The following is a 285,768-nucleotide window of genomic DNA, read 5'->3' on the forward strand; positions in this document are numbered from 1 at the left end:
GCACAGCGCCAGCTGCGGCTGCCGTCAGCACTGCCCGCCTTCCTCCAGCTGCCCGCCTGGCAGGGGTGGCCGGGGCAGTTGTCCCTGATGTGTGTGGCCGGGAACGGTGGCCTGGGCATTAGCTCAGGCTCATGTATGCACACAGCACGCGCAGCACGGAAGCTGAGTGGCAGGCGGTACGCCGGGCAGAGAGGCTGGGGAGCACCAGCTGTTCTCTCCCTGGTGCCTGTGCCCTAACTCCTTGCCTCCTTGTCTGTCAGCTCTGCGGGAACCGAGGTCCCGCCCCCTGTGGCTGCCCTGCCCTCTCCATCTGCCTGTCGCCAGGGCAGCTCCAGGGGCTCCAAAACCTCCCAGGGACCCTCCCCCCTGGCCCGGGCCCTGGGTGAGCTTCCTCAGAAGGGACCCTGTGGAGCAGAGGTGGGAGGGAAGTGAACTGTCCTCAAAGCCGTCCTCACCACCAGGAAAGACACTTCTCTGCAGGGGCTTCCCTTCGGGGCCGCAGCCTCGGGGCACCTTCCGGGGGAGCAGGGCTGGGCACGGCCGTGACCTGCACGTGCACGCTCTGGCCCCAGGGAGCCTGGGAATGGCAGAGGGCACCTCCTTCCGGCTGTGCTCCCCAACTCTGCAGTGTGCTCTATGAGGGCCAGGGGAGCGCCTGTCCCCCTGTGCTGGGAGTCATGGGCCAGCAGGGGGTGGGCACCGCTGCTGGGCCCCTCCCAAGGTTGGGGCGGCCCATCCTGGCACAGTTGAAGAAGGGGGGGTAGGCCTGAGAGTGGACAGACCGGCCGGGTCTTTTCTCTGCCTCCTTCCCTCCCCACTCACACAAGTTTACATACAGATTCATCATGGAAACTGCCCAGCGGCTCAGTGAGCTGGTGCTCTCGCTCTGCGGCCTGTGGGTGAGGTGGCCCAGTGCTAGGAGGATGCCCGACGCGGGGCTAGGACAGGCAGGCTGTGGGGTGGGGCCAGGGGCACTGTGTCCCAGCCTGAGCCTGTGTTCTAACAGCAGGTGACGTGCCATGCTGGGCCAGCAGGCAAACAGAACTCGTTAATTGAACCAGGAGCTGCTCAGGGTGGGGGGTGGGTGAGAGTGGGTAGCCTTGGCCCAGGGACAGCTTGTCCCAGTTCCTGCAGGTGTGGCCGCCTTGCCGCCGCTGCCTTAAAGTGCCGCTGAGCGCTGTGGGCCGTGCTGCGTGGCCGCCGGGCCCGGGCAGCAGCGAGAGCCTGACGCTCTCCAGGCTGGGGACACGGCAGCCGGTGTGGCCATGGCTGGCCGCTTCTGGTGCTGCCCCACGTGTCTGGCATCCAGCCCGCCCCCCTCCGCCGCCCAGCCAGGAGGCCGGGAGCCCTCGCTGTGTCCGGGGCGGCACCAGCCCCTCCCAGCAGGTCGCTCACAGGCCCGGGTTCCGTCACATCTCACTTTGATTTCAAAACAGGTCGTAACTCACGTGCCTTCCCCCTCAGGACCCGCTCTGGGCGAGTCTGGCCAAGGCCCTGGGCCCCTTTGTTGTTTTTTAAGCTCCTGACCGGAGCGCCGGACATGCGTGTCAGCGGGAGCCGGGGCCGGCCTCAGGCCGCCTGTGGGGTGGCCCTGGGTTTACAGTGAAGAAGCTGAGGCACGGCGAGGTGTGGGAGCTGCAGGTGTGAGGGGTGGGCGGGGCTCCCCCCTCCCCCCCGCTGCCCTGACCTCGCTCGCAGCCCAGCCGTCCCAGTTCCAGGCGGGGAAGGCCGGCAGGTGCGCACAGGGTGGCTGCGGTCTCAGCCAGACAGCAGGGCCACCAAGGTCTGGGGGGCACCTTGCTCCCGTGCCTTCTCCCCCTTCACCGCCAGCCAGGGCCCTGCCCTGTCCCTTCCTCCACCTGAGGGAAGGGCCATCTGAGGCCTGGCCATGCCTTCACCGCAGAGTGGCTGCAAGGGGCTCACCTGGAAGAGGCGGTGATGTCACAGGGCCTCATATCAGCTGCTGCTCTTAGACGTGTCTCTCTCCCCCAACAAAGCCTTCTGTTGGGGCTTCTAGTCAGGGGAGCGAGATGGGGTGCCCATGCCGGCCTGTGGGGGCAACGTCACAAATGGCCTCAAAACAGGATCGAGGGGGCCCTGGCCGGTGTGGCTTAGTTGAGCACCGTCCCATGCACTACAAGGTCACCAGTTCAGTTCCCCGTCAGGGCACGTACCCGTTGCAGGTGGATCCCCAGTCGGGGTGTGCAGGGAGGGGGGACTCCTTTCTGAGTGGGATGTTTTCCTCCTGGTTCCCAGCCTGGGGGTCACCGTGCTGCCCCCAACACAGGAGGAAGAAGAGGGCAGTGCAGTGGCCAGGCCATCAGGCCTGTCGGATAGGTGAGGGGGCAGGCCCTGTAGCCGCAGGAGGCTGGGGGGCAGGGGCAGGCCCTGTGCCCATTTCCCTCCCCATGACACAATGTGCCCTCTGTCCGCTCGCGAGGACGGCCTGGGAGGGCCGTGCCCTGTCCCTGCGCCTCCCCTGGTCCCTGGGAAGGGCTCTGTCTGGAGCCGCAAGGTCCGTGGCTGACAGGGATGCCCGGCGGATGCTGAGAAGGTGGATGCGTGCCAGGCCCCTGTGATGGGGAGCTTGACGGAGCGTCCACCCATCCCCTCGCTTGGTCCTCAGCGCAGAAGCTTCTGATTGGCTGATGTCTACCCAGATGTCCCCTCTGCTGTTCTCAGGGCCCCACTTCCTCCAGATCAGCACCCTAAGTTTTCTATGAGGGCACGGGACTGTAGCCCGCAGGCCCAGTACTGGGTGGCTTTCAGTGGTGGCGTTCTCATGGCTGCAGGATATTAAACAGATGCGTTCTGGCGCTCAGAGACGCTCTCTGGTTCTGTCCTTCCGCCGGGAGCTGAGTCTAGTTTTCCCCGCCGACTCCAGGGTGGTCCCAGAAGGCCCCCCCCCCTCCCCCCGGGCTTTGTGGCGTTATTGTCCCCACCACAGTGACGAGGGGCAGCCAGGCAGCCTCCCAGCTCCACCTTCGAGAAGCGCCTCGCTCAGGCTCATCAAATAGGTGAGAGGCTAACGTGTCGCCACCGGCTCCGGCCTTCCAGAGCCCCATCTCCCCGGCAGGCGAGGTGTTACGGCCCAGTCGGGCTGGGTCGCTGACCGCAGGTTTCCGCGCGTAAGATCGTGTCTCAGGCCATTCTTGCTCGAAGGGCAGCCTTCACGGAGTCGGGAAGGAAACTGCTGCAGGTGCTTCGGACGGGCCCGGTGTGGGGACTGGCGGTGGAAACCGCTGGGAGGATGGGAAGAGCACAAGTAAGAAGGCGAGGTGACCCCAATACTAGCAAATGCACGCAGCTGTGGTGGCACAGAGCCGGAGGAACAGAAGTGTTACCCAAAGCCGTGTCCCGGGGCTGCTGCTGGGCCCTTGCCCGGAGCGGTGGGCGGGCCAGAGGGTGGAAAGCCTGGTGGTGAGAGAGGCCGCTCCGCTCGTCCGTTCCCACTGTGGACACAGTGCGCCCACCAGCCTCTCGTAGCAGGTGAGTCCGAGTGCGTCCCAGCCGGTGGCACGTGCGTGGGAGTGAGGCGGCACTGCCACGGCTCCGTCCGTCTCCCTCCGTGCTGAGCCGTGATGACCAGGCTTCAGGGACCGGAAACTCACCGGCTGCACAGAACGGGGGTCCCTGCGTCGCTACGTGGAGAAAACCAACTGTCAGCTAACTCTCCTTTTGGCTTGTCATTGAGCAAGAACTGCATGTCTGCCGTGTTTTCAGCATTCTGCATGTTGGGGTCTGTCATACCAGGCAGTGGACTAATACCTTGAAGTACGGTGCTTCTGTAATTTAAAACCTGGAGTACATAGGATTGGCCTAGTGATTAGGCCACAGGGAGCATGAACATAGATATTGCAGAGTGGAAAGTAGGAGGCTCATGTTATGCAGAGGCAAAATGTTTGTAAAAATCAAAACTTGCAATAACTCGAAGGACAGACCAGGGACATAGAGGCTGTGACTGCAGGGGAAAGAGGTGGGAATGAGCCAGACATCCATCTGTGTGTGTTGGTTGTTCCTTCATTTGTAGTGAGGCGTAAGGAAGAGATACATGCAAGCAAGACACTGTTTGCCAACAGAGAAGGGGGAATGAACGTGTTTGAGGCCGTGTCGTGTTGGAAAAGGTAACAGCTACAGGACCCCAAATAACAGGAAATAAAACTGAAAAAGGCCCATTAGAACATTCTCAGCTTTACAGCCCACAGCAAAGGTCCGAAGGAGTCTGTTGACTTGGTCCATTAGCTAATCGAGACACTCTGGAGGCATCAGTGAATTAGACACACCTGGCTGAGAAGATAAGGAAACAAAGACATAGAGCCCCTGGAAGCCACGTTAGAAAGAACCGTGGGTGCAGATTAAACAGCTACAGTAGGGCCTTGACTTACGAGTTTAATTTGTTCCGTGATGGAGCTCGTAACTCAAATTACTCGTATGTCAAATCAAAAAGTGAACAAGTGAGACACGTGATGCTGGGCTGATGTTGTGGCGTTCACTGTGACTGACGTTCGCTGCGCCAATTAGCAGTGGGGTATCAGAAGCTGGCTCGTAACCCGAATTTTAGCTCGCAACTCAAAGCAAAACATCGGCTGAGAGACGGCTTGTATCTTGAAAAACTCGTTAGTCAGGACACTCATAAGTCAAGGCCCCACTGTACTAGAGCAGCAAAGGCAAGAAGGGAGAAAGCCAAGGGGATTGATTTATCTCACCCACTGAACAAAGTTGCCAACAAGAGGACCAGATGTGTGTGCAGACATTCTGAGATCAGCCGCAGCAATGCAGAAGGGGGCCTGGACACCTAGTCTGCTGCCCAGGGTACCTGCAGGGAGCTCTGAGCCCTCGGGGAGGGTGCAAAGCCCCCTGGACCACCACTGGGCGGGGTGCTCACACCAGCTGAGCTGCCTGCCTGCTGGTGCTTCACACCAAGTGCATTCTTGATGAAGTCTCGCCTTGCTTCCACACTGCTCCCTGTCACCCATCTGAGTCCTTCTCAGAAGACGAACAAGCCTTGAGGAGAGGAGAGCCGCCTCCCCCCACCTCTGACTTGGTGGCTCTCTGGTAACATCTTTTCTGGGGCCATGACTCAGATTAGCACTGGGACGGGGCTCTGATCACTGCCCAGTCATCTCTGATCCCTGATAACGGGTTGCATTGGTTCAGTTCCTCTGGGGGTTTCTTTTGCAGCATCACACAGATTAGCAAGACAGACCGGGCCTCTGCCCAGGGGCGCAGAATTGACAGTAAAGCCAGACGAGCGCCCAGGCTCGCCAGGACTCCAACTAAAGGCAGTGCCTCCCGCCAGTTCAAGTCTTGTGTGTTCTTACGTGAATAGGGTCCTTGTGGAGATGTTTGGGGTTTGACCCTAAATTGCACAAGGGCCTCAGGGACTTGCATTTCACTTGTAATGAACTGACCGGCTCATCCAAGGGTGTGCACATGCGCGCTGGCACTCGGCTCCCCAAGCCCTTCCCATTGCCTGAGACGGCAGGAGAGGAACCGAGACACGTGTGAGGGAGCGGGATGGCCGGGAGCCCTTCCCGCCGGCTGCACGTTGGGACGCGCCACATAAAACCCTATCTGGAGCACGGCCCAGAGAGAACCACGTTTGCTCATCAGTCTGCTGCCTTTCTCTGCCTCTGCCTGCAGGGCATATAGGAGAGGAACTTACTGTATGTGCAAGCCAAACAGTACAGATCGAATTACAGATATTTCCCCTAGGTCTGGGAGGAAGGCCCTTCCCTTGAGGGTTTATATGAACATTGTAAGGAACGACACTGGCCAGAAGCTGTTAATCAGCAATGATTATCGTGTGAGCAGAGCTTCAGGCAGGACACCCTGGTTGAACAAATGGAAGCTAAGATCTTACGGTTATTAGCCAGGCTGGGTCAGGGTCCTTTACTCCACCCCATTAATTCAGGTAATGGTTCTGCGCCAATTCTGGAATGAATGGGATAAAGGGACCTTCTTCATGTACATACTCCAAGCTCTAATACCTAACATTGAGACACAAAGATGATATCTTCAGAAGGGTGACAGGCACAGCAGGGAATGTTGGCTTTGTCCTACTGAACCTTACAAAAATTCACAGGCTAACAATAAATAACCTGCTTGGAATATACCTTCGTCTCAAGGGCACATGGAACATTCACACAGAGAGACCACATGTTAGGACACAAAACAAGTCTCTACAAGTTCAAGAAAATTGAAATCATATCAAGCATCTTCTCAAATCACAGTGGAATGAAATTAGAAATCAACTACAGTAAAAACACCCCAAAACATTGAAACACATGGAGGCAAAATAGCAAGTTATTAAGCAAAGAATGGGTTAAAAATGAGATCAAGAAAGAAATAAAAAAACTTCCCGGAAACAAATGAAAATGAACACAAAACACCCCAAAATCTCTGGGACACAGCAAAAGCAGTCCTGTGAGGGAAATTCATAGCACCACCTCAAAAAACAAACAAAAAAAGAAAAATCAACAATAAACTATTTAACCCTACAATTAAAATAACTAGAAAGAGAACAACAAGAAAATCCTACAGTAAGTAGAAGGAAGGAAATAATAAAGATTAGAGCAGAAATAAATGACCTAGAGACTAAAAAAAAAATACAAAAGGTCAATGAAATAAGAGCTGGTTCTGTGAAAGTATAAACAAAATTGATCCATTAGCAAGACTTATCAAGAAACAGAGGACCCAAAAAATAATATCAGAAATGAAAGCAGAAAAGTAACCCCTGACACCACAGAAATAAAAAGGACTGTAAGGAAACACTATGAACATCTATAGGCCAACAAGATGAACAGTGTGGATGAAATGGACAAGTTCCTAGAGAAAAAAAAATCTTCCAATACTGAAACAGGAAGAATCAGAAAACCTGAATAGGCCAATAACAACCAATGAAATAGAGGCTGTAATAAAAAAAAAACTCCCAGCAAACAAAAGCCCAGGACTGGAGGGCTTCACAGGGGAGTTTTACCAAAGATTAATACTCCTCAAACTATTCCAAAAACTCCAAGAGGAAAGAATATTTCCAAGCTCTTTTTATGAGGCCAGCATTATCCTAATTCAAAAACCAGATGAAGACACTACAAAGAAAAAAAATTATAGGCCAATATCCCTGATGAACATAGAAGCTAAAATCCTCAAAAAAAATATTAGCAAATTGAATTAAGCAATATATTTTAAAAAATCATACACCATGACCAAGTGGGAGTTATTCCAGGGATGCAAGGCTGGTACAATATTCGCAAATCAATAAACATGATACATCACATAAACAAATTGAAAGACAAATATCACGTGATCATATCAATAGACGCAGCAAAAGCATTTGACAAAATCCAACACCCATTTCTGATAAAAACTCTCAGCAAAGTGGGAATAGAGGGAGCATTTCTCAACATGATAAAGACCATATATGACAGACCTATAGCCAATATCATACTCAATGGGCAAAAACTAAAACCATTTCCCCTAAGAACAGGAACAAGACAGGGATGTCCACTTTCACCACTCTTATTCAACATAGTACTGGAAATCCCAGCCACACCGATCGGACAAGAAGAAGGAATAAAAGGCATCCAAATTGGAAAGGAGGAAATAAAACTCTCATTATTCTCAGATGATGTGATATTGTACATAGAAACTCCTAAAGACTCCACCAAAAACTACTAGATTTAATAAATGAATTTGACAATGTAGCAGGATACAAAATCAACACCCTAAAATCAATGGCTCTTTTATACACCAATAATGAACTCTCCGAAAGAAAAACTAAACAAATAATCCCATTTACCATAGCAACAAAAAAAATAAGATACATAGGAATGAACTAAACCAGTGGTTCCCAAACTTATTTGGCCTACCGCCCCCTTTCCAGAAAAAATATTACTCAGCGCCCCCTGGAAATTAATTTTTTTAAAATTTTAATAGCAATTAAAGATATATGAATTAATGTTTCTACCTTTTTCGTAAAATATAGTAAAGAAAGGTGTAAATTAGAAACATTGAAGTTTGAAATTATGAAACTATTTATTGAACTCAGAATAGAAAGGTAATACAAAAAAAGTTAAAACAAATGTACCTGTGGCCATCAGCCCCTGGATCGCTGCAGTGCCCACCAGGGGGCCGTAGCGCCCACTTTGGGAATCACTGAACTAAACCAAGGAGGTAAAAGATTTGTACTCGGAAAACTACAGGATGTTGAAAAAAGAGATAGAAGAAGATATAAACAAGTGGAAGAATATACCGTGTTCATGGATTCGTAGAATCAACATCATTAAAATGTCCATACTACCCAAGGCAACCTACAGATTCAATGCAATCCCTATTAAAATACCAAACGCATACTTCACAGAGCTAGAACAAATACTCCAAAAACCTATATGGAACCAAAAAAAGAAACTGAAAAGCTGCAGCAATTTTGAGGAAGAAAAACAAAGTTGGAGGAATCACAATACCAGATATCAAGGAATCTGGTACAAGAACAGGCATATAGATCAATGGAACAGAACAGAGACCCCTGAAATTAACTCAAGCCATTATGCACAATTAGTATTTGACACAGGAGTCAAGAGCATACAGTGGACTCAAGACAGTCTTTTCAATAAATGGTGTTGAGAAAATTGGACAGATACATGCCAAAAAAATGAGACCAACTGACACCAGACACAAGAATAAACTCAAAAAGGATGAAAGACTTAATTTTAAGTCGGGAAACCATAAAAATCCTAGAAGAAACCATAGGCAGCACAATCTCAGACATCTCTCATAGCAATATGTTTGCAGATATAATCTCCTAGCAAAGGAAACGAAGGAGAAAATAAACAAATGGGACTACATCAAAATAAAAATCTGTACAGAAAAAGAAACCATCAACAAAACAAAAAGGGAGCCCACTGTATGGGAGAATATATTTGGCAATGATACATCTAATAAAGGCTTAATATCTAAAATATATAAGGAACTCATGCAACTTAACAAAAAGAAGACAAACAATCCAATTAAAAACTGGGCAAAGGATCTAAGCTAGTGGTTCTCAACCTTCTGGCCCTTTAAATACAGTTCCTCATGTTGTGACCAAACCATAAAATTATTTTCGTTGCTACTTCATAACTGTAATGTTGCTACTGTTATGAATCATAATGTAAATATCTGATATTCAGGATGGTCTTAGGCGACCCCTGTGAAAGGGTCATTCAACCACCAAAGGGGTTGCGACCCACAGGTTGAGAACTGCTGATCTAAGCAAAAACTTCTGCAAAGTGGGCATACAGATAGATGGCCAAGAGACATATGAAAACATGCTCAAAGTCACTGATCATCAGAAAGATGCAAATTAAAACAACAATGAGGTATCACCTCACACCTGTCAGAATTGCTACCACCAACAAATCCACAAATGACAAGTGCTGGTGAGGATGTGGAGAAAAGGGAACCCTAGTGCACTGCTGGTGGGAATGCAGACTGGTGCAGCCATTATGGGAAACAGTATGGAGCGTCCTCAAAAATTAAATATGGAACTGCCATTTGACCCAGTGATCCCACTTCTAGAAACATATCCTGAGAAATCCGAAATACCAATCAGAAAGAATGTACACCCCCCCCCCCCATGTTCATAGCAGCACAATTTACAGTAGCTAAGACCTGGAAACAGCCCAAGTGCCCATCAGTAGATGAGTGGAATAAAAGGCTGTGGTACATTTATACCATGGTATACTATGCAGCAGTAAAAAAGAAGGATCTCGGATCCAAGATGGTTGTAATCTGGATGGTCCCACTCTGACCACTGGGTACACGGGCTCTTGGATCTCTAAGGAGGTGCTAATTTAGCCTCTGCCTGAGGCTACCCAGCAGGAGCTATGGAGAGATCTGCAGATTCCTCTTCTTTGTTTGGGGTTTTCAGGTGCCCAGATGAGGCCCAGCTGTGAAGGACTGCAAGCTGCTGTGGGGCCTTGGGCCTTCTTTTGGAAGTTCTGGGTCTCTCTGACCCAGCTGCAGTTTGTTAGGTAATTTTAGATCTCAAAGGGCTAGCCCATTCATATGCAAAAGCCTCTGCACCCAGCTTGGGTGGGGCGGGGTCTCTGGGGATCAACAGGGCAGAGCAAGCAGCTATGGCTGATCCTCAGTTGACCCCCTAGACCAGTGGTTCTCAACCTTCCTAATGCCGCACCCTTTAATACAGTTCCTCATGTTGTGGTGACCCCCAATTTCATTGTTACAAATTGAACATAACTAAAACATAGTGATTAATCACAAAACTATATGTAATTATATATGTGTTTTCCGATGGTCTTAGGCGACCCCTGTGAAAGGGTCGTTCGACCCCCAAAGGAGTCGCGACCCACAGGTTGAGAACCGCTGCCCTGGTGGGACAGGCGGGCGAGCACTTGGCCTCTCCATGGTCCGGGTCCCTTCCCTTTGCAAGATCTCCGGGAGATCAGAGGGACCTGGGAAATTTCAGAGAGTCCCTTTAAATACACAGAAGTCTTCCAGAGTCTTGGCAAATGTTCGAATTGCCTTACGGGGATCTCATGGGACTCTTGGGACAGACTGTCCCCATCTGAAAAGCAAAATGGATTGCAGAAAGCCAGGGAGCTGAGATCAGGCCTACCTTACCGTGGCCCACGGGTACCCTGACCCAGAGGAGCGAAGAAAACATTGTTTAACGGGAGAAGGGGCAGTTCCCCAAGGGATCCCAACTGGGGTGCTGACCGAGAGACGTGGAAAATAAGACATTGCCAGGTTTGCGTAAGCGAGGGCCTGGGCGCAGTACAACCAAACCCGTCAATCACCCCGAGTGGCCGGGTCCACAGGGCAGACGAGCACCCTCAGCCTCTCTGGAGAGACTCGGTTGAGCACACGAACAGGGATGTCAGAGGGACACTGATTTTGAGGATAAATTTATTGCTCAGTCGGCCCCAGACAGCAGGAGGAACCTCCGTATTCTATGACCGGGACCAGGAAGAAGCAGGGAGCAAAAACAACCGAGACCAGGCCAAAGCCACTGACATGGAAAAGGTGACAGTGGCTGCTCTCCAGGAGGCCAGCAAGGGTCTGTGCTCAGGACCCGGAGGGGCGCGGTCAGTCCCGGTCACTTGTTACAACTGTGGCCAAACTGGACATCTGCACCGGAGTTGCCCCCCGGGCGAGGGAAACGGCCCCTGAGCCCTGTCCTGTCTGTGAGGGAGACCACTGGAGGTCGGACTGCCCCCAGGGACGAAGGTCCCCAGGGGCAGGGCTGATGAACCAGATGGTCCAACAAGATTGACGGCCCCGGGGCCTTCCTACCCAGCTCCCAGTAGGACTGTCATCTCCCCCCAGCGTAAGAAAGGTAACTTCCTCCTGATACCTGAGCCACTTCTCAGTCCTCTCCAATGCTGGTGAACTGTCAGCGGGCACCACAGCCATTATAGGAGTGTTGTGTGTACCCTGAGCACGTGCTGTGCCTCCCACTGATTGAGACTGAAGTGAACTCCGAGGTCTGGGCCATTCAGGGCAAAACTGGGCAAGCTCTAACCTCTCCCCTGGCCCCGTACGCCTTAAAGATTCTGCACCTTTCCTCATGAGACAGTATCCCCTTAGACCTGAAGCCTAAGGGCTACTTAACCCTGCAACAGCCCTTGCAGTACACCTATCCTAGGGGTCCAGGCACCTAATGGGGACTGGCGGTTAGTACAGGATCTGAGGCTAGTGAATGAGGCTGTCATCCTTTGCACCCAGTGGTTCCAATCCCTCATACTCCGTTCGCCCAGATCCCCGAGGGCACTAAATGGCTGACAGGACTGGATCGCAAAGATGCCTTTGTCCCCCACACCAGCCTCTCAATTTCTGTTTGCCTTTGAAGGCCCTGGAGACCAGGCTTCCCAATTGGCATGGACAGTCTCTCCCCACGGCTTCTGGGACAGCCCTCATTTGTCGGGCAGGCTTTGTCCCTGGACCTCAGCCCATTTGAACATCCCCAGGTCAACATCATCCCATATGTGGACAACACCCTGTTATGGGCCCCTTCGGAGGACACAGCACAGGAGGGGACGGGGGCCTTCTTGACCTTCCTGGCAGGAAGAGAGTACAACGCCTCAAAGGCTAAGACACGGCTGTGTCACAAGGAAGGTCGGTACCTGGGTCTGAATTTGTCCAAGGGCAAGAGAGCTCTGGGAGAGGGAAGGGGAACGCCTATCCTTGTTTCCCTCTCCCCGAACCCTGATACATAGGGGTCTCCTGGGCATCACTGGGTCTGCAGGCTGTAGGTCCTGGATGAAGAAATAGCTCATCAGTCCCCTGTACCATGGGTTCAAGAGCCCAGAGGGACAGTCCTCCGCCCTCCTCTGGAACCTGAGGCCAAACGAGCCTTCAAACAACCAAAGGAAGCTCCCTGAAGGCCCTGCATGCAGTTTCCACAGGACAGGCACTGACGCTGTGTGTGTGGAGAGCGGAGGATGGCACAGGGAGCGCTGGCCCAACCAAAGGGACCCTCCCAACAGCCAGCGGACACCTAAGTGGGGAGACTGATGTCGTGGCCAAGGGCTGCCCTCCTGCCTGAGGGGTTGGCTGCCATTGCCCTTTGATACCTGCAGCCGCCAACTAGTACTAGGCCAAGATCTAACCCTGTGGAGCCACACGATGCAGCCTCCCTTCTACACACCAAAGGTGGCCATGGCTCCCAGACAGCCGCCTCCTCAGGTATCAGCCGCCTGCTGGAGGCCCGCTGTGCAGATAAGGGCCTGTCCTGCTCTGAACCCACCCCGTTCCTTCCAGAAGGAGAAGGAGACACTCCAGGATGGTGAGCGAGTCATCCTATGAGTGATGCTGCCAGAGGGGACTGGAAAGGGCAACCCCTAGACAACCCCACAAGGTCCTCTTTCCAGACAGCAGCTCCTCTGTCCAATGTGGGTCAGAAAGGGGGGATGTGCAGCAGTTTCTTTAGCTGACATGGTTGAAAGCCAGCCCCTCCCCCGGATACAGTGCACAGCTAGCAGAGCGAGTTGCTCTCACAGAGCCTTAGGAGTGAGGCAGGGGAAGCGAGTAAATGTCTGCACTGATTCCAAATGTGCCCTCCTGGCTTCCCCTGCCCCTGCGGCCATTTGGATAGAAGCAACACCTTACTGTGAACGGGCCTTTCTTTGGCCGTCTTCCAGCCCACTGACATGGCAGGCACACACTGCAAAAGCCATCAGGCGGGGACAGAAGGAATCACAGAGGGAAACTATCGAGCAGATTTGGAGACCAAGGCCACTGCTCGAGACCCGCTGTGGGCAGTGGAAGCCGCCCTGGTTCGGGAAGACTCCCTACAGGACATTGAGCCCTACTATTCCAGGGGAGAGAGAGACTGGGACTCTGGGACCACAATGGCAGGGTCCCTCCCCTATGATCGTGTCCACTCCCACGGCAGTCAAGTCAGCAGCACCGACTCCTGGATCCACCAGTCCTGAGTGAAGCCCTGGACACCTGCCTCGAAAGAAAACAAAACTGTATTTTATTTGAAATATCTCTTTAAAAAGGTGGAATTCTAACTAATTGGAAAGAAACCTCCTGATAGGTTTTGTTTCTTCTCGAGGCCATAAAGCTCTAGATGTTCCTACAAATGGCACCACAAATGTAAGCAACCTTCTTCTGTGGATCCCTAGATCGCCCACCTCCGGCGGAACCCCAGCAGCTGCTTCCATTCGACACTCCCACTCAGCAGGAAGCAGCTCGAGCGGTAGTCACCCCTGTCCCCAGCAGCACCTGGGGTTTCCTAATCAGAAGAGGGAATGAGAGGAGTTAGAAGCAGGATTAGGCAGACAGGGTAAGGGCTAGAAGAAGGAGGAAGCATGGAGCTAGCTGAAACCACAAAATGTTTGGCAGGAAAATCAGGATAGCAGAAAAATAGGATGTTTTGAGGCAAGGATGTTTTTCTTCCAAGTGCAAAATAAAATGTTGCAAAAAGGCCAGGAACCAATCAGAGTGGCGCAGATAGACAAAGAGCAGGCCTTCAGCAAATACAAGGGGGAAGAGCAGAAAGCTTTAATGGCTGCCCATGTGGGCCCCCTCCCTGAGCAGGGAGTCTGTTCACCTACAGTAACTCCTGCTTTGCTCGAACTCCTCTGGCTCGCGGTTTCATGCTTCAATTTCATGAGACACAACCAGGAAGAACGCCTGCTCCCTGGTCCCTGTGTCGCCGCCGTTTGGTTGCCAGAGCAAAGACTGTTGCAGAGACTCAGCAATTCACCAGAAATCATTCCCTGGCCTCCTGGACAAACTGTACTTTCTAGCTTCTGTAGTAGTTCATTGTCACAGCAGTGGACTGAGGCTTTCAAAAGGCGTTGCCTCCCCGCCTTTCTCCTTCTCCTTCTGCTGGCTGGACACAAATGGGGACCGATGGAGGCATGAGACAGCCTCCCGGGTTCCTGAATCCACTGGCGAGAGGGTTCCTGACGACGGTGAAGGAAGCCCCGACTGGGATTGTGTATGATCTCTGAAGTATTGTTCAGTCTGTTTATTAGACTACAGTCCCTTGACTAATACAAAGACCGTGGCCAGGCAGTCAGACTTGTTGCTGGGGGTTATGGAACCACTGAAGTGTCATGATCATATTTGCTTTAAAGGAGTTATTATGTCTGGGGTGTGGAGAAAGGACCGACGTGGGCTGAAGGCCATGGCAGATCCTAGGTGAGGGGGAAGGGTGTCCTGGGCTCCCGCAGGGGGTGCGATGGGGAGGAACGGGGTGGGCTGAGGTTTTATAGTAACACGTCCCCGCGTCCCACGACGGACAGGCGGTAGTCTGTCCGGGGGAAGAGGCCCCATGTGTGGAGGTGTGTGTACTCAGGGGGCTCCTGGAGGCCACCCACGAGGCCAGCCAGGCTGGGCCACTGCCCCTTTGCCTCCTGTGGATGGCTCTCCACACAGGAGCCAGAAAGATCTTCCTAAAACCTCAAATTGTCTTTCTCTCCTGCTCCAAACTCCCCACTGCCCGTCGCCCTGAGGGACACCGAGGAGCTGGACGCAGCCCCTGCCCACTGTCCCTCCAGCTCCTCACACCTGAGCTGCACTGACTCTCTGTCCACCAGAGGCATCAGCTTGTTCTTGCCTCAGGCCCTTTCCACGTGCTGCTCCTTCTACCTGAAGTGTCATTCCTCAGGGTGTTACGTGTGACCCCCCATCTTACTCTGGCATTTCATGTGCATCCTTGTGTGGTAACCATCGCCTGCCCCTGCTATGTATGCCGGACTAGGGCAGGGCCTCACCTGTGTTCATTGCCAAAACCCCAGCCCTGGCACGGCACCTGGCACATAGGACTTGCTCAGCAACTATTTGTTGAATGAATGAATAGTCCCCTAGATGGCTTAGTGCCAGAGTCAGGACTCACACCCAGACCTTTGCCTTCATGGCCTGGACATACCCCAATGTATCCCCCACCCTCCTCAGGTCCTTTCTGTGAGGGATCCAGGCAGCCACGAGCAGTGGCCAAATCCACCTGTGAAGTGCAGGCATGGGAACAAAGAGCCCAGGTGTTGACCCCACACTGGGATCTGTGGGACGCTCCCTGCTCAGAGTGTGAGGCAACATCTCCCCAAAGGTGGGCTGGCTGGCAAAACGATCCCGGGGTGCCAGCCCAGAGTTCAATGGCAGTTCCAAGCCTTGTAAGCAAGGGAAGTGTAGGGGAGTGACAATGTCTAACTAGAATTTAATGACCTTTTTTTTACTGTATTTATTTTTGCAGCTATCTGCCCATGATACAGATGCTGCATTTATATAGGCAGGTAGAGTTTCCCTTTTAGATATGCATACTTCAGTGTTCAAAGAATCAACAGGGATCTGGCCCAAAGAGCAGATTCAGGCCCCTGTTCACTTCTGAACTGTCCCAGGGCCCTTTCATCTCCTGATGTCACTGGGGCCAGAGCCCAGGTCACTTCTTCCCCATCCCATGCTTCTGGCTTCTGCACCCAGATCTGCCGAGCCTGGGCCAGAGGACCCGTGCCCCTAGACAATGTTCTGAGACAAGGATGTTGGCTAGCGCTTCCCATGATGACATGCTTCATGTGAACAGAAATGGCCCTGTGGGCAGATGTCCTGCTGAGGTCATGGCCATGGCCACAGGCTGGAGGGTGGGTGGGGTGGGGGTGCTACCACAGGCTCCCCAGTCTGCCCCTGCCGGTGCCCTCAAGGCACCAAGTGACAAGTGGCAGACGAATTGCGGGGGCCTGGCAGACAGGATGCTCCATGCTTCCTGGGAGCAGGAGGCCCACACACTCACAGGGCACCGTTCCTTCTGAACCACTTATCGTTCTACACAAGCTTGACCCATAGGATGTATCTCACAGACAAGACCAGCATAAAGCAGGCACTCAAGTAGCAGATGAAAGACTATTGAATGAATGAATAATGAAGAAAAGACACTTTTTCTCAATCTTCCTCAAACAGGTTAAGTGGGCCAGATCAGACCCCTCCTAAACTTTCGATCACTGCAACCTGAGTGTGGGAGAGAAGCCTGGTTCTAGGTTCCCAAACAGGGACTCCCCGCCCTCACGCACACCTCAGCAGGGGGAGAGGTGCACCCTCAGAACCCTCCAGGCAGTCACCGGGAGGGGAACACAGCGCATAGAAAGGTACACAGGTGTGGGCGAGAGTGGGCTGCGGACATCCTCCTGTCCTCCGGGGGCTCTGGCCTGAGGCCCGGCAGCATTCACACCCCGTGCAGACCCGTGTCCAGCTGCCCAGGCTGGGCGATGGGCGCCGTGCTGGCCACCTAGACAGGCAGGAAGCCCCATGGCTTTGGGGCAGCTCCGATTGCTATGGGGTCACCCAGCTAAAGACCTACCCGTCACTTTGGATCGGGTTGAATATGTCCACGTCCGAGTCCCCAAAGCCCAGGCCTGTCACCTCATTGGGAAACCGGTTTTGCAGATGCAATTAAGTGCAGGGCCTTGAGCGGAGGAAATCCCCGATTACCCAGGGGACTCTGAACCCAACAGGTGTCCTTTAGATACGAGAGAGGCCTAGAGCATCCACGTGGAAGTGGAGGCTGCGTGGCCAGAGGCGGACATGGAGCGCTGCGGCCACGAGCCAGGACAGCTCCGCCACGAGCGCTAGGGCGGCTGGGAACCTTTCCCCTGCAAGCGTGTCCGCGGCTTTCAGCCACACCGCATGGCGCCCGTGACCGCGGCCATGGGACCTGAGGACCAGCCCATGAAGCCCCACGAAATGAACCGTAATCCTAAAACCAGATCAGATGAGACGCAGGCGCAAGCGCCGCTCCTGCCCGGTTCAGCTGCGCTCCACGTGCCCAGCGCGACCGCGTGGGCGTGGCAGGGGCTGGCTCTGAGAACTGGCTTCCTGCTGCCAAGCCTCAGGGCTTTGGGGGGCCCCTCAGGGTGCACCCGGGGGGGGGGGGCTCAGCGGGTACCCAGCACATGCTGACCCTGGAAGGCATGATCCTGCTTCTCCTTCCAGCTCCTTTCCTTTCCCAGGGGCTGGGGGCTGTGAGGAGCGAGTGAGAGCGGGGCTCGCGGGCTCCCAGATCTCGGCCCCAAGCCTTTCCTCTCTGCGTCCATCCGTCCCTGCCCTGCGGGTGTTTGTCCTACCGTCCGCACCCAGATACTGACTTCCCCGCCTGTTGTCAAACAGGCGCCCCGGCTTTCCTGCTCCTTCACCAAGCGCTGCCTCAGCCGTAGAGTCAGACACCGTGACCAGGCGGCTGAATTCTCCATTTTAATCCACTTATTTCAATGCAAACGTCAAAACCAATATACAACTAACTTGTTGGGAACCTCGTGAGTATGTTTGAAACAACTTGCGTGTGGACCCTACTTTTCAACCCTAACTTTACCCCACAGCTCAGGTTCCTGCTGAAGATGGGCTAGTGTGAAAGTACACGCTCATGGGAGACTTAGATGAAAAAGGAGCATGTGAGGTATCTTATTCACAGACTCTAAATGGATTACATATTGACATGTTGGATTTTGGGGATATTTAGGGACTTAGGGGGTATTTTGGGATATTTTTTAATGTATTGGGTTAAATAAACTATATTATTAAAATTAATTTCACCTTTTTTTCTATTTTCCATTATTTTTTTATTTTTAAAAATATTGTTGAAAGTATTAGATATGCCCCCTTTTTTCCCTCAGTGACTCTCTCCAGCCCACACCCTCCCTCACCCCAGGCCATCACCACCCCAATGTCTGAGTCCATGGGTTATGCATATATACACACAAGGTCTTTGTTTGATTACCCCCCCACCCTCACCCCACCTACTCACCCTCCCCTGCCTTCCCTCTGAGATTTGCACTCTGTTCCATGCTTCCATGGCTCCCGATCCACTCTGTTCATCAGTTTATTTTGTTACTTAGATTCCACATATGAATGAGATTGTGTGATACTTGTCTTTCCCTGACTGACTTATTTCACTTAGCATGATACTCTCTAGGTCCCTCCATGCTGTCTCAAAGGGTAAGAGATTCTTCTTTTTTACCACTGCATAGTATCCCATGGTGTAAATGTACCACAGCTTTTTATCCACCCACCTACTGATGGGCACTTGGGCTATTTCCAGACCTTAGCTATTGTAAATTGTGCTGCTATGAACATAGGGGTGCATACATTCTTTCTGATTGATCTTTTGGGTTTCTTAGGATATATTCCTAGAAGTGGGATCACGGGGTCAAATGGGAGTTCCATTTTTAATTTTTTGAGGGAACTCCGTACTGTTCTCCACAGTGGCTGCACCAGTCTGCATTCCCACCAGCAGTGCACCAGGGTTCCCTTTTCTCCACATCCTCGCCAGCACTTGTCATTTGTTGATTTGTTGATAGCAGCCATTCTGACAGGTGTGAGGTGATACCTCAGTGTCGTTTTAATTTGCATACCTCAGATGATCAGTGACTTTGAGCATTTTTTTGTCTCTTGGCCATCTGTATGACCACTTTGGCGAAGTGTCTATTTATGTCCTTTGCCCATATTTTAATTGGATTGTTTGTCTTCCTTCTATCAAGTTGTATAAGTTCCTTATATATTTTGGATATTAACTCTTTATCAGATGTATCATTGACAAATATGTTCTCCCATATGGTGGGCTCCCTTTCATTTTATTGATGGTTTCTTTTGCTGTGCAGATTTTTATTTTGATGTAGTCCCATGTATTTATTTTCTCTTAGTTTCCCTTGCCCTAGGAGAAGTATCCATAAACATATTGCTATGAGATATAGCTGAGATTTTGCTGCTTATGGAATCTTCTAGGCTTTTTATGGTTTACCGACTTACATTTAAGTCTTTTATCCATTATGAGTTTATTCTTGTGTATGGTTGCCGGGAGCTGGTCCATGCTTGCTGTTTCAAGGGACCTGGCATATATGGCATACTGTTCTTAATATGTTTGCTCACCTTCTTGGCACTGTGTGTTTTAACCAAGGTCTCTGAGAAAGGTTGTTTCCCCAGGTAGGGATTTTCCCCTGAAGTTAGGGAGGGAATAAAACCTCTTAACTAAGTGCCAGGTGGGTAATTAATCACTTTAACTACGAACAATCATGCTTATGCTACATAATCTTTACTCCCTGGAATGGAGATAAGAAACGCCCTAACCTTTGAAATAGAGATTGATAGGATTGGAATCAACTGGTATAAATACAGATGTAAGAAGACAGAACGAAGAGAGACAGAAATTGGCACAGAACCTACACAGAACGTTCTCTAGAGACAGAACTTCGCTGGAGAGAACATGGCAAAAGATCCTGGACAGAAACTGGCCTCAGAACCTAGAGACAGAACCTAGCAAGAGAACATAGCAAAAGATCCTGGACTGAACCTGACTACAGAAATTGGCAAGAGAACCTGACTAGAACCTGGTGACTGAACCTGGCTGGAGAACCTGGACAGAACCTGGCTGGAGAACCTAGCGAGGGAACATGGCTACAGAACCTGGCTGGAGAACTTGGAGAACCTAGCAAGAGAACATGGACACAGAACCTGGCTGGAGATCCTAAGCAGAACCTCTCTGGAGATCCAGACCAGAACTTGGCTGGAGATCCTGGCTAGAGATCCTGGCTAGGCTGCTGATCAACTGAACGCTATCTCCGTGTCATTCCTTCTTCACCGACTCCGTCTACACCTTTGGGGACCCCTGGACCTGCTGGGGCAGGACCCCGGAATATGGTGTAAGTTGGTGATCTAGTTTCATTTTTTTTTGCATGTATCTGTCCAATTTCCCCTACACCATTTATTGAAGAAACTGTCTTGCGTCCACTGTATGCTCTTGCCTCCTTTGTCAAATATTAATTGAGTGTAATGGTTTGGGTCAATTTCTGGGGTCTCTGTGCCGTAGACCAATTCCAGCATGTCATAATTTTAAGAGTTTCATCAAAAGGTTGATGAAACTTGGAGACTCAACAGGGTTGAGTCACACATGTAGTCACCTGTTGGGAATGGCTAAAGGCATTTCCCCAAACCTGAATAGGAAACTGATTGTGGCTGCCAGACAGTTAAAGGGTATCTTAATCTACATGTTATTGCCTCCTGTTGGCCAAACACCTGAACAGCCGTAGGCTATCCCCCAAACTGACAGTGCTTCTGTACCCTTTGAAACCTTACCCTTTGAAGTGTATTATCTCCACCTTGCCTTAGGACAAATTGTGTTAATAAAAGCAAGGGTCCTGTTGGAGGAGAAAATGGCGGAGGTATAAACGGACATGTCTTGTGCCCTGTCCTGGAGCAGATAAGGGTGAGCGGCTGAAACAGGTAACATACAGCCCGAATAGGCAGAGGATTTTCAGCTGAGAGACTGTCTGAAGCTGGGAAAGACCGAGAACCCCCAGAAAAAAAAGGACGGTTGGAGACTGCGGCTGAAACCTCTCTCGGTGCGCCAGCTCAGAAGCGGAGACTGCGCCATCTTGGGTAGCTGTTGCCAGCGTCCAGAGATCAGCTTCTAACCTGGAAACGGGGGATCTCAAGCAGCATGACTGCATGAACTCAGACGAGCACTGCTTCTTCTCACAGAAAGCAGCAGAGAGAGAACTACATAACCAAACACCTGGAGAAGAGAGATCATGGTGAAACAAAGAACCAACCCACATATGAAAGAAAAACAGGCATCATCAGAAAAGGAAGTAAACAAAATGGAGGCAATGGAGGCAAGCAACCGTCAGAGAAAGAATTCATAGAAATGGCCATAAGGTGGATGAAAAAAATGGAAGACAAATTCAACAATATATGTAGGAACCAAGAGGAAAAGAAGAAGAACCAAGAGGAAATGAAGAGAAACCAAGAAGAAATGAAAAATGACATCACTGCTATAAAGAACTCAATAGAAAGCATCAATAGTAGACTAGAAGAAGCATAGGACTGCATCAGTGAGCTAGAAGACAAGGTAGGAAAAAATACCCAAACAGAACAGCTTCTAGAAAAAAAAATTAAAAAGCAGGAGGAGAGCCTAGGAGAACTCTGGGACAATGCTAAACGAAACAACATCCGAATAATAGGGGTGCCAGAAGGAGAGGAAACTGAGCAAGGAATAGAAAACCTGTTTGAAAAAATAGTAACAGAAAATTTCCCTGATATAGGGAAGAAAAAACTCACACAAATCCAAGAAGGTCACAGAGTCCCAAACAAAATGAACCCGAAAAGACCGATGCCAAGGCACATAATAATTGAATTGGCAAACACCAACAACAAAGCAAGAATCTTAAAAGCAACCAGAGAGAGACAGAAAGTTACCTACAAAGGATCCCCCATCAGACTAGCGACCGATTTCTCAACAGAAACACATCAGGCAAGAAGGGAATGGAATGAAATATACAAAGTCATGCAAAGGAAGGGTCTGAATCCAAGTATACTGTACCCAGCGAGGCAATCAATCAAAATTGAGAGTCAAATCAGGAGCTTCACAGACAATAATGGTCTACGGGATTTTATTACAACCAAGCCAGCAATGCAAGAAATGCTAAAGGGTCTGCTGTAAATAGAAAAAAATAGGAAACAAAGAAGGAACGCAGCACTAAAGAACAAAAATGGCGACTAACAAGTTTCTATCAATAATAACTTTAAATGTAAATGGATTAAATTCCCCAGTCAAAAGGCATAGGGTAAATGAGTGGATAAGAAAACATGACCCATATATCTGCTGTCTTCAGGAAACCCACCTCAGAAAAAGAGACGCACCCAGACTGATGGTGAAGGGATGGAAAAAGGTTTTCAGGCCAATGGAAGTGAAAAAAAAAGCCGGGGTAGCAATACTTATATCTGACAAATTAGATCTCAAAGTGAAGGACATAAAAAGAGATAAAGAAGGCCACTTCATAATACTAAAGGGAGCAGTCCAACAAGAAGAAATAACTCTGGTAAATATATATGCACCCAATATAGGAGCACCCAAATCGGTAAGAAATCTTCTGGAGAAGATCAAGGGAGAGATTGACAGCAATACAATCATAGTAGGGGAACTTAACATCCCATTATCACCATTGGACAAATCCTCTAAACAGAAACTCAGCAAAGAAACATCAATCCTAAATGACTCACTAGATCAGATGGAATTAATTGACATCTTCAGAACATTTCACCCAAAAGCCACAGAATATACATTCTCCTCAAGTGCACATTTGTCATCTTCAAAGATAGACCATATATTGGGTCACAGAAAAAGTCTCTTTAAATTCAAGAAAATTGAAATCATATCAAGCATCTTCTCAGACCACAAAGGCATAAAACTGGAAATCAACTACAACAAAAACAATCCAGAAAAATCGAACACATGGAGACTAAATAGCATGCTATTAAACAACGACTGGGTTACCAGTGAGATCAAAGAAGAAATAAAAAACATCATGGCAACAAATGACAATGAAAACACAACAATCCAAAACCTATGGGACACAGCAAAAGCAGTCTTGAGAGGGAAGTTCATAGCTCTACAAGCCTACTGCAAGAAACAAGAAACAATGAGAATAAATGACCTAACTCTACAACTCGAAGAGTTAGAAAGAGAGCAACAAAAAAAGCCCACTGTAAGCAGAAGGAAGGAAATAACAAAGATCAGAGCGGAGATAAATGACATAGAGACCAAAAAAAAAAACAATACAAAAGATCAACAAAACCAAGAGCTGGTTCTTTGAAAGGATAAACAAGATTGATACACCTCTAGCCAGGCTCACCAAGAAACAAAGAGAGAGGACCCAAATAAATAAAATCAGAAATGAAAGAAGAGAAATAACAACAGACCCCATAGAAATACAAAGGATTGTTAGAAAATACTATGAACAACTCTACTCCAACACACTAGACAACCTGGAGGAAATGGACATATTCCTAGAAAAATACAACCTTCCAAAACTTAACCAGGAAGAATCTAAAAATCTCAATAGGCCAATAACTATGGAGGAAATTGAAGCAGTAATCAAAAAGCGTCCAGCAAACAAAAGCCCAGGGCCAGATGGCTTCACAGGGGAGTTTTACCAAACATTCAAGGAAGACCTAAAACCTATCCTCCTCAGACTATGTCAAAAGATCCAAGAGGAAGGAACACTTCCCAGCTCATTCTATGAAGCCAACATCACCCTAATCCCAAAACCAGATAAAGACAATACAATGAAAGAGAATTATAGGCCAATATCCCTCATGAACATAGATGCCAAAATCCTCAACAAAATCCTAGCAAATCGGATCCAGCAGTACATCAAAAAGATCATACACCATGACCAAGTAGGATTTATCCCAGGGATGCAAGGATGGTACAATATCCGCAAATCAATAAATGTGATACATCACATAAACAAATTGAGAGAAAAAAACCACATAGCCATATCAATTGATGCGGAGAAAGCATTTGACAAAATCCAACACCCTTTCTTGATAAAAACTCTCAGCAAGATAGGAATTGAGGCATCATACCTCAACATAATAAAAGCCATATATGACAAACCCACAGTCAACATCATACTCAATGGGCAAAAACTAAAACCATTCCCCCTAAAAACAGGAACAAGACAGGGATGCCCTCTCTCACCACTCCTGTTCAACATAGTACTGGAAGTACTAGCCATTGCGATCAGACAAGAAGAAGAAATAAAAGGCATCCAGATTGGAAAAGAAGAAGTAAAACTGTCCCTATTTGCAGATGACATGATACTGTACATACAGAACCCTAAAGACTCCATCAAAAAATGATTAGACTTAATAAATGAATTCGGCAATGTAGCAGGATACAAAATTAATGCTAAGAAATCCATGGCATTTCTTTACACCAATAGTGAACTTACAGAAAGTGAAACTACAGAAGCAATCCCATTTACCATTGCACCAAAAAAATTAAAATACCTAGGAATAAACTTAACTAAGGAGGTAAAAGACTTATATGCCAAAAACTACAGGACACTGAAAAAAGAGATAGAGGAAGACATAAACAGATGGAAGAATATACCGTGTTCATGGATTGGTAGAATCAACATCATCAAAATGTCCATACTACCCAAAGCAATCTATAGATTCAATGCAATCCCCATTAAATTACCAACGGCATATTTCACAAATCTAGAACGAACGTTCCAAAAATTCATCTGGAATAAAAAAAGACCCCGAATAGCTGCAGCAATTCTGAGAAAGAATAAAGTGGGATCTCAATACCAGATATCAAACTTTATTACAAAGCCACTGTTCTTAAAACAGCTTGGTACTGGCACAAGAACAGACATATAGATCAATGGAATAGAAGAGAGACCCCAGAAATCGACCCAAACCACTATGCCCAATTAATATTCGACAAAGGAGGCAAGAGCATACAATGGAGTCAAGACAGTCTCTTCAATAAATGGTGCTGGGAAAATTGGACCGATACATGCAAAAAGATGAAACTAGGCCACCAACTTACACCATACACAAAAATAAACTCAAAATGGATAAAAGACTTAAACGTAAGATGGGAAACCATAAAAATACTAGAGGAATCCACAGGCAGCGAAATCGCAAACATGCCGAAGGAATTTCTTCTCTGATAATGCTCCTAGGGCAATGGAAACTAAAGAGAAAATAAACAAATGGGACTACATCAAAATAAAAAGCTTTTGCACAGCAAAGGAAACCATCAACAAAACAACAAGAAGACCCACTACATGGGAGAACATATTTGCCAATGATACCACCGATAAGGGTTTAATTTCCAACATTTACAGGGATCTCATGAAACTTAACAAAAGGAAGATAAACAATCCAATAAAAAAATGGGCAACAAACCTAGATAGACACTTTTCAAAAGAGGACATACAGAAGGCCGAAAGACATATGAAAACATGCTCAAAGTCACTAATTATATGAGAGATGCAAATCAAAACGACAATGCGTTATCATCTCACACCTGTCAGAATGGCTATCATCAACAAATCAACAAACAACAAGTGTTGGAGAGGATGTGGAGAAAAAGGAACTCTTCTGCACTGCTGGTGGGAATGCAGACTGGTGCAGCCACTGTGGAGAACAGTATGGAGCTACCTCAAAAAACTAAAAATGGAACTCCCATTTGACCCAGTGATCCCACTACTAGGAATATATCCCAAGAAACCAGAAACACCAATCAGAAAGGATATATGCACCCCTATGTTCATAGCAGCACAATTCACCATAGCTAAGATCTGGAAACAGCCTAAGTGCCCATCAGCAGATGAATGGATTAGAAAACTGTGGTACACATACACAATGGAATACTATGCTGAGGTAAAAAAAAAAAAAAAAAAAAAAAGGAACTCTTGCCTTTTGCAACAGCATGGATGGAACTGGAGAGCATTATGCTAAGTGAAATAAGCCAGTCAGAGAAAGATAAATACCACATGATCTCACTCATTTGTGGATTATAGAGAACAACATAGACTGATGAAAAGGGACAGACCCAAAGACTGAGAAACAGCGATCAGGCTATCAATCCCCAGAGGGAAAGTAGGGGAGGGCAGGGGTAAGGGGAAGAGATCAACCGAAGGACTTGTATACATGTATATAAGCCAAACCAATGGACATGGACAACAGGGGGATGGGAGCATGAGTTGCGGGGCGGGGGGCGGGGGGGGGGAGGTTGGGGGTTATTGGGGGAGATGAGAACACATTTGTAATACCTTAACTAATAGTAATAATAATTTAAAAAAAGCAAGGGTCCTAGACAAGGAGGGGTCTTCAGTTCCTTTAGCTGAAGGTCCTCTGACCCCCAATGCCTTTCAAAATTATATCTCGTCTCCGGACTCTTTATTAGTCTCTGGATTTCTATGTCATCTGTTCACAGCCTTTTTCAGAGTCTTGATGTTGGGACATGAACCTCGGCACTCTGTTCTGTTCCATTGATCTGTTCTTGTGCCAGTACCAGGCTGTTTTGATTTTGGTGGCTTTGTAGTATAACTTGAAATCTGGTATTGTGATTCCTCTAACTTTGTTCTTTTTTCTCAAGATTGCTGTGGCTATTTGGGGCCTTTTTTGGTTCCATATAAATTTTTGGAGTATTTGTTCTAGATCTGTGAAATATGATGTTGGTATTTTAATAGGGATTGCATTGAATCTGTAGATTGCCTTGGGTAGTATGGACATTTTAATAATGTTGATTCTACCAATCCATGAACATGGTATATCCTTCCACTTGTTTATATCTTCTTCTATCTCTTTTTTCAACGTCCTGTAGTTTTCTGAGTACAGGTCTTTTACCTTCTTAGTTAAGTTTATTCCTAAGTAGCTTAATTTTGTTTTTGCAATGGTAAATGGGATTATTTGTTTAGTTTTTCTTTCTGAGAGTTCATTATTGTTATATATCGAAAAAGCCATTGATTTTAGAGTGTTGATTTTGTATCCTGTTACATTGCCAAATTCATTTATTAAATCTAGTAGTTTTTTGGTTGAGTCTTTAGGGGTTTCAATGTACAATATTATGTCACCTGTGAATAATGAGAGTTTTATTTCCTCCTTTCCAATTTGGATGCCTTTTATTTCTTCTTCTTGTCTGATTGCTGTGGCAAGGAATCCCAGTACTATATGTTGAATAAGAGTGTTAAAAGTAGACATCCCTGTCTTGTTCCTGTTCTTAGGGGAAATGGTTTTAGTTTTTGCCCATTGAGTATGATGTTGGCTGTAGGTTTGCCATATAAGGCCTTTATCATGTTGAGAAATGCTCCCTCTATTCCCACTTCCCTGTGAGTCTTTATCAAAAATAGGTATTGGAATTTGTCGAATGCTTTTTCTGTGTCTACTGATATGCTCATGTGGTATTTGTCTTTCAATTTGTTTATGTGATGTATCACATTTATTGATTTGCGAATATTGTACCAGCCTTGCATCCCTGGAATAAATCCACTTGGTCATGATATATGATCTTTTTAATATATTGCTGGATCTGCTTTGCAAATAATTGGTTGAGGATTTTAGCACCTATGTTCATCAGGGAGATTGGCCTGTAATTCTCTTTCTTTGTAGTGTCTTCATCTGGTTTTGGAATTAGGATAATGCCAGCCTCAAAAAAAGACTCTGACCCCTGGCTGGTTTGGCTCAGTGAATAGAGTGTTAGCTTGCAGATTGAAGGGTCCCAGCTTCCATTCTAGTCGAGGGCACATGCCCAAGTTGCAGGCTCAATCCCCAGTAGGGGGCAAGCAGGAGGCAGCCGATCTATGATTCTCTCTTATCATTGGTGTTTCTATCTCTCTCTCCCTTCCTCTCTAAAAGAGAGTGTTTCTTCCTCTTGGAGTTTTTTGGAATAGTTTGAGGAGTATAGGTGTTAGTTCTTCTTTGAATGGTTGGTAAAACTTCCCTGTGAAGCCATCTGGACCTGGGCTTTTATTTGCTGGGAGTTTTTTTTTTTTAATTACTGCTTCTATTTCATTAGTTGTTATTGACCTATTCAGGTTTTCTGATTCTTTCTGGTTCAGTTTTGGGAGATTGTTTTTTTCCAGGAATTTGTCCATTTCATCTACATTGTCCAGCTTGTTGGCCTATAGTTCTTCATAGTATTTCCTTACAATCCTTTGTATTTCTGTGGTGTCAATGATTACTTCTCTGCTTTTGTTTCTGATTTTATTCATTTGGGTCCTCTCTCTTTTTTTCTTGATGAGTCTGGCTAATGGTGTATCAATATTGTTTATCCTTTCAAAGAATCAGCTCTTGGTTTCATTGCTTTTTTTGTATTGTTTTTTTTTAGTCTCTATGTCATTTATTTCTGCTCTAATCTTTATTATTTCCTTCCTTCTACTTACTGTGGGCTTGTCTTGTTGTTCTCTTCCTAGTTCTTTAAGTTGTACAGTTAAATAGATTATTATTCATTTTTCTGCTGTGTGTGTGTGTGTGTGTGTGTTTGAGGTAGGTGGGTAGTGCTATGATCTTCCCTCCCAGGACTGCTTTTGCTGTGTCCTAGAAACTTTGGATTGTTGTGTGCTCATTTTCATTTGTTTCCAGAAGTTTTTTATTTCTTTCTTGATTTCATTGGTAACTCATTCATTGTTTAATAACATGCTATTTAGTTTTCAGGTGTTTGAATGTTTTGGGGTGTTTTTACTTTAGTTGATTTCTAATTTGATTTCACTGTGATCTGAGAAGATGCTTGATACGAGTTCAATCTCTTGAACTTGTAGAGACTTGTTTTGTGTCATAATATGTAGTCTATCTGTGTGAATGATCCAGGTGCACTTGAAAAGAATGTAGCTTTGGGGTGAAACATTCTATAAATGTCAATTAAATCCATCTGATCCATTGTGTTCTTTAGAGTCACTGTTTCCTTGTTAATTTTTAGTCTGGAAGTTCTATACAGTGAAGTTAGTGGGGTGTTAAAGTCCCCTACTATGACTGTATTGTTGTCTATCTCTCCCTTAAACTCCTCTAGAAATATTTTTGTATATTTAGATGATCCTATATTGGGTGCATATATGTTTACCAGGGTTATATGCTCGTGTTGGATCAATCTCTTTAGTATTATGTAGTGACCTTTGTTGTTTCATGTGATTGAGAAAGCTAACCCCTATTTTTGTAAAACTACTGTTTGGAACTCTCTGCTATTTTTTAGACGGTCTCTTATTATTAAAAAAAATAATAACTTTTCTTTCTAGCCTGCTTTAGCCTGCTTGAATAATGAGGAAGATAAACGTAGCTGTCTGACCTTGTAGGCCAGAGACTAGATACGCCCATACTCTCAATGCCATGCTGGTACATTTTTTAATTGGGTAGAACTGTGTTGTTTTCAAGGCCCCCAGCGAGATAACCACTAAGCACACATAGGGCCGGCTCTTTAATAAAAAGGGAAGTTCTGCTAGTAGCTCTGCTAGGGTTTGAATTCATTTTCTCTGAGCCCACCGCGGTGGATAAAGTGTGACTCCAAACTCTGAGCATTGCTTGATTTATTCCAGTTCTCTGTAACATTATGGCCTGCATTTTGAAGTCTATTTTGTCAGATATGAGTATTGCTACACCAGCTTTTTTTTCTTTTCTATTTGCATGGAAATTTTTTCCCCATCCCTTCACTCTCATTCTGTGTGAGTCTTTTGTTCTGAGGTAGGTCTCTTGTAGACAGCATACAGTTGGGTCATGTTTTTGTATCCATTCAGCTTCCTTATGTCTTTTGATTGGAGCATTTAATCCATTTATATTTAATGTTATTATTGAAAGGTACTTACTTATTGCTATTTTAATTCTGTATGCCTAGGTTTCTCTCTCTCGTCCTTCTTCCCATTATAGCATTTCTTGTAATGCTGGCTTGGTGGTGATAAACTCCTTTAACCTTTTTTTTTTTTGGAAGCTACCCATTGTCTTCACTATCAGAAAAGTGTAAACAAGAAACAAAGAAGGCTGGTGGATCTTGAGCTCTGGCAAGTGCCGAAGCTATGCACCGATTGTTTAGTTGAGACAATGGTGGCTCAAGCAATTTCCTGAACAAATAGTCTCGAAGTAAATCTTTACTAATATTTACTGACCTTTAAGATAGTCTGTCTGCTACCAGAATTGCCTGCCTGACTAAGGGCAATATGTGTATCTAAAATTGAATAAAAGGTTGGCAGGGCCTGGGCACCAGCAAAGCCTTTCCTCTTGAGAAAGACTCTCCACCTGGCCTCCTGTTTCCAAATTCATATTTCTTGTCTAGTCTTATCATTTGCACATGGCTTTTAACAGGAAGCTCTTTATTTGACTATTTTGAATGATAGCCTTGCTGGATATAGTAATCTTGGTCTCAGATCCTTGCTTTCCATTACCTTGAATACTTCATGTCATTCCCTTCTGGCCTGTAGAGTTTCTATGAGAAACAGGTGTCAGCCTTATGGGAGCTCCTTTGTAGGTAACATTTTGCTTTTTTACTTGCTGCCTTTAAGATTCTCTCTCTGGAAGAACATACCATGTTCATGGATTGGTAGAATCAACATCATTAAAATGTCCATACTACCCAAAGCAATCTATAAATTCAATGCACTCCCCATTAAAATACCAACGGCATATTTCACAGACCTAGAACAAACTCTCCAAAAATTCATCTTGAATAAAAAAAGACCCCAAATATCTACAGTGATCCTGAGAAAGAAGAACAAAGTAGGTGGGATCTCAATGTCAGATATCAAGCTGTATTACAAAGCCACTGTTCTCAAAACTGCCTGGTACTGGCACAAGAACAGACATATAGATCAATGGAATAGAATAGAGAGCCCAGAAATCGACCCGAACCAATATGCTCAATTAATATTTGACAAAGGAGGCAAGAACATACGATGGAGTCAAAACAGTCTCTTCAATAAATGGTGTTGGGAAAATTGGACAGATACATGCAAAAAAATGAAACTAGACCACCAACTTACACCATACACAAAAATAAACTCAAAATGGATAAAGGACTTAAATGTAAGAAGGGAAACCATAAAAATACTAGAGGAATCCAAAGGCAACAAAATCTCAGACATAGGCCGAAGCAATTTCTTCACCGATACAGCACCTAGGGCATTGGAAACTAAAGCAAAAATAAACAAATGGGACTACATCAAAATGAAAAGCTTCTGCACAGCAAAAGAAACCATCAACAAAACAACAAGAAAGTCCACTGCATGGGAGAATATATTTGCCAATGTTATCACTGATAAGGATTAAATCTCCAACATTTATAGGGAACTCATACAAATTAACAAAAGGAAGATAAACAATCCAATCAAAAAATGGGCAAAGGACCTAAATAGACACCTTTCAAAAGAGGACATTCAGAAAGCCAAGAGACATATGAAAACATGCTCAAAGTCACTAATCATCCGAGAGATGCAAATCAAAACAACAATGAGGTACCATCTCACACCTGTCAGACTGGCTATCATCAACAAATCAACAAACAACAAGTGCTGGAGAGGATGTGGAGAAAAAGGAACACTCGTGCACTGCTGGTGGGAATGTAGACTGGTGCAGCCACTATGGAAGACAGTATGGAGTTTCCTCAAAAAGTTAAAAGTGGAACTCCCATTTGACTCAGTGATCCCACTTCTAGGAGTATATCCCAAGAAACCAGAAACACCAGTCAGAAAGGATATATGCATCCCTATGTTCATAGCAGCACAATTCACCATAGCTAAGATTTGGAAACAGCCTAAGTGCCCATCAGCAGATGAATGGATTAGAAAACTGTGGTACATCTACACAATGGAATACTATGCTGCTGTAAAAAAGAAGGAATTCTTACCATTTGCAACAGCATGGATGGAACTGGAGAGCATTATGCTAAGTGAAATAAGCCAGTCAATGAAAGAAAAATACCACATGATCTCACTCATTTATGGATAATAAAGACCATTATAAACTGATGAACAAAAATAGTTACAGAGGCAGAGCAGCATTGAACAGACTGTCAAACTACAGCGGGAAGGCCAGGGAGGGTTGGGGGGGTGGTAAGAGATCAACCGAAGGACTTGTATGCATGCATATAAGCATAACCAATGGACACAAGACACTGGTAGGTAGGGGAGGCCGGGAGAAGGTCAAGGGGGGGGAAAAGGAGACATATGTAATACTCTTTGTAATACTTTAAGCAATAAAACAAAATTAAAAAATAAAAAAGTAATGAAAACTATTCAACCATTTTTCTCAATATTATTAATATGCAAAATAAAATGTTATTTAAAATAAAATCAAATAAAGATTCTCTCTCTGTCTTTAATTTTTGGCATTTTAATTATAATATGTCTATGTGTGGGCCTGCTTGGTTTCTTCTTGCTTGGAACTGTCTGTGTTGTAATGTATCCCATGAACCACACAAGGACGCCTCAAGAAGTCGAATTAAGGAGTCACATTTATTGCAAATCCGGGTCTATGAGGGGGCATTTTGCTCTCTCAAATCTTGTAGTAATTACCTAGCCCCAACACCAGATTTATATAGGCAAAAATCACAAAGGCATTGATTACATCTCAGGGTTTGGTGTGCTAGGGTGAGGGACTGAGGCATGGCAGGGTTACGGAATGTGCTAGCGGAAGGACTAAGGCATGGAAAGGTTACCGATTGTGTTAGGGTCAGGGACCGTGGCAGAGAAAAATTACTAATTGTCTTAAGAAACAAAGTGTTATGATATGCTCCAGCCAGGTGTGACTCCGTTTACCTCCCCATTCATACTTGTAAACTTTATGTGAACCCTGCCAGTGCCAGGAAATGCTTTGTAGTGTTGCAAATAAAAGGCCTTGCGGGACCCTCGGTCAGCACTACAAGCTGCGAGGCTCCCAGAGTGGGGAGGGACGCGCTGTAGTCAGCTGGCCAGCTTAAGTAAGGCTCCTAAATTTAAATTCTGAGTCAGTGGTCTATCTTGCTGATTGAACCCATAACACTTGGAGCCTGCAGCGAGAAACCTGGCAGGGGTGAGAGGGACCCCTTATTTAGGTCAGGAGGCTCTCCTCCATTTATCGCTGGGCACACAGCAAGACACCCCACACCTGTGGGGAACGACTACCAAGGAGGCCTCCAGTCTCCGTCCCGGGTCCCAGGGAGGCGGAGGAGACTCCACCCAAACCTTTCAATTCAGAAACCGAGCCACCTGGACTCTCGAGAGAGGTAAGGAAGACCGGTCGTTAAACTGGAATTGGGACGTCCCACGGAAGGACCTATATGGAGGGCTGGACGCAGCGGTACTCCTGGTCCTGACCCGCAGCTACGACAGTGGCCGGGGTCCCTGGTTCATGCGGCTGTAGGCTGCACCAGGTTTGTCTGTCTGGTGTTTGTTGTCTTGGTGTTTGTTATCAAAATGTCATCGGCTTCTGTGTGCACCCCACTGCAATGTTTTTTGAAAAATTTTCAGGACTTCAAGGAGCGAGCTGCAGGTTCCGGGCAACCTTACGTTGCATTTGTCTGGGTTGTTTTGTCTTTGTTCTTTGTTGTCTTTGTCTTTGTCAAAATGGGATAGTTTCAGTCATCTTCGTCGACCCCCTATCAGTCAGGCCCACTCTGAGTGAGTGGAAGGGGAGCTTGATCACCTCCTGGGAAGCTTCCTCAGGAATTGGAAAATTGTTAGGAATTGGGTGGGTTGTTTAAACTCTGAGTGAATGTCTGGTGAAAGTGTGTGAGTGTGGAGGGAGGGGGCCTGCCCTCTCCTCTCCTTTGTGTGGCTCCACGACTTTGGTTACGGAGTCCGAGTGGGCCCCAACCTGCGGTTCCGCAATTTGTCATATGGCATAACGGTAACTCACCCACACGTGGAGGTGACCAGGCCCAGGGTTTATATGGGTGCACCTTAGCTAAGACTAATCTAAGCTCCCAAGGGACATGGCCAGGCAGGCATCTGACTGAGGATCTGTGAAAACAGGTCACCCCCTCCCTTCTCTGTCTCTCGCCACCGATCATCATGGGGTCGGGACAAAGTAAACCCACTGTTCTCAATTGCATGTTGGAAACAGCTGTTTGTTTGTGTGGGACTAGCCAATTTACTACAGAGAAGGGGGACTGGATACAGCTCCAGCCTGGGCTAGTCTACTAAGAAAGTGTAAATATGGATGTTTTGTCTACCTTATCTGCTCATTAACTGGTCTGTGTGAAGTGAAAGCTACTTTGATTTATTATGCTTTTCTGTTGATACGCTTGGCTGAACATTTGGGCTGGACCCATAATGGTCTGCAAAAGCCTCTCGGAAGCTGCGAGAATTATTTTTCTCAGAGTCTTTTGCTCACTATTAAAGGGGAATCAGCTCACTTAGTTAATAAAGATTTCTGTCTAGCCAAAACCGGTTTGGCTCAGTGGATAGAGCGTCGGCCTGCGGACTGAAGAGTCCCAGGTTCGATTCCGGTCAAGGGCATGTACCTGGGTTGCAGCTGATCGGTGTTTCTCTCTCATCGATGTTTCTAACTCTCTCTCTCCCTTCCTCTCTGTAAAAAATCAATAAAATATATTTAAAAAAAAAAAAGATTTCTGTCTATCAGTTGCTCTTACCTAGGTTGTAAATTTACTGTATTAAACGGAAGTTCTGGGGTAGATTTAAAGGTTATAATGTTAATGCTTTTGATTTACAGCGATTCTGTGAACGGGAGTAGCCCACTTTCCAGGAGGGGTGGCCGGATGCAGGGTCTTTTGATCTGACCACTGCCTACCGGGTCCATTATGTCATATACGGCCACCCAGGGCATCCTGATCAAATTCCTTATATTCAGGTTTGGGTTGACATATTGTCCAAGAAACCCCGGTGGATGAGGGCATGCCTCCCGAGGGGAAAATCAGGACAGAGACAGACAGTTCTTTTAGCCAGGCCCCAGAAGGGAAAGGCTCCCCTGGTCCTTCAGGGAGAGCAGGAAGAACCGATTAGCCGGCCGCCTCCTATGGTCCCCCGGCGCCGGATCCAGGTGAGCCCTGGCCTCAGGCCCAGGCTACGCCACCAGCTCTTGACCCGGAGCCCTGCCTCCCCTGATGCCAATTGTCTTCCCTCCGGACCCACTGATGGGAGGGGCTTTGTCGTCCTTCAACCCCTTCAGTCCATCCTATACTAGACAGGGACAGCGTATAGAGACTGAGAGAGAGGGGGAGAACCTGCAGGACCCTGTGACATCTGCCAGTCCTGCAGTTCCTATGTTGCCACTACGGCAGGCAGACCCTCTAGATCTGGGGCCAGATGGGCAGCCCTCTGGGGATGCAAGGCAGATTGAGGCGCTATTCCCCAGCTCCAGACCAGATTGGGGAGTGAATGATCAAAGAAGGGGGGCTGGATGCCTGAGCTGCCTGCAGTGGCCCTGAAAAAAGAAGCAGCAGCAGCAGCGAGAAAGTGGAGAACAGCAGAAATTTACCTGACACTAGAGCTGCCCCGCTGCTGCCCAGTGAGAAATGAGTGTTTTACAACAAGCAATACAAGACTTGGGCCTTTGGCTTGCAGGCTACAGCAGTTAAGCCAGAAGCCAGTGACTGGTACTAGCCTTCATACAGCCCCAGGAATAGAGCAGCGAGCCTAGGATCTATGAAAGCTACAGATAGAGCTAGTAAAAAGTCCCTGTTTGCAAATGTGCTGAAAGGGTTTAGTACCTGCTGCTGCTGATACAGGAGGGGCTGATATCCCCTTCCAGTGCACTCCCTTGCAAGAGGCCTGGTCGCTGCTCTGCCATAAAGGGGACTGGTGGGAAGACAAGGAAAGCAGGGCCCTGTAACTAATAAACAGGGTTAACAAAAGGGCAAAGAAAAGGGCACTCTCCCTGGACCTGGGAGCCATCAGGGCTTTGAAATTCTCCAAGAGAGGAGGAGTCTGACTCAGAGACTGGCCAGAACCTCGTTGGGTTAGGAGGACCAGAGGCTGCATATTGAACTTATAGACTGCAGTTTGCTAGGCAGAGGTCCAAGCCCAGTTATATAGGGGTTAAGCTACCTGTGTATAGCAAAACAACTTTATCCTGTGCCAGAATACATTTTAAGGAAATTGGGCAGACTGTGTTTGTGGCTAGAAAGAAAAACTGGCCGCAATACACAGCCCTGACAGTGGCCTGCAGAAAACTGTATAACAGACTCAGATGATGCCTGCATCTTCATGGCATAGCTCCAGAGAGACAAGGGCAATTTTGCCTTATATAGGAAGGTCAAGAATAGACTTTAGTCACCTCCCTAAAATATATAGCCCTACCATATGTCATGTTTAGTAGCAGAAGATTTAGCTGCCTGAAGCGGCCATAGTGCCAATATTATATTTCACTGTATTAATATGTTGTATTAACCTTTGATTCTCTTACAGGTTTGAATGTAGCTATAGCTGCCAGCAGTTGCTGTAGACTGGTAATGGTCTACAGTCCTTAATAGTCTTTGGGAGTAACTGGCAAGTGTCCAGTCTCCCACACTGAGGGTCATTGTTATGGCTATGTGTTAGCTGTCCTAGAAGGGGGCTATGTGGGGTGAACCCCTAAAGTAGAGGGTGCCTAGCTGCTGAGAGGACAGGTGTCCAACTGCACAAAGAAGAATATCCATTAGTTTTTGGTCTCTATTAAGAGCCAGTTGACAGTTAGCAACCTGTATACTGTCTTGCAGGCCTGTGTGACCATGCCCATGTCAGGGGTAGCACAAAACCTCAAATGTAGAAAACTGGGGAAGGCCTGTCTAGAACAGAGGGGGTTAGTAAAGTGGTGAATACTAGCCCTCTGTTACAGGAATTACAGACCCTGTGAGGTCCTGTGACATGTAAGATCCTGTAAGGAAATAAAGCTCCTTTAGTCCGTTCTGAGAGAACAAGTCAAGTAAGGGGAGCCCTACTACAGGGACAGCTGTAACTATCTATTTAAATATAGACACATTGTAAATTTCTTCTTACCATTTAAAGACAGATTAAAGGCTGTGTTTCCCTCCAGGCAACCCAACTGGAACCCCAATAGTGAGAGAGGAAAGGAGGCTCTCGATCGGTATTGCCAGGCTCTATTAGGGGGCATCTGAACTGCTGCTCAGAGACCCACAAACCTCTCTAAGGTGACAGAGACAGTCCAGGGGCCTAACCCAAATGCCCCGGAAAATCGGAGGGCTGTCAATGTTGCATTTGTTTCCCAGTCGGCCCCAAATATTAGAAAAAAATTGCAGAAGTTAGAGGGCTTTGAGAAGAAATCAATCTCCGAGTTGGTTGAGGTAGCCCAGAAGGTTTTTAAAATCGGGAGGACCCGACGGCAGGTTTAAACACCTGGATGGCGAAGGTCCTCCTGGCCATAAGCGAGGAAAAAGGCCCAAGAGGCCAGAGAAACAACAAGGGCCAAGAAAAGCCTTGTGGGAGAAAAGGAGTCCGACCCGGCTTGGGAAAAATCAGTGTGCATTTTGCATAAAGGACGGACATTGGAAAAGGGAGTGCCCTGAACGTGCGGGGGAACCGACTCCCGCGTTAGTGGAGGAGGTGGATTAGGGTTGTCAGGGCTCAGCTGGCCCCCCTCTCCCCCCCGCCCCAGAGTCCAGGATAACCCTGACAGTGGGGGGCCAAAAGGTGGACTTCCTTGTGGAACTCAGCACTCACTCAGGCCCTCTGGTGGGAAAGGAAAAAAAGAGCAAACATTTCAGCTTCCTGAAAACAGCTGCCTTGAACCCGGCCACACTCCGCCCTGACGAGGAGGCAGAGGCCCCTCTGCATGACTTCGAGGAGACACTGACTGCCCTCACTTCCCTCCGCGAGGACCTTGTGGACCAGCCCCTGCAGAATCCGGATGAGACCCTCTACACGGACGGACAGGAGCAGCTTCGTAGAGGAAGGTACCCGGTATGCGGGGGCGGCAGCAGTGACATGAGGAGGAGCCAGGGGAGATCCACAATCTGCCAGGATTAGAAAGAAGACCTGGTGAGCACCCCAGCACTCACCCTGCCAGACCCACCCAGGGACTGCAGGGATGTATCTCCTCACACTGCCCTTACAGGAGGACACGGGGGCCACCTTAAAGAGGTCTCCTGACCTCAGGAGGAAAGGACATTAAAAATGTTCCTGAGATACTCAACCTCCTGGCAGCCACATAGGGGCCAAGGACATGGCTAAAAGACCAGTAGGACCCCTAGAAGTTCTCGTAGCCCTGCCAGCACGAAGGCTCCCAGAGAAGCCTACTCATCTGCCAGAGGAGCAGAGGCTAGCGGAGAAACTAAGGGCCCGGGAAGGAGAGGCTGGATGGCTAATTCTGCCGGACGGGAGGCCTATAGTGCCAGAAGTCCTGGGGCGAACCATCGCTTCCCAGACCCACCAGAGCACCCACCTGGGGGGAACGAAGCTATCAGAACTACTGGGAAGAGAATTTTACATCCCAAGGCTCCAGAAAATATCCCAAGACTTGGCTAGAAGGTGCCAAGTGTGTGCCTGAGTGAACCAAGGGCCCCCTGTTGTGGCCGCGCCGGGACAGCGATTCCGAGGTCAGAACCCCGGAGAACACTGGGAAGTGGACTTCACCGAGCTACCAGGAGGACAAGGAGGGTATAAATACTTGCTGGTTTTCATTGATACCTTCTCTGGCTGGCCTGAGGCACACCCAACCAAGGCAGAGACAGCACAGGCAGTAGTTAGGAAACTCCTCACTGAAATCGTCCCCCGGTCTGGCCTGCCACTATACATGGGGTCCGACGATGGCCAGCGTTCATCGCCAAAGTTACACAATCCATAGTTAAGGCCCTAAGGGTTACCTGGAAATTGCATTGTGTTTATAGGCTACAGAGTTCTGGACAGGTAGAGAGGATGAATCGGACCTTAAAGGAAACATTAACTAAGTTAAAATTAGAGACTGGCGAAAACTGGGTAAGTCTCCTTCCTTTTGCTCTCCTCGGAGCTAGGTGCATCCCGTATGTTTGGCAGGCTGCCACCTCTCCTTCCCCACCTAAGGGAGGAAGATCTTGCCTGGCTATCTACCCGAAATTTGCTTAAGTCCTTACAGGCTTTGCAGAGCAGCGCCACGTCAGCACAGCGGGTAGTGAGAGCCATACGGGAGGAGGACGTGCTGAGATCCAGTCCAACAGCCTGCCTTCTCTCTGGGTGATCTCGTCTGGGTGAAGCGCCACAACCCTAGCAGACTGGAACTTAGATGGGATGGACCCTATCAGATGGTGCTGAGCACTCCAACCGCCATCAAAGTCACAGGAAAGAGGCACTGGGAATTGTAACCTCGTCCTCCTCATGCCTCTCGCCTGGTGGACTGACCAATGGGAAGGAGAAAGACGTGGGGACTGAGACTCTATGTCAGCGGCCGAGACCCTGGCCAATTCTTCACCATCCAACGCCGGACTCTTCCCCGGCGCTCGACCCGTACATTGCCAAATGCCTCCTCAATTTCACATCGTAGAGGAGGACGCTGAATCAAAGATTTGATTCTGGCATAAGACCAGTAGGGAATGTGCTAGGGGGAGGGACTGAGGCATGGAAAGGTTACCAATTGTGTTAGGGTCAGGGACCGTGGCAGAGAAAAATTACTAATTGTCTTAAGAAACAAAGTGTTATGATATGCTCCAGCCAGGTGTGACCCTGTTTTCCTACTGAACTTTTAACCCTGCCAGTTAATGCTTTGTAGTTCTCGCAAATAAAAGGCCTTGTGGGACCCTCGGTCGGCACTACAAGCTGTGAGGCTCTTATGGGAGGGACACGCTGTAGTCAGCTGGCCAGCTTAATAAAGGCTCCTAAATTTAAATTCTGAGTCGGTGGTCGATCTCGCTGATTAAACCCATAACATTTGGAATGAGGAACCTGGTTTGCACAAAGCAGTTACAGAAGCAGAATTGAGCATGTTAGTTAAATTATAGTTTTGGGTCTCCAGATCACTGAGTCAATGGAAACACATTGCCTGGAGCCATGGGTCTTGGGACCACTGAGTTGACAGGAACACATTATCTGGAGCCACTGAGGCCATTTAGGGTAATTGTGCTGTCCTGGTTCCCAGGTACAGAAGAATGTGCTTCGATAACCAGTAAGATCACAATCAATGGGATATTCACACCACCAACAGCGGAGTATTCATCGATTGGGATAGCATACATAAGTTCTGAAAATCAAAGTAACTTTTCTGTTGTTTTAGCAAGCAAATATGTAGGGTTAAAATTAAACTACAGTTTCTACTTAAGATGATTGCTACCATACTTCATGTGTACCCTGAACTTGTGTGACTTCTTCCTTCACCAGGTTAGAGAAGTTTTCTGCTATTATTTCTTCAAACATATTCTCTATCCCTTTCTCCCTTTCTGCCTCTTCTGGCACACCTATTAGAATATTGTTATGTTTCATGTTGTCCCACAGCTCCCTTAAGTTGTCCTCCTGTTTTTTAATTGTCTTTTCTTTTTGGATCTCTGATTGAGTGATTTCTTTCTACCTTGTCTTCTAAATCACTGATTCAATCCTCAGCTTCCCCTGCTATGTATTCTTTCCAATGTATTCTTTGTGTCATGTCATTCTTTATTTCTGTTTTCATTGTTACTATATCATTTCTCAAGCTGTTGAGCATCTTTACCGTGATTATTCTGAACTCTATATCAGTAACTATTTCAGAGGACTTTACTAGAATCTAATTGTTTATAAAAATATTTGCTTCTCATACAACTGAAATTATATGAGGCCTTGATTATATTTTAAAAGCTAGTTTATTAAGTAATTAAAGTAGGCATCTTTATTGAAAAAACAAAGCAAGCAAAATTATATGCCTGACCTGTGAAGTGCAGATGCCGCCCCATCCCCCAGCTTATTAAAGAGCAGGCTGCCAGGGCTTTTGTTTTTTAAATTCTGTTGTTGAGTAATCTGGCTCTATTTAAGTGCCCATCAGTAGATGAATGGATTAGAAAACTGTGGTACATCTACACGATGGAATACTATGCTGCTCTAAAAAGGAAGGAACTCTTACCATTTGCAACGGCATGGGTGGAACTGGAGAGCATTATGCTAAGTGAAATAAGCCAGTCAATGAAGGAAAAATACCACATGATCTCACTCATTCATGGATAATAGAGACTATTATAAACTTTTGAACAATAATAGATACAGAGGCAGAGCTGCCTCAAACAGATTGTCAAACTGCAGCGGGAAGGCCGGGGAGGGTTGGGGGGCAGGAGGTAGGGGGGTAAGAGATCAACTAAAGGACTTGTATGCATGCATATAAGCATAACCAATGGACATAAGACACTGGGGGTTAGGGGAGGCTAGGGGACTGTCTAGGGCGGGGGGGAAAAATGGACACATATGTAATACCCTTTGTAATACTTTAAGCAACAAAAAAAAAAAAAGGAAAGAAATATTCTGCAATTTTGCCTTACCCTCCCTTAGAGGTTAAAATCTTTATAATATTTAAAATATATGTGTAGAAATAAAATATATTTATTAATTTTTATTTGATAAAGTTTTCCATGTGATTTCAAGTATATTAAATCAGCCTAATTAAAAAATATTTCTTTTAGGAAGAGAGAGTAAATGTTTGAATCACTCCAGGGCCCTTGGAATGCTTCAAAAGCCATCTCACAGTTAAAGTCTTGAAATTTAATTTGGAAAGACTATCAAATATATATACATATAATTCAAACGTTACATCATATACTTTTTGTAATTATTCTAAAAGACATCATTTAAATTTAAACTGGTTTTTATATTAAAAATTTGGTTCAGACCATAGAATTAATTCTCTTTTATTAATTAGACCTAGGTTGAAATTTTACTATATATAAAGACTATAATATATTTTAAAATACTAATTTCTCTAGAGAAAATACAAGAATTATTTTCTCAAAAATAAATTTCTACACTTTATGCATTTTGTTATCACAACTATGTGACTTTTACCAGCTTAATTTGAACTTTAAACTCTTAGAAGCCTTAAATTTTAGGTGGCAAGTCAAATAGTTAGGCATTTCTCAGATTAGTAATAACTTTACATTTTTTAAAAATACAAAAACAAAAAACAAGACATATTTAATTAATAGATTCATTTCTATCCTCTAGATTTTTCATATGAGGCAAACTCAGATTAAAAACATTTCAGTATTTTGTTATCCTAAAATACCTAGACATTCAATAAATTTTTATCATTTAATTTGGCAAACTCCAAAGCTCCAAGTTGGCAAAGGCTCTGGAAAACCACGTTTCTGGCTTGTTGTTAAACTCCCACATTTTTTTCTGCTGGGGGAAGGGCGACCAGCCCCCTCCTTCAGCAAAGAGCGAAGCCAGTTTCCCCTAGGTGACTGGACCTTCATTATTAATGCATTATTACTGAAAAGCTTTACTACAAATCCTCCATTTTAGTTACATCCATGTTTCAACAATTTTGAGATTTTTAAAGCCAATTATTATTATCGAAGGCATTTACTTTGGCAAATTCTGTAACAGAGAAAACTTACTGACTTTCAATGGCCTTAAGGTTAACTTTGGAATGTGGCCCATTATTATTTAAAAACTACCCTTTATTGCCAAAACCGGTTTGGCTCAGTGGATAGAGCGTCGGCCTGCGGACTGAAGGGTCCCGGGTTCGATTCCGGTCAAGGGCATGTACCTGGGTTGCGGGCACATCCCCAGTGGGGGATGTGCAGGAGGCGGCTGGTCGATGTTTCTCTCTCATCGATGTTTCTAACTCTCTATCCCTCTACCTTCCTCTCTGTAAAAAATCAATAAAAAATATTTTTAAAAAAACTAAAAAAAAAACTACCCTTTATTATGGAAATACCAATCTTATTGCCCAAACTCAGCCTGTATTTTTTCTTTTGGATCATTTTCACCATCTTCTTTTGAGAAAAAGAACAGTTTTGGGGTTTATTCTATAGCATCCATAAAGAGATTAAACTTAGTCTAAGAGGCCATCCAAGATCGGACAGGGTGCGCCATTTTTCTTAAGCCAGTCTTTTTCTCTTTACAAGTACAGAAATCCCAGATGCATCCCTTCAATTCTGCAAAATTTTACCGGGAAATAAAAAACATGGCAGAAATGAGACTTTTCTAATAGTACTCTAGGGAGTGGGCATCCATTTTACAGGATTACCACGTGTCTCCCCACCCCCACATCCTGTTTCCTCTGGGGAAATTCAGTAAATGGTCTGGCCACGTTTCTTTTCCTAATTAAACTAAAGGCATGCTTAATAAACTAACAATAAACACATTAAACTAAATAAAAATGACAGATAAAAACTACAATAAAAAAAATATATAAGACGCAACAAATCACAGCTCTTTTCCTGAATCTTTTCCTACTCTGCTCTCCATGGCATAGACTGGCCTTTAAAGTTATTTTAGCTAAAAATCTGCCTGTCCCAAGGCGTCCTATGGTAATTTTTAAACAAAGTATCAGAGAGCTCTCTGGTGAGAGGACTAACAGCTCCACCCTCTCTAGCTGCCGAGTCTTTCCACACTAGAAGCAAAGGATCCTGGGCCTTTATAATTTTTACAGACTTTTGATCCCTGAAAGGGCGAGGGCTATGCCCTCCATCTTGCCCCGTACCCTCCATGTTGGGGCAGCCACCATGTGCTCAGGAGAGTACCTTCTTCCCGGAAGCCCAGGCCCCTGCTGGCCACGCCTGGGATTTCTTTAAACTAACCAATGACAATCAAGGGACGCGCGCCATAGAGATGACCACATCCTGTGTAAGAAGACCCGACTGGTGCCTGGCCAATCGGCAGGGCCCACAGTCAGCTCCCCTCCCCTCACTCCACCCCCTATTAAAACCCTGTTTTTCCCACGGTGGGGTCACTCTGCTTCCGGTAGCTGTGCCGGCCAGGAGGCGGAGCCGAGCTAGCTCAATAAAGGACCCTCTGCTTTTGCATCGGACTGGCCGGCTCCCTGGTGTGGTTTTCTTGGGGATCTTGAAATCTGGGCACAACAATCCCCAATACAAATTAGGCATTTTGCAATTTGAACAAGAACCCACATAGTAAACTATGACAATGGCAGTCTTTTTCCTTGAGTCTGATTTAAGAAAGTACCTTTTGGTATTTTAATTTCTTTATCTTTGAGCATGGAAGCTAAAAATTTACAATAATATTTTTGTCTTTTGGTAGAATCTTTCCCCATTATGGCTTGGCTTGAAACAAAAAACATTCCTAGCCCTGACCAGTTTGGCTCAGTGGCTAGAGCGTCCACCTGTGGACTGAAGAGTCCCAGGTTCGATTCTGGTCAAGGGCATGTACCTTGGTTGCGGACACATCCCCAGTGGGGTGTGCGCAGGAGGCAGCTGATTGATGTTTCTCTCATGGATGTTTCTAGCTCTCTGTCCCTCTCCCTTGCTCTCTATAAAAAATCAATAAAATATATTTAAAAAACAAGACAAACAACAAACAACAACAACAAAAAAACGTTCCGGCCCACTCTGGATCTCAAATTCCAAAGCTTGGTACAGGCTTTACGTGCAGTGAATCTCCCCACTGAATTTTCGGTGACCCCACCTCTACTGGTGATCCATGCCCATTTTACAGGTGATTAACTTCTTTTCTTCGCTCCGGCGAATCTTCTCCTCCAGATGTCACTTGTTGAGGAGCCATAAATGCTAGGGTCTTTTTTTGCTGCAAGGGTTCAGGGATCTGGAGAAGGGGCTGCGACATAAATGGAAAAACTAGACATGGGATATAAATTTGGGAGTCATGGGGAGCCAGGGGAGGCTTCACTTTCTAGTGAAGTGGGCTCTCGAATGGGGACCCAGGGCTTTTTATTCACACATTTTGCAGTCTAACAAAGCAGATATACATATCAAAGGTAAGGTCCGGTAAACAATAAAGGACCATCAGGTTGGGGGACTGCCTTTGGCTGTTCCAGCAGCAGGTAATAACAGGCAGATTTTCAGCCCTGCTGAGAGAGTCCATTCAACCTTTTGAGGACTTCTCGCCTTTATTATGACCCGCTGGACTTAGCCTCCAGCAGTGAGTGAGCGAGTGAGTGAGTGAGTGAGGTGTGCCACCCCATAGAACTCCACAGCCAGGCATTTTGGTGGACAGGGTGGGAGGGAGATGAGTGAGGGGCCCAGAACTCCCCCTGAGCCCTTGGTGGTCTCCTTGGCAAAGCAGATGTTTAAAGCTGAATTTCACTCCCATGGTAACTTTTTAAAAAAATTGAGGTGAAATTCACATAACAAAATTAACCATTTCAAGACTGCTGTACAGTGGCTTATCGTGCATACATATTGTTGTGCAACCACCCCTTCTCTCTAGTTTCGAACATTTTCTTCATTCCCACAGAAACCTGGTTCCCATCAGCAGCCCCTCCGCATGCCCCTCCCAGCCCCAGCCCCACTAACCTCCTTTCTGTTTCTACGGATCTGCCTATTGTGGGCATGTCCCGTGTGTAACATCTCACACTATTTTCTATTGTGACTGGCTTCTTTCACTCAGCAAAATATTCTTCAGGTTTATTCACGCAGCAACATGTGTCGGTACTTCATTCCTTTTTATTCCATTTTGTTGGCTCAGCACCCACGGATGGACATTTGGGTTGTCCCACCTTTCGGCGATCGCACAGTGCTGCTGAGGGCAGAGTGGACAGGCATCGCTGTGAGCACGGCTCTGAATGGTCACCGCCCTGCCTTCGCAGAGGTCCCCCCCAAGGCTCTTCCTGCCGCTTCCTGTGATGGCCAGCCTTTCGGTTCTTCTTTCCAGCCTCGGAACCTGGGCCGTCCTCCCAGCGGGGGCCCTTATGCCTCAGGTGCCCCCCATGGCAGGACAGAGTTTGAAACAGAGTCTCACGCCCATCTCCCTCTGCCCAGCTGGGGGATGGAATGGGCCCATCTCCCTCTGCCCAGCTGGGGGATGGAATGGGCCCATCTCCCTCTGCCCAGCTGGGGGATGGAATGGGCCCATCTCCCTCTGCCCAGCTGGGGGATGGAATGGGCCCATCTCCCTCTGCCCAGCTCGGGGAAGGAATGGGCCCATCTCCCTCTGCCCAGCTGGGGGATGGAATGGGCCCATCTCCCTCTGCCCAGCTGGGGGATGGAATCCGCTCCAGCACAGACCCCTCCCTGTGTCCAGCTCCGCAGGCACTAGGGCAGCGTCTCCCCTTTAGGTGCCTCTGCATGTGGCCGCCCACCACTCACTGCGCCCCAATCTGGGAAACCCAGAACAGTGTCCTGGCCCATGTGTCCTTGTCCCAAATCAATCTTCCTTTTGACCTTAAACATCTTCTGGTCCGGACACGGGTGAGGAAGGGCCTCGCTTCAGTCTGTGGCCTCAGTCCAACCTGGGAAAGAGTGTATTCTGGGCTGAATTGTGTTCCCCCAGAATCCATATGTTGAAGTCCTAACCCCCAGTACCTCTCAGTGTGACTATATTTGGAGATAGTATCTTTAAAGAGGTATTTAAGGTGAAATGAGGTCACATTGGTGGACCCAATCCAATCTGACTGGTGTCCTCATAAGAAGAGTAAATTTGGACACACAAGGAGACACCCCGGGTGCACACACACAGAGGAGTGGCCATGTGAGGACACAGCAGGAAGGCAGTGGTCTGCAAGCCAAGGAGAGGTGCCCTGCCAGCATCTTGATCTTGAACTTCCGGCCTCTAGCATCCTAAGACAATAAATTTCTGTTGTTTAGTTGGGTAGTTATGAAAGCCCTAGCATAGGAATACGAATATGTTTCAATGCCCTGAGAATATCTTAAATTTCTCTACTTCCCTGGCCATCCCACAGACCCAGTCTGTTTGTGAAATCAAAATATTAATATTAATAAATGTCTCACCTACCTCCATGGCTTGTTGAGAGGGTGCCAGGAGTTAGAAAGTGGGATATGCAAAGGCACTGTTATTATCAGCCCACCTCGCCTTGCTCATGCCACTCGTGTAAGCATGGCCCAGGTGCCCAGGACCTTCCCCGTATCAAACCTGATTTTCCCATGTCACCCTCTGTATCTATGTTCTGTGCTTGCCCACAGCCCTGAACTAGGGGTCACCACGTGGGATGGTGGAAGGCGGGGGGCTTGTCCATTTATTCCTCTGCCACGAGGGCAGGTGCTCACGAAGGTTTGCTGATGTGCAAATGAGTAGCACCTCCCCCAAAGACCCCCACGCCTGCTGAGTGGGTCATTACTCCTGCCGCTGCCGCTGAGCAGCACACGGGCTAAGTCAGGAGCAATCTATGTGTTTCGCAGGCTCATGCTGCAAAACTGTGGCCACTGTTTTATCCTGTGGATGAGAGGCGTACCTGAAAGCCTCCCAGGAGTACTGTCTGCAGGAACACTGTGTCTTACCAGCTGAGGGGCTCTGTGCCTGAGGACCGACCGGTGTGCGCTCAGCAAGTATTTGCTCGAAGAATGAACGAGTGAAAAGGGTAGAGAGAGAAGTGACAGGTGGTTTCTGAGGACCCGGCAGGGCCGCCTTCCCACGGCTGCCTCTCTGCCAGGTCAGGGGTCTCGCCAGGAGTTTCCACTGCACAGGAGCCCATGGGAGCCCAGTGCCCATGGTTCAGGTCGTGCCCTCGTGGGTGCTGTTACTACATGCTGAGTGAACCTGCTGTAAACCTTCCAGAAGGTGAGTCCTAACAGTGATCCAGAGGCAACATTCTGGGGGTTCTCAGCTCAAGTCAGGAGACGGGAAGCAGATGGCATGTTAGCGGTTAAGTGCAGGAGCACAGGCGATGGGAAATCATCCTGCACCCACCGCTGTTTGAGCGCTTTCATGTCCTCAGTGTGCCAGACATTGGCCTGGACCGTCCTCTCAACAAGAACAGCGGCACTTCCCGGCTCTTCCTGAGCGGCACCGTAGCCTATTGGAACCTCTAGAACCAGACGGCTCGAGTTCAAATCCTGGTGCTGTTCCTGACGGGCATCCGACCTTGGCCAGGCACTCAGGCCCCCGGGAACTTGGTTACCTTCTTTGCAAAATGAGACCGTTGGTAATAACAGTATCACCGCCACAGTGTTGTTGTGAAGATCCAGTTAAATAACTTAAACTATTTAGAACAAGATTTGACATTGACCAGTTCTCATTGTTGCCTTGTGTGCTGCTCTGAGTCCCAGACGTGTATCACCATCCAGGTTACACTCAGAGCAGTCCCTGAGGAGAGGTACTGACACCAGCCTCCTGCTACCAACAAGGAAGCTGGGCAACGGAGCTTGTGTGCAAGCAGCCCCAGATCAGAGTGTGGAGTGAGGCTTCCCACCCAGCTGCTCTCCAGTCCCTAGGAACCCTCTTCATCAGCACCCGGGTCCAGCAAAAGCCAGACCTACCTGCAGGGAGTGACATGCAGCATGGCAATTGTCCAGAGCCCTCTAGCGCACCCTGCAGGAAAACAGGTGTGTTCTCTGAGACAGGCCCGAGATCTAGAAACAGCAATAGTCCATCTTCTTCATCTCATGGCACATAATCACTAAAATTCTGCTGCACATCAAAAAAAAAAATTTTTTTTTGGCCAATCTGACCAAAAAAAAGGTGTACTTTTTTTTTTAAAGGTGTACTTTTGATTTACAAAATAATAATAGTAATTACCTATCCTTTTTGCTCCAAACTAATTTTTTAAAAAAACTCAGGTGTCTAATCTTGTATATAAGGATTTCAGTACCAAAAATTAACTAATTAGATGCAACCTTATTATGCGATGTGATCAATAAGGTGCAATCCTATTATATGAGATACTAGAGGCCCGGTGCATGAAAATTCATGCACTGGAGGGGGATCCTTCAGCCTGGCCTGCCCCCTCTCACAGTCCGGGAGCCCTCAGGGGCAGGAGGCGACCCGGCGATCAGGGGAAGGCGACGCCCCATCACACCTCTGCAGCTACCACTGCTGGCAGCACAAACCTCAGTGGGCCCTGGTTACCTGAGCCTTGGGTAGCCCTGGGCGGCTGGGGGGCTGAGGGGACTGGGGGACTCCGGAGGCAGGCGCGCCATCTTGTGGCTATGGGTGCTGCCATCTTTGAGGGCTGGGCAGCAATTAGCATATCCCTCTTTATTAGATAGGATATTTAGACAAGGCATTCATTCACACAGAGGGCTATTGTTGTGTTGGATGTTGACACTTTTTTTTTGTTTGTTATTTGACAATCTCAGGGTCCGTGTCCTTGACTCAACTGTCAGGTATTGGTTTGACTCAGCCCATAGAGCAGCCGTGGGCAAACTACGGCCTGCGGGCCGGATCCGGCCCGTTTGAAATGAATAAAACTAAAAAAAAAAGACCGTACCCTTTTATGTAATGATGTTTACTTTGAATTTATATTAGTTCACACAAACACTCCATCCATGCTTTTGTTCCGGCCCTCCGGTCCAGTTTAAGAACCCATTGTGTTGCCGAAACCGGTTTGGCTCAGTGGATAGAGCGTCGGCCTGCGGACTGAAAGGTCCCGGGTTCGATTCCGGTCAAGGGCATGTACCTGGGTTGCGGGCACATCCCCAGTGGGAGATGTGCAGGAGGCAGCTGATCGATGTTTCTCTCTCATCGATGTTTGTAACTCTCTATCTCTCTCCCTTACTCTCTGTAAAAAATCAATAAAATATATTAAAAAAAAAAAAAAGAACCCATTGTGGCCCTCGAGTCAAAAAGTTTGCCCACCCCTGCAGAGCGTCAGCCTGCAGACTGAAGGGTCTTGGGTTCGACTGCAGTCAAGGGCACATACTTCGGTTGCAGGCTCCTCCCCAGCCCCGGCCCTGGTTAGGGCGCATACAGAAGACAACCTATCCATATGTTTCTCTCACATTGATATTTCTGTCTTTTCCTCTCTCTAAATATCAATGGAAAAATATCCCCAGGTGAGGATTAAAAAGAAAATGCTGCAACACACAGGCTGAAAATGGCTGGTCAAGAAGCATAGTTGACTGAGAGAGGCATTCAGGCAAAGCACCGACCGCCCGCCCTGCAAGCCCTCCGCATTGGCCCGTCTGGCAGGTTTCGGGCAGGTAAGAGATGCTGGAGAGGTAAGCAGCCTCCCAACCGCGGAGGAGTTCCTGGATTGTGCTGAGCGTGACTTTCACTGTGTAGGTGATGAGGGACCGAGAGGCCGGCACACACGTGTAGAACATGAACGGGAAGGAAACGCAGGAGCCCTCATGGCCGCTGCTTCTACACCGCTGGCCCTCCCTCCCGCCGGCTGAGCCCTCCCGCCCTCCCGCCCGCCGGCTGGGCCCTCCCTCCCCTCCCTCCCGCCCGCCGGCTGGGCCCTCCCGCCCCAACCCTCCCTCCCCTCCCTCCCGCCCGCCGGCTGAGCCCTCCCTCCCTCCCTCCCGCCCGCTGAGCCTCCCTCCCGCTGGCTGGGCCTCCCTCCCGCTGGCTGGGCCTCCCGCCCGTGGGCCTCCCGCCCGTGGGCCTGAGAGCAGGCGCTGCGCTTCTTCCCGTCTCCGAATCCGGAGGTCTAGGCATGCGCTGCTCAAACACTTATGAAGCCAATGAATGTCTAGCAATGCTGCCCAGGGAAAGCAGGGGAGGGACTAGAGTTCAGAACCTGCAAAGGATTCCCCCCCGAATTAGCCAGCCGCCTCTAGGAATCGCTGCTTCGTTTGGTGGGAAAGGCCGGGCTCTGCACAGGCCCCTCATTCCCGTAGGAGGGGCTTGTCTCCCGGTGCTGTTGGAAGTGGGGGCCTTAGGGCCCCACCGGAGAGGCATTCCCAGGGCCCCCCACGGAGGGTGTGATGTGGAGAAGCTTCATTTCTGTGGAATCACACCCTGGGCTCCCCTCCGTCCAGTCATCCAAGTGCCGCGGGGCGTCAGTGGAGCTGAGTCAGAGCCAGGGTCCAGTTTCCGGCCCATATTCACAAAGCCCAGTTCAGCACCAGGCCGGGCAGTCCTTCAGGCCATGTGCGCGGGGTCCGAATGCAAGAGGACACGCCTGGAGCAGCAAGAGCCGAGAGCCACGGGAAGAGCAGAGAGGGCCGCTTCTGTGCAGGCCGCTGAGCTCGCAGTGGCCACGCCCATTTGGGCCAACCGTGCCCAGGCCCCGGCTTAATGGACGGACAAGTCCCCTCTCGACGCCCCACCTTGACTGGCACGCGCCCCTCTTCCCTGGCTGGGGCGTGAGGTGGCGGCTTCCCGGGGAAGCTGCCCAAACGCCTCCTGCAATGCCGGCCTCCCTGCTCCTTCCGTGACCCATCACAACATGCCATCAGGGGGGTGACCCGCTCAGCACCGACCCGACCCTCACAGGCACCAGAGGAGGAGATGACGCCCCGGTGAGAGGCGGGCCGGCGCCCGAGGCCCCGAGTGGGCTTCTCCCTCGCGCCTGGACCACAGGCGCGCTCCTCCTGTGCTGTCAGCCCCCCACCCCTGCGAGCAGGACCTCCGTGCAGCGGGGCCCCCGCCTGTCTGGTCTCCAAAGGATTCCCCGAACCCAGGTAATTTGGGGGATGAAGCAGGAGGAGCAGCGCCTGCCGCCCGGTGACCTTAACGGTCAGGCGGCCGGGAAGGGCAGGAGGGCCGCTCGCGGAGGGAGCGAGACGCCGGGCCCGCCAGGAAGCGACGGGCAGGGAAGCCGGGCGCCCCCTTTCCGCCTTTCCGCCCTCCCGCAGCTCCCGCTGCCGCAACCCCGGGACGTCCGAGCGGGTAGGGCCTGACTCCCAGGCCAGGAACTAGAAGAACTTCGATCTCCAAGGAGGCGGCCGAACCGCACTCTACCGAGGCCACCGCCTCACCAGCCCGCACCAAGGACCACCTTTCCCAAGCGACGCGGGTTGGGGGCTGCCGGCCCGGTGCATTGTGGGCATTGTAGTCCTGGGTGGATCGGCCCCGCCTCCCGCGCCGTCCCAGGCAGCGATCTGGACTACATCTCCCGTCGGCCCGCGCGCCGCCCAGGCCGCCGCGCGAGGCGTCCGCGAGCCGAGAGTCTGCAAGATGGCCGCGTGGGGACGGAGGCGCCTGGGCCCGGGCAGCGGAGGCGCCCGAGAGAGGTGAGCCCGGCGCTGGCGGCCGCCCCGGCGTGAGGCGCAGCGCGCGTGGCCAGCGAGGCCGCCTGTGGCTGCGGCGCCGTCCCTGCCCTCGTCCCCGGGCGCCCCCTTCGCTCCCACCTCCCTCCTCCCTCCCGTTCCTCCGCCGGGCACGCGGGGCTCCGGTGCAGGCCGACCCGCAGCCGCGTGGGAGCCGTGCCGAAGCGGCCTCCGCGGGGCTCGGGATCTGGAGCGAGGCCGGACCGGGCCGCGCAGGCCCACGGGGCCCGCCTGCCGCCCGCGGGCCGAGCAGCGTCCGGCTCCCGTCGCGCCGGCCACGCTGGCCTCCCGGCTGCGGCCCTGACGTGGCGCGGACGGACTCCGAGGGAGGGCGCCGCGGGGGACGCGGTCCGCTCTGGCCGGCGGCCTCCGCCCTCCCCCGAGGCCGCGGGAGGGGACTCGGCCTCCTTTCGGGCGGCTCCGCGCGCGCCGGCGGGGAAGTCCTGAGTGACCTTTCCAATGAATGGCGCGGGCGGGAGCGGCGCGTCCCTGCCTCCGCGGACTCCGGGGAGGACTGGCTTCGGGGCGCGGCTGGCGCGGCTGCGCGGACGCGCGGGTTCTGCTCCGGGAGGGTGTGCCCGGCCTCGGCGGGGCGCGGGGAGGCCCGCGCTGGTCAGGGAGGAGCCGTGCTGTGGCTGCTTGAGGGTGAAGATTGTCGGGAGGCGCCCCCCCCCCCCGCCGCCCTCTCCCGCTCCGTCCTGTGCGTCCTGCCGTCCTGCCCTCCGGGCGGCTCGTCCATCGTCTCCGGCGGCCCTGGGAGCGGTCCCGGCCGCCTCGATCCCCGGGCTCTGCCTTCCGCTTCTTGGAGAAGCAGTGAATGGCGAGCAGATGTGTTTTTGTTCTTCCCCAACTCCGACCGTGCGTTTCTTAGATCAGACGTGGACAGACGTGGCCTCGAGGGTCTCCCCAGCGGTCCCCAAAGCGAGGGAGCGTGTCAAGGCCTTTCATGCGAAGGTCAGCCCTTCAGTCGGAGGAAATAGCCTGTCGGAACCCGGGGGGGAGCGCGGAAAGGGCGTGTGGGGACGCCCGGCGGGGCCTCCGCTTCGCCGACCTGAGGAGTAGATGCGGGCCCGCCGCTTGCGGCCGAGCGGGACCCGGGGGCCGAGCGGGACGCGGGGCTTGGGGCTCGGCCCCCATGGGAGGCTCGCAGGAGGCGGCCGAACAGTGATTCTCTCCTCTTGGATGTTTCTAACTCTCCCTCTCCCTGAAACCAATGAAAAAATAACGTTAAAAGAAAATAAATGAGATATTGGGGATTTTTTCTCCTTGGTTTGAGACAGTCATTAATCCATTCCTTGATTATAGGGCCTCCGTTTTTAAGAGAATTTAATTGGTTGCCAGCACTTTCAAATTGAGGGAGTTCTCACACCCCCCCTCCCCTCGAAAAGCTGCGTGGTGGCGGCTCTTGGTCAGGCCAGTGCTTTCTGGTTCGCCCCTCGCCGACGCTTTGGCCGGGGCTGCTACCTGCCTGGTCTCCTCGGGGTCAGGTTGCAGCCTTTGGCCGACGGGGGCCCTGCCCGCACCTGCAGATGTGGTCGCCGCAGTGGCATCTGGCGTGGGGCTGGGCGGCGCCAGCTCTCCTTCCTCGGGACGCACCGTTGAAGGGCCCTCTGTTTGCCGGCGGCCTTCCAGGTGCCGGGGGTGGGAGGACACGGGGACTTCATTTGCCCTGGCTGGGAGGCCCTCGCTGGGGACCTGGTTTCCCTTCGTGTCCCATGTGAGCGAGGAATGGAAACATAATCTTCCCACACGCTGGCGCCCCTGCCAGCTAGCTGACTCCTGGGCATCCCTCCATTCCTGCGCTGTGGGTGGGCAGACTGGGTGGGGCAGGCCGGATTAATGGATTGGCAGGCACCATAGATTATGAGGCCCACGTGTATTATTGGCTCTTAACACTGAAATGTGGCTGTTTACTGCTCCCTGAAATGACGCTGCTCCGTGTCACATCTGTGCTGACCCGAATCTCAGCGCCACGTTGTAAGACCACTTCCCTGAGTTGCTGCACAAACCTGGCTGGCAGCTGCTTTATGCTGAAGCTGGAGGAAACGGTCTTGCCTGGTGCACGGGCTGAGCAGAGCCATACGTTGGGAGACTTTCCAGAATCGCCAGTGGCTGCGGACTCCACAGCAGGCCTTGCACCTAAAGGCTCCAGTGCCAGGCTGTCCGTGAGCATTTCTGTTATCAGCTGTGTGTTATGATGGTCGAGTTTAGAATACACAGTATATGGATTCTTGCTTCACCTGGTTCTGGAGTCTAGAACTGTTACTTCAGTAGCCACTAGTCACATGTGATAGTTACATTTAAATTAATTAAAATTAAGTAAAATGAAAAATTCAGCTCCTCAGTCACACTAGTCACATGTCAGGTGCTGGCAGCCCCCGGTGGCTGTGACTGTCGTGGGTAGAGATACAGACCATGGGCTTCAGTGCAGGAAGTCCTAGCGACAGGACCCCGCTGGTCTAGACTGAACTAGGAGAGGGTGGAAACAGCAAAATGAAAGCTGCTTGCATGTTGATTTTTCTCTCCACTCCATTAAATCTAGGAAATCAACAATGTTTGTAATGAAGAACACCAGACTCTGAGCTGTAACCTGAATTCTTGTCCAAAATTCAGCACACTGGCAGCGAGCACACGACACAGACTGCCCCTTGGCCTGTCGACGTCTTTGAGACACTTGCTCACCTAGGAAGGCCCAGTGCAGGGACCTGTGTGTTCTGCCACTTGGGTGCCGGCCCGGATCAGCTCACAGACGGCCCCGCCGGTCCCCTTGGGCTCCTTGTCTTCATTCTCTCGGGGCCCTGCGCACCCTGAGTTCTCCGTGCTTGCTGGAATGTGAGTACAGCCACATGCTCTCAGTTCCTGCGTTTATCTGGTTCCGGTCATGATTTGAGGCAGCAGCACTGTGCAGGCCTGGGGTGTTCCGAGGCCAGGCCCGCTGGACTAACTGCTCGGCTTTTAGGGTGAATCCCTCTGTCCTGGCCCTGCCCTGGTTGTGCAGCGTTTTTAGGCAGCCCGTGCGGGGATTCCTTGCATGTCTTTCACGCTCTGTTCCTTGGTACTGGATCTTCGGACAGCTCTGCTTTAACCTGTGACTCAGACGACGTGGCTCTGGAGGGCTGTGGAGGGTCCGGTTCCCAGTCCAGCTGCACGGAAGGCCCAGGTGCCCGGGGCAGGTGGCGCACTCCCCTCATTCTGACCTGATCCTTTCCTTTTAGCGCTGAAGAGCCTTAGGGGTTTGTGTTTTATTTCTCCTGAGAGACTCCCATATGGCTCTGCTGTGTGGTTGAAATGTTTGTTTCCTCCTGGTCCAGATGAGCCGTGCTCACAGCCTCTGCGCCCAGGTCTGTACATGCGCAACCAGGAGGGTGGTGGGTCCGTTCCAGCTGGCCACACATTCTGATCCCAGAAGTTGGGCATTGTGGGTTAGGGTCTGCTGGGGTGCATCCTCTTAGGCATAAATTTGTTTCCCTTGATTCATTTGAGCAACCTGGAATTCCAGCTGTAGTAACTTGTTAGGCTGCATTCCAGTTCAGGCCCAACTTTCTGAAGAAGAGGAATGATCTTATGTCCAGGGAGATAAGAAGAAGGCTGAGTTTGGCTTCTCTGCCCCAAGCCTCTGTGTGCGTGCATGCATGCGTGTGTGTGTGCATCTGCATGTGTGTGTGTACGTGTGCGCATGCGTGCGTGGGCTTCTGCATGCACCTCAGTGAGTGAGGATAGTGGGAGGGAAGGGGAAGGACTCCACAGAGGGAGCACACAGGACCCTCCAGCTGCCACGGTGTTCTGTCCCTGGTGCCAGCGGCAACCATACAGGCCCAGAGTTCTTGGGAAAGCCCAGAACCACTTAGTGGTCCGAACAGTTCCTTACTCAGGGCTGTTCGTTAGGGTAGCCACAGCCACTCGTGACTTTAAAGCATTTGAAGTGTGGCTCATGTGTCTGAGGAACAATGCTTTAATTTTACTTTTCTTCTTTTTTCTTTTTTTTTATTATTATTATTAGTTAAGGTATTACAAATGTGTCCTCATCCCCCCCCATAAACCCCCAACCTCCCCCCCACACACACACTCATGCTCCCATCCCCCTGTTGTCCATGTCCATTGGTCTGGCTTATATACATGTATACAAGTCCTTCGGTTGATCTCTTCCCCTTACCCCCGCCCTCCCCTACTTTCCCTCTGGGGATTGACAGCCTGATCACTGTTTCTCTGTCTTTGGATCTGTCCCTGTTCATCAGTCTATGTTGTTCTCTATAATCCACAAATGAGTGAGATCATGTGGTATTTATCTTTCTCTGACTGGCTTATTTCACTTAGCATAATGCTCTCCAGTTCCATCCATGCTGTTGCAAAAGGCAAGAGTTCCTTCTTTTTTACCGCAGCATAGTATTCCATTGTGTAGATGTACCACAGTTTTCTAATCCACTCATCTGCTGATGGGCACTTAGGCTGTTTCCAGATCTTAGCTATGGTGACTTGTGCTGCTATGAACATAGGGGTGCATATATCCTTTCTGATTGGCGTTTCTGGTTTCTTGGGATATATTCCTAGTTTTAATTTTACTTCATGTAAACACTGGGTGGTGCTTCGCAGCGGTCACTGGTTTGGACACCCAGCCCCTCCCCTCCGCTGCCGCAGCTTGGGAGAGCTAGGCCTTTGCCCACTGGACACCGCAAAGCTGGCTCAGAGTAGCCAGGAGGTTTGCCCTTGAACACAAAGCCAGGGAGTGACTGAGAGGGAACTTGAATGCAGGCCTCGCCATTCCACACTGGATGCGCTGTGTCCTTGTTCTCAGCAGAGAGCTGCTCAGTTACCAGAGCACAGAGGAGGAAGGTGTTCTCTTGCACGTGGAGATGCAGGTGCCAGGCGCCCTGTGAGAGGAAGTTCCTTGACCTGTTTGGAACTGTCCTCCATATTGGGGCTGCATGCCTGTGCCTTTTTGTCCTATCTGGCCCTTAAATCCAAGCATAGCATTTTACTGCTTTCTTTGGCTCTGGATGGAGGAAGCAATTTTTGGTTAGCCAACAGTGCGTTTTCCTAGACTTGGGGGTAGAGCTAGAATCCAGCACCTCATGTATCATGGGTGACCGAGTGACCATGTGCTTCTTTTTTTTTTTAATATATTTTATTGATTTTTTTACAGAGAGGAAGGGAGAGGGATAGAGAGTTAGAAACATCGATCAGCTGCCTCCTGCACACTCCCCACTGGGGATGTGCCTCCAACCAAGGTACATGCCCTTGACCGGAATCGAACCTGGGACCCTTGAGTCCGCAGGCCGATGCTCTATCCACTGAGTCATACAGGTTAGGGCGACCATGTGCTTCTTATTTAGGAAGCAACATGACATATGGACCTGGTTTAATTTTCAGCCACCCGTTGTCTTAATGACTAGTTGTTTTTCTCCCGTCACTCATTTCAAGCGTACTTCTGCTAATGCCTGTCACATTCAGGCCCAGTGCTGGGATCCTGGGGTGAAAATACTTCCTCTGCTTTCAGGGACCAGAATCAACAGCCTTTTGTAGTTCGGATGGGAGCTCACACCTCAGTCCTGCCTGTGAGCCCGGGGCCCGGAGGAAATGGACCGAAAGCAAGTGCTCCACCCTGGTGACATTTGGCTCTGGTTCTAGGAAAGGGCACCGGGCAGTGCTTACTTGCATGAACGGAGCTGGGATCTCCTCCTCCGCACTGAGGACTGGGGAGTGAGGCCTACACACGCCTCAGCTGGAAGCTGCGCTCGGCTCACCAGGCTGGGGCTGCTCCCCACGCAGGCTTCTCGCAGGCACTCGCTGCCCGAGTGGAGCGCTGCTCCTGTTCCCTGGGTTTTGGGGTCCCCGTGGCTCTCTGGTGTCTTCAACCCAAGGATATAAGGGCTGTTGAACAATATTTCTCCCTGAAGATTTTTATAATGTTCCCATTATAAAAGAAGCACATATTTATATTTTTTAATACAGAATTCTAAGTATGAGGAAAAAATTAAGAATCACCTGCTAGGCCACTATTTAAACAAAACCATTATTGACCATTTTTGAGTATAGCACCTTTGATGCCCCCCCCCCCATATAATTTTTAAAAATTAAACACATCAGAAGTATATTTCTGACAAGTCTGAAACTAGCTACCATATGTATGATCCTTGAAACTGTTATGCTAAATGATAGAAGCTGGTCACAAAAGCAGTGCACGGATGAGTGCAGGTACATGGAGGGCCCAGACTAGGCAGCCCACAGAGTCAAGCAGTAGATGGATGTTGCCAGGGGCTGGGAGGTGGGGAATGAGGAATGACAGGGCTCTTCAGGGTGATGAAATGTCCTAAAATTGATTGTGGTCATTGCACAACTGGGTGAAAGTGCTGAGCCGTTGAATTGTACACTCAAGTGGGTGAATCCCATGGTGTGTGCATTTTGTCTCAATAAAGCCATTATCTTAAAAAGTACAAATCAGATCCACAATGAGCTCCCATCTCACACCATCAGGATGACTACTGTGAAACACAGCCGTGTGGGTGAGGCTGTGGGGAGGTGGGACCTTCCTGCACTGGTGCTGAGAATGTCATGTGGTGCGGCGCTGTGGAGAGCAGGATGGCGGTTCCTCAGAAAAGGGAAAATAGAACTACCACCTAACAATTCCATTTCTAGGTATATATCCAAAGAGATTGAAAGCAGAGACTCAAACATATTTTTACATCCATGTTCACAGCATTATTCACAACTAAAGGCCCAGTGCACAAATTTGTGCACGGGTGGGGTCCCTCGGCCGGGCCGGCGATCATGGCCGATCAGGACCAGCCTGCCGTGGGAAAGGACTGTGGGAGGTTGGCCCACCATGGGAGGTTAGCTATGGGAGTGCACTGACCCCCATGGGCAGCTCCTGTGTTGAGCGTCTACCCCCTGGTGGTCAGTGCGTCATCATAGCGACGGGTCAACCAGTCAGGTTGACCAGTTGTAACGGTCACTTAGGCTTTTATATATATATATATATATATATATATATATATATATATATATATATATATATATACTAGAGGCCCGGTGCACGAACATTCGTGCACTCGGGGCTGGGGGGTTGGTGGGCGTCCCTCAGCCCAGCCTGCACCCTCTCACAGTCTGGGACCCCATGGGGGATGTCTGACTGTGGCTTAGGCCTGCTCTCTGGGAGATTGGGCCTAAGCTGGAAGTCAGACATCCCTCTGGCAGCTGGGAGCCCTTGGGGGATGTCTGACTGCGGCTTAGGCTCGCTCCCCACAGGATTGGGCCTAAGCTGCAGTCTGACATCCTTAGCACTGTTGAGGTGGGAGAGGCTCCTGCCACCGCCACTGCGCTCGGAGCCATCATCCCGGCTTGTGGCAGAGCAGAGCTCCCCCTGTGGAAGTGCATTGACCACCAGGGGACAGCTCCTGAATTGAGTGTGTGCCCCCTGGTGGTCAGTGCACATCATAGCAACCAGTCATTCTTGGTGGTTCTGCCATTAGGGTCAATTTGCATATTACCCTTTTATTATATAGGATAGATAGCTGGAAGGTGGAAATAACTTAAAAGTGTCCATTGATGGATGGAGAGAGAAACAAAATGTGGTTTATACATACATTGGAATATTATTCACACTTAAAGGAAGGAAGTTCTGACACGTGCTGTATAACAGATGAACCTTGAAAACATTGTGCCAAGTGAAGTAAGCCAGTCACAAGAGGACAAACCCGTATGATTCCACTTACACACGGTGCCTAGAACAGTCCCTCACGTTCATAAAGACAGAAGTGGAACGGCGGGGTGGGTGGGAGTTGTTTGATGGGGACAGAGTTTCAGTTTTGCAAGATGAAAAGGTTCTGGAGGCAGGCTGCACGACAATATGAATGTACTTACCAATACTGAACACATTAAAAGTGGTTAAGATAGTACATTTTTGTGTGTGTATTTTACCATATTTTTAAAAATTAATAAACCTGTGTACTCACTGCTAAGCTTAAGAAATAGAAAACTAGCATCACCCTGTCCCATGTGTCTCCCCCCAGGCAGAGGCACCTTGCTCTCCTGAGTTGTCTGTCCTCTGCTTGCTTCTCTTCGCAGTTAGCACACAGAAACCCTTTAGTCTGTGCTTTAGGATTGAGTGTGAAATGCCTCTGCATGGGTCCCCCACCTGCTCCGCCTCTGCCTCCGCCTCACCTGAGGGGTGCGCTGCCAGTGTGCAGCCAGAACTCCTCCACCTTCGTCTGGAGGACGGCACATTGATGGGGGCCAGACAGTGCTGCTCTGAGCATCCTGTGCAGCTAGATTTGGGGACCCCATATTGGTGACTACTTCTGCAATCCCAGATGCCTTTGGAATCGTCCTTGCAGTGGGTCAGGGGACCAGGAGGGGCCCAGATCCCAGGGAAAGTGGAGTCTGTCTTGCAGCCCTCGTGGCTGATCCTCCTCGCGGCGCCTTGTCCTGGGACGGCGGTGTTTGTGGGCCCCTCTGATGAGTGTGTCCCAGCACTGCCCGAGCTGGAGCCGGTTCGAGGAGGAGGGAGGGTCTCGGGTCTCGGCTGACCAGTTGAAGGTGGAGGAGGAGCAGGTTCAAGAGCCTGTCCTGGTGTAGTGTCTGCAGCTGCCGCTCGATCTCCGATAGGTGGGAGTGGCTCCCCGGCTGTTGGCCAGGCAGTGAGGCCAGCCTGGGAGAGGTGTCTGGGAGAGCAGCCCTGCTCTGCAAGTACTGACTGAAGCGCTTCCGTCCCCTCCCCAGTGACATAGTCCTCAGGTGTTGGTTTATGTGTCCAGGAGGGTCCTGTGCATATAAAAGCAAATGTATACCGTTGAAAAACTTCACTAAAGGCAGTATACCATAAACACTGCCATGTACCTGATGCCTAACTTCCTTTCTTAGAGACTTTTCCATTCTCAGTGCTTTCTCTCTTTCTTTAGAACACTTTATTATGCTCTCTTACTGGTAATTTCACAACTGCAGTAAAAAGCTAAAATACAGTCTCTTAGGAAGCCTGGATCACATGAGCTTTTCTGCAATCTTCTCTCGTGGGCTAGGTTCATGGGGGTTGGCTGAACTGGTTCAAGGCAACCTTCTGATTGGATGCTTTCCTGCTTGGGTTACATTTGACCCAGAAATAACCAAGCCGTGGGTGTGGGTGTGAGTGTGGGTAGCAGGGACGCTGGGTAGCTGGGCTGTTGTGTGTGTGTGTGTGTGTGTGTGTGTGTGTGTGTGTGGCAGGGACGCTGGGTAGCTGGGCTGTTGTGTGTGTGTGTGTGTGTGTGTGTGTGTGTGTGTGGCAGGGACGCTGGGTAGCTGGGCTGTTGTGTGGTTGTGTGTGTGTGTAGGTGTGGGTGGGTGTGGGTGTGGGTAGCAAGGGCGCTGGGTAGCTGAGCTGTTGTGTGGTTGTGTGTGGGTGGGTGTGTGTAGGTGTGGGTGGGTGTGTGTGTGGTTGTGTGTGTGTGTGTGGGTAGCAGGGGCGCTGGGTAGCTGGGCTGTTGTGTGTGTGTGTGTAGGTGGGTGTGGGGGTGTGGGTGTGGGTGTGGGTGGCAGGGGCGCTGGGTAGCTGGGCTGTTGTGTGGTTGTGTGTGTGGTTGTGTGTGTGTGTGTGTGTGTAGGTGTGTGTGGGTGTGTGTGTGTGTGTGTGTGTGTGTGTGTAGGTGGGTGTGGGTGTGGGTGTGGGTAGCAGGGGCGCTGGGTAGCTGGGCTGTTGTGTGGTTGTGTGTGTGTGTAGGTGGGTGTGGGTGGCAGGGGCGCTGGGTAGCTGGGCTGTTGTGTGGTTGTGTGGTTGTGTGTGTGGTTGTGTGTGGGTGTGGGTGTGGTTATGTGGTTGTGTGTGTGTGTGGGTGTGGGTGGGTGTGGGTAGCAGGGACGCTGGGTAGCTGGGCTGTTATAGACATGACTCCTGGGCATCCTTCGCCACCAGGTTTCTGAAGTGCCCGCCAAGCAGAATGGAATCTGGTGATTGGGGAAGTTTTTAAAACCTACACTTGCAGGGTCTGATGGTGTCCCAACTGCCACAGCCCAGGTGGAGGGGCAGGTGCTGACTGCTTGGTGGCTGGCCTCTGGCAAAAGGGGCCTCCTGGTTGTCTGTGCAGGTTTGTTTTGAGCCGTGCTGTTTCCTTTTTGTACATAGGGGTCCTAGGAATCTTCTCGGGGCTCCAGATTCCATGCTTTCCAGTGGACACATCCCTCGCTGCACTGGGGGTGGCGGCTCTGGCCGTGTGTGGGCACCGCCCACTGGGCTGGCCGCGGGCCTGCCTGGTGTGAAGGTGCCGGGAGGTTACTCTGTGGTTGTGCTCTTGTCTGCACTGTGGAGAGTTGGTTTGCGATGACGGTAGGAGTGCAGACGCTTTGACAGGCTGTGTGCACGAGGTGAGGGCACTGTGCCCACGCATGCTCCTCAGAGCCGTGGTGTTCGGGAATGCCCGCAGCTGAAGGCCTGTGTGCTCGCCGTCGCTCCTGTGCTGTTGGGCTGACAGTGGGCGAACTCACATCCTCCAGGCTCCGTGGGACCCAGGGACACACTCATCTGTGTTGACAATGACGGGAGGGCCTTGCCTCCCACTCCTACCTGAGGAACCCGAGAGAGCCCACTCGGGTGGCTGGGAAGGCGGGCCTGGGCGGGTGTGGGTGCAGCTGGGCTTACAGAGGCCAGGGCAGCGGGGAAGGAACTGGGGCGGGCTCGGTTAGCATGGGGTGGGGTGGGACCTGCCCACTATGTGTTTCCAAATGAAGTAGGGTATCCAGGTGCTGTGGTTCCAACTAGCATTTTCTTCCAAGTCCAGTAGTATTTTTTCCTAACAGAATGGCTGTAATCTGCCGCGTACAGAGGGCACTGCGTGACTAAGGTAGCTTCGGGGTTTGTCAGGAGCACTCTGTAATCTCAGCCTTGACACCTGCATTTGGTTTCGAGTGTCCCAGAGGACTCCGTGGCCAGAAAGCTCGCCTCGGATGCCCGCAGCAGCCTCTGTCCCGGCCTCACCGTGGTAGTTAGCCGGACACACAGCTGACTTTGAAGTATTGCCTCTTCATGAATGAGTTGGCCACCGTCTCCCCCGGCCCCCCGTTCCCTTGTTCTTGTCTCTCCCTCTGCCTCTCGTGGCTAATGAGCCTGAGGACACAAAGGAAGCCTCCGGGCCAGGGGTGATCGCCTGGAAACGGGGGACAGGCAGCCTGTTCCAGGTGGGCCGCGTAGGGTTTCCTCTTTGCCACCTTCAGTCCTGAGCCCTGCCTGGGAGGAATAATTGAAATGGCCTCTTGTTTATCTCTCTGAATTAAAACCAAATGGAAAAACTCCATAAAGGCCTTCCCTGGGTCCAGGGAAAACCCAACATTTCCCGTTTCATAAACTTCCGGTGGGTTCTTACAGAAACGCTCGTCACCGCACCGGAAAGGCAGCCCTGCCCCCGGGCACACGCAGCAGGCGCTTTGACAGCGTCCCATGTTTAGGAGCTTGTCCGACCCCCGGGGAAGGACTGCTCCCAGTGCCCAGCTTCATGAGGCTGGTGGCTTCACTACGGCAGATCAGAGCTCCCTCGGCCTGAGCCCCGGGCATGCAGGGCCCTCTCAGCGGAGCTCCTCCCACTGCCCTTGGTGGCACTGCCAGCCCAGCCCCAGTGACTCCTCATTTCTGACCTGACCACAGGAGAGCGAGACAGCAGCCAGAGCGAGAACCTGCCTCTGCGGGTCACGCCTGTGTGTCGCTGGACGGTCTCGCTCTCCGCTCTGGTGCTTGTTCCTTAGCGTCTGCCCAGCAGTCCCGTCCCCACCCGCCCTACCATGGAGTTGCTTTCATCTTGGAAGGGGCCTGGGACGCCCTTCCTGCTGCACTCAAGTCTGGGCGATGATAACTGACTTATTACTATTTTATTGTTGTTTATCCTCACCCGAGGATAATTTTCCCATTGAATTTTTTTTTTTTTAAAAATATATATTTTATTGATTTTTTTTTACAGAGAGGAAGGGAGAGGGATAGAGAGTTAGAAACATCGATGAGAGAGAAACATCGATCAGCTGCCTCCTGCACACTCCCCACTTGGTATGTGCTTGCAACCAAGGTACATGCCCCTTACCGGAATCGAACCCAGGACCCTTGAGTCCGCAGGGCAACGCTCTATCCACCGAGCCAGTCAGGGCTTTTTTTCTTTTTTTAGAGAGTGGAGCAGGCGGGGTTTGGGGGGTGCAGAGAGAGGGAAACGTTGATGTGAGAGAGATACATCGATTGGTTGCCTCCTGCACATGCCCCAACCGGGGCCGGGGATCAAACCTGCAACTGAGGTACATGACCAGAATCAAACCCGGGTCTGTGGGCCAACACTTCTAACCCCTGAGCCAAACCAGCTAGGGCTGTTGTTTTAAGATTTTTATTGATTTTTAGAGAGAGAGGGAGAGAAACATTTATGTGAGAGTAAAACATTGATGAGCTGCCTCCTGCACACACCCCACCAGGGATGGAGCCCAAAAACCCAGGCATGTGCCGACTGGGAATAGAACCAGCAGCCCTTCGGTGCCTGGGACGATACCCAACCGACTGGCCAGGGCAAAGGGCTGCTTTTCACCGAGGCTCTGCACAGCCTGGTGGTCATAGGGATTAAGCAGCTTGATCCGGCCTCAAGAGCTGTGTCTAGCAGTGTCCTGTCAGAGGCTGGGCTAAAGAAGGCTTCTGATCAGATGAACAGATAACAGAGCTAGGAGAAGAGTAGCTGTGCCTGACAGCTGTGTGAGATTCAGAAAGATCAGGACAGGCCGCAACAAGCCAAACGAAAGTGACAGGTGTGTACAGGTTTGCAGTGAGGTTTGCCGTCGGGTGTGGGAAGAGTGCTCTGGGTGGGAAGTCTGCATTAGAGAGGCCTCAGGCTGAGAATCTGGAAACTGCCTCCCTGCTGCTGTTTGGCCTTGATGTGCAAGGCTCCACTTTGAGGATCCTGTTATCCATCCCTGGTCCAGGGGGGGTGGGGGTGGGGACGGGGGGGGCGGTCCGATCAGCTCAGCCCCCGGGAGTGGGTCTTTGTGAGACTAAATCCAGTCCTGGGCTTACAGGTCAGCGTGGGCTCCCAGGTCCACCAAGTGTCGGTCATTGCTGTTCTTGAGATGTCTCTTTTCCTGATTAAATAAAGGGCTTGCTCGCTAAGCAGTGTGCTGGGGTGCTGGGGGTGCTGGCCTGGGGAGGGCCAGGGGACTTTGTGCAGCGTGCCCTTCCACAAGGGTCAGGGGAGTTTGGTTCTCAGTCGCCCAGGGCAGAAGGGCCCTGCAGGCAAGAGGGGACTGGTTTTGAGCCGTGCCAGGCCAGGGTGTTGGGTGGTCCCTGCCTCAGGCCCTGCGGTTGCGCTGACCTCACCCTGCTGACCTGGGCTTCTGTGTTGGGGGTGTTAATGCGATCCGGGGCTGACCTCATCCTTGTTTCCTGGGAGCTCAGCTAACTCAGACCTGTCCATCCCCTGCAGCAGACCAACTGCCTGGCGCAGTGTATACTGCAGGTTGTCATTTTAGAGATTAGGGCACTCCTGCACCTTTTCATGGTCCGTTAGTTTCTTTCAGAAAAACAATTCTTCACTGATGATCCTGAGTGTTGGGTTCTGAGGGTGATAGAAACTTCAGTGAGACGTGTTTTCAAGAGTGCAGGCTCTCGGCCGCGCTGAGGCCAGACTCCCTCCGTGCCTTCCCCTCAGTGTCTCAGCAAAGAAACCTAGGAAGTGCTCCCAGCTAACTCTTGTCTTTTTCTTGCCCTCCCTCCTAAGGGTGAGCTTGTCGGCCACAGACTGTTACATTGTGCACGAGATCTACAATGGGGAGAACGCGCAGGACCAGTTTGAGTATGAGCTGGAGCAGGCCCTGGAAGCCCAGTACAAGTACATCGTGATCGAGCCCACCCGCATCGGCGATGAGACCGCGCGCTGGATCACCGTGGGCAACTGTCTGCACAAGACCACCGTGCTGGCGGGCACCGCTTGCCTCTTCACCCCACTGGCACTGCCCCTAGATTACTCCCACTACATCTCCCTGCCCGCGGGCGTGCTGAGCCTGGCCTGCTGCACCCTCTACGGCATCTCCTGGCAGTTTGACCCCTGCTGCAAGTACCAAGTGGAGTACGACGCCTATAAACTGTCCCGCCTGCCCCTGCACACACTCACCTCCTCCACCCCCGTGGTGCTGGTCCGGAAGGACGACTTGCACAGAAAGAGACTGCACAACACGATAGCGCTCGCCGCCCTGGTGTACTGTGTAAAGAAGGTGTACGAGCTCTACGCCGTATGATCGCACGCCCCGAGGCAGCAGGCAGCCGGCCCACAGGAGACAGCAGAGTATGCAGGTCGCACAGGAACATTTTTTTGCTCCATGAGGCAATGGAGCCCGGGAAGGTGTTTGGTTTAATAGTTGTTATTTTTTAAAAATAACACAGATCACAAATGTACCAAGGGTTTTTTCAACTCGCCACACTAAGCTGTGGATTTCTGCAACCCACAGGGAGTCTGAGGCCATGGGATTCTGACTGGGCATAGAACGTTGATGGGAGCTGAGGGGGGTGAGTGTGCTGGGGTGGGGTCTTGAAGTTTATTGTTTAACTACCTTCCAGAGCCAACCAGAAGCAATTGACCATTAAAATGATGAGAATTTCAACTCCAGGTGTCTTTGCTTTTCGTGGCTGTGCCATAGCTGCTGCAGTCGGCCCGTGGGTGGCACCAGAGGCCGCCCTGCGTCTGGCTGCAGCCGGTGTCGGCACGTGAGTAGAGCAGGCCCTGGACAGAGCAGGCTTAGACCCACCCAGGACATCTCCTGTCTCACCCGGCCCTGCTTCCCAGGCTAGACTGCTCAGCGCCGTGCAGGGACGGGGCAGGGGAGGTGACAGGCCTGGAGGTCGCCGGGCCCCTGGTGCATGTGCACAACTGGGGTCTGACGTCTGGCCCAGGCTTGGATTTAGGACCCGAGCAGCTCGCGTCTGCACCTGTTTAAGCACTGGAGCTGTTCCTCACGTGCCCTGAGCAGGCCTGTGGGCGCCACCTTCCCTCTAAGCCTTTGCATAAATGGGCTTACCCCTCCGCGAAGAAGCTGGGCCCCTGCCTTAACGGCAGCTTTCCCAAGACCTGCTCTCAGCCATCCTTGAGCTACGGAAGGGTCGGGGCCCATCCGCAAGGTCATCCTGGAGAGCAATGCCGATCTGTACGAAGGCCTCGGGCGATGGACATTTTTTCTAGACCCAGAGCTTTAAAGGTGAAAGGGACCCATGGTGGGGCAAGCCCTTGAGGTCTTGGTCCTGGGCAGCCTGGATCAGATAAACTCACAGAAATTCAAAAACAAAACAAGGAGCCCATGGCCACCAGCTGGAGAGACTGCTTGAACTCTAAGGGCCCTGGAGACGCTAATCACTCGGTTGAGTGCCAGGGGCCAGAAACCGCGTTGGGTAAACACTACTGTTTCCATGGTGGTCTGGTCACTGGAACCCGGCAAACTGGCAGTGATCCCAGACAGCCCTCAGCCCAGCTGTGCGATGCCCACGACTGGGCTGCCTGACTGCTGGCCCGAGCCTGCTGGGCGGGAAGGGTAGGTGGTGTAATAGCCCAGATTTGGACAGGAGCCCCATGTCCTGCCTGCAAATCAGGTCTCATGGGGGAGGCAGATAGACGCAGACAAGCAGTGCCATCCCAGGCCTGCTGAGCAGCAGCCCTCGCCAGAAACGGAGGCCAGGTGCGCGGCACAGTGATGGCTGTCGGTGGACCGGCCCCGGGTCTGAAACGCCACCTTAACTGTCCGTGCGGAGTGAGCACAGACTCTAGCTGAGCGGTGCCCCAGGCGGGGAAGGAGCCGTAGAGCCACCTCCCACATTGGGTGTCCGGCCCTCTGCTGGTGCCCGACGTACTATTCTGCCACCTTCCACCTAGACACGGCTGACACGGGTCATGCGCACGTTACCAGGCCACAGCGCTCTTGAAGAAACGAAGTAGCTGCCACGTGAGAGGAAGCAGAGGCCGGGTGAGGTGGCCTCCTCTGCCGCGTTCACAGGCATGAGCCCCATGTGTGCTTGTGACTGGGTCATGCCGTTGACCTCATACCCGAGTCTGGTTTGAACTACCTGCCTCCCTCCAATTTCCGAGAAGAGCAAACTTAGTCTCTCTCCTTGGTCCCGTCTGTCAGCTCCCTCCAGAGCAGTGTGCACATCTGGTTCGGCAGCTGTCAGTCCCCGAGGGGGAGAAGGGAAGCTCTCTGCACCTCGCACGAGCGCTGTCCCTCGGCACAGGTGTGCACAGCCTCTGTCGGGAAAAACTCATTCGGTTTTGTTTTTCAGACTCTGATTTTGGCATAAAGCATAGGACAGTGAAACACCAAGAATCTTGTAAAGTGGAAGGTGTCTTTGAACTTTATCTGAAGGCAGAACTAAGAATGTGCTTTTCCAACCTACCCATCAGAAGCAAGAATAAAAGATGGGAAAACCACCTTCAAGGATGGAAGAGAGAAACTGGACACCACTACCCCTGGGGGCAGACATTCAAACGTGGGTTTGAGCCAGAGGCCAGGCCTGGCCCAGCTCCCCTCTGGGATGCTCTTGTGCGGGGTGCACTCACCCTCAGACAGGTGCTCACTGCCATCCACGTCACAGCTCCACAGGCCCCACCTTTACCAAACCTGCTCTCCAGGGAGCGGCACCCAGGAGGCCTTAGGTGCAACCTGGGCATCAGAGAACCCTCAGCCACTGGCCCCTTAGTCCGCTTCCTAGTTGCTGAGGGCAGAGCATCTGTGGTGCGAGCACACCTGTGGTACCTCAGACCCTGCGACCCGAGAGCCAGGCAGACAGTGGACCTAGCTAGTTTTAATGGATTTGTTTGTATTCTATCACTTTCTATTTATACGGTAGAATACAAAGTTTCTATAATAAGCCTTAGACAGTGAGCTGCATATGTGAAAAAAAATGTTAGGCAGCTCAGCCCATGGGGCTCAGTGGTTGAGCATCGACCTATGAGCCAGGAGGTTTGATTCCCCAGTCAGCACATGTGCGGGTTGCAGGTTCCATCCCCAGTGTGAGGGGTGCAGAAGGCAGCTGATCAATGACTCTTCGATGTTTCTCTCCCCCTCTCTCTGAAATCAATAAAAATATATTTTAAAAACCATAGAAGAACGTTAGGCAAGTAAACACTCAGTGATATTCAATGTGATTCACGTGTCATATATAGGTTGAGACCCTTTTTGTCTGCTCCAAGCTGCTTCCCAGCCTACACCTGAGGCCACTGTTGCAGCTGCTCCCAAACCACTCACCTCCACACACGGCCACCACCATGGCCGCCGCCTGGAGGGCAGTGCACCCCATCGGCCCCAGCTGCTGGCCATTTACTTAATGGAGAGGAAAGGACAGCACCCAGACAGGGCCCTTTAGAAAGTACCAGCCAAGCAGTGTCCAGGGAGAGCTGTTCTCATCCCATCTACAGAGACAGCTTCCTGGCTGCCTCTGAGGGATGCTGGCGTTGGCATGTCTGACCAGCCAGGCGTCAGCGTGGCGCCACTGCCGGCTCTAGTCCACTCTTTCCTCCTATGGAAGGAGCCTTTCCCGACACCAGGAGGGAGGGAGCTGGTTTCTGAGGAAAGTGAAAAGCCACGTGTCACATTCCAGCCACGGGTCCTGGGATGGATGTGTGGGCGCGTGGGCCCTGGGGTCGGTCAGCACATCCAACCCGCTTCTCGTCCTCCGACTTTCAGGAAAGTTGCGAGCCTTGATCACCGACTCACAGGCGGCTCTGGCCGTTGTCACTGGGGAGTAGCAGCTGAAACGGCAGCTCCATGGTCCAGGTCGGACGGAGGGCAGGGGACAGTGTGACGTGTGAGGGACTTACTCCAAGGCGGGGAAGCCTATACAGTGGACCCCCATTTCCACTGTCAGCTCCAGTAGGGGGAAGTTTCGTTCTGAACTGAGGTGTGAAGCTGACCGAAGGAACCTCAACCGTGGAGTGTTAGTAAGTCTGCCACAGGCACCCTCTCTGGCTACTCTCAATCGTCACAGCCAAGAAGTGGCTGCTTCCACCAGGGAGCAGACGCTGCTGCAGAGAGCGCCCCCAGCCCGGCCGCGTGGCTCAGAGGCTGAGCGTCGACCCGTGAACCAGGAGACCACAGTTCATTCCGTCGGGGCACATGCCTGGGTTGCGGGCTCGATCCCCAGTGGGGAAAGTGCAGGACGTAGCCGATCAATGATTCTCTCCCATCATTGGTGTTTCCATCTCTCTCCCTCCCCCTTTCTCTCTGAAATCAAAAATATTTTTTTAAAAAGAGTCCCTGCCCCGACCGGATTCTGAGCCTCACACCAGAGGACACGTGGACCACGTGTCCTTTTCCCGTGGACGCGGTCTCCTTAGTGCGTCTCTGGGAGTGGTGCCTGGTCCTGCAGGGCTGGGGGGTGGGTGGGGGGGGGGGTCAGTAGGGAAATGGGAACCCTTTTCTGGTCCTAGAGCTGGTGCCACTGGGAGGGCAGTGATGGTCACATTAGCCCCGCTGGGCTGAAGGGGACACTGCAGGGCCTGGGGTGGAGGGAAGGACGGCTCTTACAGGCTTCTCCCTTGGGGCCGAGCCATTAGGAGAGTGGTCCTGGTGAGTCAGACGCGGACAGCGAGGCTGAGGCGCCGTCAGGATGTCTGCTGGTTTCCAGATGGAAACCCGTTCTGGGAGCCGGCGGAAGCTGGGGTCTGAAGGAGGCACAGCTATCTAGCCCTCAAGGACTAGGGCTCATGTGTCCACTCGTTTATTTCATGTTCTCAGCATTAAAACCCAGCTCCTTACTCCTCAGGGCCGGCCTCACGGCGGGGGGCCTGTTGCCGCTGTGCTCCGGTCTCGCCCAGCAGGCCGGCCAGGGCTCTGCAGGGAAGTGCCTCCGGCCTCCACCCCAAGCACCCAGGACAGCAGCCCTGCGGTGGCACTAGGAGTCCTTGGGCTTCTGCTCCTTCCGGGCCCGGGAGGCCATGAGGCGGAAGAAGAGCGCGGGGGCCAGCGTTCGCAGGTAAATGGCCAAGGAAGGTGCCAGGCTGGCCAGGACCACGTCCTCCTTCTTCTTCGCCACGGCAGCCAGGACGTCTCGGGCCACGTCCGCAGGCACTCGGCCCTGGGCGGTGGTCTCGTCCATAACTAAAGTGGACAAAAGAAACCCGTGAGCTTGAAAGCACACGTCCCTCCCGGCTGAGCTGCGTGGACCAGACCATGGTGCGGCCAGCTCCCCAGCTTTCCATCGTGCACCCACCATCCCAGCTCCCCTGCGCCCAGGACAGGGGGACCCCTCCGTGGCTCAGGGTGTGAGCCGGGGTCAGAGGCCGGTGGGCGGGACATGGGACGGAGGTGGAACCCGCCAGTGCTCAGGGCCAGCCCAGGTGGAGTCAGTCAGGCGCTCACCACAGCCGAGGGCTTCCCGACCTCAAGAACCTGCGCCTTCGAAAGCACCAATGACTCCAGAAGGTGAGCCGCCGGCCAGCATGGGCGGCTGCTGAGGTCAGCCAGTGGGGGAGGCCCTGGCCACATGTGCTCCCACTACTCAGGGGTCAGGTGCTCACTGCACGCGGCGCAGGAAGGAATCTGGGTTAGGGTTAGTGGCAGCTGTGGGAGCCGGGGTGTTAGGCTGGTTAACAGTAACTGGTTCCTTCTTCCCTCATCGTGACAATTTTGCCAAAAAAGTAGGACCCAGGGCAGGCACTGAGGAGGCCACTATCACAGGCCATTAGAAACCGCTCGCACGTTGTCCAAACCGCCTGCGCTTCCTGCCAGCATCCGTTCTCATTGTGTTTTTGTTAACACAGAAGAATAGGAGGTTTCTGATTGTTGCTTATTTTTCAAATTCCAGGGGGAGTTTTTAAAAAAGATTCTTCTAAGTAGAAGTAATATAAAAATGAATCTCTCTGGGTCTATGCCTCCGTCTTGCCTCGTGAGTGAGAGCCACTGCCCCCGGGCATGGGCCGTCTTGGCTCAGGCCAGCTGGGGAGCGCGCAGGGCCAGGGAGGCAGCACACGGAGGGCGCTCAGGGCCAGCGGGCCTGTCGCGCTGGGGGAAGCAGGGCTGGCTCCCGCAGCAGCACACCCGTGGGCCAGCAGACCTGAGAGGCAAAACCCACGGGTCTCTGCTGGCCTGAGCCTGCATCTGGGCCGCAGGTGGGCCACTGAGGTGACAGGCCAGCTCGGCTCTCTTCGGCTGAAGCCAGAGGGAGGTTCTGAGGGATGCGCCCACCTCACCCCGGAAGCTCACTGCTTTGAGTGCCCTGAAGTCAGTTACTTCTCAAGCATGGTGGGTAGGGAACTCTTGGGTCAAGCAGTGCACTGAGATGGGTTCGCTGGAAGACTGGCAGCGTCTCAGCTTGGGGACCTCCGTCCAGCCGACAAGTCCTGCCCCGATGGCGCAGTGGGTGGTCCGGGGTAAAAGAAGGTTACCTGGTAGGCAGTACATGTGACCAACACCCAGTGTGTCTTCATTTTTAAAATTACATTCAAATGAGTGAGCAAACACTCAGCAGCTAAGAGCTTTCTATAAAAGAAGAGGAACTGGAGCCTCACCTCCGTATCTGGAGCCGTCGGCGGCGATGGCGTTGAGGGAGAGGTTGGTGCGGATGTAGCCGGGGCTGAGCACGGTCACGGCGACCCCGTGCTGCTCCAGCTCTGCGCGCAGACAGTCACAGAAGGCCTGGGTTGCATGTTTGGAGGCTGCATCTGCAAAGGTGGTGGCCAGAGGCAGGGTGTGAGTTGGGGTGGGGCATGGCCTGGGGTGAGACCACATGTTCATTCTCTACTTAGGAAACTGGCCCTATAATTTAAGCTTAGACAGTGCAGTGTCACAGCAACAGCCTTCCTTAGGGAACCAGATGGCACCGCCCCCATCAGGATTCTGCCTGAAGTATTTCGGAGGAAAGGAGCAGCCTGTCTCCAACTCTCTCCAAATGGTTCAGGAAAGAAAGAGTATAAACTTCATGTATACATACGTGTGCGCACACAGTGAACATGAAGCAAACATGTAAATGTTAACAACTGGCACAACGGGGGCTCTTTATTCTGTTCCTGCAACTTTTCTAAGACAGAAATTATTCTACTTTAAAAGGAAAAACCCCACTTCATGCCTAATGGGTACAATATTCAATAGGACAGAGGATATGAAGTCGAGAAGTGAAAGTCCTGCCTTCTAATTTCACTCTCCAGAGGGAGCCGATGCGAATGGTCTCTGGGGACTTATTTTTTATATCCTATGTACACACACGTGACTTTACATGTAAGTAATTTCTTTACAGAATGAGCTCATACTGTTCATGTTATTCCTGCAAGTAGCTTTTTGCACCTGGTGGCAGCAGACTAGACAGACGGCTTCCATGCCGGCCACGCAGACCTGCCCGCTCCCCACAAGTCACGGACGAGGCGCCGGTCCGGGGGGCCATCATGGCTGCCCCGGGTTTGTCACGGAGGCCGGCTCCCAGTGAGCACCTGGCATGCGCTCAGGAAAGCCGCGGCCGGCTCTCCCACGTATCTTGTCTGATGAGCTTCCACGCAGTGCGTTCCCCTGGAAGAGCTACCCAGCTGGCTCCACCTCCGCCACGGAGCCCCTCTGCTCCTCCGGCCGCTCAGGCCTGAGGACAGGCCCTCCAAAGGGGACGGAGCGCCTGGACAGGCTGGGGAAGCACGCGGCATCTCCACTGAAAACAGCTTCCTCCAACTCGGACTTCCCCGTGCCCCAGCCTTAGGAAAGGGGGATCCATCAGCCAATAAAACAGGAGGGGAAACCCAGGACATGGCGCAGCGAGTCCCATGAGAAACTCAAGTGTCTGACCTGCCCCCAGCCGCGGGGCCAGATTCTTCGGGGCAGGCCAGGCGCTGGGGCTGCCCGAGGAGCCGGCGGGCAGGTGTGGTGAGAACCGCTCCCCAGCCGTGGTTCCAGGAGGCTGCTCACAGGCACCTGCTCAGCACACCGTGGCTCCTCTCACCTCGTCCCCATGACAGCGGCTCAGAGTGGGGGAGACGGCTACTCATCGGGGTTCACTGACGGGCTGAGCCCCCACATTTAGTCTGGTCATTACACAGTGCCCAGACCAACCACTATGCCCTCCGTTAGTCACAGGCCAAGTGGAGAACAAAACTCAGATTACATCAAAGTAAAGTTTGGAAATCATTTTGTACCAGGAACATGGCATATCCTAATTCTGACGTACCTGTTATTAACTGTTTATCATGTGCTTTACCATTTCGATTTATGTACATAATCATCCCCGGGCCATCAGAGCAACCTTAGATGGCTGTCCTATGCCCCTGGCGCTGACACAGAACACCACCCTAGAAGCAAGTGTGGACACAGGGCTTTGAAATTCACAGGGGCCTTTTCACCTCCAAGTCTCGTTTCCCTGCAGAACAGCTTTGCGGGGCACGTCACGGCTGTAAGTCTCGTTTTATAAGCAGGGAAACGAGGGTCAAACAACTTGCCTGAGGACAGACAACTAGAACCAAGCGGCGAGCTGGGTGCAGAAGGACAGCGCGCCTCTGCCAGCCGCTCCTGTGTTCTGCGGGCGGGCGCAGCCCAGCGGGGAGGTGGTGAGAGCAGAGGGGTCGGTTATAAGTACTCACTTCCAGAGGGTGGAGTAAAGGAAGGAGTTACTAGGACAGAAATTACCTCTGAAATCTTTTAACTTAAGAAAACTAGATTCTGCCCGAGCTGGTTTGGCTCAGTGGATAGAGAATCAGCCTGCAGACTGAAGGGTCCCGGATTCGATTCCCGGCCAGGGCACATACCCGGGGTGGGGCTTCATCCCCAGTCGGGGGCGTGCAGGAGGCAGCCAGTCAATGATTCTCATCATTGATGTTTCTATCTCTCTCTCCCTCTCCCTTCTTTTCTGAAATCAATAAAAATATACTTCTTAAATAAATTTGAAAAACTAGATTCAGTTTGCTTGCTGGTGCTACATGATGGCAGACAGATCAATGAGATGATATCTGAAGTTTCCAGCACAGTCACTCCCACACATGGAGGTGAGAGTGTGCACCGGAAATCATTTGAAAGCTTTAATTATTTGGTCCCGACCTGTTTCCACTTTCGGGAATTCATCTCAACGAACCCTCCCAAGTGCCTAGAGCAGGGGTCTTCAAACTATGGCCCGCGGGCCACATGCAAATACAAATATTGTATTTGTTCCCATTTTGTTTTTTTACTTCAAAATAAGATATGTGCAGTGTGCATAGGAATTTGTTCATAGTTTTTTTTTTTAAACTATAGTCCGGCCCTCCAACGGTCTGAGGGACAGTGAACTGGCCCCCTGTTTAAAAAGTTTGAGGACCCATGGCCTAGAGATACAAGTATTTACCATGTTCTTTGTAGTGCATCACTGTAAATGGTCAAAGACTGAAGGGGAAAAAATGAAATATCCAGGAAAATGGCTAAATTATGTCATATATCTACTCAATGAATTACTATATATCCACTTAAAAGGATTAGGTAAATCCCTATATACTACTGTAAAAAGATAACTGCCAAGTGAAATGAGCAAACCGCAAAACAGTATGCGTAGTGGGACTCCACTTCTGTGCGTTAGTAGGTCTGGAGGCATAAACGCCAGGGACGTGAGGTGACAGGACCTGGGGGGGCATGGAATTGACGTGGGAACGCTGCGCGGCTGCCTCGCTTCACTAAGCAGCTCACAGTCCTGGGTTTCGCAGGGCTGACTGCCCCGCCCCACGGAGACGAGGGTGATGGAGCCGGGGGTGATGGAGCCGGGGGTGATGGAGCCGGGGGTGATGGAGCCAGGGGTGCGAGGGGGCCAGGGGTGCGAGGGGGCCAGGAGCAGAGCTGGGCCCGCGTGAACCCAGCATCCGCTCAGCAGGGCACTGCGGAGGCTGCTCACGGTGCACCGAGCATTTCCCAAGGCTGCGTCCTGGGCTGACAGCGCGGGACTCCCAGCCTCAGGACAAACAGCGCACCCAGCGGGGCGGAGACTCACAGGCAGACCGGAAGGGGACGCTGATCTTGCCCTGCACGCTGCTGATGGCGACCACGTGGCCCCGCCGCCGCTGGACCATGGAGGGCAGGAGCGCTGCGGGAGAGTCGGGGCTTCAGGAGAGGTCTTCCTCTGGTCGCCGCCCCCCGCCCCCCGCGAGAGGAGGCGGCCTCCCCTTGGATTTCACAGGCACCCGGAGGTGCACGGTGAGGCCCTCAGTGGGGAGGAGCGTGTTCCGGGAACTTCTGGGCCTCCTGCACCCGCAGACCCCGCAGAGGGAGGCAGAGACAGAGCTCGCACACCGGCCTCTCACCGCAGCGGGCCCTCCTTTTCAGGGGAGAGCCTCCCCCGGAGCCCAGGCCAGGCACAAGGACATCTCCACTCTGCGGGGTTCACAGCGCCACCAGGAGGAAAGGGTGCGATGCTCTACAAATGAGGTGCCACTGCAGAGACCATCGGGACTTCTGACCAGAAAGGCAAATAAAAGTCTGAAAAAGCTGCCCTGGCCAGTGCTCAGTGGATAGAGCGCTGGCCTGCGGACCAAAGGGTCCAGGGTTCAATTCTGGTCAGAGGCACATGCCCGGGTTGTGGGCTCGATCCTCAGTGGGAAGTGTGGGGGAGGCAGCCGATCAAGGATTCTCATCATTGATGTTTCTCTCTCCCTCTCCCTCTCTCTTCCTCCCTGAAATCCATAAAAGGTATTTTTTAACATCTGGGAAAGCAAGCCCCGGAGCTGTAAATGACAGCACGTTTCCAGGGTGAAATGGAGGAGGAACCAAGTGAAAACACACAAACCAACATGTCCGTGTGCTTCTCTCTTCCACCGGAGACGTTACCTTTCGTCAGAGCGATGGGGCCGAAGTAGTTGGTCTCCATGACTCTCCTGTCCACGTCCACGGGGGTGTCCAGGATGGTGCCGCGGTAGCTGACCCCCGCGTTGTTGATGAGCACGTCCACATGGCCGAAGCACTGCAGGGTTTCAGCTGCGGCCGCGACGGTGGCCCTGGTGTCCGCCAGGTCGAAGGTCACCATGCGAGGCGTGTGTGTCTGCACCTGGTCAGACATGACAGAAACAAACACACCTCAGAGTGACAGAGCACAGGCCGCGGGGCACCCTGCCAGAGTTCATGCCTGCCCGGGCGGAAGGAGCATTGAGAGAGGAGGAGCCACACAGACATGAGAAGCCTGGGGACCCGGGGGCCCCAGTGATCAGAGCCTCGGGACCAACCCTGTGGCATCCAAGCTTCCAGGCGGCTTCGACAGCGCCCGTCTGACCTGCCAGAGGACAAGCCTGTCCCCACTACGCGCTGCTGGTCTGGGCGATCCATTCCTGCGACAGACCGCAGAAGTCATCGCCACCCATTCAGAGAGATCCGGGCGATGGCCGTGGTGCAGACAGCAGTTTGCCACAAGGCAGGCGGCCGCAACGGCTGCAGGGAAGTCCTTTAAGCTGATGGCCAATGGCTGTCACCGCGACATGCCATGGGAAAGGTCCCAAGCAGCCCAAGGAAAAGAAAAGAGACAGAACCACAGACTCTGGCATCAAGCGGAGCCCGGCCCAGGCCTGCCAGGAGCTCTCCTCCTCCTGCTGCAGAAGCAGCCTCTGCAGCTACTTCAACCCGCCCAGGCCTCTGGCTGTGGGGAACACCGCCTGGCACCACCCCTGGAATTGCCCCACCCTACCCCCAGGTTTGGGGCCACCTGTGTTCCACCCAATGGGACCCCCGCCCCTTTCCTGAGGCCCGGGGACCAATGCACTCTGCTTCTCAGGACCTCGGAGAACGGGGCTCCACTGGAGACAGCAGCCCTGGCAGAGCCACATTCTGGGGCTCACAGAAGACAGGCAGTCCTCCGGTGACGTCAGACTCGACGCACATCGTTTCCCGGTTACATCGCCATCTCCCATTTATTTATAAAAAAAAAAGTTCCGTCATTTCGACATATGTACATATGTGTGTGTTTTTTTAAACTTTTTTCTTTTTAAATGTATTTATTGGTTTCAGAGAGGAAGGGAGAAGGAGAGAGCGATAGAAACATCAATGATGAGAGAGAATCATTGATCGGCTGCCTCCTGCACGCCCCCCACTGGGGATTGAGCCCGCAACCCAGGAATGTGCCCTTGGCCGGAATCGAACCTGGGACCCTTCAGTCCGCAGGCCAACACTCTATCCACTGAGCCAAGCCGGCCAGGGCTGTTTTTTATTATTTATTTACCACAAGCAAAGGTCAGGAATTGTTATCTTTCTTTTAACTTTTTTTTACTGTTTCCCTTCATTACTGCTGTGTCTGTGCTCCATGTGAGTGCCGTGGGTGCTTATGTAGGTGGGTTCTGACTTACAGTGAAAATCGCGGTACGTCGCGCCGTAGGAACGGATCTCCGACGTAACCCGAGGACCTACTGTATATGATTGTCTAACCACTATGTTGTACTCCTGAAATTAATACAAAATAATACTGAATGTAAACTGTAATTGAAAAATAAAATTTAAAAGAGTAGCAAAAAAATTAAGTTGTCATACCTCTTGGAAAAGTATAATTTAAAAAAAAAAACAGAAAGTAACAAGTGTTGGCAAGTATGTACAGAAATTTGGAAACTTGTGCATTGCTGGTGGAAATATAAAATGGTACAGTTGCTGTGGAAAATAGTTCGGCAGTTCCTCAAAAGGTTAAAAAGAAAACTACTATATCCACACATTCCCACTCCTAGGTGTACCAGTTAATAATGTGGATTTTGTAATCAAAGAAACCACGATAATTTCAAGAGAAACATCAAAAGTGCTTTATTTAAAGTAATGTGCATCGCCAGCTACACATTTCCCCCCTCTTTCAGGTAATTTGTGGATACCGTCCCAGTAAAACTTTTCTTGTTTTGAAGCAAACCATTCAGAGACCCAACTTGCCACTTCTTCGTACATCTTGAAGTGCTGCTCAGAAAGTGCATGTGCCATCGATCGGAACAAGTCGTAATCTGAAAGAGCAAGGTCTGGTGAATATGGCAGGTGGGTTCATACTTCCCAGGCAAGATCTTTTAACGTGTCTTTAACTGCTTTTGAGGTGTGTATGGTGTGTCATCATGAAGCAAAATTACTTTGCCATGTCTTCTGGCACATTCTGGTCGTTTCATGATTAAAGCGTGGTTCAAATTGATTATTTGTTGTCAGTAGCGATCAGTACTAACAGTTTCACCTGGTTTTAGAAGCTCATAATACACCACACCTTCCTGATCCCACCAAACACAAAGCAATGTCTTCTTTACGAAGCAATTTGGCCTTGCAGTCGATGTTGATGGTTGACCTGGATCAAACCATGATTCTGTGCATCTGGGATTCTCAAAATAAATCCACTTTTCAAGGAGAAACCAAGATGGCAGCATAGGTAAACATCTGAAATTGCCACGTCGTACAACCACTTCAAAAATACAACTAAAAGACAAAACAGACATAACCCACAACCACAGGAAGGCTGGCTGAGTGGAAATTCTACAACTAGAAGGAAAGAGAAAAGCACAGTGAGACTCAGGAGGTGCGGAAGTAAAGTGCAGAGGTACGGAGGCTCAAGCGCGTGCGGAAAGGGGCTGGCAACGGAGGACGCCGGTGTCTTTTGCAATCAGGAGGGAGGCACAAGCTCCCGATGGCCCTGACTCCAGTTCCAGGTGAGACTCTGGGGACCCAGACCCATACGGGGAGAAACTGGACTGTTTGGCAGCGGGCGGAACTCGAGGGCAGCTTTCTCTCAGAGGTGCTTGTAGTGATTACCACGGGACACTGAGACCCAGGGCCTCTTAGGGCAGGGCTGAGGAGCAGCCATAGCTGTTTGCTCCGCCCTGTTGATTCCCTGAGACCCCGCCCCACCCAAGCTATGAGCAGAGGCTTTTGCATATGAATGCCCCAGCCCTTTGAGATCTAAAATTACCTAACAAACTGCAGCTGGGTCAGAGAAACACAGAACTTCCAAAAGAAGGCCCAAGGCCCCACAGTAGCTTGCATTGCTGCACAGCTGGGCCTCATACAGGCACCTCCAAACCCCAAACAAAGAAGAGGAACCTGCAGATCTCTCCATAGCTCCTGCTGGGTAGCCTCAGGCAGAGGCTAAATTAGCACCTCCTTAGAGATCCTAGAGCCAGTGTACCCAGTGGTCAGATTGGGACCATCCAGATTACAACTCCTCAGATCCATAAGGGACACACTCAGGGGGCAGACTCAGTGAGCACCAAAGCCCCACTGAAGCAAGTCTTGCCTCATAAGGGTGTCTCCAGCACAGAAGTTCTCCCACTGCAGACACAGCTGATTCTCACAGCCAATTGGCCTGGAGGTCAATTCCTCCCAGTGATACCTACAACAATCAAGGCTTAACTACAACAAGACTGTGCACAAAGCCCACAAAGGGGTGCACCAAGAGTGTCCACCTCAGGTAATTGGGGAGGGCCACTGGGCCCTATAAGACACCTAGCACAGAAAGCCACTCTATCAACACAGCGAAGCATAAAAAAATGCGGAGACAAAGAAACAGGTCACAAATGACAGAAATGGAGGAAAGCAAACTACTGGATATAGAGTTCAAAACCACACTTTTAAGGTTTTTCAAGAATTTTCTAGAAACCGCCAATAAATTTAGTGAGACCCTCAAGAAATCTAGTGAGACCCTCGAGGTTATGAAAAAGGACCAACTAGAAATTAAGCATACACTGACTGAAATAAAGAACATTATACAGAGTTCCAACAGCAGACTAGAGGATCGCAAGAGTCAAGTCAAAGATTTGAAATACAAAGAAGCAAAAAACACCCAACCGGAAAAGCAAAAAGAAAAAAGAATCCAAAAATATGAAGATAGTGTAAGGAGCCTCTGGGACAACTTCAAGCGTACCAACATCCGAATTATGGGGGTGCCAGAAGAAGAGAGAGAGCAAGATATTGAAAACCTATTTGAAGAAATAATGACAGAAAACTTCCCTCACCTGGTGAAAGAAATAGACTTACAAGTCCAGGAAGTGCACAGAACCCCAAACAAAAGGAATCCAAAGAGGACCACACCAAGACACATCATAATTAAAATGCCAAGAGCAAAAGACAAAGAGAGAATCTTAAAAGCAGCAAGAGAAAAAAAGTCAGTTACCTACAAGGGAGTATCCATATGACTGTCAGCTGATTTCTCAACAGAAACTATGCAGGCCAGAAGGGAGTGGCAAGAAATATTCAAAGTGATGAATAGCAAGAACCTACAACCAAGATTACTTTACCCAGCAAAGCTATCATTCAGAATTGAAGGTCAGATAAAGAGCTTCACAGATAAGGAAAAGCTAAAGGAGTTCATCACCACCAAACCAGTATTATATGAAATGCTGAAAGGTATCTTTTAAGAAGAGGAAGAAGAAGAAAAAGGTAAAGATACAAATTGTGAACAACAAATACACATCTATCAACAAGTGAATCTAAAAAACAAGTGAATAAAAAATCTGATGAACAGAGTAAACTGGTGAATATAATAGAATCAGGGGCATAGAAAGGGAGTGGACTGACTATTCACGGGGGTGGGGGCGGGGTGTGTGTGGGGGGTGCAGGAAGAGACTGGACAAAAATCATATACCTATGGATGAGGACAGTGGGTGGAGGGCGTAAGAGCAGAGGGTGGGGTGGGAACTGGGTGGAGGGGAGCTATAGGGGGGAAAAAGAGGAACAACTGTAATAATCTGAACAATAGAGATTTAATTTAAAAAAAAAGAAAAAAAAGACTTTCGTGCTGTTGAAGCAACATTTTACTGATGACTTTTTGGTTTTCCATTTGTCCTTTGTTCAGTTGATGTGGCACCATTTTCCTTCCTTTAAAATCATTCCCATTGCTTGTAAACGATCAGAAATTGTTTGCTGAGCAACGTTTCATCTTTCTGCAAGTTGTTTCTGAGTTTGACACGCATCTTCATCCAATAATGCTTGTAATTGTTGGTCTTTGAACTTCTTTGGTTGACCTGGATGTTCTTTGTCTTTCACATCGAAATCATCACTTTTAAAGCGTTTAAACCAGTGTTCACAGGTATCTTGAGATGGAGCATGTTCCCCAGAAGCTTCCCGAAATATTCAATAACTTTTTCTTCAAAATAAAGTAATGAATTAAAACTTCCCGCAAATGCTCTTTTTTTGGCATGAAATTCAACATTTTTAAGCGTAAAAATGTCTATGATGTTAACACCTTCAGCAAGTTTGACATATGAAGTTTTGAAGCTTGCTGTCAATACAACAAAATAGCATATGTCAAATAATATATATCAACATATGTGTAACTCCATCTATTGAAAAAAATCCGCATTATTAACTGGTACACCTAGTATATCCAAAAAAATCGAAAGCAGGGACTCAAACAGATACATGCACACCAATGTTCACAGTAGCATTCACAATAGCCAAAAAGTAGAAACAACTATAGTGTCCATCAACAAATAAATCAATAAACAAAACGTGGTGTACACATACAATGAAATATTTTTCTGCCATAAAAAGTGATGAAATTTAAAAAAAACATTTTAATTGATTTTTAGAGACAGAAGAAGGGAGAGGGAGAGAGAAAAACATCAATGTGAGAATGAAACTGATCAGCTGCCTGTCCTCTACCGGGGCCTGAGCCCGCACCCCAGGTATGTGCCCTGACTGGGAATCAAACCGACAACCTTCTGGTGCACTGGACATCCAACCAACTGAACTGCACAGGCCAGGGCAAAGGATGAAGTGTTGATACATGCTACAATATGGATGAACTTTAAAAACATTATGCTTAGTGAAGAAGCCATACATAAAAGGACAAATACTGTCTTTTTCCACTTACACGAGGGATCTAGAACAGGCAGATTCAGAGACAGAAAGCAGCACAGAGGTTTCCAGGGGCTGGGGAGGGGGTACGAATGGATTAACTTTAATGGGTACAAATTTTGTCAGGGATGATGAGACAGGTTTGGGTAGAGACAGTGGTGATAATTACGTACATTGTGAGTGTATTTCATGCCACCGAGTGGTACACTTATAAATGGGTAACTGATACTGTGTTATACCTATTTCTCCATAATTAAAATTGTAAAAGTCATCACTAACCTGCCCTCGTCCTGCCCAACAGAAGAGCCGAGCAGGTGCCAGCGGGTGAAGGGGAGGGAGCAGTGCTAATAGGCAGGCGGTGGTGGGTCTGACCATGGCAGCCCTGCCTTGGCCGGCTGCGGAGCAGCTGCTGTGGCAGCCTGGGGCCACCTGTACAGGGACCACGTCCAGTAGCCCAGGGGCCACTATCTCAGCAGAGGACAGTCTGACCCTTCTCCCCAGAAGACGCGCCCGTGGGCTCACCTCGGAGGCCCGAGAAGCGGCGAGTTCTTTGGCGAGCTGCTCCAGGGCCTCCCTGTTCCGGCCGCAGAGCACCAGCTTCGCGCCCACGGCGTGGAAGACCTTGGCGCACTCTGGAGGGAGAAGAGAACCTGATGTCTGAGACAGTTCAGGGCCTGCCTCCCCGTGCAGCTCCCACTTACCCCATGTTCCATCATCTGTCTTGTTTCTACACGCATAGAACATGTATGTGCTAGCCCCAGTGACAGGCCAGGCATGGAGCCAGGAACTGGGGTCCAGTGATGAAGGAGCCCCAGAGAGCTCGCATCTGGGGCGGGACAGGCATCACAGGGCGAGGGGAGGCCGGCCTGGCTGACAGACTGCTAGGTGCTGTGCTCAGAACTTTCCATCATCTTCTTTAGCTCTGAAGAACCTGTGAGCTCACCCCCATGTTCACGACAGAGCAAGTTCAGCAGGTCAACCAGGCAGTGCCAGCTACCGTGCTGTGCTGGTCTAGGCCTACTTTCTAGCACAACCCAGATGCTGCCCAAGTCATTTTAGTGCAACAGGCACATATCTACCAGGGGCACTCACACGGGTCTGTGGAAACACAGAGACACAGGGCTCTGTTGAGAGGGGCTGGAGGCCTGAGGGGCTCTTGTCTGGATAAGGCAGAGGGGTCAGGGGGAGCAGAGGGGTAGGGGGAGCAGTGGGTGAAGGGGAACATAAGGTAATAGGGAGGCTGGCAATCTGAATCTGTGCCAGTGACCAGCATTCTGACGCACCTGCTTACTGGTAATTAGCTCCATTCTTACCTGGCTGCCTGTCCTGCCTTGCAGAACCTGCTCCCGGAACACTCCCATTTCACAGAGGCCATAACCATGAACCATACACCCCCCCAGAGGGCTGTCAGCACTGTGGCCAGCAGGCCAGGCCTCACTTCCCCATCCCAACAGGGGCAGCGGGAGCAGAGGGGGCGGCGGGAGCAGAGGGGGCGGCGGGAGCAGAGGGGGCAGGGCGAGCAGAGGGGGCAGGGCGAGCAGAGGGGGCGGCGGGCGGGAGCAGAGGGGGCGGCGGGCGGGAGCAGAGGGGGCGGCGGGCGGGAGCAGAGGGGGCGGCGGGCGGGAGCAGAGGGGGCGGCGGGCGGGAGCAGAGGGGGCGGCGGGCGGGAGCAGAGGTAAGGGGGGGCGGAGCAGAGGGGGAATCGCTCCTCCTCCATCGCGGACCCTCCATCCCACACCGGCCCGTCTCCTCTAGGTGAGGACGTCCCACAATTCCCCTCGTCTCGGGTCCTCTGCCCACTCTCTCTCACTGACTTCTTGAAAGTCTCTCGTCTCAAAAGTCCTAGCGCTGGGCCAGAAGCCTCCTCGGCCGTGTGACTTGGGTCCTTCTGGATTGGGGACGCCCAGTCCGGAGGGTCACCTCTCGTTTCTCACGGTGATTTGTTTAGCAATGGGGACGCCTGCCCTAAACAGTCCCCTTTGGACTTGTGGTCTGTCACTCACCCTTCCTCTCTCGCGCCCCACGCCCACCCCCTCTGCACACTCCCGGGGGAGATCATGCCCAACCACTTCACTTTATTCTGTAACACTGTTTGGCCACAACAAAAACTAGATAATAAGTCTCAATGGCCTGAAAACAGCGCTTTCCATTTTAACACACTGAGCAACTTAGATAATTGCTGTCACCGCAATGCGAAATGGTCAGAGATCCCCTCCATCCAGGCCTTTCCACCCTTCAGTCCCAGCCCTCTCTCTCCGTCCTGCTCTACCCGTCAGATCCTTCTCCTTCACACAAAACATCACCACCTAACACTTCTGATTCTGAATCTTTGACCCAGCAGACCACCGACCTCCACCCCCTTACACACCCCCTCCTTCACCTGCAGATTCCCAAAACCCAGACCCTCCTAACCAGCAGCCACCTCCCGGCCCCTGAGAGCCCAACTCCCAAGAACTCAAGCTCCAAAACAGCCTTTCCCACCTAACACTCGCTCTCGGGCCACCCAAAGACCACCCTCAACAGCCTTTTATTCCCGCGCCCATTCTACCCGAGGGACGCGGCAGGAACTGAGGGTATCGTGGTCAATTATGACAAACTTAATGAAGTCACTCAGGGCCCTGATGAAAACCCAGCTCTCCTCCTCTCCCGCCTCACGGAGGCCTTGCAGAAATTGACCACCTTAGGCCCCACCCCCAGAGGGATGGCATGGAAGGGCAGGCCCCAGCTGGCCGGGGCCAGCAGCACCTCCACTGCCACCTGCTGCCAGCACCGCGTGTTGGACACCTGCCATGTTCTGCGCTGCCCCCTGGTGATCAGCGCACATCATAGTGAGTGGTCAAACTCCCGGTAGAGGGGACAATTTGCATATCAGGCTTTTATTATATAGGATCAGCTCCTGATATACGCCACAAACTTCAAAAAATAGACACAGGTTCACAAACCCCTCAAAGATACCTCATTAACCTGGCCTTTAAGATCTTTAATAATAGAGATGAGGAGACCCAAATCCAAAAACAAAAGCATGATCAGGCCAAGGCTGAGGCCCATTAGGAGGCCTTCCAGCTCCTAGCATTGCTCTCATGAACCCCAAACGAAGTGCCGGTCCTCCAACTGTGGGTAAGTCAGGGCTAAGCCTCCTCCGGGCCCATGCTTCAAAGGCAGCAAGGAAGGACACAGGGCCAAGTCCTGTTCAAACCCGAGACCCCCGCCTGGGCCCTGCCCAAGATGTGGAAGAGAAGGCCACTGGAAATCAGACTGTAGTCTGGCCCTCCGGGTCGGACCTCAGCCAGTCCAGCAAGGCAGCCCTCTGGATCCGGCTTGGAGCTCCCAGACCTCCTGGGACTGGGCACTGAAGAAGCTGCCCAGGCCCTGACAGGGCCCCACAGACTTACATCACCAGGACAGAGCCTCGGGGAACGACTGTGGTGGCAGGTAAGCCAATCTCCTTTTAACGGACACTGGGGCCACTCATTCTGCCCTCCCCGAATTCCCTGGGACCCTTGTTCCCTCCTCAGTCTCTATTATGGGGGTTGACAGATTAGTCTCACAGCCATGAGCCACCTCACCTCCACACTGCATCTTACTAGACACCCCCTTTATCCACTCTTTTCTCGTTCTACTTCAGTGCCCGGCCAGGGCTACCATGCGTCCCCTCATAAAGCCCAGTTGTCCCAAACCTCGGTCACCAGCCTCAGTTTCACTCTCACCCCACAAGGCCACACCATTCTGGGACTGTAAACGCCTTATCTCCTTATCTCCTCCATGACTGTCCCCTCCGCTGAACAAGAAATTTTCTCCTTTCTCAGGCTCACTGGGTACTCTCGCCTCTGGGTTCACAAAAGCTCCTCTATGGCAAAGGGGCCCCTCACTGAGCCTTTAGGTCCCAAGGCCAACATTCTCACCCCTTTAATGCTCTGAAAACTCAGAGCCTTCTCACCCTCCCACCCCACCTTTCCCAAAGAACAACTTTCTTTACTGCACACGTTTACTTAACAGTCCGGCTACTATCAGAAGCTGAGCTCATTATCTCCCCAACCTTAGCATGTTATCTCTAAGGAAAAACGTGGCAGTTTTAAATCCAAGCCGCTAGAGAGCTGCTCCCCCCCCCCCCACCTTTCTCCAGCCTCATATGCCTATACATAATTTTCCAACATTTGTATTAACTTAAAAACTCTGGAGTGTTGCTGAGTTAAATAATAAACATCTAAATATTTTTAAATAGCATACAATTCTGAAACACTGATTGCTAGACACGTTTTAACTTGCCTGCTCTTAGTTTTTTTTTTGTTTTTTAAAAATATATTTTTATTGGTTTCAGAGAGGAAGGGAGAGGGAGAGAGAGAGAGAAACATCAATGAGAGAATCATTGACTGGCTGCCTCCTGCATGCCCCCCCAACTGGGGGTCGAGCCCGCAACCCAGGCATGTGCCCCTGACCAGAATCAAACCCGGACCCTTCAGTCTGCAGGCCAAGGCTCCATCCACTGAGCCACACTGGCTAGGGCTGCTCTTAGATTTTATTACAGAGGTTTCTTGTACTTTGTTGAATGTATATTTTCTTGAAAGTAAGAGTGTGTTTAAAGTGTGTTCATAGGAATCTTCCTTGTCCCAGAGTTTGGTGATTGTGATTTCGGCGATGAGCTCCCAGAGAGGGAACATGGCCTGTTCCAGGCCTCAGAGACATCAAAATACATTTAGCTTCAAAAATGACAAGTTTGATAAGAGTGTTCAGACCAAGAAAATTAATACAAAACTTCTTGATGGAGTATGTCAGCGCTGCAAAGAAGTTCTTAAATGGCGTGTAAAATACAGCAAATACAAACCATTGTCAAAGCCTAAAACTGTGTTAAATGTTTACAAACGACAGTGAAAGGTTCTTTGCACATAATTTGTAGAGACCATGTGCCTGTGAACGTGAAGTTTGTGCAAAATGTGGAAAGAAAGAAGACATTGTTACTCTGTTTAATAAAGAACCAGAAAAGACAGAAAACATTTAAAATAATCCGCATTCCAATTATAGAAGAAGCTACAGTAGAAATAAAGAAGAAAGTGATGATTTAGGTTTTGATATTGATTTAGATGACAATCACATAGATTAACATATTAAAAGTCAGTGTGAAAACATAAAATTCTGAACAACTTTAGACTTTGAGGGTTATACAGAAAAATACTGTGAAATCCTAATAAGAATTTAGAATAACAATAACATTTATACATGAACAATATGAATTGTGTATGGTATTTGAACAATTATAAAACTTATGCAGTTTTCTTACAATAAATTTCCAAGTAGCATATGCTAGAAGATCTGCCAAATGAGCATTTTAGAATATCAAAGTAAACAAGATTCAGAACTGATGGTTTTGTAAGAACTATCTCATGGGAAAAATCATATGACATTACTGCTAGACTCAAAAACTGGTCCTCGGGTATGTACCTTTTGATAAATTTATCTCAAGTAAATGACCCATAAACAAAAGCCCCCTTAACTTAATGTTTGGTTGCTTTATAAAGCAAAAAGTTAATTTTTTTAATAATAATGTCTAACAAATATGTAGCAGTTTTTAAAAATATATCATCACATTTTTAACCTTTTTTATTTTATAAAATATACATACAAAAATGCATAAAATATATGTATAGTTTAGTAAATACTTATAAAGAAAACTCATACATCCCAGATGAAGAACTACTCCTAAACAATATAAATTAGCTTTATCTGATATTTGAACTTTTTTCTTTTTTTTTTTTTATTATTTTTTTAAATAACTTTTATTGATTTCAGAGAGGAAGTGAAACAGACAAAAACATCAATGATGAGAGAGAACCAATGATTGGCTGCCTCCCGCATGCCCCACACTGGGGATCCAGCACAGGCGGGCATGTGCCCTGACCAGGAATCGAACCGTGACCTCCTGGTTCACAGGTTGACGCTCAACCACTGAGCCCCGCCGGCCGGGCTTATTATGAAAAATCTCAAACCTAAAGAAAAGCAGCAAAATAACACAATGAACCTTTGTATACTCCTACCTAGATCCATATTTGTTAACAGCTGCCATGTTTTGTTTGTATCTGCATAGGTGGATATGGATATACCTTCTATTTGCTGAACCATTTAAAAATAATGGCAGGCATTAGTTTTGAAGACACTTATGCACGTTATTGTGTAGCTCTTCTCTATTTTATTATTATGAAACTAGTGAGATTGATTCAGGTTGCTGCAAAAGCTGTTACCAGTACATTTTACATGTCTCTGTTTTATCCTATTGTATTACATACCACGATCTGTTTTATACTCGCATGTTGAGGGACACTGGCGTTATCTCAGTGTTTCCCTATTAAAACAATGCTGCTGTGGGGAGTGTGTTCATGAGTGTAAACGCCGGCTGTGTACTCTTTGACTACAGCTGGTGATTTGGTGCCTGGGTAGAAGGTTTGTGCTGTCCAGTGAGTCAGGACAACACAACCTGGTCACCCCTGACTTCCGAAGGGACCCCTTCTCTCCTCGTGAGCTAAAGTAGCCCCACGCAGGCTCTCCGGTTGCTTAGGTCCTTATTTATACCTGAGCCTAGACTTTCTTTATTTGCACCGCTCATTCCGTCCTGGACACTATCATTGAAAGCCTCACAGGTCTTCCTGCTTGGTATTTAGGAAATTCTCTCCCCTTTTCTAGCCTTCTTAAAAGTCATACACTGCAAAGGACACCGAGTCAGGAATGACCCCGTAATACAGGGAAATAACAGAGCAGACCAGGAGGCCAAGACAGTGGCTCGGGGAAGCCCCCGTCTCCCCAACTCTTAGCTACACCCCATGTAACGCCCTAACACACTCCAGAGGAGCTCAGTCCCTAGCAGCTCTGGGGGCCACTCAGGAAGATCCATGGTCAAAATTTCCGGGGAAATGTATCCTTCCCCAGGGACAGGCCCGCGGTATCTTACGGCCTATTCACAATTCCCTACATATAGGATACAGACCGCTTCTACAACTCCTAACCCCCAGCACATCCTAGCCAGGCCTCCCTACTGCAAGATATACCAAAACCTGTTCTCCTTGTTACTCAGCATCTCCCTCAGGACAGGGTAGGTTAGACCTCCTTTCCCCGCTCATCTGGCGAGGGGCCAAGTCCCTGGACAGGACTGGCAGACTGACCGCACTCACATGCCTCCTATTAAAAGAACAAATATCTTTGAACCCTCATAGATACTGTCTCAGGGTGGGTAGAGGCCATTCCCCACTGCGTCTGACCCACCTCATTACAATCAGAAAATGGACCTGCTTTCCGATCTCAAATGACTCCACAGGTCTCCTCCACTCTGAACTCCAGTGGAACTTACACCCCCCACCAGCCCCGACTTCAGGCGGGTAGAAAAGGCAAATTCTTAAGTAAGTCCCACCTCACTAAATGAACTCTCGAAACTAAAGAATCTCAAACTACTCTCCTACCTGTAGCCCTTATGCGCATCAGGGCAACACCCCCCCCCTCCCCTTCCCCCGCACCCTCCTTTCTTAGTCCCTTTGAACTCCTGTATGGAAGACCCTTCTTATTCGGAAACTCCCCTTCCACAGAGACTATGTCTGCGTTTTAAATCTCATCTGACAATTACTGGAGAACATGCTGATCAGGTCCTCCCTCGACCTTTCACAGGAGACCCATCATAATTCAAGCGCTGGAGGCAGGCCCTTACCGGGTGCTCTTAACCGCCCCCTGCAGCTGAACCCTCAGGGCACCCCCATGGTCCCACCTTCCCACACCAAACCCACCTCAGGAGCACCTCCATCACTGGAGCTGGAGTCCCCTAGATTACAGCCACCAGGTCGGGCCCACCAGACCCCGCCTTACGGGCATCCCAGAAGAGGACGAATGCGTGAGCACCCCTGCACGTGCCCCTAATACCCCTGACTTCCCTGAAAGCCCACCTCCTCTCCCAGGAAAATCCTCCCGGTCCTAGCTACTGCCCCCTCCCTCCGCAGCAGGGCTCTCACCTTCCCATGGGACTGCCCTCTACAAAGGGACTTGGATTACCCATGGGGCAAGATTTCCTCCTTTCTAGATCCTAAATATACCCTTTCCCCCTGGGGACCATCCCTGCCCTGGAGTGGGGCTTAGCTCTCCTTCTCACCCTATCCCCGCCCTCCTCTCCTCCACTGTCTCCGACCAACACTTATCCTCGCCCATTCCCTCCTGAGCCAGGGCTGCTGCCTCTGCCTTTCCCGCCTCTCCAGCGTTCACCACCATCCCTATCCCAATCGAGATGTGGAATCAGGCAGACATCACTCTAGCTGATAAAAAGGGAACTATGTTTCTCAAAAAGGCAGACACCCTCTAGGTCAGGGGTCCTCAAACTACGGCCCGCGGGCCACATGCAAATACAAATATTGTATTTGTTCCCGTTTTATTTTTTTATTTCAAAATAAGATATGTGCAGTGTGCATAGGAATTTGTTCATAGTTCTCTTTTAAACTATAGTCTGGCCCTCCAGCGGTCTGAGGGACAGTGAACTGGCCCCCTGTTTAAAAAGTTTGAGGACCCCTGTTCTAGGTAATTATCCTGCAGCCCCGGCATCAAGCCTCCCTTCTTTTCCGTTCTTATATTCAATCTCCTACTAAGGCAGCTCCTTCCTCCCTCCCGTCACAGGTCCTAACACCCTGCACACCCCACCAATCGCCCAAGGCCCTTTATGCTTTACAAGGTCACAGGGCAATATACTGGTATCAATGGACCAACTCCCATCATCAGCTTGTAACCCCACAGTTAACCTAGAACTACCAAACGGCCATCGATTCCAATGGGTTGACTACCAGGTCTCCCCGGAAGCCAATGGTTATTTGCTACAGCCAGTCCTTTTACTTCTTATCCAACCATCCAGGCCCCAGGCCTCAACTGCTCCCTTCCTTCCCTTTCCCTTTTCCCTTGGATAACAGCCCATCCTCGCGTTCCCTCCCTTTCACTGCAATGGAATCTCAACCATCATCTGTCACGCTATTGGCAGCGCCATGGCGACGACGCTCTAGGAAAGGGAACCTCACACCCGTTAGTCACCTCGTCTCCCTGCCCCTCAGCTTGTCTCTGTGATCAGGGATTCTTCTTCCTCTGTGGGGAGAACACAGACATCTGCCTCCCACCAGCTGGACAGGAACCGGTACCCTTGTCTCCCTCTCACCCAGTGTAGGTGTAACCTGTCCCCATAACCCATCACAGCCGACACAAAAGGGCAGTCCAGATAATCCCTCTCCTCATAACCCTGGGCATCACAGCAGGGGCTGGAACTGCCATCGGAGCTTAACCACTGCTCTACCTATTTTGAAACCCTGTCTCAAGACCTACAGGAAACATGTGGATGCCCAGCAAGGGGCAAAACTGGGAAAAAAGATCCTCATCCCCAGGGCAGTCTATACTCCCTTTCATTTCACTCGTCAGGCAACTGAGACCCCTGACCTTTTCCTCCCTAAAGATCAATCTAGGCCTCAGTTGTATTCCAGCTCCGGGCCCAGAGAAGCAGCAAAACCAGACAGTGACGCTGTGGCAGCCTCAGGACCAGCCTTCACCTCCCAGTCACTCAACAGGACGCTCTCCAGCCGTCACCACCCGTCAGTCTCTCGGGGAGATCATGCTGCAGCCGACTGTCCCAGTCCATCCCCCTGGGACCTCGCCATCCCCCTCAGCAGGAAGTAAATACGGAAGATATGCTCTTCGTCCCTGTTCCATACAACAGACAGGCTGGGGTGTTCGCTCTGATCAGATAAATGATCTCGCCGTCCCCCCTCAGCAGGAAGTAAATGCGGAAGATATGATCTTCATCCCTATTCCATAAAACAGACAGGCTGGGGTGTTAGGTCTGATCAGATCATTGAATGGACACCCCTCCCCCGGGAGCTGACCTTTAGGCCACTTCACAACAGACATTCCCTTTTGCTGACACCACACTTTACTTGCTGAGACCACATTCCATTCTCTCTCCCTCCGGACCCGCACAGAGAATTCTCTGCCCAGAAAAAGCCACCCAAAGTCCTTTAAAAGCCGCTGACTCCTGTCACTGGGTGCTGGAGCCATCCAAGCTCAGCCACCTGGTGTGCAGATGATCAAATAAATTCAAAATCCCTCACCTTTCTGGCCTCCTGCTTTGGCCACCTAACAGGAGGCAGGGGGAGCAGGGGTGCAGACGGGGGGAGGGGGGGTAGAAGGGATGGGGCAGGGGGAGCAGAGGGGGAAGAGGGAGCAGAGGGGAAGCGGGAGGGCAGGGGAGCAGAGGGAGCAGGGGATGGGGCAGGGGGAGCAGGGGGGGGTAGAGGGGATGTGGCAGGGGGAGCAGAGGGGGGGTAGAGGGGATGGGGCAGGGGGAGCAGAGGGGGGTGGGTAGAAGGGATGGGGCAGGGGGAGCAGAGGGGGAAGAGGGAGCAGAGGGGAAGCGGGAGGGCAGGGGAGCAGAGGGAGCAGGGGTGCAGATGGGGGGTAGAGGGGATGGGGTGGGGGAGCAGAGGGGGGGTAGAGGGGATGGGGCAGGGGGAGCAGGGTGCAGAGCACACAGAGCACTGCGGAGCAGGATGGGGCAGACAGTGGGGAGTCCCTCCGCTGCTGGGTGGGAAAGGATACAGCTGGAGGGAGCTGAAGCCTGGAGAGCCGACAGCAGCCACAGCAGGAAGGGGCTGCATGTTAAAGGCTCCTCCTCACGGGGAAGGAAGGAGACCAGACTGACTGTGCCGCACCCACTACTCTTCCAGGTGACGATGGTGAGGACACCCCTAGGGCGAGGGAGGCGCAGCCAGAGCCAAGTGGGCGCCTCTGCTAGTCACATCCTTTTGGTGCGAGAAGAGGCATGGCTCCCACGGGGGCCAAGCCACGAGGGCTCATCAGGAGGCTCAGTACAGCCCCTGCACTACAGCTGAAGGGCCGGGACAGGGGAGGGCGGGTGGTGGCCCCTAGGGCCGTGGCAGCAGGAAGCCGCTCCCTCAGGCTGGCGTCCTCTCGCCCTCTGCAGCCTGGCTCCTCACCAGCTGTGCAGGCTCCAGGCAGCTGTGCCACGCCCACACAGTTCCCTGCCAGGCAGGGGCTCCGACTGGTCTCCTCCGAGCTCTGGTGCCAAAGTCTGGCGCACGCAGGGCTGTGGTCAGCCTGGGGGGCAGCATCCACAGGACTGGCCCAGCAGGGGTCCCACATACTCCCCTGAGTCAAAGAGGAGGGCAGCCCGCCCCCCAGGCCACCTGCAGAGGAAGAGGGAGGCAGAGGGCGAGGCCTGCCCCAAACACACTCGAACTACACGCTCAGGGCCCTGAAGACGAGCAGCTTCTAGAAACTACCGCCACCCAGGGCTCCGGAGGACGTGTTTGACCCGCTGTGCTCACCTGGTTCTGTGGCCTTGGGTGAGGCGACACCCTCTGCGTCCCACTTTCCTCACATGTAAGGCACAGCCAGGAACGGCCCTGGAGCTGAAGGAGCGAAGGAGACGGCGCGGTGCGGACAAACATGCCTTAGAAAGCACGACAGCACTGCTCTGCGCCCGCGGCCGCCTCTTAAGCGCTCTTCCAGTAAACCGGCTGCTGGTGAAGCTGCAAGGCCTGGGTTTAGGAGGCGCCCGTGCCTGTCCTCACGGTGCCCCGAGCCCGTGCCCCTCAGCGCCTGCCCGCCCAGTCAGCACAGGCCCTCCCTCCGCCCTGGCTGTGCGGGTCAGGCAGCGCTCCAAGGCGGGCGGCCCAGGGGTGTCCTCTGCCCTCTGCTCACAGCGGGGGGCGGGCGCTCAGAGAGGGTGAGGGTCAGGCTGCCACCTCTCCGGAGGGACGCAGGGTCACTGGTCTGACAGCCTTTCTCTTAATCCCAGAGAGAAGCCCCCCTGACAGCTAAGAGGCCACAGACACCGGCAAAGAAAGGCCAGGGCCCTTGGGAAGAGGGAGGCTGACCTCTGGACCGCCCCGGAGCGAAGCCTTCCTTTATGCCCCGCAGCCCTCCTGTCGCGTCTTCAGCGTTGACTTTGCCAAACCCAGGCCTGCGCCTCCTGCACAGGTGGCGCCGTAGGGATGGAGGTGCTAAGTGACTAACTCAGTGCTTCTCCGGCACGGCTCCGCTGGTCGTTCACTGGCTCCTCCCGACAAAGGGCACAGATCCAGCCGCCAGCAGCCCTCTCAGCCTGCCCTGCCCTGCCCGGCCTACCCCAGCCTGGCCAGCAGCCCTCTCAGCCTGTCCTGCCCCTGCCCGGCCTACCCCAGCCTGGCCAGCAGCCCTCTCAGCCTGCCCTGCCCTGCCCGGCCAGCAGCCCTCTCAGCCTGCCCTGCCCTGCCCGGCCAGCAGCCCTCTCAGCCTGCCCTGCCCTGCCCGGGCTACCCCAGCCTGGCCAGCAGCCCTCTCAGCCTGTCCTGCCCCTGCCCGGCCTACCCCAGCCTGGCCAGCAGCCCTCTCAGCCTGTCCTGCCCCTGCCTGGCCTACCCCAGCCTGGCCAGCAGCCCTCTCAGCCTGCCCTGCCCTGCCCGGCCAGCCCCTGCCCGGCCTACCCCAGCCTGGCCAGCAGCCCTCTCAGCCTGTCCTGCCCCTGCCCCTGCCCCTGGGAGGTCTGGCCAGAGCCACAGCCCATCTCCATGATCGCTGTTCTCACCAGGCAACAAGGTCTAGGGGATGCGGAGGCAGCATTCCTGAGACCAGGACTGCTCCCCAGTCTACCAAACCATTCCCAAGATGAGGAATTTCCAGTTCTGCTGGCTTCCTCGCCCCATCTGGCCCTGGCCTGGCCCACACGGCGGACACTTTATGAGGTGCCACTGAAGGGCACAGGCATGGGAACAGACACGCAGAGCCAGAGAGGGAGGGAGGCCCCTGCTGGGTGAGGTTCCGGACAAGGGCCCTGGCCGAGCAGGGAGACATAAAGCCGTGTAGGGAGTGACAGGGAGGCAGACGCCAGCCGGAAGGGCTCCATCTTCATGTCTGAAAGAGCTGCCCCAGGGAGGCGGGGGCGTCGGGGGGAAAAGGGAGTCTCAGGGCCATGTATCTAGGCTTCGGGCGCCCTCCTGGCTTGCAGATCAAGAAGGCAGCTTGCTGCTTCAGGGCTCAGGCTGGCGAGGGGCCTCCAGAACACGCTGCCCCTCGGGACCACGCCTGCCATGGCACAAGGACACCCGTGGAACCTCACCACACAAATGGGAGACGCAGAGCCAAAGGCTGCCCAGCCGGGGCGCAGCCCGCAGCGGCTAACACGGGCAGAGCCACCGCAGGCTGCAGGCCCTCCTCGCAGCGGCTGTGATGCCTGGGTGAGACGTGGTTCCTATTTTGTGGTTGTTAATCCTCACCCGAGGATATTTTCCCATTGATTTTAAGAGAGTGGCAAGGGGCTGCAGGGGAGAGAAACAGTGATGCGAAAGAGACACATCGATGGGTTGCCTCCTGCACTGACCCCACCGGGGCTGGGGATGAACCTGCAACCCAGGCACGCGCTCTTGACTGGGAATCAAACCTGCAACCCTTTGATGTGTGAGCCAATGCTCTAACCACTGAGCACACCAGCCAGGCCTGATCTGGGCCTACTTCTCCTGGCTGGAGGGACAGAGCTACATGGAATCCCGTCCCTACCGTGAGCTGGGACTCTGGCTGGTGTTACCTGTCTCACTATCTCCATATGAATACACGTGGGGTGGATGCTTTTTTCAATTACATTTTCTACTCCCTTCACGGGGTGTCTGGAGGAGGAAGTGCAGAACGACAAGGAGAACTGGAGCACCTGCAACTGGTAAAGGGTAAAGTTGCACCACCCAACCCTCACATGCTCCTCGAGGACTCTCGGAAGGAGGGCTTCTCTGGGATTGAGAGCAGCAGCTGCTGACTGGCCTGTATATAGTGCTGAGGGAGGTCAGAGGACCGGCTGGCCCAGGGCCTGGGGGCAGCCAGCCCCAGGCAGGTCTGCGGATCTCAGGGCAGGCCAGGGTCCCCCGGAGAGAATCGCCCGCACCACAGACACCTAGAGGGGCCTCCCCCACACCTTCCCCCTCCTCTGGCCCCACAGCCACCCACCCTGCAGACGGGCCCACCTGCTCCCGTGTTCCTGCAGCACCAGAGCTCACAGCCCCGCATGCTGTACTGCCCAGCTTTGGGCCTGGCCTGCAGTGCCCTCCCCGCTGCCCTCCCTCCCTTTTCCTGAGCCATGTCCCCCTCAGGTCAGACAAGACTGAGCTCTGAAGTCAGAGATGTGGGTTTAAATCTCGGCTTCACCCTTTCGGGCTTGAAGTGCGAGGGCTGGTCAGACCTCCCTGACTCCACTGCACGGACAGAAAGCACAGCCAGCGCTCATGCGTGTACTCTCCCGCTCCCAGGCCTGGCTGGGATCACCCACGCCTGAAATGGCAGTGTCCTGAGCAAGTCCCTGCCTCGCCCTCCTGAGGGACAGGACCCTCTTCCATCTGTCGGTCCAGCACCTGCCAGAACCCTGCCCGGAGAAGATGCCCATCAGTGCCGGCTGCACTACCACCGGCTGAAGAGGCAGCCGGGGGGGGGGTGGGGGCCACCACAGGTGGGGGCCTCTGAGCCTGCATGGGCCTGAGCGCGAGGGTGGCCGACGTGCTGTGTGGCGCGGTGTGTGAGGTGCTGAGAATGAGGCCGGGCTCCCCACGTGCCGGGGGCCCTGTGCACGCTCTGCCCGCCCCAGTTCTGTGGCCCGTCCTGTAACTAACGTGACGTAAGACAGGCTACAGGGAAAATGGAATGTTGTCCGTACGGGAGCCTCCCCGCAAATGTGAAGCTCTCAGATATTACCAGCGCCCACCCGGCCCCACACACAGCTATCCCATCACTGACGGCCAGGGCGGGTGCTGCTCACCGGGAGATGTAGTTCCTGCTTTCAAGGGCACGGAGGAGGCCGGAGTGGCCTGTCCTTCTGGCACCAGCTGTTTTTAAAGTAACTTTCATTCAGAATAACCTGGGCTATTTCCCCTGCTGGAAGGACAAAGACACATGGAGTCCTGTCCCTCCCATGTCAAAGGGGCAGAAAACCAGCAGTGTGAGCCCGATGTTACCTGTCTCACTATCTCTATATGAAGACACATGGGGTGCGCGTGAATTAGGGGTGACATATTGCCCCCTTCACGTGTTTGAAGGGAACCAGTGACAGCTCCACAAACTCACCTGCTTGGGGGGGCGGGGCGGTGACTGACGGACCCAGCAGCTCAGGGTGCTCACTGAACTAGAATGGGACTGGACTGAAGAAACTGGGGGGCTGAGGCACCACGCATCCTGGCTCCAGCCCTGCCAAGCTGTCGGGTACATCTCCAGGCGAGAAAAGATGCGGAGCCCTGGCCAGCATGCTCAGTGGTTAGGGCGTTGGCCTTAGCACCAAAGGGTCATGGGTTCAATTCCCAGTCAAGGGCACGTACCTGGGTTGCAGGTTCAATCCCTGGCCCCAGTTGGGGCACATGTGGGAGGCAACCAACCGATGTGTCTCTCTCACAGCAATGTTTCTCTATTGCTCTCTCCCTCTCTCTAAAATCAATGGAAAAAATACCCTCAGATGAGGATTAACAACAACAGAAAGGCTATAAACCAGGGGTTCTCTGTGTGGCCCTCACAGAGGCCCTGAATTGTCCATATTTGAAAATCGGAGGTCTTTACATAAAAAGCCTTTTTCAACCAGCATGGAGCTGAGCAAGGCTGCCCGCTGGGTGGACATGCGCCTCCAGGGGCCACGGTCTTCCTCACGAGCCTTTGCTCCCACACTGAGGCTGAAGTCTCCTGCACCGAAGCTCTTGCTTTAGGCACTGGACTGAGCACAGGGACAGCCTTGTTCCCAAGTCCCCAGAGCTCCTCCTACGTGCACCTGTGCTCTGTCCCCGTGGCGCCGAGCGGCTCCTCCAGCCAGGCCACCTTCCACGCCCGACAGCCCCGCCCCCGGGACCCACCTCGCCCCAGGCCCGAGGTCGCGCCCGTGATGACCACCACGGCGTCCTGGAGGCGGGCCTTCCTCCGCAGGCACTGCAGCAGCTTGAAGAGGCTGAAGACGCCCACGCAGCCGAGCAGCAGGGACAGGACGGCCGTGGAGGTGACACAGTCCATGGCCCGCGCCGTCAGCGAGCTCTTCCTGGAAGGACCAGAACCAAGTCAACGAGTGGCAACGTGGGAAATGGGAAACCTGCCACCCTCCTGCCCCGGCCGGACGAGGGCCCAGAGCTCTCCTGGGAGGACTGGGCTCGGTGTCCAGCAGACACCTGCTGGGCCTGTGGTCCGGCCTCGTGTCCGGCCTGGAGCGTGCTGCTCTGAGGTGACAGGACCACGGTCTGGCGGTGCCAGGAGGCACCAGCACGGCAGACGCGCCGGTTCTCCTCACAGCTGCTTTGGGAACGGTGTGCTGGCCATTCTGAGGAACCATATCTGTTTCCCCCACAGCTGCCTCCAATGTCCTTACTCCTCGGCTCCCCCATCACTCACCCACGCCCCTATGCCCAAAGCAACAGCTAAGAGGGGAGACGCGAGGTACTTAGCGGTCAAGGCTGAGTGAGTGGCACCAACACTGTGTTGGTCACTTTGAAAGCAATGCCGTCGGGCCGCCTGTCAGGTGGACCCGCGTCTGTCACAGAGGCCCCGCAGCCCGCCTCCAGGACGCAGCGGCAGGAGCGCCGGAGCCCCCCGGGACGAGGCCGGAAGCCCGGGGCAGCTCCTGTGACCGCCTGGAGCTTCGGCTCACTCCTCACACCGGGAGTGACCATGGAACACCCTCCCCTCCCAACGCCGGCAGCTCCTCAGACGGAACGCTCCTGCTCCCTGCCCCGGACGCCAGCCCTGTGACGCCCACTGAGCCCGCGCGACCCACTGCCCCAGCTGCTCTGGTCCGGGTCGGGGTGGGCCGTCCTGTCAGAACGAACCCGCTCTTCGGCAAAGGGTTCCGCTCCACCTTCAGCTGTGAACCTAGCTAGTTTAGTGTTCATTTTTCACTTGCTTTCCCAATGCACTTCAATTCCCAGTTACCATAAACACCTGTAAAAACGACTCCCAGCCACTCACTTCATCTGCTTCTGAAAGACCCCCAGCCACTGTCGGCTACGTGGCTGCGTTTCGCTCTCACCCTCCATTGTGCCAAGCCTCCAGCTGGTCACTGAAGTGGTTTCCAAGGTGTCAAACTCTTCACCTGGGCACTGAGGGCACCCCGCCCCAACAGGAGGCACAGGCCAGGAGTCTGACTCCCAGGGTAGCGCTGAGCCCCCTCCCTCTGGCACCTGGGAGCAGAGGAGCGACTGCTGGGCCGGTCTGTTGGTGTCACTTCACCAGAAAATGATGGCAACTGACAGAAAACACAGGTAGGCCCCAAGGCAATCGTAGCTCAGAAGTTTTAGGTAATAAACGTGGAGAGAGGGGATGGAACAGGATTCCAACCCAGTGGGTAGCTGTTTGGGAAGAGCTTTTTCCACACTGCAACCCAGGTCCTCATGTGAGGCAGGTCCCAAAGGGAACCACCCTGCCTGGCCCAGAACCAGCTGGGGGCCAGCTATGGCCTAGGATACCCAGGGGGTGGGGACACTGCTCACGAAAGGAACCAGAGCTCCACTAGGTCAGCAGGTGCGACAAACTACACCTGCTCCCCACCACAGGCCCAGGGCCTGCCTGCTCCCACCTGCAGCCTGGGGCTGAGCAAGCTCCATGGAAGGCTGTGTGTGTGTGTGTGTGTGTGTGTGTGTGTGTGTGTGTGTTGGAGCAGAGGGGGAGCGGGAGGGCAGGGGAGCAGAGGGGGCAGTGCAGGGCCACAGGAGGCTCAGCCACTACCCACCAGGCGAGGGACTCCACGGCTCGGAGCCTGAGAACCCTCACCTGTGAATGAGGGTGCGTGTCCCACTCGCAGGTTTGCTGTGAGTCCGAGGAGCTGGCTCACGAAAAGGTGTGCCCGGCCCTGGTGCAGTGATGCCAGGAAGCGGAGCTGCTGTCACATCATCCCACCGCCTCACTCAGTCCTGGCCCAGGCACCGGTTTCAGAGCAGCCCATCTGAAGCTTGTCCACGAGTCCCTAGTTTGTGAACACTGGTTTCTTCTCAATAAAGGGAACTCATATACTTTTCTGTGGTTTTAATTACATCTCATACCTTTACACCTTTAATTAAATCAACAAATAGGGGAAAAACACAACTTTGTCAAACGTCAGGATCCCGTATCCCAAGGTTTGTTTCAGAAACTGGGCTGCTGTGAAGCCATTAAAGCCAACAGGCAGGAGAGCAGACGAGTTGTGATCTGCCTCTGCTACTTCCTCCTCTCCAGGGCGGAGCGGGAGGAAGACAAACCCCCGGCAAGGCTCCCGCTGGAGCAGCGGCAAAGCTAGCGAACGGCACTGCATGCACCTGTCGTGTCTACACCCAAGCCAACCATCTCCAACACAAGGGAAGGAGAAGCTGCACACAGTGTGTCCACTTCCAGGTTCCTTGGGCACCTGCCCACAGTGCCTCCAGCCAGAACCTCCTGGCACCAGCCAACGGGGCACCCAGGCCAAGTAGGATCCACCTCGCCCACAGGCCAGCTTCCTATGGGGACAGCACACATCTGCCTTCAGGCTGACGAAGGGTCACAGAATCAGAAGGCCAAGGACGCTGGAAATCAGCACAGACGTGCCAGCTCCCTCGAGATGAGGATGCATGGTGGGAAGACACTCCAGAGCAAGCCATTCATTTGAGAGAATCATGTTCAATTTCAGGGTAACCTTCCTGACCAGGTGAAGCTGGTCATATTAGCAATGTCAACTCTTTCTGGGAGTTTTTCCAACTCTTATGGACCAACTTTTATTCCCCTCTGCAGTGCTTGTGGTCACCCCCATGTGCCCAGGACCACTGGGCCTCCCTAGACAATTAGAGGCAGCTGTGCCAATCTTTCCTGTCTCACCCTTGGCAGTCACCACGGCCAAGAGAGCAAGACACAGAGCTGGCTCAGCCCACTGCTGGGCTGCGTCCCGGGGGCCTTCTCCAGCAAAGGGACAGCTCCCAGGTGGAAGAAGCGCTGCGTACGGGCTGGCCACAGTCCAGGTACGGAAATAAACATGCTTGTGCAGCAAGTTCAAAGGGGGCCTGTTTTCTCTGAAAACGGCTACAAGAAGAACTTTAATATGTTTATAAATGTTGCATTTTATACCAAAAGGCTTTTTAACTGCTGGCTTCAGATGTAGCTGGGAAGGTAAGATGAATGGTACAAAAAGGAGTGGGGGGGATCTCACTCACAGCTCCCAGTGTTTGGAGATCAGCTTGTAGAAAGAGGGGACACAGTTGGCCCCGCACCCTATGAACCACACCGGAGCGCAGGACAAGTATGTGGGGAGGGGGAGAGAGACCAGAAAAGACAGAAGGTGGGCTCACCCCTCACACAGGAACGGCAGGTCATACATGGTCTGGAAGTAGAGCGCATTGTCTGACGGACACACTGGCGGCCAGGCCCACTCTTAATTGATAGGAAGTGGCCTGAAGCATGACCTTACACTATGAGCTGCATCAGCGGTTGTTCGCACACTAAGCCCATCTGCTGGGATTTTCATGTATCAAGACTACGGAGCGATAGACTTGGAAGAGTGTAAAGGTGAAAAGTTCCTTCTCAGGTGAGTGTCCTTAGGGCTGGGCAGCCAGAAAGCTCAGGGGCTCTCACGGTGACTTTAGAACTCAGCTGCTCTCTTACTTTCCACTGAGAGGTTCTTTTGTTGTTGTTGTTAGTCCTCACCCGAGGGGGTTTACAGGGAGAGTGGAAGAGAGGGAAAGACAGAGAAACACCAATGTGAGAGAAACACATCGACTGGATGCCTCCTGCATGAGCCCCGACCAGGACCCAGGCTGGGGAGGAGCCTGCAATCGAGGTACATGCCCTTGACCGGAATTGAACCTGGGACCTCTTGGTCCACAGGCTGACTCTCTATGCACTGAGAGGTTCTTTAAAAGGGCTTTTAGAACCTCTACTATCAAGAAATCAACTGAGCAGAAATGTCACCTTTATGCCATTTGTTCCATCTCTCATACTTTTATCAAATTCTACATTGCACAGATGGAATCAGTTCCTAATATTCCTTCTTTCCTCAAGCAATTATAAAAAATGTTAAATGTGTACTATTAATAAAAACAGATTGTTGGCGTCTACTCTGAAACTACACAGAAATCAAACTCTGAGACACATCTGAAAATCAAAGGAGGGAATCTGAAAACCCTTCAAGGTTAAGAACTAACAATAATTTCAGGTCTGTAAAAAGGATTAGTCATGAAGTAATTTTTCATGTTATGCACAAGAAAACCAGGCTCAAGGGCAGGATGCTGAAATCATGTGGCAAGAAGTAGCTTAGTATCACCAAGAGCAGTTAGGGTCTCATCCTCACAAACCGCCACCCATTCTCATACTTCATAACTGCGAACAGCTTGAAATAGCCCATCTATTAAAGGTGACATAAGCCCTAACCAGTTTGGCTCAGTGGATAGAGCGTTGGCCTGCGGACTGAAGGATCCCAGGTTCGATTCCAATCAAGGGCATGTACCTTGGTTGCGGGCACATCCCCAGTAGGGGGCGTGCGGGAGGCAGCTGATTGATGTTTCTCTCTCATCGATGTTTCTAACTCTCTATCCCTCTCCCTTCCTCTCTGTGAAAAAAATCAATAAAATATATATATTTTTAAAAAGGTGACATAAGCTATGGACCATGCTTATGACCCATTTCTGAAAATAGCTGTCCATTTTCAGAAAGTAAAACCAGAGTAAAGCTCTCTTTTTTGGTGTGAAATAAATGAGAAGCAGCTGCCAGGCTGTCTTTGAACAGAAAGACTATCCGACCTCCGACGGCAGCTCGTGTGACAGCGTGGGTCCTGGTGCTGTGGCCTCTCTGGTGTTTTGACCTGGGCAGAGTGACGGAGACTAGCGGCTGGAGGACGCTTTCTGGTCAGCCAGCCCTCTCTGGAATGCAGGACCGAGCTACAGATGAGTGGCCTGGAGGCTGTACTTTGGGAAGCCAGCCTCAGAGCCCCTGGTTGAAAGGAGTCAGGCTGGCATTAGTAAAAATAAAAGCCAAAGAAAGGCTGGAGGATACTGCAGACCAGCTCCTGAATGTCCAGTCCTGGGAAGAGAAACACGGAGAGCGGCTCTGCTCCCCAGCCAGACGCGGGGCACACGCTGCGCCGCAGCCCCCACCAGGAGAGCAGAGGCGGGGCCAGGTCCCTCCTGACCCTGCCATGCAGGCTGCCTACGGGAACAGGGGGCCAGAGGCTAACGTTGACTATGAGCCAAAGTATTAGTTCAGTTTTTAAAACAACAGCACTTTATCACTGAAAACTGGAAGTCTCTTAAACACACACACACAACAGCACTTGTGCTGGCTACCTAGACATCTTGACTCAAAAACAATTCTGATTTCTAATGTGCTTTACAAAATGAATTTAGTATGACTGGAAGGTGCCGGAGTGACCTCAAACCTTTTTCCCAGAAAACACACAAACCCAACAAGGCTCATTGTGGGGGCAAAGCAGAAAAAGCAACAATTTATAATCCCACCAACAATGCACGAAATACTTTATCTGTGTATGTCTTTCAATATAAAGTGGGTCTCTTGCCCTACCCACTGAGTCTGGCTCAGTGACTACTAGAGCGTCCGCCGGAGGACTGAAGGGTCATGGTTTCAATTCTGGTCAAGGGCATATGTACCTCGGTTGCAGGCTCGATGCCTGGCCTTGGTCAAGGCACATGTGGTAGGCAACCAATCGATATGTCTCTCTCACACTGATGTCTGTCTGTCTGTCTGTCTCTTTCTCTTCTTTCTACTCTCTCTAAAAAAGCAATGGAAATATCCTCAGGTGAGGAATAACATAGATAGATAGATAGATAGATAGATAGATAGATAGACAGAGTGGTTGTTTTGTAGACAGCATATGTATGGGTCTTGTTATCTATTTAGCCACCCTATGTCTTTTAATTGGAGCATTTAAGCCATTTACATTTAACATAATTATTTTTTAATTTATTTTTATTGTTGAAAACATGACAGATGTCCCTATTTTTTCCCCATTGACCCTATCCACCCCCACCGCCAGGCCTTCACCACAAAGTGATTATTGATAGATATGTAATTATTGTCATTTTGTTATTCAGATATCGTTTTGTCCTCCTATTTTTTTTTAATATATTTTATTGATTTTTTACAGAGAGGAAGGGAGAGGGATAGAGAGTTAGAAACATCGATGAGAGAGAAACATCGATCAGCTGCCTCCTGCACATCTCCCACTGGAGATGTGCTCGCAACCAAGGTACATGCCCTTGACCGGAATCGAACCTGGGACCTTTCAGTCTTCAGGCCGACGCTCCATCCACTGAGCCAAACCGGTTTCGGCCTATTTTTCTTTAAAAAGTCTCTTTAACATTCCTTGTAAGACTGGACTGGTGGTGATGAATTTCTCTAGCTTTTCCTTATCTGAGAAGTACCTTATATATTTTGTTGTTGTTGTTGTTAATCCTCACCCAACGAATTTTGCCATTGATTTTTAGAGATTGTAAGGGAGGGCGAGAGATGGAGAAACACTGATGAGAGAGACACATTGATTGGTTGCCTCCCTCACGAGCCCTGATCAGGGTTGGGGATTGAGCCTGCAACTGAGGTATCTGCCCTTGACCGGAATCGAACCTGGAACCCTTCAATCCAAGGGCCGATGCTCCAATCACTGAGCAAAACCAGTTAAGGCTCCTTATATCTCTTGATTTTAAATGATAACCTTGCTGAGTAGATTAATCTTGGTTGCAGGTACTTGCTTTTCATCACATTGAATATTACCTGCCAATCCCTTCTGGCCTGCAAAGTTTCTGCTGAGAAATCAGCTGTCTTGTGGGAGCCTTCCTGTAGTTCACTGCTTTTCTCTTGCTGCTTTTAAAATTCTTTGTCTTTAACCATTGCCATTTTAATTATGATGTGTCTTGGTGTGGGCTTCTTTAGGTTCATCTTGTTTGGGACTCTTTGTGCTTCCTGGACATATATGTCTATTTGCTTCTCCAGGTAAGGAAAGTTTTCAGTAATTATCTCATCAAATAGGTTTTCAATCACTTGCTCTCTCTCTTCTCCTTCTAGTATTCCTATGATACAAATGGTGGGACACTTGATGTTGTCCCAGAGGTCCCTTAAACTGTCCTCATGTGGGGTGGAACTCTATTTTTTTTTCCTGCTGTTCTGATAGGGTGTTTTCTGCTTCCTTGTCTTCCAAATCACTGATTTGATCCTTTGCTGTATCCTTCATTTTCATTATTGTATTCTAAATTTCTGCCTGGTTCTTTCTGACAGCTTCTATGATTTTTTTTTTGTTTACTATCTCTATGTTGATGTTCTCCCTGAGTTGATCTAGTCTTCCTCTAAGTTCGATGACCACCATTTATTTTATTTTTAATCTTTATTGGGATTTTTATTTTTTAATTGTATTGTTGAAAGTATTACATATGTCCCCTTTTTGCCCCCATTGAACTCTTCCAGCCCTCTCCCCCAGGTCCTCACCACCCCATATATGCATGGCCTCATTTGTGTCCACGGGCCATGTATATATGCATAAAAACTCCTTGGTTGATGACCTCCCTGCCCCCACCCTTCCCCCACCTTCCCTCCAAGATTCTGTACTCTGTTCCATGCTTCCATTTCTCTGGATCCATTCCATTCATCAGTTTGTTACTCAGATTCCACATATAAGTGAGGTCATGTGATACTTGTCTTTCTCTGACTGACTTATTTCACTTAGCATGATACTCTCCACGTCCCTTCATGCTGTCTCAAAGGGTAAGAGATTCTTCTTCTTTACTGCTGCATAGTATCCCATGGTGTAAATGTACCACAGCTGTTTTATCCACTCATCTACTGATGGGCACTTGGGCTGTTTCCAGGCCTTAGCAATTGTAAATTGTGCTGCTATGAATATAGGGGTGCATACATTCTTTCTGATTGGTATTTCCAGTTTCTAAGGATATAGTCCTAGAAGTGGGATCACTGGGTGAAATGACAGTTCCATATTTAATTTTTTGAGGGAACTCCATACTGTTTTCCATAATGGCTGCACCACTCAACATTCCAACCAGCAGTGCACTAGGGTTCCTTATCTTCACATCCTTGCCAGTACTTGTCATTTGTTGATAGTAGCCATTCGACAGGTGTGAGGTGATAACTCAATGTCATTTTACTTTGCATCTCTCTGATGATCAGTGACTTGGAGCATTTTTTCATGTCTCTTGGCCATCTGTATGTCCTCTTTGGAGAAGTGTCTATTTAGGTCCTTTGCCCATTTTTTAATTGGATTGTTTGTCATACTTTGGTTAAACTGTATGAGTTCCTTATATATTTTGGATATTAAGCCTTTATCAGATGTATCATTGCCAAATATGTTCTCCCATACAGTGGGCTCCCTTTTCGTTCTGTTGATGGTTTCTTTTGCTCTGCAGAAGCTTTTTATTTTGATGTAGTCCCATTTGTTTATTTTCTCCTTAGTTCCCTTTGCCCTAGGAGATGTATCTATAAACATATTGCTACTAGAGATGACTGAGATTTTGCTGCCTATGTCTTCTTATAGGATTTTTATGTTTTAACAACTTACATTTGTCCATTTTGAGTTTATTCTTGTGTATGGTGTAAGTTGGTGGTCTAATATTTTTTTTTTGCATGTATCTGTCAAATTTTCCCCCCACCTATTGAAGAGACTGTCTTGACTCCATTGTATGCTCTTGTCTCCTTTGTCAAATATTAATTGAGCAGTAATGGCTTGGGTCCATTTCTGGGGTCTCTGTTCTGTTCCTTTGATCTATGTCTGTTCTTGTGCCAGTACCAGGCTCTTTGGGTTATGGTGGCTTTGTAGTATAACTTGAAATCTGGTACTGTCATTCCTCCAACTTCATTCTTCTTTTTCAAGATTGCTGCAGATACTCAGGGTCTTTTGTGGTTCCATATAAATTTTTGGAGTATTGTTCGAGATTTGTGAAATATGCTTTTAGTATTTTAATAGGGATTGCACCGAATCTGCAGATTGCCTTGGGTAGTATGGACATTTTAATGATGTTGATTCTACCAATCCATGAACATGGTATATTCTTCCACGTGTTTATATCTTCTTCTATCTCTTTTTTCAATGTCCTATAGTTTTCTGAGTACAGGTCCTTTGCCTCCTTGGTTAAGTTTATTGCTAAGTATCTTAATTTTTGTTGTTGTTGCAATGGTAAATGGGATTGCTTGTCAAGTTTCTCTTTCTGAGAATTCATTATTGGTGTATAAAAAAAGCCATTGATTTTTTTGTTGTTGATTTTGTGTACTGCTAAATTGCCAAATTCATGGATTAAATCTAGTTTTTTGGTTGAGTCTTTAGGGGTTTCTACATATAATATCATGTCATTTGAGAATAATGAGAGTTTTACTTCTTCCTTTCCAATTTGGATCTCTTTTATTTCTTCTTTTTGTGTGGTCACTGTGGCTAGGACTTCCAATACTATGTTGAATAAGAGTGGTAAAAGCAGACATCCCTGTCTTGTTCCTGTTCTTAGGAGAAATGGTTTTAGTTTTTGCCCATTGAGTATGATGTTTGCTGTAGGATTGTCATATATGACTTTTATCATGATGAGATATGCTCCCTCTATTCCCACTTTGCTGAGAGTTTTTATCAAAAATTGGTGTTGGCCCTAGCTGGTTTGGCTCAGTGGATAGAGTGTCAGCCTATGTACCAAAGGGACCCAGGTTTGATTCTGGTGAAGGGCACATGCCCAGGTTGGAGGCTCGGGTGCAGGAGGCAGCTGATCAAAGATTCTCTTTCATCGTTGATGTTTTTATCTCTCTCGCCCTCTCCCTTCTTCTCTGAAATCAATAAAAAGTATTTTTTTTCTTAAAAACGGGGGTGTTGGATTTTGTCGAATGCTTTTTCTGTGTCTACTGATATGATGTGACTTTTGACCTTCAATTTGTTTATATGATGTATCACTTTTATTGATTTGCAAATATTGTACTAGCCTTGCATCCCTGGAATAAATCCCACTTGGTCATGGTGTACAATCTTTTTAATATATTGCTGAATCCGATTTGCTAATACTTTATTAAGGATTTTAGCATCTATGTTCATCTCGGATATTGGCCTTTATATCTCTTTCTTTGTAGTGTCATTATCTGGTTTTGGAATTAGGATAATGCTGGCCTCATAAAAAGAGCTTGGAAGTGTTCCTTCCCCTTGGATTTTTTTTTAATAGCTTGAGGAGTCTAGATGTCAGCTCTTCTTTGAATGTTTGGTAAAACTCCCCTGTGAGGCTGTCCAGACCAGGGCTTTTATTTCTGGAAGTTCTTTGATTACTGCATCTATTTCATCAATTGTTATAGGCCTATTCAGGTTTTCTGATTCCTCCTGATTCAGTTTTGGAAGATTGTATTTTTCTAGGAATCTTTCCATTTTATCCACATTGTCCAGCTTGTTGGCCTATAGTTGTTCATAGTACTTCCTTGCAATCCTTTGTATTTGCAAACACTTTGTAGTGCTGTCAACAGGGTGTTAAAGTCCGCTAATATGACTGTGGGGTCAATGGATATTTCTCCACTTTCATTTCTGATTTTATTTATTTGGGTCCTCTTTGTTTCATGATGAATCTTACTAACGGATCATCAATTTTGTTTATCCTTTCAAAGAACCAGCTCTTGGTTTCATTGAGTTTTTGTATTGTCTTTTTAGTCCCTATGTCATTTATTTCTGCTCTAATTTTTATTATTTCCTTCCTTCTACTACTCTAGGCTTTTCTTGTTATTCTCTTTCTAGTTCTTTAAGTTGTAGGGTTAAATAGCTCATTGTTGATTTTTCTTGTTTTTTTTTTTGAGGTAGGCCTATAGTGTTATGAACTTCCCTCTCAGGACTGCTTTTGCTGTGACCCAGAGATTTTGGGTTGTTCTGTTTTTTCATTTGTTTCTGGGATGTTTTGATTTCTTTCCTAATCTCGTTGGGAACTAATTGTTTAATAAAATGCTATTTAGCCTCCATGTGTTTGAAATGTTTTTACTGTAGCTGATTTCTAATTTCATTCCACTGTGATCTGAGAAGCTGATTTATATGATTTCAATCTTCTTGAACTTGTAGAGACTTGTTTTGTATCCTAACATGTGGTCTATCTTTGTGAATGACCCATGTGCACTTGAGAAGAATGTATATTCTGCAGCTTTGGGTGAAATGTTCTATAAATGTCAAATAAATCCATCTAATCCATTGTGTCCTTCAGTGTCACTGTTTTCTTGTTAATATTTTGTCTGGAAGTTCTATCCAGTGCTGTCAGTGGGGTGTTAAAGTCCCCTACTATGACTGTATTGTTGTTGATTTCTCCCTTAAAGTCCTCTAGAAGTTTTTTTATATATTTAAGTGCTCCTATATTGGGTGCATATATGTTTACCAGGGTTCTATCCCCTTGTTGGATAGATCCCTTTAGAATTATGCAGTGACCTTTGTTGTGATGGCCTTCATTCTGAAGTCTATTTTGTCAGATATGAGTATTGCTACCACAGCTTTTTTTTTTAATTTTCCATTTGCATGGAAAAATTTGTTCATCCCTTCACTCTCATCTTGGGTGTCTTTTGTTCTGAGGTGGGTCTCCTGTAGACAGCATATCATTGGGTCATGTTGTTGTTGTTGTTTTTTTTTTTTTTTTAAATATATTTTATTGATTTTTTACAGAGAGGAAGGGAGAGAGATAGAGAGTTAGAAACATCGATGAGAGAGAAACATCGATCAGCTGCCTCCTGCACATCTCCCACTGGGGATGTGCCCGCAACCCAGGTACATGCCCTTGACCGGAATCGAACCCGGGACCCTTCAGTCCTCAGGCCAACGCTCTATCCACCGAGCCAAACCGGTTTTGGCTGTTGTTGTTTTTTAATCTATTCAGCTACCCAATGTCTTTTTATTGGAGCATTTAATCTATTTACATTAAGGTTATTATTGATAAGGACTTATTTATTGCCATTTTAAATTTCTTATCTCCATTTCATTTATCTCTTCTTCTGAAAAATTCTCTTGTTCTTTCATTTGGAGGTTGTTTCTTTGTCTCCTCATTTTGGCTGCCTCTTTGGGTTTATGACTGTGTATTAGGCAGATCTGCTACACCTCTTAATCTCTAGTGCAGGACAGTGTCAAATGCTGTTTCTGGTTAATTAGATCAGGCAAAGACTCAAAGCCTCTAGAGACTGCCTCTGCCTATAGACCGATAGGATTTTGTCTTGAATAGCCCTCCGGCAATCGTCCACTGGTGTAGCAAGAGTTTTTTTTCAACAGAGTGGGGCAATTGCTTCTGCCTGGGCCTCAGAATCTCCATACCGTGGGGCAACATGTATTCCAATAGGGTGGCTCAACTGTCTTCCACCCAGGCAAAGATGCCTGTATAGCAAATGTCTGTGTGAGAAAGATGACCTCCACAGCATGAGGGAATGACTGAGCACAGAAAACCAAGGTGTCGGCCTTCTGAGCTCTAACCCCAGAGCCCCCAACCCTGGCTTCTGTTCACACAACTCCAGTCCTCTCTGCCTTCCCTCTGCCACAGCACATGGTGGGTGGCTTAACACAGAGAATTTTGTGCATCAGCCTTTAAGGGGTTGCTGTCCATGGCAGAGAGCAACCCTGCTGCTTTTCACAGCCAGATGTTATGTGGGCACCCTTTTCAGTTCTGATGCTCTCTGCTGGGGGGCCTCGCTTGGGGATCAGACCTCAGAGTTCTCAATGGCACCCCCTAGAACTGAGATATCTCTCTAGAACTTCAGTTGCAATCTGTGGGAACCCGGCCAACCTTGTCCTGCCTCCACCCCTCCTACCAGTCTCTATGCAGTCTCCACTTTCAGTCCTTGGGTATCAGGGTTCTCTCCAGCGAGTCTTCAGTTGATTATTCAGAAAGTTTTCCTATACTTTATTTTTATTTATTGATTTCAGAGAGAAAGGGAGAGGGAGAGATAGAAACATCAATGATGAGAGAAAACCATCGATTGGCCACCTCCTGCACACCTCCAACACCGGATCGAGCCTGCAACCCGGGCATGTCCCCTTGACCAGAATTGAACCTGGGACCCTTCAGTCCACAGTCCGACACTCTATCCACTGAGCCAAACCAGCTAGGGCAAGTTTTACTATATTTTAGTTGTAATTCCAGTTTTGTCCTGGAAGCATGTCCATGCAGCATCCACTTACTCTGCCCCATTTTTAATCTTCCTATAATAGCATTATACACAATAGTTAAAATTTGGAAACAATCCAAATGTCAATCAAATAGTAAGTGGATAAACAAAATTTTGTATATACATACAATAAAATATTTTGACCTTAAAAAGGGAGGAGTTCAACCCTGGCGGTGTGGCTCTCTTTGTTGGGCATTGTACCATGCACCAAGAGATTGCTAATTCGATTCCCAGTCAAGGCCCAGGCCCAGGCTGCAGGCTCGATCCCTGGTAGGAAGATGCAGGAGGCAGCCTATCAATCAGTGTTCTGCTCTCACATCAATGTTTCTTTTTTTTCTTTCCCTCTCCCTTCCTCTCTAAAAATCAATAAAAATATTTTTAAAAGGAAAAGATGAAGGAAGTACTATAGTATACTACAACATGGATGAACACTGAAGACATGCTAAGGGAAATAAGCCATAATTTGTCACAAAAGGACAAATACTGTAGGAAATCACTTCTACATTCTTTAATGTCCTAGAGACAAAAAGTAGAATGAGGTCACCAGGGACTGGGGTAGGGGAGAATGAAGAGTTATTTTTTTAAGTTTTAAAGATGAAGTGTTTAAGTTTTAAAAGATGAAGAGTTCTGGAGACAGCAGTGATGATGGTGGCACATTATGACTGTATTTAAGACCACCAAACTGGCCCTAACCGGTTTGGCTCAGTGGATAGAGCGTCGGTTTGCGGACTCAAGGGTCCCAGGTTCGATTCCGGCCAAGGGCATGTACCTTGGTTGCGGGCACATTCCCAGTAGGGGGTGTGCAGGAAGCAGCTGATCGATGTTTCTCTCTCATCGATGTTTCTAACTCTCTATCCTTGTCCCTTCCTCTCTGTAAGAAAATTAATAAAATATATATTTAAAAAAAAAGACCACCAAACTGTATGCTTAAAAATGGTTAAGACAGTAACTTTTATGTTATGTGTATTTTATCACAATGAAAAATAGAAAAAAAATTATTTCATTAACATAGGATTAAATATTAAATGCTATCTAATATGAAGTAGGCCTATGGTTGAAATCAGATAATTCTAAATTTTAACAAACTGTTTGGTTTCCTCATGAACTTGATTAACCAGCCTCTCTCTCAGACAATCTGCCTCAATGTAATTACTTGGGATGATGGGCAACCCTGAATTCCAAGCTATTTTTAGACCTGTAAACATTATTTTGAAATTTAACTAGAAATGGCCTTTATCCTGAAATAGTTTTCATTAACGCTCAGACTTAAAACTTTTAGTGCACTGACTTTAATGCCAGAAAACATGAAGGAAAGAATTTCACATACTGGAAGGACTAGAGGAAAAAGCATAACAACCTGAGAGGGTTTTTCCATTGCCAGTCTCTAAGCTTTCATCTAAAAATAGCCTAGTTAGTGCCCTATCACTTTATTTTCCCAGCATCCTAGCAAATACTTCCTTGAGAACTTAGCTACACCTTGTCAGGATAGGTCCACAGTAAGTACTTGATCAATCTATTTATTTCACCCAATGTTAGCAGATTTCCAACTTTTCCCCATGCATAATTTTCCACCTATTTCTCTCTCAAAGCCTTTTCAATTAAAAAAGATTTGACAGCCCTGACCGGTTTGGCTCAGTGGATAGAGCGTCGGCCTGCGGACTGAAGGGTTCCGGGTTAGATTCTGGTCAAGGGCATGTACCTTGGTTGTGGGCACATCCCCAGTAGGGGGAGTGCAGGAGGCAGCTGATTGATGTTTCTCTCTCATCGATGTTTCTGACTCTCTATCCCTCTCCCTTCCTCTCTGTAAAAATCAATAAAAAACATTTTAAAAAAGATTTGATTTTTAGAGTCTATATTAAAAGAAAAAAATCCTTAAATTGGAAATATATCTTATATACTCACAATATTATTGTCAGAGTGTGATAGCATAAGGGCTATCTTTTAAACTGCATTTATACTAGAATACCAATATACACTGTTATATAAAAAAGCTTTTTCCCCCAATCATATAAGTATTAATAAGCTTAGTCACAGAATGAGGTGAAAGCAAACAATTTTAAAATCAATATGTCAGGAAATGAAAGATTTAAGTTTCTTTCTAGTATGGCAAAACACTAATGGTTGTTGATGTTGGGTAACGAGTAAATAAGTGTTAGCTATATTACTTTACATTTGTACATCTTTGCGCATGTCTATCATTTCTCCTTCATGCTCTACTTTGCCAAAATAAAGAGGGAAAAGTGATTAATTAGCTACATTAGAAGTACCAACCTTGTAAAATGAAATTAGCTAATAAATACCCCAAGAAGAACACCAAGAGAAACAAACTGACCAATGTCAAGTGGCATCTACATAGGGCAGCATGGTGGGTGGGGTCTTAATCTGGGCCCTTCATGGGACCTGAGACCAGGTGACTGACTTGCAGAGTATGTGACGATGCTTTTTTAGGCCTTGCTTTCTGATATATTTTACTAGAGGCCCAATGCATGGGGCCTCCCTTCCCTGGCTGCTAACCGGGGCCTTCCTTGTTCCACACCATCCGCTGGTGGTTAGTAAGCAATTGAACTCCTGGTCAGTCAAACTCTGAAGGGACATTTTGCATATTAGGCTTTTATATATATAGAAGAAGATGAAGATGGTTCAGAGCCACATTACTCTTTGTAATCCATTCATTACCTGCATTAGAAGCACCTGTTAAAACGGAATCAATGGCCTTACCAAGTGCAGACCTTCGAAATTGATAATATCACAAAGGATGCGACCTGGGAATCTGGACTCTTAATACCCTCCTCTGGTAATTTTAATGGGTACTGAATATTGAAACCCCTGAAGATCTCCATAGTTGTCTACCAAGAGAGAATGAGCCACCCTGGGGATGACAAAGCTAACTGCAAACCTCTACCCACAAGATAAAGAGTAACTACCTTCATCAACAGGAGGTCAGTAGAAGCTCCCAGAAAGGCCCTCCATCCCCACCCCGATCTGCCTGGAAATTATGGGCCAATCTCATCATACCCTTTTATCCCTGCCAGTCACCACAGGAAGTCCAGATCTCCTGAGACATTCCATGTCTCCCAAACCCCAAATCATTCTGTGCCCTCCCTGTTCTGACCCAATCTCCAACCCCTCCCCATATTCTGAAACCCTGTGATCCTCTTGGTCTGTCATCAGCAAAATCCCTGCCTCTTCAATCTGTACTCTGAATGGTCCCTTCACCTCCTGTTCCAATGTCTAGTTCAGTGACGGCGAACCTTTTGAGCCTGGCATGTCAGCATTTTGAAAAACCCTAACTTAACTCTGGTGCCGTGTCACATATAGAAATTTTTTGATATTTGCAACCATAGTAAAACAAAGACTTATATTTTTGATATTTTATATATTTAAATGCCATTTAACAAAGAAAAATCAACCAAAAAAATGAGTTCGCATGTCACCTCTGACACGTGTGTCATAGGTTCGCCATCACTGGTCTAGTTCCTCCTGAGAAAATGGATTTCACTGCAGACCACTGCAGTGGTGGCCTTTTTCTCTCCCACAACTCTCATATTCTGGCTCGAAGATGCAGTGGGATCATCTTTGCTCATCACTACAATTATCCCCTCCTTCCTCTCATCCATCCCTTAAACACCCAGCTGTGACTCCTGTCAGACTGTCACCTATGGCCCCTCCTTATAATAATCTGCTTTCCTCTTTGTCCTTACTGATATTCTGCCTGCTAGATCTCTCCATTTCTTTCTTTTTTTAAAAAAATATATTTTATTGATTTTTTACAGAGAGGAAGGGAGAGGAATAGAGTGAGAAACATTGATCAGCTGCCTCCTGCACACCCCCCACTGGGGATGTGCCCACAACCAAGGTACATGCCCTTGACTGGAATCGAACCTGGGACCCTTGAGTCCACAGGCCGATGCTCTATCCACTGAGCCAAACCGGTCAGGGCGATCTCTCCAATTCTGATAAAGAAGTGTTAAAGTCTCCAATTATAATACTAGATTCATCATCTATTTCTCTTTGTAGTTCTATCAATTTTTGTCTCAGGTACCTTGGCACTCTTATTAGGTGCATATGTGTTAAGAAATGCTGTGCCTTCATGGATCATTAACCCTTTATCTTTATACTAGTGGCCCAGTGCGCGAATTCATGCACACTGAAAGGAAATTAATTAGAAATATTTTAATATCGCTATTCATCCTCTCTCTATAAGTGTCAACCAAATTCATGATCGACAATGACACGTGTGTCGAAACACATGCGTGTGACTGGCACTAGCGAGAGCTTTATATGTATTGTGCACGTGCGAGTCAACTTAGCCTTTTATAGATATAGAACAAACTTGCTTAATTAGACCTGCTTTCTGATGTAACTAAACTTTTTCCAGCCCAGTGAAGCACCCCAACTTCTCCTTCAGGTAATTGTCAGCAACATGGCAGTAAATATTAACATGAAGCAGATTATTAGTATAGCTCACACAGAGAGAACAAAGGGTATTTAACTGCAACAGTGTTTGACTATATTCTGTGCAGTGAGAAAACCTAAAGTCATTTTCAAGGTCCACCATTTCTTACTTTTCAGTCAGGCCAAGTTTCTAAGCTTTCTAAATCTCTGTTTTCTGGCTAATGAAAAGAAAATAGGATTCCATCAAGTCTCCTATCTACCTACTCCAGGACTTCTGTGAGGCTCAAATGAGATGAGGCACGGGAAAACGCTTCACAGACATTTGGTTAAAGTGTGAAATGTTTGCGCCTGGCTATAAAGCAAGTTGTGTTCTGGGCTGAAGACACTCCAAGGAGGCTAATGGCTAGGGAGAGGAAGCCAGGAGTTGCTACATGACATCATTACCCTGCGCCCACAACCACCGCTTCTGGACTAGGCTGGGCTGTGGGCCGCATTTTGCGCCATGGGGTCTCAGCAGCATCTGCTATGATTTGGTGAGCTGTTGCAGCGGGGTGGGGGTGGGGCCTGTGTCCCATTTGGGGGAAGCCAAGTGTTCCTTTGTGGGCGCCAGTTCCACAGTGCCCTTCATTGTTACATGGCCTGTCACTAGGGAGAGGAAGCCGAGTGTTGCTACGTGACATCATTTCTGGGCTGGGCTGGACTGTGGCCACATTTTGTGCTGTGGGGTCTCAGCAGTGTTGGTTGCGATTTGGTGGGTTGTTGCTCTGGGGTGGCGGCAGGGCCTGTGTCCCACTTGGGGGAAGCCGAGTGTTGCTTTGTCGGCACCAGGTCCAAGGTGCCATTTCTCTGTAAATGGCCAGTGCATGTCATGGCAGCTCCTGTGTTGAGTGTCTGCCCCCTAGTGTTCAGTGTGCATCATACTTACCGGTCCGATGGTTGGACACTTAGCATATTTAGCATTTTATATACATAGATGATGCCCTCTTATTCCTGATCACTTTCCTCACTCAGAACTCTGTCCTGTCTGGAATTAATATAGCTACTCTTGCTTTCCTTTAATTAGTATATCTTTCTCCATTCCTTTAATCTATGTTTTTACACTTAAAGAGGATTTATTATAGACAACATATAGGTCAGTCTTGTTTTGTGATTCATTCTGACAATCTGTCTTTTAATTGATGTGCTTAGGCCATTGATGTTTATGTGATTATGGATAAAGTTGAATTAATATCTACCATATTTGTTACTATTTTGTTTGTTGTCCTTGTTCTTTTTCTTATTTTTGTCTTCCACAGTTTTTCCACCTTTTGTGGTTTCAACTGAGCATTTATATGGTTTCATTTTCTCGCCTTCCTTAGCATAGCAATTATACTTTTTAAAGTGGGTGCGAAGGAGAGTGGAATCCAAGCCCACTTTCAAACAATACTGTACCACTTCACAGGTAACACAAGTCATAAAATATTCCTACTTCCTCTCATCCATCACTTAAAACATTGCTGTCATTCATTTCACTTATATATAAACATATAATTGTTTTTATTCTTTCCTAGATTTTCCATCTCTGCTTATATTATCCACCTATTCTTGCATGTTACATACTCTTTCCTTAGTCCATAGCATATTAATCATAGTTTTTAATAATTACTGGTCAGCCTGCCAGTGTGGCTCAGTGGTTGAGCATCAACCTATAAACCAGGAGGTCACAGTTCGATTCCTAGTCAGGGCACATGCCCAGGTTGTGAGCTCAATCCCGTGTGGGGTGTGCTGGAGGCAGCCAGTCAATGACTCTCTTATCACTAGTATTTCTATCTCTCTCCCTCTCCCTTCCTCTCTGAGATCAATTGAAATATATCATTTTAAAAATAAAAGTTACTAGTCTGATAATTCCAACTTCCCTGTCATATCTGACTCTGGTTTTGATGCTGTTCAGTCTTTTCAAACTGTATGTTTTTGCCCTTCAATATGCCTGGTCATGTTTTGTTGAAGGCAGACATGATACTCGTTCAGAAGAACTGCAGTCCAGAGGCCTGTAGTTATGTAGGGCAAGGCAAGCATTATATCCTTCCACGACTGGGCCCGAGTCTTTTGGTGAGACTATGCCCCGGACTGAGAACTTCCCCAGGGCTTCTCAGCCTTTGTTTGTTGTTTTCCTCCTCTTAGGTGGGTCAGGATGGCTAGAAAGAGAGGAGTTAGGTAGGTCCCTGTCCCTAGGTAGCTTAGGCTCTGGTAACAGTTTCCCTGAGGGGAGGCCTCAGCAAGAACAGGACGCGCTGACATATTTCAAAATCATTACTGTCCCACTCCCCCTACCAGGAGCACAGGGGATTTTTCTCCAGCATTCACTGTGAGGGCCTCCTAGAGCTCTGGGGTAAGACTCACAACAGTGTGGGCCCCTTCTGATTGGGTTCCTCTGGCGTGTTGAACTCTCAGACTGTCCACACTCAGCCTCCAGCAGTTTGTCGATTACAGTCCAGGTTTTCCTACCCCAGGCTTCTGCTCCCGTCAGTTGTGATTCTGTGCATCCGCCTGCCTCTCCATTGGCGGGGGCGGAGACAGCAGTTTTCCATTTGACCTCAACTGATGGATCTACAAAGAGTTGATTGTTGTTGTTGTTAATCCTCACCTGAGGATATTTTTTTCCATCCATTTTTTTAGAGAGAGAGGAAAGGAGAGAGGAAAGGAGGGAGGAAAGGAGGGGAGAAAGAGAGCGAGAGAGTGAAAGAGAGAGAGGAGAATGAAAGAGAGAGAGGAGAGAGTGAAAGAGAGAGAGGAGAGAGTGAAAGAGAGCAGAGAAACATAGCTGTGAGAGAGACACACTGGTGGTTGCCGCCCACAGACACTCCGACCTGCAATCCAGGTACGTGTCCTTGATCAGGAATCGAACCCGAGACCCTTGGATGCACAGGCCGCTGCTCTAACCACTGATGACACTGGCCAGGGCAAGAGTTGGTTGACTTTTCAGTTTGTTCTGCTTTTTACTTATGATGATGAAAGGGCAGCTTCTAAGCTCCTCACATGCTGCATAGGAGACTGAAGTCCCAACACCGTTCTTTACATAAGAAGTTAGCCACTAGTCATATGGCTGCTTCCCTGTGTGTGATGAGCAAATTTTCTCTTGTTGCTTTTAAGTTTTGTTTGTCTGTCAATAGTTTTACTCTGATGTATCTGTTTGTGTTTATCCTACTCGGGAGTTCATTGAGTTTCTTGGATCTGTATATTAATGTTTGTGTTATGCCTGAATATACCCGGAAGATGTCCCCAGTCCCCAGAATCTATTAGTAGTATATGTTATCTTACTTATATGGTAAAAGGGACTTTGCAAATGTGATTTAAGATCTGGAGATGGGGAGCTTATCCTGCCTCATCCAGATCACAGGAGTCCTCAGAACAGAGAGGCAGAAGATTGAGTCAGAGAGTAGATGTGACAATAGCAGTAAAGGCTGGAGTAATGTGAAGAGGAGTCCCTGAACCAAGGAATGCTGGTGGCCTGCAGAAGCTGGAAAAGGCAAGTAAACCGATTTTCCTCGAGCCTGCAGAAGAAATACAGCTTGCTGAAACCTTGATTTTAGGACTTCTGATCTCCAGAACTAGAAGATAATAAATTTGTGAGGTTTTAAACTATTATGTTTGTGGTAACTTATTACAGCAGCAACAGGAAACTAATACAATGTCTTTCATCATATTTGGAAATTTTTAGACATTATTTCAAATATTTTTTCTGCCTCATTCCTTTGCTACTCTTCTTCTGGGACTCCCAAATGTTAGTTCACTTGATGTCCCACTGATTGTTTAGGCTGTTAATTTATCTTCAACCTTTGTTCTGTTCTTCATATTGAATTTCTATTGAGATTTTTCATGTTTCCCGATCCTTTCTTCTGCCATCTCAAACCTCCTAATGAGCTCCTCCAAAGAATTTTTCCTCCCACTGCCATTTTGTTTGACTACCTCCACCTCAGGTATTTGCTCCAGGATGCTCCAAGATTCCCAAACCTGACTTGGACCCTGAAGACCTTGTGCTCTGCTAATTCCCTAAGTGTTCTTCTAACAAAGCAATCTCTCCCCTGGGTTTACTTGTCTGTTTCCCTTTCACTGCCTTCTGTGTCATTTGTTGGATAAATTAATGACTCTAGTTACAGAGCATACGGGGAAGGTGACTGATTCTGATTAGAGACTGGGGAAAATTTCACAAAGGGTGTAGCAATTCAGTTGGGACAGCACTGCTTAAATCTGTAAAGCTCCTCAATGCTTCCTGGATGAGGCCCACCCTGACCTTCAAGATTGGGTCTCAGGCCCTAACCGGTTTGGCTCAGTGAATAGAGCGTTGGCCTGTGGACTGAAGGGTCCCAGGTTCGATTCTGGTCAAGGGCATGTACCTTGGTTGCAGGCACATCCCCAGTAGGGGGTGTGCGGGAGGCAGCTGATGGATGTTTCTCTCTCATCAAGGTTTCTAACTCTCTATCCCTTTCCCTTCCTCTCTGTGAAAAATAAATAAAAAATATACTTAAAAAAAAAAAGATTGGGTCTCAGGTTCTCTCCTACTCTCTGCTAGTCATCAACTAACACTCACCAGCCCTCTGAGATCCCTACCTTTCCCTCACTTCCTGTTGTTTGCAGACATTCTCTCTGTAGGGAAATGCACCCAACCATTTGTCAGTTTCAAAACACTTTATGTTCCTTTATTGCATAACCCCATGTTCTTATTACCAGAAATTTCAACATATCATTTGTCACCTATAGGTTATAATGGGGTTAAACATGTTAACTCAGAACAGTTCAAAACTAACTATGAACATGGTAACTAAACATGGACTCAGATTGGTGGAGAGAAAAATGCCAATCACAGCCATGGCCCATCCTTTGTCTACAGCACTTTGTGTGGGTGTATCTGGCTCTGCAGCACAGCTTGATTAGAATTTGGAAAAGCTCACTAGGTCAAAAGCTCATTCTGGTAATAGTCGATTACATATCTCAAAGTTTGTGCCCAAACACCTCAAAAAAGGCAGCTTCCAGCTTTTGCAGGTGGATCTGTGTGTAGCAAGGAAAGCACAACGTTCAGACAATGTTCAGGTCTCCTCAGCTTTTACTTCTCAGCATGCCCTCTCACGTCTCTTCTGCATGTGCATGCAGGGTCTGTGGGGGTTTATCCCACTTGCAGGACCTCTGTGAAGTTCCCAGCTGGTCCACCGTCCACTCACTGCCCATAAGGCCACAGCCTCAAACTAGCAAAGCTGTTAGCCTTCACCACTCACTTGCCACCAGTGTTGCTACCTTACTGACAAAGCTTCTGGCATGATGCTTTGGCTTCTGCTCCAAATACTTGGCCTCCTCCAACAGTGAGACTGCTGGTTTTCAGGCTTGCCCTGCCTTGGTTAAACTACTGCACTGACCGGTCAGTGTGGCTCAGTGGTTGAGCATCATCCTATTTACCAGGAAGTCACGGGTTGAATTACTGTCGGGACACATGTAGGGGGTGTGCAGGATTGATGTTTCTCTCTCGTTGATGTTTCTATCTCTCTCTCCCTCTCCCTTCCTCTCTCTGAAATCAATAAAAAACATATTTTTAAAATCCTACATTTTAAAAAACCCCACAAAAAAAAAGTACTGCATTGACTGATGAGCTAGGATTATGGGATGGAAGCCACCACCCCAGACAGTAATACAGGATTCTCACTGGTCTTACCTAATGTTCAGTGGTTTTTCATGAAAAAATGTTTCCCAATTTGTTGTATGTCTTTGGTCAATTTCCAGACCTCTGATATGGTTGTTTTTGACAATTTTATCCTGTTTTATAGTTGTTTTTTGTTGTTGTTGTTTTTAGATTTGCCAATTTCCTCACTCTGCCATACCAGAAGTCTTTTCCCGTCACAAGGACTTTTAAATAGAACTTTTTCTACTGCTAGAAACAAATAAGCTGACAACAGTACAAACCTAATCAAAGATAAATATGTGTCTCAAATATTCCCATTTCAATGTCTTCTCTGCGCCAAATTAAGTTAAAAACACTGAGAGGCGTGCATGGGTCTGAATGGGTGGCAGGCCCGTCCCCTGGGTCTCCCATGTGCCCCGTGCCAGAGCAAGCTGCGGCCTTGAACCACTGCCCGGACCGTAGGCTGCAGGCACTGAAGCAGGTTGCACAGGGGAAAAGATGTTGAGAGGAAAAAAGCAATTATCCTTCATTTAATGTTGGGGATGGAGATACTAATCACTGCAAAACTTTCTTCTTCTTGTATAAATTCACATTTCCTCACTGAATCCAGTTCCCTTGGCCTGGTGTCAGTTGCTACAGATGTCCAACCATACCTTCCCTCTGATATATTTCTTACAGTTCAGTGGGTTTTCCCCACTAATATCTCTTTAAATTTCAGTCTGTCTTGCTTTTTCACTAAGATCAAGTTGCCAGCTACCATTTTTCTATTAGAATATAAATGAGAGATGTGAATAATAATTTCAACCGTTTATTGATACAGTAAACTGTGTTTGGAACCAGGCAGACCTTAGTTTGAATGCCAATAATCAGGCTAAGTGAGTGTCTTTGAATAATTTATTTAATATTTCAACCAGTTTCCTCGCCTGCAAAATATATCTCACATCTGCCTTACACAGTTGCAGTAAGGATTAGATAAGTATATGTATGTTAAGAAGCCTTCTATATGGCCCACAATCCTTCACGCCTCTGAATGCAGTAGAAAGAAATTTATGACAACTCCAAACCAAAAGTACATTTTTATTTCTAATATAATTAATTTTTTGTTTTGTAACTCTAACATACATGACCATTAACTAAAAAAATTTACTACACAGATCCTAAAACAAACTAAAAAAAGTTAATTTTTAGCCTGTTATCATATATGGCTGTTGTGGAAAAAAATATTTATAACAATTACTAACTTTTTCAGTGTTTGCAATGTGCCAAGACACTGGGCTATAAATAAACTTCATACGCATAATCTCATTTCATCCTCATGGCAATCCTAGGAGGTAGGTATGATAGTTATTTCCATGTACTAAATGAGAAAACACCTTAAGTTGCATAGTTACTAACTGGCAAAAAAGACCCTGGCTGGTGTGGCTCAATGGTTGAGCGTTAACCTATGAACCAGAAGGTCACAGTTTGATCCGGTCAGGGCACATGCCTGGGTTGCGGGCTCAATCCCCAGTGTGTGTGTGCAGAAGGCAACCGATCAATGATATTCTCTTTCTCTCTCCCCCTTACCCTCTGAAATCAATAAAAAAAAATTTTAATGGCAAAAAAGAGATTTGAACCAGGTATTTAGACTCTAAAGCCCACATTTTTAACTCTTAAGTGCATCAAATAGGTGGTCATGTAAAAAAAAAAAACCTTAGTAGAAGCCTTAAAGAGGAAGGATTCTAATACTATCTAGGTGGTAAATAGATCCCTAAATTCAGTCTGATCACCCAAACAGAATAGAAAGGTTTTTATGCGATAAGTGACTGTAAATAAGCTCATTGCTTAACAGGAACTCAGTACAATTTCCTTGAGCTGTTTACCTAATATGTTAAGCCAATCTGGATTAAAATACTATATGCATAGAGAATTTTGAAATAATAGTTTACTAATATACCAGTAATATCTAATTTAGCAACAGCTAAGTCCTACTCACATGAACCTGGAAAAATTTACATTCCCATTCAAAACTTAGTGTTCCAAGTACAAACATGTCCTTACTGAATAAAATAGGAGTTAACTGCAGCAGGTAACCTCAAACTATCATAAGCAATGTTCAATTAATTCAGCGGCCATCAGCATGCCTCTCCCTCCAATAAGCCAAGTCTTGGGCTATTGTGAATTTAAGAAGATGCAGAAGGTAGAATCCAAAGGAATTTGTTGAACTTTTTACATTGGTGGGTGGCAAGAAACTTCCAAGCTAAATTTACAGGACATTCAATCTCAATTTTCATTCCCATGCTTATGGCCTTCCAGAGCAGGCTAGTGGAGAGTTCACTTCCCCATTAAAATCAGAACATTACCAACAAAGAAAGGCTTCGTACTGTGCGTTATAACTGAGTGGGTGTGAGAAATGACATCATTAACATGAAAAAGGGCAAGTCCTCAAAGGTTTAACTACCAGAGATAAAACTTTTGACTGGAATCCAGCAGGATCTGGAACCACAGATAACATTTTTCTTGAAATAACGGGCTAGATCTAACCACTGGAGGGCATCCTAGCCATGCACAACTGCAAGGAGCTCAGTTGAAACTCATCTCCAGGATAGTCTCCAGGCTGTGCGTTCTGTGGTCCAACACTTCCTGCACTGTAAATAAACTTTAAATAAAGTAAATTTTCCCTTTTGCCAAAGGGACAGAGATCTTTTCTCCCTCCTTTTTCTTAAAGCATTTCTTTGAAAAACCCAGTATTTTTAACTCCTTCCTCTGTTCCTTTGGTATGTCTGCAAATCTTTTAAAAGGCTAAATAAACTAGCTCTAGCTCAGCCAGTGTGGCTCCGTGGTTGAGCATCGACCTACAAACCAGGAGGTCACGGTTCGATTCCCATGATCCGATTCCCACGGATCATGCCTGAGTTGTGGGCTTGATCCCTGGTGTGGGGCGTGCAGGAGGCAGCCCATCAGTTATTCTCTCATTATTGATCTTTCTATCTCTCTCCCCCTCTCCCTTCCACTCTGAAATCAATAACAATATATTTATTAAATAAGTAAGTAAACAAACTAGCTCCAGCCACAGACACTACCCAGAAACTTTTTTCTGAAGGGCCTAGAAGTCATCTCTTTTCAATGAAAACATTAAGGAAGAAATTCAGTCACCCTGGGAGGTTACATGACTACCTGCTCATAGAGACTAGAGATTTTCGATTTTTCCTTCAGATAAAGGTAATTAACTAGCACAGATGACCACCCCTATTACCAGGTGAATTGAGGGTGAACTATAAAAGCACAGATGGGAGATGGTGCCATCACGTCTTCTTACAAAAGGAAGCTGGAGACTGTGATGTTTTAAATGATGGGATTGCTTCTTTGTTTTTGTAATAACAGAACTATTTTCTTCCTTTCTACATTTGTAGGAACAATTTTCCAGGTTGGCAGATTTTATTTTTCACTTTCCCCCCACATAAATGTGAAGAACAGTCTACACTTCCTACTGGGCCACCTCATGCGGCTTTCTCGCCCGCAATGACAGGACAATTATTCCTCCCTGACCAAAGCTCTTAGGGACCTAGCCCGTTCTTGCTGTCTGAGTGTCAGACCCTCATCACTGCCTCTGTGACACCTCTACTTGGATTATTTCAAGGACATTTTATTCAAAACTGAACTCATGCTCTTCCTCCAGTGCCCTATTCCAGATGCACAAGCCAGAAAAGGAAGCAGGAGCCCTGACACCTCCCTCCCTCCCCCCCCCCCCAACGAACCTCTAAGCCCCTGCAGCACGCCCCCCGCCGGCCCCCTCGCTGACCGCCCCGCCGGCCCCCTGGCTGACCGCCCCCCGCCGGCCCCCTCGCTGACCGCCCCCCGCCGGCCCTCTCGCTGACCGCCCCCCGCCGGCCCCCTGGCTGACCGCCCCCCGCCGGCCCCCTGGCTGACCGCCCCCCGCCGGCCCCCTGGCTGACCGCCCCCCGCCGGCCCCCTGGCTGACCGCCCCCCGCCGGCCCCCTGGCTGACCGCCCCCCGCCGGCCCCCTGGCTGACCGCCCCCCGCCGGCCCCCTGGCTGACCGCCCCCCGCCTGCCCCCTGGCTGACCGCCCCCCGCCGGCCCTCTCGCTGACCGCCCCCCGCCGGCCCTCTCGCTGACCGCCCCCCGCCTGCCCCCTGGCTGACCGCCCCCCGCCGGCCCCCTGGCTGACCGCCCCCCGCCGGCCCCCTGGCTGACCGCCCCCCGCCGGCCCTCTCGCTGACCGCCCCCCGCCTGCCCCCTGGCTGACCGCCCCCCGCCGGCCCCCTGGCTGACCGCCCCGCCGCCTGCCCCCTGGCTGACCGCCCCGCCGCCTGCCCCCTGGCTGACCGCCCCCCGCCGGCCCTCTCGCTGACCGCCCCCCGCCGGCCCCCTGGCTGACCGCCCCCCGCCGGCCCCCTGGCTGACCGCCCCCCGCCGGCCCCCTGGCTGACCGCCCCCCGCCGGCCCTCTCGCTGACCGCCCCCCGCCGGCCCCCTGGCTGACCGCCCCCCGCCGGCCCCCTGGCTGACCGCCCCGCCGCCTGCCCCCTGGCTGACCGCCCCCCGCCTGCCCCCTGGCTGACCGCCCCCCGCCGGCCCCCTGGCTGACCGCCCCGCCGGCCCTCTCGCTGACCGCCCCGCCGGCCCCCTGGCTGACCGCCCCGCCGGCCCCCTGGCTGACCGCCCCCCGCCAGCCCCCTCGCTGACCGCCCCCCGCCGGCCCCCTCGCTGACCGCCCCCCGCCGGCCCCCTCGCTGACCGCCCCCCGCCGGCCCCCTCGCTGACCGCCCCCCGCCGGCCCCCTGGCTGACCGCCCTGCATCTCCCGAGGAGCCAGGGGCCTGACCCAGCAGGCCTGCGGGTGCCCCCTGTGACGCCGCTTCACCGGCTCCCACATTCTTCAGAGACGCCCCACCGCTTTCGCACCATGAGCGCGGCACGCTCTGGGCTTGGCCACCTCTCCTGCTTCATCTCCCGGACTCCTCGCTCCCTCGGTCCGCCAGCCCCAACGGGAGCTTCAGTTCCGTGAGGACAGAGACCATGCCTATTTGCTGACGCCATGTCCCGAGAACAGTGCCTGCCACACCGCAGATGCTAAAGAAATGTTTAAGAATAATGTTGGTAAAACAACTGTAGCATCTGACATGGAAGGCAAAGAAAACATGAACTAAATTATGCATGGAAAGGAAATTACGCATGTTTGTATCCTAGGTGGCTAACACCGGGCTTGGGCCATAGTGGGGCTAAAACTATGCTTGTTAAATCCGTTTGCAAACCAGAGACGAACATATGAAATACAATAAGGCACTCCGCGTCTGCCGGCTGCGCAGTGCAGCGCCAATGCCGACGGAGCCTCACACTGAGGGACCTCTCTCCTCTAGCCCCTTCCCGCCCCGCGGACGACCAGAGGTCTACCCCCGCGCGAAGGAGGCTGCCTCCCAGACGGCGCAGGCCGCGCGCGCCTCACAGCGCCTCCTCCGCGCGCATTGCAGTCACCGCTCCTCCGGAGGCTCCCGGCGCCGGGCCGCTGCGCGCGCGGGGCAACCCTGGGAGCCGGCGCCGGCGAGGAGGGCGGGTCTGAGGGAGACGTCGGAAGCCGCCACCCCGGGTGCGGGCTCACCCTCCGCCCCGCCTCCTCGCTAACCGACGCGACACGGGGCTAAAGGGCAGCCCGCCGCCGGCGCCCGCCATGCGGAAAGGACGGCGCAGCCGGGAGCAGACGCCCTTCGGGGCGCGAGCCGGGCCGCCGCCTCAGTCCGCGCATCTCCGGCCGCGCACCCGAGCGCCACGAGCCGCAGGCTCCCCAGAGGACGCCGCGCCCGCGCCCCGCTCGCTCGGCACCTCGCGCCTCCGCGAGCCCGGGAAGGGGACGCAGCGCCCGGAGACGCCCGCGCGCCGAGGCTCCAGGCGGCACGCAGGCCCCCGCCCGGGGTCCTTCCCACCAGCCCCTACCTGGGCGCCGCAGAGACCATGGGTCCACCCACCGCGTCCTCCGCCCCGGAAGTGACGTCAACTCCCTCTGCCAAGCTCCATCCAATTACAGCTCTCAGGCTGCGCAAGCGCGTTGGCCGTGCTGCCCTCCGGGCGCAGTGTCTAAGGGCCGCCTCCTAGTTGCGCGCTCCCTCCATCTTCCCGCGGGGAGCTGGGAAGGTTTTGTTTTGGGCTCCGCACATTTGAGGTGGGGGGACAAATTTGGACACGTGTGCTACACCTACCAAGACTTTTAGAAAGCCATAGTAATTAAAATATTACTGTATGAGATTGGCGCAAAGATAAACCAAAAAATCAATGATGTCAAAAATAATTCGAGAAGTAAATATGGAGATCTGGTTGGGTTTATTAAGTGATTCATGACTGGGGAAGCATCTCACCCAGCAAATAGGAGCTCCAAAGGACTGCAGAAAGGGAAAGTTTTTTTCTATTTTTCAACGCCAGGTTGTTACAGAAAGCCGGAATAAATCAAGCAATGATCAGAGTTTGGAGGCACACTTCATTCACCGCCGTAGGCTCAAATTGAATTCAAATCCTAAGCAGAGCTACAAGCAGAACTTCCCTTTTTATAAAGAGCCGGCCCTATGTGTGCTTAGCGGTTATCTCGCTGGGGGCCTTGAAAACAGCACAGTTCCATCCAATTAAAAAATACACCGGGCATGGCATTGAGAGTATGGGTGTATCTAGTCTCTGGCTTACAAGGTCAGACAGCTACGTTTATCTTCCACATTATTCAAGCAGGCTAGGAAGCAAAGTTATTTTTTTAGAATAAGAGGCCGTCTAAAGAATAGCAGAGAATTCCAAACAGTAGTTTTACAAAATAGGGGTTAGCCTTCTCAAGGTGACATGCATGGTTGTATTAGTTTCAGGTGTACACCCCAGCGATTAGACATTACATAACTTACTAAGTGATCACCCCAGTAAGTCTCACACCACTGACACCATACACAGTTGTTAGGATGTTACTGACCATAGTCCACATGCTGTACTTTACATCCCCATGACTATAGTCACCAAAGTACCAATTTGTACTTCTTTTTCTTTTTTTTTTATTAGTTAAGGTATTACAAATGTGTCCTCATCCCCCACCTTAACCCCCAACCTCCCCCCCCCCACCCCACCCCGCACACTCATGTTCCCATCCCCCTGTTGTCCATGTCCATTGGTTTGGCTTATATGCATGCATACAAGTCCTTTGGTTAATCTCTTCCCCTTACCCCCACCCTCCCCTACTTTCCCTCTGGGGATTGATAGTCTGATCGCTGTTTCTCTGTCTTTGGATCTGTCCCTGTTCATCAGTCTATGTTGTTCTCTATAATCCACAAATGAGTGAGATCATGTGGTATTTATCTTTCTCTGACTGGCTTATTTCACTTAGCAAAATGCTCTCCAGTTCCATCCATGCTGTTGCAAAAGGCAAGAGTTCCTTTTTTTTTTTTTTTTTTTTTACCGCAGCATACTATTCCATTGTGTATATGTACCACAGTTTTCTAATCCACTCATCTGCTGATGGGCACTTAGGCTGTTTCCAAATCTTAGCTATGGTGACAATTTGTGCTTCTTAATCCCTTCACCTTTTTCACTCATCCCCCCAACTCCATCTAGCAACCTTCAAAGTGTTCTCTGTATCTATGATTCTGCCTCTGTTTTGCTTGTTCTTTTTTTTTTTAATCCTCACCTGAGGATATTTTTCCATTGATTTTAGAGAGAGGGAGAGACGGAAATATTGCTGTGAGAGAAACTCATTGATTGGTTGCCTCCTGCACACGCTCCCACCAGGAGGAGCCTGCAACCGGGGTATGTGCCCTTGACCAGACTCAAACCCAGGAACTTGGGTCCGCAGGCCAATGCTCTATCCACTGACCCAAACTGGCCAGGGCTGCTTGTTCATTTAATTTCCTTTTTAGATTCAATTGTTGGTATATGTGTACTTATTGCTATGTTATTATTCATATTTTCTTTTTGTTGTTGTTAATTCTCACCTGAGGATATTTCTGCCCCTAACACAGGAGACCTTATACAGCATGACTTACTTTAGTGGGACTCCAGTGCTCATAGAGTCCGCCCTTTGAGTGTGTCTGCTTATGGAACTGGTTGGGTGGTGCTGCTTCAAGGTGGTCTGAAGCTGTCCACTAGGTGCACTGGCGCTGGGGCCTCCCAGGAGGTCAGCCACTGCCTGTGTTCTGTCCGAGGCCACATGAGCTACAAAGCAATCTGCAGATGGATGCTACTTGTGCTGGGCTTGTAAGTGCCCATGCAAGGCCATGCTGTGAAGCAAGGCCGGCTGCTGCTAGCACTGGATCTGGGGCCACTTAGTGAGAGGTACGGTCCATGCTAAGGCCAGCTGCTGCTTGTTTGAGAGATTTTAGGGAAATCTGAAGCATGAGCCAAGACAGGCCATTTGGATAGAAAAGCCAATGAAAACAGTTTGGGTGCACCTGGAAGTTGGTTGGGGCAGAGTCTCAGGGAATCACCAGTGTCATCTCCTGGGAGCCTTGTCCACATCCTGGGTGCTGAGTTCTTGTCCGACATGGTGGGTGAGCTCCAGCGCTGGCCTGGCAGCCTGGGCACCAGCATAGCCCTGGCGAGGACACAGGTTCTGGCACCACCAGCCTGCAGCCGCCGCCCCCGCTGCCACAGTCAGCAGCAATGCCATCGCTGCCACCAGCACAGCCCTGGATCTCCCATAGGCAAAGCAGGGGATCTCCATGTTGCTGCCTGTAGCTCCCGGGATTGGTTCGCCCCTTTTCTGGCAGCTGACAGGCAGGTTCTGGTGCAGCAGCCAAGTTGAGTTCACATCAGGGGTTGCCAGGTCCTCAGGAAGCTGACCTCGTCATCCAAGCTCCATGTGTTTAGGGAGATGGTGCTACTGTCCTTCTTGTGGATCCAGTGCCTGCCTGGCCTGGGGTTGCCCCCCGTAGGGTGCACATGGGGGGAGCTCCTCCTCCGGGGGGGGGGGCGGCGGGGCGCTGGCTGCCGGATGCTGTAATTTGCTGCCACTCAGCATAACCACCATTCAAAACCTGCTCTCAAGCGCTGACCAGTTTGGCTCAGTGGATAGAACGTCGGCCTGTGGACTGAAGAGTCCCAGGTTCGATTCAGGTCAGGGGCATGTACCTTGGTTGCGAGCACATCCACAGTAGGGGCTGTGCAGGAGGCAGCTGATCCATGTTTCTTTCTCATCAATGTTTCTAACTCTTATCCCTCTCCCTTCCTCTCTATAAAAAATCAATAAAATATATATTTTTAAAAAATCTGCTGAGAGACAAGATGGCGGCAGAATAGGCAGACGCTTCCCAAGGCTTGTCCTGAAACAGATAACATCCACCCCCGAATTGGCAAAGTATACTCAGCTGGTGAGACAGTTTGCAGCCGGGAAGGGCAGAATTCCCCTGGAAAGGTAAAAACCAGGGACCTGGGCAGGAAAGTTTGCCAGATCTCTGAGCCCAGAGGGTCAGAGGGAGACCTCGTGACACCCAGTCGCGCCCCTTGGGACAGGCACAGCCCCTGACTGGGAAAAGGAAATCTGCAAGACTGTTGGCACCCGGGGATTTGAGATCTGGGTTCCATAATTACAGAGGACTGAGCCTAAAGGGGGCGGCCTGAAGCACTGGCCAGACCATGCAGTGCCATGCTAGAGAGCAAGCCACATAGCCAAACACCTGGAAAGGAGGAGCAGCGACGCGTGCAGCTCACTCCCGTCCAAAGAGCAGCAGCCGTGCAAGCAACCCAGCCCCATCCGAGGAGCAGCAGACTTGCAATCAACCTGTCCAAGTCCAAGGAGCAGTAGCCCCACAAGCAGCCCACCACATCAGAGGAACAACAGCAGCGTGCAGCCAGCCCCCATTCAAGGATCAGCAGCCATGTGAGCAGTCGGCCCCAGTTCAAGGAGTAGCAGCTGCGTGTGTAGCCAGCCCCCATCCAAGGAACAGCAGCCTCGTGATCAGCACACCCTCTGTCTGAGGAACAGCAGCTGTGTGAGAAGCCTCCCCCGACCAGCCAGAGGAGCCACCACGACTGTGAACAGCACCCACCAGAGGAGCTGCTGCCAACTGAGGAGCAACTGCTACCACAACTGCCCGAGGAGCAACCGCAGCCCAAGGAGCCACAGTCACCCAAGGAGCAGCCCCTGAATGACTCAACATCTAGATATGTCGGTGAGATCAAACATGGGTAGACAAAGAAACCCCCAAAGGAAAGAAGAGAAGGACTCACCAGATAAGCAGCTAAGCAAAACAGAGGCATGCAACATGTCAGAAAAAGAATTCAGATTAAGGGTCCTAGAGTGCATAAACCGAATGGAGGAAAAAATCAACAACTTATGCAAGAATCAAGAAGAAACAGATGAAATAATCAACAACTTATGTAAGAATCAAAAAGAAATGGATGAAAAAATCAATAACTTATGTAAGAACCAAGAAGAAATGAAGAGTGATATAGCTGCAATAAAAAACACCATTGAAAGTTTCAACAGTAGACTAGGAGAAGCGGAGGACCGAATTACCGAATTAGAAGACAAGGAAACAAAACACACCCAAACTGAACTGAAATTGGAGAAAAAAATTAAAAGACAGGAAGAGAGCCTAAGGGAGTCATGGGACAGCATGAAACAAAACAACATACGAATAATAGGGGTGCCAAAACAACAGAAAGAGGAACAAGGGTTAGAAAACCTATTGGAAGAAATAATATCAGAAAACTTCCCTGAGGTGGGGAAGAAAAAGTCACACAAGCACAGAGAGTCCCAAACAAGATGAACCCGGAAAGACCCACGCCAAGACACATCATAATTACCACGGCAAATGTTCAGGACAAAGAGAGAATCTTAAAGGCTGCAAGAGAGAGATGGAAAGTTACCTACAAGGGATCTCCCATTAGATTATCAAATGATTTCTCAACAGAAACACATCAGGCCAGAAAAGAATGGATGGAAATTTACAAAGTGATACAAAGCAAAGACTGAATCCAAGAATACTCTATCCAGCAAGGCTATCATTCAAAATTGAAGGGGAAATAAGAAGCTTCACAGACAAAAAAAGGTTAAGGGAGTTTATCACCACCAAGCCAGCAATGCAAGAAATGCTAAAGGGACTGGTGTATAAAGAAGAAATAAAAAGCTAAGAAAGAAAACAGGCCCAAAAAATAGAAATGGCTACAAACAAGTACCTTTCAATAATAACTTTAAATGTAAATGGACTAAATGCTCCAATCAAAAGACATCGAGTGGCTGAATGGATAAAAAAACATGACCCATATATTTGCTGTCTATAAAAGACCCACCTCAGAGGAAGGGACACACACAGACTGAAAGTGAAGGGATGGAAAAATATCTTTTAGGCAAATGGAAATGAAAAAAAAAAGCTGGGGTAGCAATACTTATATCAGACAAAACAGACATCGAAGTGAAGGCCATAACAAGAGATAAGGAAGGCCACTTCATAATACTAAAGGGATCGATACAACAAGAAGATATAACTCTGATAAACATATATGCACCAAATGCAGGAGCACCCATTTACATAAAAAAACTCCTGAAAGATATCAAGGGAGAGATCGACAACAATACAATCATAGTAGGGGACTTTAATACACCACTGACATCACTGGATAAATCCTCTAGACAAAAAAATCAGCAAAGAAACAGCAATCCTAAATAACTCACTAGATCAGATGGACTTAATTGACATCTTCAGAACATTAACCCTGGAGCTACGGAGTATACATTCTTCTCAAGTGCACATGGGACATTTTCAAAGATAGACCACATATTGGGTCACAAGCAAAGTCTGTCTAAATTCAAAGAGATTGAAATCATATCAAGCATCTTCTCAGACCACAATGGCATAATATTAGAAATAAACTACAATAAAAACAACTCAAAATACTCAAACACTTGGAAGCTGAATAGCATGTTATTAAATATTGATTGGGTTACCAATGAGATCAAAGAAGAAATTAAAAACATCCTGGAAACTAATGACAATGAAAACACAACAATCCAAAACCTATGGGACACAATGAAAGCAGTCCTGAGAGGAAAGTTTATAGCCCTACAGGCCTACCTCAAAAAATGAAAAAGTGGTAGTAAATCATCTAACTCTACATCTCAAAGAATTAGAAAGAGAGCAACAAGAAAAGCCGAGAGTGGGCAGAAGGAAGGAGATAATAAAGATCAGAGCAGAAATAAATGACATAAGAGACCAAAAATAATAATACATAAAATCAACGAAACCAAGAGCTGGTTCTTTGAAAGGATAAATAAGATTGATGAACCTCTTGCCAGGCTTACCAAGAAGCAAAGAGAGAGGACCCAAATAAACAAAATCAGAAACGATAGAGGCGATAGCCAGTTAGCCTGGAGGTCAAATCACCCCTGGTATTGCCGACAACAATCAAGGCTTAACTACAACAAGACTGCGCACAAAGAACACTAGGGGGTGCACCAAAAAAGCATAACAAAATGCGGAGACAAAGAAACAGGACAAAACTGTCAATGGAGGATATTGAGTTCAGAACCACACTTTTAAGGTCTCTTAAGAACTGTCTAGAAGCCGCCGATAAATGTAGTGAGATCCTCAAGAAATCTAATGAGACCCTCGATGTTATGATAAAGAACCAACTAGAAATTAAGCATACACGGACTGAAATAACGAATACTATACCGACTCCCAACAGCAGACCAGAGGAGCGCAAGAATCAAGGCAAAGATTTGAAATGCAAAGAAGCAAAAAGCACCCAACCAGAAAAGCAAAATGAAAAAAGAATCTGAAAATATGAAGATAGTGTAAGGAGCCTCTGGGACAGCTTCAGGCGTACCAACATCAGAATTATAGGGGTGCCAGAAGATGAGAGAGACCAAGATATTGAAAACCTATTTGAAGAAATAATGACAGAAAACTTCTCCTACCTGGTGAAAGAAATAGACTTACAGGTCCAGGAAGCGCAGAGAACCCCAAACAAAAGGAATCCAAAGAGGACCACACCAAGACACATCATAATTGAAATGCCAAGAGCAAAAGACAAAGAGAGAATCTTAAAAGCAGCAAGAGAAAGAAACTCAGTTACCTACAAGGGAATACCCATACGACTGTCAGCTGATTTCTCAACAGAAACTTTGCAGGCCAGAAGGGAGTGGCAAGAAATATTCAAAGTGATGAATAGCAAGAACCTACAACCAAGATTACTTTATCCAGCAAAGCTATCATTCAGAACTGAAGGTCAGATAAAGAGCTTCACAGATAAGGAAAAGCTAAAGGAGTTCATCACCACCAAACCAGTATTATATGAAATGCTGAAAGGTATCCTTTAAGAAGAGGAAGAAGAAGAAAGAGGTAAAGATACAAATTATGAACAACAAATACACATCTATCAACAAGTGAATCTAAAAATCAAGTGAATAAATAATCTGGTGATTATAATAGAATCAGGGACATAGAAAGGGAATGGACTGACTATTCTTGGGGGGTAAAGGGGTGTGGGAGATGCGGGAAGAGACTGGACAAATATCGTGCACCTATGGATGAGGACAGTTGGTGGGGAGTGAGGGCGGAGGGTGGGGCGGGAACTGGGAGGAGGGGAGTTATGGGGGGGGGGAAAGAGGAACAAATGTAATAATCTGAACAATAAAGATTTAATTGAAAAAATAATTTAAAAAAAAAGAAACGATAGAGGCGAAATAACAACAGACCCCACAGAAATACAAATGATTGTTAAAAAATACTATGGACAACTCTACTCCAACAAACTAGACAACCAGAAGGAAATGGACAAATTCCTAGAAAAATACAACATTCCAAAACTCAATCAGGAAGAATCTAAAAATCTCAATAGGCCAATAACTATGGAAGAAATTGAAGCAGTCATCAAAAAGTTTCCAGCAAACAAAAGCCCAGGCCAGATGGCTTCACAGGGGAGTTTTACCAAACATTCAAGGAAGAACTAAAACCTATCCTCGTCAGACTACTACAAAAAAATTCAAGAGGAAAGAACACTTCCAAGCTCATTCTATGAAGCCAGCATCACCCTAATACCAAAACCAGGGAAAGACAACACAATGAAAGAGAATTACAGGCCAATATCCCTCATGAACATAGATGCCAATATCCTCAACAAAATCTTAGCAAATCGATCCAGCAGTACATCAGAAAGATCATACACCATGACCAAGTAGGATTTATCCCAGGGATGCAAGGATGGTACAATATCTGAAAATCAATAAACGTGATACATCACAAACAAATTGAAAGAAAAAAACCACATGGTCATATCAATTGATGCAGAAAAAGCATTTGACAAAATCCAACACCCATTTCTGATAAAAACTCTCAGCAAGATGGGAATAGAATGATCATACCTCAACATAATAAAAGCCATATATGACAAACCCACAGCCAACATCATACTCAATGGACAAAAACTAACACCATTTCCCCTAAGAACAGGAACAAGACAGGGATGCTCATTCTCACCACTCCTGTTCGACATAGTACTGGAAGTATTAGCCAGTGCAATTAGACAAGAAGAAGAAATAAAAGACATCCAAATTGGAAAAGAAGAAGTAAAACTGTCCTTATTCGCAGATGACATGATATTACACATAAAAAACCCTAAAGACTCCATCAAAAAACTATTAGACTTAATAAATGAATTTGGCAATGTAGCAGGATACAAAATTAATGCCAAGAAATCTATGGCATTTCTATACACCAATAGTGAACTTACAGAAAGAGAGACTAAAAAAGCAATCCCATTTACCATCACACCAAAAAAATTAAGATACCTAGGAATAAACTTAACTAAAGAGGTAAAAGACCTCTACTCAGAAAACTACAGGACGTTGAAAAAAGAGATAGAGGAAGACATAAACAGATGAAAGAACATACCATGTTCCTGGGTTGGTAGACTCAACATCATTAAAATGTCCATACTACCCAAAGCAATCTATAAATTCAACGCACTTCCCATTAAAATACCAACAGCATATTTCACAGATCTAGATCAAACTCTCCAAAAATTCATCTGGAATAAAAAAAAGACCCCGAATAGCTGCAGCAATCCTGAGAAAGAAGAACAAAGTAGGTGGGATCTCAATACCAGATATCAAGCTGTATTACAAAGCCACTGTTCTCAAAACTGCCTGGTACTGGCACAAGAACAGACATATAGATCAATGGAATAAAATAGAGAGCCCAGAAATCAACCCGAACCAATATGCTCAGTTAATATTAGACAAAGGAGGCAAGAACATACAATGGAGTCAAGACAGTCCCTTCAATAAATGGTGTTGGGAAAATTGGACAGATACATGCAAAAAAATGAAACTAGACCACCAACTTACACCATACACAAAAATAAACTCAAAACGGATAAAGGACTTAAATGTAGAACAGGAAACCATAAAAATTCTAGAGGAATCCAAAGGCAACAAAATCTCAGACATAGGCCGAAGCAATTTCTTCACCGATACAGCTCCTCAGGCATAGGAAACTAAAGAGAAAATAAACAAATGGGACTACATCAAAATAAAAAGCTTCTGCACAGCAAAAGAAACCATCAACAAAACAACAAGAATGCCCACTGCATGGGAGAACATATTTGCCAATGTTATTACCAAAAAGGGTTTAATCTCCGAAATTTATAGGGAACTCATACAACTTAACAAAAGGAAGATAAACAATCCAATCAAAAAATGGGCAAAGGACCTAAATAGACACTTTTCAAAAGAGGACATTCAGAAAGCCAAGAGACATATGAAAACATGCTCAAAGCCACTAATCATCTGAGACATGCAAATCAAAACAACAATGAGGTACCATCTCACACCTGTCAGAATGGCTATCATCAACAAACGACAAGTGCTGGAGAGGATGTGGAGAAAAAGGAACACTCGTTCACTGCTGGTGGGAATGCAGACTGGTGCAGCCACTATGGAAGACAGTATGGAGTTTCCTCAAAAAGTTAAAAGTGGAACTCCCATTTGACCCAGTGATCCCACTTCTAGGAATATATCCCAAGAAACCAGTAACACCAGTCAGAAAGGATATATGCATCCCTATGTTCATAGCAGCACAATTCACCATAGCTAAGATCTAGAAACAGCCTAAGTGCCCATCAGTAGATGAAAGGATTAGAAACCTGTGGTACATCTACACAATGGAATACTATGCTGCTGTAAAAAAGAAGGAATTCTTACCATTTGCAACAGCATGGATGGAACTGGAGAGCATTATGCTAAGTGAAATAAGCCAGTCAATGAAAGAAAAATACCACATGATCTCACTCATTTATGGATAATAAAGACCATTATAAACTGATGAGCAAAAATAGATACAGAGGCAGACCAACATCGAACAGACTGTCAAACTATAGCGGGAAGGCTGGGGAGGGTTGGGGGGCAGAAGAGGGGGGTAAGAGATCAACCAAAGGACTTGTATTCATTCATACGAGCATAACCAATGGACACAAGACACTGTGGAGGCATGGGAGGCTATGTGAGGGTCAAGGGGAGAAAAAAAAAGGAGCCATATAGAGCTATTCCCATCAAATGTAGACCCCCCCCCCCACCACCACCACAATACTTCCTGCCACCTCCATCCTTATCACTCTATGTTCACGTTTTACTTCACTTACATCCTCTTTTGGGAGGCTGCCCATTGTCTTCACTAGCAAGAAGTGCAAACAAGGATTCTGGAAGGCTGGTGACCCTTGAACCCACGGCAGGGCCTGAGTTATGCACCAATTGTCTAGTCCTGACAATGGGGGCTCAAGCTATTTCCTGATCAAATAGTCTCAGAGTAAATCCTTCTAATATTTACTGACCTTTAAGATAGCCTGTCTGCTACCGCAATTACCTGCCTGCCTAAGGGCTTTATGTTTAACCAAAGTTGAATAAAAGGCTGGCGAGGCCTGGGCACCGGTGGAGGTCCTTCCCCTTGAGTTGGACTTGCCCGCCTGGCCCCCGAGTATTTCCAAATTATCTCTTGTCTCTTCTCTTTCATTTGTGTGCGGCTCCTCTTCCTGAACCTGAACCCTGAACCACACGGGATGTGGGGGGAAACACATACAACATCCTCTGCCTTCCTTTTCCCATCCTGCCTCTGTGCTTCCCTCCACATCCACTGATGCCTTGTTGCTTTCCCTTCCCTCTCTATTATAACTCTTCATCCTACACACTAGTGCAGCCTACACATATTTTCAACCTATGCACTAGAGAGCAGGTATAGTTGACACACTACAACCAGGGAACCAAATCCAGCCCATCTGTTATTGTAAATAAAGTTTTATTAGAACACACACACACAAATCTGCTCTCAAGCTCCTGAACACCAGGCAGTGAAACCTGTGCTCGTCTTGGGGGTGATGTTGTGCGGACTGGAGAGAAGTCGCCCTGCCATCTGGGCCCAGTCCTCGCACTGGTTGTTGTCATGGCCCGGGGCTGTTTCCCGACAGGGAGTAAGTCACAGTTTCTGGCTTGCTGCCGGTGACACTGATTTGCCAATAAACAAAAAGTTCATTTAAATTGAAACTCTTTTCTTCCAAGTGAATGCAGCTGAGCTCAATGTTGCTCTGACTTCTTTTTCTTGAATATGACCTTGCAGGCCACTGAGCAGCAGTCGGCGCAGACCAGCACTGCAGCCTCCGCTGAAGTGAACTCCACATCGTTCAGGGATGGATGGATGGAAGGAGGGAAGGCCGCAGGCTCCACGTCCTCTCCGGCCCTAGCTTTCCCCTCCTGCCCGCCAGCTTAGCTCTCCGACCCTGCGTGTCTCCTGGGCCACGTGCTGCCACGTTTGCGCATTGAAGGCTCTGAGAAGCCGGCCGCAGGGAAACCACTTCATCGTTGCTCTTCCGCGTTGGTGAGCCCTGGCCCTCTCGTTTTCTGGTCTGGGAAGGGCTATGCAGAGCTGCGGAAAGCAATTAAACACGCTGTTCGCTCGGTTCCCAGCCCAGCCCTCTGGGCCCCTTGGTCAGTGCTCCCTACTCCTGCCCCCACGGGCCAGGTGTGTGCCACTGAGGTGAGGGAGGTGGGCCCCGAGGGAACAGGGTGCCCTCCCTGCAGAGGCCCCCAGGAAGGGCCTGGGATCCTCGGCACCCAGCTCATCTCTCCCATGTGCGGCTTTCCATCCTGGTGACTTTCTGTACCTGGCCCATCGTCCGTGCTCTGCTCACTGTCTGTCTAACTGCCTACAACAGAGCCTTGGGCTGGGGAGCCTCCCAGTTCTTCAGGGAGGACTTCTGCAGCCAAGTTATCCCTCCCCACCTGTACCTGTCACAGGGGGGTGTGAGGCCAGCGTGTTCTGTGTCTCCGCCCCTCCTACCCGTCTTGACATGGCTGCTTCTTTAAAGCCCTAGTTGTAGAGCTTCCATTCAGCCTGATGTCAGACCCTCTGAATGATTGTTCTGTAGTTGTAATTTTTGTTGTTGTTGTTGTTAATATTCACCAGAGGATATTTTTCCATTGATTTTTAGAGAGAGTGGAAGGGAGAGGGAGAGACACAGAGAAACATCAATTGGTTGCCTCCTGCAGGCACTCCAACCATGTCCAGGATTAAGCCTGCAACCAAGGTACGTGCCCTTGACCAGAATCAATCTTGCAACCCTTCAGTTTGCATGTTGACACTCTATACACTAAGCAAACTGGCTAGGGCTATAATTATAATCTTGATGTGGTTGCAGGAGAAGGAGATTTCCATGTTTACCTATGCTGCCCTCTTGACCATAAGTCCAAAAGTGAAAGCTTTTAATTTTTTAAAAATATATTGTTATTGATTTCAGAGAGGAAGGAAAAGGGAGAGAGATAGAAACATCAATAATGAGAAAGAAGCATTGATCAGCTGCCTCCTGCATGCCCTCTACTGGGGATCAAGCCCACAACTTGGCTTTGCCTTGACCAGGAATGGAACCGTGATTTCCTGGTTCCTGGGTCAACGCTCAATCACTGAGCCACACCAGCCAGGCAAAAAGCGAAAGCTTTTTTACTTTTTTTTTTATTTTTTAAGGTACATTTTTATTGATTTCAGAGAGTAATGGATAGGGAAAGAGAGACAGAAACATCAATGATGAGAGAAAATCATTGATCAGCTGCCTCCTGCATGCCCCACACTGGAGATCTGCCTCCTGCACGCCCCACACTGGGGATCAAGCCTGCTACCCAAGCATGTGCTCTGCCCAGGAATGGAACCTTAGTCGAACCATGACCTCCTGATTCATAGATAGACACTCAACCACTGAGCAATTAAACATGGAGCTAACTTACTACTCAGCAATTCCACTCCTAGGTATGTACTCCGAAGGAAGCTGAAAACATACATCCACACAAAACCTTGCACACAAATGTCCATAGCAGCACCATTCATCGTGAAAACAGGTACAAACAACCCAAAGGTTCATCACTGAATGAATGGGTAAGCAACATGTGGCATGCCTGGGTTGCAGGCTCAATCCCTAGTAGGGGGCATGCAGGAGGCAGCTGATGGGTGATTCTCTCTTGTCACTGATGTTCCTAACTCTCCCTCTCTCTGAAATCAGTAAAACATTATTTTTTTAAAAAAGAGTAAATGGCTTGTACTTTTCCCAACGAGAATAAACAGCTTCAATCACCTTCCTCGGGAGACGATAGCAGAACTCAGTTAGTGCCCTTTGCCAACCACACCCAAAGGCAGACGAAGTTAAGGAAATAAATCGCACTTTGAAACATCTGCATGAAGCTCATGCATATTCTATTAAGAAACTCCCCTAAGGCCGCCCTACATGGCCAGCCTTTAACACGTCTGGAAATGAAGGCCCCAGCATGCACTCTCCTCCTGAAGCACTCGCCCCTGCTCTTCACCTGCCTCTCTCCCTCTTCATCCCCCACATGCATGCATCTCCTAAGCTTAAGGGACCTCTCAAGGGGAGGAATGGGCAGGGACAGTTCATCCTGGAAAACCCCCTTCTCTGACCAAGCTGCCTCGCCTAGGCTTCCTTACCCCACCCCCGTCCTTGTTTAATTGGCCTGTGGATGAAAAGGGGCCAAATGCTAACCTGACAAGTTCAAGGAAGGCCTGCACTGTGGCCTTGCAAACACAGAGACCTAAAATAATCACAAGCATGGTCTGAAATTAAAAAATTTTAACTAAAAGCAGTTTATGGGAGGTAGTCCTGTCCCAGGCTAGAATCTTCCCTGACAAAAGTCAGTCTTTACCTTAATGGAGCGATGATAACATGCTTTTGGAAGGTCAGGGTGCTCCCCTTTCTCTGGACACCTCAGGACACAACCAATGCACCAGAGCAGAGACTACAAACCCTCTGGGTGTTATTTTTATTATGTTATTTTGTTGTAGGCAGCAGGAATGGTACCAGGTGTCTGACCTGTGGGGTCTGACCAAACCTGGGTTCAGCAAGCTCGGTACTTGGGTTTTTATTAGGAAAGAATTCAGAGCCAAGATCCAAACTGTAAGAGAACATTTATTTGGTGAACCACAGAGGCAGAGGAAGTAATTCCTAGGAGAAATGGGCTTAGGAAACGTGATGGGCGGGCCCTTGGAGCTTCGGAGTTGGGAAGCTAATGGTAACCTGCCTGGGATCCTGAGAGGGAGGAGGAGTGGGAAGGGAAGTTAAGGGAAAGGCACAGCTGTGCTCCTGGGAGAGAGAGCGTATGGGGTCCTCTGTCCTAAAGGTTTTTAAAAATATATTTTTAAAATTGATTTCAGAGAGGAAGGGAGAGGGAGAGAGAGATAGAAACATCAATGATGAGAGAGAATAATTGATTGGCTTCTTTCTGCACGCCCCCATCTGGGGGGATCGAGGCCGCAACCCAGGCATGTACCCTTGACTGGAATGGAACCTGGGACCCTTCAGTGTGCAGGCCGACACTCTATCCACTGAGCCAAACCAGCCAGGGCACAAGGAACCTCTTGGTTCATGAGTTGGTGCTCAACCACGGAGTCACATAGGCCGGACAGGATTTAAACGTTTTTTATTTAAATAAGTAGTGCTAGATCTATAGAATATCAGTTGGGGGAAGGGAGAAGAACCTTGACTCCTACCTCAAACACAAAAAAATCAATTTGAGATGCATTATAGACCTAAATGTAAAAGGTACAATTCTAGAAAATAACAGCAGGAATATTGTGACCATGAGATAGGTAAATATTCTTATGAAGAGACAAAAAGTACTAAAGAGAAAGGCTGATAAATTGATAAATTGGTGTTATTAAATTTAAGACATGGAAAGATGCCATTAAGAAAGTAAAAGGCAAATAGCAGTGTGGAGAATAGCCATAGACATAAAAGGCTAATATGCTAAGTGTCCTTCCCACTGTCCGACCGGTCACTATGATGCATAATGAACACAAGGGGGCAGATGCTCAACACAGGAGCTGCCATGATGCACATGTGCCATTTACAGAGAAATGGCAGCGCAGACCTGGCCAACAAAGCAACACTCGGCTTCCCCCAATTGGGACACAGGCCCCACCACCACCCCGGGGCGACAGCCCACCAAATCGCAGCCGAGACCCCATGGCCAGCCCAGAAACTGTTGCTGAGTGTCAACCAAATTCACGATTGACAATGACAGATCGAAACACGTGCGTGCGATTGGCTCCAGTGAGAATTTAATATGTATTGCGCATGCGCGTGTTGACTTAGCTTTTTATAGATATAGAATAAACTTGCTTAATTAGACCTTTCTGAGGTAGCTAAACTTTTTCCAGCCCAGTGAAGCACCCCAACTTCTCTTTCAGGTAATTGTCAGCAACACGGCAGTAAATATCAACACGAAGCACATTATTATTGTAGATCACACAGGGAGAACAAAGGGTAAAATATTTAGCTGCAGCAGTGTTTGACTATATTCTGCGCAGTGAGAAAACCTGAAGTCATTTGCAAGGTCCACCATTTCTTACTTCTTTTCAGTCGGGTCAAGTTTCTAAGCTTCTTAAATCTCCGTTTTCCAGCTAATGAAAAGAAAACTGGATTCCCCTGAATCTCCTATCTACCTACTCCAGGACTTCTGTGAGGATCAAATGAGATGAGGCACGGGAAAACGCTTCACAGACATTTGGTTAAAGTGTAAAATGTTTCCACTTGGCTATAAAGCAAGTTGTGTTCCTGGGCTGAAGAAACTCCAAGGAGGCTAGTTGCTAGGGAGAGGAAGCTGGGCGTTGCTACGTGATGTCATTACTCAGAGCCCTTCTATAACCCAAATGATTGATGTCATTATTTGGCAGAAAGCCTCTTTGTCTAAGTAGCATTAAAGTTTGTTACTAAGGCGATTGAGGCTGTGAGCTCAGATGCAGCAACTATGAGAGGCTGTGGGTCCAGAGGCAGCACAGCTCCTCAGATAATAGCTCCTAGGTTGGAGGCTGCTGCTATGTAGGAAAGATGTACTGTTACCTAGCTGGTGTGCAGCTACCTACTGTATGGGGCTTTACTTTGGAGAACTGCTTTGTCTAATGGCTACTTGGGATACATGGTCACTGGTTCCTACAATAGACTCTCTTACTAGTATATATCCATGACCTCTCACGGCTTCTCCGTCTACTACCTGGCGTCCCAGAAGGTCCAGCCCCTGGCAGAGAGGCTTGGACCCAACCGTTGGTGTAGTAGGGCAGGATCAGGGCCTGTGCTCCCACACTTGGACCAGTAGGCAGGATGGAGCAGGGAGTGCTTCCAACAATAGTACAGTGAGCAGGGTTCAAGGAGGAACTTGCTCTGACACTTGGCGCTGTGAGCAGGATTCAGAAGTATGTGCGGGTTTGAGGAGCGAGTGCTCCCACAACAGCGAACAAAGCTCAAAGTGAGTAGAAGGAAGGAAATAATGAAGACCAGAGTGGAAATAAATGAAAGAGTCTAAAACAACAACACAAAAGTTCAATGAAACTTAAAAGCAACAAGAAAAAATTTACTCATCACACACAGGGAAGCAGCCATATGATTAGTGGCTAACTTCTTACCACAAAGAACGGTGTTGGGACTTCCAGTCTCCTATGCAGCATGCAAGGAGCTTAGGAGTTGCCCTTTCATCAGATCTTAAATCACATTTGCAAAGTCCCTTTTACCATATAAGTAAGATAACATATACTACTAATAGGTTCTGGGGACTGGGGACATCTTCCGGGTATATTCAGGCATAACACAAACATTAATATACAGATCCAAGAAACTCAATAAACTCCCGAGTAGGATAAACACAAACAGATACATCAGAGTAAAACTATTGACAGACAAACAAAACTTAAAAGCAACAAGAGAAAATTTGCTCATCACACACAGGGAAGCAGCCATATGACTAGTGGCTAACTTCTTATGTAAAGAACGGTGTCGGGACTTCAGTCTCCTATGCAGCATGTGAGGAGCTTAGAAGCTGCCCTTTCATCATCATAAGTAAAAAGCAGAACAAACTGAAAAGTCAACCAACTCTTGCCCTGGCCAGTGTCATCAGTGGTTAGAGCAGCGGCCTGTGCATCCAAGGGTCTCGGGTTCGATTCCTGATCAAGGACACGTACCTGGATTGCAGGTCGAAGTGTCTGTGGGCGGCAACCACCAGTGTGTCTCTCTCACAGCTATGTTTCTCTGCTCTCTTTCACTCTCTCCTCTCTCTCTTTCACTCTCTCCTCTCTCTCTTTCACTCTCCTCTCTCTCTTTCACTCTCTCCTCTCTCTCTTTCACTCTCCTCTCTCTCTTTCACTCTCTCGCTCTCTTTCTCCCCTCCTTTCCTCCCTCCTTTCCTCTCTCTCTAAAAAAATGGATGGAAAAAAATATCCTCAGGTGAGGATTAACAACAACAACAATCAACTCTTTGTAGATCCATCAGTTGAGGTCAAATGGAAAACTGCTGTCTCCGCCCCCGCCAATGGAGAGGCAGGCGGATGCACAGAATCACAACTGACGGGAGCAGAAGCCTGGGGTAGGAAAACCTGGACTGTAATCGACAAACTGCTGGAGGCTGAGTGTGGACAGTCTGAGAGTTCAACACGCCAGAGGAACCCAATCAGAAGGGGCCCACACTGTTGTGAGTCTTACCCCAGAGCTCTAGGAGGCCCTCACAGTGAATGCTGGAGAAAAATCCCCTGTGCTCCTGGTAGGGGGAGTGGGACAGTAATGATTTTGAAATATGTCAGCGCGTCCTGTTCTTGCTGAGGCCTCCCCTCAGGGAAACTGTTACCAGAGCCTAAGCTACCTAGGGACAGGGACCTACCTAACTCCCCTCTTTCTAGCCATCCTGACCCACCTAAGAGGAGGAAAACAACAAACAAAGGCTGAGAAGCCCTGGGGAAGTTCTCAGTCCGGGGCATAGTCTCACCAAAAGACTCGGGCCCAGTCGTGGAAGGATATAATGCTTGCCTTGCCCTACATAACTACAGGCCTCTGGACTGCAGTTCTTCTGAACGAGTATCATGTCTGCCTTCAACAAAACATGACCAGGCATATTGAAGGGCAAAAACATACAGTTTGAAAAGACTGAACAGCATCAAAACCAGAGTCAGATATGACAGGGAAGTTGGAATTATCAGACTAGTAACTTTTATTTTTAAAATGATATATTTCGATTGATCTCAGAGAGGAAGGGAGAGGGAGAGAGATAGAAATACTAGTGATAATGCCCTAACCCAGGGGTGGGCAACCCCTAGCACGCATGCCAAACATGGAACGCCAGTAACTTTTGCTGGCACGCGAAACCCTCTCTTATAATCTTCCATTTACCACTTTTTTCTTTTTTGATTTTTTTTTTATTATTATTAGTTAAGGTATTACAAATGTGTCCTCATCCCCCCCTTTAACCCCCAACCTCCCCAACTTTTTTCTTAATATCGACTTTTTTATTTTTCAGATAAATTCAGTGTAGGTGCATCTTAGATAAATAAATAATTTTACATAACAAGTTATCTTAAAGACCATAGACATGGATTGACGAGAGAGGGGAAGAGCAATTTCTATGCCTCTGCCTTAACTCTCCCTGCCTTCCTAGATCCGACCAGTGTTTTGGTTTCATCCACATACACTTGTGAATCTTTGTTCTCAGTGATGAATATTGTTAAGTCTCGTAATAGGAGTAGCCTGACGGATGAAAGCAGTAGCTCGTGCATATCTCTGAAGGTCTTGAAATATAAACCTGATGTAAAATCTCTGTCATCAGTGATGCAGCAGCAAAAGTCCCACTGATAATATCAAACGGAGTAATAAAGTTTTCTCTCGGACTATCGGTGTACATGTATACATTAAAACATAAATGTATTTTTCATCATCATATACTGTGTTTTTGTCGCTTGAATGAATTTTATTATTTCTTCAAGGTTCTTCACATACGTACACCTTAAGAGATATCACGTAGGCGTAACATGTTCTCAAAAAATTAGGGTTGGCAAGCAGCAGAATTTTGAGTCAGAGATTTTGCTGGTTTTGGCACGCAATCACAAAAAGGTTGCCCACTCCTGCCCTAACCGGTTTGGCTCACTGGATAGAACGTCGGCCTGCGGACTGAAGAGTCCCAGGTTCGATTCCAGTCAAGGGCATGGACCTTGGTTGCAGGCACATCCCCAGTAGGGGATGTGCAGGAGGCAGCTGATTGATGTTTCTCTCTCATCGATGTTTCTAACTCTCTATCCCTCTCCCTTCCTCTCTGTAAAAAAATCAATAAAATATATTTAAAAAAAAAGAAATACCAGTGATAACAGTCATTGATTAGCTGCCTCCAGCACACCCCACACTGGGGGTTGAGCCCACAACCTGGGCATGTGCCCTGACCAGGAATCGAACTGTGACCTCCTGGTTCATAGGTCGATGCTCAACCACTGAGCCACACCGGCGGGCAGACCAGTAATTATTAAAAACTATGATTAATATGCTAAGGACTTTAAGGAAAGAGTATGTAAATGCAAGAACAGATGGATAATATAAGCAGAGATGGAAAATGTAGGAAAGAGTAAAAACAAAATTATAGTGATTTAAAAACACTATACGAGAAAAAAAAAGAAATAACAAAAATAAATAAATAAAAACACTATATGAGAAAAGAAAAAAACTTTGATGGGCTCATTAGTCAACTAGGCATGGCTGAGGGAGGAATCTCTGAGCTTGAAAATACGACCATAGAAATTTCCAAAACTGAAAAGCACAAAGACAGAGCAGAGTATCCAAGAACTGTGGAACAACTACAATGTGTGTCACGTGTAATGGGAATGGCAGAAGGGAAAACCCAGAAGCAATGTGTGAGGCAGTAATGATTGAGAATGTTTCCAAATTCATCTGAGACACCAAATCACAGATCCAGGAATCTCAGAGCACACCAAGTAAGGGAATGTAACCCCACAAAAGAAGCCCACAGACACATGATTCCTAGGAATACCATAGTTAAACTTCAGAAAATCAGAGGGAAAAAACATATTGAAGCCAAAAGAAGAAAACAACTTACCTAAAGGTAAGAACTACATCTGACTGAACATAATGGAGTGAAATATTTACAGTTTTGAGAGGGGAAAACAAGCCTACCAGCCTAGAATTCTGTGCCCTGAAAAATTATCCTTCAAAATTGAAGGAGCAATAAAGACTTCTCAGGCAAAAATGAAAGGAATTTGTTGCCAGTAGACTTGCCTTAAAACAACTGTTACAAATTCTCATTCAGACCTTGTGGCTCAGTGGTTGAGCATCGACCCATGAACCAAAAGGTCGCTGGTTTGATTCTCAGTCAGGGCATATGCCTGGGCTTCAGGCTTGATCCCCAATCCCTGGTAGAGGGTGTGCAGGAGGCAGCCAATTAATGATGTTTCTCTCTCATCAATATTTCTATCTCTCTGTCCCTCTCCCTTCCTCTCTAAAAATCAATAAAAACATATATATATAACAATAAAAGAGAAACATGTAAATTGACCATCCCTCTGCTGTGTTCACCAGCCAATCAGGAGTGAGTATGCAAATTAATCCAACAAAGATGGTAGGTTAATTTGCATACACAGGCACCTGGCGGAGAGCAGATCAGGAGAGCCAGAGGCTTGGGGGGACGTGGCTCCCTCGGTTGCTATCCCCAAGCTGCTGGGTGGAGAGCAGAGCGGAAGAGCCAGAGGCTTGAGGGGACGTTGCTCTCTCGGTTGCTCCCAGTGGAAGGGAAGCCCAGAGCGCGGGGAGCACCAGGAATGCTGGGAATCATAGTTCTGGTAGCAGAGGGATCTCTAGGAGCAAAAGTGAGCCTGGAACAAGTTACTGTTGTGGTGGGGGATGGAGGGAAAGCAAAGGTGAGAGACATAAGTAAAATCAGAGTGTCTAGGAAAAATTAAAGGGAAGATATCCTAAAACTTCCAGGAAATCTCCACCAATGAAGTAAAGGAAAAATAAATGCCTCTATTATTCTGTGAGCAACAAACCAAACTGAGTTGGGGTCTCAGACAATTCACTCATATAATTGAAAAGACAGACAGAAACTCCTGGATTGTAGAGGGCTCCCAGATTGGAGAGGGTGCAGGTTGGGCTGAGGAACCCCCCACACCCCCCAATGCATGAATGTCGTGCACTGAGCCTCTAATATATATATATATATATATATATATATATATATATATATACACACACTAGATATATATTATATATATTAAATGTTCTTATTGATTTCAGCGAGGAAGGGAAAGGGAGAGAGAGAGATAAAAACGTCAATGATTGCCGAAACCGGTTTGGCTCAGTGGATAGAGCATCGGCCTGCGGACTGAGGGGTCCCGGGTTCGGTTCCGGTCAAGGGCATGTACCTGGGTTGCGGGCATATCCCCAGTGGGAGATGTGCAGGAGGCAGCTGATCGATGTTTCTCTCTCATCGATGTTTCTAACTATCTCTCTCCCTTCCTCTCTGTAAAAAATCAATAAAATATATTTAAAAAAAAAACAAAAAAAAAAACGTCAATGATGAGAGAGAGACATTGATCAGCTGCCTCCTGCACACCCACTACTGGGGATCGAGCCCACATCTGGGCATGTGCCCTTGACCGGAATCGAACCCTTCATGCCATAGGTTGGAACTCTATTCACTGAGCCAAGCTGGCTAGGGCTAAAAACAGTGGTTAAGCGTTAACCCACGAACCAGGAGGTCTCGGTTTGATTCCCAGTCAGGGCACATGCCTGGGTTGCAGGCTCCATCCCCACTGTGAGGCGTGCAGGAGGTAGCAGACCAATGATTCTCATCATTGATGTTTCTACCTTTCTCCCTCTCCCTTCCTCTCTGAAATCAATAAAAGTATACTTTATAAAAAATTTCTTCAGAGAGAAAATGATACAGGTCAGAGACACAGATCTACATAAAGAAGGAAAGTACATTGGTGAAGGAACAAGTGAAAGTAAAATAATAACATATTTTCCTTATGAATTGACTTGACAGACCACAGTTTGCTCAAGGGCTGGCTTGATCTGTTCTTCCAAGTTCCACTTGGCTCAGCTCCACGGGGAGAAGGGAGCATCGCTAGAAGCCTGGGCCTTGATGTGTGTCTCTGACAGCACAGCTGTGTAGCTCGGGGAGGAATGCAGCTCTTCCCCTCCCATGGCCCAGCCCCTGCCAGCCCAAAGCAAGGCTTTCTTGATTTATTTGCCCAAGTCCTAGTGGCTTCGTCCTGCCAAGCTTGCTCCTGCAGTGGGGACAGCTGGCTGCACCCAACCTGAACCTGTGGGTGCTTCTCAGGCAGAGAAGGGTTGGAGGCTAGCAGAGACTGAGGGCTACGGCTCTGCAGGAGGGCCACATTCTCTCCACTGACTGCCCGACTATGGTGCTCCCAAGTAGGGGGCCCAATAGCCCCATCCCACCAACCAGATTGCCCTGCCCTACCAAGCATGATCCAAGGAAAAGGGGTGTGCACAGCTCGGACCCATTCTACAGCCTTTCTCCGTAAGACTCTTGAGAAAGTCTAAGCAACTTAGGGGTGGGGTGCGGAGTAACTGACAGCTGGATGCTGCTCTCAGGAAGTCTTGGACTTTTATTATCTTCCTCCTGCTCAGAGCTTTAGGAAGCTAATGCTGGTACACAGCCTGTCCCCTCTCACACACCCCTAGGCCCAGCAGACACAGCCACAGACAGTGAATAGCGAAACCTTTATAGTTTTGTGACCCAGTGTCACCCCAATAAATTCAATAAAAGAGAAGAGATAAGTAAACAGGCTGAGAAAATGAAGGAATCTGACCAAGGTTGCACAGATAGTGAGCAGGGAAGCCAGGCTCTAATTCAGCACTAATTGGGTTTATGGAGGGATGAATAAATGGAGTTTTGGCCTTCGGTGTTCTGGATGTTGTGGAACAGTGTGAGTGTACATATGAACTTGAGCAAGTTCCCTTTCCCTGGGCCTTAGTTTCTTTACACTCCCTTGTATCTTGACATTTTTATCATTTCCTTTTAAGTTTTGGTGATTTTTCAAGTAAAAAAATCATATGATTCTCATTGTGAAAATATTCAAACATTATAAACTAGAGGCTCGGTGCACGAATTCATGCATGGGTGGGGTCCCTAGGCCTGGCTGGCAATCGGGGCCGATTGGGGCATCTTGCCTAGTCCTGATCGGGGCCATCAGGGCTGGCCAGTTGTGGGGAGAGTCCCCAATCAGGGAGGGACCGTGGGAGGTTGGCTGTGGGAGTGCACTGATCACCAGGGGGCAGCTCCTGCATGGAGCATCTGCCCCCTGGTGGTCAATGTGCATCATAGCAGCCCACCAACTGGTTTGGTTGTTTGGTCACTTAGGCTTTTATATGTAGACTAGAGGCCCGGTGCACAAAAATTTGTGTACTCAAGGGGTTCCCTCAGCCCAGCCTGTGCCCTCTCGCAGTCTGGGACCCCTCGGGGCAGGGGTCCTCAAACTTTTTAAACAGGGGGCCAGTTCACTGTCCCTCAGACCGTTGGAGGGCCGGACTATAGTTTAAAAAAAAAACTATGAACAAATTCCTATGCACACTGCACATATCTTATTTTGAAGTAAAAAAACAAAATGGGAACAAATACAATATTTGTATTAGCATGTGGCCCGCAGGCCGTAGTTTGAGGACCCCTGCCTCGGGGAATGACCACCTGCTGGCTTAGGCCTGCTCTCTGAGGGATTGGGCCTAAGCTGGCAGTCAGACATCCCTCTGGCAGCCCGGGAGCTCTCAGGGGATGTCCACTTGCCAGTGCGGAGCAGGCTTAAGCTGCAGTAGGACATCCTTAGCGCTGCTGAGGAGGCGGGAGAGGCCCCCCCCACCACCGTTGTACTGGCAGCCATCAGCCTGGCTTGTGGCTGAGCAGAGCTCCCCCTGTGGGAGCGCACTGACCACCTGGGGGCAGCTCCTGCATTGAGCGTCTGCCCCCTGGTGTTCAGTGTGTGTCATAGTGACCAGTCATTCCCAGTTGTAATGCTGTTAGGGTCAATTTGCATATTACCCTTTTATTATATAGGATAGAGGCCTGGTGCACGGGTGGGGGCCGGCTGGTTTGCCCTGAAGGATGTCCCGGATCAGGGTGGGGTCCTGCTGGGGTGCCTGGCCAGCCTGGGTGAGGGGCTGATGGCTGTTTTCAGGCTGGTCAAGCCCTCCCCTCCCCGGGGACCCTCACCCCATGGAGGTTTGGCCAGCCTGGGTGAGGGGCTGAGGGTCGTTTTCAGGCTGGCCAAGCCCCCTGGCGACAGAAGCTCCCAGCCTCTCCTTTTTTTCTTTCATTCTAGGATTTATTTACCTTCTATAATTGAAACTTTGTAGCGTTGAGAGGAGCTCAGAGCTGGCCAGGGTGGGCAGGAGGGAAGCTTGGCTTCCTCCATCGCCAGGGGCAACCCAAGCCTCCTGCTCACTTCAGCTCTGTGTCCACGGCTGGCTGAAAGCAGGTATCTGGGATTTATCTTCTATAATTGAAACTTTGTTGCTTTGAGTGGAGCTCAGAGCTGGCCGCGGCTGGTGGGAAGCTTGGCTTCCTCCATCATTGGGGCAACCAAGCTTCCTGCTTGCTCCAGCTCCATCGCTGCCAGCCGCCATCTTGGTTGGGTTAATTTGCATATAGTCGCTCTGATTGGCTGGTGGGCGTGGCTTAAGGCCTAGTGAAGGTATGGTCAATTTGCACGTTTGTCTTTTATTAGTATAGATATAGATATATAGATGAACTTTACTTTTATTTTATTTTTTTAAAATATTTTATTGATTTTTTACAGAGAGGAAGGGAGAGGGATAGAGAGTTAGAAACATCGATGAGAGAGAAATATCAATCAGCTGCCTCCTGCACATCCCAAACTGGGTATGTGTCCGCAACCAAGGTACATGCCCTTGACCGGAATCGAACCTGGGACCTTTCAGTCTGCAGGCCAACACTCTATCCACTGAGCCAAACCGGTTAGGGCTAACTTTACCTTTAATGGGTTTGTTTCTTGTAGCCCTTTATATGTATCTGTATTTAGTATTATTTTTCATAAATGTGAACACATTGTATTTTTCTACAATTTGTTTTATTCACTTATATACTTCTCACATTAGTACTTATAGATCCTTCATTTTTAAAAACAATTGCATAGTATTTCCTAGAATGGCAATTTCATACTTTATTCAACCATCCTCCTATTAATGGTCATTTAAGGTGTTTTCAACTCCCTCCCCACAAAGAAGGCTGTACTAAAAAGCTTTGTCTGTGCCTCTTTTGGAAATTGTTTCTGAAGGATACATTGTTTTGATTTATCTATGTGTAAGGCTATTATGATTACAGAGCTTTTAAAATAATTATTTAAAGCTTTAGTAGAGCACTTAGCAATTCTCCCATTGTTAAATCACATATCGATAAATATGCTATTATGAATGTTAGGGCCCTGAATTCTAAGTACACATTCTTGAAAGCAAATCATATGTGTAAGCCCAGTAATATTGGAATATTCCTTACATATGATATTTATAGAGGTGAATCACATATAATTTGTAATTGCTAAGTTATTGACTATTAGTGATTTCACATTTTAGTAAACTGATATTCATTTCTGTAACACTAGAGGCCTGATGCACAAATTCGTGCACAGGTGGGGTGCCTCAGCCTGGCCAGTGATTAGGGCCAATTGGGGCCATCTCACCCAGTTTGATGGGTTGGCTGGCCAACCTCCCGGGGGGGAGGAGGGGGAAGAGACCATGGGAGGTTGACTGGGGGAGCACACTGACCACCAGGGGACAGCTCCTGCCTTGAGCACCTGCCTCCTGGTGGTCAGTGTGCGTCATAGTGACTGGTTGTTTGGTCGACCGGTTGTAACGGTCACTTAGGCTTTTACTAATATATATACTAGAGGCCCCGTGCACGAAATTCGTGCACTCAGGAGGGACGGTGTCCTTCAGCCCAGCCTGTACCCTCTCACAATCAGGGTCCCCTAGGCCTGTCCTGAGATCAGGGCCTATCCAGGGCTTTCCTTCCCCCGGCTACAGGCAACTGGCGCCATCCCTGCCACTGCCACTGCTTGCCATCTGTGCAGCACTGCCCCACACTCCCCTGCCACCTGAGGCCTCCCTCTGCAGGCAACAGGTGTGGGGTGTGATGGCTTGGCTGGCCTGGGTCTCCCTCTTTCTTTGCTGGGGACGGGGCCAGCCCTGCAAGGGGCCGTCTGCCTACCTGTTCACCCCTAACCACTTGCCTGCCTACCTGATCGCCCCTAACCACTCTGCCTGATCGTCCCTAACCACTCTGCCTGATCACTCCTAACGGGTGGGGCCAGCCTGGCAAGGGGCCATCTGCCTACCTGATCACCCCTAACTGCTGGCCTGCCTGCCTGATCGCCCCTCGACGAGGGGCCGTGGTGGTTCTGGTCTCTGGTCTACCTATTATATAGGATATCCATAGGGTGCCTTACTTAACCAGCATTTTATTCTGAGAATGGTCTTAAAAGTTTGTTTGGGGCCCTGGCTGGTAGGTCAATGCTTAGAGCGTTGACCTGCACACTGAAGGATTGTGGGTTAGATTCCTGGTCAAGGGCACATACCTGGGTTTCAGGTTTGCTCTGTCCCTGGTTGGGCACATGTGGGAGGCAACCAGTCTATGTGTCTCTCTCACATAGATGTTTCTCTCTTTCTCCCCCCCCCCCTTCAATTCTGTCTGAAGAGCAATGGAAAAAATATCCCCAGGTGAGGATTAACAACAACAAAAAAGTTTGTTTGGGTTAATTCAACAGATAATTTTGACAACTTGCATGTAGCCAGTACTCCTCTGGGCCTGGGAGGGCACAGAAGTAAATAAAATACACAAAAACCATTACCCTCGTGGAGTTTTTATGCTACAGAGGGAATGAATAATAATACATTCTTTTGAGAAAAAGCAGGGAAGGGGATGGAGAACTTGGGGAGCCGGAGGGGTATGATTTTCATTAGGGTGGAAGGTTGAGGGCCTCACGGCGCAGGCAGAGTCTGCTGACCCCGGAGGAGGGGGCGGGGGTGTCACGGAGTCTGGGAGAGAACATGTTGCAGGCAGAGGGGACGAGGCCGAGAGGCCAGTGTTCTCGGCAATTCGTTCCGACCACACTCGCTCCATTCCGGTCCTCAGACCGTTACCCTGCCGGCCGGTACCCGAACGCTGGGACGCGCGGGAGCTGGGGCCCCGTTACCCTGCCGCTCCCACCGGGCCGGTACCCGAACGCTGGGACGCGCGGGAGCTGGGACGCGCGGGAGCTGGGGCCTCCGGCGGGGGCGCAGCAACGCCTGGCGGGTCAGGTCAGGTCCCAGAGCTTTTGGGCCTTTGCTCCCCGAAGACATGACATCGTCTTTAAAGATCTTTTCCCAACCAGCCCTCCCGGTTCAGCCATGGTGTCTGATGAGGCCTTGCTGTCCAGGGAGCCGCTGGCTCTGGAAATGCAGCTGTAAGCGTCAAATAGTAGTTTTACAGTCTTTTTGTCTAAAGACTGTAAAGTATTTTATTGAATAAATCTACAATGTTGCTCACATGCTGAAATGACAGACTGGCTATACTGGATGAGAGTTTTTACAACTTAATGTCATTCGTTTTCATTTTTCAAAATGTGGCTATTGGAACAAGCGAGAGGAGCCCTGCGGCTGCCGCGCCGTCTATCCGGATGGCGCCGGGCTGGCGGCGCGCCCCGTGGGAGGACCAGCCTCTTCCTCGCAGCGGCGGCCGCGCCACCCTCGGAGGGCCCACCGCGCGCCCGGCGTCAGGGGGGGCTGAGGGGCCGCGCCCGCGGCTCAGCGAGGCTGCGGGGACCCGCGCCGCCCAGCTCGTCGCCCCGCCTGTTTGCGGCAAAGCACGGCCGGGGCGAGCCGGTTCCGGGACCGCGCCACCCCTCCTCCCCAGTTCGCGGCCGGAGACCGGAAGCGGGAGGCGGTCCCGAGCCAGACGGACGGCGCTGACAACCAACCACCGCTGCCGCTGGTGACGCGAGCCAGCGGACGACCAATGGCGTGAGCGCGGGGCGGTGCCTCTCGGCTCCCACCCCTCCCGCTGCGCCGTCCCGGGAGCCGGGGGCGGGGCCTGGCGGCTGGACCTGCGCTGGTGGCGCCGTGGCCTCGCGCCAGCACCGCCGCGCAGCACCATCTTTGTCCGCCGGCCCGTGGCCCGCCTTTGTCCCGCGCCCGTCCCGCCGCTGGCCCGGCCGCCGAGCAGCCCCGCGCCGCGCTGGCGTCGTCCTCGTCCCCTTCGCCGCCCCCCGCGCGTGGCCGGGCCCTGCCCCCCATGGTGTCCCGGCCCGAGCCCGAGAGCGAGGCCATGGACGCGGAGCTGGTGGTGGCGCCGCCGGGCTGCACGCACCTGAGCAGCTTCAAGGTGGACAACTGGAAGCAGAACCTGCGCGCCATCTACCAGTGCTTCGTGTGGGGCGGCACGGCCGAGGCCCGCAGGCGCAAGGTGAGCCCGGCTGCAGCCGCGGGGCCGGGGGCGGGCTCAGGGCGGGGGGTGCGCCTCCGCCGACCCTCGGGCTGCGCGCGCCGGGGGCCTGACCGCGCTCGCGTCCCTCACTCCCCTCCCCCACCTCCCCCTCCCCTCCCCCACGTCCCCTTCCCCTCCCCCACCTCCCCCTCCCCTCCCCCCGCCCCCTCCGCCTCCCCCTCCGCCGCCTCCCCACTCCCCTCCCCCGCCTCCCCACTCCCCTCCCCCGCCTCCCCCTCCGCCGCTCCCCGCCCCCTCCCCAGTACCCCTCCCCACTCTCTCTCGACCGCCCCCTCCCCAGTCCCCCTCCCCGGCCTCCCCCTCCCTCCCCCGTCATCCTCTCTCGCCGCCCCGCCGCCTCCCCCTCCGCCTCCCCCTCCGCCACTCCCTCGCCCCCTCCCCCTTCCCGTCCCCCTCCGCCCCTTCCCCGGGTTTTCCTCCGCCTCGGGCTGGGGGTCTGGGGTGGGGACTTTGGGGCGGACGAGGGCGGGTCTGAGAGGGCGTTTTCCTTCCCGGTTGGCCGCCTAGTGCGAGGAGGCCGGTCTCCTACGTTCCAGAGCAGGGCCTCCCAGGAGGGTTCGGGTTCGGATTCGGGGTGGGTACACAGAAGAAATAAGACATAGATCTAATAGGGGGACAAAGGCTGCCGGGGCCGCGGGATCTGCGCGGCCGGTTCCCGCCCCCTGGAGGGCCTGCGGCTGTGGGTTGTGACCGCTGTGCGAGGCCGAGGCCCTCCCGGCCGGGCTGCAGGCTCGGGTGCCAGAGGGGGCGCTTGTTTGAACCGCTCGGTTCCGGCGCCCTTGGAGGTGGGGGGTGGGGGTGTGTGTGTGAGGCTACGGCCCTGTTAGGACGGTTGCTAGGAGACCGTTAGATTCTAACTGCATCCTTGTGCCAAGGATACAGGGGTGGGCAAACTTTTTGACTCGAGGGCCACAATGGGTTCTTAAACTGGACCGGAGGGCCGGAACAAAAGCATGGATGGAGTGTTTGTGTGAACTGATATAAATTCAAAGTAAACATCATTACATAAAAGGGTACGGTCTTTTTTTTTTTTTAGTTTTATTCATTTCAAACGGGCCGTAGTTTGCCCACGGCTGATAGAAGCACTTGCAGTGCTGGAGGGAGGAGCGCATTGGACAGACTGTGAGGCTGGTGGGAGGCTGGACTTGGGGTGCTTTCTTCAGCGAGAAATGAGTCACCTCCAGCAGACACCGAGGAAATAATGTTTCTGTTGTGTTATGTGTAGATACACATTTCATCTCAGTGATTAGGCTTAATCCTTTGGAAATCAGAAAATACCGGTATTTTTTTATCTGAATAAGCCTTGGATTTTACAGTTAAATGTGGTTGTTCAGTTCACAGTTTGAGGTTGGGACTTAGGCAATGACCACCTTCAGTGGCATGTTTTTTTAATTATTTTTTTTAAGTGCAAAAGAGGTGTATTTGTACACACATCAATGAAGGAGATCAGTCTTTTGTCAAGTAGAGAGGATCAAGATTCGTAAGTAGCTGATTGGGGACCACTACAGTGGGAAGACTTGCTCTGTCTTCAGATGTTGGTCTATTTACCTAACGCTTCTGCAGGCTTTCCCAGTGGTCCCTCCTCCTGGGCCTGACTTTCCAGTTCCTTACCATGTCCTAGCTGGCGTTGTAGGTGGTCTGTGTTGCTCTTCTGTTCATCCAGGTATTTCCCATGAAGCATAAGACATATTCATTGTTGGCAGAAGCCATGGTCTTCAGGTCTAGCTGGAGCTTGATTAACTGGCTCTCCAACTCCAGGGCAGACTGTAGAGCAGCGGTTCTCAACCTGTGGGTCGCGACCCCTTTGGTGGTCGAACGACTCTTTCACAGGGGTCGCCTAAGACCATCGGAAAACATATATAATTACATAATGTTTTTGTGATTAATCACTATGCTTTATGTTCGATTTGTAACAATGAAAATACATCCTGCATATCAGATATTTACATTACAATTCATAACAGTAGCAAAATGACAGTTATGAAGTAGCAACGAAAATAATTTTATGGTTGGGGGGTCACCACAACATGAGGAACTGTATTAAAGGGTCGTGGCATCAGGAAGGTTGAGAACCACTGCTGTAGCACTTGTATGCCATACATCAGTTATCTATCTCAGGCCTCTTAAACATTGGAAGGCAGATTTTACACTCACATCCTCTTAGATAAGCTTAGGAATTGCTTTCCATGTCCTCCACCTCAGCTTGGTGTTCAAAGAATGTGGCAAAAAGAAGTTGTACTGAGTCTTCAATGGAATTACAGGCCATCTATCTTCTATCTACACTAATAAAATGGAAACATGCAGATTGTCCCCTCTATGCCCACCAGCCGATCAGGGCAACTATGCAAATTAACCCAACAAAGATGGCGGCAGCCATGGAGCTGGAGCGAGCAGGAGGCTTGGGTTGCCCCGGGCGACGGAGGAAGCCAAGCTTCCCGCAGCCGCTGAAGGAGTGGCTGGGGGCCTGGATTGGGCGACCCAGGCTTCCTGCCCGCCCTGGCCTCCGCTCAAGGAGGGGCTGGGGGCCTAGGTTGCTGGGGGGCGTGGCCAGCCTGAAAACAGCCCTCAGCCCCTCACCCAGGCTGGCCAGGCACCCCAGTGGGGACTCCCACCTTAAGAGGCTGTGGCCAGTCTGAAAATGGCCCTCAGCCCCTTACTCAGGCTGGCCACACCCTCATGGAGTAAGAGTCCCCACTGGGGGGCGTGGCCAGCCTGCAAACAGCCATCAGCCCCTCACCCAGGCTGGCCACACACCCCCAGCAAGGACCCTCACCCCATGGGGGTGTGGCTGGCCTGCAAACCACCACAGGACCCTCGCCCAGCTGCCCCAGGCCCCAAGGGAACCCCCAACCCTGATCTGGGACACCCCTCAGGGCAAACCAGCCAGCTCCCACCTGTGCACCGGGCCTCTGTACTAATAAAAGGATAATATGCTAATTAGACTGGGAGACCTTCGGACATTCTTCTGGACAAAGCCATGGTGGTGGGGCCGAGGTAAAGGCGGTTAGAGGCTAAGAGGGGAGGGCAGTTGTGGATGATCAGGCTGTTGGGGGTGAGCAGACCAGCAGGGGGGCCAGTTGGAGGCAAGCAGGCCGTCAGTGGGGGTCAGTTGGGGGTGAGCAGGCCAGTGGGGAGGGAAGGTGGGGGCGAGCAGGCCAGCAGGGGGGGCAGTTGGGGGCGAGCAGGCCAGCAGGGGGGGGCAGTTGGGGGCAAGCACACTGGCACGGGGGGCAGTTGGAGGTGATCCACCCCGACCAGGGATGGAATCCACAAGCTAGGTATGTGCCCTCACCCAGAATGGAAACTGTAACCTTTTGGTGTATGGGAGGATTCTCCAATCAACTGAGCCACCTGGCCAGGGCTGGATTAGTGTGTGTGTTTGTTTTGTTTTGTTTTAAATGTTAATTGCTTAGTTTGAAGAAACAACTCCAGCTATAGATAGACAAGAGGTGGTGATAAATATTTTCAAAATTCAGATCTGTCAGTGTTGCAATACCTTTTGGTAGTATACCAGTCATGAACCGTAGTGTCCCTCATCGGTTCTCGGTACTTACGGGGGATCATTTTCTTGCATCTGTTTGGGTCCTGGGCAACTGTGTTTCCAGCACTTTCTAGTGGTCCGGTGAGGAAGAGTTGGTTTCAGAGAGTTTAACCTTGATGAGTAACAGTGTTACAGTTTGACAGTTTGAATAGAATTCACAGCATATCTATAAGCTTAGTACATTTTTGTTTTTAATGGTATGATTTCCTATTAAAATGCCAATTTATGTTATAACCTTTGTAAATAAGTAAAGGTTTTTTGTGAGCCTGACACTCGGTTACAATGTAACTACAGAAGTGAACCCCTGGATAAGCAGGAGTTGAAACTTTGCTTATCTAAGTACAGGCGGGTTATGGGCTTTTGTATCCACACTTTGGTTCTTCTTTTGATAGGTGGAGAGTGAGAAAAACATGGTTAGATTTGGTAACTTTCTGCCCACTTTAGGCTTGAATTGCACTATAGAATGTGAAATTTTCCATGATTTAGACTCAGTGCTATCACAGTGGCCTGTCTGCATTTCTGGCTTGTGTTAAATAGAACAAGTATCTTGCCACTTATGGGTTTGTGTGTGAAGATTGACACTAGCAGTAAAAACATAAGGGATTTGTAGTTGTATGGCTTGTATGACTTAACATAGTCTGCATTATATTTTGAACATTTTAAAAAAATAATTATTCCTATCTTCGAACCATTCTGTGACTAAAATTTTACAGCAACCTATCCTCAAAACAGCCCTTTTTGTAGCTACCGTAAATACTTTTACCAAATATACCACAAGTGAAGAAGAGTTGTCATGCATACTATTAGTAATTTTGGGCCATTATTGAGTCTGGTTTAATTTGGGCAGTAATCTGGAGGTTGGGAAATTGCTTTTGAAGGCTTCTAAAGCATAGAGTTTGGTACCTAAAGCAACTCTTCGGGTAGGTTCTTTTTTTTGTTGTTGTTAATCCTCACCCAAGGATATTTTTTCATTGATTTTTAGGGAGAGTGATAGAGGGAAAGACAGAGAGAAACATCGATGTGAGAGAAACACATTGATTGGTTGCCTCCTGCTGGAGCCCCGACCAGGGCCAGGGCCAGGGCCGGGGAGGAGCCTGCAACCAAACTATGTGCCCTTGCCCAGAATTGAACCCGGGACCCTTTGGTCCACAGGACAATGCTCTACTACTGAGCCACACTGGCCAGGGCGGGTAGAGCTTCTTAGAGAAATGTTTTGTTTGGGAAAGGGGCTAGAAGGAAGGGTATCTGTCTTGGAAATGAGAGGTGAGAGGCCAGAGAGAGGGCTCTAAGATCCAGAGTCATACCTTACCCTAGTGCAGTGGTTCTCAACCTTCCTCATGCCGTGACCGTTTATATAATAAAGTTCCTCATGTTGTGGTGACCCCAAATTTCATTACAAATTGAACATAATTAAAGCATTGTGATAAATCACAAAAACAATATGTAACTATATATGTGTTTTCCGATGGTCTTAGGCGACCCCTGTGAAATGGTCATTCGACCACCAAAGGGGTCGCGACCCACAGGTTGAGAACCGCTGACCTAGTGTTTTCTTCCGTTTCTGTGTTTGTGGTTTTCACGTTACTGCTTACAGAAATGTGGTGTGGCACCCTCTGGAAGAAAGTGGGATGACTCCATCTTTTTTTGAACTTCCCATTCTTCAGTTCAGAGTCAGCGCTTGCCTGTGGGTTTTTCTCTTGAGGAATTGAAATCATAATTGTTAAAAGGCCATTTAAATGGTAGATGTCACTTAGCAAGTTAATACCTGCCTTAAAATTTAGACTATTTGTAGATGTCCAATGAAAATTCCTACACATAGGATAATTTTAGCTTAAACATACGTAGTGGAATACATACATAATTCTAGATGCTCAGATGTTGGTAAGTTTTACTAAGGAAGTTTTAAATTTATGAATCCATGTTTTTTAAAAAACATGGATTTTAAATTACAACCTGGCAGGTGTGCTTCAGTGGTTGAGCTTTGACCCATGACCCAGGAGGTCACAGTTCAATTCTAGGTGAGGGCACATGCCCAGTTTCTGGGCTCAATCCCCAGTAGGGGGCATTTAGAAGGCAGCCAATCAATGATTCTCTCTCATCAATGAAGTTTCTATCTTTCCCTCACTCTTCCTCTCTGAAATCAATTTAAAAAAAAAGATCTGTTTGCTGCCTAGGTCTTCCAGATTTTTTAAAAATATATATTTTATTGATTTTTTTACAGAGAGGAGGGGAGAGGGATAGAGAGTTAGAAACATCGATGAGAGAAACATCGATCAGCTGCCTCTTGCACGCCCCTACTGGGGATGTGCCCGCAACCAAGGTACATGCCCCCGACTGGAATCGAACCCGGGACTCCTGAGTCCGCAGGCTGATGCTCTATCCGCCGAGCCAAACCGGTTAGGGCCCAGATTTTTTTTAAAATATATTTTATTGATTTTTTACAGAGAGGAGGAGAGAGGGATAGAGAGTTAGAAACAGTGATGAGAGAGAAACATTGATCAGCTGCCTCCTGCACGCCCCCCACAGGGGATGTGCCCGCAACCAAGGTACATGCCCCTGACCGGAATCGAACCTGGGACTCCTGAGTCCGCAGGCCGACGCTTTATCCAGTGAGGCAAACTGGTCAGGGCAGGGCCCAGATTTTTTAAAAATTGCAAGTATGTGTACATATGAAGCAAAGTTAAATGTTTTTGTTTTTATTGTTGTAACTATACATGTTATGAGTATTTCCTTTTTTCACTTGTTGCCTATGCATATAGATCTCACTTATTTTTATTATTTTTTTAATCCTCACCTGTGGATATTTTTCCCATTGATTTTTAGAGAGTGGAAGGAAGGAGGAGAAAGAGAGAGACATCTATGTGAAAGAGACACATCGATTGGTTGCCTCCTGTATGCACCCTGGCTGAGGCCAAGGGTCAGACATGAAACCCAGCTATGTGCCCTTGACTGGGAATTGAACTTGAGACCCTTTCGTGCTCAGGCCAACTCTAACCACTTGGCAACACTACCCAGGGCTCACTTACTCTTTTCAACCATGCACCTAATATTCCATTGAATGATAACGGCCTCGTGTATTTTCCCTTCCATTCACTCATTTTAAGTATGCATATATATGCTTTCAATTTGGAGAATTTAATTAAGACTTTTAAGAATTTGTAAAATTTAATTTTAGAATCCATATAGAGAAGTTTTAGACAATGAACTAAATGTGTCTTGGTTTGCTGAGGGATTGAAATGTGATTATTTGACATCAAACCGGAGATGCATTTAAAAAGTACAGTTTTATGTGTGTGAAATAATGGGGAGCAGAGGAGGCAGCTAAAAGGAGAGAAATAAAAAATTAAATGTGAATGATGGAAGTTTAGGATAACACAGTTTCATAGAGTACAAGTAGCACCCTACCCTCCATTCTGTGCCTTTCAGAGCGACAGCATAGGGGACTGGCTTGTGGACGCTTGCGTAGATGAGAGCCTTTATAGTCAGTGTGGAGGGTGGGTCAGGCCTTGGCGTGTGCTGTGGAAAGGGAGATCACTTCATTGAAAATGGTCTTGTATTATTATCTCTAGTCAGTGGCACTTTGCTGTGTTTTAGAAAATGGTTTACTCTAGGTTTCTGTACTGATCCTCTCTTGTCAATGCTGTTTCAGTTCTGGAGTCTTAGATTCTTCTCTTGAAATAGTGAATCTCATGCTTGATCTTTTGAGTAGAAATCATCATAAGGGAATAACTGTGCCTAGATTGACTGACACAACACAGTGTCATGAAGTGTACGTGTATCTGGCTCCACAAATGACCAAATGAGTCTGTGTTGATAACCAAGTCAGGCGCTTTGATGGGGGTGAGCCTGCTGCTGAGAGGTCTCTCCTGGCTTTCCTCCGCCTGCTTTTTTTCCCATTTTATTTTATGAATTTGTTCTTTTTAAAAAATATGTATTTTATTGATTTCAGAGAGGAAGGGAGAGGGAGATAAGAAACACGTGTGTGTGTGTGTGTGTGTGTGTGTGTATATCTATATCTATATCTATATCTATATATATCTAAGTGACTGTTCAACCGGTAGCTATGACATGCACAGACAACCAGGGGGCAGACGCTCTGACCTGTAGGTTAGCTTGCTGCTGGGGTCCGGCTGATCGGGACTGGGTGAGACAGGCCAGACACACCATGGAGTCCTCCCACAGTCCCTCCCCTGCCCCGATCTTGCACCTGTGGAGTCCTGGATTGCAAGAGGGCACAGGCCAGGCTGAGGGACCACACTGGTGCACGAATCTGTGCACCGAGCCTCTAGTCCTATCTAATAAAAGAGAAACATGGTAATTAGCCGTGTGTCCGCTACCCTTCCCATTGGCTAATCAGGGTAATATGCAAATTAACTGCCAGCCAAGATGGCGGCTGGCAGCCAGGTAGCTTGAAGCTAACATGAGGCTTGCTTGCTTCAGTGACGGAGGAAACCAACGTTCCCCGCCTGCCTTGCCGGCCTTTGAGCTTGCAGTTTGAAACATTGTTACAAATATAGAAGCTAAACAAAACCCCAGAAACCTGCTTTCAGCCAGCCGGGATCTCAGAGCTGGAGTTGATACAGTGTTTTGATTATAGAACCCAAACAAACCAGATACCTGCTTTCAGCAGCAGAGGCCTCAGAGCTGGAGCCAGAGCTAAAGCTGGCCCAGAATTAAAAAAAAGAAAAAAAAAGGAGCAGTTGGGAGCTTCAGGCACCCGCCAGCCTGAAAACAGCCCTCAGCCCCTCACCCAGGCTGGCCAGGCACCCCAGCGGGACCCCCACCCTGATCCGGGACACCCTTCCGGGCAAACCAGCCAGCACCCACCCATGCACCAGGCCTCTATTCTATATAGTAAAAGGGTAATATGCCTCCCAGCACCGGGAACAGCGGAGCCGAGAGGCCTCCTGGCACCAGGATCAGCGTGACGGGGGCAGTGCCCAAACCCTCTGATCGCCCTGCGGCTCTGTGTGTGACAGGGGGCGGGACCACAACCTCCCTATCTGCCCTGCTCTGTGACAGGGGAAGGTGCTCCAACCCCCTGATCGGCCCCCCTCTGTGCCTGATGGGGGGAGCTCCCCAACCCCCTGATCGCCCTGCGGCTCTGCGTGTGACAGGGTGTGGCGCCCCAACCCCCTGATCGGCCATGCTCTGTGTGTGACAGGGTGCAGCGCCCCAACCCCCCCACCACCCACGGGCCCTGCTCTGTGTGTGACGGTGTAGAGCCATAACCTCCCCATCAGCCCTGCCCTGAGTGTGAGAGTGGCGGTGCTCCAACCCCCTGATTGGCCCTGCTCTGTGGGTGATAGAGGGCGGCGCCCCAACCCCCTGATCCGCCCTGCTCTGTGTGTGACAGGAGGCGGTGCCCCAACTCCCCTATTGGCCCTACTCTGTGACAGGGGGGAGCTCCCCAACCCCCTGATGGGCCCTGCTCTGTGCATGACAGGGGGGAGCTCCCCAACCCCCTGATTGACCCTGTTCTGTGCGTGACAGGGTATGGGGCCCCAACCCCCTGATGGGCCCTGCTCTGTGCGTGACAGGGGGCAGCGCCCCAACCCCCTGATTGGCCCTGCTCTGTGCGTGACAGGGTACGGAGCCCCAACCCCCCTGATGGACCCTGCTCTCTGAGCGACAGGGGGCAGTGCCCCAACCCCCTGATCGGCCCTGCTCTGTGCGTGACAGGGGGTGGCGCCGCAACCTCCCCATCGACCCTGCCTTGAGTGTGACAGGGGCGGTGCCCCAACCCCCCAATCGGCCCTACCCTGAGCGTGACTGAGGGTGGCATCGCAACCTCCCGATCCGCCCTGCTCTGTGCATGACGGGGCGGCACCCCAACTCCCCAATCAGCCCTGCTCTGAGCCCGACCAGGGGCTGCACCTAGGGATTGGGCCTGCCCTCTGCCACTCGGGAGCAGGCCTAAGCCAGCAGGTCGTTATCTCCCGAGGGGTCCCAGACTGCGAGAGGGCACAGGTCGGGCTGAGGGACCCCCCCCCCCCAGTACACAAGTTTTTGTGCACCGGGCCTCTAGTCCTATATAATAAAAGAGAAACATGCAAATTAACCATCCCTTCTCTACGCACAAGCCATGCAAACAGGCCAATCAGAGTGACTATGCAAATTAACCCGACAAAGATGACTGTTAATTTGCATACGCAGGTGTCAAGCGCCCCAGGAGGCGACAGCGGCCATGGGCTCCCAGGACCATTGCTGGCCCGGGAGACGAGGCCTGCTGCGCCTAGCCATACCCAGGTGCTCCCGGGACCTTGCCGGTGGACAGCAGGGCAGGAGAGGAGTGGGCGGAGAGTGGGAGGTTTGGAGGACTTGGCAGAGCAGGAGACTGCTGGACATAGAGCAGAGCGAGAGAGAGGGCGGCTTGGAGGGCGTGGCTCCCTCTGTCACCCCAGCTTCCTCATCACAGCTGTGGAAACTGACAGCAGGGAGGAGGAAGTCCCACACCCTGCAGAATCAGCCTTTGGTCAGACAGCTCTCAGCGGCCTGACAGCCAGGACTCTCATTCACCTGCATCTCAGACCGTGACAGTAGAGAGGTGGGACTATGTCTAAAGAACAGCTGTTGATACAGTGTAGCTCTGCAGCCGAAAGATGCCAGCGTTATTGACAGAAAATGTCTGCAGAGCAGCGTGTGCCTGATCTTGAAAGAAGGCAGCACCTGGGACAGAATGTATCTGAACACCAGCTACTGGAAAAACATTGCTCTGATGCCAAAGAACACCGGCGTTATCGACAGATAATGTCTAAAGACCAACGTGCCTTTGAAGTTCAAAGAAGGCGGTGGCGACGACAGAATATGTCGAGAGAACAGTCATCAACAAGTACTACCAATACTGGTAGGAACTGCCTTCTCAGTGAAAATGGAGTACATGAGGATGCAATCCTCGAACATAGTTGTGGTGGAATGACTGTTTGATGTGAATTTTGCCTATCACTAAATTTCTCTGATGAAAAACCATCTGATGGGAAATTTACTTGATGTTGTAGCAAAGGGAAAGTCTGTCCAAATGATATACATTTTCCAGATTACCTGGCATATTTAAAAAATTAATGACAAACGAAGATCTGACAGTAAAAATTTCATGGAAAATATTTGTTCCATAAATAGTTCTTTTGCTTCCATGGGTGCAAATATTGCATCGCCATCAGGATATGGGCCATACTGTTTTAGAATACGTGAACAAGTTTATCACCGTGCTGGAACTGTACATCCGTTGGATGGCGTTTCTTGGAACGCCAAGAGTTGAGTTTGCTCAACTCTATATTTTGGATACAGCCAAAGCTACAAGTAAAAGATGAGCAATGCCAGAAAACCAGGGCTGCTTAGAAAGACTCCTGATCAACATCAACAACCTCATGCATGAAATAAATGAATTAACAAAATCTTATAAGGTGCTACATGAGGCAGAAAAGGAACTCAATCTGAAGCAGCAGCAAAAGGTATTGCTCCCACAGAGATAACAATAGCAATTAAATATGATCGTAACAGTGACCCGGTAGATATAATTCTCCCCGTGTAATTGTCCCAGAGATGCTGACTGGCATAGAAAGGAGCCAATGGCTGCCTAGGAGGCGGAGCTTTTGATGCTGACTGGCATAGAAGCTGACTAATCAGAACCAAATCTGGGTCAACTGTGAGGAGCCAATGGCAGCCTAGGAGGCGGAGCTTTTGACGCTGACTGGCATAGAAACTGACCAATCAGAACCAAATTGGCCAGCAGAGGAGGGTATTTGGGAGCGAGATCAAGCCTGCAGGGGAGGGCAGTTGGGAGTGAGATCAGACCAGCAAGGGGTGGCAATTAGGGGCGATCAGGCAGGCAGAGGCAGGTAGGGGCGATCAGGCCGGCAGGGGAGAGCAGTTAGGGGCGAGATCAGGCCAGCAGGAGAGAGCAGTTAGGGGCTGGATAAGGCCGGCAGGGCAGGGCAGTTAGTGGTGATCAGGCTGGCAGGCAGAAGTGGTTAGGGGGTGATCAGGCTGGTAGGCAGGAGAGCAGTTGGGAGCCAGCAGTCCTGGATTGTGAGAAGGATCCCAGATTGGAGAGGGTGCAGGCTGGGCTGAGGGACACCCCCGCCCCCGCCCCCCCCACACCCCGCACGAATTTCATGCACCAGGCCTCTAGTTAATAATAGTTTTAGATTTCAAGAAAAGTTACAAAAATAACCAAGTTCCCATATCTCAAACACAATTTTTATGATTAACATCGTACTTTACTGTGGTACATGTGTCACAACTAATGACCGAGCTTGATAACATCATTAACTAAGCTTCACACTTTATTCAGATCTTACTTGTTTTCTCCTAATCCTTTTCCCCCCGGCACCCCAGGCGGGGCACACATTACACTTTACCATCGTGTTTCAGGCTTCTCCAGATGGTGACAATTTCTCAGACTTTCCTTATTTTTAGGACTTTGACAGTTTTGAGTAGTACTGGCCAACTATTTTGTAGAATGTCCCTTAATTTGGGTTTGTGTGATGTTTTTCTCATAGTTACAGGTTTGGGAGGAAGACCACAGAGGCTGAGTGCCCTCCTCAGGTTTCCCAGGGGGGATATGGTAGGTAGACTTACCATTGCTGATGGTAGCCGGACCTGTGGCCATGAGGCTGCTCCTTGCCACCCCTGCACAGGCCTGAGCGTGTTGGTGGTTGTGCTCCCTCCCTCCCTGAGGGCAGGTATCTCTACAGAAAGGACTAGGGATTTTTTTTTACAGGAAGGTTCGTTCTTGCTCATCCATGCATGTATTCAGTTGTTTACGTCGGTGCCTACTACGTTACTTATTTTGTTGTTCAAATTGTTCTGGCTTTAGCTTCTTGGAGCTCTTCCAATTGGCTTCTGCGTCTCTTTACATACCCTTGTCACTTGTTTTTTGTTAATCCTCACCCAAGGATATTTTTCATTGATTGCTAGCAAGAGTGGACGGGAGGGGGAGAAACGGAGAGAGAGAAACATCGTGTGAGAGAGGCACATCAGTTGGTTGCCTCCCACTCGAGCCCTACCAGGGCCGGGGATCAGATTGAGCTTGCAACTGAGGTACTTGCTCTTGACTGGAGTCGAACCTGGGACCTTACATTCTGCGGGCCGGTGCTCTGTCCCCTGAGCAGAACCGGCTAGGGCCCCTTGTCCTTTGATTTTTGTTGTCGAGCACGTTCTTCCTTTCTGGTTTTGTAAGATGTTCAAGGCTCCATTGTGTATTTTCTGCTCAAACCTTAGAATCTGCTCCAAGGAGCCCTGATTTTTCCTCTTGGAGATGGAGTTTGAAAATACTATGTGGGCACTGGCTGTGCTGCTTTTAATACTGGAGGTTTTGGCTTCTTGACCTTTAGGGACAGAGCTAGGAAACAGATGTGTGCTTACTAAGTCGTGCTTACACATGTCGTACTGTAATTCCTCACTTAATGTCAGTAGATCCTTGGGAACTGCGACTTTAAGTGAAACGTTTATTGAAACCAGTTTTACCAAACACGAGTTGATATAAATGAGAGCTGAGCTCCTATGGCATGTGGTCACAAAAACATAACCAAACTTCTAAATAAAGATCCCAAAACAGTTCTAATATTAAGCATTGTAATAAGTGTGAGCTATATATACATTTAAGAATGGTTAATAAAAATAAGTAAGGTAGCCCTAGCCAGTTTGGTTTAGTGGATAGAGCATTGGCCTATGGACTGAAAGGTCCCAGGTTCTATTCTGGTCTAGGGCACATGCCCGGATTGTGGGCTCGATCCCTAGTAGGGGGCGTGTAGCAGGTAGCTGATCAGTGATTCTGTCTTCTGTCTCATCATTGATGTTTCTCTTTCTCTCTCGCCTTCTCCCTCCTTTACTGAAATCAATAAAAATATAATTTTAAAAAGAGGTAATTATTTTCCAACCGTGGGTTCTGACGCATAGCCAGTGCAAGGGAACAGCCCACCTGAACAGGAGGTCCTTCCATTCCAGGGCACTCACAACCACAGTCGCTCTTATTGGGACAACTTAGACATGTCAGTTCACCTCACATGCCCAGCTTTAGGACGTGCAAGGAAAACAGTTTACAGAGGAAACCCATGCAGGCATGGGGAGAACAGCAAACGCCACAGACAGTGGCCATAGCTGGGAATCAGTTCTGCTCCCCCCCCCCCCCCCCCCGCACATCGTTAACATTATAATGAAGTGGTCACTGAAGTAACTGATGTTATTTGAGGGCCTACTATAATTAATTCAGTATACGTATCTCTACCCATATTAAACTACCTGAGTTCATGCAGTGTCTCCATCTCTGACCCAGCACTACGTGCATCATCCTGGCCTTCCTGTCTTGCTTCTCTGTAGCTGCTCTGTGCACCCGGGAAACCTAGCCCCCCTCACCCCCATCCATGCATGGATCTGGTTAACCACAGTGACGTGTGGCGGTTTCAGAATTGTTCATCTGGCCGAAACCGGTTTGGCTCAGTGGATAGAGCGTCGGCCTGCGGACTGAAAGGTCCCAGGTTCGATTCTGGTCAAGGGCATGTACCTGGGTTGCGGGCACATCCCCAGTGGGAGATGTGCAGGAGGCGGCTGATCGATGTTTCTCTCTCATCGATGTTTCTAACTCTCTATCTCTCTCCCTTCCTCTCTGAAAAATCAATAAAATATATTTAAAAAAAAAAAAAAGAATTGTTCATCTGTACTCCCTTGGGCAACAACTCTATCACCTGGAGTACAGTGCTTAAGTATGTATTTTGCCTTTTGTTATATTATATACTCCATCCGTTTCAAGTTACTTTGTCTACACTCTTTTCGTAAGGTTATGGCATACATTTGTAACCAACCAATCAGGTTCTTTGTTCATAGCCTGCATTCCATCCTGGCACCCTCTGACTGCCTAACCAATTATTTAAAAATTTACATAGTAAAGGTTGCTCTTATGCTGTAAAGTTCAGTGGGTTTTGCAGATGCATAGTGTCATGCATCTACTACAGCCTCTGCTATGTGGAAGGGTCCCTGCTCTAAAACCCCAGTGGGTCACAGCATTGAACCTCCTAGTCTACAGACCTCCTTCCAGACCTAGGCCTGGCCCTTGGGTGAGACTGTAAGTAGCAGCGTGTCTTCTGTGAAGACTGTCTTCTGCGCACAGAGCTGATGGGATAGGCGTGGGGCAGACACGCAGAAGATTCGGCAGAAAGTAAATAAGTTTAGTGTTCAGGGCCTGAAACGATGGGCCTTACAGGTATGTGAGGTCTTCCTTGCCTCTGATGTTGCCCTTCCAGCACCGGCAGTGGAGAGTGGCAGAGAACATACATTAAAACGGAGTTGGGTGTCAGGAATATTGTTCGCAGCTCTCTCAAAAGATCTGTGTGTGGGAGGGAGGATAGGAACCACAGGTTAAAATGTTTAGAATAATCTGGAATGTTTTAGAATAATCTGGATGCTCCTTACATACATGTTTAATTGACATTTAGGAGGTGACTTAACATTTACATTATAACTAGCACAGAGTGGTGAGCACCATGGGGACTGCCCTTGCCCGGCTTTTGCAATGTGTGACCTTGGGCAAGTCCAGGAGTCTTTCCAGAGCTTCACTCATTTCTCACTCACAGTAACAGTACTTGTAGTTACATAGCATGTTACATTTACAAAGCACGTTTCAAGTGTAATTTCATTTCGGTGTTGGTATTTATCATATGCACTTTTTAGGTAGGCTTGGCAGGCAAGTCTACCTGTTTAGGGACACTGATTTTAAGTGCCAGGTGTGGGCCTTGCAGTCAGGTCAGTCTTCCTTTAAAGTTCATGCTCCCACTGCATTATTCTGGAATGTCCAATACAAAGCAGTGTTGACCCTGAAGTGGGGTCTGTTCACACAGTACGCAGACAGCCAAATAAACTGACACCAGGTTCTGGTGAACGGAAAGAACGTGCTCCCAAGGCACCAGAGGAAGGATGCTCAAAGGCCCGACTCCCACGGCTTTCAAGCAGACTGTTTAAGGCCAGAAATCACAAGCACGGGTCTCAAGGTGGTGGGCTGCGTTGATCGGTCAGTTATGTTGAAGCTCCGACGATTTTCTTAGTCTGATTTATTTATTTTAACTTTTTTTTTAAATTGAGTTGAGAGGGAAAGGGAGAAGGAGAGGGAAAGAGAGTGAAAAACATGGATGAGAGGCATCAGTTGGCTGCCTCCTGCACGCCCCCTACCGGGGATCAAGCCTGCAACCCCGGCATGTGTCCTGACCCGAAATCGAACTGTGACCTTATGGTTCATGGGTTGACACTCAACCACTGAGCCACACCAGTCAGGCTTAATTGGTTTTGCTTTCCCCTTGGTCTTTGTTTCTGTTTCCGAAAAAACCAGAGCCCGTAACACATCTTGGGATTGTGAGTCAGCGATGTTACCAGAGTGCTGAGAAGCAGATCTAGATGTCCATCTTGGGCTTAACAACCTGCATCTTCTCATCTCATCTCAGTCAGTCTGTTCCCAGAAACCTGTTTTACTGGCAGGTCTCCAGGCTCCCAGACATGGCTATGTTCTTTTCTTAATCTCTAGCTATAGTTTGCTTTGTGATAGGCAAAGCAACCACAACTTTAAAAATAGCTAACTTAATAATTTTAACTAAAACTAAATTTTTGTTTTTATGATATGCTAACAGTTGCAGTAATTCTCCAATTTTGGTGGGTGCTGACTGGGTGTCCTATACATTTGATTCAATTCTGACAGTACCTGGAGATTGCAAGAGATCCACAGGTTAAGGGTTTTGTCCCAAAAGACTGACCCAGTTTTAGATATAGTGACAAGTCCAGGTTCCACGATTTGCCAGAGTGATTCACAGAGCTCCGGGAAATCCTACTTAACGTTTACCAGTTTCTTATAAAGGGCACGGGTGAGGGCTGGAAGGCCCAGCGCCCAGGAGCTGTGTCCCTGTGGAGCTTGGCACACCACCCTCCTGGTTGCATTCACCACCCAGAAGCGAGTAAAACCAAAGTACCCACTTCTTACTCTATCGCAGCAACACAGTCACGTCACTTTTATAGACGAAGGTGTTGGACGAGAGAAGTCCTAGACTCATCCTAACTCTGAGATGCAAAAGTCTTAGTCTGGCTTTCTGAGGTTGGGAATTTATTTGAGGAGATTGTCTATTTTTGGCCAACTTTTTTGCTTCTTAATGTCTCTGTTTGTCCCTGTAGATGATGGAATGTTTATACCTGTCTCGTTGCTTATATCAAAATTCAGGATGGTAGAAAAGTATTTTGAGCCCTTGAAAAATTCATTGAAGAGAATGCACAGGAATTAGTAAACGTGTCTTTCTGTAGATGTCAGGCTTTCCCAGACCAACAGTAGTTGGAAGTCGGGGTGCAATGTGCGAAATGTCAGCTCTTAAGAGACTATCTCATGTTTCCACTTTTTTACACTGGACTCAATTCACTGTACAACTGAGTTATCACCCTGGTGTGAGCCACACATGTTTGACTTCAGGGGCCTGTCATGCACAAATCCTTGTTATGTTTCAGTATTTCCTTGCAGGCTATGAAATCTACTTGAATTAATTTATAGGAAAAGGGATGTAATACAGAAATCATTGCAAAGGCTCCAGGAGCAATAGATTCTAGGTTATGTTTAAGCAATGTCCATCAGTCTCCAGAATTCTGCCCACAGTCTCCACAACAGGAAGCTAAGAGATCAGCGATATGGGAACCATATGGACCCCTCGCCTGCAAGCCGCAGGAGACGTTCCACCCTTCCTTCCCAACCGCGTAGAGCAGCAGAGTCTGATATAAGGGTGTTTGGGGAATTAGTTTCTTACCTTCTCAGTGTTATAGAAAGGAGTTAGAATAAAAATAGTTAACCTGAGCCCTGTATTAGTTTCCTGTGGCTGTTGTAGCAAATGACCACAAACTTGGTGGTTTAGAACAAGTTCTGGAGGCCAGAAGCTCCAAGTAAGGTGTTGGCCGGGCTGTGCCTCCAGAGGCTCCACGGGAGGGCCCGTTGCTGGCCGCCTCCGCTCCTGGAGCCTGGCCCTTGCTGCAGTCTCTACCTCCTCACAGGGCCTTCACTGGGGTGTCTAGACTCTCTTCCTCTCTAAGGACATCTGTGATCCACCCAGATGATCAAGTACAGTCTCAGCTCAAGACTCTTAACCCTTTGCGGTCCAATTTTATTTTTGGAATTCAAACAGTCTGGTCCAAATTAATTGACGGGATTGAATGTTGAACCGGTTTACGGTGTCGACTTCAGCCTCGAAGTTGGACCTGCTACTAGCGCCTGGTCGAGGCTGCTCGACGTTGGACTGAAAAGGGTGAACTTAATGACATATACAAAAATACGTGTTCTAAGACCCTTAATTACATTTGCAAAAAAGAAGCATTCACAGGTTCTGGAGATTAGGATGTGGGGCCACTGTCCGCCCACTACAAACCCTAACGTGTACAGACAATATTCCCAGTACTCTACAGCATCAGCTTATTTAATTCTCATGGTAGCTGTAGGAGATAGAAACATACTTTTTTTTTAAATCCTCACCTGAGGATATGCTTATTGATTTCAAGAGCTCCATAGTCACATGTGGTTAGTGGTTATTGTAATGGACAGTGGTGATACAGGGAGAAATAATAATGCAGAAGACAATGGTGACACTTTATGAATACATAACAAAGGATTTGTTTCCTGTATTCAATGCTTATTGCCTATTGGTTGGCTACTTAATTAATGTCAGAGGAGTGTCTCAGCTGTTTGATCCACCAGCTCAGCAAACTCTGTACTGGTGAGTGCTAACCCCACCCTCACCTGGCGGCCTGCCTGCCCACACACACCTCCCAGAGGAGGAAATTAGGTGGTTAGTGAGTCCTTTTCTCCTAGCAATATTTTTCTGCTTTGCTTTAATTCTCTTCATGTGAATTGCAATCATCCTATCTAATAATAGACAAACATGGTAATTAACCGTACCTCCGACACGCTTCCCATTGGCTAATCAGTGAGATATGCAAATTAACTGCCAACCAAGATGGCGGCCGGCAGCCAGGCAGGTGAAGCGAACAGGAGGCTTGCTTACTCCAGTGAAGGAGGAAGCCAAAGTTCCCCGCCTGCCACTGCCGGCCTCTGAGCTTGCACTCTAAGAAACAATGTTGCAATTATAGAAGCTAAACAAACCCCATGCTTTCAGCCAGCCAGCCGAGCTGGAGTTGCAACAGTGTCTCAATTATAGAAGCCAAACAAACCCAGATACCTGCTTGCTGGAGCCGAGCCTCAGAGCTAAAGCTGGCTCTCAGTTCCAGTGACAGCCATAGAAGGTGAATAAATCCCAGAATAAAAAAAGAAAAGAAAAAAAGGAGAGGTTGGGAGCTTCAGTCACCTGCCAGCCTGAAAACGGCCCTCAGCCCCTCACCCAGACTGGCCAGGCACCCCAATGGGGACCCCCACCCTGAAGGGGGTGCAACCACCTGCAAACAGCCATCAGCCCCTCATCCAGGCTGGCCAGGCACCCAAGCGGGACCCCCACCCTGATCTGGGACACCCTTCAGGGCAAACCAGCCGGCCCCCCACCCGTGCACCAGGCCTCTGTCCTATATAGTAAAAGGGTAATATGCAAACTGACCCTAACAACAGAAGGACTGGGAATGACTGGTCACTATGACACACATTGACCACCATTGGGCAGATGCTCAATGCAGGAGCTGCCCCCTGGTGATCAGGGCGCTCTCACATGGGAGGAGCTCTGCTCAGCCACAAGCCAGGCTGATGGCTGCCAGTACAGCGGTGGTGGTGGGAGCCTCTCCTGCCTCCTTAGCAGCCCTAAGGATGTCCGACTGCAGCTTAGGTCTGCTCCCTGCTGGCAAGTGGACATCCCCCGAGGGCTACTGGGCTGCCAGAGGGATGTCTGATTGCCATCTTAGGCCCAATCCCCTGGGGAGTGGCCTAAGCCAGCAGGGGGTCATCCCCTGAGGGGTCCCAGACTGCGAGAGGGGACAGGCCGGGCTGAGCCTCCCCCCGCCCCCCCCCCCCGAGTGCACAAATTTTTGTGCTCCGGGCCTCTAGTCTACACTAATAAAAGGGAAACATGCAAATTGACCGCCCCTCTGCTACACACACCAGCCAATCAGGGTGATTATGCAAATTAACCCAACAAAGATGGCGGTGTCCACAGAGTTGGAGGCTTGAGTTGCCCCTGGTGACGGAGGAAGCCAAGCTTCCTGGCCGCTGCTGAAGGAGTGGCTAGGAGCCTGGGTCTCTGGGGGCGACCTAAGCTTCCAGCCAGCCCTGGCCTCTGCTCAAGGAGGGGCTGGGGGCCTGGGTCTCTGGGGGACGTGGCCAGCTTGAAAACAGCCCTTTGTCCCTCACCCAGGCTGGCCAGGCACCCCAGCAGGACCCCCACCCATAAGGGGCTGTGGCCAGCCTGCAAACAGCCATCATTTCCTCACCCAGGCTGGACAGGCACCCCAGTGGGAACACCCACCCTGAAGGGGTGTGGCCAGCTTGTAAACAGCCCTCAGCCCCTCACCCAGGCTCACCATGCCCTGCCAGCGGGGACCCTCACCCCATGGGGGTGTGGCAAGTCTGCAAACCACCACAGGACCCTCGCCCAGGCAGTCCCACGCCCCAAGGGAACCCCCACCCTGATCTGGGACTCCCTTCAAGGCAAACCAGTCAGCCCCCACCCTGGCACCAGGCCTCGATACTAATAAAAGGGTAATATGCTAATTAGACTGGGAGACCTTCCAGGAGCCCTTCTGGACATTCTTCTGGACAAAGCCATGGTGGTGGGGCCGAGGTAGAGACGGTTAGAGGCCAAGAGGGGAGGGCGGTTGTGGGTGATCAGACCGGTGGGTGGAGGCTGTTGGGGGTGAGCAGACCATCGTGGGGCCAGTTGGGGGCAAGCAGGCCATCAGTGGGGGTCAGTTGGGCGGGATCAGGACTGTGGGGGGGGCAGTTTGGAGTGAGGAGGCCAGTTGGGGGGCAGTTGGGGGTGAGCAGGCCAGTGGGGAGGGAAGGTGGGGGCGAGCAGGCCAGCAGGCAGAGTGGTTAGGGGTAGGCAGGCAGGCAGGCAGGTGAGCGGTTAGGAGCCAGCAGTCCTGGATTGCGAGAGGGATGTCCGACTGCTGTTTTAGGCCTGATCCCTGTAAACCAGCAGTAGGACATCCTTCCAGGGGTCCCAGATTGGAGAGGCTGCAGGCAGGGCTGAGGGACACCCTCATCCCCCAGTGCACGAATTTCATGCACCGGGCCACCAGTACCCTTTATAAGAAACATTCCATAGGATTACATAGAATTTTGAGCTCTCTGCTCAAATTCCACCTCTTGTATACAAACTTTTTATTATTTCCCCCAATCCTCCTTAATTAGGTGTGATTGTTAATTTTCATAGCATTTCATTGATCTCTCTTAGTATACCCAGGTACATTACACCTCTGTGTGTTATTTTGTACTAGAGGCCCAGTGCACGAAATCACGTGGCCCTGCCCACCCGCGGGTTCCCCACCTGCCACCCGCTGCCTCGCCTTGACACCCTAACCTCTCCACTCAGCACTGGAGCGTGCCTGGCCCCCTGCCCGACCCCTCTGACCTTCTCTGGCTGCTTCAAGCCCCACCCTCAGTCCCACAAGTCACCTCGGGCTGGTCCTGCCTCCTTCTGGCGCCTACCTGCTTCCGCCTTGTCTCTGGAGCAATGCGGCGGTGTCGCCCTGTCATGGTGCTGGAGGGAGCACGGAAGCCTTGTGCCTGCTGCAGAGTTTTTAGTGCCGCTTGCTGGCGGCATGCGTGCTGTGCTCCTTCCCCTTGCAGGTGGGTGGCGGGGCGCTCTGCGAGCGGTGGGTGGCAAAGGACTGGTAAGGAGGGCGCTACAGACTCTCACCCCTGCCCTCCCCACCACAGGATGGCCCCTCCTCCTCCAGACGCCTCCCCGTTCCGCCCTCCCTCCGCCCCTCCGCGCGCAGCCTCCTGCTGAGCGGTCGTTAAGGCGTGAGGGTGTCATGACCATTAGCATATTAGCTCTTTATTATATAGGAGTATGGCTTCTTCCTCCCTCCCTAAAGAAAGCATACACCTTGATGAATTTTCATGAAGTGAACAGGTTTGCACTCCACTGTGCAAAGGTGTGGGCCCAGCACTCCAGAGTCCCTGCTCCCTCCCTGGTCCCAGCCCTCCACCCTCAAGGGTGCCCACACCTGGCCTTACATGACTACTTACCTTCCTGCTTCTCACTTTAGCCGAGTGGCCGGTTCCCAGGTTCCCATTGTGAGGATACCATGCTGCTGGTTACACCGTGGCTTCCTCTTCATCGCTGGAGTATTCTGCTAGACACCACAGTTTATTCTCTTTACTGCTGATGAGCATTTTTTTTAGGTTTGGGGCATTACAAAGACTGCTACTATGACTTTCTTTACATGTCTTCTGGTGTACATACATACACATTTCTATTCCTTAAAAAGTCTTGTTTTTGTTAAGTATAAACAGAATGGAATTATTGAGTTACAAGGTATATATTCAGTTCAATAGTTTTCCCTTAGTTTATTTTTTAAAATATGAAACTACATAAATAGCAAGAATACTAAAACAAAAATTCTCCACATTTATCTAGATCAGTGGTTCTCAACTTTATGGCCCTTTAAATACAGTTCCTCATGTGACCCAACCATAAAATTATTTTCATTGCTACTTCATAACTAATGTTGCTACTGTTATGAATCATAATGTAAATATCTAATAATGCAGGATGGTCTTAGGTGACCCCTGTGAAAGGGTCGTTCGACCGCCAAAGGGGTCGCGACCCACAGTTGAGAACTGCGGATCGATTGTCAGGTTTTGCTGGTTTGCGCCTGCAAACAGCCATCATTGTTTCTCTGTACCTTTTTTGGTGAATCATCTGAAAGTTGGTTGTAGACTTGATAGTTTATCCCTATGTGCATCTCCTAAGAACCAGGACATTCTTCTGCGGAACCACAAGACAGTGACCACACTCGGCAAGTTTAATGTGGGTGAAATAGTGTTACCTAACATATGGTTCATATTTAAATACAGCAGTTGTTCCAATAATGTCCTTTATGGCTTAAAAAAGTGGATATAGGATTCAATCCAGGATCTTGCATTGTGTTTATTTTCATGTCTTTTTAGATTCTATGCATCTCGAAGAGTTCCCTGGCCTATTCTGGCTTTCATTGCATAGATACTTTTAAAGAGCTCCATCTGGCCTAGTCTGAGTACAGTGGGGCCTTGACTTAACAAGTTTAATTCGTTCCGTGACGGAGCTTGTAACTCAAATTACTCATATGTCAAATCAAAAAGTGAATGAGTGAGACACGTGATGCTGGGCTGATGTGGCGTTCACTGTGACGTTCGCTGTGCCAACTAGCGGTGGGGTATCTGAAGCTGCTCGTAACCCGAATTGTAGCTCGCAACTCAAAGCAAAAAATCGGCCGAGAGACGGCTCATATCTCGAAAAACTCGTTAGTCGGGACACTCGTAAGTCAAGGCCCCACTGTATTCATGGTTAGGCCCAGGGCAAGCCTTGTTGGACTGCAGTTCCCTCCAGTCAGCAACAGTGGTCTCTGCTGATGCCTTGAAACTGGAGATATTCCTGCCCTAATATGTATCACGTGTGTGCATTTAAATATGTTAATGTAGTTTTATTGAAGTGAAATTCATGTAACATAAAATTAACCACTTGTTCAAGTGGTTAATTTTATGTTACATGAATTGAATTGTTCAAATAAACAGCCTGGGCGCTTAACGTGTTAAGGCTTTCTTTCCCTGACTGATAACAGCAGGACATGACCACTTTCTGTGTTTGTAGTTGTTGCTAATTGGCCTCTTGTTTAATTTCTGTAGTTCCTTTTTGTGCAGCAGAAATTCTTTTTATTAAATATATTTCTTTATTAATTTCAGAGAGGAAGAGAGAAGGAGAGAGAGATAGAAACATCAGTGATGAGAGAGAATCATTGATTGGCTGCCTCCTGCACACCCCCCACTGGGGAACGAGCCCGCAACCCAGGCATGTGCCCTTGGTCGGAATCGAACCCGGGACCTTTCAGTCCGCAGGCTGACACTCTATCCACTGAGTCAAGCCAGCTAGGGCCAGCAGAAATTCTTGAAGTATTTTTTCTTTAGGCAGATTTTTTCTTTAATGAAGTTCTGCAACAGAACAGATGATGCAGTTTACATTTAAACTTCAGGGCTTAACTTTGGTTACATTTAATTTTATGTTACATGTCAGAAAGCATATTCAGCAGTGTGCAGTCACTATTCCACTTCTGTCAGGTGCTAAAGCATTTCATCTGCTCCCCTTCTCTCCGCAGCTCTGGTCACGTGCAGTCTCCACCCTGTCTTTGGATTGACCTATTCTGAGTATTTGTGTAAATGGAGTCATGTATAGTGTGAGCTGCGTGTCATAACTTGTCACTCAGTGTAATGTGTTCAAGGTTCACCCATGTTGTCACATGTCAGCACTTCATCTCTCTCAGGCTGAATAACCTCCCACTGTGTGGATAATAACACATTTTGTGTATCCATTCACCCATCATTTGATATTTGGGCTCTTTCCACCTTTCAGTTATTGTAAATATAAATTACTTGGTGTTTTTTACCCACATGTTTTTAGCAGCCATTGATAATTCTTGCCTGAATCAGGTGTTACTGTGATTATAAAATGAAGATTTTGTATTTTTGTCTTTCCTGCTATATTTATTAGATGGACTTCTCTGGTAAAGAAGCCTGGTAACGTGTGTGTTTGTATGATATTAATTTCAGCACAGACTTAGGGATTTTTTTTTCCATTTGTATATAATACTCATTCTTGTTACTAATTCAGTTTTATATTCAAGTTGTGCCAGAACTGCCCAGCGACTTTATCCTTCTTACCCATCATTGCTAGAGTCAGTGGCTTCTAGGAGGTATTGTTGTACGTTCATTCTTAGTTAGAAAGCACCAGATAATTCAGGCCTTGTTTGTGTCTGGAGTGTGTGATGGTCACTGGTGGTGTGGATAGCAGGTTTCTGACTTCCATCTCTGTTCCTGGGCCCCAGCCTGAAGCGTGGCTCACCGCCTCTCAGTGCCTGTGGGGTATAAGCTTCACTGAATGGGAAAGACCTGGTTGCATGGGACTCTGTGGTAGGTGTTTCTATTTAAAACATTAAGCACCCTGTCAGCCACCGGTGACTGACACTGCTTTCCGTCCGGAAGAAAAAACAGCCTGGGCGCTTAACGTGTTAAGGCTTTCTTTCCCTGACTGATAACAGCAGGACATGACCACTTTCTGTATTTGTAGTTGTTGCTAATTGGCCTCTGTTTAATTTCTGTAATTCCTTTTTGTGCAGCAGAAATTCTTGAAGTACTTTTTCTTTAGGCAGATTTTTTCTTTAATGAAATTCTGCAACAGAACAGGTGATGCAGTTTTACATTTAAACTTCAGGGCTTAACTTTGGTCGATTTTTAAAACAAAATTTTCATGTTAAGGGAAAGTAATAGTGTTAAGCGTTAAAATTGTGTACTTGCTAAGAATCATGATGAGTACTGTATTTTTTCATGTATAAGACGCTATATTTTTTTTTAATATGTTTTATTGATTTTTTTACAGAGAGGAAGGGAGAGAGATAGAGAGTTAGAAACATCGACGAGAGAGAAACATCGATCAGCTGCCTCCTGCACACCTCCCACTGGGGACGTGCCCGCAACCCAGGTACATGCCCTTGACCGGAATCGAACCTGGGACCTTTCAGTCCGCAGGCCGACGCTCTATCCACTGAGCCAAACCGGGTTCGGCAAGACGCTATATTTTTATAAAATTGTTAGACTGAAGCCGAAACCGGTTTGGCTCAGTGGATAGAGCGTCGGCCTGCGGACTGAAAGGTCCCGGGTTCGATTCCGGTCAGGGGCATGTACCTGGGTTGCGGGCATGTCCCCAGTGGGAGATGTGCAGGAGGCAGCTGATCGATGGTTCTCTCTCATCGATGTTTCTAGCTCTCTGTCTCTCTCCCTTCCTCTCTGTAAAAAATCAATAAAATATATTTAAAAAAAAATTGTTAGACTGAAAATCGAGGGGCGTTTTATACACGGAAGTCGGCCGAGGAGGGAGCCGTGTGGGTGCATAGCTGCCCATACCTTGTCAGACAGGCTTCCTCCAATCATGAGTCTTATTGTTACTGACGTTACCTGATGCTGTAATTGGAGATGGAGGTGGAGAGTGTGCAGATGCAACAGGGACCAGAGCTTTCTGAGTCCATAAAGGTGTCAACAAATCTTCTATCTATATATATAAAAGGCTAATATGTAAAATCCCCCTTCGGGAATTAGACCGGGAGTTTGATCATTTGCTATGACTTGCGCTGACCACCAAGGGGTGGTGTGGAATGAAGGAAGGCCCCACCTGACATACAGCAGCCGGAGAAGGAAGGCCCCAGCTGGCAGCCGGTCTCTGTGAAAGGAAGGCCCCAGCCGGCAGGCTCTGATCAGCCCTGATTGCCGGCTAGGCCTATGGACCCTACCTGTGCATGAATTTCGTGTGCCGGGCATCTAGTAATAAGATAAATACTGGTAAATGATTGTCTTACTCTGCAAAATTCAAACTGGATGTAATCTGCTACGCAAAAGATCAAGGAAATAGTGCTGCAAAGAGACAATTTGGACCTCTTCCCACTGAGTGTATGATCAGACAGTGGAGAAAACAGGAAGAACAACTCCTTAAGATGCCACAAAAGAAGAAGGCCGTAAGAGGAAAACCAGCAAAATGGGCAAACGTGGAGCAGAGGCTTAAGACTTGGATTATGTAGCAGCGCCAAGGGGCTTATGTGTGTCAACCACGCTTATTCAAGGTCAGGCAAGAATGTTTGCAAGTGAAATGGACGCTGGAAAGGCAAAATGGTGCTTCAATTTCATGAGGAGAGTTGGGTTGGCCATGAGAACATGAACAAAGTCAGAAAATGCCACCAGTTTATGAGGATGATCTCACGTATACAGACAGTGACTCAGAAGACAGCAGTGACACAATAGAAGTTGGAGAAATTGATGTGCCTGGAACTAACAGTGATGAAGAACGGAGCAATGATGCAACAGAGGCTGCATAAAGTGATATGCTGCATAGTATCATAGTACTGGTACGTAAACATTAGCTGCAGTAATTACTAAATAAAATGTGTTCTGTTTTATGTTTAAAATAATGATTTCTTAATTTGGGAAAAGTGGGGGACGTCTTATACATGAGGGTGTCTTATACAATGAAAAATACAGTATATATTTTCAAGGTAATGCTAGCCTTGAATTTTTTATTTTATATATTGGGGGAGAGAATTGGATTTATTAAGCTCATAGAGGATTTAAAAAATCCTCTGGTCATGCCTTTAAATTAGTGATAAAAAATTAAAAAGAAAAAGTTTTAACAATAAAGTAGTGAAAATAAAGGACACCTCTTAATCCTGCCCTTACTTTATTACTAAAATCTATAGTTTTGTTAACAGTAAATGTATTCTAAAAATCTCTAGGACTTTGTTCCTAACAGGTTTTGTAACTAAAGGAATGAAATCTTCCATAGTACTTGTAAATGTCATTTTTTACACATCAAATATAACAGTACTAGAGGCCCAGTGCACGAAATTCATGCACAGGTAGTGTCCCTAAGCCTGGCCAGTGATCAGGGCCGATCAGATTCCCCACCTCCCTGCCTCCTCCTTCCCTCACTGCCTGGCTGCGTGTAGCCACCATGTGGTTCCCCCCGCCTCCTCCTTCCCTCACTTCTTCAGCGCCCCACCACCGCCGCTGGTTGCTCGCCTTGTTCTGTGCCACCCCCTGGTGGTCAGCGCACATCATAGTGAGCAATCGAATTCCCAGTTGAACTTCTGAGGAGACACTTTGCATATTAGCCTTTTATATGTATAGATTAGCAATTTTAAAATTTCCTCTGTATTACTGAAAGCAATTACAGTTAGTTAATTCCTTTGATCATTGGGAAGAGTAAATAGATGATACAACTTCTATTGCTTTGGCATTTTGCGGGGGAGGGGGGGTAAGAGAACATTTATTCGGAAAATCACAGAGATAAAGAAGTAATTGTAGAAGAAATGAACTTAGGAAAGAAGTTACAGAGGCAAAGGAAGGGCCCATAGAGCCTAGCAGTGAGGAGGCAATGGCAGTGCCTTACTGCAGCATCAGACATTCTGTGGCCTCCCCCCTGTGGCCCTGCAGTGCTATCACCTGGAAGAGGGTGCTCTGTGACCTAGTGGGTGGAGGCCCTGGACACTGGTTAGCATCCTGCACACAGCGCACAGCTCCAAGTACAGACAGAACTTTCAGCCCCGCAGCGTTCATTGTGCTGCTGCTGCTGTTGAGAAGTGTGCCTGGGGGCACATGTGCCGCTCCCCAGCTGAAGTGGGGGAGCGGGGAGTGGGGAGAAGTGAGGGGACAGGATGTGTGCCTCTCCCCAGCTGGGGGGTAAGGGGTACATGGGCCTCTCCATGGTTGCAGGCTGGGAGTGCACTCTGAGCACTGAAGTAAAGTGCACCCTGTGTCGTGGTCTTAGGGTGTTCACAGTTCTCTCTGACCAATGCTTCATCTCAGGGCTGTCTCACTTTATGGAGTGAACCTCCACACTCCACACACCCTCCCGCCAACTCCTCTCCACTGATTCTGCCTCTTCTGGAGGCCGCACAAGTTATTAACACCCCTGTGCAGCTCTCTTAAGACAGTTTCCCATGGTTTCTGTTTTATGTAAAGAAAGGTTGCAGACTAGTGCCCAGGCCCTGCACTCCACATGAGTGAGGGCTCAGCCTGTCCCCTCTGGACTGAGCCCTTGCTTGGTCTTGTGTGTGCAGAGGGAAGCTTAGAAGGGGAAGCCTCCGGCTACATGGTCGAGTGGGCTCCTAGGATCAGGCAGGTCCTGGTCCATGTTCTAGCTGGCTGTATTGTCACAGCATGTACACTAAATTTTTCAATGTCAGAGGGCCTTCAAGCCTTCTTCATGGGGTGGTTGTGCAGATTGAATGAGAATAACTGTCCAGTGTCTAGCGAGCATTCAGCAAGTAGCAGGAAATGTTGGTGCCTGCTGTTATTTTTAGAGGACCTTTCAATTTTTGTTTTAAAATATATTATTGATTTCAGAGAGTATGGGAGATGGGGAGATAGAAACATTGACGATGAGAGAGAATCATGGATCGGCTGCCTCCTGCACGCCCCACACTGGGGATCAAGCCCACAACCTGGGCATGTGCCCTGACTGGGACTCGAACCAGTGACCTCCTGGATCATAGGTCGACGTTCAACCACTGAGCCACACCAGTTGGGCAGAGGCCCTTGCAGTTTTAATCTTCCCTTCCCCATACCCAGTTTATGCCTTCCTTCATTTCCCCCTCCCAGTTAAGATAGAAGTGAGTTTGCTATATACTGTGTGCAGTATTAGCAGTTGGATATTCAATCTGACAATCTCATGGGACTTATCCTATCTAATAAAAGAGAAACATGCAAATTGACCATAACCCCAACACCCTTCCCATTGGCTAATCAGCAGGATATGCAAATTAACTGCCAACCAAGATGGCGGCCGGCAGCCACTCAGCTGAAGTGAACAGGAGGCTTGCTTGCTCCAGTGACAGAGGAAGCCAACGTTCCCTGCCTGCTGCTGCCAGCCTCTGAGCTGCACTATAAGCAGCTATGTTGCAATTATAGAAGCTAAACAAGCTCCAGAGACCTGCTTTCAGCCAGCTTCGGCCTCAGAGCTTAGAGCTGCTGTGATGGCAACAGAGTTTCAGTTATAGAAGCCAAACAGACCCAGAAACCTGCTTTCAGCCCTCAGAGCTGGAGCCGGCTCTCAGCTCCAGTGACAGCTATAGAAGGTAAATAAATTCCAGAATAAAAAAAAGAAAAAAGGAGAGGCTGGGAGCTTAAGTTGCCCTCCAGCCTGAAAATGGCTCTCAGGCCCTCACCCAGACTGTCCAGACACCCAAGCGGGACCCCCACCCTGATCCGGGACACCCTTCAGGGCAAACCAGCCGGCCCCCACCTGTGCACCAGGCCTCTATCCTATACTACAGGCCAGGCGGGACAGCGTGAGCTGCCATCCGGGCCCCATGTGCAGCCCTGGGCAGAGGGGCATAAGCCCCGCCCCCAGCTAGGACCCCTGTGTGCCACCTGAGCCCCCAGCCGGGACCCCCGTGCCGCCTAAGCCCTGCACTGCAAAGTCCCGCCCCCAGCCAGGACCATATGACTATTGGAGAGCAGGAAAGTGCCGCTGGGCCCTGGATCGCTGTGGTGATCCGGCCATCGGTAAGTAGAAAAGTGCGGCCTGTAGGCAGCCCCCAGCTGCGCCTGATTTGGCAGCAGGAAAGCAAGCCTGGCCTGCGGGCAGCCCCCAGCTGCACTTTCTCCCCGGTCGCCATGAGGATCCGGGAGCAGGAAAGCAAGCCTGGCCTGCGGGCAGCCCCAAGCTGGGCCTGATACGGCAGCAGGAAAGCCCACCCTGCGGACAGCCCCCAGCTGGGCCTGCTCCCCGGTCGCCATAGAGATCTGGGAGCAGGAGAACAAGCCCGGATTGTGGGCAGCTCCAAGCTGGGCCTGCTCCCTGGTCGCCATGGTGATCTGGGAGCAAGAAAGCCCGGCTTGCAAGCAGCACCCCCATCCTGGCCATAGCTCAAGGGATAGTACAACATGCAGTGGAGGCCAGGAGCCTGAGAGATCAACACAGAGGGGCTCCTGCTCCAAGCCTCCATGGTGTGGCTGGGGGCAGGCCCCCAGCAGACACACACACACACACACACACACACACGCACACGCACAGTGCCTGCTCTGAGCCTCCAATGTGGCTGGGGGCAGACCCCCAGTGGGGACACACACACACACACACACACACACACACACACACGGGACGCCTGCTCCAATCCTCTGCTGCCAGACTGTGGCCATCAATAGGACATCCACTGAGGGCTCCCGGACTGTGAGAGGGGTAGGCTGGGCTGAGGGAACCCCACCCCCCCCAGTGCACGAATTTCGTGCACCGGGCCTCTAGTCCTATATAATAAAAGGGCAGGACCATAAGCGTAAGACCGCTCGACCAGTCGCCATGGCGGGCATTGACCACCTACCTCTTGGTCCCCCCACCCCGCTCCGCAGGCTCTGATCGCAGCATGGCGAACAGGGAACCATGGTGAACGGGGCCGGTGGGGGGGGGGGGGGTGGGTAGCAGCGTGGCAGGACTGGTGACTGTTGAGCGGCAGTGGGCGGTGAGCAGTGAACTGTGGTGAGTGTCCAGTGGCAAGCGGTGGTGAGCTTCATGGGGCGGTGAGCATTGCGGAGTGTCGCAGGGTGGGCAGTGTCATGGGGCGGCGGTGGAGTGCGTTGCGGGGCAGCTTGGGGTGGCAGAGGTGTGCATTGCGGAGCTTTGCAGAGCCGCGGAGGCAAGCATCGTGGAGTGTCTCAGGGCGGCGGCAGTGAGTGTCACAGGGTGTCCTGGAGTGGCGCAGGGCGGCAGACATGGCCCTGATCGGAGGCTAGGCCTAGGGACCCTACTCGCGCATGATTTCGTGTGCTGGGCCTCTAGTATTTAAAGTAAGTGTGATTGCCTTACTGTGGTAGAAAACTGACCTTCTTGGTTGGTGTGGGTGTATGAGAATTATTGACCCCTGTGCTCATGATTGCTGTGACTAAAGTTCTGTTTCTGTGGTCTAATTCTTGGCCAAAAAATTGTTCCCTTTTCCTGTTTTTGTATATTGCTCTGGATCATGTCCCTCTCTGTCTGTTTATTGCTTCTAAATGTGCTGTGATTGGGGGTTATCAAATTTAAAATGCTACCCAGATTCAGAGCAGATAGGCTGTGTGTGAGTTGCTAGCCTGCTATGGGGCTAGGTCGGAGCTGGGGCTGGGCCTGGGCCTGGGCCTGAGCGTGAGCCTGAGCCTGCTTCCCTTCCTGCCCACTCTGTGCCCCTGTGGACGGACCCCCTGGCTCGCCTTGCATATTTCTCTCTGAGGACTTGTGCTGGTTTTCATTCTCTTCTCTATGTTCCAGGCCAAGTCCTGCGTCTGCCACGTCTGTGGAGTCCACCTGAGCAGGCTGCACTCCTGCCTCCACTGTGTCTTCTTTGGCTGTTTCACAAAGAAGCACATTCACGAACATGCGAAGTCCAAACGGCACAACCTAGGTAAGGCACCCTCTGCTACAGTGCTGGGAAGAGTTACTGCCCTCTCTGCTGTCTGGATTTAGATTTGCAGTTCCACTCTCCTAAAAGTCCACTTCTTTTGTCTAAAATAATTTGTGGCCTTCTTTTGTGAAACTTCACAGGGGAAATGAAAGATAAAGTGAACTCAAACAGATTGTTTTACCCAGCTTGCCTGTGGCATTTAAGTTGGTGATGTAATCTTTTATATATATATGTGTGTGTGTATATATATATATATATATATATATATATATATATATATACACACACACACACACACATATTTTAATTGATTTCAGAGAGGGAGAGAGAGATAGAAACATCAGTGATGAAAAAAAAAAAAAAAAAAGAAACATCAGTGATGAGAGAGAATTATCGATTGGCTGCCTCCTGCACACCCCACATTGGGGATCAAGTCCACAACCTGGGCATGTGCCCTGACCGGGAATTAAACCGGTGACCTACTGGTTGACATTCAACCACTGAGATATGATGGCCAGGCGGTGATGTAATATTTAATTATAAATTATGATGGCTGACCCCTTATATCCTGCTAACTTTCTTTGAAAAGTGCTTTTTCTTTAATGGATTATTAGAGCCTCAACTTTCCCTTTGAAAAACATAGTTAGCATTTAGGTTAGGCAAATATTCACAAAGAAAGATCTGAATTGCGGTATTAGGTTACTGATGTTAACATGGAGTTATGAACATAGGCGATTTTTTGCTTTCAGTAATGGATTTTATTGTTCTGAGTAATACAAATTCATGAACATACTCACAGCACTGTGTGGCATCCGGATAGGGCTCCCTTTCGTACTTACAGATGGAAACTCACATGTCTGTAACTTCACGTAAAGCAGGGGTACTCAACCTTCTGGCCCTTTAAATACAGTTCCTCATGTTGTGACCCAACCATAAAATTGTTTTCGTTGCTATTTCATAACTGTAATGTTGCTACTGTTATGAATCGTAATATAAATATCTGATATGCAGGATGGTCTTAGGCGACCCCTGTGAAAGGGCTGTTCGACCGCCAAAGGGGTCGCAACCCACAGGTTGAGAACCGCTGACGTAAAGGAAGGTTCTGCTTGTGGTTTTATTTTCTTAGGGTGGTTGTTAAACATTTGTCTCCTTCTGAATAGTGTTTTCTGTTAAATTTGTGAGAGTGTCAGGGTATCTTTAAGAAAATCACTTTCAAAAGGTGTAAGCCAAAGAATGTACCACAAAATGCTTCATGTCGTCCTAATTGAAAATGGTATTTCACAGATTACAAAGTCACTGTGCTGATTGTATCCCTTAAAGCTCCTGTAAGCAGTGTACATATAGAAGGTAAAGTTGAGACTGACACAGTGCATGTCTGATTTTTCCTAAAAATTTTTTTTAGGAAGCAAATTGATGTTAAAACAACACAGATCTCTGTCTTATATGATGTGTTCATGAGCCAGTTGTTTTATTACGGACACAGGGAAGCTGTCACCTTAATATCATGTGTTTTCAGTAGAATTACTTTTGTTGTTATTAATCCTCACCCAAGGATATTTTTCCATTTTTTAAATGTATTTTTATTGATTTCAGAGAGGTATGAGAGAGAGAGAGAGAGAGAGAGAAACATCAGTGATGAGAGAGAATCACTGATTGGCAGCCTCCTGCAAACGCCTACTAGGGATCTAGCCCACAACCCAGGCATGTGCCCTTGATCAGAATCGAAACTGGGACCCTTCAGTCTGGAGGCTGATGCTCTATCCACTAAGCCAACCCGCTAGCGCTCCATTGATTTTTCAGGAGAGTGGAAGAGGGAAAGACAGAAAGAAACATCGATGTGAAAGAAACACATCAACTGGTTGCCTCCTGCATGAGCCCTGACCAGGGTCCAGCCCAGGAGAAGCCTGCAACCAAGGTACATACCCTTGACTGGAATCAAACTCGAGACCCTTTGGTCTGCAGGGGAGTGCTCTATCCACTGAGCAAACTGGCCAGGGCAGTAGCTACAATTATGATGGAAACAGAACCTGAAGTAAGCCTGAGTCTAAATAGTCAATGAAGACCTGGCCAGGTGGCTCCATTAGAACGTCCTCCCTTACACCAAAAGGTTGTGGGTTTGATTCCCGGTCAAGGTGTGTATGGGACACACTAATCAATGTTTCTCTGTCACATCCATTTTTTTTCTCTCTCTCTTCCTCTCTTAAATTAATAAAAACATATCCATGGGTGAGGATTTTAAAATCTTTTTTAAAAAGGTCAATCTATGACAAAAGATGCAAGAACATTCAATGGGGTGGGTAAAGGTAAGTGGTCTATTCAATAAAGGCTTTGGGAAAATTGGACAGATGCATGCAAAAAATAAAACTAAACCACCTTGTTATACCATCTCCTATATAATAAAAGTCTAATATGCAAATCGAATGGCAGAACAACCGGTGGAATGACTGGTCATTTGGATGCACACTGACCACCAGGGGGCAGACGCTCAATGCAGGAGCTTCCCCCAGTCTCCAGGCCCCAGGCCAGCCAAGGCAGGTGCCAGCAAGGGGGCGCGGGGGTGGGGAGGAGGGGGAATCCCCAATTGCCCCACCAGTTGCCCTGCAGAGGGAGGCGGTTGGCGGCGGCAGGGTTATCAGGGGGCATAGCTGGCTAGTGAGCGGGCTGGCACCACCCCCGATTGCCCTGCCGGTTGTCTCCCTCCGTGGGAGGTGACTGGTGGTGGCAGCAGGGGGTGGGGCTGGCGAGCGTGCAGCACCAGGTTGGCCAAGGCAGGTGCCAGCGGGGGCCCCCTGATCGCTCTGCCAGTCGCCCCACAGATTGGCCCTGATCACCGGCCAGGCCTAGGGACCCTACCCATGCATGAATTTCATGCATTGGGCCTCTAGTATGAGAATAAACTCAATCTGAATTAATGGCTTAAATGTAAGATTTGAAGTTATAAAACTCCTAGAAGGAAACATTGGCAATAAAATCTGAGACATTTCTCTAAATATATTTTTTCTGGTATGTCTCCTTTGACAAGAAAAACAAAAACGGAACAGATCTAACTACATCAAACAACGTTTTTGCACAGCAAAGGAAACCATCAACAAAATGAGAAGACTATCCACTGAATGGGAGAACATATTCACCAATGATGAATCTGATATGGGGTTAATATCGAAAATGTATGAACTATTTATAAAACTCAACATCAAAAACGTACAGTACAATAAAAAAGTGGGCAAAGGACCTGAATGGACACTTCTCCAAAGAGGAATACATAAGGCCACCAGACATGAAAGCATGCTCCACATCAGTAATCACCAGAGAAGTGATAGAGAAACATCGATGGTTTACCGCCTGTACGTGCCCTGGCTGGGTCCTACTTCTGACATTCTATCAAACAGTCACAAAACACTAATTTGAAAGAATGCGTGCACCCTATGCACATTGCAGCATTATTTACAATAGCCAAGATACTGAAGTTACCCAAGTGCCCATCAATAGCTGAGTGGTTAAAAATGTGGTATGTATATATGATGCAATATTACTTGCCCATAAAAAAGAATGAAATCTGCCTTAATCTGTTTGGCTCAGTGGATAGAGCGTCAGCCTGCGGACTGAAGGGTCACAGGTTGGATTCCCGTCAAGGGCATGTACCTTGGTTGTGGGCACATTCCCAGTGGGGAGTGTGCAGGAGGTAGCTGATCGATGTTTCTCTCTCATCGATCTCTATCCCTCTCCCCTCCTCTATGTAAAAAATCAATAAAATATATTTAAAAAAAAAGAATGAAATCTTACATTTGTGACAGCATGCATGGACCTAGAGGGTATTATGCTAAGGAAAATAACCAGACAGAAAAATACAAGTACTATATGATTTCACTTAATGTGTGGACCTAATAAACAAAATAGAAATGGACTCATAATCAGAACAGACTGTTGGCTGATAGAGGGGAGGATGTGAGAGGTGTGGTGAAAAAGATGAAGGGATTGAGAAGTACTAACTGGCAGTTACAAGATAGGCACAGGGTCCTATAGTATAGCATAAAGAATATAGTCAATGATCCTATAGAATAAAAGCTTAATATGCTAAGTGTCTGGTCATCCAATTGTCCGTTCAACCAATCAAAGCGTAGTATGGTAATGATATGCTAAGTCTGCCCAACCCCTCACTATGACGTGCACAGACCACCAGGGGCAGACGCTTCGACCGGTAGGTTAGCTTGCTGCTGGGTTCCAGCCGATTGAGACTGAGCGAGACAGGCCAGACACGCCCTGGAGCCCTCCTGCGGTTTCTCCCCAGCTGGACAACCTCATGCGTCCCTCTCCGGCCCTGATTGTGCACCAGTGGGGTCCCTTGGCCTGGGCTGTGCCCTCTTACAATCCAGGACCCTTCAGCGGATGTCGGAGAGCTGGTTTCGTCCTGACCCCGCAGGCCAGGCTGAGGGACCCCAGTGGTGCATGAATTCAGGCACTGGGCCTCTAGTGTTGTAATAACATTGCATGGTGCCAGATAAGTACTTGAAATGTCAAAGGGGAACGCTTTGGCTCTGGCCAGTGTGGTTCAGTTGGTTGAGCATCATCCCAGGCATGGAAAGGTCACTGGTTCGATTCCCAGTCAGGACACAGGTACAGGTTGCGAGTTTGATCCTGTGGGGGTTATATATGGGTGCAAACAGTATTGCTTTCTGTCCTTCTTTGTTTCTCTCAAATCAATAAAAACCAAAAAAAAAGGAACAATTTGAAAAGTCTGATTGTCTTAAGTGCTATACTGTACACCTGAAACTAAGACAAAATGTTGAATGCAAACTGTAATTGAAAAATAAAATATAAAAGCCTCACTTGTGAAATTTATGGTATTAATTCAATCAATCGACCTGATGGATAAACTCTGCCACCATTTTTTTAAAAAATTATTGTTTATTGATATTTAGAGGGAGAGGAAGTGAGATAGAGAAATAGAAATATCTCTGAGAAAGAAACATCATCGATTGGCTGCCTTGTGCATGCCCTCTACTAGAGATTGAGCCTGCAGCCTAGGCATGTGCCCGACTAGGCATTTAACCAGTGATTGATCTGTTGGCTGATGATTAAATGCTGATCCACAGGGGTTGGGCTCTGCCTCCACTTTTGCTAGAAAAAAGTTTTTTAAAGTCTCTTTTAAGAAACAAATCATGATGAGATAAAGAGAATCCCAAACAAAAAAAAAGGCTAAAGGAGTTCATCATCAGCCAGCCAGCCAGCATTAAAGAAATGCTAAAGGGACTGCTGAGAAATATATATAGAGAGAAACATAGGTATAGAGAATTAAAGTGGCAATAAATAATTACCTACCAATAATAACCTTAAATGTAAATGGATTAATGCTCCAGTCAAAACACATAGGGTAGCTGACTGGATAAAAAAGCCAACTCTATGCTGTCTATAAGAGATCAACCACAGAACAAAAGACACAAGATGAAAGTGAAGGAATGGGAAAGGAAAAAAAGCTTGGGTAGCAAAACATCTGACAAAATAGACTTAAAAATGAAGGCCATCACAAGAGACAACAAAGGTCATTCTATAATATTAAAGGGATTGTTACAAGAGGATAGAACCCTGGTAAACATATATGCGCCCAATATAGGAGCTCCTAAATATATGAAAAAACTCCTAGAGGGCTTTAAAGGAAAGATCAACAACAATACAGTTACAGTAGGTGATTTGAACACCCATTAACTTCACTGAATATATCTCGCAGAGAAAAAATTAACAAGGAAACAGTGATTCTAAAGGACACACTAATCAGATATATATAATTGACATTTATAGCACATTTCACACCAAAGCTGTAGAATATACATTCTTCTCAAGTGCACATGGATCATTCACAAAGATAGACCACATGTTAGGACACAAAACAGGCCTCTACAAATTCAAGGAAATTGAAATCGTATCAAACATCTTCTGAGATCACAGTGGAATGAAATTAGAAATTAACTAAAGTAAAAACACCCCCAAAACATTCAAACACATGAAGGCTAAATAGCATGTTATTAAATGATGAATGGGTTACCAATGAGATCAAAAAAGAAATAAAGATCCTGGAAACAAATTAAAATGAACACATAAAAAGCCAAAATGTCTGGAACACAGCAAGAGCAATTCTGAGGTAAGTTCGTAGCTCTATATACCTACCTCAAAAAAAGAAGAAAAATCAATAATAAACTATTTAACCCTATGACTTAAAGAACTAGAAAGAAAACAACAAGAAAAGCCCAGAGTAAGTACAAGGAAGGAAATAATAAAGATTGGAGCAGAAATAATGGCATAGACTAAAAAGACAATACAAAAAAATCAATGAAACTAAGAACTGGTTCTTTGAATGGATATACAAGATTGCTGAAGTGTTAGCCAAACTCAACAAGAAACAGAGAGGACCCAAATCAATAAAATCAGAAACAAAAGTGGAGAAGTGTCTTCGTACATGACAGAAATGCAAAGGTTTGAAAGAAAATACTATGAACAACTATATGCCAACAAACTGGACAATGTGGATGAAATGGATAAATTCCAAGAAAAATACAATCTCTCAAAACTGAATGAATAAGAATCAGAAACTTGAATAGGCCAATAACACTGATGAAATACCTGTCATAACTAAACTCCCAACAAACAAAAGCCCAGTTCTGGATGGCTTCACAGAGTTTTGCCAAACATGGAAAGAAGAACTGACACCTATATTCCACAGCTATTCCAAAAAACCAAGAGGAAGGAATGCTTCCAAGCTCTTTTTATGAGGCCAGTATTATCCTAATTCCAAAACCAGATAAAGACACTATAAAGAGAATTTAAGGCCAATATCTCTGATGAACATAGATGCTAAAGTTCAACAAAATATTAAATTGTATCCAGCAATATATTAAAAAGATCATACACCATGACCAAGTGGGGTTTATTCCAAGGATGCAAATCTGGTACAATATTTGCAAATCAATAAGCGTGATACAGCTCATAAACAAATTGAAAGATAAAGTCACATGATCATATCAACAGATAGAAAAAGCATTCGACAAAATCTTAACACCCATTTTTTATAAAACCTCTGAACCTAGTGGTACTAGAGGGATCATACCGCAAGGTAATAAAGGCCATCCTATATAATAAAGGGGTAATATGCAAATTAACCCTCACGCCCTCACAAGATGGCTGCCTACTACCAGGCTGGCAGCGGGGTTAGTGAGGGACAACCGCAAACGACTGAATAGCAGGCTGCATGGGGCGACCAGGACGGCTGGGGGGCTGTGAGGGGTGACCAGCTTGGCAGGGGGGTCAGTTAGGGGCGACCAGGCCGGCAGAGGGGCCATTTGGGGTGACCTGGCCGGCAAGGGGGCAGTAAGGGGTGACCAGGCCTGCAGTGGTGGCAGTTAGGAGCGACCAGGCCAGCAGGGAGGGGGCAATTGGGGGTGACCTGGCCAGCAGCGGGGGGGGGGGGGCAGTTAGGGGTGATCAGACCGGCACACAGATGCAATGAGGGATGATCAGGCCGGCAGGAGGGGGTCAGTTAGGGGCGACCAGGCAGGCAGGCAGGTAGGTGATCTATTAGGAGCCAGCGTTCCAGGATTGTGAGAGGGATGACCGCCTGCCAGTTTAGGCCCGTTCCCTGGGATCAGGTCTAAACCGGCAGTTGGACATCCCCCAAGGGGTCTCAGATTGGAGAGGGTGCAGGCTGGGCTGAGGGGATCCCCCTCACTCCCATGAACGAATTTCGTGCACCGGGCCTGTAGTACATTATAAATATACAGCGAACATCATACTCAATGGGCATAAACTAAAACCATTTTCCCTAAGAACAGAAATAAGACAGGGATGTCTGCTTTCCCCACTCTTATTCAGCATAGTACTGGAAGCCCTAGTCACCACTATCAGAAAAGAAGAATAAATAAAAGGCATTTAAATTGGAAAGAAGGAAATAAAATTTCGCTGATGACATGATATTGTATAGAGAAAACCCTAAAGAACTAGACTTAATAAATGAATTTGGCAATGTAGCAGGATACAAAATCAACACCCCAAAATTGATGGCTTTTTTTATACATCAATAATGAATTCTCAGAAAGAGCAGCTAAACAAACCCAATTACCATTGCAACAAAAAAATTAAGATACTTTGGAATAAATTTAACCGAGGTAAAAGACTTGTACTTGGAAAACTACAGGACTTTGATAAAAGAGATAGAGGAAGCTATAAACAAGTGGAAGAGAATATGTGTTCATGGGTTGGTAGAATTAATGTCATTAAAATGTCCACATTACCTACGACAATCTACAGATTCAATGCAAACCCTGTTAAAATACCACCCTGCCAGTGTTGCAAGTGGTTGAGCGTTGACCCATGAACCAGGAGGTCACAATTTGATTCCCCATGAGGGTACACACCCTCATTGTGGACTCGATCTCCAGTGTGGGGCATGCAGGAGGTAGCTGATCAATGATTCTCATCATTGATGTTTCTATCTCTGTCTTCCCCTCCCTTCATATCTGAAATCAATAAAAATATTGAAAAAGCAAAAGCAACCAACATCATATTTCACAGATCTAGAACATATACTCCAAAAATGTATAAGGAACCAAAAAAGACCCTGAATAGCTGCAGCAATCTTGAGAAAGAAGAACAAAGTTGGGGGAATCACAAAACCAGGATATCAAGTTATACTACAAAGCCACCATACTGGCACAAGAACGGACATATAGACAAATGGAACAGAATGGAAATCCCAGAAATTGACCCAAGCCATTATGCTCAATTAATACTTGACAAAGGAGGCAAGAGTATATACAATGGAGTCAAGATAGTGTCTTCAATAATTAGTGTTGAGAAAACTGGAAAGAAACATGGGGGAAAATGAAACTAGACCATGAACTCATGCCATACAGAAGAATAAACTCAAAATGGACAAAAGACTTAAATGTAAGCCATGAAACCATAAAAATCCTAGAAGAAACTTTTGGGCAGCAAAATCTCAGACAACTCTCATAGCAATATGTTTTTGAATACATCTCCTAGGGCAAAGGAAACTAAGGAGAAAATAAACAAATGGGACTACATCAAAATAAAAAGCTTCTGCACAGCAAAAGAAACCTCAACAAAATGAAAGGGAGCCCATGTATGGGAGAACATATTTGGCAAGGATGCATCTGATAGAGTGTTAATATCCAAAATATATAAGGAACTCATACAACTTAACAAAAGGAAGACAATCCAGTTAAAAAAATGGCAAAGGACCTAAATAGACACTTCTCCAAAGTAGACATGCAGATGGCCAAGGGACATGAAAAAATGCTCAAAGTCACTGATCATCAGAGAGATGCAAATTAGATAATAAGGTATCACCTCACACCTGTCAGAATGGCTACCATCAACAAAATCAACAAATGACAAGTGCTGGCGAGGATGTGAAGAAAAGGGAACCCTAGAGCACTGATGGTGGGAATGCAGTCTGGTGCAGCCATTATGAAAAACAATAAGGAGTTCCCTCAAGAAATTAAATATTGAACTGCCATTTGACCCAGTGATCCCACTTCTTGGAATCCTTTATAATAAAGAGCTAACATGCTAATTAGACAGAACAGCAGAATGACCGTCCAGAAGACATTCTGGACAAAGTCAGGGCTGCGAGGGCCAGCCGAGGCAGCCGGGGCTGCGAGGGACGAGCCCCTTGCAGGAATTTCGTGTATCGGGCTTCTAGTATATCATAAGAAACCTGAAGCACCAATCAGAAAGAATGTATGCACCCCTATGTTCATAGCAGCACAATTTACAATAGCTAAGACCTGGAAACAGCCCAAGTGCCCATCAGTAGATGAGTGGATAATAAAACCATGGTACATTTATACCAGGTAGTACTATGCAGCAGTAACAAAGAAGAATCTGTTACCCTTTGAGATAGCATGGAGGGACCTGGAGTGTATCATGCTAAGTAAAATAAGTCAATCAGAGAAAGACAAGTATCACATGATCTCACTCATATGTGGGATCTAATGAAATAAAGATGAACGGAATAGATCCAGAGACATGGAAGCATGGAATAGAGTGCAGAATCTTAGAAGGAGGCGGGGGCGGGGGCGGGGGTGGGAAGAATGGCGGGTGGGTGTGAGATAGTTAAACCAAAGACCTTGTATGCACATGTGTACTCTATAACCCATGGACAGAGACAACAGGGTGGTGAAGGTTTGGGGCAGGGGCGTGCTGGAGGGGGGTCAATGGGGGGAAAAGGGGAACGTATGTAATACTTTCAACAATTATGATTTAAAAAAAAATGAAGCAACTCATGAAATGAAGGAAAGATCTAGCTCTTTGTTCAGTCCATGATGTTGAGTCCATGATATGGAATGGTTTGTGTCTGTGTTAAAGCTAGAAAGTAGTGTTGTGTGTCCAGTTGGCGAAGAGGGAGGGAGCAGACAGGGAGGCGGGAGTTGAAACTGCTGGAGAAGGAAGATGGAGATGGTTGCCCAGACTTAAAGCCTTACATGTGTCTTGGTCTTTCCTGACTTTCTGAGAGTGAGTTTCATTCTTTCCCTGTGCCTCTCCCTCTTCTCCTCCCACCCATTATACTCTGAGCAACTTCATAGGCTGTTACACTTTGGTTGTCATTTTATGGAGGGTGTTTTACCAAATACTCAAGGGCAATGTAATGGAGCAGCATCATGGAGGAGGAGCAAGGAGCCTCGACCTTGTGGCCAAGCTCTTCAGCCTTCTAGGGAACATCCAGTACAGTGTAATGTTACTATAAATAAGTCGAGCCCCCCAAACCAGGAGGCCTGGTAGACACAAAGGATACTCAGGAGCCAGTCAGCAAGGCACATGCAGGAGGGTGTGCAGGCACATGGTCTGGGAGCACGTTTACACTGAGTGGGCGTCTGCTCGGGCTTTTATTCCTTATGCACGTGATCTGTGCCTCACTCTTGATTGGAAGAGCTTAGGCCCACAGTCTTGCACGATTTACTAAATTAAAGAAAGGTGTTGACCTTTGCTGTTCCAAATGGCTGCCCACAGGGGAGCTGCATGTCATGCGAGGCTGCCTAAACTTCCTTCTTTAACAGAAAAGATGATTTGTTTATTCTCACAATCCCCCACCCCCCTTTTTTAATTTAACTCTTTTCTTCAAACTTGGCTAACAGTCTGACTTTCATGCTCTGCAGTATCTAAAAGATTATTTTGCTATTTGGTCAATGCGGTTCCCATTAACCTTTGGATATTACCTCTAATACATGGATGATATAACATCCCATCACTGTAACTCCTAATCAGAGAGGTGAATATGGATACCATCATTCCCTTCCTCTTTCCAAACCATTGCTAAATTGGAGAAAGGATTCTCAGTTTCAGGATTCCCTGCTCACTCATTAGCTAGAGTTGTTAATCCCTATAGGGCAGTGGTTCTCAACCTTGGCTGCACATTAGAATCCCGGTGCTCGGAATCTTTTTAAAATCCTGATTTCTGGGCTTCATCCTCTGGAATTTCTGTTTCTTTGTTACTAATGTTGTAGCCCCACCCCATAACAAAGAAACAGAATTTCCGGAGGATGAGGCCCAGAAATCAGGATTTTAAAAAGATTCCCAGGTGATTCTAATGTACAGCCAAGGTTGAGAACCACTGCTGTAGGGCCTTACTGATGGTTCTGTCTGACTGTGTTGTCAGGGACAAATGTACAACATACACAAACTCCTCCTTTTTCTTCCAGAATCCTATCCAAGGCCAACATATTCTCCCATGCCATCCTGCTGGTGACATCTAATTGTTCGGCTATCCCTTTAACTCATCTTGAGTATAGTTAACAAGGCTTTGCTGGTCATCTATAATAACTAATAACTAGTAATATGCTAATTAGACCAGATGACTTTCTGGACGAGGCCAGGGCTGTGAGGGGAAGCCCAGGTCCTGGGTGCCAAACGGAAGGCCGGTGCTGGCAGCCGGGAGAAGGAAAGCCTACTTTTTCACGAATTTCGTGCATTGGGCCTCTAGTAGTAAGTATAATTAACCCATCCACAATTTACAGTGGACCACCAAACAATACTTATTCTCCATAGGAGGCAAACTCAGATGAATAATTTTTACCATTTGACCCAGCAAACTCAGAGTTTCAAGTAACATGCCTCCGGGACCTGGGGGTCAACCTTGGATTCTCATTCAAGAACTGCCCACCATCATGGAAGCATTAACCTTGTTGCCCAAACAATGGAGTTCCACCTTAGTCAGTCCCCATTTCTTACTTCCCCATGCCTGTAATCCCTACTTCCCCATGACTAACCGAGTTCCCTAAAATATAGCAAGCAAGCAAAGTAACTCGTTAACCAAAATTACATTACACATACACAGACAGAAACCACACTAGCTATGTTTCTGGTGGCTGACACCCTAAGAGGGAGAGCAGGAAGAGTCCCCAAGATTAAGAATTCTTGGCAGCTGCTGAGACATTCCTGCCATCTCTGCCACATGTTCATCCTCGCCACAGTAGCTGGGCTCCCCCAAAGCAGGACGTGCCCGATCTTTAAACAAATTAAACCAAACAACAAAGAGACACAAAACATCAATAGAAACACTTATACAGGCATGCATGACCCACAGACACCACAGAATGCCCTCTATGAAAAAACCACTGAAGCAGAGCAATATCTCCTGTCCCTGGTTTGGGTGCTGCCCTTCCCCAGAACCTCAGCATTCTTTCAGTCGACTGGGGGATATATTCTATTCCCTAGACCTATAATTTTTGGTTCCTATTCTCGGCAAGTCCTTTATGACTACGTGCTCAACCTCCCATATTGGAGATTTCTTGCATTCCCTGAGATTCACTTCATCCCTCTCTGGCTGCTTCTCTTGTGGGAGAACAGAACCCGCAGATCAGAACTCCACATTTGCTTCATGTCCAAGACACATCGCAGTCACATATACCCAACTTCTTAGGATACTCAGCCACCAAAGTAGTACTCAGTCCAATTCCCCACCTTGGCTCATGCATGGGCCTACCTGATTGCCGCAGTTCTTGCTTGGGCCCTTCTCATGTTGCTGGCTGACTCTCTATCTGAGCTCGTAGTGGCCCAGGGGTAATAGCTGTCCCTCCTCACCGAGGCTGCCGCAACTTGGCAGTGGGGCGCACCTCCTCAGGAGAGGGGTCCAATGCCCTCCTGTTGTGACCAACGGAATCCTGCATGAGCCCCCAAAATCAGGGGCCCTGGTAGAACTGAAAGGACACTGGGAGCCAAGCAGCAAGGCAGGTGTCTCCTGCAGGATTGGTGCATGCACAGGCGGGAGCATGCAGGCTGAGCGCGTCTGCTTGGGCTTTTGTGCCTGATGCACCTGACCTGCCCCTCACTCTTGATTGGAGCTCAGGCTCCCGTCTTGCGCGATTGGCTAATTTAAAGGGAGGGGTTTACCTTTGCCATTTCACAATGGCGGCCCCCAGGGAGCTGCCTGTCACACGAGTCTGCCTACACTCCCTTCTTGGACAAAAAAGATTGTTTATTCTCATAATGGGACAGTGAGGAAGTTTGGGGTTCATCCATGTTGTCTCGTGTCAGTACAGTCAAAACTCGTTTGTCGATCGTTTCCCATCTCGAATAATTTGTTCTCGACCAAGTTGTTCATAGATAAAATGTCTCCAGTTGTTGAACCAAACTTCTGTTTTCTACCTGACCTCAGCGTGACAAAAAGCGTCTCAGGCAACCAACAGGAGAGAATGCTTTTGTTTTCGGGAGATCAATCATGAGCACAACTTTAAATCACAAGGAGGCCGTCAAGATGCTGATGTTCCTGAGGGTGTGAAAGAAACCATGACCACAGGCCGCCGAAGGGGTCAGAACGCTGCTGTTGACGCGGATAAAGGAAAAGCAGCCGAAAAGCGTTAGCCAGGGACAGCCTTGCAGAGACGTGATGCATAAACAAGCAAGGGTGCTGCATCTGACGGAGAGACAGCCGGCGATGCTGGCAGTGACTCGCTAGGGCTCGTAGGGGTGGCTCCACACATGTAAGGAAAGCAGTGTTTATGGATTGAACTGTACGTTAACATTGAACTGTATATAAGTAAGGTTAAAAGAGGATCATTTGGGGGTCAGGAATGGGTTCATCCCATTTACGTTAGATAAAATTGAATTACATTAGATAAAAAATGAATAGATGAAAATTAATTACATAAGATAAAAGATGAACTCCAGGACATAAAAGATGGTTCCGTTTTCGATCATGTAGCTTCTCTAACAGCCTCCGGAATGAATGAAGTTTGAGAACTGAGGTTCCACCATCATTCCTTTGTATGGCTGAAGCAGATTCCTTCGTCTGCCTGTTGTGGAGCTTGACCACAGTCTGTTTATTCGTCCATTGAGAGACGTTGGGTTGGTTCTTATGAACAGTGCCACGATAACCCATCGTGTAGAAGCTGCTGTGTGCACGATGTCTTCCTCTCTGGGACGTGCCTGCAAGTGACAGGGTGTGGAGGAGAGTCAGTCCTCTCATATTCACAATCTGCAGATGGTGTTCCATCCTGTAGGGGTCGCTCCCCTTTCTGAGTGTGTCTTTGATGCACAGAGTTCAGTTTGGATGAAGCCCAGTTTATCCTTTTCCCTGTGGCGCTCGTGCTCGTGGTGTTCGATATGTCGGTCCATAAAGACTTGCTCCTGCGTCTCTCAGGCTAATGAACTAGCTCTTGTGTTTAGGTCACAGGTCCAGTTTGAGTGGGTGTTTGTGGGTTGGGTGAGGGTCCAGCCCAGCCGTGGGCAAACTACGGCAAACATTCTGAAAACGTTTATTCTCCTTGTTTAGCTTGTCCCATGCAGGACTGTGCCGTTAGCCTGTGGTGACAAGGGCACTGGCTGAGCGCTCGGACTTGCAGCGAGTGTCGGAGTCTCAGTGTTGGGGAGGGTAATGGGGAGGCGTGGGGCTCCTGTCCTGCTAGGTGTGTTGTAATGGGCCTGTTTCAGAGGACCTGGCAGGCCTGCCCGTGCTGCTGAGCTGAGTCATGGTCACGGGAGACGGACTGGGAGGAGCTGCGGTTCACTAGGATGTGGCTGCGCAGCAGGACGTGCCGCCGGTGTACATGCGCTGACCAGTTACCTTACAGGACGGGGAGGTGTCCGTGCTGTCGCTGCCCCATAATACCAGAGGGGGACAGGCTCGGGGCAGTAATTTATCAGAGAACATAACTGCCAGTGCAGAGCTCTGATGACAGTTACTCTGAATTTGGGCTGTTCCCTCCATGCTATTGCCTCTCAAATCTCTAATAATGCTTGTCGACTCCAAGCCAGAATAATTCCTTTAAGTTGTTGAATTGAGATTCATTCAATTCAATTGTCCATTGCTCAAAGGGCTTCATCTTATTTATCTTTGTAATGAGCTAATTTGGAGCCCGCTGTCTCCCTATTTTACAGAGATTGGGAAAGCGCACAGGACCCACTCGAGGTGGGTAACAGGCAGCTCTGGTCAAGAAGTCAGCACTGTTTGGTCAGAGGGTAACTGACTGCTCTCCTCAAAATAAAAGCAGGAAACAATCCCTGCATTCCTTTTGTAATAGGACCGGGATTCCAGGTGTAGGAGAACATGGTTACTGCATGTCAGGGCAAGAATTCTGATTTAAAACGCAGTGAGAGTTTCCCTTGTTTTAAATGTTACTCTTTCAGATACTTGACTATACATAGTTCTTTTTAAACTATGGATGTGGCACCTCAGCCTGTGGGGAGTGTCCCGAGGAGAGAGGCCCGCGTCGTCTGCGTGGGACATGCCTTCTGAAGTGGGCGGAGGGAGACCTTTGCAGTGACAGGGCTTTGCGACTGGAGAGTGGGAAATGCTGCCCACAGCCAGTGCCTGAAGCCCTGGGTATCTGATACGTGTTCTGAAGCATTACCTTTCATCTTTCATTCCTTTGTCTCTCGTTCTTCCTTGTCTGTTCAGCCATAGAACTGATGTATGGAGGCATCTACTGCTTCCTGTGCCAGGACTACATCTATGACAAGGACATGGAGACCATCGCCAAGGAGGAGCAGCGGAAAGCTTGGAAACTGCAAGGTGGGTCTCGCCCCGGTTTCCCTGCCCCCTGGCTTCCCTGCCCTGCATGCCTCACGCCCATCAGGGTGAAGCTCACCAAGAGGAAGACCAGTTATCTAGGGAGGGGCCGTGTAGGGAGGCAGGGCAGGTAGGGTAGCAGCTGGAGTTTTGCTATTTGTTGGAAAGACAACACCCTGTCCTCTTCCCCCACAGACAGCTGTGCCTCCCTCCTGCGGGCAGCTCCCTCCTACAGGCCCCGCGGAGGCAACCTGGGCTGCAGGCTGCCCTCAGGTGCAGAGGCCCATCAGTCTCACCGCCTCCCAGAGCTGTCCTTGCCTTGGGCCCCCAGGGCCTGTGGCTGTTGGGGGGCTCTGCTGGGCTTGAGTGAAAATGTGCACCCACACTTAGTTCTCCCCCATCTGCGGCACAGTCACAGGGACAGCAGCGGGTCCCCATGAGCAGTCTGCCTCCCTCTCCAAGATTCCAGAGAGCGGGCTCGCCTCAGTGATATTAAACGTGTATGTGCCTGGGCTGCCCCTGGAGGAGAGGATAGGCCCTTCCTGGGCCCCAGGGACAGAGCCGTTGGGAACGCCTCTCATCCTACTCAGCATTTTGAACACTCCAGAACCGGATGGTTCCTACTCGTGAACGTAAAAACCACCAGCTGTGCCCTGAAGAAGTCTTTCGGGGATTGACATGTTAAGGCATCAAACTGCAGAGGGATGCGCGGGAAAACTCTCTTAAACTCGTCTTCAATAAAAGAGCACATAGACTGCGGGGAGTGCGAAGGGGTGATGAGAGTAAGAGAGTTCCTAGCCGGCCTGCAGGTCTTCCCTGGGTGATGCATGCGGAGTGGACAGGAAGTTGAGACTAAACGGGCTCATTATAGCGAAGGATTTGGGGAGGAGAGGATGTTTTATTACCATGAGAACTTGGGCCAGCCAGGGCAGGGCCTTCTCTTCAGGTAAGTAAACTTCCGGCCCAGTGGCATCCCTTCAGGCATGCTGTTCCTTCACCTCACCAACGCAGGAAGCACAGGACAGAACGCTCTAGATACGGTTCAGACAGGAGTCCTGCAAGTATTTTCCTCCAGCTTGCTCCAGGCAAAATAGATGTGTATATTTTTATCTTATTTAATGCAACATTCTGTAAAATGTTAACTTATTTATGAAATGGTTAAGAATTTGGAAAATTAATACTTATTTCATGTCAGTCTGTGTTCTAATAAAACAAAAATAGACAGCTCTGGCCAAAAAATGTAGGTACCTGGCTTCTTTCAGGAGGGCGGACTGCTTTCTGATTAAATTATTATAGAATCTCTTTTAAAACTTAACTGTTTGGGTTATGTTTAATCTCTGTTAGCAGAATTAAGATTGCCAGGTGGAAAATGTAATAATCCGCCACTTCCACAGCACCCTCTGTGCAGGGCCTTGCGGCTGCTGCCATTGTGGGCTTCTGTCTGTGTGGCTTCCACCCACATACACGACTTCGTCAGCCATAGAAGCAGGGACACACACAAGCGAGTGCACCCATTTTCTGAATTGTTCAGGCATTTCTTTTTGGTCACCCTGATTCCCCCCTTTATTAGTTTTCATTTCCAATGTGTGCTGGTGCTGTTATGCTGTTAGGACAGCGGTGGAGCGTGCCCCCATGTGGCTGGTGAGCTTGTCTCAGCCGGCAGCCCGCCAGTGTTTACGGAGGGAGCGTAGCCACATCGGCTCACAGAACTGGCCTGCGTGCTCTGCTTTACAAACAGCCCCTTGTTTTTGAGAAAGGAAGCACAGACACGGTGTGATCAGAATTCCTTGTGTCTAACAGACCTTCTCTGGAGAACGACTGTAACTGCAGCTTCCTGCTCTTTCCCCCGGAAGTGGAGTAGCATTGCTCGGGGTCTGAGGGACTGTTTCTCTGTGCAGAGCACTGACCACACGGCCACGGCCTGCAGGTGCGGAGCAAGCCAGTCCTCCGCAGGCCTCGCTGCAGGGCCCTCAGTCCGCCAGGTGCTGTCCTGTCGGTCATGTGCAGGCGTTTAGGGGCACGGAGCAAGTGCCTGTGTGGACATGGGGTGTGGTAGGTGAGATGCGACACTTCCTAGCATTTACAGCTTTGTCTTCCGTTTAAATCTTTAAAGGGTACATCTCAACAAGATATATTTTTCAAAATATATTTTTAAAAATCCATGTTCTATCAGTTTTGCTCATTGGCTGGAGAATCCCTCATCTAAACTGCTGTGCACTCCCTGGGCGCTGAGGCTGTGGGCTCTGCTCAGGGGTGAGGCTTGGGAAGGCCCTGGCATTGGAGCTGGACTGCTTTCATGGGTGCGTTGCTTTCCTTGCAGGAAGCAGCTCATTCACAGCACAGCCTCTGAGAAACTCCTTCGTGTGGTTCAGCCTGTTGCAGCCAAACAGGCTTTATCCTTAGAGTGTGGCTGTCCCTCTTTGAAATATCTTTGAAGCCTGACAATAGCACATCACCGCCATGTGCCCCTAAGCACACTCGTTTCAGATTCAACTCAGAGCGCCGGGCCTGTCTCCTCTGTAGGTGTGGGAGAGAAGTTTTCAACATGGGAACCCAGCAAGCGGGAGCTCGAGCTGCTGAAACACAACCCCAAACGGCGGAAGATCACCTCCAACTGCACCATAGGTGGGTGGCAGTGCTGGCGCTGGTCTGAGGTTACTCCCAGTTAGGCTTCTTGCTGAGGGTTAACATTATTGTAAAAAATGGTTTCATAGCACAGTGCCCTATGCCCTGCCCTGAATAACTCTCCCATTCTCTCGCCAGCCACCTCTTGAGCTCCTGGAGCAGGCTTGGGGTGCAGGGATGGGGAGAACAGTTGCTACCCCTGAAAGTCCCCGTGTGCAAAGGCTCAGGTGTACTCTCACCAGGTTGAGGCTGTGTACAGTGATATGTGTGAATTTTCCTCTGGGTTTCCTAACAGTTGAAGAAATAGAAGCTTTTTTAAAAGCTATTCTTGTTGTTAGAGAGGCTCCATTCTGACTTGTCTTGTTGCCTGAACATCTTTAGGCCCTAGCCGATTTGGCTCAGTATATGGAGCGTCAGCCTGCAGACCGAAGGGTCCCAGGTTCGATTCTGGTCAAGGGCACATGCCTGGGTTGCGGGCGCGATCCCCAGTTGGGGGCGTGTATGAGGCAGCCTATCAATGATGCTCTCTCATCATTGATGTTTCTCTTTCCCTCTCCCTTCCTCTCTGAAATCAATAAATAAAAGACTATCTTAGGGTAACTTTGTCAAAAACAATGGCTAAAGTGGGGGCCAGGGTTGGGGAGTGATGATGACGAACATTCCTCAGTATAGTTTACATAAAAGTGGCATAAAAATATTAAATTTCTTCCTGAATGGATGAGTAAAGGGAAGTGGACACGTGAATGGGAAGGAGATTGTGGTACCCTGGGGTCAGTCCTGCAGGCAAGTGCCCTGTCACCGCCTCCTGTCTGCCCCCCAGGGCTGCGAGGGCTGATCAACCTGGGCAACACGTGCTTCATGAACTGCATCGTGCAGGCGCTCACGCACACGCCGCTGCTGCGCGACTTCTTCCTCTCAGACCGGCACCGCTGCGAGATGCAGAGCCCCAGCTCCTGCCTGGTGTGCGAGATGTCCTCCCTCTTCCAGGAGGTGAGCTGCACGTGCACAGAGCGCTCCTGAGACCACGTGGTTTTTTCTTTCCCTTAAGAAAACCGGTTGCCTGCAATAGGATAAAGGAAGGCGTGTTCATTGTGGAAGGCTTACGTCTTTCCAAAAAGAATCATTAGATAGGAGACGATTGACCATTGGCACGAAGGTGACTTAGAGAATGAGAAGAGGCTGATATTGGTCCGCAAGTACTGACCCCTCCCTGTTGTCTGCCACCTGGCATGCAGTCAGGTGTGTGGACATGTGTGCATCACTTCCTTGCCCTGTCTCAGGAGCATGGATCTCTCCTGTTGCTGTCCTCTCACCAGCCTCTGCTCTCGGGATGGATCATGGGCGACACTCATTCTGTGCTGTCCATGTTTGTCCCTGACCAGCACTGGTGGTGTGACCGCCCTAGCACCTTGGGTGGACCATTGGCACTCAGGTTGGCAACCTCAGCAAAGCCTCTCAGAGCTAAAGCAGCTCAGGCACCCAACTACAGAATGGACTGCTGCCCACCCCACAGGCTGCTGGGATGGTCTGCACGGCTCCAGGTGTCTCACACAGGAGCCTGCGGACGACCTGGTCTGTTTGTTGATCGCCTTTGATGGCAGTGTTGCCGTGCCTGCTCTCCCACATCCTGGGCACGGCTGCTTTTATGCTGCATCAGAGGAGGTGGGACTAGTGGACAATGGCTGCCGAGACCACCTGGCCTGCAATTCTGGAGCCATTGACCATCTGGCCTGTTTCCCTCATGCCCACAGCGAGCCAGTGGCTGCTGGGACCACAGCAGTGAGCACACTGAATGAATTCGTTGGGCCCACACAGGAGGAAGATGGGTTTAAGTGAGAAACGACTGGGCGGGGTGTCACCTTTAGGTGTGGGTTTCGGCATTTTCCCTGGGCACGTTGGTTGATCCATTCAAATAGGATCGATCGGGTTCATTAAGGTACATTTTTGAAGCAGCAGAATTCACCTGTTAGTGTATAGACTGTTTCTCTTGACAGACATGTCGTAACTCAACACCTAGGCTTATCGAAAACCATACCCAGGCTCAGGAAGCCCAGGAAGTGGACATTCCAGGCAGCTGTTAAGTGTTTCCGTGTGTGTGTGTGTGTGTGTGTGTGTGTGCGCGCGCGCGCGCATGCATAGTGCAGCACTTGCTCCTGACGAGTGGTTTGTTTCCTCTGTGCAGTTTTACTCGGGGCACCGCTCCCCCCACATCCCGTACAAGCTGCTGCACCTGGTATGGACGCACGCCCGGCACCTGGCAGGGTACGAGCAGCAGGATGCACACGAGTTCCTCATAGCTGCCCTGGATGTGCTGCACCGGCACTGCAAAGGTGGGGTCTGGGGGGGTGGGGGGAGGCACTGCAAAGGTGGGGTCCGGGGGGGTGGGGGGAGGCACTGCAAAGGTGGGGTCCAGGGGGGTGGGGGGAGGCACTGCAAAGGTGGGGTGGGGGTGGGTGGGAGGCGCTGCAAAGGTGGGGTCCAGGGGGGTGGGGGGAGGCACTGCAAAGGTGGGGTGGGGGTGGGTGGGAGGCGCTGCAAAGGTGGGGTCCAGGGGGGTGGGGGGAGGCACTGCAAAGGTGGGGTGGGGGTGGGTGGGAGGCGCTGCAAAGGTGGGGTCCAGGGGGGTGGGGGGAGGCGCTGCAAAGGTGGGGTCCGGGGTGGTGGGGGGAAGCACTGCAAAGGTGGGGTGGGGGTGGGTGGGAGGCGCTGCAAAGGTGGGGTCCAGGGGGGTGGGGGGAGGCACTGCAAAGGTGGGGCCTGCGTCTACTCACGAGGTGGGGGTGGTGGAGGGCAAGTGTGCACTTCTGCACAACGGGGCGCAGCCCACATGTTCAGATTGGATTTGTTTCCCCCAATAAGAAACACTGCAATTACCCTAAAGAGGTTCTTTATAGTTTGTTTTCTCAAGAGGAGCAATAGTTTCCAGTGTTGTCTTCCGACCCTCCTGGGGGTGGAGCAGCATAACCGGTGGTCCTTGGCAGCCTGTGCCGGTCAACAGTGAGCTCCTGTCTCCCCCCCCCCCCCCCCCCCCGTCCCTCTCTTCCTGCCCCTGTCTCCCCACCCCTCTCTCCCTGTCCCTCTGCCTTGAGTCCTTGGCTGCCGGGTCCGCGCCACACACCCCCACCCCCCATCTGCAACTGCTGCAGCTCCTCAGCCAGCAGCTTCACATGGGCTCTCAGCACAGCTTAGCCATAGAGTCCTCTCCCCTGTGGGGCTTCCAGGAAGACCAGCATTGCTCTAAAGCCACAGAGAGCTGTGCACATGGCACTGCACCTGCATCTGCCAGGACCCCCCTGGCCCTGAGTCAGGCTCATTTCCCTTCAGGGGCTTTCCTTCTAGGTCAGCGCTTCTCAATCTGTGGTTCGCAACCCCTTTGGGGGTCGAACGACCCTTTCACACGGGTCACCTAAAACCATTGGAAAATACATATTTAATTACTTATTGTTTTTGTGATTAATCACTATGCTTTAATTGTGTTCAATTTGTAACAGTGAAATTGGGGGTCACCACAACATGAGGAACTGTATTAAAGGGTCGCGGCATTAGGAAGGTTGAGAACCACTGTTAGGTCTTGCTTAGGGGCTCACTGGAACATGTAGGGTTCTCAGATACGTGTGGGTCTAGGGGAGGGACAGCCGGCAGCAGCTCCTAGGGCTGGAGGCAGGAGATGAAGCCTGAGTAACACACCAAGGGGGGTTCCTCCCCCGGCCCTGCTCCCTGTGTGGGTCGCCCGGTGCAGCCCCAGCTGAAGTGGACTGACAAGTCCCACCCGAGGGGCTGGGAGCCCCTGAAGCACACAGTTGACCTTCTGTGTGGTGGGCCTGGGTGAGGGCAGCAGAGTTTGGTTCCTAAGGGTTCCTGGTGGTGCTGCTGGCTCAGCTGACTCTCAGCTGTGACCAACGTGTGCTGAGGGCACAGGCTGCCCGTGACCTGTGGCCTCTGGGCTGGGGTAGCTCGTTGCAGGGGACCTCTCACTGGCCAGCTTTCTCTCGCTAGTACATGGTGTCCTTTAAGAACAAGCCTGCTTTTCTAGGTCACTTGGTGGAACAGCCTTCATGCTCCCCTCAGGCTCTGGGTCGGGGCTGTTCAGACGCCCTGTGGATCCGAGGCTCCAGCTCAGACAGCGCATTGGGGTCAGCTGTCCTGGCTCTGGGCTGGAGCTCTTTTCACTTAAGATTTTTTTCTCTTAAAAGCATATGTATTATCCTTTTAACATTTGCCCAGGAACCAAGTAGAAGTTGCTTAGGAGCGTAGGTGAGGTTTTGTTTCCCAGCATAATGCACAGCTGCTGTGCAGGCAGACCAGCCCGTGAAGGAGCCCCACTCGGGGGCTGCGACAGTGCTGAGGAGAGTGCTGGAACATGCACAGCTGTTCAGTGTTCATGTGACGAAAAAGGCCTCCTTCTGACAGGATTCCTCTGAAAGGCCTGGGGAGCCGCGTGAGGCTCACTCAGAAGCCGGGCCACCTGAGTTCCGAGCCCATGGAGGCTGCTGGCTCACAGCCGTGGGGCGGCCGGGGCCTGAGGCACCCCCACCTGCTTTACGTTGCTCTTTTATGGGGTTGGAACCTCAAGTATGTTTCAGCTCCTTTTTCTTTGCATCAATGTATTTTCTGCTTCCTAATGTTCTGTTCCATGCATTTGAGATCCTTGTGGATGGCATTTCCTCCCAATCTCTCCAGGCAGCTGTGTCAGAAGGCCGTGGCGCTCTTTACATTCCTTGTGACAATTCACCTTTTCTGTGTGGTATCTCCAGGGGGACACATGTGCTAGTCCTGTTGTCCAGTGGAATGAAAGTCATATAGAAGATGTAGGATATCTAATCTAATAAAAGAGAAACATGCAAATTAACCATACCTCCACTACACCCACAAGCCACGCCTATTAGCCATGCCCACCAGCCAATCAGGAGCAGGTATGCAAATTAACCCAACTAAGATGGTGGCAGCCATAGAGCTGGAGTGAGCAGAAGGCTTGGGTTGCCCCGGTGATGGAGGAAGCCAAGCTTCCCTCCTGCCCTGCCAGCCCTGAGCTCCACTCAAGGCTACAAAGTTTCAATTATAGAAGACAAATAAATCCCAGATACCTGCTTCCAGCCCATGGCTGTGGTCAGCCTGAAAACGGCCATCAGCCCCTCACCCAGGCTGGCCAGGCACCCCAGTGGGGACCCCCCACCCTAAAGGGGTTCTGGCCAGCCTGAAAACAGCCATCAGCCCCTCACCCAGGCAGTCCAGGCACCCCAGTGGGGACCCCCACTCTGAAGGGGTTGTGACCAACCTGCAAACAGCCCTCAGCCCCTCACCCAGGCTGGCCAGGCACCCCAGCAGAACCCCCACCCTGATCCGGGACACCCTTCAGGGCAAACCAACGGCCGCCACCCATGCACCAGGCCTCTATCCTATATAGTAAAAGGGTAATATGCAGACTGACCCTAATAGCAGAACAACTTGGGATGACTGGTCACTATGACACACACTGACCACAAGGGGGCAGATGCTCAATGCAGGAGCTGCCCCATGGTGGTCAGTGTGCTCCCACAGGGGGAGCTCTGCTCAGCTACAGGCCAGGCTGACAGCTGCCAGCACAGCGGTGGTGGCAGGAGCCTCTCCTGCCTCCTCAGCAGCACTTAAGCATGTCCGACTGCAGCTTAGGCCTGCTCCCCGCTGGCAAGTGGACATGCCCTGAGGGCTCCCGAGCTGCCAGAGGGATTTCTGACTGCCAGCAGTTAGACATCCCCCAAGGGGTCCCAGACTGCGAGAGGGCACAGGCCGGGCTGAGGGACCCCTCCAAGTGCACACATTTTTGTGCACCGGCCTCTAGTATGTTAATATGTACTATAGTTAACCATATAAGTTTTACATTTGTATATCTACACAAATATGTACAGGGTGGGGCAAAGTAGGTTTACAGTTTGTTTGGAAAATAATACAATAATTAATAAATCATACAAGAATAAACCGTGTAGCCCAGCTGGTCTAGCTCAATGGATTGAGCATTTGACCAAGAAGTCACTGGTTCTCCCTGGACAGTTTGGCTCAGTGGATAGAATGTCGACCTGTGGACCAAAGGGTCCTGGGTTCGATTCTGGTCAAGGGAATGTTTGTTGGTTGCAGGCTCCTCCCCGGCCTGGGCCCTGGTTAGGGCTCGTGCAAGGAGGCAACCAATCGATGTCTTTCTCTCTGTCTTTCCTTCTCTCTTCCACTTCCCCTTAATGCTCAATGGGAAAATATCCTCCGGTGAGGATTAGCAAAAAAGGGGTGAGAGCGGGTTTGCCGGTTCTGTTCTGGTCAGGGCACATGCCTGGATTTCAGGCTCGATGCACAGGGCGGGCCATAAAGGAGGCAGTTGATCGATGTTTCTCTCTCATTATTGTTTCTATCTTTCTAAAAAAAATCAATAAAAATAAACTTAAAAACATTTGCAAAGAGCACTATTTTAAAAAAAGAAGAACCTGTTGCACACACACAGCTGTAATTTGTCCCCCCCTATATACACTTCATCCTTGAACATGGGGGTGCCAACTGCCTGTGCAGTTGGAATTCTGAGTATAACCTAAGTTGGTCCTCAACGCTCTCGGATGTCCACCCTCAGCTGACCCTTGAGCAGCGTGGGTTTGAACTGTGCATGTGAGTGGGCCTGGGCAGTTCAAGCCCATGCTGTTCCAGGCTCCCTGCAGACACCCTGGCATTGCCCTGGAGAGGGTGGGAATTGTGCTTGTACAACTGGCTGGGGCAGAGCTGACCTGCAGCTCCCGGCGTGGGGACCCCTGAGGAACACTGAGCGGGAGTCCTGCAGGGACGGTCCCGGAAGCGAGGCCACTTCCCAGGAGTGTTCCCCGCAGTGTGTCAGGCCGCTCGCTAGGAAGTCCACACTTAGTCCTCTGTAAGTGGGAAAGGAGCCAGTCACTTTCCCCGACACTGGGCATTTGACACACTTGGGTACTAAGCTGGAAGCTAAGCATATCAGCTTAGCTTCCAGCTTCCTGGATGAATGTTAAGTATCTTCACCCGCCCTTCACCTCAGGCTTCATAATGCCTCTGTGCTCGAATGGCCTTGTCCCTTGGTCTGTGGCTTTTGGAAACTTGCTGGCTTTGGGGGTCTTGGGGGGGCACAGATGTGAGTCACAGAGCTGTAATCTTTCCCCAGGTGATGATAATGGGAAGAAGGCCAGCAACCCCAACCACTGCAACTGCATCATAGACCAGATCTTCACGGGGGGGCTGCAGTCGGACGTCACCTGCCAGGTCTGCCAGTAAGTGGAGGCTTCGCAGGGTCCTGCGCATCTCGGGTCCTCCGGGCCCTGCTCGTCGTCCCACGCTGGGCCCCGGTTCGTTCGGGAGACTGACTTCACTGGATGCTGCTTATCACCGTGATGGCCCATTTCCAACCTGCAGACTGTGGTGTTCTGAGAAGTTCTCCAAGTCTTTGGGTTCTTGAGCGTAAAGTGTTGTCAAGGCCCTGGCCCTCCTGGCTGTGTCTGCAGCACCGCCAGATGGGAGACGGGGTGCGTTTTATTTCGGCCGCCACTGGCACATGGGCGATAATACAGCTCCAGTGGTGAAGGCACCAGGAATTGGCAGGTCCCCTGACTGTGCAGGCCGTCAGGGCAGGGTCCCAGGCTGCGGGCTGTGGTGTGGGCCTCTGCACTGTGCACACGGAGCAGGTGAGCTGTAGGCTGCCCCCCACCCCCGACCCCTGCTTTCTTCAGGGCCTTGGAACCAGGAGCCAGGTAAAGGGCCCCTCAGAGACGGACATATGTGCTCTTGAGTGTGTCACCCTGAAGTACTTCCTGGTTTCCTTTCCCATTTTCTCCCAAGTAGTGTCCCTAAATCCTTCCTTCATGGGTTTTGGTTCTGTGCTTAGAGCTCAAAGCTTTTATTTCTAGGAGGAGAGTGCACTGGTGATGAGGTTAGAAAAATGCTTTCCTTCACCTTCAGTGCACTCCCATGGTTTTTATTTCTCTTCAGCTTTTTTTTTTATTGTTTGTTAATCTTCACCTGAGTATATTTTTTCCATTGATTTTTAGAGAGAGTGGAAAGGAGGGAGGGAGAGAGAAACATACATGTGAGAGGCACCTTGACTGGTTGCCTCCCACATGCACCCCAACCTGGGCCAGGCATTGAACCTGCAACCCAGGAATGTGCCCTTGATCAGGAATCGACCCACAACCCTTATGCTCTAACCACTTAGGCACACCAGCCAGGGCTCACTTCAACTTTTTAAAAAAGCCTGGTCATGCTCCAGTAAAATTTAAAAACCTGTAATGGATTACTACTTGCAGTTTGTATAGGATAGAAGAGATTGGCAAGGAGTCAGTTTTGCCTGTAAGAGTTACAGATGCAGTTTACTGTTAAGTAGCATCTGTATCATGGGCCATCACTCCCAGCAGTTGGGGCTCAGGCTTTTACTATTTGGCCCTATACTATTGAACTCCATCAGCAGGAGACTGTCAGAGTAGATCCCGTTTACATTTCTGTATTCAGTTTCTCAATCTGTGAATTTCCTGTTTGTATATCCTATAAAATAAAAGGCTAGGCGAGTGACCGGTTGCTATGACATGCACTGACCACCAGGGGGCAGACGCTCAATTCAGGAACTGTCCCCTGGTAGTCAGTGCACTCCCACAGAGGGAGTGCCGCTCAGCCAGAAGCCAGGCTCACAGCTGGCGAGCGCAGTGGCGATGGCGGGAGCCTCTCCTGCCTCCGAGGCAGCGCTAAGGAGCAGTGAGCCGGACATCCCGCGAGGGGTCCTGGACTGCGAGAGGGCACAGGCCAGGCTGAGGCTGCCCCCCACTGGGGATGGGGTGGGATAGTAGCCGACATACAGACGTCCCACAATACAAAGCCAGATGGACGATATCTACTCACCTTGCAAAAATGTGACAAACCAGTATGAGTCATTGGGCACCAATTGAAGCCATTTGCATGTTGTCATACCGGTTCATGTTGTCAGGGCCTTGACAACACTTTACGCTCAAGAATCCAAAGACTTTGAGAACTTCTCAGAACACCACAGTCTGCAGGTTGGAAATGGACCATCATGGTGATAAGCAAATGGGAAAGGAAACCAGGAAGTACTTCAGAGTGACACACTCCTCTGCCCCGCCCTCACCCCCCCCCCCCGCGCACCCCCCCCCACACACACACACCACTGCACAAATGTCATGCACCAGGGCCTCTAGTTTTGAAATCAATCTCTGGGAGGGAAATTAGCTGGTGCTACTGTTCAGCCTGGGAAGCTGTGGGTAGGGCACTCTGTGTGAAGTGCACTTGGGGTCTGAGTTACTATCCTGGCTCAGCAGCTCCCAGTTCCCAAGGCCGCTTGGGTGAGAGATCCATTGATTCAGAACCTCTAGATGTGGGGCCCAGAATAAACCTAAAATGATGGTGCTAATCTTCTGGGTATAGAAACTGTTGCTTTAGGAGCAGACTTTGTCTTGAGTGGTTTGCACAGTGTCTTTCCCTAGGGCCCTGGGAGCCCAAGATGCATTGGGTGTGAGCACACCTGAGAAGTCATTTGGATAAAAGGGCAGAGCTGTGGCCCAGCCGGCCATGGCTCAGTGGTTGAGCGTGGACCTATGAACCAGGTCATAATTAGATTCCCAGTCAGGGCACTTGCCCAGGTTTCGGGCTCCATCCCCAGCAGGGGGTGTGCAGGAGGCAGCTGATCAATGATTCTCTTTCATCATTGACTAGTGGCCCAGTGCACGAAATTTGTGCATGGGGGTGGGGGGGCAGAGGAGGGTGTCCCTCAGACGGCCTGCACCTCTCCAATCTGGGACATCCCTTTTGCAGTCCGGGACCACTGGCTCCTAACCGCTCACCTGCCTGCCTGTTTTATTGCCCCTAACCACTCTGCCTGCTGGCCTGCTCACCCCCAACTGCCCCCCCCTTGCCGGCCTTCTCGCCCCCAATTGCCCCCCGCTGCCACCCTGCTCGCCCCCAACTGCCCCCCCCCACACCAACTTGCTCACCCCCAACTGCGCCCCCCTTGCCGGCCTGCTCGCCCCCAACTGCCCCCGCTGCCAGCTTGCTCGCCCCCAACTGTCCCCCCCACATCAGCTTGCTCACCCCCAACTGCGCCCCCCTTGCCGGCCTGCTCGCCCCCAACTGTCCCCCACTGCCGGCCTGCTCATCCCCAACTGCCCCTCCCCCCTGCAGGCCTGATCGCTCCTAACTGCCTCTGCCTTGGCCCTGCCACCATGGCTTTGTCCCAAAGGACGTCCGGAAGGTCTCCCTGAAGGTCACCCGGTCTAATTAGCATATTACCCTTTTTTAAAAAATATATTTTACTGATTTTTTACAGAGAGGAAGAGAGAGGGATAGAGAGTTAGAAACATCGATGAGAGAGAAACATGAATCAGCTGCCTCCTGCACGCCCCCCATTGGGGATGTGCCCTCAACCAAGGTACATGCCCTTGACCGGAATCAAACCGGGGACCCTTGAGTCCGCAGGCTGGCGCTCTATCCACTGAGCCAAACCAGTTCTGGCAGCATATTACCCTTTTATTAGTATAGATGTTTCTCTCTCTGTCTTCTTCTCCCTTCCTCTCTGAAATAAATAAAAATATATCTTTAAAAAAAGAAAAAGAGGCCCTAGCCAGTTTGCCTCAGTGGATAGAGTGTCAGCCTGCAGCTGAAGGGTGTCTAGGTTTGATGCTGGTCAAGGGCACATGCCCGGGTTGCAGTGTCGGTCCCCATTGGGGGGCTTGCAGGAGGCAGCCGATCAATGATTCTCTCTCATCATTGATGTTTCTATCTCTCTTTCCCTCTCCCTTCCTCTCTGAAATCAATAAAAATACATTAAAAAAAAGAAAAGAAAAGAAAAAGGGCAGAGCTGTGAAAAGATGTTGGGGTATATTCCAGGAGGTGGTACCCCTGAAACTGTTTGTGGGTATCAGTTCTCACTTTGGTTTTCTGTCTCCTGCTTCTAGTGGAGTCTCCACCACAATAGACCCCTTCTGGGACATCAGTTTAGATCTGCCTGGCTCTTCCTCCCCATTCTGGCCCCTCAGCCCTGGGAGTGAGGGCAGTGTGGTGAACGGGGAAAGCCATGCATCTGGAACCACTACGCTGACGGACTGCTTGCGAAGGTAAGAACCCTGCCAGCACTTTTGCAGAAAAATAAAGTGATTTCCTTGCAGGCAGTTGTCTCTCTTGCCTTGAGGCTGTTCAGGAGTAAAACCCTAATAAATTTAGGGCCACCCAGGGTTCCAATAGTAGTTTCTTTTACACTTCTCGTAGGGAACATGAGAATAGGTATGACAACATGCAAATGGCTTCAATTGGTGCCCAATGACTCATACTGGTTTGTCACATTTTTGCAAGGTGAGTAGATATTGTCCATCTAGCTTTGTATTGTGGGATGTCTGTATGTCGGCTACTATCCCACCCCATCCCCAGTGTGAATGAACAGGGTACAGCTCCCTCACGTACTGTACCAGAGTCTGCACTGAGGGAGCCCTCCCGCCGAGGCATGTGGTCTTTTTTTTTTTTTTTTTAATAATTCTTTATTGTTGAAAGTATTACATATGTCCCCTTTTTTCCCCATTGACCCCCTCCAGCCTGCCCCCCGCCCCAGGCCTTCACCACCCTATTGTCTGTGTCCATGGGTTATGCATATGTGCATACAAGGTCTTTGGTTGATTACCTCCCATCCACCCACCCACCTCCATCTTCCCTCTGAGATTCCCCACTTTGTCCCATGCTTCCCTATCTCTGGATCCTCTCCGTTGCAGGTGGTCTTTTCTGCAAGTGATGAAACACGTGAGCTTCTGTCTGCATCTACACTGTTTACTCTGTCCATTTGCTCCATCATTGATTTAGACAAGTGATGAAGTTTCAGATGCAGTTGCTATGAAATGTATTTAAATAGGTGTCACATACTATGCTGGGCAAGCTCAGCCAAGGGTTCGGTGAGCCTGACAGGGGCTGGTGAAGGATTTGGAAAAGACAGACAAAGAGAGTAACCTGGGTCTAGGTCAGTGGTTCTCAACCTTGGCTGCACATTAGAATCACCTGGGAATCTTTAAAATCCTGATTTCTGGGCCTCATCCTCCAGAAATTCTGTTTCTTTATTACTAACTAGAGGCCCTGGGCACAAAAATTTTTGCACTCGGGGGGGGTCCCTCAGCCTGGCCTATCCCCTCTTGCAGTCTGGGACCCCTCGGAGGATGTCCACCTGCTGGCTTAGGCCCGCTCCCTGAGGGATCGTGCCCAAGCTGGCAGTCAGACAGCCCTCTGGCAGTCCCGGAGCCCTTGGGGGATGTCCACTTGCCAGTGGGGAGCAGGCCTGAACTGCATTCGGACATCCTTAGCGGTGCTGAGGAGGCGGGAGAGGCTCCCTACACCACCGCTGTACTGGCAGCCATCAGCCTGGCTTGTAGCTGAGCAGAGCTCCCCCTGTGGGAGCACACTGACCACCAGGGGGCAGCTCCTGCATTGAGCATATGGCCCCTGGTGGTCAGTGTGTGTCATAGTGACTGGTCATTTCCAGTCGTTCTGCTGTTAGGGTCTGTTTGCATATTACCCTTTTATTATATAGGATAGAGGCCTGGTGCAAGGGTGGGGGCCGGCTGGTTTGCCCTGAAGGGTGTCCTGGATCAGGGTGGGGGTCCTGCTGGGGTGCCTGGCCAGACTGAGTGAGAGGCTGATGGCTGTTTGCAGGCTGGTCAAGCCCCCCCACCCCCAGTGGGGACCCTCACCCCATGGAGGTTTGGCCAGCCTGGGTGAGGGGCTTATGGCTGTCTGCAGCTGGTCACACCCCCTTCAGGTTGGGGGTCCCCACTGGGGTGCCTGGCCAGCCTGGGTGAGGGGCTGATGGCTGTTTGCAGGCTGGCCACACCCCCTTTAGGATGGGGGGGGTTCCCACGGGGGGACCTGGCCTGTCTGGGTGAGAGGCTGAGGGCTGTTTTCAGGCTGGCCAAGACCCCTGGCAACGGAAGCTCCCAGCCTCTCCTTTCTTTTTTTATTCTGGGATTTATTTACCTTCTATAATCGAAACTTTGTAGCCTTGAGAGGAGCTCAGAGCCAGCCAGGGTGGGTGGTAGGGAAGCTTGGCTTCCTCCATCGCCAGGGGCAATGCAAGCCTCCTGCTCGCTCCAGCTCCTTGGCCACAGCAGGTATCTGGGGTTTATTTGTCTTCTATAATTGAAACTTGTTGCTTTGAGTGGAGCTCAGAGCCGGCCACGGCAGCTGGAAAGCTTGGCTTCCTCCATCATTGGGGCAACCAAGCCTCCTGCTTGCTCTAGCTCCTTGGCAGCCGGCCACCATCTTGGTTGGGTTAATTTGCATATAGTCGCTCTGATTGGCTGATGGGCATGGCTTAAGGCATAGTGAAGGTACAGTCAGTTTGCATGTTTGTCTTTTATTAGTGTGGATGTTGTGGCCCCACCCCATAACAAAGAAACAATTTCCGGAGGATGAGGCCCAGAAATCAAGATTTTTTTTAATTTAATTTAATTTTTTTAATTAAATCTTTACTCAGATTATTACAGTTGTTCCTCTTTTTTTCCCCCCATAGCTCCCTTCCACCCGGTTCCCACCCCACCCTCTGCCCTCACCCCCCCTCCCCATTGTCCTCATCCATAGCACGATTTTTGTCCAGTCTCTTCCCGCATCCCCCACACCCCTTCCCCCCCCCCACCCCCCCCCACGAATAGTCAGTCCACTCCCTTTCTATGCCCCTGATTCTATTGTAATCACCAGTTTATTCTGTTCATCAGGTTATTTATTCACTTGATTTTTAGATTCACTTGTTGATAGATGTGTATTTGTTGTTCATAATTTGTGTCTTTACCTTCTTCTTCCTCTTCTTAAAGGATACCTTTCAGCATTTCATATAATACTGATTTGGTGGTGATGAACTCCTTTAGCTTTTTCTTATCTGTGAAGCTCTTTATCTGACCTTCACTTCTGAATGATAGCTTTGCTGGATAAAGTAAGCTTGGTTGTAGGTTAGAAATCAGGATTTTAAAAAGATTCCTAGGTGATTTTAATGTGCAACCAAGGTTGAGAACCACTGGTCTAGGTCAGTGGTCGGCAAATTGCGGCTCGCCAGCCACATGCGGCTCTTTGGCCCCTTGAGTGTGGCTCTCCCACAAAGTACCAGGTTCAGGCACGTACGTACAGTGCAATTGAAACTTCGTGGCCCATGCGCAGAAGTCGGTATTTTGTGGAAGAGCCACACTCAAGGGGCCAAAGAGCCGCATGTGGCTCGCGAGCCGCAGTTTGCCGACCACTGGTCTAGGTGGATCTTCCTGTGCCTGGCTGAGGCCACAGATGGCAAGCTGAGCCTTTATTTTATAGCCAGAGGTAAGCAAGGTAGTGGCCACCATAGTTACAGTGTTCTTATGAGTTTCACTTGTTTTGGCAGCACTTGCTGCATCTACCTCAGCCCATTAGCTACCCAGATAAGATCTAGGGAGCAGTCATAAGGTCAAGCCTAATAGTGCTAAGAAGGCTGTGCCCTCTAAGCTGGGACTTGTTTGTGACTTTGTCAACAAGTCAGTCCGAGGCTTAACCCTATAGCCGCTCCCTACACATACAAATGTGTCAAAGCCAGAAGCCCATCCTAAACTTTCATTTGTGACATGTTTCTTTGTCTCTACATTTTGGCTGCTTCCCTGTGTTTGTTTCTATGTATTGGGTAGAGCTGCTATGTCTCCTGGAATTGGTAGAGTGGCCTTGTGTTGTAGGTGTCCTGTAGGGCCCAGTGTCTCAGCCTCCCCAGTCACCTGAGCTGGGCACTCTAGGTGTGGCCCTGTGTGGGCTGTGTGCACAGTCCTGTTGTAGTTGAGCCTTGATTGCTGTTGTCATCACTGCGAGGAATTAACCTCCAGGCAAACTTGGCTGTGAGGACGAGCTGCAACTACAGTGGGGGATCTGCTGTGCAGGAGACACCGCTATGGAGCAGGCCTTGCTTCAGTGGGGCTTTGGTGCTCACTGAGTCTGGCCCTTGAGTGTGTTGCTTGTGGTTGTGTAGAGTTGTAATCTGGTGAGGTCTGAAGCTGTCCACCAGGTGCACTGGCTCTGGGGCCTCTTGGGAGGTGCAAAGTCAGCCACTGCCTAGGGCCACCAGGCAGGAGCTGCAGAGGGATCTACAAATAGTGCTACATGTATTGGGCTTTGAGGTGCCCAGACAAGGCCCAGCTGTGAAGCAAGGCAGGCTGGCTATTGCTGGGTCTTGGGCCTCTTATTGATAGGTTTGGGGCATGCTGTTTGTTTGAGAGATTTTAGCAAAGTGCAGCCTGAGCCAGGACAGGCCATTCATATGCTACAAACAGCTTGGGTAGGGCTGCAGATTGGATGGGGCAGGGCCACAGGGAATCCCCAGGGCAGAACCAACAGTGTGGGCCAGGCTGGTGGAAACTCAGATATGGCTGCCTGTCAGCTCTGCCACAGGGGCAGCCCCAGCACAGGATCAATGACCGCTGTGAGCACCCCTATCTGGGAGAAAGCTGCCCCCGAGTTCCTGCCCTGATGCCTGACAGTCCAGTTCCTCCCCATATGTCCCTGTATCCGCCAAAGCTTCCTCCCAGTGCTGGAGCTCAGAGGGATCAAGTCTGAATACGTTCATGCGCTGGCCCTTTAAGAGGAACACCTGGGTCTCCAGAGGCATCCATGTCACTGAGCCACAGTCCCTGCTGGTTTTTACAGCCAGTAGTTATGGGGCCTCCTCTTCCCTGCCATGGGGCCCTGGGCTGGGGTCTGGTGTGGGGCTGGGACCCCTTGCTCCTCATGGGCGGCCTCCACAGAGACCATCTCCCTCCTGATTAAAAACACACCACTGGTGGGTGTCGGACCAGCCCGTTCCGCGCCTCTGCCCCTCCTGCCAGGCTCAGCGTGCCTCCTCCTTCTCTAGCTGTGGGACTCCCATCAGCCAGCTTGCAGGTGGTTCTGGATGACGGTGGTTTTGTATTATAGTTGTAATTTTTAAAAATATATATATTTTTATTGATTTCAGAGAGGAAAGGAGATGGGGGGAGAGAGAGAGAAACCTCAATGATGAGGGAGGATCATTGATGGGCTGCCTCCTGAACACTCCACACTGGGGATTGAGCCCACAACCTGGGCATGTGCCCTGTCAGGGAATCAAACTGCAACCTGGTCCATAGGTCTATGCTCAACCACTGAGCCAAGCCAGTTGGGCTTTAGTTGTAATTTTGATGTGCTTTTGGGAGGCAGCGAGTACAGGTGTTTACCGCCATCTTGGTTCTCTCGGACTTCCACCTCTAAAACAGCCTTTTTCCTCTGCACACACAGCTCTATTCTCCTGTGGCTGCCGCGGGCCCTGGACGCTTGCGGGGACATGGAGAAGCGTGGGTGGGCCCTGGCTGTTCCTGTGTATTGCGAGTGGGAGGAGGAAGAACTGTGTTTTGAGTGTGAAAATTGGATGATGGAATAATGTGGCAACTCTGGTTCACACGGGCACACTCTTCTCTCCTGCCATCGGCCTGCCAGTCAGTGTTCAGACTTCACTGATTGGTTTGTGTTCTTTTAAACTACGTTTTAAAGTTTGTTCAAATCAGGATTCAGACTTGGTCCACATACTGCATTTGGTTTGTTGGCCTCATAGTCACTTTCAAGTCTTCTTTGCCTGCCTTTTCTTTGTAGCGAAGACAAGGTCACTTGTCCACCATACTCCTCACACTGCGGACCGTGCTGGCTGGGCGGGGAGTCCCTGTAGGTGGCAGTGTGCGTGCTGGGTGCCTGCCCCACTCCTGCTCTGCAGGCACTCCCCGCCCTGGCCCGGCCGCTTCCCGGCAGTCTCAGCTTTGCTCGGGGCGTGGTCCTGTCTTTGTTGAAATGACAGCATTTCCAAAGGATAAACAAGGATTTCCAGACCCAGTTGTCAAAAGATCAAATTTTCTGTTTGTTTTCAGCATTAAATTTTAAAGTTTTGTCATAAACTATATTGAAACATCTGTGTTATGGTTTTTAGCTTTAGTAGATGCCACAAATGCTGGCTACAACCTATCTCACAACATCTCTTCATCATCACAAAGCTAAAATTTCCCAAATGTCTCATTTAAAAAAATTAAACGTTTTCTTTTGAGATAATTGTAGCTTCCCATGCAGTTGTCAGAAATACTACATAGGGATCCCATGTGTCCTTCCCCCGATTCCCCCCGGTCTTACACAACTACAGGACAATGTCGCAACCAGGATAGTGACACCATGCAGGGCCCTTCGTCACCCAGGAACCCTCACAGCCACCCCTCCTGCCCTCTGAGCACGACTGCCTCCTGGACCCTGGTCGCCATGAATCTGTTCTCCGTTTCTATAAATGCCACATTTCAAGAAAGTTACATGTAAATGGAATCATACAACATGTGACCTTTGGGGATTGACTTTGTTCATTCATCCTAATTCCCGGGGGTTCATCCAGGTGCAGGTATCAATAGTTCGTTCCCCTTTGTTGCTCACTAGTATCCCATGGTGTCATGTACCACAGTTTGTTGAACTGTTTATGTGCACCCATTGAAGGACATCTGCATTGCTTCTAGTTTTTTGTTCGTTTGTTTCATTTTTTGGCTACTAGAAATAAAGCTGCTTAAAACACTTGTGTACAGCCCTGACCGGTGTAGTTCAATGGTTAGAGCATAGACCCTCAGACCTAAGGGTCACGGGTTCGATTCCCAGTCAAGAGCATGTTACCTGCATTGCAGGTTCATTTCTCAGCCCCAGTCGGGTGGTATGGGAGGCATCCAATTGATGTGTCTCTCACATCCATGTTTCTCTCTCTCTCCCCTACCTTCCACTCTTTCTAAAAAATCAATGGAAAGCTATCCCCCAATGACGATTAACAAAAACAATTTTAAAAGTTTACGTACAGTTTTTGTGTGAACACAACTTCATTTTTCTGGGACAAATTACTATATCTTATGGTAGTAAGAAAATTATTATTTCACCAGACGTTTCACTTATAAAAAATTTAAGGCAAGTATTATTTATTTGTTTAATGTAGAATTTATAGGGGCATATTGGTTAATAAAATTTATATAGGTTTCAATGTAATATGTCACCTGCATGTTGTATATTGTGTTCACCACCCAAAGTCAAGTCTTCCGTCACCATTTTTCCCCCTTTACCCTCTTCTACCTCCCCCTCCTCACGTTCCCTCTGGTAATTGTACTTTTGTCTGTGTCTGCGTTTGTTTTTTAGCTTAATCACTTCACCTTTTTACCTAACCCGCCTCCCTTCTTACAGCTGTCAATCTCTTCTCTGTATCTATGAGTCCGTTTCTATTTTGTTGGTTCATTTTGTTCATTAGATTCTACGTATTAGTGAAATCATGAGGTATTTGTCTTTCTCTGACTGGTTTATTTCACTTAGCACAGTGGTTCTCAACCTTGGCTGCACATGAGAATCACCTGGGAATCTTTTTAAAATCATGACTTCTGGGCCTTATCCACCAGAAATTCTGTTTCTTTGTTATGGGTTGAGGCCACAACATTAGTAACAAACAGAATTTCCGGAGGATGAGGCCCAGAAATCAGGATTTTAAAAGGATTCCCAGGTGATTCTAATGTGCAGTCAAGGTTGAGAACCACTGATTTAGCATAATAATCTCTATGTCCATCCAGGCTGTCACAAAAGGTAAGATTTTCTTCTTTTTACAGCTGTGTAGCATTCCATGGTGTAGTACCACAGCTTTTTTTATCCATTCATCTACTGATGGACACTTGGGCTGCTTCAGATCCTGGCTATCCTATATAATAAAATGCTAATAGGCTAAATGTCCGACTGTTCATTCGACCGTTTGACCAGTCGCTATGATGCGCACTGACTAGCAGAGGGCAGATGCTCCGACTGGTACGTTAGCTTGCTGCTGGGGTCCGGCCGATCGGGACTGGGATAGATGGGCCAGATACATCCTGGAGCCCTCCCGCGGTCCTTCCCTGGCCCCAACCATGCACCAGTGGGGTCCTTTGACCTAGCCTGCGCCCTCTCGCAATCTGGGACCCCTCGGGGGATGTTGGAGAGCCTGTTTTGGCCCGAATCTGCAGGCCAGGCTGAGGGACCCCACCGGTGCACGAATCCATGCACCGGGCCTCAGGGTGTAAATAACTGCCATGATGGTAGAGGTACATGCACATATTCTTTCAATGACTATTTGGGGATTCTTATGATATATTCCCAGAAGTGGAATCTCTGGGTCTACAGTAGTTCCCTTTTTTGATTTTTGAAGGTGACTCCATATTGTTTATAAGTTCTTTATAAATTTTGGATATTAGCTCCTTATTAGATGTATCATTGGCAATTATGTTCTCCCATTCAGCGGGTTGTCTTCATTTTGTTAATGCTTTTCTTTGCTGTGCAAAAACTTTATACTTCAATGTAGTCCCATTTGTATATTTTTCTTTTGTTTTTCTTGCATGAGGAGATATATCAGAAAGAATATTGCTTCAAGAAATGTCTGAGATTTAACTGCCTATGTTTTCTTTAGGACTTTGATTGTTTTAAGCATTACATGTAAGTCTTTAGTCCAGTGGTTGGCAAACTGCGGCTCACGAGCCACATGCGGCTCTTTGGCCCCTTGAGTGTGGCTCTTCCACAAAATACCGACTTCTGCACATGGGCCACGAAGTTTCAGTTGCACTGTACGTGCGTGCCCGCGCTTGGTATTTTGTGGAAGAGCCACACTCAAGGGGCCAAAGAGCCAAATGTGGCTCACGAGCCGCAGTTTGCCAATCACTGTTTTAGTCTGTTTGAGTTTATTCTTGTGTATGATATAAGAAGGTGGTTTGGTTCCATTTTTTTGCACATATTTGTCAAATTTTTCCAACACCATTAAATAGACTGTTTTTACCCCATTGCATTTTATTTCCTCCTTTGTCAGATATTAATTGACCATAAAGCCATAGGTTTATTTCTGGGATGTCTCTTCTGTTCCATTGATCTGTATGTCTGTTTCTATGCCAGTACCATGCTGTTTTGATTACTATGGCCTTGTAGTATAGTGTGATATCAGGTAGTGTGATTCCTCCAACATTGTTCTTTCTCAAGATTGTTGAGGCTATTTGGTTCCATATAAATTTTTGGAATATTTGTTCTAGTTCATTGGCTTGACTATATAGATTGCTTTGGGTAGTGTGGCCATTTTAATGATGTTAATTCTTTCAGTCCACGAACTTGGTATATGCTTCCACTTATTTATGTCTTCAATTTCTTCAGTGTTTTATGAGTTTTCGATTATAGGTCTTTTACATCCTTATTTAAATTTATTCCTAGATAGATATATTTAAAGCAATTGTAAATAGGATTGTTTTCTTAGTTTTGCTTCAGATAGTTCATGATATTTTTTCAAATAAAAACCAAAATATTTTATTCCATTAAAACAAATAATATATACTTTTTTTTCTAGCAGTATTTGTTTTTTTTTTTAATTTTTTTTGAATTAAATCTTTATTGTTCAGATTATTACAGTTGTTCCTCATTTTCTCCCCATAGCTCCCCTCCACCCAGTTCCCACCCCACCCTCTGCCCCTACTCCCCCCAACCCCCACTGTCCTCATCCATAGGTGTACGATTTTTGTCCAGTCTCTTCCCGTACCCCCCACACTCCTTTCCCCCTGAGAATAGTCAGTCCACTCCCTTTCTATGCCCTTGATTCTATTGTAATCACCAGTTTATTCTGTTCATCAGATTATTTATTCACTTGATTTTTAGATTCACTTGTTGATAAATGTGTATTTGTTGTTCATAATTTGTATCTTTACCTTCTTCTTCTTCCTCTTCTTAAAGGATACCTTTCAGCATTTCATATAATACTGATTTGGTGGTGATGAACTCCTTTAGCTTTTTCTTATCTGTGAAGCTCTTTATCTCTCCTTAAATTCTGAATGATAGTTTTGCTGGGTAAAGTAATCTTGGTTGTAGGTTCTTGCTATTCATCACTTTGAATATTTCTTGCCACTCCCTTCTGGCCTGCAAAGTTTCTGTTGAGAAATCAGCTGAGAGTCGTATGGGTACTCCCATGTAGGTAACTGACCTTTTTTTTCTTGCTGCTTTTAAGATTCTCTCTTTGTCTTTTGCTCTTGGCATTTTAATTATGATGTGTCTTGGTGTGGTCCTCTTTGGATTCCTTTTGTTTGGGGTTCTCTGTGCTTCCTGGACTTGTAAGTCTATTTTTTTCCCCAGGTAGGGGAAGTTTTCTGTCATTATTTCTTCAAATAGGTTTTCAATATCTTGCTCTCTCTCTTCTTCTGGCACCCCCACAATTCGGATGTTGGTACATTTGAAGATGTCCCAGAGGCTCCTTACACTATCTTCATGTTTTTGGATTCTTTTTTCATTTTGTTTTTCCGGTTGGGTGTTTTTTGCTTCTTCATATTTCAAATCTTTGACTTGGTTCTTGCGATCTTCTAGTCTGCTGTTGGAACTCTGTATAATATTCTTTATTTCAGTCAGTGTATGCTTAATTTCTAGTTGGTCCTTTTTCATAACCTGGACGGTCTCACTAGATTTCTTGAGGGCCTCACTAAGTTTATCGGCGGTTTCTAGAGAATTCTTGAAAAACCTTATAAGTGTGGTTTTGAACTCTATATCCTGTAGTTTCCTTTCCTCCATTTCTGTCATTTGTGACCTGTTTCTTTGTCTCCGCATTTTGGCTGCTTCCCTGTGTTGATAGAGTGGCTTTGTGTGCTAGGTGTCCTATAGGGCCCAGTGGCTCAGCCTCCCCAATTACCTGAGGTGGACACTCTTGGTGCACCCCTTAGTGGGCTTTGTGCACAGTCTTGTTGTAGTTAAGCCTTGATTGTTGTTGGTATCACTGGGAGGAATTGACCTCCAGGCCAATTATCTGTGAGTATCAGCTGTGTCTACTGTGGGAGAACTTCTGTGCTGGAGACACCCTTCTAGGGCAAGACTTGCTTCAGTGGGGCTTTGGTGCTCACTGAGTCTGCCCCCTGAGTGTGTCCCTTATGGATCTGAGGAGTTGTAATCTGGAGGGTCCCACTCTGACCGCTGGGTATACTGGCTCTTGGATCTCTAAGGAGGTGCTAATTTAGCCTCTGCCTGAGGCTACCCAGCAGGAGCCCAGCTGTGAAGCAGTGCAAGCTGCTGTGGGGCCTTGGGCCTTCTTTTGGAAGTTCTGTGTTTCTCTGACCCAGCGGCAGTTTGTTAGGTAATTTTCAGATTGCAAAGGGCCAGGCCTTTCATATGCAAAAGCGTCTGCGCACAGCTTGGGTGGCGCGGGGGTCTCAGGGGATCAACAGGGTGGAGCAAGCAGCTATGGCTGCTCCTCAGTCCTACCCTAGGAACTTCTAAAACCAGGTGAAACCGTTAGTACTGAACGCTACCAACAACAAATAATCAATCTGAACCACACTTTGAATGTGAAACAACCAGAATGTGCCAGAAGACACAGCAAAGTAATTTTGCTTCATGATGACGCACCATCACACACTTCAAAACCAGTTAAACACATGTTAAAAGATCTTGCCTGGGAAGTATTAACCAACCCATCGTATTCACCAGACCTTGCTCCTTCAGATTACCACTTGCTCCGATCGACGGCACACGCACTTTCTGAGCAGCACTTCAAAATGTACAAAGAAGTGGAAAATTGGGTCTCTGAACGGTTTGCCTCAAAATAATAAAGTTTATGGTTCTCTATATATAGTATCATGTCATCTGCAAATAATGACAGTTTTACTTCTTCCTTTAGATGTTGGATGCTTTTATTTCTCTACCCCCCCCCCCAAAAAAAAATGTTTTTATTGATTTTAGAGGGAGAGGGAGAAACATTGATTGGCTGCCTCTTGCATGCCCCTTACTGGGAATTAAGCTCACAACCTGGGCATGTGCCCTGATCGGTGTATGGGACGATGCTCAACCAACTAAGCCACACCCACCAGGGCTATTTTTTCTTCTTGTCTGATTGCTGTGGTTTGGACTTCCAGTACTATGTTGAAATAAGAGTGCTGAAACCATACTCCCCTGTCTTGTTTGTGAACTTAATGGAAACACTTTTAGCTTTTGCCTGTTGAGTATGATGTAGGTGGTCATATATGGCCTTTATTATGTTGAAGTATGATCCCTCTATTTCCACTTGGTTGAGAATTTTTATCATAAATAGGCGCTGGGTTGTATCAAATGCTTTTTCTGCATCTATTGATATGAATTTTATCCTTTTTATTGATATGGTATATTATGCTTATTGATTTGCAGATATTGAACCAACTTTGCATTCCTGGAGTAAATCCCACTTGATTGTGGTGTATAATCTTGTTAATGTGTTGCTGGATCTGATTTGCTAATATTTTGTTGAAGATTTTGGCATCCATGTTCATCAGGGATATTGGCTTATTCTTTTCTTTGTGGTTTTGGAATTAGGATAAGGCTGATCTTGTATAATGAGCTTGGGAGTCTTCCCTTCTCTTGAAGGAGACATTTCTTATTTCCTGACTCACTTGTGAAGCTATTCAATCCAGGACTTTTCTTTGTTGGAAAGTTTTTTGTTTGTTTGCTTGTTTTAATCCTCACCCAAGGACATGCTTCTACAGATGTTAGAGAGAGAGGAAGGGAAAGGGAGAGAGAGAAACATTTGATGGGTTGCCTCATGTACGCACCCTGACTGGGGATAGAGCCCATGACCTTCTATGCACGAGCCACACTGGATAGGGCAGGAGTCTTATTATTACTGCTTCAATCTCATCCATTGTCATCTGTTTACATTTTTCCATTCTTCTTGACTTAGTTTTGGAAGATTGTATGTTTCATTCAGATTGTCCAATTTGTTGACATATAGTTGTTTGTAATATTTTTTTACAATCCTTTGTATTTCCTTGGTGTCAGTTGTTACTTTGCCTCTTTTATTTCTGATTGTATTTATTTGGGCCCTCTTTTTTGTTCCTTGATGAGTTCAGTTAAAGGCTTGCCAATCTTGTTTATCTGTTCAAAGAACCAGCTCTTGGTTTCATTGATTTTTTAATTTTTTTTTTTTTTAGTATTGTTTTTAGACTTATTTCTGCTCTGATTTTGTTATTTCCTTTCTTATTTTCACTTTGGGCTTTGTTTTTTATTTTTCTAGTTCCTTTAAGTGCAAAGTTAGATTAATTGAGACTTTTCTTGTTTCTTGAGGATCAGCGTATGATAGTACGAATTTTCCTCCTGGGACTGCTTTTGCTGTGTCCCATAGATTTTAGGTTGTTTGTTTCAAGGTATCTTTTGATTTCTTCCGTGATCTCATTGTTGACCGGTTGATTGTTTACTAACATGTTATTTAACCTCCATGTCTTCGTGTGTTTTTCAGTCTTCTTCTTGCAATTGATTTCTAGTGTCCTAGCATTATGGTCTAGAGAAAGTGCTCGCTATGATTTCAGTTTTCTTAAATTTATTGAGGCTTGTTTTGTATCTTAACTTGTTTTGTGCTCTATCCTAACATGTCCTCTTTTAAAGAATGTATATTCTCTTGCTTTGGGGTGAAATGCTCTGAAGATAACAATTAAGTCCATCTGCTCTAGTGTGTCATTTAAGGCTGCCATCTCCTGATTGATTTGCTGTCTGGAAGTTTTATCCATAGATGTTAAGGGGTGTTAAACTCTCCTACTGTGACTGTGTTAGAGTCAGTCTCCCCCTTTATGTCCATCAAGATTTGCTTTCCATATTTAGGTGCTCCTGTGTTGGATGCATAAATGTTTACAAGGGTATCCTCTTGTTGGATAGCTCCCCTTATCATTACGTAATTAATATCTTTCTTATCTCTTACTATCACCCTTGTTTTAAAATATTTTTTATCTATGTATTGCTACCCCAGCTTTTTTTCTGTTTACCATATGCCTGAATTATCTTTTTCCATCTCTTTACTATTAGTCTGTGTGTACCTTTTGGTATGAGGTGGGTCTCTTGTAGCCTTCATATGGTTCTTGTTTTATTACCCATTCAGCTGTAAGGTAAGCATTTTTTAAAGTGATACAGGGAGAAGGTGACAGATGTATGAATGTATGTATGTTTTTACTAGGGAAATGAATCCATTGAAAGTGACGAAATAATTTTTCTTTTAACTCTTCCATATTTTTTCTTAAAAGTACATTTTTTAAATGCCTTGTAGATTTACCAGACCAGAGCACTTAGGAAGCAGTGCTAAGATCAAATGTAGCGGTTGCCATAGCTATCAGGAGTCCACTAAACAGCTCACCATGAAGAAACTGCCAATTGTCGCCTGTTTTCATCTCAAAGTAAGTTTTCCGGACAGCTTTTCATAGCAGACTGAATGCTTAGTCCCTAGGGCAGCGTGGAGCCTGTGGTCTGGGGCACCGAGCACATGTGGTCATCGCCGTGGCTCTGCAGGAGGGCTGCCTGGTGAGCGAGGTGCCCTGTTCTCTGTGGCAGGAGAGGCCCGGTGAACAGCACGAGGCTCCTGCGCAGTGGAAAGGGGGTGGGAGTGCGCTGCGGGGGCTGGGTTGTGAAGGTTCTACTACTGCTGCCTGAGTTCTTCCATCCTCGCCCCAAGTTTCTATTTTTCTTTTACTTTAAAAGCAGCAAAGTCCCTTAGCATTGTGATTAGTCCAGGGGCCAGCAAGAGCTTTCTGTAAAGGGTCAGCTAGGAAGCTTTTAGGGCTTGCAGCCATGTGATCTCTGTTTCATAGTCTTTGTTTTATTTTATGACCCTTTAAAAATGTTAAAAAGCAAAACAAAAAACGATTCCTAGCTTCCTTGCTGGGTTTGGTGGCACCTGATGTTGTCAAAGGGATGCCTGGTGCCGTGTGAAAGGAACGTGTGCTTGTCTCGCTTCCAGAGGCTTCTTCCCTTGCGCGCTGTTGGGTTTATTGTAAGGTGACTTTTTTATCATTTTGGGTTTATCACTTTGAACTTCATTTCAAGACTTGCCTGGAACCCCATAATTTAAATTTATGTAGACGTTTTATTGAGCCTCCCGGAGGCAGTGAGAGCAAAAAGCACCTGTGGGGTGTGCTCAGAGTAACGCACTCCTCTCCCCTCTCCCCCACTTTCTTAGCGATTTGAACACTCAGCCAAACTGCGGCGGAAGATTACCACATACGTGTCCTTTCCCCTGGAGCTGGACATGACCCCGTTCATGGCGTCCAGGTATGGGAGCTCTGCAGTGCCTTGTCGTCGGGAGGCTGTGGCTTGGTCGGGTCAGTGATTGGCACTGGTTCTGTGCTGAGACCATTGTAGGTGTTGGCACAACCATAACTGCTAAAGCCAAGTTACTGTCCTGATCTTACCCAAGACACATTTTAGTTTATTTGTAAGTTTTTATTTCTTGATTGTAGAGTGAGGAAGGGAGAGAGATAGGAACATCGATTTGCTGTTCCACTTATTTATGTATGTGCGCTGACCGGGGACCAAACCCACAGCCTTGGTGTATCATAGCGGACAATGCTCTAACCAAGCTCCTGCCCCGCCAAGGCCCCAAGGCACCTTGTGTTTAATCAGTTATTTTTTCTTAAGATGTCCTTTTGCTTTGGGTTTTCCCCAGCCATTCCTGGTCAAGGTGGCATCACAGCAAGAAGGCAGCATTTTAGCTGATGGAGTTGGTTTTGGATACAGATAAACGTAGTTGAGTTTGCAGCTGTAGATTCCATTTTTCTTGTTTTCAAATCAATATTATAGAGCACTTGGAATATATCCTCCAAAAAGAGTGTGACACTGATAGATTGGCCACATGCTGGTCTCCTGGAGCCACTTAACAAACGGCTCCAGGCTGGTGGCTGGAAGCAAGTGGGCAGGGCCCGATGACGTCACCCCTTGGCGGGGTGTGCTGACCAGGGAGACCTGGCAGCCCCGCCTCAGAGCAGGTGTGCTCTGCATTCGCGTCACCGGCCGGTCCCGGTGGAAGAACTAGAAAGTGTGTATGAAATGGGTCCCGCACAGCGTCTGGCGTGGGGGCCAGGAAGGTGGCTGTTACTGTCTAAGCCGTGCGTCTCTTCAGTTCAGTGATTTTAACCGCTGTGCCATAGAGTTTTCAGAACACGCAGTGCCTGGCCATTTAGTCAGGGCACTGACCTCTTCTCCCCTAGGTCGTCAAATTAAGAAATGACAACATCCAACGCAACAATAGCAGTGCAGTGCAAATGAATCAAAATTGCAGCTTTTGGGGGGGGGGGGGTCAAATCAGCAAAATATATATATTTTTGGTGTGCTGCAGGATTTTAAGTAATTAGTTTATGTGCCATGAGATGGAAAAGGTTGAAAATCTCTGCTTCGATTAGTTAGTTTGTTGATGTTGAGTTTTGCTTTGTTTGTTGCAGCAAAGAGAGCAGGATGAATGGACAGTACCAGCAGCCGTCGGACAGTCTCAGTAATGACAACAAGTGAGCGGCGCCTGCGGGTGGGGGAGGGGGGGGCGGGGGGGGGGTGCCCTGGCATCTTGGGTGGGAGCGGCGACCGCAGTGTTTCCCGGGAGGCGGCTGCAGCGACGCTTGGCCACGGCAAGCTTGTTTCTTCAGGCCGCTGGCCGCCTCCTGTCTTGCTGCCCGTCCATCTTTTAGGAAAGGACTTGTCACAGCCTTGATCGCAGACACTCACGCTGCTGCAGGAGCCTGACCCTTCCTCCTGGCGCCGGGCGAGAGGGTCAGCCTGACCTCGCAGGCCCCGAGGGGAAGCTCAGCCTCTGCGCCCTGGGCCCCTAGGCTCTTCCTTCGACGGCATTGCCATGAGGCTCTGCTCTCCTCTACCTGCCTGGCCACCTTGGCCGTGGCAGAAAGCATGGAGGGAGAGTGCTCACCGTGTCTCCTGGTCCCTTCCTCTCACTACTTCCACCACACGTGGCTCCACTGAGGCAGCTGCAGAGCTGAGGGAGCCACACGGGCCCCTTTCCCTCTGCACCCCATGCACCCGCTCTGGTTCCCAGGGCACAACGGGGGGTCGGGGAGCTCCCCTTGCTGTGCAGGCTCCTGGTGATGGTGACACTGAGGTCACGGCTGCTCCTTCCCTTCCAAACCAGGTACTCCTTGTTCGCAGTCGTTAACCACCAGGGGACCCTGGAGAGCGGCCACTACACCAGCTTCATCCGGCAGCACAAGGACCAGTGGTTCAAGTGTGACGACGCCATCATCACCAAGGCCAGCATCGAGGACGTGCTGGACAGCGAGGGGTACGTTAGGTGCAGCCGGCGTCCGCGTGGGCATCCACACCCAAAGCCACGCCGGGTTTTAGTGCTACAAAGGACATGCACCTCTGGTGGCTGAAGCAAGGAGGCTTGTTGCAGACAGGCCCCAGCCTCTGGTCCTGTGCAGCGCCCTCAGGGGACGCCCTGACAGCGGCACGAGGGCTCTCCTGGTCTGCCAGAGCGGGCAGGGGGTCTCCGCAGCTCCTTGCTCCTGGCCCGATTCATTCCTTCCCAGCACATCCTCATCCCCTTGAGCTTCGCTCAGTCCTTGGCCTTGAGCCCTCATTAGGGTCCTGGCCCCACTGAGCTGCTGGGCCATGAGGGCGCTGTGGTTCCAGGCTGTGGGCAGCCCCCTGGGGAGTGCATGGGACAGCCCCGTGCAGTGGTCCTGCCTCCCCCTGGGGAGTGCATGGGACAGCCCCGTGCAGTGGTCCTGCCTTCGCAGCAGGAGTCTTGCCAGCAGTGCCACTGACCCGGGGCCTGAGTCCCGGACAGTGGGGCCCGGTTCAGGAGCTGTTTCCTGGCGAATGGGTGGGAGGGTGGGCTTAGGCACTGCCACTTCCTAGCTAAGGACCCTCCTCCTTGGGGACTAAGAACCAAAACCCATCCAAACAAGAACTCAGTCTGCTGGTGACTGCGGTGCCAGGACCGGGTGGGAGGGCGGGTCTTGCCGGCCTCGTGCAGGGACCTGAGGGACCGTCAGCATGCCCTGTCTTTGCCTCTGCAGGTACCTGCTGTTCTACCACAAGCAGTTCTTGGAGTACGAATAGCCTCCCCTCTGCTCCTCAGAGCGCAGGCCATGAAGTGGCGCCTCACAAAATGACCCCACCCAGCACCACGGCACCCCCACCCCCACAGCTGCGCCCCGGGCGTCGGGGCCTGCAGCCCGGGCCAGGGTGTGGGTGTGGACGGACAGCGCATGGGGCGGACCTGGGAGCTGCACAGCAAGACAGCACGACAGGAAGGCGCGCCTGCCTGGGAGGGCGGAGGGGGTGTCACCGCTGTGTCTCCTGCTGCTCCAACAGGGTGTGGGGCACCCCACGCAGGGAGCAGCCTCGCCTCTGCTCAGTGCTGCTGTGTGCACCGCCTCCTGGGCGCCAGCCCCCTGGACAGTCATTCCAGGAGCATGACCTCGGGGCATGGAGACGCCCGCGGCTGGGACTAGGACAGAGGGCCTGGCGGGGTCTGAATTTCCTGTTAAATGTGTGCAGGGAGGGACTGGCTTCTGCCCGCAGAGAGCAGCCCCGACTGCCTGGGGCGCCAGGCCGGCCCCTCCGTGCTCCCGGCCAACCCCTCCCCTCCCTCCCAGCTCTTCCCGCGCAACGGACTTCATAGCTGTGTGTTCGTGACTGGGTGAATCGAGCTTATGCTGAAATTTAGAGTTTCATTCTCAAGAGTCTTGCTCTTGTGCTGTGTTGTTGCCTCTCCCGCCCCCCGCCCCCTCCCCCCCCCAAGCCTGGGTGTCCTGGTGGCCCCTGGCAGGTGTGAGTCAGGCTACAGTAGTAACAGTCTCATTGTGTTCCTCTTGAGTCAGTGACACATTTTTCGATGGTTTCATTGTTTTCCTTCCTCGTGTTTTCTCCTTGGCTGCCTGTCCCACCGGCTGTCACAGCTCGGTGGCCCTGTTGGGTGAGGGGAGTACTCACCTTGCTGAGGGCCTGCTTCCCGGGGTCAGGGCTGGGTGGGAAGGGCGGCTGCCTGCCTTGCAGGCAGAGCAGTGCGCGCCCTGTCCTGTGCTGCATGCACCTGTCTGTCCAGACCCCACCTCAGAGCATTTGGTCCCTTTCTGAGACCTTGCAGCCCCGAGTCGCGGGGGGGAGGAGGGGCGAGTTGCTTGGATTTGTTGGCGGAGCAGCCGGTGGGCGTGCCCGAGCTGCGCTGTCCCTCCAGCTGCAGACTAGACTCTCCTGGAAACCAGGAGAGTGGCCACAGGTAACAGGTGAGCAGATGAGACTACTGTGTTCCCACAGAGCTGTATTGATGGGCACTGAAACTTGAATCCATATAATTCACATCATGAAGTTTTTTTCACTGTTTAAAAATGTGTCAGCTGCTCTCAGTTGACAGGCCACACAGAAGCAGGCAGTGGGCCCGACTAGCTGGTTGGCTGGGTGAGTGGGCAGGGCGGGTGCTCCCGGAGTTGAGCAGTTATCCTCACTGTGGGAAATGCTGGAACATGCAAGCAGCTGCCCTGCAGAGCCGTCCTACGTGGCGAAATCCCGAGAGGTGTTCTCTTTCCGTCATTTTCCACCTCGACCCACGCCTGTCCCCTGGCAGCCCCCACAGTGTTGTGTGTCCATGAGTTTTGTTCTCTCCCTTTTCCTCACTCCCCCCTTCCAGTGCCCTGCCCCCATCGCTGTCAGCCTGCTTTCTGTCCATGAGTCTGTCTCTGTGCTTGTTTGCTCATTAGATTTCACAGAGTGCGATGATGTGGTGCTGGTCTCTCTCTGACTGGCTTATTTCACTTAGCATGATACTCTCCATGCTGTCTCAAAGGGTAAAATTTTCTTCCTTTTAATGATCAAGTAGTGTTCCTTTGTGTGAATGTTCCGCCGCTGTTTACCCCTCGTCTACTGAGGGCACTTGGGCTGCTTCCACATCTTGGCTGCAGGGAACATAGGGGCCTCGCGATGGTTTTAGAAGCACTTGCTCAGCTCACTCTGCTATGTTTCTGCATTAATGGGGCGCCGGCTGTAAAGCATGCTTTAGAATAGCAAGTGTTTTCAGGAAGTAGGGGGGGCAGACCTTCAGGAGTGGCTGCCTGTGTCGAAGGTGTGTGCCTGCCGGGAAGGCTGCCGGGGGAGAGGCGTCCTCCATGATGAGCTGGGCGGCGAGCAGGCTGCGCTGGCGCAGGGTGCTGAGGCCTGAGGTCTCCCTGCGTCTGCCGCTGGGGCCTCCTCGCTGGCTGGAAGCTATCAAGCAGGGTGGGGAGTTTCTGGAAGATGATGTGATCTGGCCGGCCTGCTCCCCAACCTGTGCTCCCCTCCCCTCCCGCTGTCACTGGTGCTCAGAGGCTCAGCCACCCTGAGGACACAGGACAGGGAGAGCAGTGGGCCCACGCGTGTCTTTTGTGGACATTATTTGAAGCGTGTGTCTCCACGTTAGTTCTCTCTCCCCTTCGCCTTGGGGCTCTGAGCACTTACCCGGCCCTGCCCGCAAGGGCTCCCCTCCTCCGGCTCCCAGGGGTCTGTGGTAGCAACGAAATGTTACATGAAATGTCCTTGTAAAAGAAGCTCCCAGCCCAGCTATTAAATTCAGGAAAACGGTTTTTGTTTCCTAACAACCACCACTACGTAGGTTCCTGTCGTCACCAAGTGTGTCTGACCACCGTGGAGTCAGGTGGCCCCTCCACGCCCATCAGTGCATTTAACACCCTGAACTGAGACGCGGCTGCCCCTGCGAGCTTCTCAGGGGCACGGCGGGCTTTCCCTCTTCAGGGTGCGGAGAGGCTCCCAGCAGTGGGGGCGCTGGGCCCGCGGGTCAGGCTGGCTAGGGGCAGCCTGCGGCCCACGCGGCCCCTCCTGCAGGGGCCCCGCCGGCCCAGGAGCGTTTGTGGTTTGGCTTGGTGTGTGCGCTTTCACCGTGTAAGATTGCCGGCTGGGGTTTTGTGCGTGTGTTTGTGTTTGCTTGTTTTTTAATAATTGAAGTGATTGGGGCCTGTTATAAACAAAACACACATTGTAAGAAAAAGATCCCAGTGATCGTGCCGTGGGTTTGTGCCAAGATGTCTGCGCCTCTTTCACCTGCTGTGTGAGGAATGCGTGGCCCTTCCCTCCCTTCATGCTTGTAGTCATTCTATGTCATAATAAAGCAACATTTTATTCCGAACATTGGCTGGCTCTCCCCTTCCTCACACCAGCAGCCAAGGAGGGGCTGGGATGAGAGTCCCAGGGTGCGGGCCGCCTGGAGCCTCCGTGCTCTGGTGTGGGCGCCCGCGCAGCCTGCGCCACCTCATTCTCTTGTCTGGCCTGTCCTCCTCGTGGGGCAGGATGTGACGTGCCCGGACGCCAGACGTGGCCTTCGCTGTGCATGAGTTGCCTGAGGGCTCCTTTGGCTGACGCCGTGTGGAGTCCGAGGCCGAGCCCTGGCTGGGGTTGGAAGGCTCTCGGGTGGTGGAAGGGCAGGTGTCAGTCAGTGGAGGCTGACGCCGTGTAGGGTCCGAGGCCGAGCCCTGGCTGGGTGGGAAGGCTCTCGGGTGGTGGAAGGGCAGGTGGAAGTCAGTGGAGAGAAGACTTGGCAGCTCAGCTGTCAGCTGTGCGATGGCCACAGGCAGCCGGCACCTGGCCCCTCCCCGGCACCTGCTCCGGCCCAGCACCTCGGCTGCTGTGCACCTGTCGGGCCCGAGCCTTTCTGTGGTGCTCTTTCCTGGGTGCCTTCGCTGCAAGTTCCTCTACTTCCCTCCCTGGGCATCCTGCCGAGCCCTCCCGTCCCCATGGGGCAGCCGTCGCTTCCACTCACACAGAGCAGGTGTCTCCGGGGAGCTCCCCTCTCGGGCTCCCCCTTGAGGCAGCAGAGCCCCCTCCAGGCAGGAGGAAGAGCGTGTGGTGAGGTTCCTCAGCGTAAAGCTGAGCAGTCCCAGCCCCACTCCGGCCCGAGCCTGGGGCCCGTCTGTGTTTTGGCCGTGGGGAGCCGGCATCATGGATTGGCTTCTGGCTAAAAGCACACACATCACCCCAGAAGAGACGACAGAGCCTCAGCCATACCCTTCACCCGACAGGCTTGTGAGCGCAGCTGCCTCCCGCGTTTCCTGGAGGAATGTCGCAGCAACGGGCAGAGGTGCGGACAGGCAGGGCAGGCAAATTCACCTGTGGAATATTCCAGGGAAGAGAGTCTGCCACCTCCAGATGGAAGGGGGCCCTGTGGTCCACCTGCCACCAGGCAGCCAGCTGGCCCACTCGGACGTGCTGTCTGGGAGTCGGTGCCACCAGGCAGCGCTCAGCAATCAGCCTGGTGAGCCTGGGTCAGGGCAGATCTGTGGCATTGACCTTATTCTAGCTTCCTCGTCAGTCTTTTTTAAAAAAAAATACATTTTTATTGATTTTTGAGAGAGAGGAAGGGAGAAGGATAGAATCATCGATGAGAGAGGAACACTTCGATCGATGGCTGGCCCCCTTCTGGGGATCAAGCCTGCAACCCGGCAACCCGGGCACGTGCCCTGACTGGGAATTGAGCCTCTTGGTTTATGGGTCAATGCTCAACCACCAAGCCACCTCTGTCTTGATGGCCACTTCTTCACGAGTCTGCCAAGCAGCACGGGGGCCGGGAAGGACACAACCTGCGCCCCGAGGCGTGCCTCTGTGCCCCTGGTTGTGAAGGGCACCGCGGGATGAGTTCTGGGCTCTGGGATGCAGGTGCCTGCACTGGCTGCCCGTTTTGAGAGCTCTGTCCCCATCCAGATCTGGTCACTGACCTTTAAACCCTCTTCTAAGTCCTTGACAGTCCATCCAGGCTGTTGGTGACTTCGCATAAGCCCGTGTAGATCAGCACTGTGGCCTCTCTCCAAAGTGGGTAACCCATTTCCTGCTCCCAAGTTCCACTCCCAGGGTTTCCTCCATCGCGTCCGGCAGGGTCTCCTCAGTTCCCTGGTCACGGGGGCCATGCACAGGGCTCTGGTGACGAAGCCTGAGCCGCCTGCTCAGGTCACAGCACTTCTGGACATGCCTTTCCCACTCTGGCCGCTGTACCCACCCCACCTCAAGGCCAAGCAAGGCAGGTGACACTCGGTTTACGATGGGATGCTCAGGCATCCTGGTCAACTGTTGTCCTATGAATGGTGTGTAGTCTCCACTAAGTCCAAGGACAGCAAACAAGGTGTTTCTGAAAAGAGTAACTATCTGTAGAAGAGGGTGCAGATTTGGGTTGCTCTGCCCGGAATCCTGGAGGTCTGTGCTCTTTTTCCCATTGTATTGCCCGAGGCTCCGTGGGGCCTCCTGTTGCCTCAGCCTTTGAGCACCAGTGGTCTCCCTGGACCATGAGGTCTGAGTGGTGGTGCAGCGTGAACTCACTGCTCGGTCCCACTGGGAACCAAGCCGTGTGGTGCCTCTGTTGGTGGATCAAACTGGCACTTGGTGGGGTGTGCTGCTTCCGATCCAGCAAGGCCTGCCAAGCGTTGGGCCTCTACGTTGTAGGTGTTGCAAGGTGCAGCAACTCCCACCTTGAAGGGCATATCTTTTAAAGAAAAATGTTCTTAGTGATTTTTAGAGAGAGAGGAAGGGAGAGGGATAGAGAGAGAAACATCGATGAGAGGAAGGAGCATCATCAATTGGCTGCTCCTGCAACCGGGCATGTGCCCTCTGAGGGTTGAACCTGCGGCATCTTGGTTCCTGCGCCTGTGTTCAGTGCTGAGCCACGCCAGCCTAAGGGGATATCTTGATACACTTCAAACCACTGGAACATCATTGGGTGGGGAGCCCAGAGTTTGGGGAGTTTATTTCTCATGCTTTGGTTCACTTGTCTTGTTAAAGCATTTATAGAACTTGCTACTTATAGAATTAAATTTTGCTACTTATAAATGTTAAAGCATTTATAGAATTTGCTACTCATCAGCTCCAATCAGAAAAAAGTCATCAATATTATGAACCTGAGTAATGTATCTACACTAATAAAAGAGAAAAATGTTAATTGGCGTACGACGATACCCTTTTCATTGGCTAATCAGGGTTATATGCAAATTAACTGCCAACTATGATTGGCAGTTAACTGCCAACTAAGATTGGCAGTTAACTGCCAACAAGATGGCGGTTAATTTGCATATGTAGGCACAATGCAGGGAGGCGAAAGGGAAAGCAGGAAGAAGCCCCCTGCCACTGACAGTGATCGGAAACCCAGGGGGGAGCTAAGAGCTGGGGGGGCAGGGCAAAGGCGGCCCTGGGGCCGCCTTTGCCCTGCCCCCCAGCCATGATCGGAGAATCAGGCGCCTTTGCCGCCCTGGCCAGTGATAGCAGGAAGTAGGGGTGGAGCCAGCGATGGGAGCTGAACACGGTCGAAGCTGGCAGTCCCGGGAGCTAGGGGTCCCTTGCCTGGGCCTAAAGCGGAGCCCACGATCGCGGGGCCGCTGCAGCTGCGGGTCCCCGCTGCCCAAGCCGGACGCCTCAGCCAGAGGCGTTAGGCCTGGGCAGGGGCGGAGCCTGCAACCGCGGGGAGCTGGGGGTCCCCTGCCCAGGCCTGACACCTCTGCCGGAGGCCTCAGGCCTGGTCAAGAGGCCGATCCGGTGATTGGTGATCGGAGGGTGATGAGGGTCAACTCCTCTGGCCGAGGCATCAGGCCTGGGCGGGGGGCTGAGCCGGGGATTGGGGGGATATGATGGTCCCCTTGCCCAGGCCTGAAGCCTGGGTCAGAGGCGTCAGGCTTGGGCGGGGGGTGGAGCAAGTGATCAGAGGGAGATGGGGGTCCCCTGCCCAGGCATGATTCCTGGGCCAGAGGCCTCAGGCCTGGGCTGGGGGCAGAACCAGTGATGGGGGGAAATGAGGGTCCCCTGCCCAGGCCTGACGCCTCTGTCAGAGGCGTCAGGCCTGGGCAAGGGGCTGATCCTGCGATTGGATGGTGATGGGAGTCAACGCCTGAGGGCTCCCAGTATGTGAGAGGGGGCAGGCTGGGCTGAGGGACACTCCCCCCAACACACACACACCCAGTGCACGAATTTCGTGCACCGGGCCCCTAGTAATAATATAAAAGACAAACATGCAAATTGACCATACCTTTGCTATGCCTTAAGCCACACCCACCCGCCAGTCAGAGCGACTATATGCAAATTAACCCAACCAAGATAGCAGCCAGCAGCCACAGAGCTGGAGCAAGCAGGAGGCTTGGTTGCCCCAGTGATGGACGAAGCCAAGCTTCCCGCCTGCTGCGGCCGATTCTGAGCTCCACTCAAGGCAACAAAGTTTCAATTATAGAAGATAAATAAACCCCAGATACCTGCTTTCAGCTGGCCGTGACCACGGAGCTGGAGGGAGCTGGAGGCTTGGGTTGCCCCTGGCGATGGAGGAAGCCAAGCTTCCCTCCCGCCCACCCTGGCCGGCTCTGAGCTCCTCTCAAGGCTACAAAGTTTCAATTATAGAAGGTAAATAAATCCCAGAATAAAAAAAAAAAACAAAAAAACGGAGAGGCTGGGAGCTTCCGTCGCTGGCGGTGTTGGCCAGCCTGAAAACGACCCTCAGCCCCTCACCCAGACTGGCCAGGCACCCCAGTGGGGACACCCAACTCTGAAGGGGGTGTGACCAGCCTGTAAACAACCCTCAGCCCCTCACCCAGGCTGGCCAGGCACCCCAGCGGGACCCACCCTGATCCGGGACACCCTTCAGGGCAAACCAGCCGGCCCCCACCCATGCACCAGGCCTCTATTCTATATAATAAAATGGTAATATGCAAATTGACCCTAACAGCAGAATGACTGGGAATGACTGGTCACTATGACATACACTGTCCGCCAGGGGGGCAGATGCTCAATGCAGGAGCTGTCCCCTGGTGGTCAGTGCTCTCCCACAGGGGGAGCTCTGCGCAGCCACAAGCCAGGCTGACAGCTGACAGCACAGCGGTGATGGCGGGAGCCTCTCCTGCCTCCTCAGCAGTGCTAAGTATGTCCGACTGCAGCTTAGGTCTGCTCCCCGCTGGCAAGTGGACATCCCCCGAGGGCTGCCGGGCTGCCAGAGGGATGTCTGATTGCCAGCTTGGGCCCGATGCCCCAGGGAGCGGGCCTAAGCCAGCAGGTGGACATTCTCTGAGGGGTCCCAGACTGCAAGAGCGCATAGGCCGGGCTGAGGGACCACCCCCTGAGTGCAAAAATTTTTGTGCACCTGGCCTCTAGTCTATAATAATAAAAGTGTAATATGCTAATTAGACTGGACAGCTGAACAACCTTCCTGATGAAGCTGCAGGGGCCGAGGCAGAGGTGGATAGGGCAATCAGGCAGGCAGGCGAGTGCTTAGGGGCAATCAGGCAGGCAGGTGAGTAGTTAGGGGTGATCAGGCAGGCAGGTGAGTAGTTAGGGGTGATCAGGCAGGCAGGCAGAGGCTGTTAGGGGCAATCAGGCAGGGAGGGGAGTGGTTAGGGGCGATCAGGCAGGTAGGCAGGCCAGTGGTTTGGAGCCAGTGGTCCCATATGCAAAAGGGATGTCTCACTGCTGGTTTTGGGCCTAAACCAGCAGTCTGATATCCCCCAAGGGGTCCCGGGTTGAGGGAAACCCCCCCCCCCCAATGCCTCTAGTATTTTATGAAATAGTAAGATGGTTAATATTTCTCTAGATTGTATGATAGCAGCATTAATACAGCCCTAAGGCTAGAGGCTATACCATGAAGGCACAATGTTGGCCCTCCCGGGGGAAGACGAGCTGCCTTGCGGTCCTTACAGACGGGTGAGAGCAGGGCAGCAGCCAGGTGGGCGGGTGCATCCTCAGTGCTACGCCTGGTGATTGGCTCCAGGAAAGACCCAGCATCTGGGAGGGCACCCAAGTGGGGTTATAGTTAGTACAGGCATAGCTTTACTTCACTGGGCTTCACAGATGTTGCTGTTTCTTTCTTTTCTTTCCTTTTTTTTTTTACAAGTTGAAGGCTAGCAAATAAAAGGATTACAGTAGGTACTCAGGTTTCGTCGGACATCGGTTCCTACGGCACAACGTACAGCGATTTTCGCCGTAAGTTGTAACCCACCTACATAAGCACCTACGTCACTCATGGAGCACAGACACAGCAGTAATGAAGGGAAACAGTAGAAAATATTTAAAAGAAAGATAATTCCTGACCTTGTGGTAAATAAATAATAAAAATCATAAAGGACATATGTACATACGTTGAAATGACAGAACTTTTTTTTTTATAAATAAATGGGAGATGGTGACGTAACTGAAACGACGTGCGTAGAGTTCGACATCACCCGAGGACTGTCTGTACAGCTGACTTGATTGCGATAATTGCTTTTTAGCAGTGACCTGGAACAAACCCACAGTCTCCTAGGTGTGTCAAAGTCTGTAGTCATTTTCTAAGACCCATCAGACTTCAGCATGGACAAACAGGTGGGTTACCTGGGAGTGTGAGAGGTGTCACTGCTGCTTTGAAGTCGTTGGTGGGAGCGTTACTCTTTGAAATCCCGCACCCTCTGGGAATACGGGACTGCTGCTAGTTTATTATCTTTGTCGGGAGGTAAGGCCAGACACTTCCACATATTCTTCCAACCGTAGCCTCCTCCGGTGGGTCAGAGTGTGGGGGTCCTGCCGGGTGTCGAGCATGCCCATGCACACTCAACGGGAGAAAGAGCCACAGGATGGATCCAGTACTTGTCAGTTTTTGAAACCAAGTTGCACATATAATGTCCACTGTCTCCCGGCGGCATGGAGAGTGCAGTGGTGAGCCCCTGTGTGTTTCCTAGGGTACGTGTAGTCTTCCCTTTCACCGGTCTGAGAAGGAGAAAGTGTCAAAATGAAGGCGGAAGGAAAAACAAGGCGTTTGGCTCAGCCAGTTTGGGAACTCCCTGATGGGCTGGAAGCCGAGGCCACTGGGCGGCTTCGTGCCCAGAGGAGAGCCGCAGGGAGCCTGGAAGGCCTGGGCCCGGACCCATTGGTCTGATAAGGGCCTCGGGGTTGTGGTACAGGTTTCCCCCAGGGACTCATGCTCGGCAGCTGGTAAGAAGCGCCAGCCCCACCAGCCCGCCTGGCCAGTGCCTCTCGGTCGGTGGGAGTGTCGCCTGTAGGCTGTCTTCCTGGTCCAGCATGGTAGTGGTGTAGTCAGGTGCGTGGGGGAGGCGACCAGTGGGTGTTTCTCTCTTTCCCTGCCACTCTCTAAAATGAATAAGCATATTTAAAAAACAAAATAGAAGTGAAACACCAGCCAAATGGCCTGAGGAAAATTTGAGAGCCAAGAAAACAGCTAGAGAAAATCTAACCCTTCCCAAACTCCTTTGTTCCAAAACTAATTTTGAGAAGGTCCTAAAGCCGCATCTGATGCAGTGAGACTTTAAAGAAACGGGGGAGAGGAAGACACGGGTAGGAAAGGGCCTCATAGAAAGCAGCATGTGAAGTGCACGTGGCCTGTGTGACCAGTGACCAGAGTGCCTCCAGCCCCAGGGAGAGAGGGAGCAGCCCCGGGAGATGGAGGAGTGGCCCTGGGGAGCTGGAGGAGCTGCCTCAGGAGATGGAGGAGCAGCCCCAGGAGATGGAGGAGCAGCCCCAGGAGATGGAGGAGCAGCCTCAGGAGATGGAGAGGCCAGGGAGTGGGGAGCAGCCCTGGGGAGATGGAGAAGTGGCCTTGGGGAGCTGGAGGAGCAGCCTCAGGAGATGGAGAGGCCAGGGAGTGGGGAGCAGTCCTGGTGGAGGGGGCAGCAGAGGCGGAGGCCAGGGGCAGGAGCGGGAGTGAAAGGACTTGCCAAGGCTCGGTGTGCTTGTCAAGGTCTCTCAGCTGCCAGCTGGGAAGCAGCACGCCCCTCCTTCCCTAGAAATGAAAAGCTGGGTCATCGATGCAACTACGTTTTCTCTGGGACCCATCCATGCGCTGAAGCTGCAGGGCAGCCAATGACCCTGGGGTCTGCGGATGGGTGCGCAGGAAGAGCAGAGCTGAGAGCCGCGGGCAGGGGAGGGGACACCACCTGCAGGCTCCTCTCCAGACTCCACTGGGCCCTTGTAAAAAATACCAGCACAGAAGGGAGACCCAGGGAGCCTCCCTCGGGGGTGAGGCCCCGGCAGGGGGCGGCCCGTGACAGGACATGCAGCCCCCTCAGACTTTCCCTCCCAAACTGAAGCTGCAAGCTGCTGGGGAAAGGGCAGCAAGCCCTGTTGCCTGCAGCTGGGGCAGGAGACCGGTCTGGCTGAGGCGGGAGCAGCTCCTATGGGTGTGTGGGGGGGCGGGCTGCACAAGCCTCCCCCACCAGGAGCACAGGTGCTGCCTGAGGTGGAGCAGGTGACACTCCCACCCAGGGCGCAAGCCCCAGGTTGTAGCCACTACCACCAAGGACGGAGAAAGACCCTTTCGAGGGGAGGCCCGCAGAGGAGGCGCAGGGCCGGGGCGGAGCAGGAATACTGGGAACCCGGACCCCAGCGAAGAACATGGGCGCACTGGAGGCATTTAAACCCTGAGCTGGTCAGCTGAGTTCGTGACTCGGTTGGTCCCACCCCGCACACTCAGCCCAGCGGGAACACAGGCGTGCGCACTTCCAGGCATGAATGCTTCCTATCCAGGTCTGACATTTCCAGACACAAAAGTAACAACCCGCTGTGAAGAGACCAACCAACGCCCCAGCTGCTGAGCTGGGCAGGAATTTCAAACCAAGATCAGAATGTTGGAGGCCGACCCAGGGACGCGGGGCCCTGCGGGAACGGGGGAGCCTCGGGCTGGGGAAGCGGGGCGCTGCGGGAACGGGGGGGCCTCGGGCCGGGGACGCGGAGCCCTGCGGGAACGGGGGAGCCTCGGGCCGGGGACGCGGGGCCCTGCGGGAACGGGGGAGCCTCGGGCCGGGGAAGCGGGGCCCTGCGGGAACGGGGGAGCCTCGGGCTGGGGAAGCGGGGCCCTGCGGGATCGGGGGCGGGGGGCCTCGGCGGAGATGCGTGTTCAGGAGGCAGCTGGCGGGGGTGCTCGGAGGACAGTGGTAAGAGGAGGACCTCTGACGGCCACGGGGTGCTCAGCGCCGCTGAGGAAGGACGCTGGAACAGGCCACAGGACTTCCCCAAACTGCACCACAGAAGCCGGTAGACCCAGCACGTGAAGGCCCCGGGGCCAGGCACAGTGGGCGCCGGCCGGTTTGCAGAGAGAAAGGCCGGAGAATGTGAGGCTGAGGCAGCGCGATGCCGAGGACCTGGAGGAAGACCTGACAGAGACGGACATTGGGAAGGTTTTGTTGCCGAAAAGCCCCTGGGATCCCCCTCCAGATCTTTCTTGAAGATTCGGAAAGAATTAAATGCGGGCCATGGGGACACAGACGGCCCGCACCCCGACCTTTGCCAGCACCAGGGCCGCAGTGGTCTCTTTCCAGCTTGGCGACTGCACTGGCTCAGCAGTGCCCTGAGCCGCCAGGAAGGACTCGCCCGCCGCCCTGCGGAGGCGGCTGGAAAGCCCGCCCAGTGCGGGGCGCGGGGCCCTGGTCCTGGCCGTGGCTATCTTCCCCGCTGGGGTACGGCTGGATCCTTTTCCGTTAAACTCGTTGTCAACTGCTTTGGCAGGCGCAGTTCAATGCTTATTGTCAACCTGTTGGCTCCCGTTGGTGGCTGCCTTAGGGGATCCTGCAGATGAGCAGAGGCCGTTGCAGTGTAGATCCGGGGCCGGTTGGTAATGGGCCTCTTGCAGACTCTGCACAGGGTTTGTGCCCGTGGACATTGGAGAGAGCGCTCCTCCTGCCCTGCGGAGCCGTTGGCACTCTGAGCTGGCTGGGCGTCGTCAGTGCGCAGTGAAGATGTTGGCCCGTGCGGTTGGGCTTCCCCATCCTTCCATCTTTCCTACAAATCACAGCCCTGCCATTTTGCCCAGAAAGTCCTAGATTCTTGCTGATTAACAGAAAGGAAGAGGACGGTGCTAGGAAGGCCCTCCGGCGGTCGTGGGGCACCCAGGACGTGAATCCGGAGATGAAAGATGCGAGTGTTGGGGTGTCACAAGGAAGGCAGGCCACTGCGCAGCTCTGTGACCCCGGGCTGCCGTGCCCTCAGCGGTCCATCGCCTCCAGCTCCCTCCGCAGCCCCCTGGGACCGGTGCTGAGCTCTGTTCCTCAGCAGGAACCTTCCAAGGTGCTGGTGTGGAGGAGCGTCTCCGCCCGCTTTGGTGCCGGCGTGGCTCCCCCTGTCTTCCCTGCGGTGTCTGTTTCTGATGGAAAGAGCAGGAAGGAGGACTCTACCCCGGATGGGCCGTGGGGGAACGGCTTCTTTTCCATCCTCGCGCCTTTGTCCACGTATTAGATCAGTGACGGCGAACCTTCTGAGCTCGGCGTGTCAGCATTTTGAAAAACCCTAACTTAACTCTGGTGCCGTGTCACATATAGAATTTTTTTGATATTTGCAACCATAGTAAAACAAAGATTTATACTTTTGATATTTATTTTATATATTTAAATGCCATGTAACAAAGAAAAATCAACCAAAAAAAATGAGTTTGCGTGTCACCTCTGACACGCGTGTCATAGGTTCGCCATCACTGTAAAGTGGGGCCTTGACTTACGAGTGTCCCGACTAACGAGTTTTTCGAGATACGAGCCGTCTCTCGGCCGATTTTTTGCTTTGAGTTGCGAGCTAAAATTCGGGTTATGAGCAGCTTCAGATACCCCACCGCTAGTTGGCGCAGCGAACGTCACAGTGAACGCCACAACATCAGCCCAGCATCACGTGTCTCACTCGTTCACTTTTTGATTTGACATACGAGTAATTTGAGTTACGAGCTCCGTCACGGAACGAATTAAACTCGTAAGTCAAGGCCCCACTGTATTAGAGGGTGATGTAGCTGGACAAGCTTCACTGGCGTTGGGCTGTGCTGGTGCTCGCGGCCTTCTTTGAAATGGGCCCAGGCCCAGTCCCCGGTGTATTGTGGCCGAACGCTTCAGCCAGGGGCCCGCGTGGCTGCCTGGCCGTGGCAGCTGCTCCCACCGGCCCTCCAGCTTCTTGGTTGGGTTGCTCCTCCCAGCAGCTGCATTCTCTCCCTGACCCTACGTGTTTATTGTCTTCACTGGCTTCCTTGTGATCTTCTTGGTCTTTGCCTTCTTGGAAGTTCCTGAGACCCGCGGCAGGACTTCTGAGGAAAGTGCATGAGCCTTTGCAGGGCCGGCACACACGGTAACAGAGCTGAGAGAGGCGCCTTTGAAACGAACAGCAGGCAGCCTGGTGAGGAGACCACCACCAACAGCTCAGCCATGCTTCCTTCCCACCTCCCTCCCAGCATGCAAAGTCGCCTCTCCTGAATGGGGAGGGACCTCACAGGCTGTCACCCAGGACTGTTTCTGAATGCTGCTACTTGATGCTTTTCTCATCCTCGCACCCCAAGAGCCTCAGAGGACCCCATGAGCCTCCGAGGACCCCATGAGCCTCCGAGGACCCCATGAGCCTCAGAGGACCCCATGAGCCTCCGAGGACCCCATGAGCCTCCGAGGATTCCATGAGCCTCCGAGGACCCAGTGCTGGGGTTGTATCTTCGGTGGCTTTTTAAACATTTCATTTCTTGGACATTCTCTTCTGTTTAGAAGAGACCAAGTGAACCTACCTTCATTTCAGGAGGAATTGCCTACTTGGCATTTGCCAGCTTTGCCAGCTCTTCCTCCTTTAAGTTCTAACATTGCTTCATGAGTCCCTCAACCCAGACTCACCAGGAAGCAGATGGACATGAGAGAGTGGAGGGCAGAGAGGAATTACATAAGAGCAACTTCCTCACTTCCATCCAGCTCTGCAGAGCAAATTAATTGGAATTTTATTCCTCTTCTGGTTTTATTGCATATTTACTTTTTAAGTGTAATTTTACCAAATAATGAGAACATAAGGACGTTGAGGTTAGAGGGAGGTGCTTAAAGAGTTGATGGAGTGGAAGATTTGATACTGGAGAGATTTCTGGTTTAACAAGGGCAGATTCGCACAGAATGTAATGCGCTATTGGAAGGTGTGTGATGTGTGTGAGGCTTGGAGATTGCCTCCTAACATTCTGGCCTTCAGATGAAATCCTCAAGTGACGTTTCTCAGGAAACTCACGGGCCTGTGAAGGAAGCTACCGGTTTCCTTTGGAACGTTTTCTTTAAGGTCCTATGCAGTGTCACTTGAGACCTAGGTTATTGCTCAGGTGGGCATGTGTTAACGGTGGCGGATGGGTTCTGCTGTGGGGTGTTGTCCAGAGAGGGGAAGGTTGTTTGTGGAAATCAAGCGTCTCCCTCTTAGAGTGGACTCGCTTTTTTTAAGTGCGCCTACCACAGAGCAACCTACAACATTGGTTCTTGGTGAAGGTTCGGTTTTCCTGCATTGTGTTCTTGAGGATATTTTAGATGTTTAGATTTTTTAAATTTTGTTTTAAGCCATCGCTTCAAAGGAGCTCAGAGGAGAGCGCTCACGGCTGACGGGTTGTGTGACTGCAGCCGCGGGGGGCGCTCCGGACAGGTGCTCCCGCTGAAGCCTGAAGCTGGCCCTGCGCGAGGGTCAGCTGCCCGTCTGTCTGTTCCCTGCCAGGTTCCCTGCCAGGTTCCCACGGCCCCCCTGAGCGGGTGCGCCACCGCTGAGCGCACGGGAGGGGGCGTGTGTGCGCTGCCACGGTGCTCCTGCGGTGGCGGTGGGACCTTGTTTCCACGCGCCCCTTGGGTGGGATGTGGACAAGCCCGTCCTGTGTGTGTGGCAGCCGGGCCGCTGCCGGTGCGATCTGCGTCTGCGCTTCTTCCCGGCACGGCGAGGACTCGCCTGCCCCTGGGCGCGACAATGGGAGCGAGAGGGGCCCGGGGAGGAGGCGCTCCTTGGGGGGGGGGGCGGGTAAGAAGCACCCTAAGGCTTGTCAGTCCGGAGGGTTTCGGAGCTCGACGAGATGGAGGTGTCACTGGCACGCCCGCCAGCACAGCTCCGCCGCTCGTTCCGTGGGTTTGCTCGGATAAATGCTGACGCCCTCTCTCCCGGGGTCACATGCTGCTCGACCTCCTGCCCTCCTGGTGCTCACACATTTGAGGCTCCAGCCAAGTCCTGGCCGATGACAGTATTTAGGTCTCAGTCCTCACCATTCCCTCTGGTCACAGCCTGGGAGACAAGCTCAGAGCTGTGGCCTGGGCTTTGCTGGGAGGTGACCTCCCCAGCGACAGCGGCTTCCGCTCCTCGGGCACCGCGGGCACCGCGGGCACCGCGCAGGGCAGTAATGGGCGGGGCGGTTCCATTTCTCAGTGACCGGACTGTGAAAATCTCCAAATTATTAATGTTACTGTGGTTCTTTGTTTTGAAATAAAAATTCTGAATGTAAAAAAAAAAGATAATGGTCAAAAAATTTTAAAGCTTCACCTGAGGATATGTTTTTATTGATTTTTTTAAGAGACAGCGAGAAAGGGATAGAGGAAAATTGATGAGAGAGAGAAGCATCGCTTGGTTGCCTCTCCTACTCCCCCACTAGGGATCAACCCAAAACCTAGGTATATGCCCTGGCTGGGAATTGAACCCTTCAACCTGGTGTACGGACGACACCAGCCAACGGAGCTACCCAGCTAGGGCCAGTGCTTTTTTTTAAATAATGGAAAACCTCAAACTACAACCCCCAAAATCTGAGAACCCAAATCACAAAACAAATCTAACCAAAATGAACAAACAATGAACAAACACACACACACTCCTGGACACAGTGCACTCGCGCTGCTGAAATGGTCAGCGGCAAAGAACATTTTGAGGGCACAGGTTAGAGGAACAAAGGGGAACACAGCAGATGCCTTGTCGGAAACGATGCAGGCCAGAGAGGAGGGAGTGACACCCTTAAAATGCGCAAAGAACGAAGACGGGCAGCCCCACGTCGATGCCCAGAAACATTATCTTTCAAAAACAGAAGAGAAATAAAGGCTTTTTCAAATGAGCCCAAACTGAGAGTTCATTTCCTGCAGATCTGTTTGCACGATAAGAAATGTTAGAGACGTCCTTCAGACGGAAGGACTGCGAAGCCAGACAGAGACTCGGATCTACACACAAAATGAGGATTTCCCGAAATGAGATAAATATCAAAGGCATTGTTTTCTTAGTTTCTATTGCTCTAAAGGGCGTTGAATTTCTGAGCAAAACCAGTAGCGACAGGTTGTGACTTTAGGGAATGTGTGAGAGTGATGCGTGACCACGTTAGCAGGACGGTGGGGCTGGGAGTACGCGTGCTGTGGAGTGATACGCCATTGTTTGAGGGGTCACTGTGCTGAAGATGTGTATCGCAGACAACTGTAAAAACGGAGAGGCCGAAATGACAGGTCTGTGTTCTGGAAAACAGTTGAGTGGCTGGGGGTCGGGGAGGTGTTGGTCAAAGGGTGCAAACTCGCAGTCATGAGATGAACAAGTTCTGAGGGCCCCGTGGACATCATGGCGAGTGGCGCTCACAATACTGAGAGCTGCTGAGTGAATAGATCTTAAATGCCCTCACCACAGGAAGGAACGGTAATTATGTGACAGGACGGAGGTGGCAGCTGATGCGCTGGTGGAGATCATTTTGAAATTTATTTTTTAATATATTTTTATTGGTTTCAGAGAGGAAGGGAGAGGGAAAGAGAGAGAAACATCAATGATGAGAGAGAATCATTGATCGGCTGCCTCCTACACACCCCCTACTGGGGATGGAGCCCGAAACTTGGGCATGTGCCCTTGACTGGGATCGAACCTGGGACCCTTCAGTCTGTAGGCCAGCGCTCTATCCACTGATCAAACCAGTCAGGGCCATTGCAGTTTATAAATGTATCCAATCAGCAGCTTAAACTTATACAATGTTATATGTCAACTATGTCTCAACAAAGCTGGGGATAAAAAAAGATCAGTGTTGTGCAGTAGGGCTGGGGGGGGGGAGGAAGTCAATGGGGAAAAATGGAACATCTGCAGTACTTTCAAAAATTAAGATTTTTTTTAAGGGCACATGCTTTGTAGTTAAAAAAAAAAAAAATCAGTGCTGCCCCGCCCAGTGCGGCTCAGTTGGTTGGGGTTGCCCCGTGCCCTGAGGGGTTGCCAGTTCAGTTCTTGGCTGGGGTGTATGTGGGAGGCAGCTGATAGATGTTTTGCTCTCACTTCAATGTTTTTCTCTCTCCCTATCCCTTCTTCTCTCTCTAAAAATCAATGAAAAAATCTTAAAAAAAAAAAAAAGATCAGTGTTGCAGTGAAGTAGGGCGGGGTAGACAAGCTATGATCCACAGCCCACATCCAAAATTGTTTTCCTAAGCATTTTGTTGTGGTTGTTAATCCTCACCTGAGGATATTTTCCCATTGATTTCTAGAGAGAGTGGAAGGGAGGGGGAGAGAGAGAGACACATCGATGTGAGAGAGACACATCGATTGGTTGCCTCTGGCACACGCCCCAATCAGGGCCTGGAATCAGGCCTGCAACCGAGGTGCATGCCATTGACCGGAATGGAACCTGGGAGCCTTCATTCCTTGGGCCGACACTCTATCCACTGAGCCACACTGGCCGGCACTTCCTTAGCAGTTTAATTAGAGCAGGTCATCTGTGTGTTTTCTTGTCTGACGGCTTCTGCTCCACCACAGCCGATGGGACTAAGTGTGTGGTCACTGCAGCAGGGACCGTAAGGCCCGCAAAGTCCAAGACGTTTCCTCTCTTGTCTTCGGAAAGCTTGCCGAGCCGGGGCCGCCGGGGGCTGGGCCGGGTGGCACCGGGAGGCCCTGGGGGCTGGTGCCGGAGCTCAGCCTCACGGGCGGGCCTGACGAGTGAGAATCAGAATGTATTTGGAGAGAGAACCAGCAGACGCCCAGCTGGATAAAGGGGCAGTGTTTACAGTCTCCGATAGTCTTTCTAGCAAGGGATGGGTCCTGTCTTTAAAAAACCCAAAATCGTAAACTTACAAGGGCGACTGAGAAACGGACAAAACCCCAGTATCTTTTGTCCCATGGAGACCAGGGGGGGCACTCAGCACCCTGACTGCCCGCAGCACCAGGACGCCCTCAGCCAGTCCACGAGAGCGCTGGCGGCCACAGGAAGACAGCCGGGCGCCTTCTGACCAGCCCTAGCCTGTGAACTGTGTCCCCCCAAACCCACGTGCTGAGTCCTAACCCAGAGCCTCAGACCGTGGCCTATTTGGAGACAGAGTCTTTACAGGGAAACCAGGTCAAAATGAGGCCACTGGGGTGGGCACCATCTAATGGGACTGGTGTCCTTATACAAAGAAATGCGTCGGACACAGACCGGCTGGGAGAAGCCGTGGGCCTAGGAGCGAGGCGTGGAGCAGGTCCCGCCCTCACCGCGTAGAGGGAGCCGGCCCTGCGGCTCCTGGATCGCAGGCTCCTCAGCTCCTGTGCGGAGGCAGGGAGACCGCGCTCTGAGCGCCCGTGCGGTGCTGGCAGCCCCGGAGCGCACAGCCCGTGGGCCTGCAGGTGCGCCTCCCCGTGTGCCACGTGAACCTGGGAGGCCGTAGTGGCCAAGGCCATTTTGGATGGCACAGGAGAAGTAGCTTTAATTTACATAATCAGGATTTGTCTTACTGAGAAAATGCTTTTAAGAATAGTTATGCATTTTAAGGTTTCAACGCTACTAAAACATAGGCTTCAGTGCTAATAAAAATACAAAGTATAGGTAACACTAAAACTGTGAATTGCTTATTGCTACCAGAGTCCAAGACATTTGGCATGAGGTTAAAGTAGATCTAGAAGGAAAGGTGTGATAGGGCAAGAAAAATATTAGGCAACTAACAGTGCAGGCTGGTGGCTTGATATGGCCAAAGGTGGGTGCAAATGAGAATACCCCGAACTCAACCTGCCTGCCCCTGCCTGCCCCCACACCCTGCCCCCCCACACCCCATGTGCATACACATGCCCATGTGCACACAACCCCCATGTGCACATACATACACACCCCATGTGCACACATATGCCATGTGCACACACACCCCCATGTGCACATACATACACACACCCCATGTGCACATATACACACACATCCCATGTGCACACACACCCCATGTGCACACACACCCCATGTGCACACATACGCCATGTGCACACACACCCCATGTGCACATACATACACACACCCCATGTGCACACACCCCCCATGTGAACGCACACCCCATGTGCACACACACCCCATGTGCACATACATACACACACCCCATGTGCACACACACCCCATGTGCACATACACACACACATCCCATGTGCACACACACCCATGTGCACACACACACACACCCCATGTGCGCACACACCCCATGTGCACACACACCCCATGTGCACATACATACACACACCCCATGTGCACACACACCCCATGTGCACACATACGCCATGTGCACATACATACACACACCCCATGTGCACACATACGCCATGTGCACACATACACCCCATGTGCACATACATACACACACCCCATGTGCACACACACCCCATGTGCACACACACCCCATGTGCGCACACACCCCATGTGCACATACACACACACCCCATGTGCACATACATACACACACCCCATGTGCACACACACCCCATGTGCACATACACACACACACCCCATGTGCACACACACCCCATGTGCACACACACCCCATGTGCACATACATACACACACCCCATGTGCACACACACCCCATGTGCACATACATACACACAGCCCATGTGCACACATCCCCCATGTGCACGCACACACGCACGCACACTGATCTTGGTTCCCTTCCTGACAAGGCGCGATGGGGAATTGTTCGGGAAAACAGCTCTAAGCAGCCCAGCCTCGTCTTCCCGGTGGAGGCCACAGGGTGTACCCGCTGCTTCCCACCCAAGGCTGGCCAGTGCTCCCGGGCCTGGGGGACAGTCAGTGTGGATCCTGGGAAGCCGGGAGCTGCGACCTCGCTGGGGTGGACTCTGGAGCCAAGGGAGGCGGCTGGAGAGGTAGGACCATTCGGAGTCCCCCCAGGAAGCCTTGTGCTGAGTGAGCGACACAGCAGCCAAGAGGTTCCGTGGAAGGAAGGGCGGCGGGACCCTGTCGCAGGTGTGCTCAGTACGTCTTTATTGACTAGCTAGCGAGGAAGGGAGAGGGCGACACATCCACATCCACCTGCTGCTCCTCACGCCCCCTCCTGGGGAGGGACAACCTGGGCAGGCGCCCTGACGGGGAATCGAACCCAGGACGCCTGGGCCCATGGGCGGGCGCTCAACCACTGCGCACCCGCCGGGCTGTGGCAGGGGTGGGGACCTGGGGCCAGGACAGTGCAGGCTCTGCCCGGCACTCTCCCCCCAGCCCTCTCGCCCCTTCCTCTTGCTCTCCCCAGCTCTTCCCTGTGCTTCCTCTCTGTCCCCATCTCTCCCTCACCCCTTCCTCTCTCCCCTCCTGGTTTCACACAGCCAGGCCCCCCTCCTGGGTGGGGGAGCACACGGCCTGGAGGCTGCTGTCGGGGGACCCCGCGCAGGGCTGCTCCGCCACGGTAGGGTCCAGGCTCCCGCACCTCCCAGCACGCATGGGGCCGGGGGGCCCAGGTGCACCCCCGCGCTCCTGGGCGGGCGCCCTGCACTGGGGGAAGCAGAAGCTGCAGGCCTCCACGTGCTCCTGCTCCTGCTCCTGCTCCAGCTCCAGCTCCTGTGGGCCGGCTTCCATCCTGGGATCTGTGTGGAAGGAAAAGGCATTGGCCTTGGCCCCAGCCCTCCCCCCACCTGCAGCCCGGGGACCGCCCTCTGGGTAAGCCGCCCTGCGCCCCACAGTGCCCCGTCCATGTGGCCGGCTCCCTCTGCTCTGGGATCTGCGCAGGGGCGGCTGTCACCCCTTGGCTGACACTGCCCAGGCCCCAGACCCTTGGGAAGACCACCTTCTCCCAGTTTCCCTGGCCCCCCGGCAGCCCGGCCCCGCCACCTGCTGCCCCCACACCAGCCTGCCTTGGCGCACCCCGGGGAGGGCTGGGGTGGCCTCCGCTCTCCTGGGAAGACCCGGCCCCATGCTCTGGGCTCAGGAGCAGGGCAGTGCCCGGGCGGGGTGGCTGCACACTTTCCCACAGCAGGGGAGGCGAACACCCTCTCATGCTCACCCTGGGAGGACGCGGCTGGGGTGGGGCAGAGCCCTGGGGGGCACTGGCGGGAGGCCTGGCCCCCCCTCCTCTTGAGAAAGCAGACCATGGCCAGGAGGAAGCCGCAGAGGATGGCGCCCAGGCAGAGGCCCAGCGCGCTGTAGACCAGGGCCCGCTGGTCGGCGCTCAGCCGCAGCCCTGGGGGCGCTGCAAGACAGCGGGCGGCCCTGAGTTCAGGGGGTTCCCTGCCAGGACCCTTCTCCGAAGTGTCCCCCTTTGAGACCAGCAGCCCTGCCCTACAGTCTCTCTTTTTCCTCACTAGGGTCAAGCAAGCCTTACGTGCGCACCCCCTCCCCTCCCCAACCCCCTGGGAGGCAGAGCCCCAGCTGCCGCCTCTGGGCCTCTCTGGCCCCGCAGGACACCCGCCCTCTACCCCGTTCCAGGACCTCAGTGCAGGACCTGAGGCGGCCTGTGCTCTCCACCTGCCATGAGGAGGCAGCATGGGGCGGAGCCCAGGTGGACGGATGAATGATGGACAGATGACTGGACCGCAGTCTAGGAAGGCTGTCTGTCTGTCCCGACCTGGGCCTCTGCGGGGAGAAGCCTGGGGGCGGGGGGCAGCTGGGGCGGCTGCGGAGGAGCCTGGACAGCAGGTCTAGGCCAGAAGGGCCTGGGATGGGGCGCTGGCCACTGCCTCTCAGGGCCTGGGAGGGGCGCTGGCCACTGCCTCTCAGGGCCTGGGAGGGGGCGCTGGCCACTGCCTCTCAGGGCCTGGGAGGGGGCGCTGGCCACTGCCTCTCAGGGCCTGGGAGGGGGCGCTGGCCACTGCCTCTCAGGGCCTGGGAGGGGGCGCTGGCCACTGCCTCTCAGGGCCTGGGAGGGGGCGCTGGCCACTGCCTCTCAGGGCCTGGAGTCTGGTTTGGGGGCCACAGGAAGACCCAGCCCAGGGCCAGAGCCTCCCCTTGGAATGTCTCCCCATCCCAAGCTCTTCCGGGGCCTGGAAGTGGGGAGCCCCTGATGCCCCCCAGCAGGACAGACGAGCCTGAGTCGGTTTAATGTGTAAGTAACAGACTCATCCTGGGGACAGCCCACCCAGCCTGGTGCCTGCGGGCACTTCCTGCAGCATCTGCCTTCATCCTCCTGCTCCCAGAGGACTCGCCACCCCCTTAACGCAGACGGAGTCCACATGCCAGCGGTCCCCTGCAAAGGTGCACACCGCAGGCTTGTAGGACAGCCATGAAACTGTGCAGGGACCACACAGCTCCATCAAATGTCCTCACTAGCCGTCAGTGCCCGCCCCAGGTCCCGGCAATGACTGCTCTGCCCGAGCAGGTGCCCTGACCAGGAATTGAACCAGTGACCTCCTGGTTCCTGGGCTGATGCTCAACCACTGGGCCACCCTGGCCGGGCAACTTTTTTTTTTAATCTCTGTCCCTGTGGCCTTGCACGTTCAGACATTGTCTATGAATAGAATCACAGACTACAGGTGACCTGTGTGTCTGGCTTCCTTCACTTGGCATGTTTTTGAGGCTCATCTATGTAGTGTGGATCAGGTTTTCACTCCTTTTCATGGTTGGATAACACGTCATGTGATGGGCATACCACATGTTGCTTATCCGTTCACTCACTGATGAACCCTGGGGTTGTTTCTACCTGCTGTCACGATGAATGGTGCTGCTATGGACATTTGTGTGCAAGGTTTTGTGTGGATGTATGTTTTCAACTTCCTTCGGAGTACATACCTAGGAGTGGAATTGCTGAGTCATAGTTAGCTCTGTTTAACTTGTAAAAAAAATATTTATTGATTTCAGAGTGAAAGGGAGAGGGACAGAGAGATAGAAACATCAATGATGAGAGAAAAACATCGATCGGCTGCCTCCTGCACACCCCCTCATGGGGATCAAGCCTGCAACCCAGGCATGTGCCCTGACTAGGAATTAAACCAGTGATCTCCTGATTCATGGGCTTGATGCTCAACCACTGGGCCACCCTGGCAGAGCAACTTTTTCTTTTTTTTAATCCTCACCTGAGGATATTTTTTCCATTGCTTTTTAGAGAGAATAAAAGGGAGAAGTGGGAGAGAGGGAGAAACACTCAAGTAAGAGACACATCGATTGGTTGCCTCCCACATGACCTGGACCAGGGTAGGGATCTAACCTGCAACTCAGGCACCTGCTCTGACCAGGAATCGAACCCAAGACCTTTCGATGTGTGGGGCAATGCTCTAACCACGGAACACACTGGCCAGGTCTCTCTGTTTAATTTTTTAAGCGACTGCCAGACTGTTTTCCACAGTAGCTGCACCATTTTACACTCCATTTTGCTTGTGACAAAGCCAGGGTCAAAGTTGCACGGTTTCCAAACACAGAGCTGCAACCAGGAGCAGGTCTGACGGAGTCCTGGCCAGTGCACTGAGCTGGCCACACAGGGCAGTGAGCTGGGCACTGCCCCCCTCCTGACACAGCTCCTTGGTGTCGGGAGTTTTATAGAGTGACCGAGTAGGCAGGCGTGACCTTGACGTTCACAGAGGGAACCAAGCTTGAGGTGGGATGAGGGTCACACCTCCAGCCTACGGACGTTTGCTCCTCAGGCCCAGAGCTCAGAGAGGCCCTGGGGAGGGGAAGCAAAGACCCCAGGGCATGCACACTGGTGATCTGGATCTGAGCCTGAGGCGCTGCGAGGAGAGGGGCCCAGGGAGGTCCATAGGGCACAGGGCAGGGCAAGGTGACACACATTCCCACTCCCAGGTCTCTCCATCTGTTACCTCCTACTTGCTTCTGGAATAAAATGAAGACATTGTCTGGCTGCCCCGCTCCAGATGGCTGCAAAGTACAAATGCACTGCCATGTCAGTCAAGGAGAAACTGCAGTAAACATGGGAGTGTTCACATGTTTTCAGCAAGATTTCCAACATCTAGACCAATTCTCACACTATGGCAGTGGGTGCTCAATCAGAGAGCCAAAAATAAAAAAATTAAAAAACAGCAGGACAGCTTAAGGGAGCTGTGGGACAATGTGAAATGTAACAATATTCAAATAGCAGGTGTACCAGAAGAGGTAGAAAGGGAGAAAGGAATAGAGAAAGTGTTAGAAGGAATAATGGCAGAAACTTCTCTAACCTGGTAAAGGAAAAAGTCACACAAGTTTAGGAGGCACAGAGAATCTCAAACAAGAAGAACCCAAATAGACCCACACCCAGACACAGCACAATTAAAATGCCAAAACTTAAAGACAAAGAGAGGATCTTTTCTAAAATATATATATATTTTTTATTGATTTCAGAGAGAAAGGGAGAGGGAGAGAGATATAGAAGCATCAATGATGAGAGAGAATCATGGACCAGCTGCCTTCTGCACCTCCCTCCCCCCAATGGAGTCTGAGTCCACAACCTGGGCAGATGCCCTTGACTGGAATTGAACCTGGGACTCTTCAGTTTGCAGGCCGGCACTCTATGCATTGAACTAAACCAGCTAGGGCCAAAGAGAGAATCTTAAAGGCAGCAAGAGTAAAGCAAACTGTAACCTACAAAGGAGCTCCCATAAGGCTGACACCTGATTACTCATCAGAAACTCTACAGGCCAGACGGAATGGCATGAAGTACTCAAGGTAATCGAAAGCAAGGATCTGAGACCAAGATTATTATATCCAGCAAGGCTAACATTCTAAATAGATGGTGAAATAAAGAGCTTCCCAGACATAAAGAGGCTAAAGGAGTTCATCACCACCAAGCCAGTATTATAAGAAATGCTAAAGGGACTGTTGTAATGAGAAGAAATAGAGAGAGAAACCTAGACATACAGAATTAAAATGGCAATAAATAAGTACCTATCAATAATAACCCTAAATACAAATGGATTAAAGGCCTGTCAAAAGACATGATGGGATAAAAAAACATCACCCATCTATATGCTGTCTATAAGAGACCCAAGTCAGAACAAAAGATACACACAGCATGAGAGTGAAGGGTTGGAAAAAAAATATTCCATGCAAGTGGGAAAGAAAAAAAAGCTGAAGTAGCAATTCTCATATTCAACAAAAAAGACTTCAAAATGAAGGCCGTCACAATAGACAACAAAGGTCACTACATAATACTAAAAGGATCAATCCAACAAGAGAATATAACCCTGGTAAACATGCATGCACCTGATATAGGAGCACCTCAATGTACAAAAAACAAACAAACAAACAAACAAACAAATACCCTTCTATAGGACTTTAACGGAGAGATCAACAACAATATAGTCATAGTAGGAAACTCTAACACCTCCCTGACTTCACTGGATAGATCTTCCAGACAAAATATTAACAAGGAAACAGTGACTCTAAAGAACACACTGGATCAGATTGATTTAATTGACATTTATAGAACATTTCACCCAAAGCTGCAGAATATACATTCTTCTCACATGCACATGGATCATTCACAAAGATAGACCACATGTTAGGACATAAAACAAATCTCTACAAGTTCAAGAAGATTGAAATCATATAAATCAGCTTCTCAAATCACAGTGGAATGAAATTAGAAATCAACTACAGTAAAAACACCCCAAAACATTCAAACACATGGAAGCTAATAGCATGTTATTAACAATGAATGGGCTACCAATGAGATCAAGAAAGAAATAAAAAAACTTCCTAGAAACAAATGAAAATGAACACATAACAACCCAAAATCTCTGGGACACCACAAAAGCAGTCCTGAGAGGGAAGTTCATAGCACTACAGACCTACCTCAAAAAACAAGACAAATCAATAATAAACTATTTAACCCTACACCTTAAAAAACTAGAAAGAGAAAAACAAGAAAAGCCCAGAGTAGTAGAAGGAAGGAAATAATAAAGATTAGAGCAGAAATAATGACATAGAAACTAAAAAGACAATACAAAAAAAATCAATGAAACCAAGAGCTGTTTTTTTAAAAAGGATAAACAAGATTGATGAACCGTGCCATAACCGGTTTGGCTCAGTGGATAGAGCGTTGACTTGCGGACTGAAAGGTCCCAGGTTCAATTCCAGTCAAGGGCATGTACCTTGGTTGCGTGCACATCCCCAGTAGGAGGTGCGCAGGAGGTGGCTGATCGACGTTTCTCTCTCATCGATGTTTCTAACTCTCTATCTCTCTCCCTTCCTCTCTGTAAAAAATCAATAAAATATATATTTAAAAAAATATTGATGAACCGTTAGCCAGACTCCTCAAGAAACAAAGAGAGAGGACACAAATAAATAAAATCAGAAATGAAAGTGAAGTAACCACTGACACCACAGAAATACAAAGTACTGTAAGAAAATACAATGAACAACTATATGCCAACAAGCTGGACGATGTGAATGACATGGAAAAATTTGTAGAAAATTACAATCGCTAAAAACTGAATCAGGAAGAATCAGAAAACCTGAATAGGCCAATAACAACTGATGAAATAGAAGCTGTACTAAAAAAATCTTCCAGCAAACAAAAGCCATAGTTCAGACAGTTTCACGGTGGAGTTTTACCAAACATTCAAAGAAGAACTAACACCTATACCTCTCAAACTATCCAAAAAATATCCAAAAGGAAGGAACACTTCTAAGCTCTTTTAATGAGGCCAGTATTAACCTAATTCCAAAACAGATAAAGACACTACAAAGAAAGAGAATTACAGGCCATCCCTGATGAACATAGATGCTAAAATCCTCAACAAAATATTGGCAAAATGTATCCACCACTTTATTAAAAAGTTCATACACCATGACCAAGTGGGATTTATTTCAGTAATGCAAGGCTGGTATGACATTCCCAAATCAATAAGTGTGATACATAACATAAATTGAAAGACAAAATCACATAATCATTGGATGCAGAAAAAGCATTCAGCAAAATCCAACACCCATTTTTGATAAAAACTCTCAGCAAAGTGGGAATAGAGGGAGCATATCTCAACATGATAAAGGCCATATATGACCAATCTACAGCGAACATCATACTCAAGGGGCAAATCTAAAACCATTTCCCATAAGAACAGGAACAAGACAGGGCTGTCTGCTTTCACCACTCCTGTTCGACACAGTACTGTAAGTCCTAGCCACAGTGATCAGACAAGAAGAAATAAAAGGCATCCAAATTGGAAAGGAGGAGGTACAACACTCATTTTCACAGATAACATGATATTACATGTAGAAAACTCTAAAGACTCTACCAAAAAACTATTAGATTTAATAAATGAATTTGGCAATGTGGTAGGATACAAAATCAACTCTTAGAAATTGATGGCTTTTTTATACACCAACTAGAGGCCCACCGTGCGAAATCATGTGGCCCTGCCCACCCGCACTCGCCGCGCTGCACACGCAGCCTCCTGGTGACGGTCTTTGGTCATTACAGCATTAGGGCCACTGGCTTTTTATTAATATAGATAATGAATTTTCAGAAAGAGAAACTAAAAAACAATCCCATTTACCATTCCAACAAAAAAATTAAGATACTTAGGAATAAACTTAACCAAGGAGGTAAAAGACTTGTATTCGGAAAACTACAGGACATTCAAAAAAGAGCTAGAAGATATAAACAAGTGGAAGAATCTTCCATGTTCATGGATTGGTAGCATCAACACCATTAAAATTACCCAAGGCAATCGACAGATTCAATGCAATTCCTATTAAAATACCAAGAGCATATTTCACAGTGCTAGAACAAATACTCCAAAAATTTATATGGGACCAAAAAGGACCCCGAAGAGCTGCAGCAATCTGGAGAAAGAACAAAGTTAGAGAAAACACAATACCAGGTATCAAGTTATACTACAAAGCCACCGTAATCAAAACAGCCTGGTCCTGGCACAAGAACAGGCATACATATCAATGGAACAGAACAGAGACCCCAGAAATCGACCCAAGCCATTACGCTCAATTAATATTTGACAAAGGAGGCAAGAGAATATAGTGAAATCAAGACAGTCTCTTCAATAAATGGTGTTGGGAAAATTGGACAGATACACGCAAAAAAAAAAAAAATGAAACTAGACCACCAACTTACACCATACACAAGATTAAACTCAAAATGGAAAAATGCCTACATGTAAGCCGGTAAACCATGAAAATTCTATAAGAAAACATAGGCAGCAACATCTCAGACATCTCTCATAGCAGTATGTTTATGGATACATCTCCTAGGGCAGTGATGGCGAACCTATGACACGCGTGTCAGAGGTGACACGCGAACTCATTTTTTTAGTTGATTTTTCTTTGTTAAATGGCATTTAAATATATAAAATAAATATCAAAAATATAAGTCTTTGTTTTACTATGGTTGCAAATATCAAAAAATTTCTATATGTGACACGGCACCAGAGTTAAGTTAGGGTTTTTCAAAATGCTGACACGCCGAGCTCAAAAGGTTCGCCATCACTGTCCTAGGGCAAAGGAAACTAAGGAGAAAATAAACAAATGGGACTACACCAAAATAAAAAGCTTCTGCACAGCAAAAGAAACCATCGACAAAGTGAAAAGGGAGCCCACTGTATGGGAGAACACATTTGGCAATGATACATCTGATAAAGGGTTAATTTCCAAAATATATAAGGAACTCATACAACTTAACAAAAGAAAGACAAACAATCCAGTTAAAAAATGGCAAAGGACCTAAATAGACCCTTCTCTAAAGTGGACATACAGACAGCCAAGAGACAAATGAAAAAATGCTCAAAGTCACTGATCATCAGAGAGATGCAAATTAAAACAACAATGAGGCATCACCTCACACCTGTCAGAATGGCTACCATCAACAAATCAGCAAATGACAAGTGCTGGTGAGGATGTGGAGAAAGGGTACCCTAGTGCACTGCTGGTGGGAATGCAGACTGGTGCAGCCACTGTGGAAAACAGTATGGAGTTTCCTCAAAAAACTAAAAATGGAACTGCCATTTGACCCAAGGATTCCACTTTTAGGAATATATCCTAAGAAACCCGAAACATCAATCAGAAAGAATGTATGCACCCCTATGTTCATAGAAGCACAATTTACAGTAGCTAAGATCTGGAAACAGCCAAGTGACCATCAGCAGACGAGTGGATATGAAAGCTGTGCACATTTACACCATGGGAATCTATGCAGCAGTAAAAAAGAAGGATCTCTTACCCTTCAAGACAGCATGGAGGGACCTGGAGAGTATCATGCTAAGTCCGTGGTGGGCAAACTGCGGCTCACAAGCCACATGCGGCTCTTTGGCCCCTTGAGTGTGGCTCTTCCTAAGCCTTAGGAGTACTCTAATTAAGTTAATAACAATGTACCTACCTATATAGTTTAAGTTTAAAAAATTTGGCTCTCAAAAGAAATTTCAATCCTTGTACTGTTGATATTTGGCTCTGTTGACTAATGAGTTTGCCGACCACTGTGCTCAGTGAAATAAGTCAGTCAGAGAAAGACAAGTATCACACGATCTCACTCATATGTGAAATCTAATTAACAAAATAAACTAATGAACGGAGTGGATCCAGAGACATGGAAGCATGGAACAGAGTGGGAATCTTGGAGGGAAGGTGGGTTAGTGGGAAGAGCTCAACCAAAGACCTTGTATGCATAGTGTGGTGAAGGCCTGGGTAGGGCTTGGGAGGGGCTGGAGGGGTCAGTGGGGAAGAAAAAGGGCTATATGTAATACTTTCAACAATAAATAATTATTAAAAAAGAAAGCAGACCTTGAGAACTCGTGTAGTTGCGACGCGCAGCTGTTAGATTTTTTTCTCCCCCCGCCCTTTAACTTCATATAGTGCTGGTTGGAGGGGGTGCTCAGGGCTGCTTTTCCCCGGTACCCCGCCTGTTGCTCCCTGGATCTCCAGCATCCAAATAATAAAATGCGCCAGAGACCAGCCTCGCCTCTACCTGTGTGACCCTGGCAGCGACGGGCAGCAGGACCCTTTCGTGTCTGGGTCACATCCACTACCGCTCAGGCTGAATGCAGCTTTGGACAGTTCACTCCAGGCCTGTTTCCTAATCTGTGAATGGGGTGTGATAAGCCTCCCTCCTCAGATGCTTGGCCTCCTGAGGGGCCCCTGTGAATGTGTCTGAGGGCGGGATGTTCTGGCCAGTCGCCAAGCATCCCACACCCCACAGCCCCGCTGGCAGGGTCTGTCCTCGGAGAAGGAGCCGGTTGGGGTAGCAGCTGGGCTCCTGGCTGGTGGGCATTCTGCTCCTCCCCAGAGAAGACTGTAGCGCAGCGGTTCTCAACCTGTGGGTCACGACCCCTTTGGCGGTCGAACGACCCTTTCACAGGGGTCGCCTAAGACCATCCTGCATATCAGATATTCACATTACGATTCATAACAGTTGCAACATTACAGTTATGAAGTAGCAACGGAAATAATTTTATGGTTGGGTCACAACATGAGGAACTGTATTTGAAGGGCCAAAGGTTGAGAACCACTGCTCTAGGGCATGGCACACGGACGACATACCTTATCCTGGACTCGCCATCTCCCCCTCCACTGGGGCTCTACATGCACTCGGGGTATTTGCTCTAATGTCTGCACTTGAGCGGGGAGGGGTTTCTGCAGTCGATGTGAGCCTCACTGTGGGGGCCTCCAAATGTGGACTTTCTCACAGGGTCCTTCCCAGTCTCCTCCGCGCACGCGTGTGTGTGTGTGTGTGTGCGTGTGTGTGTGTGTGTGTGTGTGTGTGTGTGAGAGAGAGAGAGAGAGAGAGAGAGAGAGAGAGAGAGAGCTGCCTGACATAATTCTTGGAGACAAGTTCAGGAAAAGGGGGGTGGGGAGGAGGAGACTGTTTCTAGAACACCCATCCCCCACTCTACTGACTGCCCATGGAGGCCTGGGGTTCCCAAGTCCCGTTCTTCCTGGTGTTTCCGATCCTGAGATGAACCCCCTGGAAGCGGCACTCACAGCTGCGGAGGCACCGCCGCAGACTCAACAGTGGGCCCTGTGCCAGCCCCTGCCCTGGTCTTGGGTCCGGCCCGTGGTTCCTGGGCCCTAGGTCCTGCCCCAGCTCGTGCCCCGCCCCTCCACAGTCTACCTTCCCCGGAGTGGCCTCCTTTTCTTCACCTCCCTCAGAGGCCCTCTCTGGCTCCTGAGCCCAGCGTTTCATCAGGCGGTCTCCCCGACAGCTGGGTCCAGAGACCTCACTTCAGTCCAGGGAGGCGGAGGGGCGTGTCCTGCCCCTCTGTGACTTCACACGCCCTGGTCAGGCGAGGGCACAGCGAAGGGAGGCCAGAGAGACAACAGTTCACACCCTGAGATCACCGCGCAGAAAGGCAGCCATAGGACCACAGCTCCAGCTCCCAGATGGAAGGAGGCCTCGAGCAATCCCAGGACGGCCTCACTGTCTGGGCCCTCGCCATGCTGGCCCCGGGCTTCCATGGATGCGCCCCAGCAAGAAAACAGCCGTTCCCACTTGCACAAACGACCTGCAAACCGTTCACCTTGGTGGTGGTGGTTAGGTTGGTCAAACCATCAAATCGATGCCCCCACCCTGGGAAACTGACCTTCAGGTCATTTCATAACCGACATTCCTTGTTGCTTAGGCCACATTCCACTTGCCAGTAACTTTCCCCTCCGGACTTGCCCAGGATCTAGACCTGCCAGAGAATTCTCCCGCCTTGCTCACCCAGCCCCGCCCCGCCCCGCCCCGCCCCCAGAGCAGGATGCCACATGGCACCTCAGTGCTCGCCTGCTGGCTGGCCCTGCTGACTACCCCCCCGCCCCCCAAACACACACCGGCTCCTCTGCACCCGCCTCGCTCGGTCCCGCCCCGCACTGGCCCAGCGGGGTTGGCCAGGCGCCCTGAGCTGCTCGGAGAACAGCGGCCGGAACGGCCCTGCCCCACATTCTTATCAGGTGGAAATTGGTTAAAATGGACCCAGGTGCATCAGAGGACTGAGAGAAGACGAGGCTGAATGTGGAAGAAGAGAGAAAGGCCTGGCTTGCTGGCCTCAGGGATGGTGAGCGAGGGGATCCCGCTTGTGCAGTGGAGGAACCCACAGCCCTGCCCATCCTCTGGTCGGGCCACCCCCACCCGGAGGCCTGGAAATGGCCCTTCATAGGGTCCCCCGACCTCCTTGTGGCCAGAGCTATTGGACATTTGGGCCCTTCTCTGTGGTGGGACCAACTCCTTCAGAGACCTTCCTCCTTGTTGGTTGCCATGGATACACAGACCTCAGGCTCTGCTCCTCCAGCATCTCGGTGACCCTCTCCTGACCCCTGGATGCAGGCCCCCACGTTGGGTTCCCACCTCAGAGCTTTCTCTCCTCACACCTCCTGGGGCCCTGGGTAACCTTTCCCATTCCTGTGGCCACACTGCCACCTTCTAGGCCAGTGAAGTCCAGCTTCTCCAGGTGAGATGCGCCCCAAGCTCCAACCCCGGGGCGGTCCTGGCGCCCCAGGCTGCAGCCTGTCCCTTGGGGCCAGGGCATCTCCCTGCAGCCAGTTCAGGCCCCTTGTCCCCAGCTGCTCCGTCTCCCCAGGGTAGCAGACCGGGCCCTGTGGCATCGGGCAGCTGCCCCTCCCAGGGCCTCTTCAGTGGCTCCTGGAAGCTTGCCGCTCCACTCAGTCCTCTGGGCTGCCCCCCACTGGGAATCACGCTGGGGATCGAGCCCGCAACCTGCACATAAAAACTGACTGGGAATTGAACTGTGACTTCCTATTTCATAGGTTGACACTCAACCTCTGAGCCACACCAGCCAGGCCTATTTATTTATTTTTTAATCTTTATTATTGAGAATAAAACAGATATCCCTCTTCCCACCCTCCCCCATTGTCCCCCCTCCACCTGGTTCCTGCCCTGCCCCAGGCTTTCGCCACCCTATTGTCTGTGTCCATAGATAATGCATAGATGCACATAAGATCTTCAATCTCTTCCCGCCCCCACCCCTGTTCCCTCTGAGAATCGTTTGTCTTTTTCGTTTCAGTGCCTCTGATTCTATTTTATTCACCAGTTTATTCTGTTTCTTAGATTTCTTGTTTATTTTGATTTTTAGATTGAATTGTTGATAAATATTTATTGGCATTTTATTGTTCATGTTTTTTACTTTTTTCTTCTTCTTCCTCTTCTTAAAGAATACCCTTCAACATTTCATGTCACACTGGTTTGGTGGTGATGAACTCCTTTAGCATTGTCTTGTCTGTGAAGCTCTTTATCTGACCTTTAATCTAAATGAGAGCTTTGCTGGGTAGAGTAATCCTGGTTGTAGGTCCTTGCTATTCATCACTTTGAATATTTCTTGCCACTTCCTCTGGACTACAAAGTTTCTGTTGAGAAATCAGCTGGCAGTTGTATGGGCGCTCCCTTGTAGGTAACTAACTGCTTTTCTCTTGCTGCTTTTCTCTTGCTACTTTCAAGATTCTCTCTTTGGCTTTAACCCTTGGCATTTTAATTATGATGTGTTTTGTGTGGGCCTCTTTGGGTTCCTCCTGTGTGGGACTCTCTGAGCTTCCTGGATTTGTAAATTTATTTCTCTCACCAGATAGAGAAAGTTTTCTGTCATTATTTCTTCAAATAGGTTTTCAATATCTTGCTTTCTCTTCTCCTTCTGGCACCCCTATAATGTGAATGCTGGTATGCTTGAAGTTGTCCAAGACACTCCTTACACGATCTTCATATTTTTGGATTATTTTTTCTCTTTTGATTGGTGTTTTTTGCTTTCTCATATTTCAAATCATTGATTTGATTCTTAGGATCCTCTACTCTACTGTTGAATTCCTGTATATTATTCTTTATTTCAGTTAGTGTATGCTTAATTTCTGACTGGTCCTTTTCAATTTTTTTTTTTCTTTTTCTTTTTGGCATTCTCACTAAGATCCTTGAAAGTCTCACTAAGTCCCTTGAAGGTCTCAAGAAGATCCTTGAGCAACCTTATAACCGTGGTTTTGAACTCTATATCCAGTAGTTTGCTTTCTTCCATTTCTTTCATTTGTGACATATTTCTTTGTCTCTGCATTTTGGTTGCTTCCCTGTACTTGTTTCTATGTATTGGGTAGAGCTGCTATGTCTCCTGGATTGGTAGAGTGGCCTTGTGTAGTAGGGCCCAGTGGCTCAGCCTCCCCAGTCACCTGAGCTGGGCACTCTAGGTGTGGTCCTTTATGAGCTGGTGCACAGTCTTGTTGTAGTTGAGCCTTGATTGTTGTTGGTGTCACTGGGAGTTGACCTCCAGGCCAATTGGCTGTGAGGACCAGCTGTGACTACAGTGGATGAGCTGCTGTGCAGGAGATACCCCTATGGAGCAGGACTTGCTTCAGTGGGGCTTTGGTGCTCACTGAGTCTGCCCCTTGAGTGTGTTGCTTGTGGATGTGTAGGGTTGTAATCTGCTATGATCTGAAGCTGTCCACTGGGTGCACTGGCTCTAGAGCCTCCTGGGAGGTGCAAAGTCATCCACCGCCTGGGGCCACCTGGCAGGAGCTACAGAGCAAACTGCAGATTCCTTCTATTTGTATTGGGTTTGGAAGTACCCATGGAAGGGCCATCTTCGAAGCAAGGCAGGCTGGTGCTAGTGCTGGGTCTTGGGCCTTTTATTGATAGGTTTGGGGCACCCTGACCCAGGTGCTGCTTGTTTGAGAGATTTTAGTTAAGTCTGAAGCCTGAGCAAGGACAGACCATTCATATGGAAAATCTGCAGCAAAAAGCTTGGGTGGGGCTGCAAATTGGTTGGGGTGGGGTCTCAGGGAATCACCAGAGTGGAGCAAACAGAAATGGCTGCTAGTCAGCCCTGAGGCCGGGAGGTCCCAGCACAGGAACAATGACCCCTGTGAGAACCTCTGCCTGGGAGAAAGCCTCCCCAAGTTCCTGCCCCGATGGCAGACAATCTAATTTCTCCCCATATGTGTCTGGGTCCCCCAAGCCTCGCCCTGGTGCTGGAGCTCAGAGGAAGCAAGACCTTGCAGGTTCAGTTCATGTGCCGGGCCTTTAAGAGGAACAGCTGAGTCTCCAGCAGCCTCCATGTCACTGAGCCACAGTCCCTGCCGGTAGTTATGGGGCCTTCTCTTCCCTGCCATGGGGCCCTGGGCTGGGGTCTGGTGTGGGGCTGGGATCCCTTGCTCCTCATGGGCGGCCTCCACAGAGACCATCTCCCTCCTGATTAAAAGCACACCACTGGTGGGTGTCAGGCCAGCTCGTTCCGCGCCTCTGCCCCTCCTGCCAGGCTCAGCGTGCCTCCTTCTTCTCTAGCTGTGGGACTCCCATCAGCCAGCTTGCAGGTGGCTCTGGATGACGGCTGTTCTGTATTTTAGTTGTAATTTTAATGTGGTTGTGGGAGGTGGCGAGTCAGGTGTTTTCTTAAGTCATTTTCAGACAAGCGTGGCAGCCTTCCCTGCTCTCCCTGCTGAAAGCCTCGTCATGGGTCACAAGCCTTTCTACGCCCTCTTGGCCAGTGTGTGGCAGCACCAGTCTCGGTACCAAAATGCCCCCAATTGGGTGGAGGTCCCTCCCACCTTTGCAGAGTGGCCACCGAACCCCCAGCTTGGGACTCGCTGCTGCAGGGCTCAGTCTCGTCTCCTTGGACCTCCAGCTCCAGCACAAAGCTCCTCGCAGCCGGGCTCAGTTTACCCCTCCCAGCATTTGCACAGCCTGTTCCCTCTGCCTGGAACACTCTTCCTCCTCCTTGTCTCAAACACATGTTCCTTTTAAGCGAGCAGTTACTACACGCTGGGTGGGCTCTTGCTGATCTGATGGACTGATCTCTGGTGCTCTTCACGGCCCTATAAAGTCATATGATCCCAGTGTCAGAACCAAGGCCCAGAGAGGCTAACTGGCTCTGGATCACACGGGAACTGAGGATGGAAGCGGGTCTGGCTCTAAAGCTACACCATCACCCACGTCTGCCTTCATGCCCCTCCTCAGCTAGCTTTCCTGGGGTGCAATGGGGGCAAGAAAGGCAAGCTGGGCTCTATCGCCACCACGGACTGGAGTTAATTTATTATTTGCATGAGTTTTGTCCATTTTCTGTCTGTCCTCTGAGACTGTGACTTCTGTGGGTCAGGGACAGGCTCTGCCTTGCTCCTGCTGATCCCCCTGCACATCCAACCCTCCACAGGTATGAACCAAATGAAGGAACGAATGAGAGTCCGAGAGGATGCAGGAGAGAACTGAAGTGGGGGTCCCGCGGGGGCCTGGCGGGGGGAGGCGGGAGTGGAGTGGCAGGATTTGGGGGCCCACGAGTGCGACAGGGTAGGTCAGCTCCAGTGCGTGCAGCTGGACACGGCCTGGCCACATAGCACCTGCAGCTCCTGCCCTCTGTCAGGGCCAGGCCTGGTCTCGCCCCTGGGCCTGTGGTCCCAGTATTTCTTGTTTACAGTCTACACCCACCCCAGCCCCTGCCCTGCCAGCACCCACAGGAGTCAGAGAAGAGAGCCAAACAGACCTGAACCCCTGGCCTCTGGAGAGACACAGAGCAGGGCGGGCACAGCAAGACAGCGGGCTCCGAGGCCGGGGGGCGGGGGGTCCTGTTACCCGTCGCCATGCCGTGTGTGGTGTGAGTGGAACAGCTAATGGGGTTTGAACAAACCTCCAACCTCGGTCATGGCCATGCTGACCTAGCTGTCTCCCCAGCACTTCCTCACAAACCCCATCTCCTCATCCCGGGGGACTTCCTGTCTGATTCTCAGCAAGTAGCTCTAAATTTTGAGACTCAGTTTCTTGAACTGTAAAGTGGGTAGGCTTGGTCCAAATGGGAACCTACTGCGTCAGAGGTGGGGAGAGTTCCAGTTCGGCTGGAAGGACCAAATCTGTCGCCAACTGCAGGGCAGGCAACCAGGCCACCAGACACTGGAGGAGCAGGTGGGGCCCTGCCTTTGTGTCATCACCCGCTCCGAATCCACGCCCTCGGCCGTTCCGCTCGTGAGAAAGGCCGTGCTGGACTAAAACCCACAGCAGACTCACCATGGCCGGAAGCTGTGTGCCTCCTCTCCCCCAAGACGCGGCACATGCTTGCCTCTTCTTGAATCCGGCCAGCTTTGCCACGCGAGCATCAGAATGCAGAGCAACGATGCCGTGCACGTTCCCAGCCCAGGCATCAAGGCCGTGTATTTCCTACCTCTCACGCTCCTGCCAGCGGGACATGCTTCGCGGCACGCTGGTCCCCAGAGGCGGGGGGCAGCCTGACCAGAACCACCCTTCACTGGGTGGCGGGACACAGCGGGCCCCGCACCCCAGGTCGCGAGGAACAACAAGCCGGTGGTGGCGCTGTTGGCTGTGTGGCGCCAGCTCGCGAACAGGACAGAAGAGAGGAAGAGGTAGCACTTCAGCCGAGGGCAGCGTGGAGCTGGGCAGCCTCCCTTCTCAGGGCGCAGAAGGCACGAGGGCCTGGCCTCACGGAAATGATGTGACCACGAGGAACGTACAGCCACGGAGCGCGAGCGGCCAGCTGGCACCCGGGAGTGCCAGGCCTGCCGTTTCTCCACTGTCCCGCCCGAGGTGCCAACGCCGGTGTGGATGGCCCGGGAAGCCCCGCCCACTTCCTGGCGCCCGGAGTCGCATGAACAGGGCGCTTTCTGGAGGGAAATCAGATCTTTTCAATGCCCGGCACCTGGGAGCTGCCCACGTCAGGGAACACGTCTCATCGTGTCCGAAGTGGCCAAGCCCAACGTCAGCTTTTCCAGAGCACGTCTCCGCCTCCCCCTCCGCTAGTCTCCGCTGCCCGGCAACGGGATGAGAGCTGTCGCTCACAGGTAGCGCTGCCCACCTGCTGCCCTTTTCTCTCAACAACCTCTGATCCACACGGCAGAGGAGGCAATCACGGTCCTCGCCCTCCCACGACCACATCAAAATCACAACTGAACTGTAGACCCACCATCGAGGTCCACCTGGAAACCAGCTGGACTGAGGCTAGAAAGCGGCCATGGTGAGGCTGGGGGAGGAGTGGAGGCCGGGAGCAGGCAGCTCCCACACCCACCGGGCAGCGATGAGCCACCGGAGGCCGCCCCCAGCCTCACACCTGGCTCCCCTGCCTGAGGCACCAGAGGAGGCTCCATAGCGTCTGGCCATGAAAACTAGCGAAATTGTGTGCAAGTGACAGGAGGGCTGCTGGCATCTCAGGCGCTCCTCCTGATGGGCCCTCGCACATACTTGCTCGCTCACAAACTCACTCGCTCTGGGCTCCAGTGCCAAGGCAGCATCTTGAAAAGTGCCAGGGTCATGCGGGGAGAAAGGGAAATTGCCTCCTTCAGGGTGAGGGCGGGGGAGCAGGGCAGGGGAGCTCCCTGTGGGGATGGAAGTGCTTGGCGGGTGCCTTTCCTCTCTGTGGAGCCCTCTCTCGACCCAGCCCGCAGGCACAGGCAGGCACCAAGTCCTTGCCCTCCGTTAACATAGCTCACATGATATGCCCCACTCTGGCGATTCCCTGAGACCCTGCCCCACCTACCTTTGGCTTTTCCGCATGTGTGGCTGCCTCAGCTCATGCTGAGGACATTCCTAAAGCCTTTCCAAGTAGCTGGCCTCAGCGAGCCTTGGGCCTCTTGTTCAGTGGTCCTAAGGCCAGCACAAGCAGCAACCCGTCTCACCTTGCAACGCAACCCCCATCTTGTGGCCCAAGCCTGGCACAAGTGGTGGCCAATCTTGGCCTGGAACACAGTTTCAGTTACATGGCCACATTCCTGGCACAAGTGGCAGCTGGCGTCAGTGCCCACCAGAGGGTGCCCACTTCAGTTCACAGAGTAGACTCTCAAGTTCCTCCTAGCCAGCACAAGTGCAACCAATCACAGACCACTTTGTAGCTCCCACCAGGTGGCTCCAAGCCAGGCATCTGGCCTTGGTCTGCACTGGAGCCCCTTCTGAGGCTCCAGAATCAACACGCCCAGTGGCCGGCTTCAGACCTCACCAGAGCCCCATGTAACCAGCTCCGCAAATGACACGCCTGAAGGGCGGCTCACCTGGCACCAGAGTTCTCTATAGCAAATCCCGTTCCCCGGGGCCAGCCCCACACAACAGCTCCTCTGGGGGTCATGGCCGGTCCTCATAGCCTGTCAGCAGAGAGTCAGTTCCACCCAAGGATGTGCCAATAGCCAGCAAGGCCCAACTACCACAGGAGGGCACCCTCCCCCCCACTAGGAACACCTGTGCGCACCTGGCCTAGGTGAGGAGGGAGGGTGCCACTGGGACCCATGGGACCCCTACTACATAAGACCACCCCGACAAGACTGGGAGATGCAGCAAATCTATCTAATCTGTAGAAACAGACACAGGAGGCAGCCAAAATAGAAGCAAAGACATGTCCCAGAGGAAAGAACAGGAGAAATCTTCAGAGAAAGAACTAACCAACACGGAATCAAGCCGTCTAGCAGATGCAGAGTTCAAAATACTGATTATAAAGATGCTCAGTAAAGAACTTAGGGGAAGATTAGATGTACTCAGTGAGAACTACAACAAAGAAATAGTAAATAAAAAAGGATATAGAGCCCTAGCTGGTTTGGCTCAGTGGTAGAGCATCAGCCTGCAGACTGAAGGGTCCTGGGCTCGATTCCAGTCAAGGGCATATGCCTGGGTTGTGGGCTTGATCCCCAGTGGGGGGTGTGCAGGAGGCAGCCAATCAATGATTCTCTCTCATCATTGATGTTTCTATCTCTCTCTCCCTCCCTAAAAATATATTTTTTTAAAAAGGACATAGAAACCATAAAGAAGAACCAGCCAGAGTGAAGAATACAATAACTGAAATGAAGAATACATTAGATAAAACCAGTAGCAGATTAGATGAAGCAGAGGATCAAATCAGTAATTTGGAAGATGCCTAATTAGAACAGCAAAAAGAGAAAAGAATAAAAAAAAATGAGTGTAAGGAACTCTGGGACAACATCAAGTGTATAATAGGGATAGCAAAGGAGAAGAGAGAGAGCAAAGAATTGAAAACCTATTTTAATACATAATGACTGAAAACTTTCCTATTCTGACCAAGGAAATAGACAAACAAGTCCAGGAAGCACAGAGGATTCTAAATAAGATGACTCCAAAGAGGCCTATAAAATGACACATCATAATTAAAATGCCAAAAGTTAAAGACAAAAAGAGAATCTTAAAAAGAGCAAAAGGAAAGCATTTAGTTACCTACAAGAGAGCACCCACCCATAAGACTGTCAGTTGATTTTTCAACGGAAACTTTGCAGGCCAAAAGGTATTAGCATAAAACATCACAGTGATGAAAAGCAAGGACCTACGACCAAGATTACTCTATCCAACAATGCTATCATTTAAAATTGAAGGAGGGATAAAGAGCTTCCCAGACAAGAAGAAGTTAAAGGAGTTAATCACCACCAAGCCAGTATTACATGAAATGTTAAAGGGACTTCTAGAAGACGGAGGAGGAGAAGGAAGAGGAGGGGGAGAGGAAGGGGAAGGAAAGAACAAGAAGAAAAAATATAAATAATAAAATGGCAATAACTACATACTCACTAGTAATTACTTTAGCCTTGACCAGTGTTTCCCAGTGTTTAGAGCATCAGCTTGCACACCAAAGAGACACGGGTTCGATTCCCAGTCAAGGGCATGTACCTGGATTACGGGTTCGCTCCCCATCCTCAGTTGGGGTGTATGTGGGAGGCAACCAGTCAATGTGCCTCTCTCACATTGATGTTTCCCTCTCTCTCTCTGAAAAAACAATGGGAAAAATATCCTCAGGTGAGGATTAACAACGAAAAAATAATTACTTTAAATGTAAATGGTTAAATGCTCCAATCAAAAGACATAGAGTGGCCTTGGCTGGTGTGGCTCAGTTGGTTGGGCATCGTATCATGCACCGAAAGGTTGCTGGTTCACTTCCCGGTCAGGGCACATACCTAGGTTGTGGGTTTGATCCCCAGTAGGGAGCGTGCAGGAGGCAACTGATCAATGTTTCTCTCTCACATTGATGTTTCTCTCTTTCTCTTTCCCTTCCTCTCTCTCTAAAAATCAATTTAAAATAAACAAAACGTATTCTTGAATGAGGATTTTTTAAAAAGACATAGGGTGGATGAATGGATAAGAAAATAAGACCCATACATATGTTACCTACAAGAGACCCATTTCAGGTAAAATTAAAGATACTTCATGCAAATGGAAATGAAAAAAAGGTAGGATAGTAATACCTATATCAGACAAACTAGACTTTAAGACAAGGGCTATAGTAAGAGACAAAGAAGGATATTACATAATGAGAAATACATCAATCCAACAAGAGGATATAACCCTTGTAAACGCTTATGCACCCAACATAGCAGCACCTAAATATATGAAGCAAATATTAATAGACATAAAGGGAGACAGCAACAATAATAGTAGGGGACTTTAACATCCATTGAATTAATGGATAGATCATCCAGACAGAAAATCAACAAGGAAACAGTAATCTTAAAGACACACTAGACAGTTAAAATTATGTTACTAGAACATGCCACCTCCTAGCATCAGTGCATGAGAACGTTTTCCAGGATAGACCACATACTAGGCCACAGAACAAGTCTCAACAAATTTAAGAAGACTGAAGTTCTAACAAGTATCTTTGCCGATCCTAATGGTATAAAACTAGAAATGAATTACAAGAACAAAACTGAGAAATACACAAGGACGTGGAAACTAAATAACGTGCTACTGCACAATGAAAGGGTTAATAACAAGATCAAGGAAGCAATCAAGAGATACCTTGGTGAAAATAAGACAAATGAAAATGAAAACTCAATAACCCAAACTCATGGGACACAGCCACAGCAGTTCTAAGAAGGAAAGGCAAAGCAATACAGGGCTACCTTAAGAGACAAACAAACAGCCCTGGCTGGTTTTGTCCATGGGTAGAGTGTCAGCCTGCAGACCGAAGGGTCCCAGGCTCGATTTCAGTCAAGGGCATGTACCTGGGAGCAGGCTCCTCCCTGGCCTGGGCCCTGGTCTGGGCCCGTGCAGGAGGCAACCAATCGGTGTGTTTCTCTCACATTAATATTTCTCTCTGTCTTTCCCTCTCTCGTCTACTCTTGGTAAAAATCAATGGAAAAATATCCTCTAGTGAGGATTTGGGGGGGAAAAAAAGGAACCAAACCTTAAATAAATAATCTAACTTTATACCTAAAGTAATTAGAAAAAGAAGCACATACAAAGCCCAAATTGAGTAGAAGGAAGGAAATAATACAAACCATGGGGGAATAAACAAAATAGAGCCTTCAGAAATGAAAGAGAAGTGATAACTGACACCATGAAATACAAGAAAATTACTGTGAGCAATCCTGTCAACAAATTTGACAAACTGGAATAGTTGGATAAATTCTTAGAAACATAGAACCTTCCAAGTCTGAATGAGGAAGAAACAGAAAATCTAGACAGACTTATACCTACCGACGCCATCAACTCAGTCATCCCAAATCTCCCAACGAACAGAAGCCCTGGACCAGGTGGCTTCACAGGAGAATCTTACCGAGCATTCCAAGGAGAATGAATGCCTATTCGCCTCAAGTTTGATACCTATTCCAAAAACTGAAGAGGAAAGAAGGCTCCCAGATTCACTGTACAAGATCAGCATTACCCTGATATCAAAGCCAGACAGACACTACAAAAAAAGAAAAATTTAGGCCAATATTCCTGATGAACATAGATGCAGAAATCCTCACAAAATATTAGCAAACCACATTCAACAATACATTAAAAAGATCATATATCATTTATCCAGTGGGATTCATTCCTAGGATACAAGTTTAGTTCAATATCTGCAAATCAATTAATGTGATACACCAAACAAAATGAAGGATAAAAATAATATAATCATATCAATAAATCCAGAAAAAGTATCTGACAAAATCCAACATCTATAATAATAAAAGCGTAATATGCTAATTAGACCGGACAGCCAAACTACCTTCTGGATGTCATTCTGGATGTCCTTCCAGACGAAGCCACGGTGGTGGGGGCCGAGGCAGAGGTGGTTAGGGGTGATCAGACAGGCAGTCGAGTGGTTAGGGGCAATCAGGCAGGCAGGCAGAGTGGTTAGGGGTGATCAGGCAGGTAGGCGAGTGGTTAGAAGCAATGAGGCAGGCAGGGAGAGTGGTTAGGGGCAATCAGGCAGGCAGGTGAGTGGTTAGGGGCAATAGGCAGGTGAGTGGTTAGGAGCCAGCAGTCCCGGATTGTGAGAGGGATGTCTGACTGCCGGTTTAGGCTCGATCCCATGGCCTAAACCGGCAGTCGGACATCCCCGAGGGGTCCCAGATTGTGAGAGGGTGCTGGCCAGGCTGTGGCTCCCCCCCACCCCAATGTATGAATTTTGTGCAGCAGGCTTCTAGTTCATTTATAAAAGGAAACTGTCAGCCAAGTGGGAATAGAGGAAACATACCTCAACATAATAAAGGCCACATATGACAAGCCAACATGATACTCAAAGGTGAAAAGCTGAAGCATTTGCATTTTTAAAAATATATATTCTTATTGATTTCACAGCAATCAAACAAGAAAAAGAAATAGAAGGCATCTGAATTGCATGATACACTATATAGAGAACCCTAAAGAGCATCAGCCTGTGAACTGAAGGGTCCGGGTTTGATTCTAGTTAAGGTCAGGTAACTTGGTTGCAGGCTCCATCCCCAGCTCCAGTCGGGGCACACATGGGAGGCAACCAATGGATGTGTCTCTCTCATATCAATGTTTCTCTCCCCATTTTTCCCAATCCCTTCCACTCTCTCTGAAAATCAATGGAAAAATGTCTTCAGGTGAGGATTAACAACAACAAAAACTATTAGAACTGATAAACGGGTTTAGTAAAGTAGCAGGATACAAAATTAATATCCAGGAGTCGGTTGTATTTTTTAAAACTCTTGACCCTTCAGTCCATGGGGCGAGGCTCTAACCACTTAGCAAACTGGCTAGAGCAATCAGTTGCATTAAAAAATTTTTTAAAATTGATTTCAGAGAGGAAGGGAGAGGGAGAGAGAGATGGAAACATTAATGATAAGAGAGAATCATTGATTGGCTGCCTCCTGCACACCCCCTTCTGGGGAATCAAGCCCATAACCCAGGCATGTGTCCTGACTGGAATTGAACCATGACCTCCTGGTTCATAGGTTGACGCTCAACCACTGAACCACACTGGCTGGGCCAGTTGCTTTTTTATACACTAATAATAAGCTACCAGAAAGGGAAATTAAGAAAACAAACCCATTTACAATTGCATCGAAAAGAATAAAATACCTAGAAGTAAATTTAATCAAAGTGGTAAAAGATCAATACTCAGAAAACTATCAGACATTGAAGAAATAAATTGAAGATACAAGTAAATGGAAGCTTATACTGTGCTCATGGATTAACATCATTAAAATGTGCATATTACTCAAGCAATGTATAGATTCAGTGCAATCCCTATCAAAATAACAATGGTATATTTCACAGAACTAGAACAAATAACCCTAAAATTTACATTGAACCACAAAAGACCCTGAATACCCACAGCAATATTGAGAAACAAGAAATAAGTTTGAGCTATCATGCTACCTGATCAAACTATACTACAAAGCTGCAATAATCAAAACAGCATGGTACGGGCATAAAAATAGACACATAGATCAATGGAACAGGATAGAGAGCCCAGATATAAACCCACACCTATATTGTCAATAATCTATGACAAAGGAGGCGAGAGTATACAATGGGTAAAGGTAGTCTCTTCAATAAGTGGTTTTGAGAAAACTGAAGAGATACACGCCAAGAATGAAAGGGAAACATGTTCTTACACTATCTACAAAAATAAACTCAAGTGGATTAAAGATTTAAATGTAAGATCCCAAGTCATAAAACTCCTAGAAGAAAACATAGGCGTACACTCTGACATTGCTCTTAGTGATGTATTTTTGGATATGTCTTTTTGAGCAAGGGAAACAAAGCAAACATAAATGGGACTGCATCAAGCTAAAAAGTTTTGCACAGTGAAGGAAACATTAACAAAATGAAAAGACAACCTACTGAATGGACTAAGATATTAACCAATGATAGATATGTCTGATAAGGAGTTAATACCAAAATATGTAAGAAACTCATACAACCACACACACACACACACACACACACACACACACACAATTTGATTTTTAAAAATTGGGCAGAGGACCTGCTAGACATTTCTTCTAAGAGGCCACACAGATGGCCAATAGACATATGAAATGCTCAACATGGCTAATTACCAGGGAAATGCAAATTAAAACCACAGTGAGATATGACTTCAGACCTCTCAGAATGGTTATCATCAGTAAATCAACAAACAAGTGTTAGTGGAAAATGGGGAGAAAAGGGACCCTCACTCAGTGCTGGTGGGATTGTGAATTGGTGCAGCCACTATGAAAAACAGCGTGGAATTTATTTTAAAAAATTAAAAATAAAATACCTTCTGACCCAGCAATTCCACTTCTGGTATTTATCCAAAGAAACCCAAAACACAAATTTGAAAACATGCGTGCGCCCCGGGTTCCGCGCAGCAGTTTGCAATGGCCACCCCAGGGAAGCGGCCTGGGCCTGCAGCAGAGACGACGGGCGGATGGGACCCCATAAGGGGAACACCCCGAAGCCAGACAAAGAGGGGATCTCGCCATTTGCGGCACCATGGACGGACCTAGCGCTCTGCTCAGTGAAATGTCAAAACAAATACTGTGTGGTTCACCTACATGTGGGAGCTAAAAACAAAACAAATGGACAAACCAAACAGGAACAAACTCGTGGATGCGGAGAACTGATGGCTGCCCGAGGGAGGGGCGCGGGGCCTGAGAGAGGGGAAGGGATTTCCAGCGAGAACGCGCTCGGGGCTGTGGCACAGCTGGGCATGTGCCAGTGCACTGCAGCAACTAGATCCGGGTCCTGTGGCCTCCGGGCTGGCTGGGGGCCCTGCATGGGGACGCGGCTGCCTGGCACTGCACTGGGCGCTGCGGGGTGTAAGGCTGGATGCCCACGGTCACTTTTTTGAAATTAGAAAAGCCTCCGACTCAGGTCTTTTCTTCTCCGGCTTCCTTCCTGCCCGTGGCTTCTGGTACGTCCTGTATTGTCCCTTTTTTCTCCTGTGATGACCTCTACTCATCTGCTGGACCTTCGACCTCCCCCTGGAAGACGCTCCTTCGTTGGTCCAGTGCCCGGCCCCCACGCACTCAGGACCCCCGCGGCGGCTTACCTGGACCCGCCTCCAGGCCTCTGCGCTCGGGCCCCTGGGACCTCCCCGCGGCGTCTGCTCCGGTCTCGGGCTGCCCGGGCCTCGGCCGCCGGGGCGCTGGGCGGAGGGCCGCGCGGCCCCCGAGGAAGCTCTCGCAGAAGTGAGCGCAGGGCGCGGGGTGGCGCCCGCAGATGGGGGCGCAGCGGATGCAGCCCCGCAGGAGCCGGTCGTAGTACCAGCCCTGCTCCTTGCGGCAGCTCAGCGACTCTGGGCGACAGAAACAGTGGTGCCACCGGGGGCGGGACCGTGGGGCTGGGGGTCGGGCCTCCCAGGGCCTCCCAGGTAAAACATCGCAACCTAACTCCCCAGAGCCCTGCCGCGACCCGCGGCGGTCCTCCTCCGCCCCACGCTGCCAGCCAGGCCGCACCCACCGAGACGGCGTGCGTCCATGCCCAGTGTTACACCTTCCCGCCGCTCGTCGTTCCTCCGTCCCTAAAGGCTGTTGAGAAGTGCACGCTCTAGTCTCTACACACGCACGGACTTTCAGGCAGCTCTTAAAATGGAAATGCAGTGGCCACATTGTCACTAAAGTTGTTGCGTTTTGGGGGGGATGTCCTACCATCACATTATTTGTTTGTTTGTTTGTTTGTTTGCTTGTCTGTTTTAAGGTTCTGTACATATGTGTGACTTTATTCTTTTAAAAATTCTAATTTAAAGATTGTATACACATAATTACATAGTTATATGCGTTAGAGTCCTTAAAGCTTTTACTTGCATTTTTCAAGCCTGTGGGAGCCACGCCAGGGTCCCCGGATAGTCAAGGCCGATGGGCGCACAGCGGCCTTGTTGCCAATACCGATGCGGCCCAGGCCGCTCTGAGCATGAGCCTTATCGGGCGTCCAAAGCCAGGACCCCCGGAGCGGGTGCAAGGACGCACGGGACGCTCTGCCCTCGGCGGCCGACATGGGGGACGTCCCTGCGGCAGCGGCCTCTCTGTGTCAGTGGTATCGCCCGTGTGTAGCCAGGGCCAGTGTGCGGGCACAGCGGAGGCGAGAGCGCTCATGGGAGAGGAGTTAGGAGGCGGTGACCATGTGAGCTACAGAGAGCAGCAGGGCGCTGGGCAGGGGAGACGGGAGAAGCCGCTGAGCCGGAGCTCAGGTGCTGCTCCTGCTCCGATGTGAGGCGGTGAGTCTGTGGCAGTGAGTGCTGCTCAGACAGCAGCTGTGGGTGCAGGGGCGGGTGTGGGTGCAGGGGCGGTGTGGGTGCAGGGGCGGGTGACGGTGCAGGGGCGGGTGTTGGTGCAGGGGCGGGTGACGGTGCAGGGGCGGGTGACGGTGCAGGGGCGGGTGTGGGTGCAGGGGCGGGTGAGGGTGCAGGGGCGGTGTGGGTGCAGGGGCGGGTGTGGGTGCAGGGGCGGGTGAGGGTGCAGGGGCGGGTGAGGGTGCAGGGGCGGGTGAGGGTGCAGGGGCGGGTGAGGGTGCAGGGGTGGGTGAGGGTGCAGGGGCGGGTGAGGATGCAGGGGCGGGTGTGGGTTCAGGGGCGGGTGAGGGTGCAGGGGCGGGTGTGGGTGCAGGGGCGGGTGTTGGTGCAGGGGCGGGTGAGGGTGCAGGGGCGGGTGTGGGTGCAGGGGCGGGTGTTGGTGCAGGGGCGGGTGTGGGTGCAGGGGCGGGTGTTGGTGCAGGGGCGGGTGTTGGTGCAGGGGCGGGTGTTGGTGCAGGGGCGGGTGTGGGTGCAGGGGTGGGTGAGGGTGCAGGGGCGGGTGAGGGTGCAGGGGCGGGTGAGGGTGCAGGGGCGGGTGAGGGTGCAGGGGCGGGTGTGGGTGCAGGGGCGGGTGTTGGTGCAGGGGCGGGTGAGGGTGCAGGGGCGGGTGAGGGTGCAGGGGCGGGTGACGGTGCAGGGGCGGGTGTGGGTGCAGGGGCGGCTGAGGATGCAGGGGCGGCTGAGGGTGCAGGGGCGGGTGTGGGTGCAGGGGCGGTGTGGGTGCAGGGGCGGGTGTGGGTGCAGGGGCGGGTGAGGGTGCAGGGGCGGTGTGGGTGCAGGGGCGGGTGTGGGTGCAGGGGCGGGTGACGGTGCAGGGGCGGTGTGGGTGCAGGGGCGGGTGTGGGTGCAGGGGCGGGTGACGGTGCAGGGGCGGGTGAGGGTGCAGGGGCGGGTGAGGGTGCAGGGGCGGGTGACGGTGCAGGGGCGGGTGTGGGTGCAGGGGCGGCTGAGGGTGCAGGGGCGGGTGTGGGTGCAGGGGCGGGTGTGGGTGCAGGGGCGGTGTGGGTGCAGGGGCGGGTGTGGGTGCAGGGGCGGGTGAGGGTGCAGGGGCGGTGTGGGTGCAGGGGCGGGTGTGGGTGCAGGGGCGGGTGAGGGTGCAGGGGCGGGTGAGGGTGCAGGGGCGGGTGAGGGTGCAGGGGCGGGTGAGGGTGCAGGGGCGGGTGAGGGTGCAGGGGCGGGTGAGGATGCAGGGGCGGGTGTGGGTTCAGGGGTGGGTGTGGTTGCAGGGGCGGGTGAGGGTGCAGGGGCGGGTGTGGGTTCAGGGGCGGGTGAGGGTGCAGGGGTGGGTGTGGGTGCAGGGGCGGGTGAGGGTGCAGGGGCGGGTGAGGGTGCAGGGGCGGGTGTGGGTGCAGGGGCTGGTGAGGGTGCAGGGGCGGTGTGGGTGCAGGGGCGGGTGAGGGTGCAGGGGCTGGTGAGGGTGCAGGGGCGGTGTGGGTGCAGGGGCGGGTGTGGGTGCAGGGGCGGGTGAGGGTGCAGGGGCGGATGAGGGTGCAGGGGCGGGTGAGGGTGCAGGGGCGGCTGAGGGTGCAGGGGCGGCTGAGGGTGCAGGGGCGGGTGTGGGTGCAGGGGCGGGTGAGGATGCAGGGGCGGGTGTGGGTGCAGGGGCGGGTGAGGGTGCAGGGGCGGGTGAGGGTGCAGGGCCGGGTGAGGGTGCAGGGGCGGGTGTGGGTGCAGGGGCGGGTGAGGGAGCAGGGGCGGGTGAGGGTGCAGGGGCGGGTGTGGGTGCAGGGGCGGGTGAGGGTGCAGGGGCGGGTGAGGGTGCAGGGGCGGGTGAGGGTGCAGGGCCGGGTGAGGGTGCAGGGGCGGGTGTGGGTGCAGGGGCGGGTGAGGCTGCAGGGGCGGTGTGGGTGCAGGGGCGGGTGAGGGTGCAGGGGCGGTGTGGGTGCAGGGGCGGGTGAGGGTGCAGGGCCGGGTGAGGGTGCAGGGGCGGGTGTGGGTGCAGGGCCGGGTGAGGGTGCAGGGGCGGGTGTGGGTGCAGGGGCGGGTGAGGGTGCAGGGGCAGGTGAGGGTGCAGGGGCGGGTGAGGGTGCAGGGGCGGATGAGGGTGCAGGGGCGGGTGTGGGTGCAGGGGCGGGTGAGGGTGCAGGGGCGGGTGAGGGTGCAGGGGCGGATGATGGTGCAGGGGCGGGTGAGGGTGCAGGGGCGGCTGAGGGTGCAGGGGCGGCTGAGGGTGCAGGGGCGGGTGAGGATGCAGGGGCGGGTGTGGGTGCAGGGGCGGGTGAGGGTGCAGGGGCGGGTGAGGGTGCAGGGGTGGGTGTGGGTGCAGGGGCGGGTGAGGGTGCAGGGGTGGGTGGGGGTGCAGGGGCGGGTGATGGTGCAGG

The 285,768-nt window shown here is 49.9% G+C and overlaps 4 protein-coding genes and 1 pseudogene across 11 annotated transcripts; 3 read left to right on the forward strand and 2 right to left on the reverse strand.

Moving 5' to 3' along the window:
• Nucleotides 1–50,750: 50,750 nt before the first annotated feature.
• TMEM11 (transmembrane protein 11) lies at nt 50,751–68,694 on the forward strand. Of its 4 annotated transcripts, none has more exons than XM_081110746.1 (3): nt 51,543–51,625; nt 54,204–54,493; nt 65,356–66,234. In XM_081110746.1, coding segments are annotated over exons 2-3 (519 nt in total). In that variant the 5' UTR covers nt 51,543–51,625; nt 54,204–54,491; the 3' UTR covers nt 65,873–66,234. The 4 variants fall into 4 exon arrangements, with proteins under 4 accessions (XP_080966870.1, XP_080966872.1, XP_080966873.1 ...); XM_081110747.1 differs by lacking the exon at nt 51,543–51,625 and adding an exon at nt 52,203–52,615 and having other exon boundaries at nt 65,356–66,233; XM_081110744.1 differs by lacking the exon at nt 54,204–54,493 and having other exon boundaries at nt 50,751–51,625; nt 65,356–68,694.
• Nucleotides 68,695–68,739: 45 nt separating this feature from the next.
• DHRS7B (dehydrogenase/reductase 7B) lies at nt 68,740–156,318 on the reverse strand. 3 transcript variants are annotated; one of them, XM_081110742.1, is made up of 7 exons: nt 127,388–127,457; nt 98,194–98,372; nt 82,853–82,962; nt 76,370–76,586; nt 75,537–75,629; nt 72,124–72,276; nt 68,740–70,714 (listed from the first exon to the last, which is right to left on the reverse strand). In XM_081110742.1, exons 1-7 carry the CDS (start codon nt 127,405–127,407, stop codon nt 70,509–70,511), a joined length of 978 nt encoding a protein of 325 aa, XP_080966868.1. In that variant the 5' UTR covers nt 127,408–127,457; the 3' UTR covers nt 68,740–70,508. The 3 variants fall into 3 exon arrangements, with proteins under 3 accessions (XP_080966868.1, XP_080966867.1, XP_080966869.1); XM_081110741.1 differs by lacking the exon at nt 127,388–127,457 and adding an exon at nt 156,105–156,318 and having other exon boundaries at nt 70,300–70,714; XM_081110743.1 differs by lacking the exon at nt 127,388–127,457 and adding an exon at nt 100,094–100,370 and having other exon boundaries at nt 70,300–70,714.
• On the forward strand, nt 86,966–88,364 carry LOC308533029 (uncharacterized protein C9orf85 homolog; annotated as a pseudogene). The gene has a single exon. The product of its transcript is annotated as an uncharacterized protein C9orf85 homolog (transcript).
• Nucleotides 155,874–238,394, forward strand: USP22 (ubiquitin specific peptidase 22). The gene is made up of 13 exons (XM_081110740.1): nt 155,874–156,200; nt 187,716–187,848; nt 203,753–203,866; nt 206,387–206,488; nt 207,309–207,478; nt 208,671–208,818; nt 213,633–213,738; nt 217,420–217,578; nt 231,543–231,669; nt 232,449–232,540; nt 233,707–233,769; nt 234,402–234,551; nt 235,294–238,394. The coding sequence occupies exons 1-13, from the start codon at nt 156,030–156,032 to the stop codon at nt 235,334–235,336; spliced, it is 1,578 nt and encodes a 525-aa protein (XP_080966866.1). The 5' UTR covers nt 155,874–156,029; the 3' UTR covers nt 235,337–238,394.
• A 17,748-nt stretch (nt 238,395–256,142) lies between these two features.
• On the reverse strand, nt 256,143–282,935 carry TNFRSF13B (TNF receptor superfamily member 13B). Of its 2 annotated transcripts, XM_081110748.1 has the most exons (3): nt 282,209–282,935; nt 257,173–257,358; nt 256,143–256,756 (listed from the first exon to the last, which is right to left on the reverse strand). In XM_081110748.1, the coding sequence occupies exons 1-3, from the start codon at nt 282,864–282,866 to the stop codon at nt 256,491–256,493; spliced, it is 1,110 nt and encodes a 369-aa protein (XP_080966874.1). In that variant the 5' UTR covers nt 282,867–282,935; the 3' UTR covers nt 256,143–256,490. The 2 variants fall into 2 exon arrangements, with proteins under 2 accessions (XP_080966874.1, XP_080966875.1); XM_081110749.1 differs by lacking the exon at nt 257,173–257,358.
• Nucleotides 282,936–285,768: the final 2,833 nt, after the last annotated feature.

The sequence above is a fragment of the Myotis nattereri genome, assembly GCF_964212035.1.
Source record: "Myotis nattereri genome assembly, chromosome: 16".
NCBI lineage: Eukaryota > Metazoa > Chordata > Mammalia > Chiroptera > Vespertilionidae > Myotis > Myotis nattereri.

Coding starts and splice junctions, on each gene's coding strand:
- TMEM11 (XM_081110744.1), top strand. CDS start 51,570: ATGGCCGCGTGGGGACGGAGGCGCCTGGGCCCGGGCAGCGGAGGCGCC. Junction 51,626..65,355: donor AGCGGAGGCGCCCGAGAGAG/GTGAGCCCGGCG, acceptor CTCCCTCCTAAG/GGTGAGCTTGTCGGCCACAG.
- USP22 (XM_081110740.1), top strand. CDS start 156,030: ATGGTGTCCCGGCCCGAGCCCGAGAGCGAGGCCATGGACGCGGAGCTG. Junction 217,579..231,542: donor CTGACGGACTGCTTGCGAAG/GTAAGAACCCTG, acceptor AATGCCTTGTAG/ATTTACCAGACCAGAGCACT. Junction 231,670..232,448: donor TCGCCTGTTTTCATCTCAAA/GTAAGTTTTCCG, acceptor CCACTTTCTTAG/CGATTTGAACACTCAGCCAA.
- DHRS7B (XM_081110741.1), bottom strand. CDS start 156,151: ATGGCGCGCAGGTTCTGCTTCCAGTTGTCCACCTTGAAGCTGCTCAG. Junction 82,963..98,193: donor GACCTCGGGCCTGGGGCGAG/GTGGGTCCCGGG, acceptor TTCTCCCTCCAG/AGTGCGCCAAGGTCTTCCAC. Junction 72,277..75,536: donor CGTCCCCTTCCGGTCTGCCT/GTGAGTCTCCGC, acceptor CCACCTTTGCAG/ATGCAGCCTCCAAACATGCA.
- TNFRSF13B (XM_081110748.1), bottom strand. CDS start 282,866: ATGTACAGAACCTTAAAACAGACAAGCAAACAAACAAACAAACAAACA. Junction 257,359..282,208: donor AGGCCTGGAGGCGGGTCCAG/GTAAGCCGCCGC, acceptor GCTGTCTTGCAG/CGCCCCCAGGGCTGCGGCTG. Junction 256,757..257,172: donor CCCAGCCGCGTCCTCCCAGG/GTGAGCATGAGA, acceptor CCTTCCACACAG/ATCCCAGGATGGAAGCCGGC.